Here is a 288358-nt window from a genome sequence, read left to right on the forward strand (position 1 = left end):
CCTATGATGGAAGGTGATTGAGAGGAATTTGTACCTTCCTTGAATGGAAGGCCATGTACAAAACAGCCTGATACACCTACCTGTGGACTGCTCATCAAATACTTGATTATCATTGCTGTCTTTCCTTTGTCTATCCATCTGTAATTGCTAGACAACCAACCTACATTTGCCAGGCGAGGTTCATGCTAAGCTGTTGACTTGAATCCGTTCATAGAAGCAATGTTGAATATACATCTTTCAGCACAACTTGTTACAGACTAGCTGGCACATCAGAAGCAAAAAGAAAATCAGCCTTGTAGTCTCAGTACCGCAATAACTATTTTTAGATGTCTGGCATCCTGAGTTACCCATAGCTTTGCACTGGATATAGGGGTGCCCCTATATACAACAGAGATGCCTAGCCTTCTGATTTTTTATGAATTCATTGCCTACTAAAACAGAAAGTCTTCAGTGAAGGTGTAAGCTTCCAAAGAGAAGGCTGACACCTATTGATATCAATACAGGGCTGTTTGTTTTTCGTTGCCTGTCCCCTGGAGAATCACCTTATGGGTCCTTCGGTGCTCACAAATGACTCAGCCGAGCGCTGTGGTCCTGCGAAGTGCAGGAACAGCAAGGGACCCGCTGACATTTCTGTACCACTTTGGGGCTGGATACTCTGCAGGGCCTGAGCTAATCACCAGTGCACGGCTCAGAACCTGAAGTAGCTCTCCAATTCCTGAGCAAATGAATCATCTCTCTTAAAAATTTATCCATGGCAAATCTAGCAGCTTCATCCCAGTGGCTCGAATTTCCCTGGACAGCTATTTAGACATGCAGGAAATGCATTACTAATAGAAGTAAAAGTTCCTCCAATTTCAGGAACTCTCAGAGCTCATTTTAAATACAATGAAATGCATGAATTAGCTACAATTTGATTAAACATCTCCAGTGATGGTTAACAGACTCCTTTGGTGCTTGATGCCTTTTGTGGATTCCTGGATATCTCTTGCACTACTGTATACAGAGCCTTGCCTCAAGCAGGTATAGTTTGTTTTCATTTACAGATAGGCTTTATGACAGTTTATTACCTATGGAATAAACCCTTGTCTCAAACTAGGAGGTCTCTGTGCTAGGCACTGTACAGGGAACAGCAAGACAGCTCCTGCTCTGGCCTCGCTTCCTCCCTTCTGTGTTACTTTAAATGTGACTATTTATCATATGAAATCAATCCTAGAAATACCATCTATTTCCTTCCGCCATCTTACTGCATACCTAAAATACATCTAGGAACCTCTCAAAACCTGTGCCTCCTCTTGAGTGTTAGCAGCACATTCTCAAATACTTTGTCTAGACTTGAAATATGTTTAAGCAGCAAAGCCCAAGTGGGGAACAGACAACATATTTAGTTCATGATAAATTAACTGAAGGCTAATCTTCAAGGCCAACACATTCTGCCTCTCTTCAACAGCCTGAAGGCAGGAACAGGGTTGAGTGACACTTTTGCACAGGACATGGGATTTCCCAAAAAAGCCAATCTGATCATCTGTGGGCTCAGACATCTTTTCCCAGTATGTTTCCTGATGGTATGAAACAAGTCCAACCAACTGTGCTCTCGAGAGCCCCATATCAATGTCTACAGACAGCTGGGTTATACAAACACAAGTCTAATTCAGACGTTTAAGCACATACAAAACAACGACCTCTCTCCAATGCCTGAAAGGAAGAAAAAATAAAAGCATTTTCCTATGCTCTTACCACAAAACAACACCTGACAAGACATTTGTTACCATGAAAATATTCCGGATGCAGGGCTTCCCTCTAGTGGAAAATTCACGAACTTTTTATTAGGAGCTGTAGTTAAGCCATAGAAAAACAAATGCCAAAAGCACATCTAATGTTGCTGTTGAAACACAAAGCGGCAAGTGCATTCCCACATGACAACACGATTATGCTTGAACTTCTGTGTCACACTTAACGCTTGACCTCTTCCTAGATGCTACAACTGAAGAGATGTGAGGAACTGCCCCTTTCACCTTAATTGAAAATTCAGGACTAAACGTTTGCTATTCATACATGTTATCAGGTCAGGATTTTCCATTAGGGCCTGGGTTTTGGAACAAGCTTATTTCCTATGATGAGAAGTTTGTCAGATTTGGGGTACGCCTGCGGCAACAAGAGAAGGAAAGAGGGCATACTTGTGTGAGATGGCAGGACCCTATGTGAGATTAGATGCTGGGTCAACAAGTTCTCTTGACATTTATGCTGTTAACACAAATACTTGGTTTGTGCAGGGATCAGGAATAGAGATTTTAGAAAAGCCACAACCAGCCAGCTCAAAATAAAAGGTTTTTAAAGATCCAGAAAACAAGACAGGTAAGTAAATAAATGTACTGTAATTAATAGCAATCAAAATCAATGCATCTATAGCTTCACATCCAGACTATGAAGGAAATTTGAAGGTGCTGCTAAGACTGGTAAAGAGCAAATGAAGCCTAATTAACCTATATAGTGAGAGACCACAGAATACTTCACACAATCATAGGGTTGCTATATGAAGGCAAAGGCTGCAGAACATCTGCTGGGGGTGGGCAGCAAACCCAAGATGAAGTCAGAGTTGTGACCAAGCCCTGTTGTTACACACATCCCAGTGGTGTTAGTCCTACATTCATCATTATGTATTTAGGAAGCACTGCTGCTACTACCCTCATGGTTTCACAGACCCTGAGGAAGGGCATAGCCACAGCAGACCCAGACTGAAATGCCAAGCCCAAGAGGCAGCTTCTTGCACCAGAGGTGCAGCACTTTTGACACCCCGCTAGTCAGCGTGGATAAATCCTAAGCCATGATAGCTGACAGTGCTGGCACAGCATCCCAAACTGCAGCAACGCCTGCACTGCAGCAGAAGAGGAGCTGCCCTGCTTCAGACCACTGCTGCCACCCTTCCCCTGCCTGTCTAATGAACTCATTAACCACCAGAAACCAAAGCAGTCAAAACAAGTATCTCTATCATCCCTTCTCTCTGAACGATCTAATGCTACCAGGCTTGCTGGGATAAATGAGGTCCTGCATTCTGCCTGCAGCCTTGTGCTGCATTTGCGTATTTTCCTTCTGCCTGGACACCTAAAGGCAGCAGCAGGCTGTTAGGGTACACTGCACGCCCTGCCCATCTGCTACAAAGATGAATTTTGGAGATCAGATTGCCAAGCATTTGTTACCCCAAGAAGTTCACATCTGCAATGACAGCCCTTAAAGACCATCTGGTTCCAACACCCCTGCCATGGGCAGGGACACTTACACTCTAGACCAGGGTGCTCAGAGCTCCATCCAACCTGGCCTTGAACACTGCCAGCTGGGGCACCCACAGCTTCTCTGGGCAACCTGTACAAGTACCTCACCACCCTCATAGTAAAGAATTGCTTCCTGTTACCTGATCTAGATCTACTTGACTGCAGTCTGAAGCCATTACTTTTTATAGATACACATCTCAATCTGCTAAATAGTCATTATTTTTTTCTTAACTACTTACAGAGTTAACGTTGGAACAGTGATGTTCCAACTCAATAGAAAAAGAACCCTAATGAGAATGATGGACTGAAGTCTGATACCCATAAATATGCAAAAATTCCAAACCAAAGGCAAGTGTGTACAAAATAATTTATTACAGCATAACATATGTTGCCAATATTTTACAGTGAATTTTCCATTCAACAATTTTTTAATCTAAACAGATGACACACAAAGGAGAATTTTAATTAGAACAGTTTATTTGTCTTAATAAAATCCCCTCATCATGAACTGGTATTTGCCTTTGAGGGGCTAGTTAATATTACTGAAATTATTTACATTGCAGTGAAATAAAAACAAACCAAGATTGAATAATTCCATTACAGTTTCCAGAAAACAGATTTTCTGTACAAGCCACAGTATAATTATGTTTTGATAGCAGTTCTTATAGAATGTAAAGCTGTCATGTGGTATGTAGCCATTTTGTCTAGCAACGCTATGCTTTAAATAGGTATATTAGATTTAAACTTCCATTTTGATGTGTTGTATATCGAATAGTTAATGCACCAGAATACAAAGTAAGAAAAAGGTTATGATTCATAGTCAGCCTCTTTGTGCTCCCTTAAACAGCTTTAAAATGTAAAACATACTTCTCACACACTGTTTTGCCTTGCAGCACCTACAGCAATAGTATTTAGGCAGGAGAAGTTCTGGAGTATTGGCCGTAAGTAGACAACTAAGACTTTTAATGGAGTGAGGTTTTTATGATGTAGAGAAAAACTGTATTCCCCATTACTGTACCTTCTGCATTTGCCCAAAACTGGAGCAGCTTTTTTCAACCTAAGTGTCAACAGGTGAACAGATGGGGAGAAACCAGAAGAGGTAGGGGGAGACGGAACAAAGAACAAACAACCGTATTCAAATTCATTGTGTCTTCTTAGGGAATTGCTTCAGGATACTAAAACTTCAGAATGTTAAACTGACCATAAAAAAAGGAAATAATAGCTATGGAACACAAGGTAGATGATACAGTTTTCAAAAAGCCTTAGATATTTGTTGTTTTGTTTTTTTTTCACAAACCTAATCTTCATATCTGTCAACACTGGTTCCATATAAGACACACACCTGACAAAAACATGCAACTCCCCCAATGCTTTCATTGTTGCTGTGCTTCGAAAGAAACCAAACTGACCAAAGATTAAAAAAGAAATCCAACCAAAACAACCCAGAAAAAAACCCTAAAGAACAGTAAAGACAGAGAGGGCAATTCAAGCAGCACTTCAGTCTTAATCTGCTAAAAACTCTCAAATGATAATTTATTAACGAGATATGTTCACATATATCTGCATATGTAACAACACTTAAGTGAAAGCAGTCTTTAATATCTGTATTCTTGTGAGGGAGGGCTGATGAATTATTAAAAGACTTAAACCTGTACAAGTATAAACATGAAAAATGCTGATTAAAGATGTTTACATAAATACTGGCAGTTTTCATTGGGAGGAAAAAAACCCTAATAGCATACTCCATTTAACTATCCAAATATTTTGTTTTAGATACCTGTTAAAGATATTAAAATACAACCTGGAAAAGTAACCCTGATCTGTATCCAACCAGCATGTAATGAGAGTCAGAGTTTCATACACGTGTGCATGTAGGTATACACACATACAGGGGCTTGCACACACTACTTCAGATTTCATTGGACAGCAAATCATGGTTAATGGCTGTGTGATTCACAGATGCAATGCTGCTGTTGTCGTCGTTTGTGGCAGGCATGAAGGCAGATGTAAAAGGGAACAGTTTATGACATGCTGCTTGATATTCTTCACACTGAGCGTGGCAGCTTCCAAAACTGCCATCAAGCAATGCCTCAAAAACCTTTGTTAATGTCTAAAGAAACAAAAGTAACAGTTAATAAAAGTAATTTACAATTGTTTTATTACTAAAGGTACATACTGTTAAACAATACTAGTCTGAACAAACAGGTTTCTCTGTTGGTATTCATGTGTCTTTTACTTACAGGAAAAATTTGGAACTTTGTTCTTTCAAATATTAATTTATCATGATAATTAAGCATGCACATTATCCTGCATTAAATTACATACTATTTAAGATCCCACACATTTGGGGGCTTTATATACTGCATCTTTTACCTTCACATTTTTGTCTCTCATGTTTTTATCCAATCTAGTTGCAACAGCAATTGCTTTTTCTTGTCTTGATTTGTCCAGGAAATACATCATCTTTGCACCTTATCACAAGACAAAACCCACAATGTTTAGTTTTCCTAAATGCCATACTGCATATACGGACACACAGAACCTGAAAACTTACACATAAATGTGAACTAGACTTCTTACAAGTTTTAATAAACCATATCTTCCTCCTTTATTTGTAACTGAAAAACTAATAAAACTAAAGCCATTTTGAAATTTATTAGAAGCATAAGGATTGCATAATACAGGAGACCTGTTCCTCCAAAAGTGACATGCCTTAGTTGACTGACAGGTCTTCAGTCAAGAAAAATATCAGAGTACATTGATGAGAAACCCTTCAAATCAGCACACTAAATGAAATCCATCCAACAAATGTAGAAGTGAGTAATTCTCAGAGACACACTGAATTCTCTTCAGAAGTACTGGAGGTAAGTGAACACCAGTTAACTGTGGAACACAGCCCAGTAAAGTTCAGGCCAGTCCATATGGCAGAATGCACGGCCATGGCTGCTCACCCAGAGCTAAGGACACAGCTTGGCTACAAGGAAAGTGCAGCACAAGTTTGGTGCTTCGCCTGGACCAGCCTACACTGGTGGAAAGGAAAACACTGCATTATGTAACTATACAGCTTCTCAGACCACAAACCATTTACCAAAACCCGTCTGGGCATCTCCGCAACATTCTGCTCCTTCTACCATAGCTGCCTTAATTTAAAATCTCATCTTAATGAATGTGTTGGCATTTCACTTTCCTCTGCTACTTCCTTTTGCCCAAATACAAAGTCCAGACCCACCCCACTATGTAACCTACTGCAAAAACCAAAAAGCTTAGTCATTTTGCTGGAAAAGTTAAAACCCCACATTCTGGATGTTTTGTCTTTTGTTTTTGCTCAACTAATTTCCCCAATTATTAGTTTTCCCAATGAAATGAAGTTTTCTAGTTCTTACTGCTTTTTGTAGGCTTCAGAAAATAAATTGCTAGATTCAATGTAGAGCCATTATTGCCCAAAACACTTCTATTAGCCTAGTCACTTTTGCTTAAAGTTAGGGAGGCTACGGTAGAGAAATTGGAAAGAGGTTAGAAGTCTGCTTATAGTTTTTTTATTAGTAATTTTAAGCTGAGAAAACACTCATTTGTACTCTCAGACTTAGGTTTTAGGTTTTCAGACCTTGGATTTGCAAACTTAAATAAAAGTCAACTGTTCAAGAAACTTAAAAGTTGTACAGTAGGAAGTCAATTGCCTCAAACCTGTTCCAGCATGAACAGAAGACTGACACACAGCTGAAGTCCTAAAGCTACCAAGAACCTACCCAGGGACTGTACTGTATTCCATAACACTGTAGGACCAGAAAATAAGACTGTAAAGCAGCCAGTGAGATGCTCAACAATTTGAAGAGTGGAAGAACACATCTCTAGGAATTGGGAGCAACTGGCTGCTGAGATACCTGTACTTGGCTTCTCAAATCTTGAGCCTGCTTGCAGAAAAGGGGTGCAAGTAATTCTCTCAAAATGCTGTCTTGAAACACAGACCTCATAGGATGCAACAGAAGTTTGTGATATTCTACCTAACCTTCTTTTAGGAGAGATGAACAATCCTCTGAAGTTAACTTTTTCCAGTTATTCTGGACAGGCCCTGGGTAACTTTCAAAGACCAGGTGAGGTTAGCACTAAGTACTTAAAGTGCCTGATAAAACTACACTTACTTTTGTTTCTTAACTGCTGGAAATGGATTTTGTTTTTTCAACCAGCTTATCAAGTCACACCAATTTTTATTCCAAAACTTTCTGTACTTATTTAATTCCAACTTCCTTTGACTTAGCTCCAGCAGCTACTTGTGGCTCCTCTATATAAATAGTGTCTGAGTGTCATATTTCAATATTTTCACTGCTGACCATGAAGCAGAAAAACAAAGGCTACATAACAAGTTCATCATGGGACTTCTATTGATGCTGTTGCTACATGACAAAGTTGTGAGTAGGAACAGAGACATTCTGGCTGAAAAAAAACCAGGGAAAAGCACTTGCTAATAGATATGGGATTTTGTTTTATATTTTCTAACATTTTAAAAAGTAGAAGCCGTAGTAGGAAGGATGACAGTGCCTCAGTACTTGAATATCTACGGTGATTTGACTGCACTTTTTGACAGTAAAGAGCAAGTTCCTTATGCATCTAATAAAAAAGAGAAGTACATTTAAAAAAAATGGTAAAATCAGACAAACGCCCCTCACACCCCAGCATAAACATGCAATTTTCTGGCTCATTGGAATTTATGTATGAATTCACAGAATGGTTTGGATTGGAAGGAACCCTAAAGATCATCTAGTTCCACATGCCCTGCCATTGGCAGGGACACCTTACACTGGACCAGGTTGCCCAAAGTCCCATCCAACCTGGCCTTGCAGACTGCAGATAAAGATTCTGGATTTACATCACTTATATCATCTCCTTTTCAAGAGCATAAAAAAGTTAAACAAACCTGACAGCTGGTGCTGGATGGAGGTAGCATTGTGTTTGAGAAATTCCTCATTAAAACTCTCCAAGTTTTTATTAATAAAGATTTTCTGCATTTCTTGAGTTAGGACCTTGCTCACAATTTCTGGGAGGTTACTATGGTCAGATACTAGAAGAGGGAAGGGGGGGGAGAAGCAAAAAAAAAAAAAAACCACATTTAAACAACTCTAGAAAACACTGAAAACCACAGACATCACTGCTAAAAGTGCCAGTTTTAAAATGAGTGCACAGAAACACATCTCAGATCAAAATGTGTCAACACAAACATTGCTGATGCATTTACAGATAAAACATTCATAAAGGGTGCTCTGTCATGTAAACTTGCTATTACTTGCTAAACCACACACATTGTTTCAGTCAGAATCTCTCTTCTGTATTTGCCACTTATTTTTTTAAAGCTTAAGGTTGTCCAGGATCCTTAGAACATTCACTTTTCTGTGAAATCTAGCCAAAATGAGTTGTTGGGTCCACCTGGTGGATTAATGGAGGAAGGAATTTAATACATACACAGTACACCGGGGAGCACAGCCTGTGTTTTCTTTGGTATTGCCATGGAAAAAACCAAACCATTTGTTTTCATTTTTTGTATCAGCTTGTGTTTCAAGAGTATAAATCTCAAAAATATGTAACTATGTCCTCATAGAATGTAACTTCTTGTATCTTTATAATTACACACTTCCTACACACATACCAGCTTTAGAGAATTTAATCAAGCACTCGTGTAGCCATGGGTTATTACTGTTAATAGCAAAAGCTCTTTTGACAGACTGTAACATCAACAGAAACTTTCCTGTGGGAAGGAGAAAAAACAAACGTTAGGAAACCAAGACTGAGAATACAGAACTTTTTCTCTTCATTATCAATTACTGTTTTCTTTAGTAAATCTAGTACAAATATTAGAAACATCAGTTTTCAGAAATAGAAAGTTTATTTTCCCATTCAAATTGCATAATAAAACAGAAGTTCTTGCTGCTCTTACTCTGGCAACACTGCACAGATGTTACCATCTATTTGACTTTGGTTTCCTCTAGATAATTAAAGATCACACCACAAATACCTTTCCACAGTATTTAGAGTATATACTACAACATAGTCTGCTCTTACGTTTTTTTTTGTTTAAGGGTGACTAAACAAAAACACTATTTACCCTATTATTACTGGATATGATGCAAACCTCAGCTTCAGTCAGGTAAGTATTTATACCAGATAATTTTCCACTACACTTGGATAACACAGGCTGCACTGAAGGATTAAAATTTTGTAGAGCAAAAATAAAATTAAGCAGTACTTTACCTTTTCTAAAGTATATTTCAAATGCTAATAAATGTGTTTCTATATCATCTCCAATAAGATTCTTAAGTGGTATAAGGAACTTAATGGCTTCTTCTAATGGATTTTCTACCTGTTTTAATAAAAGAACAGTGAAATTTACTGCTTAAAAAAAAGGTCAAATACAATGATAGTTTCTGTTATTCACAGCATTTAAATAATCAGAGGTCAAAGGTGAACTGAAGCTAGCTTTCTGAATTAAACTGCACTACAACATTTTTATTTAAACAGCAAGATTTTTAAAAGTGTTTACTCATCATTTCATGTTGACAATGACAGCATCATTGCTAACTCTGGCACTGCTTGTGTACTCAGTACTGCAATTTGGCATTTAGGAAACAATTAAATACAACCACCTTAGACAACAAGCTTGAAGTTACTATGATAAAGGAGGTAGTTCTTTGTGCATAGAGAAATACTGGCTCATGTCTTCAAACTTTGTAAACTGCAGTAACTTCTGTTATTTTTTCCTCTATTTACTCTATAAAACCAGATTTCTTCAGGCAAAACACATTTTTTTGTTCAGTATCTATTTTAATGACATATAGCCTATGGTTTGGAAAAAATCCTGAAATTTAAGGAAAGTAACAATATTAATGTAAAACTTGGATTTATTGAGGAAAAATACTTCTCTTTAGTGTAAAAAGAGGTACACTACAAAAAGGTACCTCTGCATGCAAAAATGATTTTATTAAAGCACCTAGATTCTTTTAGGAGAATCTGATAGCAAACCCATATTATAGGCTTTTTATGATAATCACATGAGTTTAACATGAAAGACCATGCTAACCCTTTCCAGTTTTTCAGGAACCAGCTCTTCCCTGGGTCCACTAGTTTCCTCCTCCTCTTCATCTCTCTTTTTCTTTTGATTTTTTTGCTGTCGTTCTCTTTCTGCATGCTTTCTTTCTTCTTCAAGTTTTGCTTTCTTCTGTGCTCTTCTTTGCTTACTAAGCATTTTTTTCAATTCTTTGGCTGAGAGATTTTCTACAGATTAAAGTAACAGACAACATATTAAAAAAGTCTTTAATTAAAAATCTTGTTTCTCTCTAACAACTCAGACACGTCATTATGCTTGTCCCCATCTCAAAATGGCCAACTTTTACAGCGATTTCCATAACTACCAACACTACACAGGCCAGCATTGCTGCTGGATTACTATTTACAGCTTAACACAACATTTGATCTTGCATATTTTCTCTTACATGGCTATTACAGAAACCTCAATGATTTCAAAGGTTAGCTACATGAAGTTGTTACATCTGTCACAGGTTTTACCTTAGAAAATGAACAATGGTAATAATAAGACTAAGCTCTCATATTGACTGTAGCTCAGCTTGCTTCTAATGCCATCTAGAAACATCCAGATGGATTTACACTCCATCTGAAAACATGCTGAACTTGCTATTTTTCATTAAAATGTCTGACTAATATACAGCCATGACAATTGCATTGGTTTCATACAAATGCCATGGGATAGCTAAACAGAAATGATCATTTAGCCAGAATAATCCTGCTGCTTCCAGTCTGTTTACTGTGGTGTTTCACTAAGAATAGGACTTTTGCTAAATGCAGCAAGGCACAGAAAAATAGGCTCCCAAGGGACTAACACATCTTTTTTGTGGCTATGGCACCATGACCTCTGATGGTCATGATCCCCCATTGTGACACAGGGAAGCAAGTGTTCTTTTTACCCCAGCCACACAGTGCTGCCTTCTCCCACAGATAAGCCTACTGAATCCCAATGAACAGCAGGCAAATGAACTAACATGACTTCTTAGATGCCACCCACCTTTGTATCTATGATACATTGCTATCCTCTGTGACAGATCCTCTGTCACACACTGATCTTACATTATATACAGAAACAAATTAAGGTTGGAGAGAAAAAAGATACAAGTTCAGCTGTTCAAATATGCCTCTTTTTATATGTACTTCAGTATGCATAGGCAGGTATAGAAAAACTTATTATCCACCTCTGAATAAAGGCAAGATTGTATTTGCAATATTAAGTGGCATTTTTGATTTAGCTTCCCTTTTCCCCCATGTCAAGTATTTTTCCCTTTGCAAAAAGCCAGACAATAATTTCACTGCTTTAGTCAACAGCCACGGCAATGCTGATAGTAGCTGTAAATCCACTAAAGGAGAAGCAACTATTTATCTTAAAATAAAAAAATATCTTAAATAATCTGCTATTGAATCCTCAGATTTCCAAACCACACCCCACTGGCATCCAAAGAAAGTCTGTTTTCCATTTAATGCTAGTTTTAAATAATTTTCTAAATGTATTAATATTGCTAATACATTTATCCATGTATTCTTTGGTCCTCAAGTCATGTGAAAAGTGATAAAACTTAAGGCAGTAGTAACTAGTATTACCATGTAATAAAGTAAATACACTAGACCAAAATTAAATTCTTACAATTCAGACTGCTTTTTCACAAAACTTATCCATTGCTTCATAATTCATTAGTTAGTAATATTTATCTAATGGCTGACCTGAATCTAGTTTTAATGTTCTGAAATGCCACTCCTCCTCAAGTACTCCAACTACACCTAGATTCATTCACGTTCTTGTTCTACAAAGTAAAGGGGTGTGAACAGAGAGAACTGTAGTGTGTTATCTATGATCTCTCTTCAGTTCTTGTGACAGAAAAGAGGAAAAACTTGTGTTCTATTTACTCTATAACATATAACTTACTTAGCTTAAGCTTTTACATGTGTCATAGACATATGAGCCTTCATTAAAGTGTAGATACCTGAATTCACTTCTTGCTCTTTGCTTTCATTGGTAAGAGGATTATCATGGAGCTTCAAGTAGATTTTGATTGCTGATCGGGCAGCCTTGAAGTAGAAGGCATGTTTCCTGAGCACATCTTCTAATCTCAGAAGGTCTACATAGGCACGAAGAGTCATCTTTCTCATGCAGTATGTGTGGAAGTCAAACTGATCATCTGTTATCTCAAAAAAATGCTTAAAAAAAAAGAACACAATATACTCATCCTTTATTTAGTCTATTCTTTTATTAGACAGAGGTGAATAAAGTTACAACTGATACTATTTACAGGCAATATTTAACAGGTATAGAAATATATTTTAAATACTGACTCTTAAGAGAAACTATCCGTAGGGAAAAATCTCAGTTAAAGCCTATAATGTGATTACTCAATTAGTGACTTAGGCACTCTAAAAGCCAACTGATTGTGACTGTTCTGATTAGAAACACAATTGTCAAAAGTCAGCATAAAGTTAATGTATGAATAGCTCATAGTTAGGAGACATTGTATTTTATACTAAAACCTTTTCACTTCAGTAATAATCTTTCACATAATAGCTGGAGAAGACATCTCCTGTTACAATAAATGATCAAATATTAGCCTGTTTTTTAAAAGCCATTATACCAGAAGTTTTACATGCCTAGCAAACAAAACTGCGCTGATTACATCAACAAATACTTTCATTTGTGTATGAGAAATAGTGGGGAAGCAATGGGTGGTGTTTGCACCTACTTACCCTTTCTACTTCATGACATTTTTTCAAGGCATCACCATACTTCCCTAGCCGTTGATAAGCTGCGGCGCATTCCGTCTGGAACCACATACACTGCATCTCATTAAGGTTCTCCATAGCAGAAGTTCCTTCCTGAAATAAGTGTCATGATTGCTATTGTAATTTACCAGCTGCATCTTTCAACTATGCCTGGTTCCAGGCCATTGGGAGCAAACAATCAATCCTTCAACTTACTTGGAATACAACAGGAAATGACAAACACCCAGTGACTGAGAAAAATACTTGTGGTATTCTATGTGCCCCCAGATAGAAAGAAATAGATTGAAATTATTAAAAAAAATCCAATTATCTGAAGATTAATGTCTCAACAGGCTTTCAAGATTAACTCATGCTTGCACACACAGTCTCACTTCTACAATCTGGGGGCAGAAAACAACACTATTTTTAAAAATTCTTTAAGTTCAGCAAACAATTTCAGCTGGTTTTCCCCATCATGTAAGTGGCATCCACCAGTCTAAAACTCCACCAATATAGTCACTGCTTTATCATGCACTATGAATAATTACACGTTCCTTGGAACTTTTTTGTTTAAATAAGTGAAGTTAGATTTATACTTGATATTTTCAAAAGAAAAAAAATCCTAGGATTGAGACTTAGTAGTTTTAATGCTCTAGACTGAGAATAAGTGAACTGGAAAAACATTCCACATAACATTAATATTAGTCATCAGGTTTTCAGAACAGTCTTTATAGCAGAAAAATGACCCAGTTACACTCACAACATTTAATTACTGAGGATGAGATTTATCCTGTCTTTCCAGATATCTATGATAAAGTTCTTTCTTGCATTAACACTTCTGATAAGCGAACATGATGAGTTTTAGTAATCCAGTTTTCAGTCATTACTAGAAATATCTAGAAAGCTTGAATCCAATTTCAAGCGTTATCACACCTAAAATTAAAAAGAATAAAGGAGCCTAATTTGTTTATATGCTCCAGGATATCCCACGAAGTCATCTTCATGTTCAGTTACATAAATTGTATGAAAATCTGGTATTTAAGAATCCAAATTTTGTTCCATGTCAAAAATATATAATTTAAAGTGCTTATCCCATCTTTTAAGGATAGACTTTGCTTTAACAAAATTTTTGTGTGTAATACTAGCTTAAAGAAATTAAATGTTCAAGTCTAAATTAATTTATGTTAATGCTAAATCATAATGAATATAGTATACATTCCTGTGCAGTTAGATCAGATAGTACTAAAGGGAAACAACAAGGTAGTCATCAGATTAATTTCAAAAGTGGTATTTTTGAAGTATGGCAATAAAAAATACTCCTGGACAACTACCTTTGAACTACCATTTTTTCCAGTATTTACTGGGTCTGCACAGCTGGAATACTGCACCTGTCTCTGGGGCCCCCAGCACAAGAAGGATATGGGCTTGTTACAGCAGATTCAGAGAAAGGCCATGAAAACTCAAAAGGCTAGAACACCTGTCCTGTGACAAAAGGCTGAGAGAGTTGGGGTTCATCCTGGAGAAGAGCAGGCAGGCTCCAGGGAGACCTTACAGCAGCATGCCAGTATATAAAGGAAGTTCGTAAGACAGGCAAGAAGAGACTTTTCACCAGTCAGTAGCAACAGCAGAAGGAGCAAAAGTTTTAAGCTAAAAGAGGGTAGCTTTACACTGGATATAAGGAAAAAAATCTTTACTGCGAGGATGTGGCAATATGCTGGATTGTACATACCCAGGAAAGTTGTGGATGCCCTGTCCCTGTAAGTGTTCAAGACTGGGTTGGATGCAGCTTTGAGCAACCTGAGTTAGACAAAGATGTCCATACCCATGGCAGTGGCATTGGACTACTCCATCTTTAAAACGCCCTTGCCACTACAAACCATTCTATGTAGTTCCTTACCACCAGGCGTAAGAGCATTATAATAAAAATGGATATTAATAAAAGACATTTGACCAAAAATTATGAGTGAAAAACCACCAGAGGCAAGCAGAACACCTCTTAACTAAAGTAATATACTTGCCCTTGTGAATTTAGAGCACATCTCCTCTGCATCCTTCACCATATTTGCTCGCAGCATGTATTTAGCACATTTAGAATTGATAAATCTGTCTGCAGTATCCAAAGACTGTGCTTCATCCATCCATTTGGCAGCTTCCTTGATGTTACCTACATGCTGTTAGGAAGAAATTAAATAGTTAACTTCCAGTAGAAGCCCACTATTGACCATCTCCTGAAATCTGTATTTGTTGCTGGTATATCTCCATCAGAACTAAAAGCTAGTGTTATTCTAACTCCTCCCACTCCCAGATTTTTTTCACCATTACAATTCACTGTAAGTTGTAACTGGCTTTGCAAAACCCAAAGAAAAGGGTTTTCATTTTCTTCCTGACAAAACAGTGCCCAAAAAGAAACCCACATGAAAACTGATGCCCATAACCACTGCAAACTGAAATATTACCCACACATTCACACCAGTTTGATGGGTTAATTTTTTTTATACACGAGGTACTCCACATGTCCAAATTCCCCTTTTACCTTGTAAATTTTTGCTTTTAAATAGAATAGTTCTATTAATGTTGGAGTGCTTGCAATTGCAGCATTAATGTAATCCAAGGCCAAAGAACACTGGCCAAGTTTGTCAAAGTGCTGTGCCAGGAAATACCGAACCCAAAGCAGTGTTGTTGGGGGCTCTTTCTCTCCATTTTCTGCAACAAAATGGGAAAGGTTACAATAACCAGTAAAGCTGAAGACTGCATTTGAAAAATGAACACAAAAACAAAGCTTGACAAACTCAGCAAATATTTCCTGTAATGAATCCATTTACTAGAAAATATAGTAACTACTTTTTTTGCAAAAAGTATCAGCACTTTAACAGTTCTTGATAACTTCCACGAACAGTATTAGCAGTTACAGGGTAATTAACGTAAGACCACAGAAACTTACCACATGTACTAAAAAGGTCACAAGTTTTCAAAGAGGCTTCATAACCAGTAACAAGTTCCTGGATTGTAGAAACCTACATGTAAAAAACAGTATGTGCTTAAGTTTTGCTTTACTATCATTTTAACAGAAACTAATACACTGAAAAGAATACTCAAGCAAACTAGAGAAACTATACAAAAATAACTACTTGATTTGGAAAAAAATTGGACGTATCTTCACATAATTTACTTCCCCTTTCACAGATATTTTTGATCACCCATTTTAACTAGTGATGTGGCAGAGAAACGGGTTAATCTCAGGCAGCTTACAGCAGAAGGTGTTCAAGTACACATGATTAATATCTTCAGTAAAAATTCCAAAATATAACTTAATTTATGCTATTTATTTTTAAGCATTGAAACTGAGCCAATTACAAAAAGGTGCTTTGAAAAAGAGAATGCAAGAACGTCCCATAACAATGGAGAAACAGCAGAAACTTCTGTGGTTTTTTGGCAGGTTGCTCTGTACTATTAATGATTTCTGTTTTGTTTGAAAGGCATTGTTGCCTAGAATGAAGGTTCCATCTTTTGACAAAAATCTGTACATTGACTTCCTGAAGGCTAGTACTTTCTGAAACCAGACACTGTCAACAATATTGGTTTTCATTCCTAGGTTTAAGACTCAAAATTCAGTCATACAGTTTTTAACTCACACTATACAAGTCTGACATTTACAGTAAGGACAAACGTTAGGATCTGTGCATTTCATGACAACTATTCCAGGTCCATGGCTCACAAATGCCACCTAGTATTTCTAAACCTTTTATGCAATGCTCAACCTTCATTTGAAACATGCCTGCCATATCCAGCAAGTAACCAACTAGCCACTTTACGTAACAAGAACAACATTACAGTAAGAAATATGATCTATGTATATACACCCAAAACACAGAAGGGACTTAAACATGAGACCTGACTGTAAGCATAGCAGGGAAATGGCTACATTCATCATTAGGTGAAATCTCTAGATGGCAAAAACTGAAAACTTCAATGGTTAAAAGTAAGATGATCCTAATTTAAAAAGCTGGTTGCAAGAGTAAAATAGAATTGTAGGGAGACAGCAAAATTTTTAAAAAGCACAAATTGACAGTGCATGCATCCATTTCAAGATATACTTTGGGAGAGAAGGGAGAAGGGAATAAACCTTGGTCTAGAAGATCAAAGTATACAATTTGAAGGACACCACTTGATTTAACCTAATTCAGCACAACCAGCAAAAATGGCAAACACTATTTCAAAGAGAGCAGAGAAAGCGACGCGCCCAAGTCACACACAGCCACTGTAAATATCTCAAAAGTGTAATAAAATTTATAAACATACACATTCTGGAAAGCCCTGAGCAAATCTCATAAGAAATGAGTTTTGGTAGCAAAATCTCATAAAATACAATAAAATGTTACTGGACTTCAAATAACTACAAAGTGATAAAGGAATGTGAAGAAGTCACAAGTAAATGGATGAAGGCAAACAAGTTGTTCTCTGGCCTGCCTCAGACATCTGTTCACTGAAAGCAATCAACACCCTCAGAAAATATTTGAAGATTCTCCTCTCTAAAAAAAGTTTAAAAGCAGAAGCATCTGCTTCAGGTAGCATGGTTGCAGTGTGTATATGCAACTGTGTAGGTGTTATTTCCTTGCTGATTTTCACTGCAATTTCCAAGTATCCCGAAGTTATCCTCATCTGGCTGCTAGTAACCTCATTATCAGTGAATTGTGTGTAAAGGGAGAAAGTCTGCTTCATTTCTTGAACAAGCACAGCCCACCACCAAACTCTACATATAAATGTTTCTACTACTGCACACTCAGGAGCATGGCTTCATATCTGGACAAAGACCATGCTACAACCAAAAAGAATGGCATCACCACCCCTGAGCCACACATGCCTGGTCCCTGCTTTGGCTAAGTGCTAGTGACAGTATCCAGGGTTATGAGTGATTTCCTCCCAGTTCCCCCGCGGTGCACCAATGCCCAATTACTCATTTCATCAGCAGTGGGCACTGGCAGTGGACAGACCTGGGACATCCTCATACGAGGGTCTTCCATCAGCTGACATGAACAGTGAAATCAAATACTCTGAATCTTGAGGAGATGGAGAATACCAAGATATAAAAGATGCCAAGTTCTTCCACATTCAGAAGTCTGCAGTGGTTTTGGCTTTTGCAGTTCAAGAAAATAATTGTCATTCTGGAAGCTACTATGAACATTACACTTGGAAACAAGTATTCAGTGAAAGCAACAGCTGAGAAAATGCAAACGAGACATTATTACAGACATACTTAATGAAAAATCACAGTATCTTTTCCCCTTACTTTTCATGCTTATGCTTCAGTCTCTTGCTAGTAATTCAGGAAAATAATCCCAGGTTTGTCTGCTGCTTTAGGGAGCAAATTATCTGGAAATATAAACCATAATTTCTGTGTCCACATTAACTGCAAATTTAGTTGCAAAATCTGTCTCTTGGATTTGCTATTATCTGTATTCTAGAGTCATCACTGCCATCTTAAAGGCAGTAATATTTTACTATTTCTAAAAGCTACAGCATTCTTCATAATTTTATAATTTCCAAAAATTGCACTGAGGTATCTGGAAATACCATGATATTGACCACAAGCTAATTTCAAACAGAATTATTCTAGGAAAACAGTGTGTTTGTTCTCTTGCCATTGAGTTGAAAAAACTTGAAGGTATCACAAAAGAGTCACTGAAGTCATCAACAAATCTCTAATTTCATTACAAAAAGACTGAATTAATTCCTGGGGTCACCAGTTTCAGAAGCCTCTTAATCAGAATTCAAACCTCAAACCTTTTCACAGGTCACTACCTACACCTTTTATTTCATTACAGAAGAACAATGAGCTGAGCAGCAAGAATCCAAGAAGGAGGAAATGGGCTTTAGCCTTCCTCATTTACACAAGCAAGTGAAGTGCTCATTTCTCCTCCTATACCCTAAAGATTAAAATTGTACATGCTCATAAACCACTATATATTCTTGTCAAGTGCAGTAATTCTGAAAGTTAAAAAGCATCTTTCACACTTGGTACTACTTGAAGCAAAGACTCCACAAAGGCTGCACTGCTCTTCCATTCCTGTGCAGTTTATTTCCATTGGAAACGACATTTTTAAAGTAAACTTTGAATAAATGCCTTAAAATGAATAGTTGAGAAATACAGACTGGAATAAATATAATGCACACACACCTTAATTTCTTTTTAAATTGTAAGTAGCAAGAATGCAATTCACTCCAATTCTGAATTACTTTTTTCTCTGTGAGCACGAGTTTGTAATTATCTGATTACACTGAGATATATTTTGTGTCCTCTTTTGTAATGGACAGGCTACGGGAAAGTGCCTATTTTCCAGGTAAACAATGATGACTAGAATTCTTCTATCATCTTCTGCAGCTGTCATAGTGGCACCTACGGGCTCATCATGAAATGGAAATCTGTGCTACATGCTATGCCATACACTACTGACCCCTGCTACAGAAATTTTTCTTAAGACAAAGAGAAAAAGAGGCCTATCAAAGGTAAGAACAGTAGGCAAGAACTACAGTACCCGAAATTTTAGTTTTTTTCTATATTCCATGTAGTAGTAAGTTGAATGAAATGACAAAAGAATAAAAGTCAGAACAGCGATACAAAAAGATTAAGAAATATCCATAACAAAGGCACGGTGAAATACATAATGGAAGGTGAACTCAACAGCCTACTACCACAAAGCAAGGATGCAAATTTTTCAAGTAAAAGGCTTAAATTCTCTGGTGCATTTATGGAAGCTAAATTACTACATTGATTCCATATCCTATTACTACATCAGTTGGGTAAAATATTTCATAATAGGCTTCTGTTTCAATGACAACCTTCCAAACACCAATACAGTATTTCCTTCAATGAAACAACTGCAAGGAACTGAATTACTGTAATGTACTATAAAGTGGTTAGACTGTGTCAATATTCTTTTTTAAAAAAAGACTTCAGCCTGTTAATTTATCCGTTACGAATGCTACATTTAAGTATTTTTGTTTCAGTTGCTCCTAACAGAATTCAGTAAGAAGTTACCAGCACTTCCAGTGCAAACACAAGTCAAAAGCCACCGTATACAGGCAGTTTGGGAAGCAATCTGTGTTGACATTTGGCACAGGTTTGAATCCCTGCCTTTTGATTTCCTGAGGACATGTTTAATATTATCTGCTCCGTTCTCAATGCCAAATGACCAAATGGGAAACTTTACATACTGGTACTGAGATGTTGAGTTCGTGACACCACTTTCCCAGCACAGCAGAAGCAGCATCCACTAGACTTGTCACCCTTATGTCTATTCGAGAAATTGACAAATAGCTGTACTTTTCAGAATATCCAAACTCTCTATATCTAGATATATCATCTAGATAACTCCATATTGACAGATTGAGATATCCAGAAACCATCTGCAAATGGCTTTGCTACACAGTACCCAAAGGAAACTGCTACTGTGCAACTTCAAAATAGGCAGGCCTCATCATCACGAAAAGACTGGATACCTAAAGACCAAATGACAAACTGCCTTTTAACAGCAGTTGAGTCTTGTCCTTGTGCCAGAAAACCACACTGACATTAATAACAGAAAGTCCTTGTGACCAAATTAGGAATATCTTTCACAACACAAAGAAACATCTAGTACATGCCCTGAACCAATACTCTAAATGCCTCATGGGAAATGGAGAAGCAACAATAAAAACAGTCCACAAGAGTACTATGTCAATACTTGAAGTCTTTGCTACAACAATATTTTATCTAAGAGAGTGATAAGAAGGTGCATAAAGCAGTATCAAATATCACATCATGCAGAAGTGGTATAAATATGCCCTGAAAAATATTTATGAGCTTAGTACCAAATAAATTAAGACTGCAAAAATATAATGCAGTTGCTGGCTCAGAGTTCTGGAGAAGGCCTTTGATGACAACATTTTGAACAGGGTTTGCAGCTGGTCTGTGGCACGCACTTAACACCAAACCAAGCCTTTCTTGAGCTGTCTCCAGTATCAGTCCATTTCTGAGACAGCGGTAAATCATCCACACACACAAAGCCAGCCAACACAACCTACAAAACAATGAAGATTTCCACTATAATAAGATGGTTCCTTGTTTCACTTTTGATTCTATGCTCTCCACACCATTCTAAACAGAACCTTCCCCAGAAACAGCGCAGCACTAAAAAACACTCTGACACAATGATAGCACAAACAAGAATGTCTCCTGTTGCTCACGGAGACACTTTCATAGCCTTCCTGAAAAGGGTTACTTGATTGCTTGTGATGGATGAGCCAGACATACAGCCTGGCAAGGAACTTGTACTCCCTTCTTGAGAAGGGTCTCTAAAGACACCATGATGGAGGACCCCAGGTTCAGACCCAGTTCAGCTCTGCCCATGTGGTAAACTTGCAATCTGAAGTTCCCATCCCTACAAATGCTGATGCTTAGATCTGAACTTTCAGGCCTGCAAAAATACTTAAGAATGGTAGCAGAGGCACACTTCTGATAATCTCTTGTATCTAGCATGGCCCCATCACATGATTAATGGCATTTCAGTCCAGGGCATTTTGACCATACCTTTCTGGATGGAAAAGGGAAGGAAGTTTCAAATAAAGAAGCTGCCAATAGACTCAAAAACAGCTCATAAATTCAATTAACTACACGAAGAGAAAAGGGCAGGAGGAAAGGGCAGCTACACTTTAGAAAAAGTCTTCTACTACAGCCTAATAAAGACAAGAAGCATCTTTGTCTATAGCCAAGAGGTGATTGGCATGAATTGAGACCTGCTTTTTATCCAGACAAAGAAAAAAACATGCCAAGCACACAAGCCAGCTGGCACACCTGCCCTGCACAAAAGGTTTTGAGTTCAGGCTCTTCCAATGTAATCCACACAGGAAGGTGTTTATGGGCAGCCACCTAGAAAATTGCATTTCCTGTTACTTACTATAATTTTATGTAAATTAATATCGAAGATCACAGCATCTATAAGCTCAGACAGTTCAGAGAAGAACCAAAAAATTCTGCAGCAAGGCTCAGACTGGTAGATTTTTTTTTTACAGCAGCATTTCTCCATTATTTAAAAAATGTCCCATCTACCTGCTTTGAAACATAAGATATTAACATTCAGATTTATCAGTGTAAAATAGAAAAGGCATAGGGTATGCAAATGACTGAATATTTCCATTTTTAATCATGGCAGCTGTACACTAACTTAGTTGCAACTGCTTCCTTTGTTCTCACTTGAAAAGTTTCTGCTCCACAACTTTTTATACAGCAGACACAGATTTCCCTCACCCAATGAGGTATGAACAAGCCCACAGAGAATATTCAAATAAATTACTCCAATTGTGAAAACCCAGTCAGCCTCATACAGACAACTTCCATCGTTTACATGTTAGTAGACGGTTAACATCTGAATGCAGCAAAAAAATCACAAATAAAAAATATTGTACAACCCTCACACCATGAAAATAAAACCAGGAAAACAGGAAAGACAGCCTTTTACTTGACACAAGTCACCTTAAATTTCTTATCTTTGACATATATAGATGTCAAGGACAGAGCTTTACTGTTTTGTGTAACATCCACTGAAAGTGTTGCTTTAAAACTAGCAGCAATTCACATGTAGGTACAGCTGTTTTTAAATTTATTCAACTGAGCCAACAATAATCACTTCTGCTTCCCCGAGAAAACCATTTTTAAATGTGTGCATATGCTCACGTTACACAGGGGAAGACAAAAATCTGTAACCTGCAGTAGAAGACACATCCCATGGTATCATGCTTAGTCACCAACTTCAGCATTTCTCAGTGTGTGGTGGCTAAGCACACTTTTACTCCCAGGAATTGTGCCACAGAGCTACCAGCTTATAATGACTGGCTAACCATAAAGCAGTAATTTTGCACTACTGTATGTAAAGCTGCTGCTGTCCATCGCTGGTAGCACTGCTAACAGCTAATCTAGAAATAAAACAAGTGATACTTTTTCTAGGGTCAATAGTACAAATGATCACTCAGGCTGTCTGAAACACTGAATTCCAGATGAAAAAACTTCCTCCATTTATCTGAGTGAGTCTAGTTTGCATTTGTCATTCAAAAAGCAGATTGTAACAGGTATTCTGTATGCTTGCTCTGCTGAAGCAACATGCCCTTAAAAATAATGCTGTGTACAAGCATAATTGTAGGTTAAGGGCGGGTTCGGTCGGGACGGAGACGGAGAGATCTCTATAGGCAGGTCTTGGGACACAGTCGGTTTATTGTAAAGGCGTGGGTATTGGGGCACTGCTCAGAGCTGCCAGACTCAGCTCTGAGCAGGCCCAAGAGAGTAAGCAGGAGAGAGTAAGTGGGTGAGAGAGAGAGTGTGTAAGAGCAAGAGTAGAAGTGAGGAAGGAAAGGAATGAAGTGGAAGAGTAGAGAGAATGGAAGTGAGAATGTCTGAAGTCCTGGTTACAATACAATAAATCATCTTCTGTACTGAATATTCTAATTGTCACTAACCAATCTAATACAAGATACAAATCCTATAGCATTTACATACAGCCTATAAGAGTTCTTATATTACCATAGAGTGTTACATCTTAACTTCTAAAAACTACTCTTTGGACCCCTTCTGCTGAGCTAGTAGGGTCTGCTCTGACCCTTGGACCTGCCTGCAAGCAGAGGGTATTGTTCCATCAAGAGGGGATTACTTCAGTGGCCATACCATTGTTTTCTAGTTGTTCAGTAACTAAGACCTGGCATTTCAAAAGTGGCTTTCATTTCGATGTTGCCTGTAGTTTTCATATTCCCAAAATCTTTTGTCAGGCAATCATATTTCCAAGGCTTTCCTGTTTCATCTTCCCCAACACATAATCAATTGGAAAGTTTATAGCAGCTGTAGTACAATACAAATACAAATTCAAAGCAAACCAATACTCTAAGATAACACTGTGGTCACCACACAACTAATTTAGTGAGAAACTGGTTTTCTGAAAGCTTTTGGACAAGTCTGGGGACTGCACTAAAGAAAGCAAATCATTTCACATGAGGAAAACATCAGTAGGAGCAACTGTGAGCAGAGATACCTAGAGCATTTCTTGTGGGTCTCCGAATGGGTTATTTGGAGCAGTTAATCCCAATACAGATCACTCCAACTAAAAAAGCTCTCTTGAAAAAGTAGTTCGTAAATCAGCTGCTACACCTGTCAGCTCTTGGCTCACATGTTACCTCACAGACTTAAACTGTCGGCCCTCAGCATGTTTTACACTCCCCATTCTCACTGCAGAGCAGAAGCACCACATCCTTGCTGTAACTCTTGCTGTACCTACAACGATGCTTCTCATCCTTCTCCCTCCTCTACTTATTTTACAGTTTCCTTACTCCTCCTTATGATCCAGTTGTACAGTACAAATGCTATCTTTCACTATGAACATACCAGTTGTTAGCCAGATCCTGGCTAAGTCCACTTACCAGATCATCCCTCCTGGAATTTTAACTCAAAGATGCTACTTCCTAACACTTGAAGTGATGGAGTTGGTATGAACAAAAGGCTGTCCTTGGTTAATCTTACAGAGATGCTACTTCTTAAAATACAGTTTCCTAACAGAACTAATGTTTTTACTGCCTTATGTAATCCACCAATAATCTGCAGAGGACATCTAACTAAAAAAAAACCAACCCAAAAAAAAAAAACAAACCACAAACCAAACCAAAAACCAACCAAACAAAAAAACCCAAACAACCAACAGTGGCAACTTGCTTTATATTCCTTTAGCTTTCCACATTAAGGAAGAAATATGCCTTCTTTCCAGAAAGGTTAAAGAAAGATCTTCACTGAAGACAGCCTACCTTCCTGTGTAGACAGTCTTACACCTTTTTTTGAGACTGTTGTTTCTGATGTTTCTTCCAGCCAGACATTTTCTCTCATCCAGTATTTCCTCACAGTCTCCATGATTTTAGATACTCAGAAAAAGGGCACATGTGCACTAATGTCGAGCTTCAATGGAATCAACCAATGCACCTGCAACACAATCGACGTAAACCTTGATGTTGACTAATTGAAGATCTTCACTCTTTGGATTTTTTATCTCATGGATATAGAGATCAGCATGTATGGGGAACCAAAGAGGATTTCTGAGCATTGATCAAGTACAAAGAGAATTTTCTGTGGAGGAGGTGAGGGTAGCACTCCGAGATCCATTTCTTGTGAGGAAGAGTAACAAATAACGCTGTTCACAGATATTTCAAATACATCTGGGATTGTATCTTACAGAATGTGAAAATTACTACATCTCATGTAATTGCTTATACTTCAGGTTATTAACTTCCAGCAGAAACATTCTGCCAAGAGCCACAGTTACATTCACTCTGAACAGTAACTTTGCATTAACAACAAAACTCAAAATAATGAAGTGGCACTCCTAAATGCTAGTTTTTGCTCCCAAACATACAAAGCCTCCAGCTTCTTCCTGACATAGTAAGAATTATACCAACTGTGCAAATTTTATTCAAGCGGAAAGATATCAGTAGGATAACTGTCATTTAAATATGTACTCTCTTGTAGCAAGTACTCTTGCTAATCAGAAACTAAAAAAGACTGATAAAAAGATTTAATAATCCTCCGTGTTATACAGTAGGCTTTTTAAATGAAAGGTTTCGCATAACTCAAGGAAACTCAAGGAAAATGGCTATACTTTGCTGATACCAATATTTTAATAATAACAAACTTCAGATACTAAAGCACTAAGCAAAGTATAGAAGCTACAAAACCACTTGTAGCATAAAAGTAAAGCCTAGCAGCTAGATAGTAAATCTCTCCCTGCACAGGAGACTAAGACACCCATATCACAGTACTTAAATTTACACAAAAACTGTATTGTGTTGAGACATTTTCCTTGTAAATGCTCCATGTTTCTTAGCATAAAGAAACCCCATATATACAGTCACATTTCAAAACCTTTCATTCACATCGTAGTAGTTTAAGTGATTATTCCAAAAAGTCTCCACAAATCATGAAAATTAAATTGTTCACGCCATTACAGAAATATCAACCATACGTAAAACACCTATTATATTTGTATTTTTTAAAGCTGTGTTTTAAGTAACATTTCAAAGTTGTAGAGGAAAGTGGGTTATCTTGTTAATAAAACCCCCAAAACACAACCACAGAAGTTTCTTGATGTTGGATGAAGTTCTTTAATTACAGCCTCTCTGCTGTCCTCCCACGTCTCTCTTCCTTAGAATTAATTCACTGCAGTTAGTCACCTACAAGTCTTACTACTTAGTCCTTGGTTAAAAGTCACAAATACCAGAAATTCACTTTAAAACACATTACCTCCAAGTATGTTTATGAATTGATGATGCCAAAACCTTGGTATTTTATGGCAAGATCAAGAATATCAAGTGAATAAATCTCCAAAGGCAATATGAGAACTACGTGTTTTAAATGTTCTTAAGAAACTACTTTTTTCAGAAATAACTACAGTTCTTCAAAACACACTATCATCACTGGCCCCACTACACACAAGCACCTCTCATAGTATGTGATCTTTTTATAAATCATGTCTGTGGACTTTCCAAATGAGGACAGCCAGTATTATTTTTTATTTACCCACATTTAATCCATCCATCTTTTCAAGTGTGGCACTGCAGAAATGGTTTGTTGAGCAGCTCCCACTCTTAGCTTAAAAGCACACCATGCTAAGAAAAAAACTGAGTACAAATTTAAAGCTGTACAGACTCAGACACTGGTACTCAAACACTTGCACTATTCTTTCAGCAAAAATGGCAGGGTGAAATGGACAATTGGGAATGTGAAGTACACAGTCCACAAGTCAGGGCTCATATATAATCCATTCTGAATTGCATGAGAGATTCATAAATCAGTTCCCTAAGAATATCATCTGCTGGAGTCCTACAAATTCTGTGTCTCTTATTCTCCCCTTCAATATACACAGTACAGAAAGAGCAAGAACTTTTCTGGCACAGAATTTCTATGTATTAAAACACCAAGATGAGGATGACAGCTCATAGGACTTGTGTTATCACCTCCCATAAAGCAAGCTATTTTTGGGTTAAAGGCCACCTTCTCTTTAAACATATGCCATTGTAGTTATCACTGTAGATCACAGTAATGCACCAGGTACTGGGAATAGCAGATATAAGTAGCAGTTGTTAAAAATTGAAGTCCTGGTCTCCAAAGCACAGCACCTCATTTATAACCTCTCATATGGCATCGTCAAGCCTTAGACAATCACGCCACTGAGCAGCTCCCAACAGCTGGGCATTTACACAGCACATCAAGGGTAGGGGCAACAGCACACTGACCCCACCAGTGTCACACCAATAGTCCCTGCTGCTTAATGTTACCAACAGCAGCAGGTTTGCTAGAACAAACTGACTCCACCAGCAGAAACCTACTCAAAGGGAACACAAACTATTCGGCCTGAGAAACCAATCTGGATGGAATTACAACTTCACCAGAATTTTATCAGTATTTTGTCCTCCACTTTTCCTTCGCCATCTAGATAGGACAAACTCATCTTCAGTGAGCATCTACATCAACAGCCCGGCCAAACCATTGCTGATTTCTAAGCTGGAAGTATTCTTTACACAGCTCTTTTTCTCTAATTGAGACTACAAGCAGATGATCACTGACAAAACACCAAATGCACAACACTCTCTATTAGAATTTGCACTGTGAAATTTTGCAGAAATAAAGACAGATGCCATATGTGCCACTTTGAGAGCTCCAAAATCAAGACTGATGAAGATGGAAACAATCATATGTGCTCTGTAGATCACATCCTCAGCCAAACCCCACTGCACTCTTGAATAAACAACCTGTTCTTTGGCAAGTACCTACCCTGAAGCAGCAGTTTCACATGCTTCCCATGACCTGTGGTGAACCATGCATTTACTCACGTTTAACCTAATCCTAAGGGAGTCTGCAGTTACTCAGCTATGATTTGAAGTTAATCCATTTCTAAAAGGCAGATTCTGTGACAAGTTTTTCCCTTTGTGAACAGCCTGAAGCAAGAAATTCTAGGAAGTGATAGGACAGCTCTGCTGGCAAATGGATATAAAAATCACAACTGAAGATTCCAAATTACAGTATGTGGATTTGGGATCTCAGTGCTTCTGCATACAGGCATCCACATATATCAGCACCTTTACAGCACTGTTTGCTGTAGAGTCTTAGTGCTCCCAGACTTACATGAAATGCAACTTGCCCTGGCACTGCAGTACCAGTTCAGATGAGCTTGCCTGCTTGCAAGTAAATGGCTACAAGCTGGCCCTGGACTTGAAGGTGAAGTGAAAAGATGAAGAAACATGAAGGTTTGAAGAGACCTCTACAGACTGCCTAGTCCAAGCCCTTGTTACACAACAGGGTCAGCTAAACCAGATTATTCCTGGCCATGGCCAGTCACATTTTGACCATCTCCAAGGCAGCAACTCTACTACATCTCAACAACATCTATGACAAAAGTGTCTTTTCTTTAGCTCAAATATTCTCTTGTATTTTAATTTGTGCATATAATACCTTGTCTCTGGGCACCAATGAGAAGCATCTGCCTTTTTTCACTCTTGCCTTCAGTTAGTTACATATACAAGATCCCATCTGAGCCTTCTTTTCTCCAGTGTGAACAACCCAAATTCTTACCCTCTCTTCGTATGCCAGACACTCCAGTCCCTTCATCAGCTTCAAAGCCTTTCTCTGGGCTCTTCCTGGTGTGTACAGCTCTTGTACCAGGGCACCCAGAACTAGACTCAGCACTCCTGGTGCATCTCACCAGGGCTGAGAGAAAAGACGATCATCTCCTTCAACCTCACAGTAGTGCTTTCATTAATACAGCCCAGGATGCCATTGACGTTCTTTGCCACCGGGAACACTGATGGCTCATGTTCAGTCTGCTGACTACCACAACCCCCAGGGTCTTTTCTGCAAAGCTGCTTTCCAGCTGGTCAGGCCCCAGCCTATACTAGAGCATGGGCTTAGCCTTCCTAAGGTTCAGGACCCAGCTATTTCCCTTTGTTAAACTTCCTCTCAGCTCATTCCCTAGCCCATCAAGGCCTCTCAATAGCAGCACAATCCTCTCATGGATCAGCCACTCCTCCAGTTTTGTATCATCCACAAGGTTCTTGAAGGATACACTGTCCCATCAACTAAGTCATTACAAAGATGTTCCCCACTACTGGCCCCAGTGTTACCTACCTAGGGACACCAGCTGGAGTTCATGCAGCTGATGACAACACTGAGCCTGGCAGCTCAGTCAGTTTTCAGTACAAATTACTGTCTACTAAGGTGTACTTCAACATGTTGTCTATGTTATCACAGATGGTGTCAAAAGCCTTGCTTATACACAGGATCAACTGCTGTCCCCATGTATGCTGAGATAGTAATTTTGTTATAGAAGGCTATTAACTTAATCAGGCATGAATTCCCCTTCATAAAACCATACTACCTACTGTCCCGTGTGTTTGGTAATGGTTTCTGGGATTATTCACCTTATCAGCTTCACAAAGATTGAGACCAAGCTGACTGGCCCATAAGCTCCTCAGATCCTCCTTTTTGTACTTCTTGAAAACAGGAGAGACATACACTCTCCTCCATATACCTCAAGAAATTCCATCCATCATGATGATCTTTCAAAGACTGAATGGCAATGCAGTGACACTGTCTAGCTCCACTAAGAGTTGGAGTTGCATCCCAATCAGGTTCAAGGTGCACATCCAATATGTTCAGACATTCTATAACCTAATCCTCCACTACTAAGATCCATGTATTTAAGAAAGCAATTAAAGTGACACCCAGATAACCTCAAAAATCACAGAAGTGGTGTACATTCTCTGCTGTCTTGATACACCAAACTTGATACTTGATCAGCAACTCTTAGAAGACTACCAGAAGATTTAACACAAGTGTTGAGCTTGAAATGAGAATCTTGTTAGGACAGATGACCAAAAACAGTATCATGGAAAGTGCTTTGAATTTTACTGGATTCCGTCTCATGAAGACGTGTGGAGTTGTATTTTCATTTGTTTGCTTTTTTTTTTTTAGCATAACAGCAAAAGCTGTCAGTGAAGCAGTGACAATTGGTACCTTCTGCTTCTCCTTGATACATAACAGGAATCCACTCTTGGACACGTAGATAAACACAAATATCATCAAGACAGCACTACAAGCACCAACTAGGCATCAGTTGAGCAATCCACTGCTGTTGTGTTCCATGCAATCCATTACAGAATATATGCAGGTGCCTTAATTGAGCCTCCTTCTGATTTAAGAAGTGTCCTATCAGAGGAATAGAAGATTCCTAGAAGATCAAAAGACACATCACCATATACAATGTTTGCCTTGGTGCTAGCAGATATGAGAAGATGCAGGTTGAGAAGGTAAAAAACTTAAGTACCTGCTTGGGACAGGTCTTCCTCCCAGGAAGACGAGGCATGTGCTGTTTCTGCCAATTAAAGCCACAGATGCAATACATGAAGAGTAAACTTGAAACTGCAGATTTAGTGTCAACACCACCATGATGTTGTTTATCACAGAGTGCCTTTTCTTTACGAGTAACTCGTAACTCCAGAATTCTTCCATTTCATCATAGAAATTACCCAAATAAAGTTAATATGAGGGGGAAAAGGTCTGAGAAAGAAAAAAACATGGAATGAACTTAAGAGAGTTTTGTCGAGCAGTAAGACATTCACAGGATTCCCTCAGAATGTCTTAAATGATAGCCAGAACCAAGAAGGTGCTTCAAGAAGAATTGTACGAACAGGCAAAGGCTGGTATTTGAGAAGGCGACTGAACTCAAGATTAGTTGAGAAAAATTAATATCAAGCTCAGAATGCAAGTTCCTCAACACTAGTAACCTGTAGAGGAAGCACTCAGCTCTTGTTCAGATCAGCCATTTCCTTTCTCCAAAGCTCACAGGCGAGAAGAATCTGGTGCAATGCTTTTTACATTTGTGAACTTTGCCTTTACGCAACCACACGCATTTACCCTACTTCATTATGACCAAAGGTTTTCACATTTAAAAAGCCTCAGGCTGCCATATAATGAATAGAAGGAAAGCATAGCCAATTTATTCACAAGATACAGTGGTTACTTCAAAGAACCATCTGAAGCAAACAGGTCGTGATGAACATTATACTTCAAGTATTTTTTTTAAATACAAACGAAGCCATCAAGACAGTGTTCCATCAAATGATTTCTCTAGTATTTTGTAGATAAACAGTGATTTATGACCATAAGAAATGATGTACCACTGAACACAGTCTATATGATATTATAAACTTCCTTTGAACAAGACACTATGAAAACAGTGTAAGACTGAGTCTGGCAGTCTCTATCACCCTCCAATTGAGCTTGTCTTCAGTAGTAAAGACACAGAATCTGGCTGTGTACTAACACAGCAAGTTTGGAAGTGATTAGTGCATGCCTTTGGTATCTGCAAACAGGGAGCACAGTAACAATTATCACTTGAGAAATAATTTGAACTCTTTGCATCCTAACTCCTTTTGATCCTTATTCATGCACATAACCTGTAGAAAACCAATTGCCAATATTATAAAAAAAGTAAACAGACATCTACTCAAATAGCCTTTGTCCAAGAGTTCATCCTGCAATTCAACACCCCTCTCCTTATTCCAGTAGAGTAATTTCACGCTACAGCATGGTATAGAAGTGCACTCAGGATACTGAATAGCTAGCATGATTTTTTAGGGTCTTCAGTATTTTTATAATCAAAAGTTTTATCCACAGCACAATACATTAATCAAGTTAAAATGACAGTATAGTTTCTAGGCAGAAGACAGTTAGCCTCTTTTCTTACGGCTTCTCACCCTTCAGCCTGAACTACTTACATCTCCTCCAGTCTAGGTGGCTTGACAAAGAAGAAATAGCAAAAAAACAGTAAAAAAGCAAACCAGTTCCCATGCTACTTTATCGCAGTAGCATAACAGCACAAAACCTGAAGAAATCACAACCTCATTTGAAGAGCTTTGAAGAATTAAACCATGTCTTATATAACTCCCTGCTAAAACTATGGAGAAAAATGTAAGTCAGATCACTGACTTGCAAGGACTAATGGACCACACAGTATGAAACTGGATCTTGCTGCAGAAGCATGCTCAGTAATTTACAGTAAAGCCAGCTTAACACTTCCTCCTCATCAGGTTCCATAGTTCTTTTAAAGTCTGCTTTAACATAAATCATCAGTGGGTTAACAATTCCCTCCTAGAAGGCAACAGTACTGCTGGGAATGATGAAATACAGCACCACTTGCCCCAGGTTTCACCACACTATCTGTGTCACTTTCTCAAGCATCCAAGTTTCACAGTTACCAAGCCTTTAACAGTTTCCTTTTCAACTCAATTGTGCAGTCAAATATAAACCTCTGCACATCACAAACTGAACACAAGGCCAACACATATATAATTTTTTTCTGCGCCAGAATTATAGGAAAGACAGATTGCATAATGCAATATTAAGTATATTTTAACTCATTAGAGACTTATTTATTAAGAAATGTTCTACCTCAAAACAGGTCTTTGAGTATACACAGAGCTTTTCTGCATTTTGGCAATCTTTCTTTATTGAACAGATTTCAGATTCTCATGTCTTTGGTTGCTCAAAGAGTTTCTTAGCAATAACATTAAGATTACTTTTTTTTTAATGAAACAAATAGCTTTACATTTCCCACTTACAGCATCCTTCTGAGACTTCATCCAAAGTTTCTTAAACAATTCTACTTACACTGTGAAGGAAGATTAAAAACATCTTTCCTACTTAACCACAGTAAGGCTTACTCTTCTATGAAGTGATGAAGAACAAGTTGTACTCCACACCCTTCACCACACCAACTTCACACAAGTACGTAAACAAATTCCAATTCAGTAGCTGAAAGAAGTAACATGCCATGCACCCACTTGGCACTGCAGTGATTTCAGTTTTATTTTTGGTGGGGCATTCATTAATTCTTTCTGGAAGCAGCCGGGGAACTTTCCTCAATGTTAGTTTCACAGATACAAAGTACTCATGTAACACATACTTTGGGACGAAACCTACCTAATACAGCCAAAGGCTGAGGTACCAACTTACTGAAATGAGAGAATAAACAACATTCTCCTGGACACATCTGACAAATGTCTGCCTTCTATACAATCACCCTTTTTTCCTTGCTGTTCATGAAAGATCATAGACCCACCTTAAGCTCTAGAAAGAAGGAACTTTCTAGGCTTAAATACCAACTCTTTCATCAAGTCCTCATGTCTATGCCACTCCAAAATCCAACTGCAGTTGACTACACCAAACTGCACATGTTTCCAAAGAAACACAAGGGGAACTTTCTTCCCAACTGGTAGAGAAATCAGAAATTTGCTAGGTATTTTCTAGTAGGCATAACACAATACTGACTACAATCCTCTTTTAGTCAAAATATACAAGTAATTTATGTGAGAAGCTACTACCAAGCTCCAACTGAAATGTAAAAAGACAGGCATCTTTGGTAAGGAAACAATTTGAAATATGGCAAAAAAGCTTTTGCAGAAGTTAGCAGCACAAACAAATCCCAAGCATGTTTGGAAAAGGTGAAGCTCTTGATTTCAAGTACTTTTTAGGATTAAGCTGGCAGTTTTGAGAAACTCTGATTTGATATAATGATGGTAACTAGCAGAAAGGCACCTTTCTGTGCAAGTCTGCCCCAAAATATGGTAGCCCTCTTTTTTTAGCCAAAAATTAAGTGCTAAAAATCTTTTCAGATGAGAAATGAGTTTATACTTATCTTTCAACCTGCAGATTTTTCACACTTCAAACAGCAGAGCTAGAACTTCCCTAACATTGACTGTACTTCTATCTAGATACCCAGAGTATCACAATGTAAAAAGTTTCAATTCCATTTCATTTACATTGAAAAGTGTCCATTAGCAATAGTCATTTTAGAAAAGCCTGTACTCTACAAGTGTGCTTGTTTTCAGCTGGGATAATTTGCTTCTTTAGTAGCCAGTACAGTGCTGTGTTTGGGATTGAACATGAGAATAATGCTGATAACACACTGGTATTTCAGTCATTGCTAAAGTGTGCTTACACTGTGGCGAAGACTGCTCAGGTTCCTGACCTCTGTGAGGCAGCAGGGGCACAAGAAGCCAAGAAGGAGCATGGCCAGGATAGATGACCTGAACTAGCCAAAAGGATATTCCATACCATACAATGTCATGGCCAGTATATAAACTGGGGGAGTTGGCTGGGAGCTGCCAGTCACTGCTCAGGGATGGGCAGAGCACTGGTCAGTGAACAGAGAGCAATTATTCTATGTATCACTTGTTTCTCTTGAATTTTTTTCTTCCCTCTCCCCTTTTCATTACAATTATTAGTATTATTATAGTTTATTTTCATTCAACATTAAAGTGTCCTTATCTTAACCCACAAGGTTTATGTGTTTCTGATTCTACTCCCCACCAAGCAGGGGTGGAGTGAGCAAAGCAGTTGCATGGTACTTAAGCTGCCAGTTGAAGTTAAACCACAACAACATGATACCAGAATTCACTAAAATTATGTCACCCATGGCAAAAGTAGAGCTTACAGAAGTGTACTGAAGATTTTGTGGTAGGACACTAGCAAAGAAACTCTTAGAAAGAAGAATAATTTTAGTCCAAATAAAGGAGTATTCACTGCTGGTTGAAAAGCTGCATCATTTATTTAAGGTTTTTCCAGATACAAACCCCTCTTCTTACCAAGTCATGAATGGATTAGAACACCCATAGTGTTCGTAGCAAAGATAGTACCTGAAGAGACTGATCTTAATTATTCTATTTTCTACATATTTTAGTAACATGCTTTAGGTTCAAACATTTATTTTCACTATACCTTACTGTCAAGTTTGGAAAGAAGAGCTACATTTGAAACCATTGTTCTAATGTGAAACAATCACACCAAAACTGTGACTTTAGAAGTACAAAAATTATACACTGAAGTTTCAGCTAAAGACTGAAATATGAAATAAGCCTTTGTGGTAGATACTAATGTATTCATGCAATTCAGAAATCTACATAGAACAATAGCCACCTGTTATTTTAAAAGCATTACTTCTGGTGACATCATAAACCATAAGTTGAAAGAATCCTGTAACACTTGCACTCAAAGTACACAAACTTAATGATCATTGATTTTTCAAAAACCTCGGTGCATTCTGCACCAATCTGACTTCAAGCATTTTGACATCAAGTGATCATTCACACATGACAAAATAGCACATTAGGGAAAAAATGTTCAACAACGTAATTGGTAGGTTATAGGAAAAACTACATTAAAACCTCTTAGTCTATTAGAAATTCAATACAGAAGACTTCATTAAAACCAAATAAATACTAAATTTTACCTTTTCTGGATTGTAATATAAAGATTTCAAAGTGGTAAACAAGGGTGGGCAGCCTTTACTGAAGTTAACCCTCAGGAACTTATCCGTTAGTTCTCTAAACTTTTCACCTAGGAACAAAAGTGTGTTTGGTTATATGTCAGTGATTGCAAGTGTTATATAAATATACTCACTAACTGCTGTGCAACTCTGGAAACAGAGGAACTGAGAAACTGCAATTAAGAGTTTTAATCTTTCCTGTTATTTAATAAGCCACAAATATGCTCGAGATTTAAAAAGAAAAATAAAAAAAATCAGAGTAAAATTCTTAAGTTGCTAGTGTTTAGGAGTCTGCTGGCAGACAAGGTAACAGTCCTTAAACCTGCAAAGTCTATTTAAAAAAGAAAATATTAAGTGTTGACTACAGAGGATGCAGCAAAAGCTATTTAAACACACACTGAAAACATCCTATTAAGAATAACAAAGAAATCCTGCAAAAGCTCCATCATTGGAGGTTTTCATGAGCAAGTTAGACAAATATGTGTTAGAAGTAGTGCAGATATAAAGTTTCCTGATTTGAGGAAGAAGGATGAATGAAATGAACCCTTTGTCTCTCTTCTAGTCCTATTTTTATGAGTAGGACATGACTTGTGATATGATTGTTTCTGGCATTAGAAACAAGACTTATTGTTTCAGAAACATAAGCTCCATATCAGAATCATCTTGACCAAAATATACTGCAGAAAGCTAAAAATCTAATTATATTTTCAATTAAAAATTACAATACCTGCAGTAAGTGCTACCTTTCTGAGAAATGCTGTTTAAAAAAAAAGAAAAAGCAGGACTTCAAAGAGAAGATATCCAGCCAGGAAAATATCTGGTTTTCATGCTTTTATTTCTATGATGAAAGTGATTGTTTTCAGCTGGGGGGGGGGGTGTGCTTGGTTGTTGTCATTTGATTGGGCTTTGTCTATTATTGACTTTGTTTGCTTTGCATAGGAATGAACTTGTTCCACACTTCAGTGCCTCCTCTGCTGTGGACTTCTCTAACTTTCTCAACAAGGAAGTAGCACTGAACTTCATGTAATGCTAAGATTCACCCATAAAACTGACACAAAACTGTTGAAATAAACTTAACTTCAACAAGAACACATTAAAAATTTGATGAACAGATTGTTTTCAGAAAATGCAGACACTACTGCTTTGTATACAACATTTTCATTTACTTCTATCAACTCTCAATTGTCCTACACTTACTGTTATCAGCACTCTTGCTAATAAACACTGAGACTAATGAAAGTAACTCATGTTCTCACCTTGCTGTACTTAACCAAACTGCTGTGTATAGAAACTCCTACTACCTGTGAATGGGGATCCATAACTGGACTGCAAGCACATGCTTTATTACAGATGGATTAATTAAAATGTGCTGTCTCACACTACAGAAATTCCCCTACATAAAGAAAAAATCCATCTCAGTTTCTCCTGTTGAATTCCTGTAATTTATTTTCTCGCTGGAAGAATCATAATTTAGAATTTAGGAAAACAAGATCCAAGTTTCCATTAAATACCTATTTGCTTATAGAAAGCAAAACAGTTTTAAAACAAAGTCTGGGGAAAAAAAAAAAGGCACACAGCTGGGCACCCACCTGTGACAAGAAGCCAAGTTACAATTTAGTCTCTGAGGCACACACCTGACCACAGGAGCATATACATATCTAAAACTGCATGGCCACACACACACTTGATCAGTAAAATTGATGGTAACAGCCTTCCTCCATAAAAGTGGTTCCCAGCTCAATCAAGGAGCTGATTTGTATCAAATACAAGGTTAGGATGCAATGCAGGGCAAGGTCTGGACAAGACCTGTCCTTTTAATACTAGCCTGCATTTTAGAGTATTTTAATTTTTAAGAGTAGTTTAATTCTGAATCAAACAGTGACAGCTGTAACTGATCATTGACCACACCGGAACAGTAACTGCACTTAAGCAGAAATTCTATCTTCTTAAAATTTGCAACTATTTTTCTGCAAAGATGTTCCTTCTAACACCTTCACATTCTCAGTATAAAATTTCACCTACAGAAATTCTCATCTCCTGTACTTGTAAACATAGAAAATCATTTAGTAAATAGATTAATCTCTATGGGATCAAAAACAGTCTTACACATTTATGCCTGATAAGCTTAATACATTAACAGAAACAAGATTTAATTTTGAAAAATTCTTATTTGTTATAAAATGCTAGCAAAAGCAGCCGTGAGATTTTTCTTGACCAATCTAATAATGAATTTTGTTTTCATTTATCGTATTGTTACAGCGTGAGCAACTAGTTCTTGTTACTATACATATTTCTACTTAAATGAACATGAGCTGTGAAACTACACTGATATAAGATACAAGGCAACCTAGAGCAAAACACACAGTGAAATGAACTCAACATCAAAACATGCTATTAATAAAGATATAGGAAAGCATTTTGCAGGTTATTTCCTCGTTTGCTGTGTTACCATAACAATCTTATTATAGAAAAAAACCCCAATTACTCATCACCCAGCTTTTCAAATCTAGCTGAAACGCCTTAAAATTTGCCCCTGTATCTTCAAAGAAACTGAAGTATATAGGATGATAAAAGGCACAAGTGGCAACTTCTCATGAAGCAGTTAAAATCTTTTGATTTTACACAGCAAATGTGTATACACATTTGGACACACAAGCAACAACAGGGAATTGGACTAGCTATGCTCTGGATCATTTAAAGCTACCAACGAATGTGGTGCTCAGCAAATGAGCTAAATTGAAACTAACCTTACAAATTTAAAACCATGAGGAGGTATGTTGGGAATTTGCAGCTGACCTCAAATTTCTTGACACTTGATATCTAGCTTATGTATTTTCCAAAAGTCTTCTGCTGGAGTTTCAGCAGTTAAGACAGCCATGCACTAATTTTTATGTTATTTACCATTTCATTTAGTCTCCTTCCTTCTGTTTTGGAAGGGCACAGATTTCTATTTTAACAAGGATATACACATTTTACTTCCAAAACTGAGGGTGCACTGTATTTGAAAGGGCAAATCCACAAAGAACTTAGCTATAAAATGAAAGAATTTGTCCTACATAGTACTGCAGACCTTTTTGTTCCTTATCAAATTAGCAGCACAAAGGTAGTTTTTGTTGTCAAATTAAGTTCTAGTAGCTCTACAAGAACGTAGGCATACATTTTTACAGCAAATGTATGTATAGTAAAGATACAGGAGGGGGTATGCATATATATACACTCACACCTTGAATTAAAGTGTGCTATACCCTACATTTTAACTCATGATTCTTAACTTGCATGAAGCAGAAAAATTATGTACAGGAATTCCTACAATCTACGTATCATTCTGTACTGTAGTTTTATCAACACAAATATTACATAGCTCATATTATCATATTTGAGTGTATGAAGTTTTTCTATCAAGTTGTAAAACATAAAAGAATTTTGTCTGTTCCAAGACAAATGCATACATCTGATTTGTCTACATGTTCAAGTAGGTATTAAATGCACAAGTAGGTATTAAACACACATTAAACAGCCTGATGAAAACTTCAGAAAAAAGTAAGAAAAAAACTATTACAGAACAGATATGCAACTTGTTACCTGAAACAAAGTTTAAAGGTAATCTTCTAGGTGAAACTGCTCTGGGATGTCTTTTACTAACTTCTTCATAAATCTGAAGCCTCTCTTCTAAAGTGCCTATTATCAGCAAATATAACAGATATAAGTAACAGACAAAAACCTATTCTTTTAAATGTCTTTAAATGTTGAGAATTAATTAAGCTAGACTCCTTATATGGATTTGGAACAATTTAAACATTTCATGTTATTTTTTCCAGTTAATCATAAACATTACTTTATAAAACTGTACTGAGGACACACTGTATATAAAATACACAACTACCAGCATTAATCACTCTAAGGATAAACAGGACCATTACCTTGCACATTCAATCACACAGAGCTGGAGCTTGGTTTCTTTCAGTTACACGTTGTGCAGACCCATTCACACAGTGTATGACATTCATAGCATCAATTAACGCTTTCTCACTATGCATCCATTTCAGACACAAAGCATTCAGAGAAATATGCTGCATTTCTAAACCATAGGTATAAATTAGCATACTGTACAAGCATGCCTCTATTATAGGTCCTCTGGTGACAGCAAAAACCAGGGCACGGTACTTCCAGTGTAAGTACTGAGCACCAGAACTCTTTATACCTTAATGTTTAACAAAAATAAAGCTACTTGAAGATTTTTTGCCCACTCCTCCCCTTTCCCCCATAATATGCTTTGGAGCTCCAATGTGGTTAGAACTTAAATAACACTAATCTTTTGCTTTAAAATGCCATTTTTATATAATTAAAATCGATTTTGCTTAAATATTAAATTCATCAAACAATTTTAAACTGAATACACAGATCAAGACTACATATATATTAAATATATCTCTTTTCCTTTCATAAGAAAAACAGTTTATCTTGTCACTGAGCTCAGATGTTGGGGAAGGGGGGGGAAATCTATCACCCAGTGTCTCCAAGAGATGTAGAATTATAAAAGTTACACTAAAATATTGTTTGGACTGGAACTAAAGCATATGAAAGCCCTAATTGAAGTCACAAGTTGGAGCTCCAGAACTTACCATGGGGGAGGAAATAGTCCTAAGACCACCTAAAAAATAAAGTAGCATTATTAGTTTTATAGAATCAGTAAAGTCTTAGTCTACATAGGATTTTAATATGTCAAAAACTACTGGACTGGTTCTTTGTTAAAAATGACATGCTTCCATCAACTTATTTGTTGTATCAGAGAGAATAACTGAGTTCCTGGGTAATTTAATTTCTGAGACAATAACCATATGAGTCAACTCTATGGGTACACCAGGAAAACCACTCAAAGGGCAACACTACACTCTGAATATATGTAACAAATGAAGTAATTTTCATTACCCAGTCACTAGCCATATTCGCAGACCTCATGAGACCTAATTGTAAAACTTTCTAGAAGAAAGCTGGTTGAGAAAAGTACTGCAGCCATAGCAACTACAAATAATATAATTATGGGCTTATGATTTATGATGTCATCAGAATAACTCCAATAAACTTTCACTAATTAGTGAAAAACTAAATACAAAGAAACCATTCCTGCATAAATGTAAACATTCTGGAAAGTTACCACTGCAAAACACTTAATACAGCATAAATAGTTGCAATATTGTAGTTTTTTAAAAAGAAGCTTTTTTCCTGGAAAAACACAATAGACATGTGAGCTGGCATTGGAGTAACAAAGGTTTTAGTTTTAACACATTTATCACCTTTAAGTGCCTACTAAAAAAAAAGGGAAAAAAGGTGTATTTTTCAGATGGTCTACCTTAAAGGGCCATCTGAAATAGGTATTTGAGTATTTCTCCACATGCCTCTAGAAAGAGGTACCACCTGAACAAGCTTCAAAATTAAAATTTTATGTTGTAACATATGATAGCAGTCTGACAATCAACAACTAGAGAGGAATTAATTGCCATTTGGTTTCCAAGTTCACATGTAGCAAGGGAATGTTCTTCGTGTAAGCACCTTTGCAAAAGCCACCCTTAATTCCAAGAAAATAAATCCTTGCTGTTATTTTCATGAATACAAGATTTTCAGTGAACATTTTAAAAATGAATGAACACACTATGTAATATTCAAGATCAGAAGGTACATCATTTTCTGCCAAGCAGAACTTTCTAATCTAAAGCAGTACCATATCCAACAGGAGCTCTAAATGTATCCTGCAACATACGTATTTTCACTGTATCCGTGTAGCTTAACTTACTGGGTTGTAGGGCCCTTTCCAAGCCTTCATAATAATACCAGTTTTCTGCATTACGCTCAATTAACTCTTTGTATACTTCACCAGCTTCTTTCAGTCTTCCTAACTTGAGTAACATCTCTCCTAGAAACAACACAGTACAGATCTATGAATTACATGAGGAAACACTTGCAAGTAAAGTTTACAAGAGTAGATATATAAAATTGGGCTTAAGCATACACAGATTCTTTAAAACAGGCTTTATTTTCCCAAAGGCATTTGCTGTGTGTTACAAATGCTACCTGAAGCTATCACACATTGAGCTCAGACTGGAACATTCATCACCTGTGAAAACAAAGACTACCTAAATGTCTGTATCTGAGTATTTAAAATAGATATTGGGATTATCAAATAAACGAGCAACTCCTCATTTCAGGACTCCAACACACAACTAGATCAGTTTTTAATCAGGCTGTTTACTTAAGAACATTTTTTACATCCACTAACCAGTTTTTTAACCAGTTAAATCACACTGTTTTGCTACTAAGTAAATGGTTCTACCAGGTCTAGCTTGCATGGAATTAGTTTTCTTCACAGCAGCTCATGCTGGGCTGTGTTTTGGGATTTGTGACTGAATGTTGATAAATACACCAATGTTTCCACCACTGTTAAGCAGTATTTGCAGACCATCAAGGCTCTTTTTGCCCCAACTCCGCCACCACCCAGAGTAGACCACAGTGGACAATAACGCAGGAGTGGACACAACCTGGACAGTTGATCCAAACTGGACGAAGAGATACTTTATGCTATCTAGTTTCATGCTAAGCAATAAAAACTGAGGAGAAGGAGTGTTGGGGCAAGTAGCCATTGCGTGGAAACCACCTGAGCATCAGTTGGTTTGTGGGAAGTGTACAGTGACTGCATCAGTTGAGGATCTGGGTTTGATTTTCCTTTCTTCCTCTTTCCATCACTCAAGCTGTCTTCATCTCTATGCACAAGCTCTCTTGCTTTTGTTCTTCCTATTCTGTCCTAATTTGACAAGCGAGGCTGACGAAGTGAGTGGGCAGCTGTTTGGGGCTTACCCACTGGCCAGGGTCAGCCCACCACAACTGCACAAGCAAGGAGTAGCTGAAGAATACGTGCCATTACTCACACGTATTCAGAAATCAGTATTAGCACTTCAAATCCACAAAACAACTGTGAGTTATTTTTAGCCAAAAAAGTCAACTTCAGCATTCACTTCAATAAGTAAGTGCATTAGAAAGCTTGAAAAGGAAACAAGAATTGGACATTTCAGTCAAAAAGGAAGAAAAATATATAAGTGTTTGTACTTCAAACAGTATTCTTTATGAAATTCTTTTTCAAAAGATTAAAACTGGGTTATAACACTTCTGATTTATGGAAATCTAGTCTAGTAAGTACAAATATAATCTGAGATTTCCTCTATTCCTGTGTCAACCCAAGTTAAACTACCTGCATCCACTACCCACTTTGGTAGGAAAACTTACTTTATTGTGCACAAAATTGTAAATCTGCGGGCACCTGTTTTCCTACAATAATTGTTACAAATAAACTAAAGACTTTACATGCTGATTTTTTTTTTCCTTTTACTGTTTAATTGTATATGAAAGCCATTAGCAAAAATTTCTAACAAAATTGGCTAAGGGAAGAAAAGTAATGACTTACCTTTGATTTCTTCCACTATTAATTTATCACATATTTGCTTTTCATACGTCTCTATATGTTCTAAAGACTCCTGAAAAAGATCTGCCTCTCTCATCACTTGATTTTGATATAAAATCAGTTCACTATATTCATAATCTATTTTATTAGGAGGAACCTGGGGGGGGAGGGAAAAGCAATACATTAGTTAACATTTACCAGTACCTCAAAAGCATGCAATATTACAGAATACAAGATTTAAGCTACGGAACATAATCAGGTCTATTTATATACCCATCTAAACATTCAAAATGTAAAACTCCCATTATTCACAATCAAATCAGATTCATTTAATAATATCCTTTTTAAGATAACATTTTAGAAGAAGTCCTTTATTTGTCTTTTTTCTATCATTGTGGCAAGCTAATTAAAAAACTGAATTATATGAGAGAAAGCAAAGATCTTAATTTATTTCCATTCTGAAGGACTTATGCACAATACAACAACTTTGACTTAAGTTCTACAGCAGATGGTTGGGGTCTAACAGTATCATTTTCAGCACACCAGAATTCTGTATCAAACTATTTCCAAGAGCAATGACCCATCCATAGCTTAACAATTTTTCAGATTGTAAACTTACACTATTTCTCTCTAACCAAGTGTTCTCTGTACTAAACTTCAATACCCCAGAAAATATAGTGCACAAGCATACAGAATGTTTTCAAGCAATGGATAATTATTTTTAGGTCTGCTTCCAGTTGTACACCTAGGACTTTCTAAAGGCTACAGTATAACTAGTGGCTCATCCACCTTGCAGTGCTACAACAGCCAAGGAAGCAGGGTGACATTCAAAGTTATTCCTTTCAGAGATAACTCCCTAAAGTGGATTAGGGCAATGAAAAGTCTTGCCAGAGTTATGGTAATTCTTTTCATACTAAATGCTCTTCACTAATATACAAAAAAGCTACTCCAATCACAAGAATGTTAGAGAGCAAATGCAATCTCCAGACAATGCCCAGCAGACCAATAAAACAGTTTGCTATCTGAAAGGTACTGTACTTAGAGAAATTGTAGGAGAGACTTATAATCTAATATGATTTTTTTACATAATGAAAGATGAGAAGCAGTTCAGTTTGACAAATGTTTATGATACTCTTTCCTGTGACACTACATACTTTGTTTCTTCCCGAGCAACCAACACTTTAAAGTCACATTGGTCACTAAACAGTTTACTATTATTTTCTGTTCTCTGAAAAAGCTTATCTTTGGTTTTTAAAGAGACAAATAATTTAATAAAAAACAATACAAAAAGTCAAAACATTAAATTGGCTGAAAGGAACATTTTTATTAAGAATACTGTTCTAAACCACTACTTTCAGCCCTTCCCTAAGCACAAACTGATTTTATAGGATTTAACTTTTCAAATTTTGAGAGGCAACTTTTACAGTACTGCTGGGCATTTTTAGAAAGATTTGCTTTTACAGATTAGTGTTCTGAAAGATAGCATAACTAAATAAAATACTGGAAAGATGCGTGTATCTGACAATGAACATTACTATGAAAATAATATCAAGTACTTTTTTTAGTAGCTAATACAGAATAGCAAATGATGGCTAATGGAACAAGACTATCTTGCACATATTAGTCAGCAAGTTGCATGAAATTCTACCCACTTCTCAAAGTATATCTCTTACCTACAGCTCCACTTCCATTTCCACCTTTGCTCAATTTTTAGTTAGTCTATATTACCCGCTAGAAATCACTAATAAAAACACTGTTACCAGGAAAGCATTTTTAACTGCTTCACAGAATGGACTCATGGAACAGGGGTTAAGCAACATTAAGCATGTCTTCCTGTTTATCCTTACTGCAACACCATGGAACGAAACTGCAGGGCACCAATTTAGTTCTTTCTCCTTCACCTCCTCCTAAAAATATCCTTTCCTCCAACACAATACACATATCTAAATTCCACAACTAGCACAGCTTTTTGGCACATCATGAATTGGTTTTAGGCCTTCAAAACACAGATTACCCAAAAACCCATTAAAAATATATACACAAACAGATATCAGTTGACCTCCTCATAGCTGTTTTGGCTCAGCAGGATAAAAAAAATAAAAATTATTCTTGCACACAGAGCAAATCCGCCAGAAAGATACTGCACTTACTATCACTCCATTTAAAAAGCTATTTTTAAAAGTAATTTTAAGGAAAGTCCATTTTCAAAGGAATTTTGAAATCTCATCAATTTAATGATTACTTAAATAGGTAATTCATCAGAAGGCAGAGAGTTAATAAAGCAGTACTAAATCTGAATAATCAGATTGTTTTATAAAGAATAAGATATTTTATAAAGAGAATGTCCACACCACTGTTATTGCTCCTCAATACATCTTTACTCCTCCCACCCCCCAGAAGAGTTATGATTCTTGCACAGGAGATGTCCAACTTTCTCCTGAACTCAATTCTCCTCTTTCAGAATAAATGTCTTCCTGTCCTCCTGGACCAAAGAAGGATCAACTTTAGAACTGCAGATGCCCTAACAACTGTCACTGGAAGAATGTGACAAGATGCAGCCAAAACATACCTAAGAGCAGACCCCCAAAACTCCAGAGGTTTTCTGTCCATATCTGTATTTGTGGGCCTGATGCAAAAATTAGGAATAAAATAAAAATTAAGAATAAAAAATTGCTCTGGAAAAGAAGGAAGGAAAAATGGGACATACAACAGTAAAACAAATTGCATAGTTGTTTTACACCTTGGTTCCCAAAATTTAAATTCTGAACTGACTCTTAAATAGTTTGACTTAACTTGGGACAGCACAAGCTGTTACATTTCCTGCAGTGATGTCTACCTTTAACCTCATAACCTGTTTTTGACTGAAATATTGTGCATCTGGACAATTTACAGCTTTCAGATGACAGGCAACATTGATCTTAATACACCAAGAGACAGAAAATTCACCATTTCCAATGATAACTTAGCCACAAGAATAAAATTGTCAATGATAAAGAGCAATTTATCACTTCAATTTGTTGATCAACTTCCGGACACTACCCCTTCCTTTGTTGTCCCTGCTAAGCGAGCTTCCTAGCTATTACTCTTCCCAAACTCAGCATCCAATTTGTAGTAAAATCACCTAGGTTTTTTCCTGTTTACAGTAAACAAAGAGACTCTCTGCCCTTCACAGACAGCTTTTTCTCTAGTCATCTTATCTTGCCATATTGTTCTAGTCATTTTCTAACTTTTGACAACGGGCTCATCAGTAAGTCTTGATCTCTCAGTAATCAGTGTTTTATGGATAAAATCCCTGCTTGTCAGAACTAAGAGCATATTTTACTTTTCACTCATAAGCTTTGCCCTGAGGGACAGTTTTACAATAAACTAAGCCAGTGTAACTGCAGTCTGGATCAACAAAGGCAGCTCACTTCCCTCTATTATTCCCCTTCCTCTTTCCCCTTTCACCTCACAGTTGTTCAGTCCAGCCAATCAATCCTTCCAAAGAGCGATTATTTTTCTGGCACTTTGGCTTCCTGAACCAACCCTCCACAACTCAGTCAGTGCTACACAAGGAAGTGGTGCAAGCACACAGGAAAAACCCAGACTGCTGGTTTTGGCAACAGCTTGTAGCTAGACTAGCTCCATTATTTTGTAATACTGCATCTTCAGATGTTCACCTACAATCACTAAGATGACAGTTCCTTGAGTTTTTTCTTGGTTTTACTGCTTGGTTTTGGCTGTTTGCATTCACATCTGAATGGACAGAGCTGCCTGAGTAATTCAAGTAAATAAATATCATCCTACATTACCACAATTTATTATTATGACAGCAGCATTTTATATAACATGTTACAATTCTTTGTCTATTCATTAACATGAATGGTAAACAGTATCAGGCCTAATACAGATTGCCATAAAACTCCTCAAAAACACCCATTTGTTGAGACCTGCTCACAAGTCATTTGGGTACCCTTCAGTCTCTCCACCCTCCTTTTAAACTACCACCCCACTGTAGTCACTGCAATATTCTGTGAAGTCAGTCACAGAAGTTCATCTGTCAAGTTGAGCGCATACAAAGTACAGGCTAAGAGAGGGGAGATTTGGGAAGGAAAGTAAGCAAGATGTGCGCCTCCTCAAAGATCCATGGAATGCCCTGGATTTAATTATTTTAACTGCAGGACTGAAAAACCCAGACACTGCAAAACCAGTACATTTGGAGACCATTGTGGAAGAGCCAATGAATGGCAAAACTGAGCTGTGAGTTTGCCTGGGCTCTCCTGATTGTTCTGGACCCAACACATGGATTCTCCCTTCCAGTGTATGGGGTTCTACCAGGGCCTGCACACATGAGGGAGCTGGCACAAAAAAGCACAAGACTATTTTTAAGAAAAATTGAACTAATTTGTTCATATGTATTTTTAGTGTTTTGGAGGAGAAAAGACAATATACCATTTAAGTGTCTCTAACAATCTCAAAAAAAGAGGACAGGCTTGACAGGACTAATTTCCTATAAAACTACATTGCCCAACATTTGCTGCATACTTCTGTCCTTCAATGCTTAAGGAGCTTTTCCACCACTTGCCTCTGACTGACACGATGCTAATCAATAGTTAAACCAGCTCATTGTGCAAGTACAAGCAATCTTCTTTTTTATGGGAATTTCCCATGTATCTCCAGTTTTATCAGAAAATGGCATCAGTGCTTGCGCTCATCTTAGGATCATCTCTGTTTTAGAGTGAGATTTGAGATGGTGGCAACTTGCACAGCAGACTCAACTGATATCATGCATTCATCTACATTATTTAAATCTGGCTTAGTCACTAGACTGAACAGTCTATCATGATGGACCTCAACCAACCATATTTACACACAGCCTTTTAGAAAACACAACACACCAACAGCATCACTTCCATTCTCTCCAAGGGGCCAATACCACTATTAAGCTCTCTTAGTCCTTGAAGAGCCTCAGTTTCTTATGCTACATTTGCTGGTTTTCCATCTACTATATAGTCTTTCTAACTTGAACAGTCATTTTGACACCAAACTCAGATTGGGCTCTGCTGACTCATTTGAGAATGACGACTTTTTGGTTGTCAAACACTAACAGAAGATGACCCAATTTTGATTAAAACTCATTCTTTTCAGTTTTTACTCAAATTAGAAGTTACAGCTCTTTTGAAATATCAAGCTGTATATACCCAGCTTGCAACATCATTTATTTGACCATGATATGTGATCAAGACAAACACTGGTCTCTCCTAGCCATTTATTTCCTTTCTTACAGTTAATCCCGTAGAGAACAACTCAGAAAGGATATGAGATTTTTTTTAAAAATACACAGTCTAGAGGTCAGGTAATATCTTAGTATTTTTACACAGTACTTCCAAGATGCCTCCCTAGCTGAATGGATCTATAAACATGTTTCTTTTTCTTTCCACATTACAGAATAATCGACACATCCACTCTGTTCTGCTATTTTAGACTTTATAGCTCTGCATTACCACTAATAGAACAAGGGAATAGTCTCCCTCAAAAAAGGTTATACTCAGTGATTTTAGCATTGTACCATTTGATTTACTCAGGTCTCAGCAACACTGAGTCTGATCAAAGAACTTTCAGCTACACTTTCATGTTACTCTGAAACCAAGCATTGATTTTAAGTGTATTATATACAGGGGGTATACAAACCATTGACAGTATCTCATTCTTTGTAGAGATGTAGTGGCATCCAGACTATTGCAGGAGAAGGGCAAACTAGCACACCCAAATTTTTAAACTATTTTCTGTAGTTTCACTTACTGAAAAGGGGCAGGATCATCACAGGTTCTCTAGCAACAAGTCTCACAAACATTAAGTTTCTCCGCTTGAGACTTCTATCTTCAATCCTAATTGTTTATTGAGAGAGGAGAAAAGTACTCCCGTAGAATTTGTGTCTGTTCCTAAGCTCCTGGAAATCTTTCTGCTCAAAGGAGAAAGCTCCACAAATAAATTTATTCATAATTGATTTATATTTCCAAAGAACTAATTCCTCAGATTCTATCCCTTATACAAAAACTGTTCTGCTTCCAGACCAGGAAATCTTACCTGCTGGGTTTTCCTAAACTCTTCAAGTAATTTTAAGGCCATATCATAATCTTTCAGTAAGTGGTATGCAATGGCATATCCAATCCAGGAAGCGCGTTGTGTGGGGCGCAGTTGAAGCAGCTGGTATCTTGTCTCCTTCAGTAAAAGGAAAGCAATTTATTTGAAGAAGAATTTTTAACTGGAGTTAATACCATTTATCATGATTTAACACCAAGACAGCCAATATTTTAAAAGAACTTTTAAAAGCCGATGGCAATCTTTGAAACTCTAACAGCATGGGGACAAGCAGCACATTTCTGTTTGATAAATCTGGGGGCTACATTCTAAATATGTAAGTCATGGAACAAAGCATAACATCTATTTGTGAAGTCACAGAAGGTGTCATTTTCAAGAGCACCTCTTACAGGCCTAAATTATTTCCAAAGATAGAGCTTTGAAACCTCAGAAAGCACTTTCCTCTAGAAAGCAGGAGCTCACTGCCACTGAAAGAGTGGCATTCATTCTCCTCATGCCTAGGCACAAGGTCCTCACACACTACTGCAACACTTCTCAGAACTTCTTCCCAAGTCAAATCATATACTCAAATCAGCTATTTTATCTTCCCTTTGCATTAGCAAATTCACAGGAATTAACATCCTTACTAAAGAGGCCAATTAATGCCAAGCCCACAGTTTACACCTCTACTTCACACGAAACAGACGAATCAGTTCAGCCATTTTGAAACTACTCACAGATTTTAGACAAATTTTAAGGTTTTATTTATAATAATAATCATCACTGGGATTCCCGAATCAGTCATCATGGGGCAAGTTACCCACATACTCACAAGAAACATGATAATGTATTTCTTAACAAAAAGATCTTCAGCTTTTGCATCCAAAACACCATTTGTATTGTTTTGGCATGGTAAGTACTTCTACTTGCTAGTGTAAGTATTGCCCCTTTTTCTTAGTATTTTAGTGAAAAATGAATTAAGAACTATTTTTACAAGGTGACTGATGAATCCAACTGCACAGAACAAATATTTCTAGTTCTGTTCTTGACCTTATATAGAGTTTTACCACAGTATCTTTTCTTGCTTTCCTAAACTATAGCTTAAAACATTTTTGAAACAGAAAAAAAAGTAGTAACAGAAATACTACCAATAAAAGGCTTCACAATGAAAAGAACAAGAGAATAATAAGGTAACAGCCATAAGTGGGAATTCAAAGAGAATACTTACTCTATATCCTTCTAAATCTCTCATCTGAATCTGTAACAGAGAGAGATCTCTCAAGATCTGTAGATTATCTTTGTCTAGTTTGAGTGCATTCCGGTAACACTTGATGGCTTCATCATATTTCTTATCTGAACGCTGCAGAAGACCATAGACATGCCAACCTAATGTAGGTTAAGGAAAATACATTTACAATTTTCACAAAATAACTGCAGTGCACTTGTGTTACAGACCAAACAACTTGGCATCTTCCTTGAAGACCAGCACCCTTACAAATGAAGATGGATTACTGCAGCCAGACTTTACTAACACACTGTAAAATATTAAATGCTTTCAAATATTTTTTATGAGACTTTACTGCTTAACTCAAATTCAGAACCCCCTGAGCATTTTTATACAAATTAAATTATCCAAACTCCACTGCAAGAACTATTCCCCAAGATTTATTGTTTAAAACAGGCTACCATAATTACAGTAGGAATTCTTACTCATAGAAGTGTTTCATTACAACAATGTACTTTGTGTACAAGTTCTACTCGTCCTCTCTTGCCTATCTGTAACCTCAATTAGACTTCACATTTTACAGTAAGGAATAAACACAGAGCCCCACTTGATTCATTGACAAAAGGGAAACTTAGCATTTTGTGCATCAGAAGTGTCACAATCTCAACATCTTCGATTTCCATCAATAGTGTGTCATAGCAAAACAAACAGCTTTTGTACTACAAAGGATACAGACATGACTCTTCACATCGTTACGAAGTCCTTTACGAACAAATTCATATGCTTCTTCCTTCTTCCCTAGGCAGTTCAAGGTCAGTCCTTTCATCGCAAGAGTCTCTGTAAGAAGTATCAGATACTTATGTTTCTGACTTCCCATATGCCAGCTCCACAGTGCAGATATCCTTTGAAGTTGTTACACAGTGAAGTCCCCCATTGAATTTAGGACAGCAGCCTAGCACAGCTGTAGACTGTTACATGGAAGCATTTCCTTTCTTGAAACTGGTCTTTTTAACACTTGTAGAGCATCATACAGATGTGATGAACAAAGACAACACAAACTTTTATTAATTAAAAAATACACTTCCGCTGCCTCTAAGGGCATTAACAATAAAATAAAGCAAATTTAGAGAGCTCCTCAATGTGTATTAAAGTTCCAGATATGAAGACCAAGGGAAAAATGGCTGTGTCATACCACAAGAAAAAAATCTGTCAAAATCAGTTCCTCTGTTACAGACTTCTTAAAAATCATTAGTTAAGGGAAGCATATTTCCTGGTACCATATTTGGACTCTAAGAGACCTTCTCAATGCAATAACATTTTAATCAACATTCTGAGAGGCACAAGATTTCATTCAGTACACTGGTATGACTTTGGTATTGTTCTCCCGCTTCTCCCATTCTTCAAGGCACACAGTAGCCAACTACAACCTCTTCCCCAGTATTAAGGGCAACAGCTCATGATCTCCAGGTCAGGTGTAACAGCAGTTTGAAGTTTTATTGATAGACCCATTTAACACTTTTTCTGTACAGTACACCTATAAGTAAATGATGACCCAAAATGAGTCAAGTTTTTTTGTTGTTATTTTTAAGTTGTCCTACATCCACACTGTAAGAACAGAGAAAGCCAGAATGATACCTTTCAAATAATATTAAGAAGTTTGAAAAAGAATATCCCCACTGTGGGAATGGGAGCAAGCTAATCCTGCCTTCTCACACCACTGAGATAACTGCCCAGCCACACCAATCCATCTGTTTGCCACCTTCTTACTAAACTTCTGAAACTCCTTTTCTCTGAAGCTAAGTGTGACAACAGTGCAGCTTTCCATCAGATCATTTCACTGGCTTAGTTCTGCTTCAGCTGCTCATTCCAGGCTTTATTCCCAAGCTTCAAAGCCATTAGTGGCTCAAAGCCCATGTAGTATGTGGATTGCCAAGGCAGCTAGCTGTCCTGGAAAAGTTTAAGAGGAAGCAAGAGCAGAAAAGACAGATCTGTATACTGAGATGTTATAAAAACAGAAGTGCTAGTAGAGACAAATGCATTAGGTCAGAGCTTGAACAAACCACTCTAGCTTTGAAGCAACAAAAAAACTACTTTTATCTCTAGAGAAGTTACGAAGACAACAAAGAAACAGCAGACACGGATGGAAGCATGAAAAGGATTAGTCAAACATTTTGACAAGATTTGACAACACCAAACAGGAAACTAATTTTACTGACACATTACATGCACACTCAGTGTTAGGTTGCTTCAACAGCAAAAAAAACCCCAGAAAAATTACCGTATCAGAAGGAAAGACTGTCTGAATAATATAAGAGAAACCTGTAATACAATAAGACTAGAGTATCTTGTTGAGGATGTAAATAGAATTTAACAGATGTAAATAGAAGCAATATTTTTCTGCCCTGTTTCCTACAACATTTATCAGAACAGGATCACCAGATTCTGTCTTCAGCTTCAAGTATTAACAGCAAGAGTACTACACTTAACTCTGCTCCCTTTAAGCAGCAACTTGGTATGCAGTACAGAAAATTTAAGAGTATGAACTTGACAAAAAAACCCTCCAGATTTTTAATCTGTTGGCAGAACATGTTCATGTAATATTCAAAAAAAGGCTGGGCTTGCTTTAAATAGGAATGTAAGAAAAACCCACACTAGTATTCCGACCCAGAAACCTAGAAAGGCAAGTTGGAAGCTTCACTGAAGTGCTGCTTCTACCATGTATTTTCATCTTCAACATCTAACTGCACAGGAGCATTTCACTGAGGTAGAGTGGAAACCTGGTCTGAACGTACAAAGACTGAAAATCCAGAGTAATTATTCAGTCATAACAGAGTCACACTCCACAACAGGCTCCTTTCTTTCCTAATAGTATGATATAGACTAATAATACATTTAAGCTTGTGACAGGAGACAAAAAAAAAAAATCTTGAGTCTGCAGTTACCTCCATGTTCAGCAAATTTTGGGTTAGAGAGGATCATCTTGCAGAACTTGAGTCCATTTTTGTACTGTTTTTGTTCGTAACATTTCTGCAAAAGAGGTGAAATACAATCACTGAAATGCATTTAAAACCACAGTACCTTAACATACTATTACAAATGCAGTCATTCATCCAGCAAGGTATGGTGATCAGACCACTAACAAGCTCTAGGCAAATACAGCTATTCATACTAAATTGCCTTTTCTCAGCATTCAGAACATCCAGCCAATACTATACCTCATGGTCTACTTTTTTATAAAAAACTAGTTCTTTTTCAACAGAAATAGGAAAGGGAAATAGCAGTATCTACTTCAACTCAAATTCTTAAAATAGAAAGCAGAGTTAGAAATCTTGACTCAACAGAACTTTTGAGGAGAATTAATCTCGGAATCTAGATACTCCTTTCAAAATCCCACTTCCCTGGCCTAGTGACTTCCCAGAGCAAGACATCTCTAGACAGAAGACTTTCCTAGTTGCCAATATACACTTTTGGAAAGAAGAAAGAAACCCTTACTATAACCTCAGAAATCGATACAGAGATATCAGGGTGGGAGAATTTACCTGGGTATTAAAAAAATAAAGCATCTAATTTCTACCTGAAATAGTACAGCTAAGAGCTACTTATAGATTTACATAGAGTACAATTTACCTAATTACTAGGTAAACTGGCAAACAATGTGGTTCAACTGGGGGAACATACGGAACAAACAAAATGTGAACCTGGGTCCCTTTTCTTCTTTAGGAATATGTTACCTAAATCAGTACAGTTTTAGTAATTTAAATCAACTACTGATCACTGCAGTGGATCACTAAAACAAATCTGTTTAAACCAGTTAAAGGCACGCTTGTGTCAGTAAGCACGAAAGTGATTTAAGGTCACTTAAGCTTTTTAACTATAGGAAAACCACCAAACCAGACTTAACTTGGCACCATTTTCAGTTAATATGGAGTATTGTCCTGCTGTAATTTAGACAGCTATTCTCAGGAGAAGCTATGTCATTTCAGTTATGTGCTTGAGTGCTTTAACAGTCTCCCATAGATCATTCCCACTCCATCAGTCTTCCAGGACAAAGGCAAAATCTGTGTTAAATTAATATGGAGTATAGTAACTCCTTTGCAATCAGAAAAGATCATCCCATTACTTCACAGGGTAAAAGCAATACAAAAACATACTTATGCTCACTTCGGGGTACTGGCTAAGGTAGCAAAACGAGAGTCCTCATCCAGTCTGTGGGGAAGGGTTTAACTGCAGACAGTTTTTAGGTTCTTGTTGCCTGAAACTCAAGACACTTGCAGTTAACCATAACTAAGTGCAGATTAAATCGGAGGTCACCAAAATAAACTCTCAAAACAAAAGAGAGCTAACCTTGATATTAGATCAGGTTGATCTGCCTGACTGGCTTCTGGCAGCATGGCCAGAGAGCTCCCATCAGAAGCAGTTATAACATGGGAATTCAATTCACATTTAAACAACAGCAACAGAAAAGCTCTGAGATTTTTTTTTTAAACTGAGAACTAGTTTCAGCATCTTTTACTGGAAAAAACCTAGGTTGTGGCAAAACTTGAGGGGAAGATGAAATTGTCCTATCCATCATCTAAGATGCTTAGTATCATTTTTTAAAGAGTCCTAGGAAAATACCAACAATGTGCCAAGTATGCTTTCTAAACTTATTCAAGCATGACTAAAAAAGTAGCAATTGTGAACATTCATCCACAGTTCTACAACTCTTGCAATGTTGAGTGAAACCCCAAATATACAGCAGTGCTTAACCAGAAGCTATTTGAGTCAAGTGTGCACTTAAAATAGATTAACTGCTGGAGAAAATTAGATCCATTATCCTCGTGCTGACATTTTTATCCTATAGAGTTCAGTCTCAGGCCTAGAATAAGAACTGAATTGAAGATAATTAGAGACAAATGTGATTTTTGGAGAATAGACAAGATCACATTTTCTAAAGCACAACAGATGAATGGGAGAGAGAAATTAATGCACTCCACACTGAGAGGAAGCGCTAAGTTCAATTTTCACAGTTTTTTGGCTTGCTGATAAGACAACCAGCATCTTTAGTTTAGGTTGAGAGAAGACCTCTTAGAGCCCCAAGTCCAAACTTTAATCCAGTACTGCCAAGTCCACCACTAAACCATGTCCCTAAGTACAACATCTACGCATCTTTTAAACATCTCCAGGGCTGGTGATCCAACCCCTTCCCTGAGCAGCCTCTTCCAATGCTGGACATCCCTTTCAAGTGAAGAAATTTTTCCTCATATCAAATCAAATTTAAACTTCCTCTGGTGCAACTTGAGGCCACTTCCTCTTGTCCTGAAGATTCTGGGAGAAAAGACCGACCAACCCCCATGTTGCTAGAGCCTCCTTTCAGGCAGTTGTAGTCTCCTTTTTTCCAGGCTAAATAATCACAGTTCCCTCAGCCACTTCCTCATAAGACTATACTTGTACTCATAATACTTGACAGTAAACACTTTAGCTGAAAACCAGAAAGCATTTGACCACCTGCTTGTTACTAGACGAAAGAGGGTCTAACTACAGAAACATAAATAATCAGTACAAAATGCAACTTTATGCAATTCTCCACTTATGGGTCAAGTCTTGCTGGTTAATCAGAGTGGCTTCCCAGCCCCATTTCCTCCAAACACATATGTGAACATGCATTTGCAAACGAGTTTTGTATTTATACCAATATCCAATTGGTTTAAATGTATACCAATAGAAGAAAAAAGGGTTTTGCTCAGAAATACAAATTATTTCCCATCATATATATATATACACACACACACACATAAAAAGGTCTAAAGATTCAGTACACAGACAAGCCTGAAGCTTTTAAAGCATCCAAACCTTATGAAAAGGCTACTTTCAAACTTTTCTGTCCAAAAACTGCAGATGAGCACACCATGCTCCACCTGTATTTTGTTTATAGAGGACCAGAGTTTGACGGCATATGATACCATCTCATTCTGTAGCACAGATGGGCATTTCATAGTTGGGAAGCCTGATGTGTTCTCAAGTTTTTTACTTATCAGGACAAATGTAGCTGAAATGCATTCACTAGTATCTGTCCCACTGCATTAAGACTTTGGTACACTAAAAGCTCAAGTTAATATGCTGAGTTGGGGTTTTTTTTAACTGCCTTATCTGTTGTGCTTAATGTGATGCTCCCCCATCACCTCTTTATGGCAACCATTTCCTGCTAAAACTAAAGCCAAATCATGAATGTTTACAGACTTGAAACCTCAAAGGGAAATTGTGCAAAGGCCAAAATGTTATCCAGAACTTTTGCTACCAGATGTTCCTGGAAGGATGCTACCTCATCTGGCAAAAATCTCATTTATTCCCCTTTTCAACACTAACTCAAAGATATAATCTGCTTGTAGACTGCCATACAATTAAGCTAGATACCATTTAATGTACTTTCAGGTTAAGTATCAAGTGCCTCTACACAGACGTCAAATTGGCACTGCATCTAAGAATTGCAATTGTACAGGTAAAAAATACTACTAAAAAGCATACAACAATGAAAAACAAGAAAAGACTTGATTCCTGTATTGCTGATGTGCTTTGTTGCACCTACTTAGCAAAACACCATTCATAAATTCTATTTTTTTGTATGATGCCCTTTTTTTTAAAAACCTAAAATGCCTTCCACTATTAAGTATAAACAGAATCAAGGATCTGAATCACTAGCATTACTTGTAAAATAAAAGGACTTCACATATCACTACTCAATCACACGTGTCATTTACGTCTTACCTAGGTTTAACTACTTACAACATCAAGTTAGTAGAAGGATGATTTTACAAACTACGTCTCCCTAGACATAGCATCTGCTACTTTGAAAAAGACCCTGCATTGAAAGAACAGTTACATTTTTCACATACATAGTTTAATACACAGGCAATTTTATGGCTGAAGAACATCCCATTATCTCAGACATTAACACTCACTTCCAAGAAGTCATCTTAACAAAAAATCTCAACTGGCAACTCAAAGAGACTGCAGCAACCAATTTCCTTCCTCACTCCATCGCCCCAGTGCCTCTGAAGGTATTTAAGTGATGAATTATTTCACAAAGCATTCTTATGTGAAGGCTAGATAAAGAGTAGTATCACACTCAAAGAATGAGGACACCTATTGCATCAAACCAAATAGTGCTAAACACAGCAATCAGGCTTCCCTGGTCACCTTAAATGTTTTAATAATTTAAAGTTGTTTAAGATGGTCTGTGACTGTAACAAAGCTGCAGTGAAGTTCAGTCCAAATTGTACACTGACCCATCCGATGGTGAGCTTGTGTAAAGAGAGCTTGTAAGAAAGATGGGGACAACGCATTAGCAGGGCATCTTGTGATAGGACAAGAGGTGATGTTTTTACACTAAAAGATCAATTCAGACTAGACATAAGATGACATTTTTATGATTATAGTGGTGAAACACCGGAATAGGTTGCCCAGAGAGGTGACAGATGACTCCTTCCTGGAAACATTCAAGGGGTTCTGAGCCACAAAATCTAGTTGAAGATGTCCTTCCTAATGGCAGGAGGGTTGGACTACATGGCCTTTAAAGGTCCCTTCCAACCCAAGCTACTCTATAATTCTATGCGCAATTTCTTTAACAACAATACTGCAATTTAAAAATTGGTTTTGCTGTCTCTCAACAAGAACTTATCAAACCCAAAATCCAAACCATTACCAACATATTTTAACATTATTCTCCAATCCTACCTGTACAGCCCACATTCTGTTAAGACAGGTCTGCACATCAACAGTCTGCCTTGCCAGAAACATGATAGAGCATCAGAACCACCAATAAGAAAAATAAGCATTTCAAACCAATTAAACAATTTTAACATAACTGAATAAATACAGCTTCAAGTTTTATTAGAAGAACAAATGATAGAAACATTAGGTTGGAAAAGACCTCTATAACTGTCAAGTCCAGCTGCCATGTTCTCACTAAACCGTGTCCCCAAGTGCCATATTAACATCCCTTTGTAAATACTCCTAGGGTTGGTGACTCAGGCACTTCCCTGGGCAGCACGTTTCCAGCGCTTAACCATCCCTTTCAGTGTGGAAATTTTCCCTCATATCCTATCTAAACCTCCCCTGATGTAACTTGAGGCCATTTCTTCATGTCCTGTGACTTGTTACCTGGGAGAAGACACTGACTCCCACCTCAATACCACCTCCTTTGAGGCAGTTGTAGTGAGTGATAAGGTCTCCCTTGAGCCTCCTTTTCTTCAGGTTAAACAACTACAGCTCCCTCAGCTACTCCTCAATTAGACTTCTTTAAGACATCACTTGTTTTAGTCTTCCCTGTTACTGTACTTCCATATAAACCTGCCTGCAGAACTCTCAGCACTTTCAACATTCTTCTTGCCAGGTAGTGCCTTTGCTCCTGTTGCCAAGATTCTGGTGTAGTACTCGGGGGGGGGCGGGAGGGAGGGGGGAGTGGCAACATCTAGGATTCATTAAAAAAAATTACTTGCGTTCTCAATGCTGTACAACACTGATGGAAGTGCTGCTTAAGGAAGGAAGCCAAGAACTAAATGTGGAACATCAGAGCCTAAAGAAAAAGGACAAGGCTTACACATCAAGCCTTATGAAAAGAATGCTGGAAGTCAGTTATGCTAGAAATCTCCCCCAGTCACAATGGTGATCAAGTTCAGTAGTAAAAACCCCTCACTTATCAATGACACTGATTCTGATCAGCTCCTTTTCCTGGGAGCTATCTGACAAGTACTTTGGGGCTGATCAAATTACTGATACAGATTTCTGACCAAAGCCAAGCACAATCAATACAGGAACATCAGCACACTGTCAGTATACTTAATTGGCATTTAACACTTGGACCTTTTAAAAAGCCTTGTTTTATTGCTCATCTATAAAACAATGTCATCAACATATAACAGATGATCTATTTTTTACAGCAGCTGATAAAATCAGTTGTCTAAGTACATTAGATTTTAGGCAACACTCAGTAGCTACTACTTCTAAGCTAATAAATAATTATTAAATTATTCACCAGTTTGACAGCAAAGTCTGTCTTGTTCAAAGGAGTTCAGCATCTGTGTTGGAAATGCTCCTTGTATTACAAAATATACAGATATTTGCAAGTACCATGATACCATTGAAGTTCAGAGACAGACTGAAACCTCTCCATGAGGTTTTCCAAACAGCATCCCTCTCCCCACACTGATTTCAGTTTGTCGATGTTTAAGAGAATGAAAAAAAAGTAACAGCTGGAAGGGGCTTTGGGTGATGGAGGCCAAGAAAGCTCTGTCTCAAGCATCTTAAATTTCTAGTCCCAGGGCAACCATTCCAGAATATTAACATGTTCATCTAGCCATTGTCCATACCTTACCAGGATTTTGAATATGCATGGCTACCCCACGCCTGCTCTTACTCTGCCGGTAAGAGCAGTTAACCTCATCATCTGAAATAAAAAGAAGACAACCTAGATACATCCTTGCTTGCTTCGATTGTCAAAATGGACAAGCCACATCATTCTTCCCCAGACCTGGGGACTTAGGAACACAGAACAGGGCTGAGTCAGAACACAGACAGTGGCGTACAACAGAACAAGCAACCAGCACTACATGGTGGTAACATTTTGACCAATGTATTAATGTCACAGTAATATCTGTTTTCGCTATTGTGATACTCTGTATACAGCAGCATTTTTGTCCCTTAACCAGATTTACACAATTACTCAAATTCAAATAATCAGAAGACACAAAACTTGTTACATAATGCAGCTGATAGTAACAGCTGTAATCACTGCTGTTTGTATTCTTTATTATTGGCAGAATAAAATTGATATTGTATTTATTATGGGAAACAGCATGTATGGTAAGAAAATGTTTTTTTCACCATTTATTGTCATAGACATCTTTAACAGCCCTATAAACTACAACTCCTTTAAAAGGGGAAGCTATTATCAAAAAGCTTGCCTTAAATTAAGACCTAGTGTAATTTCATGCTGTGCACACACACTCAAATACAATTTGAATTCCAAGAATATCTTTTACTTCAAAAGGGCAGAAACAAGAAAACAGAGTAGAAAGAGCTCTTGCTGGCAAGTACTTAGTGTTTGTAACTTTCACACTGCTTGACTTAGAGTTCTCTCTCCTGTTTATGAACACGTGTGCCCCTGCAAAGCAAAAACCATAATAGCAACACTAGAAATGAGAAGTCATAGGCCCGTCAGACATTTTCCACTAGTTTTCAATCCGCACTTTGTGCAGAAGTACTGAAGAGACTAATCTGCCACGTCTCCTGGGATGAATTGCAATTTGCTTAGCAAGAACTCAGACTAAGCAGGTGGCTCCACAACCTAGTGAAACTGCATCTGAGAGTTAAGTAAATGAAACTATGAACATCAGCACTGTTTTGTGGGATCTGATACAATACACACTAAAATAAACATCAGGCTTCAAAAGTTATGATTTTTTTAGGCATCTTCAAGCAAGTTCAAGATAATTACCAATGCAAGCCTTCAACACTAATTTAATCTTGACATTCCATACTTAACAACACAGTGATTCAGCCAAAAATCGCATGAATCACAACAGATCAGAGCAGGGATCAGACACACCTGGTACAGGCCGCTAGAGGTAAGATACAAGTGCTGGATGCAGAGAGAGGGGCTTATGAGTAAGACAAGCACTACTGCAGCTCTCACCAGAATGTTCTCAGCCTCCAGTTATTGGTGCCTCACCAACACTCCAGGCAAAAGGGTATATCTTCACACACCCAAAAAGAGTAAAGACGGCCCCCACCATGCACCTCTCAAAGTGTCCAAATTTTTTATATGGCTAATACATCATGGAGCAAAGGGTTCCACAGTATAACTGCCTCTATGTTAACAACTTTTTGTTGGGAGCCTGCTACTTTGTAGCCACCATTTCTACCAAAATCAAAATAAATCACAATAGCTTGGAAATAGATATGTCCCTACTTAACTTCTCCAAGTTGCTCGACTGGTGAATCTTCTGTTAAGTTCCTTCTCCCTCTAGAAGGTAATTTCATACTCCTTCTGAGGAGGCCTGGGGGCAGGACAACAGGAAAGAGCGAAGCACACTGCCCTGCAAATGTAGACTTGTAGTGCACTTGGGCAGTGGCATATCAGCATCTTCCTTTCACCAGGATTCACCAGTTTTCAGTGTACAGGGAAACTGTCTTAAGAGAACTTCAAACACCTCTAAAAATCTCAAATCTTAAGAGCAATCCATCTCACAGCCCATACTAGGTCTATATTAAATTAGGATTTCCAAGTCTAACATTGATCTACAAACAATTTTACTTGTTATGACTCAACTTCCTTCAGAAACATCGAAGTTTTCAGGTGGGCCTCATCTTTTGTGCCACAAATAGTTTAGAACTGAACTCTTCTTGCCATTCAGTGCTTGTTCTGTTCCACATGAACAGCCAAATAAGAAAAAATTGCAGCATAAAACACAACTCTGAAAAATTACTATTTTTTAAAAGAGAAGTATGAATTAAAGTCCAGAGTGAAGAAACAGCATTCCACAGAAGCCTGCTTTCTGAGCCTTGCATGATGACCTTCACAAACTCCTTTTAAAAAATTGAACCAAGAATATCTATTTGGGATAAAGTTGTCTCCAAATGAGACTCTCTCAAATCACTGACAAATGTGAAGTGTGACTTTGCCTTACAGCAGTCTTACTGACTGTTACCATTAGCCTGGCATCTATCTTCCACAATTCTGTCATTTCAGTAGTTTGCAGCTGGCCAGGCATCCTCACCACCTCGTTTGAAAGACCGTATCAAGGAAACCGCCTACACTCGTCCAAGGCTGCTTGTCCTTAGCAGCACAAGTAACAACCACACCAAGAATCAGTCTTAAGTTACACCAGAAGATTTTAAGTGACTGCTCCAAACTCCTATCTTTAAAAGGAAGAGATCTTTAATGTTAGAGACTTCAAACTTCCACTGCTCCAGTAGTGGATTATAATGGCTACCCTCAGCTATGGTATTTATCTCATTTGGGAGGCCCTAATTAGCATAACAACATAACTTCCCAATTATCAAGTTTAATAGCTCAGTAACTCCCCCATGTCATTCCTAGGAGACTGACTAGTTGCATGCTTATAAACCATTATTATTTCATTAAATAAATTTTTAAAAAGCTTTTAGAATTCTGTGCATAAGAATTAATTTAATTAAATCCTACAAACACCTGTATATTTATATTTTATCAAAGAATAAATCTCTTAAAATTATTGAAAAAGTTGTAGAACAAAAAGGACATTACAAAGAAAGTGAAGAAGTCCTCAGACAAGGCACTTTAAATAATTTCTAATATTTCCTTACCCTCAAAAATGGAAAATACATGCCTGAATGAACTGAGCAGCCACAAGTCACTGCCGCAAAGCTATATACTTGCAGACTTGTTGTGTCTTATTAGTTGAAGTCAGCTGCAGTTAAAGCAGCAAACCTTATTTTATGCAATACTAATATGTGGAATTTGCTAAGAAATCAAAGGATTAGTCATTTACAGGCATGATACTATCCACAGTTCTACGAGGCATGAAACAAACATCAGACCATACCTTATACTGCATGATCCTGGGCTGACACCACTACCTATTGGAAGACAGTAAGCATTTCTTAAAAACAAAAACAACTTGGCAAGTGAGCCATGAAAGCATGACAAGAACCCCAAGGCTTTCCTCTAAAGCACTTACAAAGATTACTGCCATGCCCTGTCCACACAGAGCTGATTTGATTCCATAAAACCAATGTTTAAGAGTAACTCTGAAACAGTTTATAGTACAGATTCTTGGGTGAAGGAAAAAAAAAAAACCATCAAAGCTGCTTCAACTGAAATATACTCTGAAGGCAAGTTTACAACTCAATTTCAAATACACAAAACAGAAGATCTGGCTAAGCTTACTAGAAGTAAACACCAAATACACGATACCAAACTTCAACCCTAACAAGAAACATTTCTAAGTTACCATGAATATGTTTAGTTCAGAGTGCATCTGCCCCATTCACTTAAGTCACCTGAGCTGAAGACTGACTTTAATTGGCAAGAAACACACCAGCATTCCTGTATTAATTCTGATTTATGATGCTTTTCTCCTGCCATGAGAGGGGAACATATTCAAATACTTCATCCATGCCTTCTGTGAAGTGGAAGACAGGAGCTTGAAGTTGCTCAGCCCCTTCCTCCCAAACAACATCACACCTGTAAGCACCAACAGATCTTCCAGGGAAGAGCAACTAGACTGAGAAAGTCTCTGCAGAGGAGTGGAAGTACGGCCTAAGAAACAAAACAGAACTGGAAGACAAGATGGAGCAAGAAAGGAGTTTTAGCACTACCTTACAGTAGTCCTGATCAACTAGAACTACTACCTAGGCTACAATTGCTATTACTTCCCTAATCACCTAACTGCTAGTTTTAAGTCAGCTTGGTCAAGCACTGCCAAGTGTGCAAGCACACAAACTGACTGATGTGGCCCTAAAGACTATTTACTCAGCTTCTTGAGCAGACTTCCCATCTTACGTTGAACTCCAAGAGGCCACACTAGTCAGGGCAGCTCTGACAGCTTTGCTGTTACACAGGCATCTTGTTCAGATCACTGATAACCTGTGTCACATGTTACATACACACCAAGTCACTGCGCAGGATTTCTCATGGTCTTCAAATGAGTATCTCATTTCACAACTGCTAATTCTCTGCAAAGTGTTCATAAAAATACTTAAGTCTTAATATATGAGTACAGTTTCCTTGCATCTGTTCCAAGTGATTAAATCACTACATGCTTGTAGGGTCTTATTATGCAGCCTCCCACATAATCCCTGCCCTCAATATTTAAAATTACTAGGGATGCTATGGGCATTTTAAGTATTCTGGCAGTGCCAAAGTAAGCAAAAGCTGGTTCAACTAAAGAGCCTTTAGCACCACAGGCTATACTACTACACAAAAATACTCTGAGACATGTCAAGCAACCAAAGGGTTCCACTTGTACAACGCTGACATTAGTATTCCAGAAAGAAGTGCACCATGAAAGAGTCAGAGCTAGCTAGAAAAAAGTAATAAGAAATTAAGTTTCAAGAAGTGACCATATATGAAGAGATAAGGCAGGAATTTTGTGATCAATACTTTAGGAACTGCAACTGGCCACTACACAGCACCAGTTAAAGGCTTCTGAAAGTTTTACAAAGCAAGTAAATATCTGTATGAACATCACTGAAGCTTAATGTATCTATTCTCCTTGCCTAAGCACTAATTTCAAAGTTTTATCCACTGTTTCATATATATATATATAAAACTGTCTAAAATATGGTCTTCAGAGAAGCCATGCTATAATTCAATCAAAAAAAACTTTAGAAGTGGCTGCTACTGTGAACTTGTCTGCTGCTAGTAAGAATAATCACTTAACTGTTCTAATATTAGTCACTTATTTTTAGCAGAGAGAAAGAGGAGTGCTAGAATGACTTACTAAGATGCATACCATAAGCATGCAGTAAGCAACAAATCACCATTAAGAACCATTAAGTTTTTTAAAACCTACATACTACACAAAGCAGGCAAAAGAAAACAGCTCTGAAGCACCTGCTGAAATACACCCGCTCCATACAGAGTACACGGGCTTACACACACTGAGCTCAGCTTCCTGAAGCCAAAATGCCCACTTTTGGACCACAAAGTATAGAAACTAGATAACCAATTCAGAGAGAATTAAAGAAATCTGTGCCTGCCAGCAGGATTACTTAGTGTGCTGCATAGACGTCCTCTGCCTGCAGACTGGTAAACTGACACAGAACACCTCAATTTTGTTGAGGCGGGAACTCCATTACTATTACGCTGACAAGTTCATGAAAAGGGGAGGGTGGTGTTTTCTTGTCTGGGGAGGGAGGAGTGGGGGTTTTTTCTTCCTATAAAGTGGTAGCATGATAAAGTATACAGTGACTGAGTTACAAACTCACAGCTGAGGTGAGCTCCTCCTTCTTCAAAGTTATCTCAGAAACACTAAATGTATTTTGCAACATTAAATCTCAAAGAGCTGAAGTAGCCCAGCACAAAGGAGTTGAGACAAGTCCTCCAAAGGACGCACAGAAGCAGGATACTTCAATCCACCAGACATCTTCAACTACACTCAAAACTGCTGAGCGAGCGAACTACTTTTAACCCGGTCCCTACAGCAAACCCGACGCTCTCGCTGGAAGTGAAGCACCGATGGGAATCAACCAAGCAACAGCAACCCCTGCTACGCTCGCACCGTGCTTCGAGGTCTTCTCCTTCCGCGCTGCGCGGGGAGGGGAGCGGCGGCGCAGCCCGGGCTGGCTCCGCAGTCCCCGCGGCGAGCGGGAGGAAGGCGCTCGGCGGCCCGGAGAGGCTGCCTAGCTCCCTCCCTCCTTCCCACCCTCGCCCGGCCAGGGGCCACACCAGCCCTTCCCGGCCGCCGACACGAGCAGCGGCCGGCTCGCCCGGCCTGCTCGGCGGGCCCCAGACAAAGGAAGGAAGGAAGCGGGGACGAACCGGGGCGAGGAGGCGACGGCAGCCCGGCTCCTCCCGGGCGAGCGCGGCCGCCGCATCCGCGTGCGCTCAGCCGGGGCCAACTCCGGCGGCGGGCGAAGTGACCCGGAGGGTACCGAGCGAGGCCGGCGTGCGAGAGGGAAGAGGAGGGAGAAGCGGCGGCGGGAGGAGGAGAGAGGAGCGGGGCCGGTGGCTCACCAGGATCCGCTTGAAGAGGTTGCTCTCCTTGGGCGGCAGCGGCACGGACGGCATGGCGCGGGCGGCCCCGGGACAGGCACGGCTGGCGGGGGGTGGGGGCGGCCCGGGAGGGGCGGGTGTTGGTACGAGGGACGGGAGGAGGGGGAACGCCGGGGAGGAAAAGCCCGAACTCGGCGGGGCGGCGGCGGCGTCTCTTTAACTCATTGCCCTGCGCCGCCCGCCCTCCCCGCCGGCTCCCCCAGGCCCCTCTGCGCAGCTGCCGGGGCGGCCTCGCCGCCCGCCTGACGCTGCAAAATGGCCGCCGGGGTCCCCTCGGCGCAGGCGCAGCGCCGCTCCCCACCACAGACCCTCCGCCCGGCCGGCCCCAGGGCGGGGAGTGAGGATTCCCTGAGTGGTTCTCTGTGCGGTTCCCGGAGTGTCGGCTGAAGCGTTCCGCTCTCGGCGCTCGAACAGCCTCTTCGGAGAGCCAGGCTGCCCGCAAGCCTGGCAGGGAGGCGGCGTTGGGAAGGAGCGCAGCCTCTGCCGGCGGCGGGGCTCGGGGAGGCTCTGCGGGCTTGCAGTGCCCTGGCTGGTATTTAAGGAAACAACAGCAAACTTGGCAGCCAGGCTGTGAGCAAGCGGGGACGGCCCCCGTCGCATTAAGGCATTTTCAGCAGTTGGTTATGTAAAACTTCCCGACACCATCGTGCGCCTATAGAACAGCGGCGTTTATTCATCGCTTGGCTCCTTCATCGAAGGTCTAAGGTCCTTTTTTTTTTTTTCTTGTTACTCCCAAAAATCGTTCTTAAAAAACAAAACATAACCAAAACCACCAACAACCAGGAACACTAAAACTACATGGCCTGGGGCATTACACAGAAGGAAAACTGGTTAAACTGTCAAGGTTACAACCAATTTCATCTTACAGGGAAAATAAACTAGGTGACTTAAGTTAAAATCTCTGTTTACGTAATTAACCTTTAAAAATATTAATTATATTGTGGCATTTATTTCTAAGTATCTTAGCTCTGTAATAATATGGTTACCCACCTACAGTCGCAGATGATGAACGATAGATATCCCTAAGTAAAGCAAGTGCGTGTGAAACAGTAACTCACAAGAGCCAATTAGAAAATCTGTGCATTGAATATATTTTATTTGGTACTCGGTAAGTAGATGTCTATGAGACTGAAAATCCCAAGCACCACGTCCTTGACTTGACACAAGCCTTGCTAAAGCTGATGACATGATAGCTGCTTTCCTTTCTAGCTAACAGAAGCAACAAGAGAATAGACAATTTCTTGGAAGAGAGTAACCTGGATGTCAGCCTAACTTGAGGACTACTAATTAGAAAAAAAAAAAAAGTGGTATGTTTAGAAAGCCTCCTGAGATGAAAATAGCAAATATGAGGAGAACGTAAAATATGCTTTCCTATAGTTCTTTATAGCTGAGCCATCAGCTTATGGACACTTTTTGTGAATGGTTGTTGGTTTCTGTAGTGGTTTTTTAATCTCTCTAGATGTATGGTCTGTAATAAGGAATATCTCTACAGTGTTTATTTGTCACTTTTTTGTTCTGGCATGCTTCTAATTATGTCGGTCACCTGGGTCACTGATCACAGTATGTGTATTTTTCACAGGCAGTACCCAATTTGCTGTTCTTTCTGCTATATGCTTTAGTAGTGCTGTATTGCATATCTGATTTTTACAAAGCAGGAGTATTACTGACAGGGATGGCAGCCTTGGCTTTGCCTGCAGGATCATTTTCAGAGCCTATTTGTACCATGGCATGTCTTCAGCACTTTTTACAACCAGCTGAAGCCTTGACTCTATGAACCCTATTTTCTGTCTTAGCAAAAGACATGTTATGCCTCTGGTTGGGTTGAATGATAAACAGATGCATCATGGAGAACTGTCAGGCAAATATTGTGCTAGGTGGACCTTTGGTCTGAAGAAGTAAGGCTGCTCTTGACAGCTAAAGGTCTCTGTTTCCTGATAGTCCAAACACTGGAAAGAATGCTGTCTGAAAATAGGCAAATTGCAAATAAGAGATAGGGGTTCAATTTGCATCTAGATGTGTCCATATTAAAAGTCTGTGTTAAAAGCACCAAGAAAAGGAAAGCAGGGAGGCAATAAAAGAAACATTTGTAGGCTAGCTGAGAGAGAATTAACAAAGAAATGAGCTTTGTGGGAAGGCCGAGCTCCAACTGAAAGTGAGGTTTGGGAGCGCAGTCAAGAAAACTTCATGTCATTTAATCCCACTGTGCTGGGCAAAACAAAGCTCTCTCTACAGGCTTTGTTAATAAACAGGACTGCATTCAAGATGTGTATGATTCTGTCACCATTTTTTCCTTCAGAGAATTCAGAAGTCTGAACTGTTTGGGCTGGAAGGGAGGAGCGATATGAAAGTGTTACATACATTGTAACAAGTTTGCTATTTTTGCCGTGTGTGTCACTTTACTCCTGTGAAGTTGTGGTGAGATCCTTGCACACCACTAAACCCAGTTAGGGACCCCTGGGCGAAACAGGGCCCCCGCGTGGGCATGGACCTGCCTTTGAGCCAAGCACGTTGTAAGGCCTGGAGCATGTTCTGTCTGATGAGCCATCCCTTTGCCTCCAGTTTCTAAATTGGCAGGTTAAGAGTGCCAGGTTTTAAAGCACAGGACCACCACGTCTATTCCAAAGCCTGGGAGCCCAGCTGTCTTTCTGCTGTCACTCTTCCCTTCTGCACCCAATGTCACTGCAGGCTGCTGTGGGAGCTGAGGAAGGTGGTGGCACCCTGCCCCAAATAGCCCGTGCCCCATAACCCCTGGTCCTCACCAGCTCCAGCAGCAGCTGCTGCTTCAGCCATGCAGGTTTTAAGGTATCGAAACAAACTGTAAGAGGGGTGGAAGCGCAGACAGCAATGGGATTTCACATCCTTCATACTCAGTTCTCATATCGCAATCTAAAAGAACACGGTAAACTTAGGGAAAGAGTGTATCTTACAGGTTTTGAATATGAGATGCATGGATAGGTCCTGTGGTGGATGGTCCCTGGCAACCCTGCTGACTGCACAGAGTCCAGCCCTTGTCTTGGCTGGGTGGCCCCTGCGTGCTTTGCTGCCTGGTAGGGAGGGAGCAGGACTTTCTTACAATCTCTATTTTCACACTTAAGTGAAAATATTCAGCCACAAGGCATAATAAAAACTGAACATGATCATGTTTAATCAGAGGAGTTAATGCAAGAACCATTACTGGCTGGAGAAGAAGCTGATTGATTTTCCTTGGCCTACCGTCTTCTTTTAAAACCAATTTTGGAGCACGTGGTCTACTTGCAGTTTCGTGTTCTTATTAGGTTCTTGGTTGTCCTCCCAGAGAGTACCTTCCCAAGACTTTTAAGTATCAAATTGGATGTTTAGAGTACCAATGCAAGTATAATTTTATTATTTCATTTCACTGAGCCCCAGAAGTCATAGTGGGAGAAGAGTGAAATACAGTGGGAATGGTGTCTGGCTGATGGCATCTCTCATGGCACATCATTGCCGGCGCAGGCCTGGGGAAGCGCCTTGGAGATTTCAGGGTGCTGTTTGCTGTGACCCTTTGAAGACTAGACCAGCTCCAGGGTCGGTCCTGTTCTCTGGAAGTGGTTTTCCATCTGTCTGCCTTGCCTCCTGTCCCCATGGGTGCAGCAGATCCAGAAGCTGTCCTCAGGTCCTAACAAGCAGTTAGTCATCATTCAGGCACTGAGGTTTGATCTGAATCCTACCCATTGATCAGTCCAGTTTTCAGTCTTTTGGAATATTTACCACACCAAATCCCAGTGATGTTTTACGTGCCAAATACCGAAGTTTTACCTTTTTTTTTTTTTAAATTTTGTAGAATGACAGTAGCTGGGAAGAAGGGTTTTTTTTGTTATTATCAGTATAAAAACCCCATTATTAAGTATTTTTAAAATTCTAATTTGGGAGGTAGCGGTATGATGTTTAATAATATCTTTTAAAATGTCCAAATACATAGTATGTTTTGAAACATAGTTTATGAGGAAGCTGCAGCTAACTAGCATAGTCATAATCCGAACGGTAATGTTTATTAATATTTTGTTTGCCTTCAGCAGCATAGTAATAGCTCCTTTTAAATATAATTGAATAGTGAGCTTTGACACAAAGTGGAACTTAATGTTATTTTACTCAGACTTCTCTGCAATTAATCTTTTACTAACCAGGTTTGAAAGGCAGAGGCCGCCTTCGCCGCCGGCGCGGCTCAGGCGCTGCCGCGCGGTGCGGGGAGACGGGAAGCGCGTTTTCCCGCGGGCATGCTGGGACCGGGAGTACGCCCGCTCCGCTTCCCGTCTGCCATGGCCCCGCGTGCCGGGGCGGGATCCGTGCGGCGCCCGGGGGTGCGGACGGTGAGTGCCGGAGCCCTCCGCGGGTACCGGGGAGCGCAGCCCCCGCCCCGCCGCTGCTCCTGCCTCTCCTGCCCGCTCCTGTCTCCTCTCCCTGCCCGCTCCTGCCTTTTCTGCCCGACCGTGCCTCTTCTCCCAGCTCGTTCCTGCCTCTCCCTGCCCGCTCCCGCCTTCCCCGTCCGCCCGTGAGCCCGCAGCGGGGCCGGGCTGTGGGGGCTTCGCTCGGGCTGCGGGGGGAGGCAGAGGTGTGTGGGAGGCGCTCCGGGGCGCGGCCCCGAGCTGTTCCTGGCCCCGTCCGTGTGCACGGAGGTACCTCCTGCTGCCGTGCGCCTGCAGGTTCCAATGTGCCCGAGTGCTGCCGCATGGCGCCGGTAGCATCTCCGGTTGTTGGAAATGCTTGTTTTAACCTCTGAAGGTGTTCGCGAGATTGAGAACTCTCTCTGTCTTAAAATTATTTTTTAAAATTATTATTTTAATGGGACAATTACAGTTGTCACTTTCGCTTACTGGTTTAGATTTGTCATGTGTACGAAGTAATTTTAATCACATTAAAAGGTTATTAAAATCTGGTTTGGAGATCACTTAATAGGTCATCTAATGCTCATAGCTCTGTAAAAGTTTTATGTATGCTTATTTTTGTGCAAATGTGATGCAGCAACCTTTCTCTGAGAAGGAGATACCTTTTTTGTTTTACATAGCAAAATTATTTTGAAACTTCTGACTTCCTTGAAGATCTGTGTCATTTCATTACTTTTTTTTTTTTTTGGCATTTAAACCCCAGAATTTTATTTCTGAGAGCTTGGGCAAAGCAATGCAACAAATTTATTATTATTTGAGTACATTGCTTCTTAACTACACCAGTAAAAATTAGCTAGATGGTTATAATGAATATGTTTAATGAATTAATTAAAACAAAATATAACATTAATATTTTAAAATTGAGTTGATGATGGTTAGCCCTTAGCCAAACAACAATGGGCCATGTTGATCTGGAGCAAGTCCATATTCATCAGCAGAATTAGGTCTTTTGGAACTGAGTCCACTCATGCCCCTGAGCAACTAAATCCAGGATCATAGATGATGAGCCCAAGTGCCTTTTGCTGTGTTCCTGGTGAAGGGAACAGGATCCCTCTCCTGCAGCTGGTTTTAGGCACTAGAGCAGTCCATGAGGGGTATCATTTGCTTTCTGTATATTAAAGCAGTCTTGAAATTTCTGCTGTGGATTCAATAGCACCTGCTGGCTGGTGAATCTGGGAGGGTGCAGAGGTAAAGGTCCTTGCCTCCTTCTGTAGGTAGTAAAACAGGCGTTCAGACAAGCAAGGTGCAGTACTTTTGGTTTTACTGCACATTGCTCTTTCTTCATTGTGGACAAATGGATGAAAGTAAATAGGTGAGAATAGTGGGCGACTTGAGTAGCGTGTCACAGTAATTTGTTAATAAAACGCATGAAGATGCGCAGGTCTTGTCACTGATGAGTAAAAAATAATCGTGCTAGCAAACTGAAATGTGTGTTTCCAGGAGATCTTGTTACAAATAGGTTCATGCTCTTATTTTCTCAGAATCCACTTTTTTGTAAAAATCAGTGAGCAGATGGGACCATGGCACTGACAGGGTTACTAGGGAGTGCTTCTTTGTTAAACCTTTTCTGTGGGAGTAGTCCTAGAATAAGTGTGATTTCAATTTAGTCTTCCTAGTAGAGCCTTGCTCTCCAATACAAAATTTTAGAGCATAGTAGTAATTCATAACATAGTTTGCAATGTTGATGATATAAAATTAAGAGGAAATGATCGTTCACAGAGCAGGAGTAATGCTAAGGGGAGCCTGGGTCCTATAAAACTGTAGGCCAAGTGTCTCAGAAAAATATGGGAGTTGTATTTCAGAGTACCTGCTTCTTACTCACTTCTCGGATGGAAAATACTATGTTGCTTAAGTGTAAATATAACATGGTAAGGAGTATACAGGGGACATAAAGCACATAAAGCAGTTCCCCTGTTTTCTGCATATATGAGTGAGTGATTTTTTGCAAGTGCATTGCAGTCCTATTGACTGATCTGTTGTGTGGTGTCCTCCTTTTATGGTAGTGGATATAATTTGGCACATAATTCTGGACATTTCATACATTCTCTATATAGAATTCTTTACCTCTAGTATTGATTTGTCTTCTCAGCAACATTTTCCTTTCACCCGTAAGGCATGGAATGGTTGGATTTTTCCAATGACACATATGGCAAAATGAAGCTGTTGTCTGCAAAGCCCTGTCCACAGGAGCTTTTCCATAGTATAAATAAACTGTTTGAAGAGGTGAGAGAAAAGACTTTTTCCAGCCCTCAGTCAGTACAATGGTGGTGATAAAAGCTTCTGGTTTAAACCAGGACTAAAACAGGTATAATTTTGTCCATGACAGTTGCATTTGTGTTGGTGTAATCAAAATCATGATATGGGCTTGATGCAGTCCTTGTGTTTGTTGTTGTGGGGTTTTTTTAATAGAATGCTTTCTTTTTCTAGTTAATAACTCTGGCCCATGCGCTGTGTACTTTTAATTTCAGGTGGTGGAAAAATAAGAAACAAAATGAAACCTTTCCAAAAGGTCTGTCTTTTCAAGAGCCTGCTTGCCAATTGCTACTGTTGCAGCCAACTTGACAGCTGTCTTCTCCTTCCTGCTGCGAAGAAGATAGGCTGTGTGGTGGGACTGCACAACCATGGATCTTGGAGGCCAAAGCCTTTATTGGACACAACCAGATTCACTCTGTCTTTTAACAGTTGGCACAGGAACAACCATCAGGATTCTCAAGCTTTGTGGAAGCATGAGGCTGTGCAGAAGTATCTGGAGAGTCTCAGCAAGGAGTACCAGCAGATTAGTCATCTGTTAAGTGCAGACTCATTAAATGGCTTTGAACAAAGAACCCTGAGGAGAAGATCTGCCGATCTGTCCCCTATTGCAGCTGCGTTTCAAGAAATCAAAGAGGCTGAAAGAGAAGCTCAGGAGTTAGAAGCAATGTGCACAGGTAAAGGAAAACACATCTACTCTTGCTTGCTTCAGAACAGCAGCTGTGCTTGTGATAAAGTTCATTGCCCAGCCTTTGAGGGAAGCTTGTGGGTAAATTCGACCAGCCCTGAAACACTCCCTGGTCCTCCCTGCTCCTGGGAGCTTGCATGCTGCAAGGGCTTTCTGCATCCAGCCACATCCTTCTGTTTTTCATCTCACCTCACTTTAGTTTGAGTTCTTAATATGGTAATTTTGGGAGAGTAGGGATTGTCTGGAACCTGAAGGATATCCATCTAGCAGAAATAGTTGGGAAGCGTTTGTTTTGAGGTTATTTTTTAGGAGAACTGAGAGCAGTTTGAACTGAAGAAAAAAAAAATTAGCAAGCCTAAAACCTTTGATAGACTTTAGCCGTGTTATTTAAAATGGGATTCCATCTGACCAGTTCAGTGATATTTATTGAGCAAATGACATGAACTTTCATTAGTCTCTGAGTTGTCAGCTCTAAATTTAAATGGCAAAAGCTAATATTTCTTTGAAAATGTTTGGGGAGTCCTTTAAGGAATAAAAACCGATGGTTTTTTAGAAGTTGCTGCTTTTCAATAGTCTGCTACGGTAGAAGTTGGGGTAAAAAGAAGTTTAAAATTGTTGCTGGTTTTTGTATGATTTGGGAATAAGAAAGTACAAGGGGAATAAAAAAAATTACAAACTAAGTAATGGTGCAACATTTGGGAAAAAAACCCCAACATTGTTACAAGTGTGGGGAGGAGCACACAGTAGGAAGGAAAAAGTGGCATCCATTCTGCTACAGTAGTAAGTATTAAGGCAAGAGAGGGAAGCACTGACCTGGAGAGAATGGGGTTTACATTAAAGCAGTGAAGGAGGGGAAAATCAAAGGACAGGAGAAATCGGTACCCAACAGTGTAAATGGAGGAGGACAAAAGTTCATAAGAGCTTTTCAGAGAGAGAGCCAAGGAATCTGGACAAAACAGTAAGAGCCATACTGAAATAAAGATGTAAATGTGACTTATTTGGACAGGTAGAAAACATTTTTATTCTTTAGTTTTAAAAATAAATTGATGTTTATGCTTTTGGAGAAAAAATGGTTATTTAAAATATTTTAATCCTCAACCCTCTCTAATACTCTTCAGGGGAGAAAAGAGGAGAAAGACTGAAGGAGACACAGTACAAAAATTTAATGCTGAAAAAGCAGTGTTCTTCAAAGACTTAAAAAGTATTAAGAAAGCTCTGGAAAGTTCATATTTCAACTTAGGCTATTTTTGGATCAAGTGAATATAATAAAGAATTTTTCTAATTCCATAAATTATGATGTGGAGGGATGGAGTGAGTTCTAGTTGAAGGAAGGGAAAAGAATGGTAAAACATACAGCCAATAAATTAATTAAATGAAGCCAAATTATTCTGTCTGTACCATGTATCCTGTGGCCGAGTTAAAACCCACATGTCCCCTTCATTTGGCTGCCCATTGTTTTCCACTTAGCTCCCTAACTGACCCTCTTCTCTCTAGTACCTGAATTCCTGACAATTGATGTAGGATTTTATATTTGCAACACCCAGTGAGGCAGAAAAATATTTCCCAGTTTCCCTCTGGTGATGGGAGTCACGAGGTAGGTTAAATGAATTCTGTTGTGCAGGGAGGTAGGAATGGGATGCCAATCCTTTGAACCATAAGCTCATTCACCACCCCCAGACCACCTCACACTGCTGTTGACAGTAGTTAATTTGATACTGTTTATTTAACTGATCAGCAAACATACTTCTTGGACCAGCTAGAAGTGTTTGAGAGTCCAGTTTTATGCTGCATCTGAGACAAACCTATGGTTTCCATTCTGGCCACAAGGCAAAAGGTTTTCACGTCCTCGTCGTTGCTTTGTTCCCTCACTCTTACTCCTAGCTGCTCAAAGCTGGCTTCAACCATTCCCCTCATTTGTGTTGGTAATTGTCCAGTTGTAATTTAAATCTAGTTCAACTTGGCATGGTAAAAACATGTGTTTATTCAACCAGACTTGATTTTTAAATTTCAGTGAGTAGAATTGTTTCACTTTCTAATGAGTAGAAAAGTGGTAGAAAAGCAGGAAGAAATATGAAGAGGAGAGGGGGCTCCCTGTTTTAGCAGTGACTGGTTTTCCACTTGACTCCAGCTGTCTTCCAAGTTTCTACTTAGTGTATAATCTATTTGCAAATGATCAGCACTTTTAGTTACTGTAAACTGGAGCCTCCACAGCAGAGAAGGCTTGGAGCTTCTGTGAGCTTTACCTGAGAATGTGTCCTAGTTTGTTAGTAAGCTCTAAAATGTGGGAAGGGGCAGTCTAATCACAGGTAAAATATCTGCTGCTCCTTCCAGCACACCTGGAAGGTATGATCATTGAGCTAGCAATGTGCATCCTGGCTTGGGCTGCTCTGTTTGAGTATTTCACGCTGGCAAAACGCTGCAAGCTTTTCTGTGCTGCAGTGCATGTCTTTGGACAGCTGTGTTATAATTTGCTCTAGGTGAGATTGGCTAACATCTATTCTTGTTGTTGGAATTTAGATCTAGACAGCAGAGATGAGAAACAACTTCTAGAGCTTGCCTTAGAAGAGAAGGAAAGCCTGGATAAAAAAATGAACGTGTTGTGCAGAAAGGTGAGCCTGAGGTAAAATTTTACAGCTTTGTAAATAAAGATGTCAGAAAAACTTTCCTTTATGATCTTACCAATAGATTCTGACATTTGAGTTTAATGAAACAGAAGTCCAGCTTCTGTATTCTCCCTGAAAAGAAGTGGCAACATCACTTATTAGTAAGCTTCTTAGTGACAATTTTGTCTTAGAAACTGATTAATTGAGTCATTTCTCTTGCTTGCTTGTCTGTCTGCAAATGCTGAAGGGGATTAAAAAAGTGGTGAGTCTGTGCTACTGAGACTTGACATGACATCCTAGTAACTGTTTGTGGCAGTGGAACATGCATTCTTGAAAGATTTCTGTTTGGAACTTGCAGTCTTTCATTTTCTCTTCAGCTGACAGCACCCCATGAGTGGGGAAAATATAAGCAAAGGAGTTGAAACGATTCAGTGGAGACCTCTGTGTTTGGGCTCATTTCTATGTTCAGAGTGAAATAATATGAAATGGGACTTTCTCAAATATAAGATTAATGTAAAGATTAGCTGGGTTAGCTAATAACTTTATCTTCATAGGTAGCTGGGGCTACCTGTGACCTGGCACCTGACTTTGCAGGACTGGATTTTCAGCTAGCTTTCATATGGATGCACTAGCATGTTGCATTTCCACACTGACTGCACTGAGTTGCAATGGTCATTGGACAGTTTTTAGTCCTACTTAACTAGCTTGCCAAAGGAAATCAGTGGCTGAGTGTGCTCAGACTGTGGCAATTTTGAAGGCTGGCTGTAAATTTGATTAAGAGAAGATCTGGGGTCATGAAGAAGATAATGGCTTTTTTTTTTTTTTTTCCAGCTTTTCCAGCTTCTAGTGCCAAAGGAAAAATATGATAGAAGTCCTGTCATATTAGAAGTGACAGCTGGCAGAACAACTGGAGGTCAGCAAAGCCCCTACAGTGAAGATTACTTCAAACCTCCATGCAACTCTATTAAACCTCTTATGGGTTATTCTTAAAGCTTTTTTTATACTTTATTGGCATAAAGTAATACTTTCTGAAGACGAGCATTAATCTGCCTAATGACTGGGGTTAGAGTTGCAGCTAAATCTAAAACCTGCTGTTTATGTGGTAGTGCCTTTTTATTTTTAGGGGACATCTGCCAGCAGTTCACTAAAGAAATGTTTGAGATGTACCAGAACTATGCCGACTACAAACGTTGGACCTTTGACATCGTGAACTATACGCCGGCTGAGATAGGTACAGCAGTTCTTCAGAGATTCTACCAAGACAATGAAGTTGAATACAGTGTTTCTCTGCTGTATTTGTCACACACTATTTTCTCTCCAGGAGGGTTGCATCATGCTGCTGCTCATATTTCAGGAGAGAATGTCTACAGGCATCTGAAGTATGAAGGAGGGACTCACCGAGTGCAGCGAATCCCTGAGACGGGCATGTCATCAAGAATGCAGCGTATTCACACTGGGACAATGTCAGTCATTGTCCTCCCTCAGCCAGAGGAGGTAAACTGTTCATTGGGGTGGTAAGGTGGTGCTGTACCCCGCCTCACCCAGTTTGGCATTGGAGTAGGTGTTATTTAAGACCATGTTACTGTTTTGGGGATTTCACTGATAGCCAAGTGCTTTGTGCAAGTCCCAGCAAATGAACCACGAGTGCTCTGACTCTGGAAGGTGACAGTCCTTGGCTCTGTACTTTATATGTATAAATGGATCATCAGAAGCAACTTTGCAGAGATTTTCTGTTGCCTGAAAGAGCATGTAAATGAGTGATCATTTCATTAAGTTCCAGCCCCAACACTGACAAGGCTCACTGCTATGAGTAAGCCAATTTTAAATTACATCATGTATTGAGACACAGAATATATCCAAGAAGATACTCAGTGTTGCATAGTAACGTGATTCTGCACGTCCTTTTGATTTTTTTTTGTTTCATTTAAATTATTGGTGTCCATCTCTGTTAAGTCAAGGACAGTCTCCTTTGAATATGAATGAGTGTGTTGGCTAGTCCGTCTGAGATCTCGCTGATACTGATAGTTCTAACTTAGACCAGCAATTTACACACAAAGTAAACAAAACCAGATCCTGTAGGCTTTTCCCACACCTTCTCATGTTCTTTATAATACTATCCTTGCAACACTGATCAGATCTGAGTGTTCCTTTCCCATCCACTGAGCTCAAACTCCAGGTCCAGGTCATCACGGACTCCTATTTTCAATGTGGCAATCCTTACATGGATGGATCTGGATATGCCTATTTTCTCCTCAGATGATTCTAAGTACTGTTGCAAGAATCATTCAGGCTTGACTCATGAGCAAAATCCTTACACTGTTGCTTAGAAGTGTTTTTTAAATATTTGCTTATTTCTTAGACTCTCCACCAAAGCTAGTGGTTTTACAAAACAGTGATTTTGTTTTGTTTCACACACCCACATACCTTGTTTTGTGAAGGACCTGGAGTAAGAGTTTGAAAAACTAAGTGAAATTTTTAAGGCATCATTTGTTTTTCAGAGATATTTGACACTGCATTTTTTAAATTACAATGATTATGACTGTTATTTAGGAGCAGTTGTAAAGGAGCAATTTTTTGAGAAGTGATTTCTTATTACTGGTGAGTGTCACTGACATCCAAATATTTTTAGAATGATCAGAGAGTAGTAATTTTCTTTGATTCTAGGTTGATGTTAAAGTGGATCCCAAAGATTTGCGTATTGATACATTCAGAGCCAGAGGAGCAGGAGGGCAACACGTTAACAAAACTGATAGTGCTGTGAGAATTGTGCACCTTCCCACAGGTAAGTTTGGCTGTACTTTGTGCTTCTAATCACACTGAATCTGTGTCTTGAAAAGGAAGCCTGTGATCCTGTAAGTTGTCTCATGCAAGACTGGGCCTTATACCAAAAAGAGAGGAAGTAGCCCCTTCTGGTTCTGTCCCTCTTGTAGCGAGGCAGTGTGAGAAAGGGGCTGTGTACCAGGGGCACAGTGATTATGCCAGTTTTGTTTTAGAGGGAGTGTTTAATAAATACACTGTCTTTGAAGGATGAAAGAACAAATGGAGGGTGACAGGGAAGGGATAGAAGATGTAAATAATTCTCACTGTGTGCTCTGTACCTTCAACAGTAATGGCCAGTGGCAAGCAAAGGCGTGCTTTGCCTAGCTGGAATCTGTGTAGTTACATGACTGATTAAAAAGAAGGCTTGAAGATTTTCATTCAGTACTAGATAATGCTATCATATGTTGGATAGAAAGGGAAATGTATATTGGTGGGAAGATAGTGTGTAGACTGGACCACTCTGTCTTTTTTGGGATTTGTTTTTATTGAAACTCAGTGAGCTTCTCTCTGTACAGATGCAGAATCACTTTAGGCGCACAAAATTACAGCAGTGACCTGAAAATAGCTGTTCCCTATGTGCCTTTTTCTTTCAGAAATCAAATGAGAAGTACTACATTTCTTTTAAAGACCTTTATTTTGTTTTATCTCATTTTTCATAATTAAGTTCAAGACTCACCAGTCTTGATTAGACCCCCCTCTTCTACTAGAATAATGAATTTTCCAGTCACCAAGAGCTTATCTGGACTAAGGTTTTTAAAACTTGTGTTACACTGTTTTAACATGCTTCTGTAGACTGTTCAAGTTGCATTTTTAACATAATGACAGCTAATTGGAGTGAACCCAATTTCTAGAGGCAATGTTAGAACCTTGTTTGCTTCATGAAATTTTAAAATATCCCTGACTTTTCTGTAGCACAGAACAAAGCCCCCCGGTGCAGCTGTGACAAGTTTAAAAATGCACTAATGGTTCTGGCCAGTGTGTTAAAATGTCGTTTTATCCTACAGCTGAAAGGCCCTACAAACCAGCACTCCAGTAGGTTTCATTTGCCTAATGTGTTAGAATTAATTTAGCTCATTTGTTCTTTGTTACAACGGGCTCTTGGATGCCTCTGTGAAGGACTGGCCGTTGAGTGCCAGCAGGAGCGGTCCCAGCAGATGAACAGGGAAATAGCTCTGCGGACACTGAGAGCTAAGCTGTACCAGCAGATCATGGAAAAGCAGATCAGTCAAGAGCAGAGCGCCAGGAAACTGCAGGTGAGGACAAGTGGTGGCTGAGATTTGGAGAGGGTGTTGTGCTGTAGATTTGTTTCTGATCTCTTTGGGTAACAGGGACAGAGCAAGTGAGAGTGTGTGTCTAACCAGGGATGCTTACAAGGGAGAAGAATCTTGTAGTCTAAAGTGGTAAGTCTGCCCTTACTTATCCCAGCTCAATGCTGTTGTGGAGTTCTCAGGCAATGAGAAGAGACATCAACGGTGGCTGGAAAGAAGGCTGGCTGAAATTATTCAAAAGGCAAAACTCGACATCGTGTACTGAATGCCCCCATTAAGGCCAGAGTTACACAAATTTAGCATCAGTAAAAAGTTATGTTCAATGAAAACTGGGATCGGAAGTTCTCAGAAGTTTCTAAAGGGGAGTATTTTAAGGCCATACAGGGCTTTTGAAAGAAACAAGTAAATAAACAATCCTGCCACTATGCAGTTAAGTAGCAGCTTATTTGATACAGTTTAGGTAACTTTTTGAGGAAGAAATAGCTCCTGGAAGAGTTACCTCAAGTTATGCTGCAAAGTGTGCTTTTCTCTCGGAATGTCCTATCATTCTTTTCCCATTCTTAGAGTATTTTCCCATTTGTGGTGTAAACTTCAACAGTGATCTATTGAAATAAAAATGCTTCAGAATTAGAGAATTATTCAGTACTCCAAATTTTCCAGCTCAGCTATTTAATCACTTACTTCAGGTTGCATTTAAGTGTATTGTCCCTGCAGATTATTAACCCCATCATTGGAGGCAGTGACCCATTTATCTTTTGTTATTAATTTCAGTTTGAGAGCCTTCAAAGCTGCATAAAGGATTTGTATTTATATTTATATATTAAATTTATATGAATAGTGTGGAAAATCAGGCAGAAGTAAATTACCTTTCCTAATGTTTCAGAATTTATTCAAGAAATTCCACGTTCTGAAGTATACATGTGGAGTGCGGATGAAATTTTCACCAAAGCCCACTGAAGCAGACACCCATTTGTTTCTCTGAGCGCTTTTTAGCATCTAATTCTCCATTTTATGAAGACCCACAGTGTTTAGTGGAGTGTTTAACCACAACTGTGCTACATTTGGGTTTCTGCTTCGAAAGTTAGAATTGCTGTCTGCACTCTCGCACTTCACCACTAGAGGGTAACTTAACTTCTTACTCTTAATCTCAGTCTTTTTCGGTGCTAATTTCCGACAGCCACGCAAGGACTGTGCTGCTTCCGTTATTAGTGGAGACTACTTTCATTATTTTTTGTGGGAGCTACAGCCCCCCCCCAAAAAAATCCCACTCATATATTTTTTTGAAATAAAGACTCTCTTACCTTACATGACCTTTGAGAGTTATGTGGTTCTTCCAGCTACAGGGCTGGAACAGAAATATGCTGGAGGATATAAAAACTTGGTCTGTGATACAGAGTAACAAACAATACTGTTCAGTAATGCCACAATATTTAAAAAAAACCTATATGCCAAGCCAGTGACCACTAGGTCCGTAGTTGGAAAAGGCTGATCCATTACAGTTTATTTTAAGTATCCTGTTTTAGAGAAGTGTTTGGTTTTTTTAAAACACAACATAACAGATTTTGGTTTTTCCTGCTTTGCTGAAGTTGGGAACAAGAGCCCAGTCAGAGAGAATTCGTACTTACAACTTCACCCAGGACAGAGTCACTGACCACAGGATCTCATATGATGCACGCAATATCAAGGTATGGGTTGCCTATGTGAGTGTTCAGATATTTATGTTTACCATAAGCAGAAAAAATTAGCTTCATGAGCACAACTTAAGATATACATATATGAAGAAAGTAGCCAGTTGTGCTCTGACAGAACACTGTAGATTTAGAAAGCTTAAACTTTCTTTCCTGCCTTCTTGTAGTCCTAGAGATTACTGGCAAAGGCTGTAGCTCACTGGCTTACTTCTCTGTCTGTTTTTTTCCTATATGTGAGTGAAAAATGACCAAGCATGTAGTCCTCAATGAGATCCATGAGTCCCTTGGCTAAACTTGGCAAGTGACATTTGAGATTCTTGAAGCATAGTACATCCAAAAGAAAAACCTTGCAGAAAGGACTTTTTATTTTTGTTAGGCCATTCTTTCTTCCTCCTAATGCTGGAGTGAAGAATGAGAAAAACTTTTATGTTTGCATCACAGGCCACAGTTAAAAGAAACTGAAACTGAATGTTTGCATTTTAAGATTCTCTGAGATCTTGTTTCTGAGTAAATATCTACATATGGCTTGAATTTTACAGATTTTTCAACCTGGAAAAGAGAAGGCTTTGGGGTGACCTAATTGCAGCCTTCCAGTACCCAAAGGGAGCCTACAAGAAAGAGGGAGATTTTTACAAGACCATGTAGTGAAGGAAAAGGGGGAATGACTTGAAACTAAAATAGGGTATATTTAGATTGGATATTAGGAAAAAATTCGTTACTGTGAGCATGGAGAGACACTGGAGCAGGTTGCCCAGTGAAGCTGTGGATGCCTCATCTCTGGAAGTGTTCAAGGCCGGGTTGGATGGGGCCTTGAGCAATCTGGTCTAGTGAAAAGTGTCCCTGCCCATGGCAGAGGGGTTGGAACTCAATGATCTTTATGGTCCCTTCCAACCCAGGCCATTCTATGATTCTATTTATTGGGTTTTTTTACAGTGGAAAAAAACCAAAGCAATGGATTTTTTTGTATTAAATTTATGAAAAACAAAGTTTAGGGTGATCCCTCAGTATTTTGGCTTAGGTATTCAGTTTGCTGTTAAGTGCTGTTGCATAAGGAGCGACACTTTTCAAACTGTACCCACAGGTGTTCTGGGTAGCTCCAGAGAATGCAGGGCATACTGAATATGGAGTGGTTCATATTTAATGGAGTGTAGAATACCATGGCCAGGGAAATAGTTCCATAATTACATAGAAGTGGCTTTTGTTAGACAGGTACTTAGTGTTTGGATCTTTCTTGAGTGAAACTGGAACCATAAACTCCCTAACAAAAGTTAGTTGAGCTTTCCTTGCAAAACAGCCTTGCTCTTGCCATGTTTGAATGAGGTTCTTCAATCCTTGATTGTTCTTGCAGGGGATTTTCATATAAGTGCATGGGTTACATGAAAGCAGGGGCAATAGCTGCTGTTGTTGCAGCCAGAAGCCACGTGCCTTGCACAGGCAGGCAGCTGATGTCCTGCTGCTGTCCACCATTGCTGCTTTCACATGGCAGTCACCTGCAAGGATGAGCAAGTGGAGGGACTGCAGGCAAAGTGCATTTCAGGGGTTTGAGTGTTTCAGAGTAATGCTGAAGGACAGTCAGTAATGCTTTTGTCTGCTTTTTTTTCATAGGAAATTCTAAGTGGGAAAGAAGCACTGGATAAGCTAATCAACAGACTGCTGGAGTTTGCAGAGATAGAGGCTGTCACACGGTATCTAGAAAATTTGCAGGCTTTAGAAGGAGGAGGCTGAAGACCTCGAATAGTGTTAGAATTGTTGTGTTTGGTAACAGAATAAAACAGATGTGTTTGTTAGATGATACACTGATTAAAACCTATTCCTCTGGTTTTCAGTGTGTGACACTATTCTTTTTGTACCTTGGTGCAAGTGAGTTGAATTTATTGCAGCAGCCCTGGCAGTAAAGAACCAGCTTGGAGTTCTGTGTGCACACCTCTCCTGTCTTGGCAGCTGGGCTTTGTTAAGCTGGGCCTTCTCTTGACCGTATCACAGCTGGAAAGGTGGAGAATTGTGGTGGTGGAGCAGAATAAATACCACATAGTACACTTTTTGTCTGGTAGTGGGAGATGTTCCTCTCCAGGTAAGAAACTGATCTACCCTAACATAGTCTAGAACATGGCCTCACGAATACAGTTTATTTTTACCCATTTATTGCATGAGCTCCCTAAATGAAATTCCTTGTAAGTAACTTTGTATTATGATGCTTTATTTTCTTAAAGTATACAAAAGCAAAGGGAGTGAAGGGGCCAGAATGTCAAAAGAGAAGCCTGTTAGCTTTCTTCCAGGCATTCTTGGGTCAGCTTGTGGTGGGAGGGGCCCACATGCTGCAGTGGCATGTAGAAGTACCTGCTCTAGTTTTCAATTAAGTTTATGAGGTAACAGGCAGCTTCCTGCTTCCTTGCAAAGAAGACAAGTTCATACTGCAGAAGCGTTTCAGCAAACCAGGTAGCTTGGGAATTCAGCTCCTGTCGTTGGGAATGTCTGCCTTTGCCTGTCCTTGAGGGGATCCAGATGTCTACAGGGCACTCTCGGCTCTGACAGGACTTGTGCTGATGTTTTCCCCTGCATGTGTGCCGTGCTGGCAGGCACTGAGCACAGGCAGGCACTCGTTGTATGCCTGACTCTGGAGTGCTGACACAAAGATTGCTGCTCTGCTCCGCTGGGTTCACTTGCGAGATCACGGTGTCTTCTTTGCATCCTGCTCGTTCCAGGTTCTGCTGTAAAGCTGCTCTGCACATCCTCTGCATGAGAAGAACCAGTTCATTGTTACAATTTAAATTATGCCTTGTGGTTGATTTATATTTGCATATTTATTTTGTAATCATGAATGATGCAGTGTGAGGAAATGTCAGGTAATTTAAGAAAAATAATTATTTCAATACTGAGTTCTTCTAAAGGGTGTAGGTTTTATTACTGTATATATAGCAACAATTGTAACATTATTCAGCTATATTAAGAAAGATAGAATTTGTAATGGGAAGAAAGCAGGAAAACTATACTCAGTTCCTCCATTCTTGAATTTTTTTTCAATTCTTTTGTGTGTTCTTATGAGCAAGCTTTGACAATTTCTGACTTGCTTCCAACACTTTAATTACAAAAGCTTTGGGGCTTCAGTTGGGTTGGTTGTTTTTTTTTTTTTAATTGATAGCTCTGCAAGTCAGTCAGGAAACGTATCACCATGCAATTCAGGATTCACTTGGACTTTGACTTCTTTCAGTAACCAGTCCAGAAAAAGAACCCTCCAGAAAGATTGGCAACTGAGCTTATACTTCTTGCAGTGCCGACAGACCGGCAATAACTAATATGATCAGCTGTAGTAGAATATCCAGCTAACATGGTTATCCAATTACCATGCTCACTTTCATTATGCAATTAAATTAACCAATTTATTTTATTAATTGTATCTCTCAAACAATCTTAGAAACTTCTTAAAAATTTTTAAATAATAAGATTCCACTTCCAGGATTAGTTAGTGCCTATGAAGTTCTTCACTATGAAAAATCACTGAAACACTTAAAAATATGAGCCTCGTTTATTTTACTGGAAGAAAGATAGTGATATTTCTGTAGGACCTTATGGATATTTGTGATTGATCAATTTTCTGTAGCCTGTTTTTGTTGGTGGTTTTGTGCAGACTGACAAAAAAAGGGAAACCAGACAGCAGCTCCCCTCTTTACTAAGTTTTGGATGCCCCAATTGTAGGTATTGAAATTTAGAAGCTAAGCTCCTTCTGCCAGCCTGGCCCAGGAGATCCTGAGGGGTCTTTGTCCTAAGCTTTTCCTGCAATTGTGTATACATGTGTGTGTGAGAAAAATATGGCTACGACAGCTTGGGATAGAGCAGAAACATTTCTACAGGAGGCCACTGCCTGCAATGCTCTGCTTTACTAAAACCAGGTATATTTGCTTCTCCTCATTGAGAACATGTTATTTGAAACTGTTTTCTCCTAACTTAAAAAATACTTGAAGCCATATTTTATTCTAAGCTCTTCCACCCCAGTCTTTCTGTGGGATGTAAGAGCTGAAAGCTGAGAGATTGTTTGACCATGACCTGGCACCTCTCCTCAAGGAATGGATGTGTGGCACAACACTGCTATTTCTGAGGTGTTTTCAGGATGGAATATCTCAGCTTGGGCTTTTTGGCTCCTACAAGCAATCAGGACTTTCAGCAGTGAAATCAGTAGCAGGAAAAATTACAGTAACAAAGCACAGGGAGGAAAGGGAAAACAGTTTCTTGGGGAGAAACAAACAGCCCCGGGGGACAGCACAACAGAGCAAGAGGAGGTTCCTCTGCTAAAAACAGCCTTCTGCAGCTTTCCTTGTCAAATAGTGTTACAACAAACATAAACTACCACCCCTCCGCCTGGCTTCCCCTCAGCACCATCTGGGGAACCGAGACCTTACCCACAGACGTCACGTTACAGCTCGTGCAAGGCACCGGCTTCACCGCTCTGCAGATCCTGCTGATTGGTATGAAAGGTAGTCCTGGATCTCTTTCATTTCTCTGCTGAGGTCTCACACAGCAGCATCTCACCCAGCCAGGAGGGAAGCCAGACAAAAGCTTTGTGTGCCTGGAAGTAGCGCTTCCATGGCAGTGGAGAGATGGATGTTTACCCTCTGCAAGAGGAGGGCAGCCCGGGTACCTCACCTCAATTGCTTTCATTGAGTCATCGAGTGTGTATCTGATTCTCAGGGCACTGCTCATTGCTCCTAAGGCCAGCAAATATGTAATACTGAATCACAGTCAGTTATATTAAAAAAAGCTCATATATTCAGCTTTATTCTGAATGTTGCTAATAGTAACTGCAACAAACCTTAACCTGAACTCAGTTAAAAATTTTTAAATTAAAAATTTAAACCCAGGGTTTTTGTTACTCATAATTGATGCACAGAATAAACCAATTTCCAGTTACTGCTTAAGGCGCTACAGGAACACACACAGACACTCTGTTGGTAGCCACAAAATACAAGTATTTCTCTTAAGAAGCATTTCCATACTTACAGACCTATTTTAGTTTATATTTACCTCAGGCCCCATTTTGAACAGAATATGCACCCCTAAATCTCCTAGGCTGCCCTAAACCCCCTGAACAGATGCACAATGGTAACACAGATTGTTCAAATGAAAGCTTTATTCAGTATTTTTATATAAACTCCACTTCAAGAGCTTGCAATATTTTGTAATTGCAACTGAGAAGCAGTTCAAGAGAAACCAGCTGTTCAACTCTGCAGATATTACTTATAAACTAAAACAAATACTTTTCAATCACCCCAAGCAAGCCATTAAAATCCACTGTCTCCAGCCTGTGGTCTGTACAACACTGTCTGCTGGTTTTTAACATAGGCTATTTCTGGTTTTACAGGTAAAATCAAATATGCTTTTGGGAATCCTGGGAATTCCCCAAATTCTCTAGGAATCTCTGAAACCTGGCTCTCCGGGAATCCTCTTGGGCAAATTTAGCCTTTTTGAGATTATAATTTGCAACACTTTTTGCTTTGTACAGAAACTTTTATTCAAGTTCTATCCTGAAACATTTCACAAAGCTAAACCTGTTAATCACACAAATGGTTAACACAATCTCTAAGTTAAATAATTTACCAGGTAGAAGGCTGGGGGACTTAAGAGGTAGATAGAGACTGAAGAGGTCTGGCTGACAAAACAGAACCCAAGTGTTGCCACAGCTGATAGCAGGAGGTATACAGACAGCTTTTGTACAAACAAGCAGAAGGATCTAAGGGCTGCAAGCCGTGTACGAGGAATGGAATGAGTCTTGGGAAAAGGAATTATCACGGAAATCAAAAGAGCACATGTAGTCAAGTCTTGAAATAGCCTGTGTGTTGTTGGAAAACAGACAGGGTTCTTCAGGGCACAGTGCAAACAGGCAACAGAAGCGCTCGTGGGAGCCAGGACCTGGACACACGGTGGGTGGCTACAGAAGAACACGAAGCTTTCTGGAAATCTCAGCAGAGCAGGGGAGAAGGTGGAGGACACCAGAAACACGGCACAGCGGTGATACAGAGATTTGCATATCTGGGAATACTGGAGGAAGACAATTCGAGGAAGACAGCAATAATAAGTACTAAAAAAGGGGAGACACAACTCAAAAAACAAATCAAAGAAACCAAGCAGCATGAAATAGTTTTTTACTCCCTTTCTGAGATGCCACAATTTGCACTGAAATAAAATCTCCTTCAGGGAAGAAAAAAAAAGTATTTTATACATGCACAGGTTAGTGAATTTAACTCAGATCCATGTCATGACCAGCCCTGCCACTTCTAAAACTGAATATTGGGACTGGATGATGCTGCAGGCAGATTTTATCTATGAGGGTCAAACAAAACTTTACTCTTTTAGGAAAGTGTGGATTTCAATTTGCAAATCCCCAGGTGAAGGATTAAAATGTTTTAGCCTAAATAGGAACAAGGATTATTCTATAACATGGGTAAAATTGAGTGGTCTCTGCACAGCTCCTGGCATAGCAAATGCCCAACAAAATAATTTTTCTTTTTTCCGTATATGCAATTATGTTTGCTTCTAAGAGCATCACCAACTTCAGGCAGGCCCTGCTGTAAAAACACACACAAATCTCACACTGTGAAGCTGCCTTTCTAAACAGACAAGGTGGATGAAAACATGAGGCAAGGAAGGAAAAATACAGAGCAGTGAATTGACTGGCTCGAAACCACACAGAAGAAATCATCATCAGAAATTGCAATGACTCCCCCCTGCTCTCTGGCTCTCCTCGTATTGCTAATAATGTCTATGACATCATATAAAACCAAGGGTGCAGTCCTCACTCAAGGAGCTTGCAATAAAAGCAGGCGAGCAGATAAAAACACACTGCATGATAGAAAATACATCAGCCAGAAAAGAAAACACTCTGCCGAACCAGCAAAAGGAACATTCCTTTGTCAAAAGGCAGTGCAGCCCAAAGAAGGGTTAGCAGATGAGGAGCATACCTGTGGCAATACCTCGAGGGTTCCTACAGCAAAATCCAAAAGCAGAAGACTTGCAGGGAGATAGGAGAGAGATCAGTGCAAAACAGATGTCTTGGAAAAGCGGCGTCTGCCTTAAATCTCACACAAGACAGTATTTTTTTTTTTTTGTGGAGCAAGAAATATTTGATTTAGATACACAGCAAGGAAATTGAATCACAGCATGGTGCAAAATTAAACAATGGCTTCAGATATACCAAAATTCATTCAACTGGCCCTTTTTGTAACTTAAGAACAAAGAATTAACTGGTCTCTGACTTTCAGAGGTAGTGGAGAGCAAAGTGCTGTTAATTCTTTGTGAAATGCAGGCTTTAAAAGTCACATCAGCTAAAGCCACACGTATGGTATTTAAACTAACTTTACTAGCTGTGAGCAAAGAAAACTATCTTTTTTCCTAATGTTCTGGTTTGTCTATTTAACGCAATACAAAGACCTTTGGTTCATATTACAACTAACAGCAGCTCCACAAGGAAACAAGTTTTGAACACTCATTTTCAGACGTCTTTAAGCATCTGCTCGAGAGATTTAGTTACAGGTATCTTAAATCACTGCCTGTGACCACTTCAAAGTGACAAAACTTTTTAAAGGAAAGACGCTAATATTTTGGGTACCTCACTAAAAGAGGAAAGCTATCCTCCTCAGAGGATATTAAAAGTGAAGCCTACAAAAAAACCCTGCACTACTTGATAAAACTGTACTAACAAACAAAAAATAACTTTTCAGAAATCATAATGAAACGTATACACTTTAGGCTTGGAGTAACAGAAGGAGGAGTACAGCAGTACAAAAATACGTCTAGGAAGAAAAAGAATTGTGCTTGAAAGGAAAGCATGACCAGCTGGTAACTCAGCAGCTGGTGAAAGCAAAGGAGCAGAGAGAATCAGATGTAGTGGTGGGTCACTGGTAAGGGCGCCCATAGCAGACAGCGTGATGGGGTCATGTGAAAGGCAAAGGACATATCAAAAGTGACTTCCAATATGCTAAGGAAGTATTGGTGACATTATGCACGGCCTTAATTCAGGTAAACTAGCCCAGGGAAACCCATCTAGGCAAGCGTAGTCCAGGCAGACTCAGGCTGGAAAGGGTGAAGAGAAGCGCTGGTGGAACACTGAAGGTCCTGTCACACAAGGACTTCGTTTGTGATTTCAAAGAGAGAAGATGTGATGGATTCAAGATGAAGAAAAGCTACTTAGCTCAAGGGCAGGACTTGTGTTAATTTGAAGAGTAAACTGGCCACAAACACAATGAGACTTCAAGTTAGAGCAGGCTCCTGGATGCCGGAGTAATGGTCAAGTAAGAACACATCCTAAAAAATCTGATTAAGAAACCCTCTCCTTGGAGTACACGTTGTACATTCCTGTATCTACGACTTTGAAGCATCCTGCATGTGTCCTGCATCTCTAAATGGTAATCCAGGGTCAGATATTACAGTACACATTGAAATTTATCAGAACAAACATCAGACAAAATACAGCAACCCTGAGGAAGCCAAGGAAATGCATGGGTTTAAATACAATACTTAATTTTCTTCTAAACATAGAGTAAAAGTCACAAAATAGAAAATGGGACTTCAGCGTCCACTGTAATACACAATAAGCCAGATTCCCTGTCTTGCACTCCCTTCTCAATTGATCCAACAGATTAATAGTTGTTTTCTCAAAGAAATTCAAGCTCAGCAGTTACCAACTCTATTTTGCTGGACTCTTGACAACTATCTTAACTGCACTCCTTTTTTTTTGACTGAGACTCTCCTGAACAAAACACTGTAAGCTTTAAGAATAGAGAAGTATTTTTTAACAGATTCATTATTTGGACCTTTATAGTTCACTGTTTGATGGCTAGAGGAGCAATGAGTGCTGCTATATTCTTACACAGACAACGAATCCTGGTGATGCTAAATGCAGACCAATCCCACCAAGTGAAGAAATCAAATCTACAATCCTTAAGAAAATGTCAAAGTCATCTTGGACTCTACTGCCATCAGCTCTGCTGATCTTTTGCTTTCCTCCCCTATGGTACTGAGAATGATGAAGCTTCAATACACTTAGGCCCTCTCAATTTATCAAACATTGCAACCCTAAAACACACACTTCTTATCAACAGAAAAAACACAACTACCTCAAAAATGGTGCTGTATGCTGTAGGAGGGCCAAGTCTCGAAAGTATTTTTTCATTAAAGTATCAGGCAAGTGGTTTTTTGCTGGGAAAGAGACAAAAAGAAAGCAAGACTAAAAAAGAAAACTTGGTAAGTAAAAGGAAGGAAAAAATCAAGTAGACAACAAGAAAGAAGGAGACAGGAAAACATGACAGAAATGTCTACTCCAACAGGGGTGGCTCTGGTGCTGTTACTACAAGTTAGGATTCATCAGGGTTAAATCTTCTGCAGAGGTGTAATACATTTATCATGCACATACACAAATAATTTTTCAGAACATTATTTGGAATGGGTGGCACTGATGTGAATAACTCTTCTAAAAAAAGCTCCCAAATGATCAGTTTGAAATGTTGGCAGTCTCACCACCCACTCTTTTGCAAGCGATCAGACAAAGGTTAGTAAGCACAATATTTTACTCATTAGTGGAGAAACTACACCACATAAACAATCTTGAAGGATGATTTTACTATGATATGCTATTGAACCAGTTCCTCTCTAAAAATAAAAGGTCTGCTTCATTTTTGTCAGATTAAGGATTACTACATTCTCACATACTTAGAAAAGGAGTAAAAAACCTTATGAAATGTATTTAAAACAGCACACACAGAGCAAATACAACTTGGATGGCATGGTTAAAATAAAGAATACATGTATTTACAATATTGCATAAGTAATTTAACACAAACTTCCATTCCAAAACCAATCACATCAAAATAAAATAAAAAAATATTAAACTCACATATGTTTTAATACCTATAAATTCTTAACTTCTATCCAATATTTTCTTTATAAAAGCCTGTTCAAAATATTAAACTTTTGATTCACTCTAGCTTAAACAGAATCTAAAATGATTTGTTAAGTATTACTGATCACTTAGTCTTTGTCTTAAGTTTCTAGATTTTCCATTTTCAAATTTCCTCTTCTTAAATGTTGGCACCCCTTCTGTCAGGTCTCCAAGGGAGGTGACTGTCTTCTCCCTAAATATCACTGTTTCCTCTTCTGGATCCTCTAGCACTGGGGGTGCCACATTGTCACTCTCTGTACTTGGAAGCTCCAGGTCCACTTTTTCACTGGGACAAGACAGGGAAATTTAAAAGCGTTAATGTACATGGAGAAAACAACATGGTGTATTGCAGACAGCAACAGCTATTTTTATTTGACAAAACAGCTTTGAGCTAGATGCAGTCTTCTAGTCATCATCATGACAGGCATCAAGAAAAAAACCCACATTCTTTGTTTCTTCTGTGTGGGCAGCTGTAAAAAGTAACAAACTAACATCTCATTCTGTACAGAGCTTATAGCATGGCCCAAGCATGCATCGTCCCGCAAGAGATAACAGGGCTGTATGTCTGTAAATTTAAGAATATTGAAAGACAGTAGACAGTGAGTAATAGCAGTGGTTCACTGCCAAAACACCATTGAGCTGTTTTCCTCAAGCATCCATCCTGAAGGGACTGCATGACGGAAGACAGACCCAGCTTACCAAATCAGACAGTGACCCTAAGCTGGGAGAGGTGCCTTTGGAGGGCAGGATCACAGCCAATACTGTCCAAACAAATCAAAGACATCAACTGAAAATCACCTATCTGTTTTAAGGGGTCAGCAGCAAAACACCGTGTTCCACAAGGATAACCTGTGGCACAAACATACGCAGAAGAAGAACCGAAGAGTTGGCAGGAAGGTACCTAAATCACAGCTATCACACCAGCACAACACTGCTGCAGAGATATTGGCCAATCCATACAAGAATACTTCTGCTACTACCAAGTGTTAGTCTGATGTCAGCTCGTGTACTATGCCCAGTTTGGGGTCCCATGCTTCTAGGAAGACATAGATCCGCTCAAGCACCCAAACTGGCGCCACAAGAATGATGGCAAGTCAAGAAAATGCAATTGTTGCAGTATCCCAAAAATGTAAACCTCCTGGAAGTGGCTGGCACCGTGCCTAGACTGAATTTAAAGAAAATAATGAACAACTGCATTTGTCTCATTGACACATGTGCTCATCTCAAGCCTGTTAAAGTACAGACTGGTCTATGAGGTTCAATAGATGAAAGCACTTTTTACTACACAGTGCTTTCCAAAAACCCAGAAGAATTTTTCAGCTCAGGAGTCAAGGAGCAGTTTAGCTGGCCCAATACAGGAGGTGTTATGTGAACATTATCGTCTCCAAGAAGTGCACCAGTGCTTAATTTTGTATGAACACTGTTGGAGGTCTACCTGCTAAATAATTTAGAACTAAAATGTTGGAGAATGGAGTAAGCATAAGGAAGAATACTCTTTTCATTCTCCAAAGCCTATTGTTGCCAGACTCCTTGCAGGATCCACAACAAGAAGCTGACAATTAAAGAGCATACTTCACAAGGGAAAAAAAAAAAAAAAAAAAAGATCCACCTCAGGCATTATGCAGAAAACAAAACAACCCTTCTGATCAGATGCACTTCATGAAAACATCTGCAGTTCATTGGTCTGACACGGAAGGGAGAGAGAGAGAGAGAGAGAGAGAGAATGAGAGATCATAGGAGCTCCTGGGGCAGCTGAACCAGATTGTTGGAGGAGATGACGTTAAGGAACATAAGCTTAGAGTAACAACATTTAAATATTTGATACTCAGCCTCTGAAAAAACAGCGCATGACTGATTCTTAAATCACTTCAATTTACTTTGTACTCATGGTGAACTTCTGCACAAAAACCAAAACACCACCTCTACCTGTAATGGAGAGCTATTACTTAAAATAATCACTGTGAAAAGAATTGTATTTGGGCAACATTTCCAATCACAGCTGTGCTAATTCTGCCAGAATTCAGAAGAAAAAGCTTCAGTTCTTGAAAACAACATTATGAAAATAATGATGGTAAAAAGATACTCACCCTGCTTCTTCTTCTTCTTGTTCTTCCCCTACTTCCTTAAGTGCTTTCCATTTTCCGTAAGGGTTGGTCTTGTTAGATCCATCACTAGAGGTTTCTTGGGAAGCTGATGTACTCTCCTCTTTATCCACGGTTTCTTCTGACTTAACTTCTCGCCATTTCCCATAAGGGCTTAACTTTTTAGCTTTAGGAGATTTTTTCCCTTCCTCTGATTCTTCACCATTATCTCCTTTCCTCTAAAGAGGAAAAAACCCATCTTAAGCAAAAATGCCTAAATAAAAACACAATGTAGCTTTATTTTACATCTTTTAATTTGCTACTATTATTATCTACTTATTATCTACTATTCACATTTTTCAACCAAGGGTAACTTGAAAAAATAAATTCATATTGTGATATCTAGAAATCTAGAAATTTTTCTTCTTGAGCTTTACAGATTTAAAAATCTTGAATGTTACAAGAAGTTAAAGTTGGAAAATCCTATCTACCAAGGCTGAAGTTATTAAACTCACAAACTGACCTGAAAACAAAGCTTAGCATACCTTAAAATAAAGGGGAAAAAATTCACATGCAACTTTCTCTACGTGCAGATGCACACACTTTATTGCTAATACCTGGTAGCAGTTTATGATTCAGTGATACAAAAATATGTGTTTTACAATTATCACCTGCCTAGGAATACATTTTGTATTTAAACTGTCTCTGTCCATTCTGAATTAACAGCTCCAGGCAAACCATCTAACCCAACCAGAGACATTATCACACTCTTTATCTTAAATTTATGTTTTAAATATGTAATTGATAGAGATTTTGTACTATGAGCTGTCTATGTTTTTTCTCAATTTAATAAGGAAACTACAACCATGCCATTTTCAGTCCAAAGCATTCCCTGAAGGTCTAATGGCGGTCACATTTACCAATGAAAGGCTGAAGTCATCCTCACACTGAAATCCAAACCATTTTGTGGATTATTTCAGAGAGATGGCAGTGACCTTTCTCAGAGAACACCACATTTTTTGTAGAATTCAAGATACTTCTGGCAAGTTGGAGGAAAGATCATGCTTTCTATTCTGTAACAGGGCCACTAATGAGCCAAATAATTGAATAAAGATTCATTTTATTAAGAAGTGCAAAATTTTACTTTCAGTCACATGTTTTAATCTCCTTTCAGTGAGTACAGCCTACCAAAAAAACCATAAAAGATATAGTTATAATTTTCTAGTAAAAGATCATGTATGCAAAAGAAATCTGAAAAAAACCTACCTTGAAGTTTGTTTCTGGACTCTCTGCTTCATTCTCACTATCTTCTGAGTCTGATTCAGACTCTGTTTCAGCAGGCTTGTCATGCTGACCCTTCTCATTTGAAGAGGAAACAAAACCATCCGGTTTCTCCCATGTGGATACTGTCCAAGACATTTGAACAACCACATTATTTATGCTTCTCATTTTGATCTGTTATTGCTTTGACAACATAACCTTTCAGAAGCAGTGCTGCCTTATGCAAAAATACAGCAAATAATTTAGCAAAAGGCTTTTGCCTTTGTTTGGTACATTTGTTTTAATAACCATAATCAGAAAGATAACATTTCTTCCCAGCAGAAACACAGTCATGACAGCTGAGTTCACTGCTGATAAAGCTTGTTTTAATTAGCTCTTACAAAAAGTATCACACATGGTGAACCGTGACCCACAAGACTGTGGTCCCTCTCATCCTTACAGAGGACAGACAAATAAATTTATTGCCCTCTAGATGTGCCTATTTGATTTGAGCTATTCAGTGATTATAAAGACAGGATAAAGTAAAGAATGGTAACTGTAAGCCTCAGGTGTCCAGACAGCTAGACCCCTTTCAAGTGCTACTTTGCATGGTAACGTTAGGTGTCAAGTGAAAAGAGCTCTCAAGCAAACAAGGAAATACAAACATCAACCTGAAAAGACATGGAAGTATGTACAGAACATGAACATACACATATATCCCCATTTTCAATTTAAAAGTAGCATTCCAGTAAATATACTGAGAAGAAATATTTAAATGAAAGTTGACTCAGTGGTCTTAAAACTGGTTTTAGTAAGAATAAGGCAAAAGTACACCAACTTTCAGTCTAGAATTTTATATAAGCTTTCAGATGTAAAAAAACCTACACTTTTTCCTAACTGCAGACAACACAACATGTAAGTGCCTAGATGTGTCTTGAAGAAGTAAAAATGTAGGAAACTGGCAATGAATGGCTGCTGCATGAACAGCGCAGTCTCTTAAGGGTATTGCTGCCACCTGCTTCAGATTAGTAACTGAGCAAGTTCACTTTCCCAGGTACAGAGTGGAGTAGGTGCAGCCTCCCAAAGCACGACTCGTAGCACCAAGCCTGGAGCCATCAGTCCCCTAAGCTACGTGTCTGACATGAGACACTTTTAACTATTTATAATAGTTAAAAATTTGTCTTGTCTTCAGAGGATGGGATTACTGTTAACAGAACAGAGAAGTAATTTTAAAGCAATCCCAAGACTCTTACTTACAGCTTTAAAAAAAAGGGATCAACTTGCAATCTCAAAAGCCAAAATTCTGCCAAATGTGACGATTAGAAACATATTCTTCCCAAGTGTCATATGTCCATGAAGTACTTAAAAGAACAGCAAACATAGTCATAAAATGTATTTGAACTTGGAAGGCAATGTTTAAAAATAACCAACATCTCTCTTCCTTTTCAAAAGAAATTGCAAATCATTTGGGCAGGGGAGTGGCCCATTGAAGAATTGAAAGGTTTTGGATTGGTTTTTTTTGTTTTGTTTTGTTTTCCCCTATTCTTGGCATCATTAGCAATGCCACTTCATACCCAACTGCAGAAGGAAAATTCATAGCCAGCATAAAAATCACTTGCTCTCCAGAGAGGCATCATTGACCTTAAAATGATTCAAACAGATTTAGAAAGCAGATGCTATTCTGAGGGAGTTACCATGAAGTTCCCCATGTAGGGGAAAAATGGGAAAAAGAAGATTCTGGACTTCCATATCAATGCTACATCAGCAAGAGGAAAAGTTTAGGAGATTCTTATTCAGTCCTATATGCCTGTCAACACAAAATCCTTCCCTTTTCTAGTTTCCAAATTGTAATTTCAATATATATGTAGTAAAGAAGAATGCCTAGTTTAGAATTACAAGTTGAATGTCCAGGCGCTATGACTGACAATGCAGCTATAAAGGCAGTGCTGACTTAAGCAACTATTTTATTTCAACTAAGACAGCAGCTTAAAAAATACAAAACTTAGTAAAAAATGCAGTTATTTGCAAAACAAAAAGCTTTTCTGAAAACCCTCTCTCCTGAAATAGAGCTTAACTGGAAAGGAAGCTCTCCTTACCTCCAGTCTGTGTGTTATAGTAATAGGTATGACCATCTTCAGTGACACCTTCTACCCACTCTGCTCCCTAGGAAAAGACACAGGAGAGCTCATGAAAAAGACTTCAGGATCAGCCAAAGCATCACTTACAAATCTATTCAATTCCTAAGTACCTTTTGTCTGTGATCATCTTACTGCTTTAAAGCTTGAACCCCTAACATTGTTAGAAAGTATTCCCTTCGACTCCAATGAGATGGAATTCCGTAACTTAAAATACGGCTAATGCAATACACAATTATTTTTCAAACAGTGGATGATTAGTATGAGGCTGTATAATAGATGTTGCCACACAGTTTAAATTATTATATAGGCCATTATTTCACATGTTCACCCCTGAGGCTGTAATTTCCTATTTGTGTCATTGTCTTTAGTGGAGGCTGCTGAAAAAATTCTCTGGGAGACTCAAGTCTTTGTGAGGGCTACGGAAAACCAATACCAATAAATTCTATCACAAATTAAATATACACAAACAAATAAAAATTTATTCCAAAACAGAACATTACGACAAATAATTATAGAATCAAACTTTGCATGCCAATAATTTTACTTCTTTACTAAAGCACCAATTTCAACAATGCACTGTTTTCCCCTACTGATTAATAAATAAACATGAAATGTGGCACAACTTGCTGGTATATCTTTGTGGATATGTAATTTTTTTTTTTCCAGAATCAGCTACAGCTATATAATCAGTCATTACCCATGCCCTAACATTTTCCTTAAGAAACTGGTTTTCATCACCTCTTACACACACAACTACTTCCCTGCTCCTTAAACACCAATACGGCCAGCTCCGTGTTGGGCAACTTCACCATACATTATTTTGGCACTAATAAATGTCTGTGTGTATACAGAGATATACAGACAGGCTTTTGCACACCTATACATTTGCTTAACACTCTTATTAAAACTTTGCTGGGTTTTTTAAATAAAAACACAACAAAAATCAGAAGTTGAAGTTCTTGCATCCACTCTGTAAACACAATAAAATTGTACTGGCAAGTTCAGAGCAGGAAAAGGCAAGAAAACCTTCAGAATCAAGTTTCCTCAAGGTTTTGTCCTCAGAAGTTTCAGTGTGCTGGTTTTGACAAAAGAAGCAAAAGGAAAGTTTATTTTAAGTATAAAGAGGATTAAAAAACCCCAGTCTTAAGTATAATAGAGGTTTTCAGTCAATATCTGACACTAGGCACACTGAGTGTCCCATGACATAAATCCTAACAAGGACACTGTCAGTCTAACTGGTTATAGGTAGTCTTCAACATGCCCCTTCATTACTCTGTTCTCCCCACCTCTTACCAAGTCTGAACAACAACCTAATGTGCTGTAAAACCAGAAGGGCTCCTGAATCTCAACTGCACGATATATTGCAAGCATGCCTTTCAGTTTCTGGGCAATGAGTCCTTGTTAGAGATCTGGAATGTTCCCAATATCCTTAGCTCAGACTAAATAAAGGAGCAATCAAATGCTTGTTTTTAGCCACAGCGAAAATAACTCAAGACAGGACGAAGTCACTGAGCAGGGTGAGGGAAGAAAGGCAAAATACAGCTGTGTGGTGTTAAGATACTGGGGGCTGAAGGTGTGTGCTTCTGATACGGCTAGGATGAGCTAACTTCAAATTGTTGCCAAGAAGGGAGTGCCTTCTCCCCCCCAATCTGCTCTCCCCACGTTGGCATTTTTTCTGATTATTCAGAATGCTGATAGCAAGGAAATAAGTCTCCAAAGCACTAACCTAACTGATGCCTTCACTGCCTGAACTAGTGCACTGTCAGGGTAAATGTGTCCCAAGGACCAAACAAGATTAGTTTCAGGACCACCTCTTTCAGTGGAAGGCTACAATAAGACTGGCTTTAAATATTGCAACGCTATGCCTTGACTGAAAAGATAAAGTTGAAGTGCTGATTAACAACTTGTGCAAACCCACAGGACAAGGAAATCAGAAAGCCAGAGTAGCACGTCATGTGATGATACAGAGCTACAGAATGTCAAGCACTCTGAAAACACCAGGTTTTTTTGAACTCTAGTGTAAAATCCAACACTGGCAAACCAAACAAAACTGACATCAAATCATAGTGTACATATGACACCTATCTTGAAAACAGGGAAACGTAACATCACAGGAATGTTGGAAAAATCCCGTTTTTAATGCTGCAAAGCACAAAAATCCTGGAGTGGTAAGTACCACAGGAAAACCCATTAATAATAATAAGAAATCTTTCTGCCTTTGGACTACTCCGCAAGTTTTTCTGTGCCTGAAATAAGAAAAATTAAGTAACATACTAAATGACTAATTATGATGAATAATTGCTTGCATATAGGTTCCATGATCATAAGAAACCCAGGAAAAACACAATTTATTATGTAACTGTATGGTAAAGCAAACAAAAAATGGGTATTCTTTTTTTTTCAACTACCTGACAATGCAATCTCAGTGTTGCCTCAGATAAAGGCTTAACTATTTCAACTGTGTAATATTTAGTTTTTATAATTACATTTCATTCAAAAAAGGTTTAACAGAATTTATTCAGAATTTCCTCAAAGCTTTCAATTTTATGGGCTGAAGTATAAAAGAAGTATATTCTGCAGGAACCCAACCACCAGTAATTACTTCTCTTCCCTGGACAGAGAAATTAGCCAAATAGGATTTCTATAGTAAAACTGCAGTTTATAATAAATTATTCTACATATTCAAATTATGTTTTCCTAAGTTTACAAAGGGCAAAAAATTTATTTTCCGCAACTAGAAGACTTGCAAATTGGTTAGATTATTTAAGTGTTTACAAGGACAAATACAAATATGAATAATTTGATTACCGTTTGTGAGTTTTGAGAGTTGCCTTGGAATCCTTTAGGTTTCTCCCACTGTGATTCTTAAAAAACAAAATCATATGTCATTCAATTTGGTTTATATTTAATAATCTTTACTAAAAACAGATCTAAAGGATATGACACTGATGTGTGTACACATAGAAACAAATAATAAAAAAAAATATTTATACACCTCACTGGAATATAAATAATCCTTGACCAAACCATGGTATGAACAATAAACCAAAGTATCATAATTGCAGCAGGCTTTACTGGCACTAACAACCCTCCAGACTCTATTACTAGGCCTGATACAGAGATACAGGATTTTTGGTTTTAAAGAAAAAAATAAAATGAAATTATGAAAGGCTACAGTAAATACTAATGTCAATCCTTAAATTTATAAGAAACAGTTTGTAACATTCTCATTAATGATAAAAGAGGGCTGCTTTTATGTTCTAAAGTAGATCACAACACACAGCTCCTCAAGAGAAGTCAGATAAAACCTGTAAATGTGGAAAGACACAATCAGTTTATTTCACATTCCTGATCACAAAGCTTCTTCAGGAAGAACACAGCTATCTTTGTATACTTAACCCCTGGCAGGCTAAACACTTCCAGAAACTGTGGAATTACTGCATTCTTCCATTATTAATCAACAGCAAAACCAGTCTGAAATTCTGGATGTCCAAGTCTCAGATGTTAAATACCAGAACTCCATCTAAGTGTTCACATTTCAATAATCAGCTTACTACTGAAAGAGCAGAGTAAAGAAATGCAGATAGTCTTTTCTCACTTGTATCCAATAATTATATCTGCACTTGCTCCTCAGTAGCTTTTACCTCCAGTTTTTGTGTTGTAGTAGTATGTATAGCCTTCAGGAGATAATCCTTGCACCCACTCCTTTGTATCAATTTTTGCTGGCATTGAGGCATCCTGAGATGTCTTTTTTTTCTTTTCTTTCTTTTCTTTCTTCTCTTTCTTTTCTTTCTTTCCTTTAGTTTCCACTGTGTTGCTCTGCATTTTACTCTGTGTTGAACTGGAACCTACATCATCTTAAAGAAAATAATGCCCTTTAAAAAAAGAGTACTATTCTGAACTTACATATTAGTCGCTCTTGCACAACAGAAAATAGGAAATTTCATTCTTACGAGTATTTTCATTAATGAGTGAAAATCATTAGTATTATACTCATAGCAAGTACACTTCAAAAACTATATTAAGAGAATCTTGCATTGTTGCACCGCTATAACATCATAACAAAGCCCAAATTTAAAATGATGAGTAACAAAGAGAAAAACCGTAAGGACCAATGAGGTCTAACTCGACAACAAAAGAGAAACTAAAAGAGTTACGAAAAAGACAGCTTCTACAGGAGCCTGAAACTACAAACTTCTTTTTAAAGGATAATATATCTTCAGTGTACAGAACAAAGGTACTTGCTGAGCTGCAAGCTGACTAGGAGATTCTCATCTCCACTGTTTGACACCAGTGGGAATCCAACCTCTCCTACTCATAGGAACTTTAGCCTCCAACTGGCAAAAGTGAAACATTAAATTAATCAAAGGAAGCTGCACTGCTGATTCAAAGTACCAACTACAGCCTAATTTTCTGTTAACACATTGTTTAATTTTTCTGCTCCAAATTTGTTTGCTCCATGGATCACAGGATACCATAGCTATAAATATTCTGTACTGCAACTTCTACTACTGGCATTTTGAAGACTTTTTTTTTTTTTTTTAAATGAGCAACAGTCCTGGAGACCTCCTCTCTCGTTCTTAAACTTAAGACAAAACTTTCCTATTCAATATTCTTTCAATTCTGTCTTTAATCTTCTGGCAGCTACATGAACTACCTGGCTTAATTCCAAGCCTTTTCATATCCTCTTGATATGCTTTCATTGCAGCCTCCTCCATTGCTGCAAATTCTTTTGACATGTTTTCTTCTTCTTTTGCCTTTTCCAAGCTTTTCTTTTTAATCTAAAACAAAACAAAACAAAAAAAAACCCAAGAGAATAAATGAAAACCAATCTGATAATGAAAGAGAGTAAAAATAAGCATTTGTGCAATTAAGATATTTGAGTTACCTCACTAATTCTTTTTGCCACATTTTCTTTATGATTCTTTCCTCTTTCATGAAACTCAATGCTCTTCAAAGCAAGAAAAAAACCAAGAAAAATAATATGTAGTATACAATTTTTAAACAGTTCATTTTAGTTACTTAAAATTTAGTTGGACTAAATTTTGTTGAACAAACCTAAATGTAACCTGCTCTGAGAACACTTACAGTGAACACTACAGCTATAAAATGGCTATAGGAATACAGAAACACTGAGAAACATTCAACAGAGAAATTATGAAAAATCAGTAACACTCCAAAATGGTGTAATAAAATCTCATAGTATATTTATAAGATTTTTTTCAAATAATACTGCTCAGCATACATGTTAGAGACAAATAACAGGGAATCTGGGTTCCCTCTTCATGCTATCCTTTCACGTATCATCATGATTTTTTTTTCCTGTTCTCATGCAAACTTTTAAAAACCATATGGGTTATTTAGTGTTCCAAATATTAGCTACTGCCCTTAATTAGACTATACTACACTTCACAAACATCTCATGTATTTTAACTAGTCTGCAGGTTCAAAAATCTGAAAAAGAGAGAGAGAAGGAGGAAAAGACAAAGTGGGAGAGTTGGATAACTAAGGATAACAGAAGTCTGCAAGCCAAAAAGCTGCCAGAAAGACTGAATGCAGTAGGAGCGGGAAGGAATTCAGAAGCTCCCAACAGGTACAACAGTGGAAGTCCTCATGTGGTTCTCACATAAAAACATCTGTGCTCATTTAGATGTTCAGATGCTAGATGCCTAAGCCTGACCCGGTAACCCTAGAATTTCTGTACACAAACTGATGCGCAGAGGATGCGCATTCCAGGATGACTCATCTCATTTAGAATCAGACTTTATAAAGTTACTCAAATCCCTCCCTTGACACATATTTCTCTTCACTTACTCCGAGAAGATACCTGCAGCTCATGTGAGCTAATTAGGTATCTTACTGTAAGCCAGAGGAAGCTCAGCTCAAGGAGCACCCCTGGCATCCAGTCAGGAATGCAAAACTTTCTGCTAAGGAAGACACCAATGTGTCTAGTAGTCTGCAAAAGGCATCTGCAAGTCAGAAACACGCTTCTGTAACCCAGTAATGTTTCCGTGGGCTGTGTGAAATGAAAGAAATCTGCTTTAAGAGCTCAGAGGCCTGGCTGTACTGTGCCTACCACATACAAACAGTACAGATACCAGGTTTTGCTTTCTACTTGCACATGAAAGCGAAGGACAGGCACAGGCAAAGTTTCAAGACAGACCAAATGTTAAGTCACAGAACTCAAAGCATAAGCAGGGTCAGATATTTAGTCCTTATCTGTACTGCCAAGTAGAACAGCACACACCATCTTATATGTGGGGATCTGGCTCTGACGTAATATATTTTAAGCATCACAGGTATTACAAAGGCATTTTTATAAAAACAAATCCCATGCATCAAAAGACTAGTATTAAAAACTGATGTGAAAAGCCTGTAATTAAAATTCCTAATATCTCAAATAATGGACATAGTATGGTAGACCATCATACAGGTCTGTTGTCTGCTATCCAGCACTTGCAGTAATCGCAGAATTTTTTAGGCTGAGATTTCCAGTAATCGGCCCTGGGGAAAGAAAAAAAAAGATATATAATCTGAAACAATAACCAAAGCCACAGGTTTTCGTATATATTTACATATATCTTCAGAAACTAAATTTAATCTTCTTTGGGTGATTAAATATTAAGAGTTTGGTTTTCTTTATTTTTTTTTTAAACCAAGTCTGGGGAGCCAGTAAGAGTAGATATATTAACAACTGTGTCTCATAAAGCACAGTTCAATATTGGGATTTTGACCATCTGACCTCCAAAAACTGCAGAATTTTTACAAGTGAGGCGGTGCTGTAAGAACCAGAGATACAAGACAAAGCAAGCCAGAGATAAACAAGCAGCTCTAGATACCCCATTTAAACACAGAACGGTCAGAAAAGTGCAACTTGCACTGTTTTTCATAAAAATGCTGGATACTGTACACCGTGAACTCAGCAACACAAAGGTGCAGTTCTGGACAATGCTGAGCTACTGTGGAGAGTGAATCCCAGACCAGATTCTGACCTGTGGGGTCACAGACATGGTAGTAAATTGTTCAGATGTTTCAGTGTAAAAATGTACGAATTTCTGAACCATGTAATTAGATAAGTGAGGAAACTTGGGGAAAACTCTTCAGAGCTCAGAAGTTAGTATATCAAAGTATTTAACAATAAAACCAACAACCTCCAATGGCTGTTTCTTCAACAAAAACCACTTTCTAATGCCAGATGAGACTTGTGTAGAAACAATTCTATTTCTCATCGGCTTGCAAAAACAGACACAACACTTTGGTTCAGCAGAACACATTTGAGCAACAGATTTCTTTGCTTTTAAGTTAAAATGAGAAAGAATGAGGGACAAAATAAAAAAAAAATATTCAAGGTTACACTGAGAACATCAGAAAAATTGAAACTTGGCTTTTTGTCTGAAGATGACTGTACAAAGTTCAAGGAAAATACTTCCTGACATTCTTATTCAATAAAACCATAACTTCTTCCATGCACAACAATAGCACCCTCAATCCTTATGATACATGTGAGCAGATCTTTAATTACAGAAACAGACCTGATCAACTTAACTCCTACAATTTAAGCAGGTATCAAAATACACTCTCCCACCAGTGCTTCACACAAAAATATAGTTACCAAGAGGCTATGTTTATTTAAAAGTCTAAGTACAAACGATGTACTCTGCAAAAATGTATCAACCTATAAGCAATAGAGTGTTAGCAATGCACAGCTTTTCGAGCAATTTCCTGGAAATCCAGAAGGAAGCAGCTGGGCTTTCCCTGATTTAAACAGAAATCCACTCATCCCTAAATGGTGTACTTTAAAACTGTGTGATTGCTTAGTCACAAATTTAATTAAAAGTGGTTTTTTGAGACTTATACCTGAACATACTGGGGCAAAGCCTGAGTAATCTAATGCTCTGGCTGGAAAACCAGCTGAGTGGGAGGGAGAAATTCAAAGCTCAGAAATATCTCAAGAACCTTTTTCCTACTTGAGCTATGAATTGTCTCTAAATCCTTTGACATCATCCACAATAAATTTCCAGCTAAATGCAGGGTTAAACTTCCTATGGCAAGGGACCAATTTTGACAGAAAACATAAACTAGAAAAAAGCTTCACTGCATGTTTTGGATGTGCAAGAACCTCTGCCTTCTTCCAAGTTTAACCTAACATAGGAGGCTCTTTCTCTTCAAAAGAATCAAATGTAAGTGCTAAAATTAAGACTGTACAGCTGCACCCACCACAAGTCAAGACCTGAGAATTTGACGAACCATATTTTCACAGCTCTATTTTACACCAATTTCTTTCCTAAATCCTGCTGGCCACATCTGTTGCAAACCACTGTAGCTATACATCATCACTCTGAAGAACCTGAGAGAACACCTGTGGCTTCAGTACAAATCCACATCCTGATAAAGTTTTTTAGCTTCATCTCCTATTGGTTTTCATAAAAACTGGAGCTGGCTCTCTATTGTTACTTATGAAATAAATGTAAGTGGTCCTGTGTGCAGATATCCTAAGAACATTAAATCCTGCATTTCACGATTAATGAAATTAATTGTGTAACTTATGATCTCAATTCTGTGACTTACGAGCATGACGAATCTTATATACCAAATAATTCTCTTAAATATTTTCTACTTGAGTTCACACCACTGGAAAAAAAAAGAACAAGCTCAGCTGAAATATCCATTGAATAACATCTGCCACTACAACAACAGCAGAGCCTGCAAAGCTCCAATGGTGCTGCCATGAGATCAAACCAAGGAGGAATATTTGGAAAGGAGCAGCAACTGAAGTGAAACCCCACTTTATTGAGATGCTACAAATGCTTTATGGGCTCCATGGACAATTTTTTAAGTCTGTGATTGTTTTATCAATCTGACAAATACAGGCTTAAGAGTAAATGCCCTTAAAGCAGTACAGATGTTTTTTATTCTTGAATAACTGAATACAATTATTATATCCCACAAGTCATGGGAAACACAGTTATTTCATAAAGTCATTGCAGTCAGAATGGTACAGCTTTTAAGACTCCTTGTCTTCTGCCAGAAGTAAAGTTAAGGTTGGTTCTTGTTTTCAGCTCTACATCTGGGCCAGTCTCCTATGGACCAGAAAGCTGGCCAGCTAGCCAGCACCAGTACAACTCCCTTTCTTCCTTTCAGTAAAATGAGGAGACAGTCTAGAGTATGTCCGCCTTGCCCAGGTTTGCAGGGTTGAGATTCAGCACTGCACACATGCCCCCAGGCATGGCTCCCAAAAGGCAGCTTGGTGACACAGACCCAGAGAGGTGTGCCAGTTTTACTGTGAAGCTCTAACTCCTGGGAAGGGTTCTGACCAAGTCTGTTTGGAGCCCAGCTTTCCAGAGCTGGCTGAGCAAGTCAGCTTGGCACCCTGCTACCAGGGAACAGGGCAGCACTGATACAGATGGGTATTAGGCAACTTCTGGACAAGCTGCTGTAGACTCATCCAGACTTGGAAATCCCGTACTAACTCGCAACTGGTTTACATCCCCTCCAGAACAGTGATTTTCTTTCAACTTTTACTGGTCACACCACTCAGAAGAAGAATCCACATTTAGGGGGCTAAAGGAAAAGGAAGTAAGGAAAAAGAGGAAACAAACATCAAGCTGGTTTTTTGAAACCAATGAGATGCCAAAGTCTTTGCTGCAAACAGCAGAGTGCAAATTGCATCAATGTTAAAACAACTTTAATATTTCTGAAATTCATTTAAAACATCAGAGTGAACAAGAATCCAAGAAAGAACAAGTAGCAACTCTGCACTAAGAGCATCTGCCCCATTTGCCATTCCAAAAGATATGAAAATTATGAAACTCAGAGAGAAAGCACTGAAACTCAGGTATTCATACTCTGTACAATTCATTTCTTGAGCCACGAGAATCATGCAGCCTATGCTGCAGTGACCGGGTTACACATCCCAGCGCAGGAACCACGTGTTTGGGAGTATGCAAAAAGGACAGGTTCTGTCAACCACGTTCAGGAAGCAACCTGCAGAGTAACTCAAGTACTGGAGTCCAGGACCCTGAACCCTCAACCTGCAGGGTGCTTCTCCTCACAAGTTACTGTACCATTAATGTTTCAATGGGTGGTGCAAACAGCTCTCCTTATACAGGGAAGCTTAAAAACCCTCATAAAGTAGCCATCTTGATTTGAGATAGCTTTGCTGAACTTTACCTGGAAATTCGGCTGAAGGATTTTGTTCCTACCATGTACTGAAATTAAGGGGGGAGGAGAAACAACTGGTTTAGGTGGTTCTGAACACAATGAAAAAGAATTTGACTGTACAAACAAAATCTGGAACCATTTGCTTTGAATAGCTCTGCTCTAAAATATCTGACTTGAAATCTGGCAGAGATGCAAGGGGTTTGTATCAGGGATGTCCAAATTAGAAGCCCTTGGGGGTAAAAAACAGCATAGCACTCTTCCTTGGTTTGAGTATCTACAACCTCAAAAAACTTTACAAGAATTTAACATCTTATAGCTTTCTGCAAGTTTGAGCACTGAGGAGAATTTAACATCTTATAGCTTTCTGCAAGTTTGAGCACTGAGGAGCTGCTACATGCATCATCGCCTTCAATACACGTTTGTGAGGCAAGATTCAAGTTTTTGACTACACAAGCAAATTAATTCAGCATAAACATTGTGGCTGTTCTAAAACAGCCACTCAAAAGGACAGAATCCATTACGATTTCTGAACACTATTTGGAAATACTGTGTACTTCTGAACAATGGTAATGCTTCTGTAATGGAAAGAAGTAGAAGAAAACAAAAGAAAAAAAAAATCCCATGTATTTCACAACAGACACTCCTCCACATGGGAAGCTATTCCAGAACAGCTAATTCCAATTCAAATATCCCAGTACTGGTGAGACCTAAAATTGCAATGCTAAGATTGGCAGAGAAGGTCAAAAATGTTTTCTTGTACTGTGAAGTAGGTCCCAGTGCCATGGTCCCTAATGACTCACACTCCCCAGTAATTCACAGCAACTCTGTTCATTAATAGTGTAATAACTGTACCCTAAAAACTCTTCTTAGATAAATACCTTTAATTTTTTTTTTAAGGTATTTAAAAATAAGGTGTAAAGAAAAGAGCACCCCTGACAGTGAGTACATGGGACTGTCCTTCTGCCCAACCCCAGCTTGTTGGCTTTCTAATAGATCACACAATATGTGTCTGTATGTGAGCTCCTGCAAGGTAGAACTGGATGGGAGTTTCATTCACATGAAACATGGCACTTCTCTGAAGGGCTTTGCTCTTCTGGCCTTCAAGTCAGTTATATTTTTTTCAATCCCTCTGTAAATACTAATTCACAACTCAAATGTCTGCTTCTTTTTATCATTATATTAGCCCCTTGTGAACTACATATAAATTACGATATCCCATGGAGAACAGAGTCTGCAGAAGCTGCTCAGCCTGACCTGTATTGGCATGAATCTGCTTTGCCAGATCTCTTTTCAAAATTGTAAATTACAGAATCACAGAATCATTTAGGCTGGAAAAGACCTTTAAGATCATTGAGTCCAACCCTTAGCCCAGCACTGCCAAATCCACCACTAAACCATGTCCCCAAGCGACGTGTCTACACATCTTTTAAATATCTCCAGGGACGGTGACTCAACCACCTCCAATGCCAGAAATACTTTTAATATACAAGAATGCACAAAGATATCAGGGAAGACAGCCTTCTGCATGTATGGAGCTCCAATTCTCTAGGTCATCTCCTCTAACTTCAGTTGTCTAAATAGTGAGATAGAGCTGTCTCAGTTCTCCCTGTCAATAGATGGAAACTGTCATCTCCAAAACACCACTCTTTGCATCCTAAAAAGACACTTCAGAAGCATATTGAACTCCTTAGGTGCGTGTTTCATCCTTACAGAGGGAACCTAAAGCGAACTGCATGAGTCAGCCTTCAAAAGTTAAATATCTGAAGTTAGGAATATCTCCTGAGAGCAGAGGTCTGCTGCTGTAGATGCAGAAGAAGGATATGGCCTATATCAGGAAGAATGTGATAAGAATTAGAAGGGAGGAAAAAACCAGCAATGTAAATTGGGTCAGGAATCTGTTCAGGTATAATTTTAGCCATAACTAAAATTAAGAACACTGCTGTACATAGTACCAGTCTGCAAGACAGGCTCACACAGATCACCATCAAGTACTGCCCCACAGACAGACCTCTGAAGAAATTTTTGACCAGCTTAAGATTTTTTTTTTCCAGCAGATAAGTTAGGATATCTTGAAAAGTAACAGAAACAAACAAATAGACACACCATTCTATACGCCATTCTCACCTAATAAAAACCACACGGGGATTTTTACACATCCCCCTCCTCCACACGTGCTCAGGTATTAACATAAATTCCCTAATTAAAGACTTCAAGGAGGTAGTGATGGCCAGGTAAAACCAAGGCACAGACACTTCTCCTCCTCACGTTTCGCCCAGAACCAAAGGCGGCAAAGGAGGCCGCAAGGTGGGAGGACCTGGGAGAGAGAGGGAAGGAGGGAGGCCAGGGGGGACGGGGAGAGGGGCAGGAGAGAGTGCGGGGGAGTGCAAGGGAGAGAGGAAGGGAGGGAAGGGGGGAAGGGGTACGGGGGGGGGCAGGTTGAGGGGCCGCGGGCCCCATCCCCGGAGCCCTCCCCGAGCTGAGGGACGCCGAGTGCGCCGCCGGCGGGACGCGAAGCTGCCCGGCGTGTGTTGGGGCGATAAGAGCAAGACAGCGCAGCAGAAACAAACAACCTCAAGAGAGCGGCAGGGCGGAGGGGAGCAGAGGGGCCGGAGCGACAGTGAAACACCTCGCTCAGCGGGGAGGGGGTCGCCGGCCGCAGCCGGGGCACGGCCGCAGCCCCACTGCCCCCAAACGCCCCACGGCCTGCAGGGGCCCGGCCCGGCCCTCGCACCGCACGCCGCCGGCCCTGCCCGACCCCGGCTCGCAGGGCAGGGGCTGTGCCCGCTCCCTCCCGGCCCCCGGCACTCACATCGCCGCTCCCCCGGCAGCGCCGCCGCTCCGCTACCCTGCACTCCCCTCCACTCGCCGCGCCGCTGGGGTGGGATGGGGCGGTGCCGGGAGAGGGAGGGAGGGCGGCGACGGGAGCCGAGAGGGCTCAAGCCGCGCTCTGCTCCCCGCCCTTCTCCACCTCCTGCTCTCACCCGCTCCTCCTCCCTCGCTCCCGAGGAGGCGAGCGCTCAGCGGGAGGCGCCCGGAGAGGGAGAAGGAGCTGCGGCCGCTCGGTGAGTGCCGCCCGCCGCCCGAGTCCCGCGCTCGGCGCCACCGGGAGGCTCGCACCCCTCCCTTGCGGTGGGGAGAACCACCGCGTGCCACGGGTTCGAGCCCCGCCGCCGGGAGCGCCCTGTGCCCAGCAGTCCCTGCCCCGCCGCACCCGTGGGATATGGGAGGTGTGGGGAGAAGGGCGGTGATGGGGTGCGAAGGGGCTGGGGAGGCGGCAGGCCCCGGCCGGGTGGCGGTGCGCGCCCTGGGGCGGCGGCCAGCGGAGCCCCGTCCCGCCGGACGCCGCTGCCAACTTTCTGGGAGTTCGGCAGCGCGTGTGTCGGGAGGGCTCCTGCTGCGTACCGGCTTCACCTCTTCCCTCTCCCCGCTGCCCCCGGCGCCGCTGCCCTGCTCTCTCTCCCTCCTGGCCGCCCGCCTCTCCCGCCGTCTTGGGGCAGCCGCGGCGGGGGCCGAGGGAGAGGGGGGGCAAGGGCCGGCGCCGTCCTGGGGCGCGGGGGACGGGGACGACACGGTCACACTTGGGTGTCCCCGGCACACTGGCCCCGGATCGCCTCCTCCGCTGCTTCCCCCGCAAATAAAAGTCACCCCGGGCTGGTGTTCCAGAGCGCACCCTCGCCCCCCCCCCCCCGCCCAGCCCTGTGTAGACTGATCTCCCCACGGTTCTGCGAAAAAAGTCGCGTTAATTCACCGGCTGCAGCTGGCAGGCTGTTTGCTACAGTCACGCACAGGGGTGGAGGAGAAGCCTTCGGAGTGAGTCATGGCTGTAAGAGGCCCTCCGGTTGTTTATGGCAAAAACAGGGGGATGGCTCATTCAAGATGTGGGAAATACGGGGAGTAAGAGTTGCCTCGATCCATCTTACAAGGACAAGGCAGTGGTATCTGTAGCTAGCACCCCCCGCCCCAGCTTGCTGTCGAGCTGCCTGAGAAAGGAGGTGGGGAGGTTGCCTTTTCCTCTCACAAGGAGGGCTTGTGGTCAGACTGTCATAGCTAGCTGCAGGAGTTTTGCATTTGTCAGCATTTCCATTAGAAGTGTACTTTTTATGTAGTTTGCAACATGGCTATAAATATATGCCCCGGGTTGAAATTTGGTTGATGGCCTCTTCTCCATCTAAGCAACTTTTGAAATGATTCTGCTTAGATGCTAAGTGGAAATCCGCGAAAAATACTGGCATTTTATGTTTCTTTTAACTTTAAAGCTTAGCTGCTTACACACATGGACGCATTTACAGCTGTTAGTCCAAAAAAATTCCTTCTCCCCCGAGTTTGTTAAATTGGGGAACAGTTGAAAAGCTTGGCCTCTACAGGCATTGGTCATTAATTAGTGCAGCAGAGACTTTGAAGACTCCTACAAGGTCCCTGCTACCTCGAGTGAGGGCAGCCACCTACAGAACGGACGTGGGACACTATGTGTCTGCACAGCTCTAACCTCCAAGTGCCAGGGCAGTTCCAATGCCTCAGCATCCCGGACAAGAAGCTGGTGTTAAAATCAAGGCAGAATATGTTAACTTCGGTCCCTGGGATTGATTTTTTTTTTTTTTAACCGCGTCCGTTCAATTGCTGCCTCTGAGACAGGGAGCAAGCCCATTATTTAGGAGCTTTCGTTTTGTATACCTCTGTATACGGACGTATCTGGATCCCGTGAAACATGCCTGCCCCCCAGTGGATGTCGCTGATCTCTATGCATTCTATACATTTACCGCCTCCCCCCGTGCTCACCCCTGCCCCGTCGGTAAGTTTGCAAAGGCAAGTGCTCAGGATGCCAGGCTCATCTGTCCACCGAGGGCCTGTGTCCGAGGATGGTGTCAGTCGTGACAGGATGTGCCACCATCCTTCCCGGCCAGCTCGGGACCAGAGGTGCATCCCCCAAGGTGTACCAGTCTCTGGCTGGACAGCAGTGAGAAGAGGTAACATGAATGAGGCAAACAGCTGTATGTAGAGGGAGAGGCAGCTTCATGGCTGAGACAGCTGCAGAATCAGATTTTGCAGCCCCGGCCTTTGCTGTTGTTTTCCACATAAACATAAAGGTTTTTGCCTGTGGTCTGTTGGGTTTTCTGGGAGCCTGGCCTGAGTCCCCGGGATCTGCTTCACAGTTATGCTGAATTTAACCATCTGGAATGTGGGTGTCTGTTTGCTCTCTATACACTGAAGATGTTTTGCAGGTCTAAGCATGTTAGACCTGCATTGAGTGTCAGAATTGCTCACTCAGTGACTGTAGTTTTTTGCTTTAATCTATCTTAGTTTCCCATATTAAAAAGATGTGAATAACAGTATCCTTTATCTTACAGATTACTGTAGTGATGAGAACCATAAAAGAACCTGAGAGAAAAGAAATTATTTCCTCTGTGATTTGAAAGTGTGTGGTGATGCTCTAGAGAACGAGGGCAGAAAGAGGAGTTTGTGTGTTAATTATAGCAAAGCTTCAGTGGGGAAAAAAATGTGACCAGGTCAGTTGCAAATACAGATTGATCTAATTAGAGATTGATGCATATTAGCACTAGAAGACATTTTTAGTTACCGTAGACCACTTAGTTCTAATAATTTCTAAATTCTGCTTTGCTTATTGTGTTTTTAATACTGCATTTTGTGAGTAATTTCCTAGGTTTTCTTTCCCTTAAGAAAAGTGCCAAAAAGCAGGTAGGCAGCCTAGGGTAGCGTATGTGTGTCACCATCCTTCATCAGCTAGATTCATAATGTAACACCCGGGACTCTGCTGTCAGAGTCCCCTGCTGAGGGTAACCAGTGGTGGTAGGTCGTGGCTGTGGTCTGTGTTGCTGTACTTGCTCATATCCCTTGTGTTGTCTGGTCACCAGGAGAGGCTGAGAAGAATGTGGACATGGCCTAGCAAACACCTACTGAAAATGCACACAGTGCATTGGACATTTGACCAAATGCAGGTTGACTTTTCATGGGGGCAGCAAAAGGCACCCCTCATGTCAGATTTCAAATCTGTCACTGGGAGATGGAAGGCCATTACAGCCTTTCAAGTTTGCCAGATACCTATTGCCATTGGGAGACAGCATTTTCCCTGGTTTTGTTCTGAAAACAGCTCAAGTATTTTGGCCAAGTTCTTCTAATCCCAGTCTGCCTCTTTCTGCACCCCTCACTCAGAGGTAACTTCTACAGCACATGGAACAAAATTTAGCCTGAGGCAGACATTCAACTTGGAAAATTTCAACCGAAACAGTCAAAGTCTGGCCAAGTTACAAGCAGCTGGAAGCAGCATCTTGCATTGGAAATGTTCAGCAGCTGCCTAATAGGCGATGCTACAAGCTTCATCAGTCCTGTGTATATGTTTATGTACATGGAAATATGCTGCTGAATTACAATATTACTTGATTGATTACCTGGTCTACTAACTGATTTTTTGTTGGGTTGTTGTTGTTGTTGTTGTTGTTTTTCACTAGAGAATGGAACTTGAACATCTTTGGCTAATGCTATGAATTATTTTCCTTACTCACGTTGTTGTTTTCCTGGCTGAAAATCTGAAAACTTTAAAATGGAGCCTCTGAAATAAATGACAAGCCAGGGCTTATTCGTTCTGAATCTTTCAAAATGACTTAACAATTGTTAAAGACCAGTTTACAGTAGAACTAAAGCAAATTGCTTCCCAGTGTTTTGAATTGTAAAAAACCCACATCTCCCAAATTCCTAAGCTATTAATCAACTGCTCTATTGTAGCAGACTCACCCTATATTGTGTCCCTGATATATCTATTAAGTCTGCAGTAAAGTGTGAGTTTAAAACAATTGTGCCATGGAGTCACTGTGGAATAAATACCACAAACATTGGCAAAGTTGCTTCATAAATCTTTCTTAGTTTAGAGAGAAACTTAGGCATGCCTTTCTTCTATGGGAGTGCATCTGTTTCTTATGAGGTTCCCTGGGGGCTGGATCTTGATGTAAGGCTGGTTAATATCAATGTATTCACAGCTTTTGTGATGATACTGCATCATTACCAGCATGTCATGTGCAGGTTTGTGCACGTGTGGAACAAGTTACTAGTACACCATACTCCAAATAATTTTTAAATTATCAGCATTCATCAGAAGGCATTTTTCATGCAGCCACATACAAAAGAATCGAGATTGGGGTTACACCAGCAGGATAGGAGACTGTCCTCAAACTGGTAATTTATTGAAAGAAGGCTTAAGAATTTGTGCAGAGAATCATCTCAACGGGAGTTTTCATTGCAGTGCTGCGACTGAAGTGTGGTCTTTGGCTGTGTAGCAATATAAATACTGCACAGAAATAGGAAAGTACGTGGCATTAGTAAGATCACAGGAATTCCATGTCTGGTTTTGCTGCTCACATGTGAGGAAGGATGTGAAATATTAATTAGAGCACAGTGACAAAAGTGATCCAGGGTATGGAGACCAGGTGTCACAATCGCAGATTGTACATCTGAGAGAGGAAATGATGCCCATATGTATCATACATGTGTGTAAGGAAAATACATGATATTTACTTGACCATCCAGTGTCAGAGGTGAAGTTAGGCATATTGTACTTTGAAATAATAAGTAGCAACTAGGGCATTAAAGATTGTAGTGGATTTGCAGTTGCTGGGAGTGTTTAAAGTGAGATGGGGTTTCCTTTTGAAAGATGTGCTTTCACTTGCTTTGGTGGAGGATGTTTCCAGTGTGTGTAGAAGGGGGAAGGACTGTACTCCATTCACCTGCATTTTTCCCTAGATTGAAAAAACAAGATTACTTGCCATGCTTTCCATGTGTTGTAGCACATGTTGCTACCTTGACAAGATTACAGTAGAATGCCATACTTCAGAACTTGGCTGGTTTTCTCTTGGGTCAGGAGGACCATTTTTTCTTGGCACCTAATTTGACTTCTGGGAGTGTGAATAATTATTGTGTACTTTCCTCTATAGCATCAACATCTGGTGGCAGCTGGTGACAGGATATCAGGTCCTCACTTTACAGAGTCCCCTCCTATTCCCAGGTTGGTGTATCATCTTTCTTTGTTCAGGATACTGTCAGTTATATTCAGGGATGAAAAAAATTTTCCTGCCTTTAGATAGGCAAGGACATCGCTCACTGTTCAGAAGTCAGCTGCTCAGTGCTCTCCCCTTAACCATCTCTCTGTCCTTTGGGTATTCCTTTCCTGCAGCCACATCTGCTGCAGGGAATGGGCACACGGCCTGGCAGCACAGCACCCCTGGCAGTGACTAAAACAACAGAGGTTATGTCGGTGAAATCATTTTGTAACCTGAAACACGACTGACTGCCTGAATCAAGTTGAAGCATTACCTGCAATGCTCCTTTCCAGGCAGCTTCACAATAAACCTGAAGGTTTAATTTGGCCTGGGAATTGAACTTGAGCCTAGATAGCTGTGAGATGATGCTTTATAATTCCATAGTCCATTCTTTTTGATATAATAACCGGACACTTTTTTTCCTCTGGCAGCTGAACTAGGACAAATATACTCTAAAGTGTTGAACTATTTCTCTCTGTGAAAATCTTAATTTTACTGCATGTACTCTAGCATATATGGTATCAAAAGTCTGATGTTCAATCTTTCACTCAGTGGTTTGGTTTGGCTTTTTCATTCACACTTTAAGGTATCCTGTGAATGTTTTAAGGTGATAAAACACTTTCCATATAGGATGAGTTTACTGGAAATTTTCTTGTTGAGAACAACTGAAACTTGAGGAGACCAAGTTCTTGTAAGTCACTGTCTTTAGACTTGAAAGCATGTATGTATGAGTGTTTCCACTGACTTGGAAATACTCAAGCACTCCTCTCAAATATGATTTTTAAATACATTTTCCTCATCTGCCCTATTGAGATGTCATGTTTGAGAAAATAATGACAGTACAGCCTTCTAGGGTTTGGCCTATATGCCTGTTGCTGCGTTCATTGGAGTTAATAATAATGCACTATTGATTTCTAGGACTTGCAGGGGCCAACTTAATAACAAAAGTATAAATCAGATGTTTTCAGTTTTCAAGAGCTCCAGTTAGGCTATTTAATTTTGTCTCAGAAAATGGCAGAATCAGACAATAAATCTGGAATTCTATTTTGCTGTTTCAGTACTTGGATAAAACTTGTGTTCATATAAAATGATAATGAATATTGCTGCATTGTGTCTGTTTTAAAAATGCAGTCATGGGTTGTAGTTTGCCACTTTGTGACATCTTTTACTGTGTTTGTAATATTTAGTGAGTCTCATTCCCTTCCTGGTTGTGAGGTGAAACAATGTTTGAGGCTGAGATTAAATTTGTCAAAATTGGTAAGTGTCCATCTCAGAGGTGTATCAAATTTGAACATAATACTGTTAAATAGTTGAGCTATATAGCTGACTGTTCGTGTGCTTAACAGCACAAATTTATGTGCGTAGGATAATTATGCACCCAAACAACTGAATTAACAAATGCTGGAAATAGTAGTAGGACTGTGTTATCTGTCAGGTTTGATTTTTCCACCTCACCACAGCCAAGTGTCACTATAATCAGAATAGTCAAGAGTTAGGTGTTTTTATGGAATGCATTACTCTGTACCTGCTGTGCAAACTTCCCATTTGGTCCCTAATCCAGCACACCTGTGGCCAGTGAAGATGTAGTTTTGCCCACTCTCCAGAATTTAACTTCCTTCTTTTATTTGTATGAGTGTACAGAAATCTTTTTTTCTTGTTAAAACCTAGTACTAAAACGCACTTGTGTACTTTAGGTAGTGGATATCCTGGTCTTTTTCCTCCATGAATACAATAGTGACATTAAGCAGTTACATTGTCTGGAGTTCCTGGCGATGCAGGCATCAACAAAATTTAATGAGGTGTTTCAGCTTGCTTGACCTTGTTCTGTGACTCATTTGCGTGCCATATATTCAGGTAGGAAGCCAAGCACTCTCCAAGTCCTGGCAGAAGGTTGCTCACACGGTATCTGCTGCTGCAGCTTCTGTTTCAGCATCTGCTGCTGCCCAGAGAAGCACTGCCACTGTGCCATTTCCAGCAGCTTGCACATTAGTCTGCATTGGACAGTTCTGGGGTGTGTTTGGGCTCTTCGGGGAAGGGGCATGAGCTGGTGGTGGAGCAGTAGAACTGTTGGTGGAAAAGCTGTAGGATTCTGCAACTTGCTGCAGACCTTCAAAGACCTTTTTCAGGCAAGGGGGTGTTGAACAGCATTCTGGTTTCTGTTCTCTGCTCTTTCATTCCGTTAGGAGGGGAAGTTCAAGGTCTGTTGTTTTTAAGGTGCACTGTTGATCAAGAGAATTACAGCAGATATGTTTGTTTTAAGGGAAACTGAGGGTGGACTTTGTCACCAGTCAGAGGTGACGAGGTTATGCCATCCAGTGTCATGGGATTTGGTATTTTTTAAGATAAATGACAAGGGAAGTGGTGTTGGTATTGTGGGCAAGAGGACAGCAAGACTAGTCAGAAAAGGATGGTGACAGTACTTAGTGTTCATGCACTGCCATAGGAACACTGACTGATCCAACTTTGTCATTGCTGAATCCAACATCCAGTTACGTTGTGATAATAATGTGCTGTGTAATGAACAATGACTCTCTAGAGCATAGTCCATAGCTCTGATGTCTGCTTGTCTTCTGCATCAGTCACCGCCCCTCCCAGCAGCTTGTCACTCATCTTCTGCTTGCATTTGCTACCCCTGACCTGCCAGCTGAACACAGGAATCCTTCTGTTTCTGCCAGAATTGTTTTGCTTAATTTATCTGGTTAAAACAGTAGATTTATTTCACTCAAAATGGACTGGGGAGCTTAGGTGGCAAAGCTGAGGCAGGTTCTGGTAACTGTGCTGAGAAACTGCTGGGGGAAGGGTTAAGGAAATCAGTGGTGTGTTAGTTGAGATATTGGAAATGAGATGCGTCTGCAGAATCTGGAACTGTAAACCTTTCTCCAACCTTGTGCTGGCAGACCTGTGCTAGCATTTTACTTTTATGTTTCCCTCTGGTAGAGGGGAATTATACCCATGTAATTTTGTGCAGAGAATAGATCCCTTAGCACCTGATTACCTCCACTGAAGTAGAGCTGAGTTCTTTTCCTTTGTGTTTGAATTTCCATGTGCTCTGTGCAGCTGTCTTTCACTGGATGCCTTTTTAAATGAAACCTTCATCATAAGCCATCTAAAACAAACCTTGGGGGTTTGTTTTCAGATTTTCTTAGTTGACCCAATTTTGTGGGTTAACAGATTTGGTTAAAAAGATTACTAAGAGTTTTTCAAATTCAGTTTTCAAATGTTAATATTATCATGTAGTAAAACTTGGCAACCATTACAGGTGCAATATTTTAATGAATGAACGAGCTGGTTTCTGACCATAAGTATACTACAGCCATGATGGTGAGAGACAGAAATACACTTTTATATTCTTTGCAAATGACCGTTTATGAAAATTTTCCAGGACGCATCTATTGATGTTAAATTGTCTTCATGTCCTTAAGTTTGCTGGTATGCTTTTATCATTATTGTACTCTTTTGGGAGGGGAGGAGGTGATCAATCATTGTGTACCTCATTTGAGGTGAATTATTGCAAGCACATTACCAAATGTCTGATGTAGCTGCTTGCTTTGCCTCTGGATGTACATTTTAGGGCAGTCTAAAGCTGAGGCCAGACAGAACAGATTTTCAGGACAGCATGTTTTCAGGATGTTGTTGGCATAAAAGGTCTTTGTGTGTTTTCTGTGAGAAAATCGTTGTGTTAACCTTTGTAGATACTGTGTTTTGTCCCTCTGAAATAAAAGCTGCATCAGAAATGGCGGTTCGTAGTCTCTGTTTTATCGTTGCTGTGTGGCTAGCAGCTGAAAGATCAAATCATACATGAGGCTGTTACTGTACAAGCCCTCTCACTGTGTTTACCAGCTAGGTGGAGTTTTTTCTTCTTTTCCCAAATCTGTACACACTAGTCAAAGAAAACTACTAATTTCATGTTTTCCTGAAGGAAAAAAAAAAGTATTTATAGAGAGAATGCCTTTACTGTGGAGAATTACTGCAAAATACTGTGTACTTCTTCACATACTTTAAGATTCAGACTAGGTTTCAGGTCTCATGTCTTTGCATCAACACCTGTCAAGAATATTACTTATATTTTTAATTCTTTAATCCTCTAGGTCACATGTATTCACACTTTCCTTGTTTCAGATTGACATCAAGACATGTAGCAACATTAAATGTAGTTAGACACTAGTTTGTTGGAGTTTCTGGTTTATGATGTGGTGGATAACCATATCAAATCTCTTCTTCTTTTTTTTGAAGATGGAACATGTATGTTCAGAAACAAGTTTCCATTCTGTATGTGTTATTATCAGACTGAGCAGTAGTCATGCTATAGGTGTTTCAATAGGCAGAAGTATTTGTGCAGGTGTGGTTTAAGGGAGAAAATGCGTAGTTGTGGTTCTTTTGCATAGCACTGTGTTCACATTTGCAGGATGACTGATTGAGCAGAGAAACCTATCCTAAATGGGAAGTATTAGGGAAGCCACTGAATTTGGATACTGTGTTAAAGAAGTTGGAGGACGGATATGAGAAGGTGGCATTATGAACACTGTCCCTGGTACTTTGTTGTTTGTGTGCTCCCTCTTTCTTACCTAGTTTCATTTTTAAACCACGGCTTTCAGTTTGTTACTGAACTGGAGACACGTAAAAATAAAAATTCTGAAGGCTTTTGTTTTTCCTTTTCACCGTTCTGGGGAAGAATCCCTTTTTTGGGATTACTGGTTTCATCTGCCAGAAAAATATTACTTACCATCTCCAGATAAGCAGGGAGGAAATGACAATTGTATGTGGATTCTGACTGGAACATGATCAGAGCTTGGGTGGCTTAAACCAGATGTCCCCATGCTTTTGCTCTGGAGAGCCACCACAATTTTATCATCTTTGTTATAAAATGTATCTTGAATGTTCATTTATATGCCTGAAGAATAGGGAATAGGGCTGGGAATGAAAAAAAATAAGGTAAAACAAATGAGAAAGGGAAGGAAGTAGAAAAAGGCAATCCAAACTAGCTTTCTCCTTCTAACTGTAAGGATATGAGCCAGGGAAATGAGATGCAGAAGAAATTGAATAGTCCCATTGGTAAAGTGGTAAAGTGATAATTTAAACTCCTATTGAATAAGTGGGAGCTAGATCAGTGCTTGCAGAAGAATGTTGAGTTTAATTCATTACCCATAGTGAGACATTTACATCCCTCTCATCCAGTTTAGTGTGTGGATATTTGTTTACTGAAGGATTTTTTGGTGTCCTTTTTAAGAACCGAGTGTTACCTTTTGCTAAATATGAGAAAAATGGACTCAAATCTGAATGCTGCTACCAAATAACATTGAAGACCAGTCACCTGTAATTACAGTTTAAATTTCTTTCCCCTTTTCTCACACATTGTGTTAGTGTGATGTAGTTTTTGATGAGGAGGCTAAGCGCATGAAGTGTGGACAAGCAGTTCTTTCACCTAATTTATTATCAGATTTTCTAAGTGAATGGTAGCCATCAGTGAAGCACCAGAACTTTCCCAGTTGGATATGACCAAGAGTTCAAACTCAAGATCTTCCAATTCCTTGTAGACTTACTTTGCAGTGCTTTACAAATGAGAAGAAAGGTACAGAAAGCCCCGAGCAACTCTCTGGGGAGTCAGGTGTGGTTGTTACCTTGGGATTAGTGCCAGTGATCAGATCCAAGGGGAAAGTAATGGGGAAAGTGAGTCAATAAAGCCGTATCAAGGATGTGGAGAAAGAGTGTATGAATTAGCAGCCTGCCCCCAGCTTTGTTTTATCTCAGTAGTGATATTTGCTCTTATTTTTTCCCAGAGGATTTCAACTGTTTGTACTTTTGGTGTTTAATAAAAGTGAAAATAAATGGATGACAAGGAGATATCTTTTTGGGGCTTTGCTTGCACAGCTAGCAAAAGTGTATTTCTGCTCTGCTCAGAGTCAGAGAGATGGTCTGGATGAACAGGTGTTCGAAGTCAGGTTGGGTGGGGCTTTGAGCAACCTGATCTAGTGTAAGAAGTCCCTATCCATGGTGAATAGGGTGGACTAGATGATCTTTGAAGGTCCCTTCCAACTCAAACTATTCTGTGCTGTTGATGGCGTGTCAAGAGAGGAGCTTTGTAACAAAACAAAACGACAGTAGTCCAGTGGAGAAGGACTTGGGGGTTCTTGTGGATGAGAAGCTGGACATGAGCCTACAAGTGTGCATTTGCAGCCCGGAAGGCTGATGGAATCCTGGGCTGCAGCAAAACCAGTGTGGCCAGCAGGGTGAGGGAGGCGTTTCTTCCCCTCTGGAGACCCCAGCTGCAGTTCTGCATCCAGCTCTGGCGTCCTCAGCAAAAAAAAAGGCATGGACCTGTTGGAGCAGCTCCAGAGGAGGGCCATGAAGGTGATCAGGTGGCTAGAGCACCTCTTCTGCAAAGTCAGGCTGAGAGAGCCTGGAAAAGAGAAGGCTCCAAGGAGACCTTGTTGTGACTTACAGAAAGGAGGGAAAGGGACTTTTTATACTGTCAGATAGTGACAAGAGGCAATGGTTTTAAACTGAAAATGGGCCAACACAACTACTAAATGATTATATGCTGTTTCCCCCATTCCTCTGTTTTGCTTTGTCTATGTAGATTAACAGCTTTTTGCTGCATTAACTCTGACCTGCAGATCCTCAGATCAGATATTCAGCTTGCTCCTTTCTGCCTATAAGCATGAATTGTTCCCTGGGTATTGTACCTGTCGATTTGTACCCAAAGTAAAGTGCTCTCTCCTCTGTTTTCTCCCTATATGGTATCCAGCTGCCATTTCACCACAAAAATGCAAATCTGCATTTTCTGATGATGCAGGTAGCATTTTTCCTGTTTGCTCTGTGGTGGATTTTCCAATGTGTTGTATAATTTTGTTCTGTAAATCCTGTAAATCTGTACCTCCAAATCTGACTTTTGTTGGAATGGTGCATGAATAATATACTTGGGTAACTTTGAAAACATTCACTGGATAATGTTATATATTGACTAGAAAGAGGAAATTTAGTATATTTTAGTCTATTAAGGAAAATCAGTATATTTTCAGAAAGTTAAGTAGAAATAATGCACCTAACACTGTTACAATCACCTGGAACCAGAACCCTGAGATAGATTATTTAGGATCTTCTGGGAAAGTAGCAGCCTGCTGCATGCAAGTAAGGATTAGCAATAAAAGAATTAAAGGGTGCTTGTTTAGGGTAGGGGAGTTCATTTTCTCATAAAACTGAGTAGCAGGAAGTAAGCTGCTCCTAGCTTATGCAAAGCAGCAAAGGTTCATATCATAAAACCAAGAGGCCTGAGGATGAGAGCAATTAATGAAAAAAAACCCCCAAAAGTAATTTTCTTTTCTCTTTCCCCTTCCTCAGTGAGATCATTGACTAGTGTCTTAAAAAAGGTTGTTTTAATTATTGTTATTCTGAGTATTAAAATTAAATTAGTTTGATGTTGCTCTTCAGTTACTCACACAGGAAGATTTCTGTGATCTTAGTCACAAGTGGTATATTTTTGTCTGTTATGCAAAGCTGGAAAACATTTCTAATGAGTCTTGCTAAAAATGGGGAGCATTAAAAGGAAAAGCTCAAGAAATAAAATTAGTTACAGAGAAGCAGTGGATGAAACACTCTGAATTTAGGCTACCATCCTAGAATGCGAGCACTCCTTCAAATTAGGTATCTGTTCCTCGGTGGTGGAGAGAGTTGAAATCACTCAATTTAGTGAGGTGTTTTTCAGAGCACATGTCTTTAAAGCTGATGGCCCCTCAATAAATGCAGGACAAAATGGATTATAAGATTAAACATCTATATCAAAATGCTAAAGAGATAATATTAGACTGAAATAATAAACATAAATGATACCTAGTACTTTGAATGTAGCATTGAGAATACTGAGTCTTTATGACAGGTTATTTGGGGAGAATATTGAGCTGCTTCCATTAATAACAAAATGACCTCTGTTAGGAAAGCAGGAGGAAAATCACATGTGTGAAACTGTGCCTGCCATAATGTCTTCTTGTTCTCTTAGCCTCTGGTTCCCAGTTTTGGTTTCAGGGCTCCCTAGACCACAGAACCAAGAAATACGATTCCTGGGAGGATTTTGGAAAACACATCACAGTAGCAGCAAGTCTCTTCGGAACTGAACCTCTGTGCCTGTTTAGGATATGTCCAACTGCTGTACCTTGCTTTTATGGGCAAGTGACAATAGTAGAGGCAATGGTTTCGTTTCTTGGAGTGATCCACAGGTAGGATTTGCTGGTAGGACTGCTTGCCTGGCTGAAGATGAATGTAGAGATGGAAGCTGTTGTTTTTGCAACTTGAAATGTAGCTGAGAGATAAAAATGTTGGCCTTCCAGCAGGCAGTTCCCCTTCCCAGCAGCGGTGAGCTCCTCAACACCCCTCCTTTTTGTGTCCTTCAGTCTTTATCTTTTTTCCTCTCTTCTCCATGATTTATGTATTCACCAATTGGTTAATGTAGCATGTATTTGGATAGGTAAGCCTGCTACTAAAAATATTATTTCCTGAACAAGCAAGTAACTGGGTTGCGTTTCTAGCTAACTGTTCTTTAATAGCCAGGTCTCTGCCTGAGTGAGTTGCAATGGAAAATTGATTAATTCACATGAGCTTACTTTTTTTCACAATTTATTTTCTGTCTCCTGTCTCTCCAAGTTACCACGTTTATCCTTCTCCATTAATTAGAGCAGCTGGAAGAGCAGTAATAAACACACTTTCCTTTCCTTTGTGTTCACATCCTGAGCAGTGCCGAAATACCCGCTTGTATTCCTGTAAGCATCTGAAATATTTGTGGAACTCTAGCTCAACATTTTTCTAAAAATTATGTTTATCTGGATTTCCTTTAATTCCATGAATTTGGTCTGCATCCTTACAGGGAGTCAGCATAAGTGTTTGAGGTAGCCAGTGTGGCCTGCATAAGGCAGCAGGATTGAAAGGATAAAAGAAATTGGAATAGAAATAAACACTTTTTCATCTGACTGGAGCAGTAGAAAAACTTGCAGCAACCACCCTGACACGTGCATCTGTTGGATGCTCTTTTTGTTATTGTCTAAAACACAAACGTGGATAAATAATTCCCTGGTACTTCTTTAAGACATCAACAGTAATTTCCTGTAGCGCGGATGGCTTTCTGGGACTGCACAGCCTCTGCAACCTAACTCTCTGGTTTTTAAAAGAAAATTTTTTTTTTTTTTTTTTTTTTTTTTTTTTTTTTAATTAAAGAGGCAGCTGCAGAAGTGCAGCTTTGGGTCCAGAACTGTCTAGCTAAGGGCGGTGCCTAGCTGTTCTCCCTCAGGAGAGGGTTTGATGGGGAACATGATGATCCCTCCCCCTCTGTTCCCGCCCTGTAAAAAGGCCAAACCATAACAGCAATACTGACACCGCCGTGCTGTAACTTTGGCGCGTATCTGTGCGCTTGTCTTTGGGTGTACCAAATACTTCGTCTGTGATTAATAGCATTCCTTGCATAGAAACTTCTAAAAATCTCAGCTTCATTCTTGATTTTTATACTGATAAACATGGACATCAAAAAATCCACTGTGAACACTGTTTTGGTTTTTTTTCTTCTTCCCAGTATGTGTTTATTATTCATGAATGTGTTGCAACATCCAAAAATGTAATGAGTGACTCACAGAATGAGCAGAGGAAAAAAATACAGTTACAGCTTTTTAATGAGGATTCCTCAGCCAACTACAAAGTGTCCCAGTTAAGAAAACAGCTGTTGGACTGTATAAAATTCAGCCAGTCCTCGGTTTTATGTTCCTTCTGGATATATTTGCAACATAGTTTCACTTGTATATATTTCTGTTCATTCATGTCCCTGATTTGTTTTCTTTCTTGTATCAGGGATTGCAACATTCCGACATCAAGAAGAAAAACTACAGAACAACATGTTTACAAATAGTTCTGGATTTTGTGTTTTTGTGTGTGTAAGAAAGGAAAAGAGCAAAGACTAAGTTTACCACTACTGGTGTAGTAACATCTCTAATGGTTTCAGATTAAGCCAGTATTCTTCAAAAACTATCCTTGCAAGGATTCCAGAGCAAATACAACCATCCTGTTATTGCAGCATAGCTCTGAATGAGTACAATATTGAAGGATCTGAAGCTTGTGGGATGATGTTGGGTGTGCTGTTCTACTTCAAGAATCCAGACTGACTTTCTTTCTGGAAATATTGGTTCTTATTGTTGGAAAGTCTAAACTTTTCTTTCATTCATATGTTTTTGAATTTTATCAGTATTTATAAATTTTACGTCATGTCTTGTACCCCTTCACCTTTGTATCTTTCTTGCACAATAGTGGGAAATCTGTATTTGCTTAAAAGCTTTGAGTGCAAATCTGTAGAGATAGATAGGCAACCTAATACTTGTCTTTCAAACCAGCTGTATACACAAGTGGTCATTTCCAGCTAAGCATTTAGCATAATCTTACTGCAGTCAGGATTGTACAGACTTGTATTTTATTAAAGAATATTTTAAAAGAATTTTCAGGGTTGATACACATACTGTGTGAGAATTTGGAATAAAGACGTGATATTGCTATGCCCTTGCTGGTTCTCTTGGGATATTCAATAATTATTACCATACAAAAATGAGTTAATTTTGGCTTTGTTTGTTACAAGCATGTTGTAGTGAGGTGTTCTGTATATAAAATAGTGTTGCCTTTATAATGCAAAGCTGTACTTGGGCCTTAATTACAATTATACTATTTTCTGCCTTGTTTCAGAAACAGGTTGTGCCTTTTCAAACAGTGAGCTCTTCTAGATTGGAAAAAAAAAGTAAATCCAGATAGAGTTACTTCTTTTTTGGTATAAAATGCATTCTTCCGTACATTTCCTTCTGATTAGTTGCCTTCTAGTTTCTTATAGGGTGTGTGCTGGAACAGTGTCTGCATGGCATTCAAAGGTGTAAGGAAAGTTGGCCTTTTTGGATCAGTTTTGTGACTCTGAATGAAGAACTAGAAATTAGAAAATTATAAGTGAGTTGGATTTTAGGATGCTAGAGCTTTAACTGTCTGTCTGAGTGTACTTACCAATAACACTAGGTGAGGCATGATGATTTCTCATTTTTCACCTGGGAAAACTTGGTAACATTGCATGTATTTTGCAAACATTGGCAGATCATAGTTTAACTCTTTTTGTTTCATGATTTTTGTGGGGTCTAAAGCTCACTGAGAGAAGTAGTATGGGGTATAAATTTGTCCTGTCTGTATTTTCATTTCTTTGTGTGACTTGCCTTCGAGCTGTGGGTTTACAAGTGTGACTTCTGTCACACCTACTGACAGGGGTATTTATAGGTTGTTAAATAAATTTCGGTGCACTTTCTGAAACAAACAGGCAAGGAACGTGCAGTGCGAGGACAGAGCAAGAGCTAGCTCAGGTCAGAAAGTCATGGGTTAAGCATTACCTCTGTCCCTCCTCTCTGCCTGTAACATTTCCCAAGTAATGTATCTTTTTCTTTTTCTTTTTTTTTTTTTTGGTGACTGTTATGCAATCATGTGAATCTTAGGGTGAAAAATTTACCTGAGTGCTGGCCCAAGTGTAGTAGTCTGATGTCAGAGGGAGGTTTGATGTCCTTTGCTGGCAGTGCTCATCACAGTCGGAGCCGATTCAAGAGCAGCCAGCGTTCCCCATCCACCCAGTCAGCTTTCTGCCACAGTAAGGCATTGAATAGGATCAGTGGAAGGTTTGATGGGTACCACATGGACCAGAACCAGTGCAAGGAGACAATGGGTGGGGAAAAGTGTGGTTGGGGTTGGTAAAGAAGTGCCAGGGAGAAGCTGGAACCTGTAGTTTCTGGCTGAGAGTGAATCAGAGATTATCCTGTGTCAGAGCTGTATCTACTACCTGGATTTTTGTGATTCTTTTCTTCCACAGTTTGCTTGTCAGTAGAAAGGAGAATATACTGAGATTTTAAACCATTCTCAGAAATATTGAGAAGCATTACTTCTCAGCAGAGGCAAACCTATAACAAAAGGAGGAAGGAAGAAACTTGAAAGAGTGAGGAAAAGTAGATTTTCCTAAAGGCTTGCCATTGCTGGGATGTGACCTAGGAATACCTTAGAGGTGATCCAAGAAGAGTTTGTGCAAGGCTATACAAGGTCAGGGGTTTGTAGCTGTGTGGAATGGTGCTGTGCTGCTGGCTAAGGCAGCATCTTTGCCACATCTGCCTTCAATAGGAAACACTGGAGGCAAAGTTGGAAGCATAAAATGGATGAGGTTAAAGCTGCCTGGTGCTTGGTTGTGAATGCATTTAATTTCAGACACCTCTCCTGCCCTTCTGCTATCAAGGCATCATTTCTGGAGACCTATGTGACCATAGACTTGAGAAATGCTTCCTTATGTATTTTGAAAGATGACATTTACCGTCTGAAAGATTCCATTTAAACACAGGATGGCCAGGATACCTTCCCTCTCAACTTTTGAAAAGTATAGTGGCCTTTTTATATGCACTTTGTTTACTACCAGCTTTTCCTTTCCTGCAATTCAACTAAAGTTCGGAAGACCAGCACAGTGTAAATAAAAGTAGACTGTTTTTTCTCAAATTCATTGTGCTCTGCTTTCACAGTGTGCACTAAAATATCACTGAAGCGTACCTTTAGATTGCAAATTAAGAACTGATAGCTGCATAGGCTGCTCTCCAGGTGTCATCCACATTTCTTCTCTGAGATGCTTTTCTATTGAAATCTCTGAAAATGCAAGTTTGTAGATGGCAAACAGTTGTCTTAAAAATATCAGAAGTGTATTGTCTGAATTTGTGATAAAGTTTTTAAATAACACAATGGTAAGAATTTTTCTGAAACTGAAGTCCCAGCAGAGACTTCCTTTGGGCGTAGGAGTAAGTTACCTTATAATCTCCTGATGCAATTTTTCCATGTGTAAATATTTAGGTCATTGTGCATCTGGCAGCACTAAAAACCCACAGCAGTGTCAGTCTGTGTATCTACTCCCACGGGAGGTGCCAGCCCCCAAACCCAAAGTACCAGGACAGTAACGCCAACACCATGGAGATGTATATCATATTTATTGGATTAAAATGTGATAGCACTGCTACTAGTGTTCCTTGGTGTTGTACACAAGGAGAAGGGGAAGGAGTTTGGGTGTTAAGACTTGGGTAAAAGCTAGTTCGTGTGTTGTCCTTCCATACACAGACAGTGTGATCTTGGGCATATCCATTGCTCAGGTGTTCTTTTGGGCGGTGCTTGTGAATGGGATTGTTACAATTTTTCCTCCCCTTCCAGGGATGCCTGAGATGAAATATTTTGCAAAGCTTGAGATACTGGGATCCTACAAAAACAAATGCAAACCAGAAGCTTCTTAAATCAGACTTTTATCCAGTCTAGAGACAGAGTTTGATGAAGCTCCGAGGCTGTATGAGGGGATTGTATGAGCCTGAGCTGAGAGCAGGGTGGTGGGATCTCCTCTTGCAATAGTGGAGTTACAGCATCTTGAGCTGCTTTAGGAATGCAGGGTATCACATAAATGGGGGCTTGCTAGGGTTTCTCATGTGGTGAACTTGTGTATAATATAGCAGAAAAATAAAAAACTAAGAACTTCTAGATCTAAATTTTTTGCTCCCATTTCTTCACAAAAACAGTATTTTCTCCTCCCCAAGCCCCATCCAAAAATGAAAGCTGAACACAGTCACAAACTTTCCTTTTGGCTTGTTTTTATGAGGCTAAGTAGTATGTCTGTCAGGTGGGGCAGGATACCTCCAGAACACATCATTCTGGTCTGTCCTCACATGGCTTCTGAGTTTCATGGTGCCCCCTGTGCAGGAGAGCTGCTTTGGTCTGCTCCTGTGCCTCCTGGTAGCCCGTCCCATCCTGCCCTTGCAGACCTGTAGCTTTCAAAGCCAGTTGCAAAGGAGGCAGGCAATTACCAGAGTGAAAAGAGAAGCAGCTTGCTTGGGGTCGCTCTTGAGGCCAGCAGAAGTGAGAGCCACATCCAGGTCTCTGCCACCCCAAGCCCGCTTGGCTGCACTGCTCCCCTTGGAGCACGATTTGGCATGTGTTTCTCTGGGAGCTGGGGCCAACAGCAATGTGAAAATTGTGTTATGCATTGTTTATTTATTTATTTGTGCAGCCTTAAGTTTTCTGCTTGTGGACTCCACCCTCTGCCTCGCTGTGCGGCTGCACAAATATTTGCTCTGGGAAACAGTGGGGGGAGTAGCTCAGTGCAAGGAATATGAGGCTGGGATAGAGTGGAGGGCTAAAGCTGTTTAAATTGGCTTAAGCTGTGCTGTTGGTCAGTGTCTAGCTATGTCTTTTGGGCAAATGGTGATCTAAGTTTTGTGGAAATACTCATCCCAGCAATGGGCAAGGTCACCTCTTCTTCAAGCCAAAATTATAATTAGCAAGAAACCTGATACAGTTCCAGGGATGAACATCCACCTGCATTCTCTCTCGCTAAATATGTTTACATTTTACATATGCTTTTCAAAAAAGTACTGCTTCCAGATTTAGCTTAGAAACAGCAAAATGTTTGCATAGCTTGTGCTAATACATCACTGCAAAATGATTTTTCTATTTAGTTGATTGCCTGGATAAGAATGCGTTGTTTCTTCCCCCTCTAAACCATAACTATTAGACTTTTTAATTATTGAAATGGTGCTCTCCCTGTGCCAATGTTACAGTTCCTTGTAACCGCTGTGCACCTGGGTCAGATTTCTTCCCTCCGTGCCCCATGATTTGCAAAGGGTTTTGCAGCACAAGAAACAAATGCTTTTAGATGTAAGATTGGATTAGACTTAAGTTGTTGGAGAGAAGGAATATACATCTGTTGTGAGAGGTGGAAAATATATAGTGACTAAAATAACGGCACAGTGTTTTTTCCTCCTTTTTTCAACTGAGAAATACAAATGAAGTCATATTTTGATAAAGAGCTGTAGTGAAGATATTTAAGTACTGACTTAATTGATACTTTTAATCAGTAAGTCTCAAAAAATGTACTGCTGCTTCTTTTTTCAGGTCTTCCATTAAAGCAGGCTGCAAAAATAGGATGATAAACTACATCTAATAAAATCATACGTGGATAACTGCCCTTTGAATAATAAACTGGGACCCAGTTTTGCTTTTAAGTGCCATGCAGGTGTCATAAGGACTCAATTACTTGGAAATAACCCCAAAATTTTCTTCTTGGTAATTAAGCATAACCAGTAGTTGGAGATATTAATGTCCATAAAACTATGGGTTTTGCTCAGTGCAAAACTTATGAGACTACTGTTTAATTATTACTGGGAGCATTAATGACAGTTGTGCTGAAATATATTTGAATTTGTCTCAATGTGTTTGCTAGAAGTAGCTTCAGGATTTTTTTACTCTCATCTTCCCTGCCCGTTGCAAGGTTGCTCCTGCTGCCTCCTGCTCACCTCCCAACTCCTTGCCCTGCCATTATGCCCTCTCAGTTGGCCGCATGGCTTGGGTTCTTGTGCCATGCCTTCCCTTATGGCCAGTGCACTGCTTTGGACTCTGCCTTTCTGGGAATTTGTGGAAAACCAGTGCACATGCCAGCCTGCAAACAGAGCATGTGCTTACCCTTCCTACTGAAACAAGGTAGAATTAACTCTGTTCTCACCCTCTGCACCACGTTTTTAAGATTGCACTTCTGTCAGGCCTTTCAGGACGCCCTATGCAATTGTAGAGCCCATCCCAAGTGCCTACACTGCTGTGGGCTAGTTGGCTTTCATGGTGTTGTTTTTTAGGCACAAGGGTTTGTTTAAAGAACATGAAGAGCATATCAGAAATTTACTGGGAATCCAGGGAACGGGATTCGCTCTGGCACTGGCTTGCTGTCTGTGCTCCATTGGATGCTGCACTTTAACTAAATTTCCCCAAGCATTTTGGGCTCTCCAAAGTTTTGCTCTTTTTCAGGGGTTAAACAGTTTGGTGTGAGCAAGATGATATCGGTTGAAAAGATGAGATGTTCCACAGAAATGTGTTCGTTCATTTAATTTAGGACGAGAGAATATAGTCTTAAACTGTGCCGGGGCAGGTTTTGGTTGGACGTTAGGAAGAATTTCATCATAGAAGGGGTGGTTAGACATTGGAATGGGCTGCCTAGGGAGGTGGCGGAGTCACCCGTCCCTGGAGGTGGCACTTGGTGCCATGGCCTAGCTGACAGGGCGTGTTTGGTCGTGGGTTAGACACGATGATCTCACAGGTGTTTTCCAACCTAATTGACTCTGTGAATTATTAGTCATGGAGGGGAGCGGGGTGGGATGTTTCGTAAGGATCGGAGGCAGCGGCGGGGAGCCGGTCGGGCGCGCTCCGCACACGGGGGAGCCGGGCCGAGCCGAGCCCGGGCGGGTCGCGCGGCCGCCGCCAGCCCGTCCCCCCCGCACCCCGCCGCCACCTGCGGGCCGGGCCCGGCGGAGCGCCGGCCGCCGCCCCGGGGCGTGTCGTGCCGTTCCGAGCCGAGCCGCCCGGCCCCGCGGTGAGTCACCGTCCGGGGCCCGGGCACCACTTCCCCCTCTCGACAGGAGCCATTTTAGCTGCACGACGCTGCGGGGAGGCCGGGGCGGCGCCGCGGGCCCGGCGGCCGGGCGGTACGTGCTGCCCGGGGAGCGAGAGCCGGGCGGGCGGGGGGGGACGCGGCGCCCCGGGCTGCGGGCGGCGGCTGCCGCTGCCTCGACGTGCGGCCGCACCCGGGGCAGCGCTCCGCAGCCGTCGGGAGAAACTGCGGGGAAGAGGGAACTTCAGGAAAAGCGCAGCACCAGGGAAAAGCGAAATATAAATTGGGCCGTCAGTAAAGGGACGTTTCGGGGCAGCAGCGCCGTGAGCTGCCTGAAGCTGAGCCTGTTGCTGCGGGCAAAGGGCACCGCGGCTGTGCTTCTCTGAGCGGCGCGCTGCACAAGTGTGATAGCTGGTTTGCAATTCTGCTGCGTTTTACACTTTTGTTGCCTTTTTAAGCGTGAGGGGGTGCCAGGCAGGCTGCCGGTCTGAGCCCTCCAGCTGCCGCTCAGCGGACTATAAAATACACGAAATTTTATTAATCTGAAGATGCGTGTACCTGGACTCGGCTAGCATGGAGAAGAGCACGGTCCAGGGCGATTCGGGCAAAGTGTTGGCTATCAGCGCTGCCGCTTTGAGCACTTTCGCTCCATTGCTCTTTGCCCTATGTGGTCCGTGGCGACTTTAAAATGGCAGATTTAAAATATAATTTCAAAGATAGATCATTCTCTGCGCCCGCGACCTTAAATTGAAGTTCTCTTTCTGCCGAAACAAAGCTATTCAAAGGCAGCCCCTACGGTGTCGTTTCACAATAGAAGGAGTTAAGTTGTTACGCGCGCAGGTACTCACCTTTTCCTCAAAATGATTAAGAAATTGAAGTTATGGCGATGGTGTACATGGCAGAGCAATTACAAAGTGGGCTTAGTGGTAGCTGTAATGGGAGAGGAAAATCTTGGAGGTAATTGTGGTGCTTTAAATTGCTTCTTAAACTTTCAGTGGATGAAAATTGCCTTGATTCTCCTAATTATGTACTTCTGAACTCCAGCACAGTATATTGAAAAAGAATCACTGTTTCCAAACCTTTGCTGAACGAAAGTGTTCTTCTTTAGAAGTTTTGTCTGAGTATATAACTTTGGACCCTATATTTCAATCTTTCACTTGAGAAATCAAATTCTGTATCTTCTTACTGAAAATTAAATGACAGGGCACTTGAGCTGTTGTTCACCGGGGAATACTTTACAGGTTCATTTACCGTATGGAGCCTGTATCTGAGAAGTATAATGGAGTCTTGCTTTTAGTGCTGTGATCAGTTGCAGGGGAGGGAGAGAGGGAGGCAACCATTAAGTAAATGGTCATGTTTTAGGCGAGGCTGTCTCTTGTCTTCAGCCTTGCTGGTGTTCACACATATTTTACTTCTACATCTTACAGTACAATGTGTTGTCACTATCTTTTCAATTTACGTTTTGCTTTTTTTTCTTCCTAAAAGCAACAAGTTTTGCAAGGATTTGGGAGATTTATTTGATGCATTGTTACATGTTGAAAAATGACAGATAAAATTACAGAGGAACTACTTGGAAAAAATGATTTGAGTTAGTAATAGAATTTTTTTTCTGAAAAAATCTTAAATGTATTTGCATCTTTCTTTTTATCATCATGACTTTTATTTTCAGATCCTAGGGCTCTGCTTGCAACTCATAGAACATGACCCTCCCTTTCCTTATCTCTTTTCTGCCCTTCTTTCTTTTGCACCAGACCCTGTTGAGACATCCAGCCTTAAAAACTTAAAACCTCAAGTTTTTCTTTTTAAGTCATCTCCCAAGCTGCAGCTGCTTATCATGGGCAGAAGGCTTTTTGTGTGCTAAAGGGTAAGTGGCTGCTGCTACTTTCTCTTGATCAGGGCTTCAGGGAAGAGCAGTTCCTCTTTGAAGGCAAGAGCTGCCATGTTCGGTCTCTCTTGCTGCTGTACAAGAACTTTGCGAGGGCTACAGATGCATCTGCGGTACAGTGGTGGAGCTAGAAAAAAGTTATTTGAAAGACTTACAGATGACAGCTTGGACAGATCTAGAAGGCAGAGAAGTGGATTAGAAGGTACAGAGAAGTGGTGTTAGTTTTTGTATAGCTGAAACCCATGTTTGTCTCAAAAAAAAAAAAAAAAATTTCCCCCCTCACCCCCAAGACAGGGATCTTTCAATTTGGATTGAGTTTGTGATTGTTGAGAGATGAGCCATGGGAGTGGCATCGTTAGATGCCAGTTAGCTTGAACATTATTTACAGATCCATGCTTTTACAGAAGTGTTGGTTTTCTAATGTGCTCTTTTCTTATCTGTTGGAGATTAGAAATATCAAGTCCATGGTCTTGGTCCTCAAATGAGAAGAAGAAAAGAGGTAGATGTCCAGATTTGAAGAATGTTGTTGGTCTGGTATAGCCTGATGTTTCAGGATTGCTGCAAACTTATACTTCAGTTGTGTGTGTTACTTTTTGGTCACTTTATGTATGAAAAAAGCCAAATAAATGAGGTGTTTTTCAGCACAGCCATATTCAATGAAGGGAACTATGGCAGGACTGTGCTCAGTGAGCTGATAGAAGAGAAAGAAAAATGGAGGATTTCCCTCTGAGTCAGAGGAGAAGCTTTGATCTCCAAAACAGCTTTCTCTTCTTGCAGGTGTTAGCAAAAATATCTCAGCTTTTGCTTGAAGATTTTGTTGTTTTCACTGACAGTTTTGGTAATGCGATGGAGTTTTGTTAGGTGTGCGAAAAGGAGCAAGGACTTTCCCCCACCATGGTGATTCAGCACAGGAGTGGCAGGAGGTGGAGTTCACCTTTCCAGCCTTGGTTACAATCTGCACCATAAGCTCTGAAACTTCACTACCCTATGCCAGTGATTTATGGTGCTTACAATTTTAGTGCCACTGACGTGTTTTAGAGATTATTTGCTTTCTTAAATCTTACTTAAACGCTGCTTTCTTAAATCTTACCTAAGTGTTTCTTCACAGATAAAGTAGTTGACAGAGACTGTACATACTGGAATTTTAAGTCTTTTGCTTATCAAAATTGCAGCAGCCATGTGAAAGGCTCTAGACATTTTCACTTTCCTGACCCGACCTGGCTAACCCATGTAGAGGTAAAAATTATTTATTCTTCAATATGAGCCTGTCCTGTGGCAAAGCTTCCCACTGTGTCAGCGTTTGTGCTGAGAGGATCCCGTTGGATAGGGACCAAAGTTTATGCTCTCTTACCTTGATGTGCTTTAGGCCTTACCTGCTAGCCATCTCCAGTGTTGAATCAGAGGGCTGGAGCTCAGGTCATTTATTTGTCCTTAAAAGAGATCACTCCTCTTGTGTCATGTGTGAGTCTGTACTAGGTTCAAGCAGGCCTCAATGTGAAAATGATAGTAGTTTTGTTAGCCTGGAAAGAACCTCCAATTCCTAAATTTGCATGTAAAAAGTATTTCTCTTTGTATTGGGGGAAAAGATATTATGGTTAGGATAATCTGCTAGGAATAGGAATGCTAATACATAGTTTGGAAACTGTGGGAAAGAGTTGCTTTGGGATGGATTGAATGTCACTTCTTCTATAATTAGACATTTTAGCCTATTTCTAGAACACCCTATATTTAACTCATCATAAGCATTTCTGTGTGGATATACCAAATACATTTTTTGTTTTGAGGGGAATGTTCTGCACTTCTCGAATGTTGCCGTTAGTGCTCTAACGCTCCCATTGCTCCACTTGTGAGCTCCTTCCGCATTTCTTTCACCTTCTTGCATGGTAGTGGTTTGACTTCTGAAGTGGGCTCGGTAAAAATGTCGTCCCACACAACACTTGAGTTTCCATGCTGGAAGAAAGGGGTGAGCTTGGGTGATTCAAATTGTTGTCTGCTCTTGAGAGGAATATTTTTACATATTGTGGCTGCGTATACAGTTTTGTCATGCTGTATGTTCCTCTAGAGTTACTTGTGTTTTTCTTGAGATCCTTTGACAGAGTGAGTAGAGCTCACAGGTTAGAAGAAAACTACCTTGCTCTTCTGAACTTTGTTGCTTCTGCTGTTCTCCAGTTTTCAGCTGTCTTGGTGTTTATTCAGTTTTAAGTTGCCATTAGGGAAAGAAGCAGCAAAATATGATTGTGAAACTACAGTTACAATTTGTGATACCCAGTGCTGACCACTGTCAGAAAATTAATATTTAACTTGCCCTTCCAACCAGACTCAATTTCAAGTTAAAAGCAAGTTTTCAAGGATACTGTCAGTTTTCCCCTCTATGTGCCTGCTACATGTGCTGCCTTACATAATTTTGGAGCTAACAAGAATAGTTTCCAAAGGCTGTGATGGCATGGTTTGTTTTTAGTGGAGGCTGTCTTTCCAACCAGAAGGTGACCCTCTTAGGAAGAGCTTTCATGAAAACTGTGTCTTGAAGGCACCAGGGCTAGCACATTGTCTGCTGATGACAGAATTTGCCTGGCATTGTCCTCGGCGGTGGTGGTTACAGTATCCACTCGCATCCTCTTGATGCATTTTCTGTTTTGTGCTGTCATTCCACGTCTCCAGAGCTTCTGTAAACTATTTACTCTCTGTAACTATTCAAGCTTTGTCCTGATGCCTGTAAATTAAGCATGCAAACGAGAGTATTAGCTATCAAGAAAATAATTGTGAAGCTTATGGGCCGTGGAGGGCAAAGGGTGGCAAACTGCACACATTGCAAGAATTCACTTCCCTGTCTTGCGGTGCCTCCGAACCAGCTTGTTAAGAGCTATGAGAGCCCAGCAAAGAGCTCCAGGTACTCTTGGTGGTGAGCTATTGAGAGGCCATCCTGTTGGTTTGGGTTTTTTTTAAAAAGACCAACTTATGTTTATTTCAAAAAGGGAAAAGAAGGAACTGTAGAGAGGAAGTGGCTATTTGGGGACCTTTTTTCTTTACAGAAAAGAGGTGGTTTAGACACATGAATGAAAATGAAACTTTGTGTTGAAAAACAGTCTAAAGTTTGCTGCGGATGGCTTGCAGCATTTTTGAAAGTGCTGGTCCTTTTCGGTGAAAAAAGTGTATTTCTTTTAGTATCAGTTAAAAGCAACAATGAAATAAGTGCTTTTTGAAACAACTAAGTGAAACACACTTTTAATTTGTCTGAAGGGGCTGTAATCTGAGCGACCTGATCTAGCCGAGGATGTCCCTGCTCACTGTAGGGGGGTGGACTAGATGACCTTTAAATGTCCCTTCTCACAAAAACTATTCCATGATTCTTACACAGAAACCGTTTATTTAGACCATTTAAAAATTGACTGTGAAGGGATTTCCAGAGAAAAAAAAAGCAGCAAGAAAGTTACTTTTGGCAGAATATTTTCCTATTTGTGCCCTTCTGAAATACATATATCTGATTATGAATGCTTCATGTAATGCAACATTCTACCATTGTTTTTATAAAAAGCTAATTGTCTTTTAGTATGGTCCTTAAAATGGCATGTATTAAATGTTGTTTCAGTGGTACTGGACTAGAAATAATTCTCAACAGTAAGAAATGTTGGAAAACTTTTGCCAGGCTACAAGAGCTTGGACTTGCAAATGTTTTTTAATTATAACAGCAGTATATGCAGAAAAGGCTTAATGCTTTTGAAGTGATATAGCTAGAAAGGTATATTTTGTGTCTAGATTCTGGTGTTTGTAATGTTTAAAGCTTCTCTTACAGGTGCCCTCTGTTCAGGTGGGCTTCAGAAGCATTTTGTTAATTTTTACTTCAAGACTTCATAAACAGAAAAACTGTGATGACATTTATTGATATACGATGATGTAAAATCTGTGCATTTGAGGGGAGAGACGGTAGCAGTTATTACTTGCAAATAGCTGGGTAAAAAACCCATTGCCCTGAGAGAGGAAACACAGAACCACTGATGCATGCATGCTGCATAGATGCAACATGGCAGTAAAAAAAAGGAAATATAAAAAAATCAGTGGGAAGTTTTGTGGGTTCATTTTTGCTGCCTTAAATGAGGATCTCTAGGTGGGGTGAAACTTCTATTGTGTGGAGAAAGCAGTTTCTTTCTGACAGAGGCTGCCTTGGGAGAACCTGTTACACTGTCTGTCATGAACAAGCCCGATATTTATTAACTAGATGGGAGAATAATGCTAGCGCCTTGATGTTGTCTGTGGTATTTTCACACACCATGTGCTTACAGAGCTTAGGTGCACACTGAAGGTGCTTCAGCCTCACACCAGCTGCTTTTTCACTCATAAGTGAAGGCAGCATGCGTAACCTCCCTGCTGGCTTGGTGGTACATCCCATTAAACCCACACAGCAGTGGTTTCCGTGGATGTGCCCTGGAGCATGGGAGGGAGGTTTGGGCTAAGCAAGTTTTACTCTGGATAGTGAACTGTTCTGGAGGTGATGGGTTGTAAATCTTTAAACAGCTTATTTAGCATCTGCCCAGGCCCTTAGCTTGCCCTTAGGTAAGATTCAACAGTAAAGCTGTATTAGTTGAGGTAAAGTTGCAGTTTAAACTCCAGACATACATTTTTGTGAGCATGTAAACTTGCACCAGTCTAATTTAAAATGTGCCTTTAGTGAAACAGTCAGAGGTGGGTATGGTCATTCCTGAATGTTTCCTTGGCAGGAACACTCATCCAGCTGCTTGAGGACTGCCATCCTCTTTTTTTCTAGCTGACAGCATAGGTTGTTTCCTAGTGCTTTATTGCCTTCCCCTCCTATCCGCAGTCCAAGCTGTTAGTGAGAGCAACCCTTTCCTTATCTGGTTCAGCCAAGATGAGCCAAGTTCACAAGTCAGATGTCGATGCCACAGAAGTTGCTGGGCTGGTTGACTGAACCAGGTTAGGGATTGATTTCAGAGTGGTGGAGGTGTGGAGTTTGTAAGAGCTGGGATTGAGCAATAAGGGGAAGGATGAAGTAGCACAGTTGTCCTTGGAAAAGGACAATTTTTCATGGCCAGTGCTTTAGCAAAGCAATACTTAGGATGGTTGACTAACTCTCTTCTACATGTCACATCAAAACTTGGTCTCCAGTGAATTATCTGAACACCACAGCTAGATTAGATGCTTCTGATTGAGAAGAAGAATGTGTTAACTAATAAATTTAGTATTGCCCAAAGTTATGTAGGGGCATAAGTCTCAATAATATAAAATGGGAGGAAAAGGTGTTTGCTTGTTATTTTGGGATCACATGCAAATAAAAGCTTTTGGTGAAGGCAGAAACTTGGGGCTTTTTTTGTTCTTTTTACTTCTGTGAGAAGAAGGGGAAGGAAATGCAGGGATGAGAAATGCACTGCTGCAGTTTTGAAAGAATGTTAACTTCTTGCTTTGTTTAAAAATATTCTAGTTATTCCTGTCTGCTAAATCAGGTTATTGAAATGAAATGATGACCTTTGCTCTGAGCCTGAAACAATCCAGAAGGAAAGCAGGTGTTTGCGAAGATTAAACCTCTTACCTCAGCTAGGAAGTGTTCTGGTAGGGTTGAGATTCTAAGGGTGCCATATTCTTGCTGAGACTAAAAATGTAAGAATGAGGAAGAATTTTAGAAGTTGGTTATGGTCAGTTGCCAAGAGCAATGCCGTGATAAATTATTAACTCCTTGCACTGTACTCCCTCATAGTACAAACAGAATAGCTGGTTATTGTGCTCTGCTTGGTAAGTCAACACTGTAAAGAATTCCTCAGTTATCTGGAAAATGTCTTCTTTGGGGTGTTTATTAAAGGGATACGGTAGAATTAAAAATCATATTCCCCTCTGTTGAAGGTGGTTAAAACCAGTAGAAATACATGGAGGCAATTTCTTTCTTTCTGTCTGGGGACCTGGTCAGCGGTTGTCGGTCAGCTTGGTTTCACTTTTGCTCCTCTCTTTTCACAGTACTTTGGTGAGGTGTGGTCCCTCCTACCTCCCCAAAAAGCACACCAGAGTGAGGCAGTTGGGCTCTTAGGTGCAGAGACATGAGGCAAGTTGACTCATAGCCGTTCTGCTGGAAAAGCAGTTCTGTGGAGACCACTCCTCCCGTGTTAGCTGTAACTGAGTCAGACGAACAATGCAGGGGCAAGCTGTTTGGAGCATGTGGGTACCTTGCTGATGCCGTGCAGTCTTGATGAATAGATTTTCAATTTTTTAAGAATTAAGTAATCCTGATTTTTGTTTTGCTTTTATAAATATAAGTACTACAGTATTTACCTTTGCATTTTTGCTTAAACTATGCAGAGTGTGGAAACTTAGATGATTTTAAGGTGCCTCAAAAATAATTTATAAAAGAACATTCCTCTCCCCCACTTGTATTAGCCCTATGCTTCTTACATTAAATTTCTAAGTTAATAATCTATAATTCATGTAATATATATGAATTTGCATGTAAATATTACTTTTTGAGCTAGTACTGTAGTAATACACCATGAAAATAAATATGTATGAGAATTTTGAAATGTTAAAATCCTAAAAAGTTACCCCTGTTGCCCCAACGACATGAACAGTTTAATGACTCAGTTTCCCTTCTAAAGTATTTAACACAGACTATGCCGCGCCGGTGTCTACCAGAAATTCTATATCAAGTTTCCCCAGCCTGGCTATAACTGAAGGCTCTGCTGGGGTAGAAGCCTCTGGTCCCCATCATTCTGAGTTTGAGTTTTGTTCCAATGGGAGCTGGGGAACTGGAGGTGTCTTCTTCAGCATCGGACAGTCAGCCTTCCAATGCCCTTTCTTCTTGCAATAAGCACGTGTCTTTGTCCCTAGGGGGAGAGGCTTTCTTAGATGACTTTTCCTGACTACCCTTCTTCCTGGGACAGGGTTTCCCTTTGTCACTGGAGTCTCTATCTCAAAACACTGTCCAGGCTACTTCTAACAACTTACTCATGTCTTGAACCCCTTCTAACTTTTGCAACTTTCTTCTTATATCATTTGAAGCCTGACCTACAAACAAATAAACGAGATGCTTTCCCCCTTCCGTTGTATCAGGATTTATGTCTGTGTGTTTGGTAGCAGCTTCTCTTAACCTATTCAAAAAATCAGTAGGAGTTCCATTAGGACCTAAAATCTGTTGTTCTTTAGCAGGACACAGATGAACTTTCAGGGTTAAAAAGAATATCCGGCTTGAGAGCAGATGATTTCTGGACCAGTGTCAGCATCTGCCACCCCAGTTCTCTTAGGAAAACGTTGAATCCTGCCAGTACATGTTGCAAGATATGACCAATGTGACTTACGAACTAAGAAGTAAATCTGCAAAATGCTGTTGGCTACATAGTATTGTTGGAATCTGAGATGGAAAATACTTTTTTTTTTTTTTTCAGTTCTCCTTTTGCCAATCCAGCAAAATTTAGTAAGGTTCAGTTCATGCTGCAAGGCTTTTTTGTTCAGAAATGCTTTTGAGCAACCATTACTTTTTGTATCTTTTTTTTTTTTTTTAAATTTGTTGGCTGCTTGGGGTTACTTGAATATTTGTCAAGGGTGGGACCTGTGTCTTAAGTGGATGTCAGAAGTGATGCCGAAGCAAACTTTCTCTTAGTGTCTGATGGGTCCTAGTTTAGAGCTTTCATTCTGATTTCCAAGGCATGAAGCGGTCAAGTTTTGGTGACATGGAGGAATGTAGTCTTGTCTTTTGAGGCAAGGGACAGCTGTAGTTCTGTGGAATAACTCAGGTGGTCGTAGAGCTCACATGGGAGTGCATGAAAGCCAGGGACAAAACATGCTCTATCAGAGGAACCTAACTGAGGAATATGTTTCTAGGTTAGAAATGAGGAGAATTTGGACCCTGTTCTTTTTCAGGGAATTGCAGACTTCTGATTTGGAGATGGTTGTTCTACTAACAGTGCCAGTCACCAAATGAAGGCATTTTTATTCTGAACTGTTTCGGGATGAGGATGGGAAGACCATGTTAGGATGGAGCACCTTGGTTCTCTGAAGGGTAAAATGTGTCAGAAGCTCCTTGAAATCCAAAGAAGATTTGTACTGCTTTTAAGTTTATGCAGAAAAATCTCTTAGACTATAGCAGTACATGTTAGTGTTAAATCAACTAAATATGTACTGGTTGATATATTTCTCAACATAATTACTTGGCTGACATGTCTTCTGTTGCTTTAATTGGCAACCCTGCAGATAACAGCTCAAAAGTGGTTTTCCTCAGTTTTATACTACCAGTTGCCCATTGGTGGAGGAAGGATATGAGGCCATCTTAATAATTTCTCATCCTACCTGAAAATACAGTTTAAGGCTGACTAAGGAGATGATGTTTTCTGACAGATGATATTAGGGGGAAGTCTAAGACTGAGCAGAAGACAACTTACATAGGGGCTGAGTATAGCATATTGCTTCACATAGAGCTACCATAGAAATTACAGCTGTGCTGGATTTTCTGCTTTTCACTGAAGTTCTGCTTTGTCTAGCAGTTGGTTTTTGTGCTAGCTTGAGGGTACCAAATGCTTCTTCAGGGTTTCAATTTTGCGGTAGACTAATAGGTGTGTTACTCCAGGTATTAGTGTTGGAAAAGCCCTGTAGATTGCTAACCTGTTCCCATTTCTAGGACGGGGTGGTTGTAGAAAAGGCTGGTACTGTATCTGGTGTTTTTTGCCGCTCATTGTGGTTCTTGTCTGAAGATTTCAGAAAGAAATCTTAAAAATATTTCATCTGTTAAGTAAAGTAACTGGGTTTCTTGGTGGTGTACATGCCTGTTTGAGGAAGACCAGACTCTAAAACCTCCAGAGCTGGCCTGCCTGTTGTCCTGGGCCCTGTTAGATGAGAATGTGCCACCAGTGTTTTGTACCCTGCTTTGGTGGCCTTCTGGGGCCACATTTTAATACGCTCGACCTGTTTACTTCTTTATCCATCCATCTGGCTGTCTTTCTGCGTGTGGGCCTAATTTCTTTCATTTCTTTTTCTTCAGAAGGTGTCACAGAGCCTCTGCGCTCCTCAGGGGCGGCCACGGCCCGTGCAGGGGGACGTGGTGCGTGGGGGCAGGCCTGGCTATGCAGCAGGAAACACTCGCGGCTGGGCCTGGGGATCTTGGGCTGCGCTTCCTGTCGGTTAAACCACGAGCGGGGGAGCAGATGCGCCAGAGATGGCACCGCTGCCGCCCGCCCCAGGCAGCCACTGTGTAACCAGCTGGCTTCTCGGCGGCGTGCTCTGGGCCCGTGTGCTCGGGGCCTTGTTGTCCCTTCGAGTCCCTTCTTGAGACGCCTGAGGGGAAAGATCGGGGTTTAACTAGTTCAACAGAAAGCAGGACTTGAGCTCCTGAAGCGTGAATTGTAAGAGAGTAACCATGGAAGTTATCTTAACACAGTGAGAGATGAGGTCCGGTGTTTCGTTTTCCACAGCTACCACTGTGGGAGTTTTTAAATGCATGTGAGAAATGGGCAGGTTGGGCCACAAGTCGTGCAATTTCACTAATATCTTTCTGGGCACGTAATTGCCACATTACCTGACCAGTTTTTATTGTAAAATCTGTGATCTTTGGAATGATTTTTTTCTTTTTAATTATTAATTTTTTTCATCTCAATACGCTTGTGGTTTGGAGACAACTCTGGCTTTCAGTTAAACAGCTTTTTAGAAGCGCACAGAAAAATCACATAAAACCTTCGATTATAAACGATGTAATTTTTTAATGTGGGTTGCATGATTTCTGAAGATATGCACATTATTGCAACATAATTAATTTATTGAAACTAGAACTCTAGTGGTATCTTCCCCAGCATCAGATTTTAGAGAACTGAGTACTCTCCACATCACAGTTGTTTTAGAACTGAAACTCTGCATACATTTCAGCCTTTTTATCTCATTTAGTGATCTTTTCTTCCTCATGTGACAGCATAGCTCCCAGAATATTGTTTCTATCTCTTAAACTGTATATTTGTTGACTCGCCAGCATGGAGCAGGGATGTCTTTGCTGCGGGATAAAATGTTTATGTACTATATGCTCTTTAAAATAGAGGGTCTCAGCGTGAGGGGCACATTCCTCAGGGTAGGGAAGAGTAAGGTTATAGGGAAGTGAGATTGAATGGGTAAGGGGTTTGGGGTTTTTTTGTTGCTATTGGTTTGGTTTTTTTTTCTCCTGCCTTGTGTTGGGCTATGAGGCACTGTGCATTGCAGCCTTCATGAGAGGTTTTGCATGTGCAGAAGAGCTGCTCTCAGAGGCAGGCACCACTCTGAGCTCCTGGTCCCCTGGGTTTCTGCAGGGCCAGGAGCCGGCACCACAAGGGCAAAACTCAGCATTTTGGCTCCATGAAAGGCACCAGCTCTCACATTTCTAACATAGCTGCACAGGAAGCCTTTCACAGGGACAGGATGATTCTGCTGGCCTTTTTCCCTTTCAGTTTTTGAGCACTGTTGTTCTCAGTACTGTCTTGTTTGAGAAAGGAAAGATACAAACAGGGTACAACCCTGAGGGGAACACATAGTAAAACCTCCGCAAAACCTCTTGAAGTTTATGGCATCTTAAAAAAAAAAGGCATAGATTTGGGGGTTTTTACCCACCCACCCACAATTCTGATATTAATTTATTGTATCTGTGGTCATAGTAAACCACTGAGACTTCACAGAAGCAGACGAAATGTTAGACAACAGAAATGAAAAAAAGGAGGGTGGAGGATAAATTAAAAGATTGATTAGAAACTATGTAAAGCAGCCTGTCTCTGCATTACCTTGTTTATTGTGCTAGTTAATCTTCCACCTACCACTCAGCTTTCCCTTGAGTTTTCTTCTTTTGCTTTTTTTTTTGGTGTTTTTGTTTGTTTGTTTGTTTTTTAAAATTTCTTTATTGTGGGGTTTTTTTCAAAATTTTGTTGGTTGGTTGGGGTTTTTTTTTTTGTTTTTGCTTTTTTGTTTGGGTTTTGTTTGTTTTGTGGTGTGCAGTGGGTTATTTTTTTTTTTTCTTTTTTTTTTCCCTCCTGACTTTGTATAGGTTGAATGTTGTGCTGGGAGAGGAAAGGGTAGGTTAGAAGTGATAGATAAAAAACATTCTGCCTCTGGTTCCTATGATAATTTGTGGGTTTTCATAACAGAGATGATGTCTGCGGAGGAGCTTCTTGCGTGATGAGGCTGTGGTGCTGCAAGAAAAGCTGGAATGTTTGTTTCCCAGAGACCTCTGTGAAAATCGTCAGAGGGCTGGAACAGCTATCCTGTGAGGAAAGTCTAAGAGAGTTATTCAGCCCAGAAAAGAGAAGGCTCCAGGGAGACCTTGTTCCAGCCTTTCAGTATATAGATGGGACTTACAGGAAGGATAGAGACGTTACCAAGTCCTGTAGTGCCAGGAAAAGGGACAATGGTTTTTGACTGAAAGAACATAGATTTAGATTGGACATCAGGAAGACATTTTTGACAATGAGGGTCAAGAGGCACTGGCACAGGTTGCTCTGAGAAGTTGTGGATGCCCTATCCCTGGAAGTGTTCAAGCTCAGGTTGGATGGCGCCATGAGCAATGTGATCAAGTGACACATGTCCCCGTTGACGGCAGCAGGGTTGGACTTGGATGATCTTTAAAGGTCTTTTCCCCTCTGAACCATTTTCTGATTCTCTGCACTGGGGCCTGCATCAAATCCTGATGATTTAGTGAAGTCAAATGTGACCTAAGGAAGGACCTTTCTTCTTCAGGAGATGCAGCCTACTTTTGCTCCCGTTCATTATATGGAAAACTTACAGCAATCTCAGTCCTTTCTTATGGAAGTGTTAGAGGTTCTTAGAATGAAGGAAAGGTAGAAACAATCTTATTCTTGTGGGTCAAAGTGGGGAAAAGCTGCTGTAGGAGAAAATTTTTTCCTGGTGATAGAAGCTGTGTGGGTGCATGTCTCCTCAATGGCCCTTCTGTGTATGACAGCGTCAGGGTTTCTCTTTTGGGAAGCATGAGTGGACGTGTGCAACAGTCCCGTTCAGACAGTGCCTGAGAGGGGGCAAGTGCATGCCGAAATATCTGTATTACTCACTCTGCAAAGCCGAGGGGCGGTAGAAAGAGGTTTCCGGGTTTGTGAGCCACTGGCTGCAGTGAGGTTGTGCTGGTTCCTTTTGCAGAATGAAACCAAGTTGGGCACACAACTCAGCACAAGGTAGTGGGGAGATTTTGTGTTTTCCCCAGGTGATTCAGTTTCCCCTCCAGCCCTGCCTGCTGCCTTCCTTGCCCCCACAGCTGGGGAGTCAGGCTGGCTCACAGAGCCCTGTGGTAGGGGCTGTAGCTCAATGGCACAGGCATATGTGTAGCAGCCACCTCTGATGCCTTATTTAGTTCTGCAAAAGACATGGGAGCTTGCATGACGAAATGAGGAAGAGGTGAGGCTTGAATTTCTCTACATCTGGTTTGCGGGAGCTCTGAAAGTTCCCAGAATACCCTGATTCTGTAGGTGTTTTCATGCAACACTCATAAATTCTGTGTCAAGTTCATTTCATTAGCAGTGAATTTCTGAGTCTCCCAGGAGCAGGTGTGTGCTCATATGAGAGTGACTTAGGCTTCAGTGTACACTTCCCCAGACATTACGAAATGAGAAATACTGGCCTGTCCAGACACTGCCTTCCCTGGAGGGACCTTTGCAGACCCTGCTCCTTTTCCATAACACTCTTAAGAAAAATTTTTTTGCTTTTTTATTTTAATCTTGTTGGTCTCTTAAGTTGTGCTTTGTCACTATTTGAAACCCCATGCTGGGAATTGTTAGTCTAGCAACAAATCAGGAGATAATTTATGTTCTCTTAATAGCCAAGTTCAATAGTTTGAAATTCCCCAGACTAATAGTCTCTCTTCTTAATCCCACCCCATGCAAATCCTTTAGAACATGAATTTAAACTACGCTGATCTGTAAAAAGAAAAATGTACAAATGGCATGGGAATATTAGTTTCTGTCTTATTCTGCATAGCTGCAAGTTAATGTATTTATTACTGTAATTATGCTAAACATAATGAAGCATATGCATTTTCAGAATAAGCTGAATGAATACATTGCATTTCAGAGTGCATTAAAATTGGGAGCTTAAAAGCCCAAAAAGCTAACTTTTAATTATGTCTTGAGTGAATGTTCTTCTCCACTGTAACTGTGTAAGCAGCCTCTCACCTTGAGGAGGTTTTAAAGGCATGATTTTGCATATTCTCTGTTTGGTTCTTTAACAAAGATATTTTTCTGCAGACATTTAAATGACTTGGGTCTGTAACGTTTTGTCCTGGATAGATGTTCAGTACAGTAGAAATGTCTGTACTCTTCATGCTGTTAATGCTGCTTCTCCAATTCAGGCAGCCTTCAGCACCTCATTGATTTAACCCAGCAGCAGCTTTTCGGGAAGGGCAATACTGACCAAATTAGGTGAAGGGCATTATTTTAAAAAAGACATTTGGTTCAGGACTCTTACTGTGCAGGATTAAGAAGCAAAGGCACCATAATACTCCAAGTCTATGGACTGGCGGATGAAAAGCTGGACGTGACCCAGCAATGTCCATTTGCAGCCCTGAAAACCAACTGCATGCTGGGCTGCATCAAAACCACTGTGGCCAGCAGGGTGAGGAGTGTGATTCTGCCCCTCTGCTCTGCTTTCCTGGGAGCTCACAGTTCTGTGATTGTGTGAAAACAGCACAGATCAGTGAATTTCTGACTTGGAACCTCAAAGGTAATGATTACCTTTTGAAAAGCTGGCTGAAATGAGACAAACATATGCAAGAGGGAAATAAGAACCGTGTAGAAGCATTTCCCTCTCAAAATGTTATTCTTAAAGCATTTCAAGTGAGCAGTGCTGATGGTAGTAGGGAGAAGGAAGGAAAGATGATGACGAAGACTGGAGATAAGAAGCTCAAACCTGCAGTTTCTGTGAAGGGATGAAAGAGTTATCTCTGGAAGGTTTAGAGATAAGTTAATTGCGTTCCCTTTTTCCGTGTACAATGGGGAGATAGTGTGTCTTCACTGGATGAGATTATTGGTATAACCTGCACGTAGAATTCTTTGTGCTATGTGCTCCACACCCTTAAGTAGTTGGCTGTCTAGTAACAAGTTGATTTGTGTACCAAACAAGTTACAGCGAGAGCCTAAGGTCTGGGTTTTGTTGGTTTGGTTTTTTTTTTTTTTTTTCTTTGTTTTGTTTTTTGAAGTCCCTCTGGCTATGTAATAACTCACATTTTCTAAGCAAGACCGTGTCCCTCCTTCCATGTCTCAGTGCTGTGTGTGTGTTGGTACTTTCTTAAAGTTGTATCCAATCTCAAGTTCAGTTTTAAGCGAATGTTATGAAAGTATTCCTTGAGTTCAGAGCAAACGGGTCAGCAGGTGACTTTGCTCCCTTTTCTGCATGGTGCAGGACATCTTCCTTATTGTTTTTACTTGAGAATATCTGGAGTATTTTGTTCCTTCTTGTCTTTCTCTTTGGTGAGCTGTGACGCTGGTACAAATTGCCCATGCAGAAAGCACATGCCAGCCAGAGCTGTGACTCGTGCTGAGGGAAAATATACGGTTACAGCCTTCCAACCCAAATTAGCCTTCGCCCTTCTGCCTGCAAGTTTAAAAGCTTATGTCCCTCAGTCTATAATTTTCAATAAATTTCAATTTTTTTTTTTTTGTTAGGCTTTAGATGATATGTGAGTTGCAGCTAGACTGATCTGTAAATTACAGTACACTGGAAATCAGACAGAAGATTTCACCTCAGAAAGGACTAACAAACGTCTTGGGAGACTGTCTTAAAGATGTTGAGTTTGTTTCGGTGTCTTGTTTAAGAGACCAGATCCTGGCCTATATAAATTCTGTCTGAGCTACCCTAAAAAACCCGTTTAAGCTAAAAATTAGGTTGAATGCTCTCGTGCTAAAAAACTCCAGACAGTTATATTAGAAAAGACAAGCACAGAAAAAAAACTACCCCAGACTCGTCAGACTTGGAGGTTAGTGGGAGGGAGTCCAGAAGTCTGACTGACAGCTCTGACTTTCCTGTGTGCAGCTGTTCCTTATCAGTCTGCCTGATTGTAGGTATGGTTTGGTACTTTGCACCTTTTCTTAAATTACCTTTCATTCCTGTTTCTATAGACTTTTGAATTAAGTAATTCTGCTTGTGAGATGTTAGGAGGTGTTGGCACTCTTTCTTGGGTTGGGTATTTTTGTTGCTTTTTGGGGTTTTTTGAATCTCTATGAAAGCTTAGTGCAAGTTTCAGCTTTGTGATTTTGACAGTAGAAGATGTGCCTTAATTTTTCCAAGAGATTTGCTGATGGAGATTTGTCTCTCGTGTCCCAACCTCATGAATAAATCCCTGCCTGTGTTAGGAATAGCGTTGGACTCTCTAAGCCCTTAAAACCAAAAAATTCACTGTAGTACTTGCCTTAGTTCACTCATCAAACTGTTTCAGAAAAACTTCTGAAAAGAAGTAATCTCAATTTTTGTGACTGAATGGACCTTTGGGGATGTTTAGGGAAGGTGTATGTTGGGGCATTGTATGGGTACTCTGCCTGGTTACAGAGTGGAGAAAACAGACTTCTTGCCTGGTGCAAAAGTTCTCACTGATTAACTCCTGCGGTATAACCATTGGAAATGTGTGACTGAGTACTTAATTTCTTATATTTATGGGTAGAGTTAAATGAGGATCTTTGTGACAAATAGATTAAAAAGCTTCAGGCATGGTTTGCAGAAACATGTTTTAACTGATAAGTTTTATACATAAGACTGAAAATCTGATATATGTAGCTATATATTTTACCCACATGTCATTGTTAACCACAGTGCTAACTTTAATATAAATAAAAGTGTTCTTATAAATGAGTATAATCTCTCAAAGACCAAAATGGTTGTTCAGTGCTGAGTTAGAGTAGCTTATAGGTAAGTGTTAGTTGCAGTGCTTTGTGGTATGGACCTACTGTTTCTCATTACAAGCCCTCTTAGCCATTCATTTTTTGCTTTGCCTTGATTGGGTCTGTGATTCTTATCTAAAGGAGTAAAAGTTACTTAAGTAAAGATTTAGGTTAAAGCAGCATGTAATTAATGTTCTTCTTGTGTGTTTCATCTCTGCTCTCTTGAGTTAGCTTGCTTGTAAGAGTGTAATGGTGTATTGCCTTATATTCTCAGCTGTAGCAAAATGGACCACTGGTCCAAAATGGACCACTTGGAACCAAAATGGTCCCAAGAAGGAGGATGCCTGAACAACCCTGGGTGAGTCGTAAGAAAAACAGAGCTTTAACAAATAAATATGTATAAAGTCCAAGATGCATGATGAGCATGTAGGAAAGCTAAGGTACCTGTCATAACACATGAAGTACCTTGTGTAGTCCTCTGAAGCAGTACGTTTTTTGCTGATGGCCATGGGATGGCCATGCATCTTGTGTCAAGAGGGAGATTGCTACTCCTTTTCTTTCAGCATTGCAGGTTTGACTTGCCACTGTCTAAATTGTAGGCCCTAGTCTGTGGAAATAGGGTTTGCAGGACACCTTCCAGGAAGGGAAGTTGGGCTAAAAGCCATCAGGGAGGTGGTGGAAGAGCCAAGCCCAGGGCAGCAGCACATCCTGGCTGGGCAGAAGGAAGCCAGTGGTGCTGTGGAGCCGTGGGCTGGAAACACCATCTCCTTGCACCACGCCGGTCACGTGCTGAGAACACGCCTGCCTGCCTCCTTCTCTCACAGCAAGGTCTGAGGGAGACAAGGATTAGTGTAATTACATGATCTTGAATCCAGAATGGGGATTGGGGTTTCTCAGACCCGCTGAAATAAGTGGCGAGTGCTTCCAGACCAGGGTTCTCGCTGGAGGTAGGGTCTGCAGGTTTGTTCTTGTGGGCATCTCGGAGCCTCTGTTCTTGGCGTGGCCTGCCTATGTTCTGCAGTTCCTAAAATGAAATCTCATGCCATCCTGTAGCTGTGAAGTAAGAAGGAAAAACGACTCCTCTGCTGCAAATGTTTTGTAGGTGATACATTCTAGAATAAATGTTTGTCCTGTTGGTAGAAAGGGTTAAGCATTGAGGGCAACAGGTATAGGCAGACTTAGGTATGTGATACGTTCGACTGTTTTGCAAGGTGCTATAAATGTTGGCTCCCTGTAATCTGATACCGGGGTAGGACAGGCTAACCTAATGGAGGAAAATAGACAGCAATGTAAAAGAACTGGAAATTCAAGTCTAGCTGACTAATACCAGCCTGCTCCAGAGGCTTTTGACTGTTCATTTTGCTGACAGCTGACAGCAAATGAGCGGCAAACAACAGAAACATAGACTAATCTGCTCTGTATTCATACAGATTTTTTAAAGACACTGCAAAGGTAAGACACTTTCATGTTTCTCAACCTAGCACTTGCCGAATGCAACCTTGAACATACACATCGCCGGCAAGGGCAAAGTACCAAACTGAGGCTTGAAGTTCAGATCTGTGAGTTTGGGAAAGGGGAGGCTTCAGCAGGTTCTGTGTGGGTTAGTTTGTGCCCTGTTCTAGTTGGTGCACATCAGTTAAATTTAGATTTCTGAAACTACTCAAGTACTCAAACATAGAAATGCAAATCACACAGCATTTCTATGGCTATGTCAGAGAGTAATTTGGAACTTATTAGAATTTCTTTTTGCACAAGTTTGTTGTGCTTGATGGTCCAGTTATAAAAGTTTTTTTAAGAATTAAGTGCAAAAGGAAATCCACAGAATGCTAAAAATCTGTGTTGCAGAACTTGTAATGGGGTTTTTACTGAGTTGGGTCCTGTAGCAACCTCTGCAGAATGCTGAAAAAGTCCTGTGGGAGCTTAACTCCCTGATCTAGAATTACTGACGCTTGGCTGGAAGAGGTTGCCTGGAATAAGAAACTTTTGACTTGAACTTGATCTCTGCTGGCCTCTTTTTTTTTGTTTTCCTCTTTAACGTATATAAATGGTGTGTTCATTTATAGTGCAGCTAAAAAAAAAAGTTTTGTTTTTGGCCATCCATTTTTCTTTGGTAAACTTAACTTTTACCTGCAGGTGCTTTAAAAATAATGACTGTGTTACTAATTTATTGGCAAAATAGTTTTTAAAGAACAATTTACAGTTTTAAGTCAATATTGGGTACAGACTAGCAACTGGTAATTTGTGAAGTTTGGCACCCTACCAAAGCAATTATATTTAGTTTCTCTGATCTTTCTTCCTCCCACTGCCACTACTTCATTCTCCTGTGTGTATGTGTTAATCAAAAGAGCAAAATCTTTCAGGGTCAGACAGTTCTTCCCCCCTCCACCCCTCTTTTACAAGTTTCCTCATATCCTGTTTTAGCTGTCTTGGAGCTCAGCCCTTCAACTCTTTCTGTATTGAGATCTTTCTCTTGGAAATCAGTGAAATTTGACTTATCTGCAGCTGTGTTGTTATAGATGCTTATAGGCTTGTGGTCTTAATGCTCCACAAAAGGTGCTATTAAATGCCAGAAACCACTTAAAGGTGCCTTTTAAAACATTTATTTTGTGTCACTGGAATAGTTAATTTGGTTTGCAGAAATTTCTGAACCGGATTTGGGATTTCATCAATTTACTGTTTTCTCCGTACTTTTTTTTAAAAACAGCTTTTTGAGATTTTGTGCAGTGTGAAAAATAGTAAGATATATTTGATACTAATGTTACTTATTAATGCTGGTAATGTGGTTATCCTATTACAAGACATAAAACCCATCCTGTCTCTGCAAATTTACTATTGGATAAAATAGCATATACTAATTGTTGTAGGAGAGGAGGTAATGAGAGATCTTTTGTTTTCCTTTCTTGCCGTACTTAGTATCACTTACCTCTTGATGAACTAGACTAAGTGGGCACTTGCAGTGTCATATCCGACTTGTAGTCCGTCTATTCTGGTTTTGCAGTGTTTAGTATATTACTGTTTTTGTGGTGGAGAATATGTGAACCCAGAAGTGAACAGGTAACAGGAATAAAATGACAGCAAAATCCTGCATTTAGAGATGTGTGATTGCAATCTGCATTACTGAAGGTTTGTCATGTGTTAAGACAGCTCTTTTCCATTGTTTAAAAAGAAATCCTTATGTAATGGGGCTGGTTTGGTCTTATTACATTGAGCTGTTTTTAAAACATTCTACAATTTTCCTAAGCTTTTGACTTCTGTCATGTCTGTAGCAAGGAGTTTGAGCAAGTACATCTAGGCCAATGCATTTTTAATTCCTTTTTTTTCTTTTATTCTTCCTTTTATATCTTCCTTTTTCCTTTAATTTCCTTTCATCCTTCCAAAACTAGTTGCTTCTTGACTTAATTGAATGTCTCCTTGTTCTCATTTTATCTCATTTTGTCAGCTGGGAAATATGATCACCTGATTTTTCCTTTCTTTACCAATAGTGATGAATTAACTACAAAAGGCAGAATCAAGAGGCAGACCAAGTTAGTGACTGCCACGAGTCTGGGACCAGCAAACCACACTTCCCAGCCACTGCATTTATTGGGCATTGGCATTCACGTGTGCCATTATGCAGTAGCAAGAGGAGAAGCAGGCCTTTGCTATGAATGTTGTTTTCAGCTGGTCCTTGTATCCATATTACATTGCTAAACAAGGCCATGCTTCCATAAACATTCCGCATAATTAGGTTATTAGGATAAGGGACCTTCAGATAACCCTACAGAGAAGTTCTTAGAAAGACAGGCAGTCATGCTGTCAGTTGCCAGGGAGCTTGGTGTAATGCTGTGCTTGTGGCCAGCATTTTTCAGGTGGTGAAGGCCTGACTTTAACCCCTCTCTCCTTTTTGACAGTACCTATGCACAGATGTTAGCTTTCCGAGACCAAGATGTTCATGCTGCCCTGAGATGTTGGTGCTGCTCCATTCCCCTGGCCAGTAGAATGACTGTGGAATTCTTGCAGGCTTGGCAAACTGTATGATCTCCCCATGTACTGCCTAGGGGACACTGTCCTTTGGGGGGGGGGGGGAGGGATGACACCAGTTAATCTTGTTTGTTTGGATTTTAGTGGGTATGGGGAAGATCAGGCTAGATATTTTCCCAGCAGCACTGGGATGTTGATAAGCAGCAGTGGGTGGAGCTGACTGAACTGGAAGCAGAGAAGGAGGACTCTTGTGTATCCTCTCGTTATATAGAGATGTGGGAGGCTGTGGGGGTTTTTTATCTTCGGTAGACAAAACAGCTGCACCAAAAGTTAAAAGTCAAGTCAGTAGAAGGACACACATTTCATACATGTGCTTTGGTGTATATGTGATGCATGTGCACATGGCTGTAAAGCGGGGTCGTGCAACTGCAGCCGATGTGTGTGAGCGTGTGTCCATGCAGGCAGGTAGAGTGGGGGCTGTGCAGTGCAGCAATGTTACGTGGCTTTTATCTAACTGTAGTTGAAGTAAGTGGTTTATCTGTGACCTGACGCTTCAGTAACCCAAATTCAATCTGAAAAGTCTCAAAACCATACAGGTAGCCAGGTGGTGACATAACCACTTCTAAAAATTTCCCCCTATCTTCTCTTTTAGGTATCTAATGTGCCAAAAGTTGGGCAGCTGCAGAATGATGTTTGAATCCACTGAACAGTTTTGACTGGGGGCTAGTGATGGAAGGAGAGCTGGGGGCTGGCCGGCAAGGAGGAAGAGAGGTCCAATCTCTCACTTGATTTGGGGAGGAGAGGTGGGATGGAGTTGTCATGTCCCATCTCCTTAACCTCTTCTTACGCTATGCAGCCAATCTGTGGAAATGCAAAATCCAGTTATTTTCATGCCTGGGGAGTGGGGAAGCAGGAGAGGGGATTTGGACTCTCTATTCCCCCTGGAGTGTCCTTGCTCTCTTGCTTTAGGTCAGCTAACTTTTCCTGTTGAGTTGGCTCTACTTTGCTAGAGCAAACACTTAGTGAAGAGGTGACTAAAACCCAGCCTGCCCTTTCTCTTGCCCTGTCAAATTAGGGAGGCTTGCTCTTACCAGATGTTCAAATACTTACTTTGGAGCTCAGGAGCTGGGTAAAGCTGGGGAGAGCCTATCTCGCCTCTGTATCTTTAAGGTCACTCTTTAGGCCTGGCCTGTTGGTGGTAGGCTGATCTTTTGTTGCTGCAGCATAAATCAATTACTTACAGTGCTCTGTATCTATACACCTACACTGATTTGGGGCTACCTTGACACACTGAGTATGCTGGCAGGAGAGGATGCAGAGATAAAAAAGCCTCAATCATGCTGTAATTTTTTTCAGCTTTCCCAGCAGTGCTCTGCCAGGTTGCTGGGTTTGGGTATAACAGTTGTGTTACATAAATGTGCTGAATAAAAGGAACTTTAAAAAATATGAGGGAACATGGGAGATTGGAAGAAAAGCGTTTTCAGGGGTGGGGGAGTCTGTAAACAGTGCTGGAGCCATTACTGTTAATAGTCTGGAAAGGAATCTTGCCTCAAATTAAATATTCAGGCTAAAAGAGGTAGTTGCAAAAAAAAGGATGAAAATGAGATTTTTGTTTGGGTTGTTTTTTTTTTTTTGTGACGGCAAAGAGCTTGTTGCTTGCGTTTGTGCTTTTTGCTCTCTTTGGAGTAAACATCTTTTAATGTTGAGTGGATTCATTTCACTACTTTAATATTGACTGAATTGTGTGTCAGTTTTGGGGTTTTATGCTTGTTTATATTTAAGAGATGAACCCTCTTACTCTCTGTCCTCCTTGCTGCATATGCACTGAGAGCCTGTGGTGACACAGGCTGATTTCCAGACGGGCTACAAAACAGGGATTTATTGATACTGATGATTTCTTTGTCCTTAATAAAAGCTCAGCAAAGGTCACTTTATTATGTCAGCTGCCCTTTGCACAGTTTGCCCTAGGCAACGTGGATGCTCTCAGAAGATTTGAGTCTGTTCCTTATGGTGTTTCTTTCCTTCCTCAGTGCTACCCTCTTACCATGTTGCTTTTCTCTCTCCTTTAATTTGTGTGAGCAGTTGAAATACTGAGCCTTCAAAAACTTTTTGTGCCAAATGACATATGTTAATTTGTTCTTGTCATTTCATCAACTGCAGATGCCCTGGGTCTAAGGGCATGGTTCAAAGCCCTTGATCTGTGCAAATTTGTAATATTACTGAATAGGAAAAATTAATCCATGAAGAATGACACAGAATACTAAGGTCTTAACATTTATCCTTAGTGTGGACTATATGTAAAGATCATTGTTGGTCTGGGATTTCTGGATTAAGAGAACGGTGATATCATTCAGCTTTGCCCTCCTTTTTAAGAAAACCTGACTCTATGATGATACTTGTTCATTATCTTAAAGGGAGGTGACTCTTCAGAAAGTGAACTGACTCTGGGTTGAACTGTCCTTGACCTCCACTGGTAGAATGGAGTTAGAAATTTGAGTGAAATGCTGTGGTTACCATCCATGTGTTTGACCTCACCTGAGATAGTTTTCAGTCCTTCCGTTCAAGATTTCCAGGTGATGTCTTTAATCTTCCCTTTCCTCTCATTCACTCCTCTCTTTTTCCTGTATCCAAGATGGTGTAGAGGAGGGGTTCAACTTTGTTTCTGTTAAGTCACAACTTTGACATTTCTAGGCTAGAGCTAATGCTGCAGACTGTCTTAGGAAATCAGTGGGAAATCCCAATCTCAAGTGATTTGTCTTTGTGTTGAATGAGTGGAATTGTTTAATCAGTAAGCCAGAATTCAGATCTGCACTTGAGTTTTAAAGCAGCTAAGCTGGTTCTTATTTTAAATGTACGAATAATCTTACTAATTTCATGAGAAAGGCATTGCAGGATGATTACAGTCATCTTTAGTAAACCTAAATGGGACTTGATTCAGTAGCTTCCTGGAAGCATCTTCCTGCTCATCTGGGATGCTCTCATTACCAAGACTTGAGTCTCCCAAGCTCATAGCTGACCTTTAGCAAATTTTTGGATTTCTGTCTGGTACTTTGATGCCTGCTACACCTGCTCCAGTGTGGTGCCATTATCTTATTTTGGTGTTCTGCATTACAGTGCTTGAATGCTGAGGTAGGATGGCCTGTACTGGCTCATTTTATCAGGATTTGAAGGAGAATTTGTGGATTCCAACATGGAGCCTAGTTGCAGTATTGCAGCTTCACTGTTGGGACCAAAAATGTTGGCTCTGGAGGTATTTCTTACAAGCTTTATTGAAATGGCTCAGCAGAGCTAGGACTAACTGGAGGGTATAAATGGTGAAGAGTGGTAGGGAAAATGTTGCTGTCTAGCTAATGTCTAGGACAGAATCCTATAGTGCATCTTCTGGGATGCCAGAGTAGCATGTACTATGACTGAATGCGTTTTTTGACAGGCTGATTGAAGAGCTTGTTTCTAGGTGTTGAAATCAGTGGGTGAGGGGAGTTTCCAGGGGGATTGAAATAATTTTTTTTGAGTTCCGTTTCAAGGATTAAGCAAAATTAAGATGCTTGTTTATATTGCTGTGCTGTTTTTTATAATATATTTGTACAACAATTAGTAAAAATGAAAGCAAAACCTTACTTCCTCCATAGTTCTGAAAACTTGATGTAAATTTTATGATAATGTATATTGGGTTCCCTTTCTCTTAGGACTATTTGTATGTAGTCAAGGTTACTGTGTATATGAATACAATTTCTGCATTTTATGCTGTTTGCAAATAACTTATTTTCTACTCGCAGATGTACGTAAAATCAGGCAAGGGATAAGTGGCATTATATAGCAAAAACAATACTCGTGTTTGTGTTAGCCTATAGACAGCAGGACCCTGTGATAGTTGGAATAATGAAAGCACAGTTTATAAAAATAGATTTGGAGGAAAATACAGCTGGTTTAGAATTCTGCTGGCTTCTGTGAAAAGCTGCTCTTGTTTTCTATATGGCAGAGAAAGTAATATGGGTTAAAGGAAAGTACTTTTGCATTATTTTGCTGTGCTGTTGTTGCCCAGTAGATAATTTGCTATTTCTATATACTGCTACAGAAGTAATGAAAAATATCCTGCAAACAATAATAGTCTGAGTCCCTAACCACTGCAAGGTTAGATATAAAAGCTCACTAAAGCCTGTTCACCCACTTGTCTCTGGCTTTGGTACTAATGTTGTCATTAGATGTTTCTTTTGTAAGAAGAATGTATCATTTGACTTTATTTATAGAGCCCTTGGTGGTTTTGGGGCCAGGGTATAGGGGAGAAGGAACAGTCTCACATCACTGCATCACCGCAGTGCAGAATTCATAAAACAGCTTTTGACTGACTGTTCCTGCAGTTCTATCAGATGATTAGGAGTTTCATGTTAGCATAAAGTGTGACTGGTTTAAGTAGTGTTTGTGTGGATCAAATGCATTATGCTGCTGCAGTCTCTTAAATCATATTGAATCATGATAATTAGTTTTGCATTGAGAGTTCTGTTGTTTCTTTTTTAAAATAAAAAATAAGGAAATATTTATTTATGGCTTTTAATAAGTTTACTGCCACAGCTTTTGGGTCTTACGCATTTTGTGTATATTTTGGTATTGTAGTATCTACTGAAAAACATTAATATTTTACAGAATAATGAATAACCTGGCACTAATGGAAGAAAGTGTCAGTTCCCAATGCACATGGAGAACTTCTAAAATTTTTTAGGGTAGCTTCGCCTCCAGTTTTCCTTATATGTGAGCTTACTGGGTAGCCTGGGTCTCTAAGACATCCTTTATCCCTATTTTTACATTGAGTCTGTTAGTTGTTTTTGACCTTAGAAAGTTACTGGGTCTTAAGGACTTGTAGTCCTTGTTCATACATGTGACTTCAGTCAGTGTAATGGCCATGATTATAAGCCTTTGCAGTATTCTGGCTCTGGACAATTAGCTTAACCCCCATTTAAACAGAAGCCTCCATTTGGACAACTGAGGAGGTTCTTGTATTCCCCTGTTTGCCTTGTGATCCTTTACAGTGAAGTTGCTCTTCACTGAGTAGAGGGTGTGGCTTAAAATATTATTTAATCTTGTTGGACAGTTAAAATTTATTCCTAAACAGGAACCAGAATAGAAGTTGTACTTCAATAAATTTCCAAACCTGTCTTCTCTTCTGAAAAAGTTGGTATATCCCTGTTGGCATAGATTGACCCACTTGAATCGCTGTCTGTAGGAAATATTAAACTATATATTATATAGTTATGTACTTTATTTTCAGGCTGGTATACAGGGTGGTAGGAGTCTAGGATGGGCCAAGTTGGGCCACTATACTGGCACTATACTGGCAATGTGTGTCTACTTCCTAATGGCATCCACATCTTCTAAAAGGCAAGGCCAATTAACTAGATTTAAGGAAGTATCCCAGGATTATATGATTGCATGTAATGCTTTCAGTGCCGTAACCCTGCTGAAGTATAGAGAAAGCCTTGTTGACTATTCAAATCAACCACTAAAATGGCAAGTGCTGAGGTTGAACAGTCATGGTTCCTACAGTACTTCCTTCTCTGTTCGTGCATACAACTCTCATTAAAGCAAATATTATATAGTTAAAGTTGTGGCTACTCTTACAAAGCTTTTAACAGCTAATTAGAGCGTGCTTTGGAAGTTGGGGAGGTTCTCCTGTTTGCATAATCTTGGGTTTGGGTTTCCTGATTTCTTAGAAGAGCAGGATCTAGTGACTTAAATGCCTAAATGCTCTGCCATCACTACTTAGGAATTTGGGAATACCACAATCTATATAGGAAAAACAGCTGTTACATTTCCTAGAGTGAAGGGGAGTACAAGTCTCTGACATGATCCTCCCTAATTAAATTGCTTGGCACTGGGGAGAGGAAGATGCTCTTCATTTTTTTGAGTTTCAGCCTACTGTAAAAACAAGGCAAAGTTAAACCTCCTGTACAAAGGCAGCTGCTAATCCTCACCAGTGGCACTGAAGTTGGTTTTCCTGGGGGTCTCACTCTGGATGGGTACGTGTTAGACCTCTGCCCCTTATTCTTTTGTCACAGCATCTCCTAATCAAAGGCAGTTTAAAGAATTTTGCTCAAAAAGCTAGGAACCACACATTTTGCTTCCTTTAAAATATATGGATTTAAATTCCTAGGCACCAACATACTCCTTAGGTTTCTAATTTTAGACACCTGTTTCTGTTATTCTTTAGAAATGGTAGATTTTTTAATTAATGTATGGGTCACTTGAGTTGTACACGAAGAGTTCTTTTGCGCTCTCCTCTTTCCCCAGAGGTGGTGCAGCAACCTCTTGGTCAGCTCACCTTAACCGCGTTTACCTTTGGCCCGATGAGTAAGTAACAGCATGGGAGCTGTGGGCGCTCAGCCCTTCACTGAAGCTGTTTACATTCTGTAGTTGGGGATTTTTTTTTTTTTCTTTGTACTGTGCAGTTTTTTTGCCGGTTCTAATTTGCCATGACGTGGTCAGTGCTGTTTCCTTCCGGCTGCTTGCGAGACTCTGGTAGAGATAAGGGTACATTTACAGCGCATTTTTAACATGAAGCTGAAGATCTGCTTCATGCAGGAACGTGGGGACTCTGTGGATTGTACAAAGAATTTATTTATTGGTTTTGTCATTTTGACATGGGGATTCAAGATCCAGAGCATTTGACTTGCAAAACAACAACTTTGCTGAATTTGAACTGTGTGTGAAGAAGAAATGTGATATACTTGGGATATCCTACAGCTGAGTAGGTCAGTCTAAGTTTTGTATTTTTACTTTGAAGAAACTGTGAGGATGAGAGGTACTAATGAATGTGAAAACTGCATATCCAAATCAAATGAAAATACGGATTTTCTTCTTGTTAACTTTTTTAACTTTTCCTTAGTCTCATGCTTTTAATATGAAACACTTTGATGTCTTATTTCCTGAAACAGTTCTGTTTCTGGGAATGAAAGTTCACATACATTAATCAGTAAAAGAGACTTTTGGAGACAAAAAGGTGTCTGACTTCCTTGGACGTAGATAGAACAGTTATAATATGCGGAAAGCTTTATTACCACTGCTACTATTTCACATTGCTAAAGTAATCATTTTTTAATGATAATTTTTTAATTTTTCCCTTCACAGTGTTAAAGGCTATTGAGGTGGCAAGAACAATTCAGGAAAGGATTTGCCTTGGTTTGTTTTGCTTTGAGAAGAGAAGAACCCAGGAACACTGATGATCTAAGAAATACGAACACTGATACTCGATTCATTTTGTGATCCTGCCTTTCTGCCCAGCTGGACCTCAGTGAAGCTCTCTGTTCTTTCACATTCAAGAACATTTTTCTTTGTATGTGGAGCTGAGACCTGGGAATGCGTTATTATGGCAGCAGTTGTACAGCAGAATGAGCTTGTGTTTGAATTTGCCAGCAACGTCATGGAGGATGAGCAGCAGGTATGGGACGGTGTAAGCACCAACTTGTACAAATATGGTTTCTAAGAGTATTATGAAACACGAGGAAAAAATGTGGTGTAAAACACAAAAAGGAAACATTGAGGTCATTATTGTTGCAGCAGATCTTTGTGCTGTTTCAAAAGCTTCCTGTTGCTTCCTGTAACTTGCATGCACAGAACAGAAATTGGTTGAAATGTTATAACCTCTGCAGTATTGCAGAGATATCCTCCTCCCAAAATGTTTTTCCTGTTTTTCTGATTTGTGCCAGTAGAATCCATGCATATGTGATGTAGAATTCCCAAAATTACGGTATTTTATAGTAGTTTCAACTTCTCTAGTGCGCTAGGATAAAATTCTGAGTAGAAGTAATGGTCACACTGCAGATGACTGGAAGGTGCAGTATGTACCTGTTCACTGTTATTTACAGATTGGTTTCTAAATTGTGTTACTGTATGCTGGTTATTCAGAAATAAGCTTGAAGGTAATTTCAATTGGTTTCTTTTACACTGCAGGGAAAATACGTCTGTTTCTACATGAGCAGACTTTCATTTAGGTGAGTTCTGAAGCTTCAGTGTAGGATTCCTATTGTAAAAATCATGCAGCTAATATTACAGCTTGGTTAATATTAGAGCTTGCATTTATTAACAAGAAATTAGGTGTCTGAGTGCTGTGGAGAAACAGTTCTTAAAAGGCTAAGTGCCATGACAAACTGTTCTTCTTTTGTTAGAGTGAAAAGCATTTACTCTCCTCTCTTTAAAAAAAAGCCCCACTTTCAGCTTTATTATCTTGTCTCTGGTTTTCTGTATGGCCTAATATCTGGCTGGGTCACTGCCCTGTTTCTGCTGTCAGAGTCATGCGATCATTTCAATGAACTGAGTGTTGTCTGTCTAAAGTGCTAACTCAGTTTTGAGTGGAATTAGTAATGTAACTTCCTTCCCTGTATTTTTCCAGAGCTTGTGGTAGCCTGGGGATTTAGATATGGGAATTGCACAAGTGTAGTTGAGAACAAGCCTTACTTATTATCTCTGCTGGTTGTTAATTGCTGGCCTTACTTTACAAGCCAATAGGAGAGGGGAGAATTGAGGTAGGGAGGGCTACTTCAGTGTGGTTCCTGGGAGGGGTAGTGAGAGCACACGTGGTTTTGTTCTGTTTAGCCGTGCATTCTGCTTCTTGCAATTTCTTCAGATGCTTACCTGAAAAACCTTAAAAATACTAAAGAGAGCTCAACAGGACAGTAAAACCTTTCTAAACAGAGCTTTCTCCAGCTTCAGAACAAACTCAACCTCGATGTTTATCTCATAACCCCACTAAATTCTGCTCTAGATGAAGTCCAAGAAAAGAAGATGCCCTGCAGCATACCGAAAAGGTGATGAAATCAAAGATGCAAAAGGCCAGAGATAGAGGGTGCATAGCAGGAAGGCCATTGCTGCAGTCAGATGCAAGCTCCTTTTAAATCACTGAGTTCACTTAGTTCAGATATCAAAGATGCAGGTAGCCACCTAGTTGGCTACCCGAAGTAAAATCTTAAATACTCAGTTGTAGAAGAGAAGCCCTACACAGGGAAGCTTCCCTCCTGGGAAGCTGGTGCAAGGTTTAGTTTGGCCTAGGGTTCATAGTACATTAGCCCAAAAAGACTGCTTCTTGCTTATACTTGATTGACTTGCTTCTTACCACATAGGAGCTATTGCTACTCCTAAAGTTTTTAAATTCTTAGATTAGTTGTATTTAGGGATGGATAATGCAATTTGTGTACTTCGCAAAAATTTTAGCTCTCTAAGTGGTCTATGTTGGGCAAAAGCATTTTTTTTGGATCTTCATCCTATACAAAAGGTGTCATTTAACTCATCTTTGGATAATTATTTTTGCAATGCCCCCACAAGCTGGCATTGTAAGAACTTTGGTGCTTTTCTTGTCAAAGCTTTGCCTGTAGCTCTCTTGTGCCAAGAGCTGTTGGGACATGAACAGCTGTGGGGAGAGGTTCGGGGTCTAAGAGGCAGCTATGCTCACTATTTCAGGGAAGTCATAATTCATGGCTATTTTGTTTAATTTTTTTTTTTTAAGTCTTGGTTAAACAACCATAAATTATGAACAGTCCATTTGCAAATGTAAGCATTCAGCAGCAGATGCCAATGGGAGGGGCTCAGTCACATGGACCCGTGTGAACGGGAAAGGCTTGCTCTTATCAGCTTTATCTTTTGCAGTTTAGAAAAGATTTTTAAATTTTTTGTTTTTCTTGGAGGGTTCGCTTACCACACAGTAGATCTGTGGTGAGGAAGAAATGAAATGAAAATACCCTTGTAATTTTCAGAAGGGAACAAGTGTCTTGGGCTAAGGCTACTGATAACCTGTCTGGCTCCTGCTACATGTCAGGAATCTGGTTAAAATAGAGAGTTTGCTTTTTCTTCCTTTCTGTGTTTTTGTTTTGTTTGTTTGGGTTTTTTTTGTTGTTGTTGGGAGACAAGGAGAGACTGCACACATAAAACTGGCAGAAGTTCCTACAGGCTTTGGCTGAGTCAATGCCGCTGTCTAAACCTGCTTCTCTTCCTATCTGCAGCTTCTTCTTTCAATGCCTTTTCATTTAATCCTTTGTGGACTTACAGCTAATGTGATATTTGATAAGGACATTCTTAATTTAAAAAGCTGAATAAAAGCAGCCACAGTGTCTAGATCCCTAGTAGGAAGTTTTAAATGGTGCCAGGGACAAGTTGAATCATTACAACAATTAAATTGCTAACATGGTTCCCAGCATGACTGCTCTGTGTCGGGCTGTGCTCTCTCAGGTGGCTCTGATGCGTGTAGTAACCTGTGCCTGAAGACCCCTTCTATATCTCTGAGGGATGTTTCTCTCTTCCCTTCTGATAAAGAGGGGTCCAAGACCTTAGGTTGAGTCATGACTTCTGCACCATTATCTTATGCCTAGGTTTGCTCTTCCACATTCCCTGATATTGCCATGGGCTTTCAGAAAGATTAAGCCAGCTGGTCAAGATGGAAGTCTACATTTTTTTGGTATTTCCAGCTCCTGCAGAAGGTTCCTCCCCCCTTATCCACTTTCAGTTTTATGAAGACTTTAAGGAAAATATGAAATCTGTAATGAGGCTGTCTTCCCAGAAAAGCAAGCATCGTATGTCTGCCTTCAGCATCCCTTTGTGCAATTTGGTCACTTCTCAGATGCTGGCAATGGGAACACCTTTAAAGTCAAGAGGCTGCCTCTGCACAGACACCTTCAGCAGGGGAAAACCAAAGGCTGTTTTCTAGTCACTAAGGTCACTTTGTCTCATTCTGTTTAGTTTTCTGGGGTGTTTTATTTGTTTTTTGTTTTTTTTTTTTCCTTATGTTTGTTTTTTTTACTATAGATGGCCATCTGTATTGTGAGTCTGGATTCTGTTGTTTGGTTAAAAAGACAGTTGGTCTTTCCCAGAGGTTGCTTTCTCCTTTTTTTTCTCATATAGCTTTTCCTTCTACTATCAATTGCATACATTTCTTCCCACCCATCATTCACTTGCACAAAATTTATTCCACACCAGTTAGAAGCTAGTCACCATAGTCCTGGGACAAGTTGTCATCCTTAAAGACTTGTAGTATGAGAAGACAGTACCTCCAAAGCAGAAGAAATCCGCTTCCTTATATTCCATTTCCATGGCCAGGATGGAATGGAAATGTGTTTTGAAACACATGAAAATGGAATGTGTTTTGATCTTCTGTCAGTTGGTGACAGTTCATGAGACAATTTTCAGAGAAAAAAAGAAACACCTTGTCAGCATGTCAAACACAGTAGAAGAATTAGAGAGCAGGAAGGAAGATTGCTGCCTTCAGCCCCTGGAGCAGGACAGGGTTCAGTTTTCAGGGAATTATGGAGTATAACCAATGCTTTCATGCTGCTGATGGGGCTTTCCATGGACTTCAGCATCTGTATGAAGTTTGCACTCCTCTGAATTGGTAAAGGTCAGTCTACAGGGATTTGGTGTCTAAGGTTTGGGAAGGTTTCAGCAGTAGCTCAATGGCTTTATGTGTCCCACCGACATGGGAGATGGGTTGAAGCCAAGTCAAAGCTTTGCTGGAGCTAGGGTATCATATTGTACCTATATTTTGTATGAGAAAGATGAAGCAGCAGAAGTAGGAGAAATTTAAAGATATGCAAATTGTTCTTCTGTGGATCTCTGTATCAATTTCTTGAAAATTATTCCTGACACTTGGGGAATTTTTTTTAAACTTTGGTGGGATAGTTTGCACTCCTCCTTTTTGCCAGGGCCTATAGAAGCATGTTTGTATTAGAAATAAATTATTTTGTGATCTTGCTAATAGAGAGGTAATTTAATTTGTGTTAATTGAATCACTACCTTGTAGTTCTTAATTTAATGTTTTCCCTGTGTGTAATTCTCATTACACACTAGCTTCAAAGGGAGCCATAGTAAAAAAGGGCTCTTTTGCAGTTCCAAATGTGCACAAAGGTATTTTTGGGTCTTACAAAACAACAGAACTAGAGGAAGGTTTAGCTTGGCTCTCAACTGGGATTCAGGTGCTCTCAGTGAAATCAAGAACTTTATAGTAAAGTACCGAGGTGAGATTACCTCACAACAGCCATATGTACATCTGTGTACATTAGTATTAGCTTTTAAAACTGAGTGAAAGGCTTGTTAATGCAGTCATAACCAATTGCAAATATTGTGCAAAAAAGCAATGACCACTTCCACAAAAATGCGTTTCAACTTAAATTTGTTTGCCGTTGTGTGAATGCTTTTCTCAATAGGAGCGTATTAGAATTTGTTCCCTCCTTTCCTTTTCACAACCATGGCAGGAAGGAAAGTCCATACATTGTACCACTGTAGGGTATGAGTTGGAAGCAGGTGTAACAACAGTTTTAAAATAAAAGGCCACAAGAAGTGATGTTTACTGGGATTCTTCCAGTTCAAAACTGTGATTAAGTTAAAGAAAAGCACGTTTAAAATGTCTTACCGTGAGTGAATGCTTTTCTGTTCGTCTCCAGTCTTTTGGAAGCGTAGTGTGTCAGCAGCTTCCTTGGATGGTCTGGCACCGAGTTCAGGTGAAGAGATATTGCCCTACCATGGGGGTTTCTCTGCCTGCAGACATACTCAGTGACCATATCAGAGTTACGTGTATGATGATTGTTTCTAGACATGGTCAAAATACAGTTTAATCTTGCAGAGCAGTTCAGATCTGATCATACGAATCAAACCAAGTACTGCTGAGCTGTCTGAAGCAGCACAGATCAGTACCATAGGAAACATTTTGGTCAGTAGTGAAGTGTATTTTAGAAACACATGGATGTTTCGGCTTTTGTAACTAGGTTTCATAGCAAAGTGAATAGGGTGTAATATAAATAGGGCTTTGAGAAACTGATCTGAAAGCATGTGACAATCAGTTGATTTTATCTGTGTTTTGTTTATTATTCTGCAACATTTTTCTACAACTTGTCCTCTCAGAGGCCAAGCCAGTGGCGTGAGCATTGGTCATTAGAGAAGGACAGTGCTGAGCCAGAGTAATTTTCTTCTCCAGAAGAAGCTAATGTATAGCTTATCTTGAGCACAGGCAACTCGATCTGTTGCTGCAGACACTGCAGCTACTGAGCTGGTGCAGGGGTGGAAGCGGGCGAGAGGAGCGCGCCTCACTGCGCAGATGTGGCGGGGAGGAAGCTGGCCACTTGCTGACGAGTGTGCAGGGGACAGACGCCTACACCAGAAATAAGCACCCCAACGCCTCCACCATTTCATAGTCAGTGTAGAGAAATAGGTGTTTTTAGGCCATGACTCATTCTAGCATAGCACAGGAGCCTAAAACTGGGCAGGGAAATTGTGCCCTAGAAATACCATTTCTGTCTGTTGGCTGGGAAGGAACCTTGGGGTTCCTAGCTCATGTCCAAGTGCCTGGACCACAGCTGTCTGTAACTTAAATCCCAAAAGTTATGTATTGTGGCATATTACTGAAACTGAGGTATTTGAACTATTTTTAGAACATAATTGTATCTCAGGAATGAGGCTATAATGGACCATCTACCTTGTAGCTTATGGAATGTATTGTTGAAAATAGAACTTCTTTTTAATGCATGTAGTTTTTAATCTTTCCTCTCTCTTTACAGTGCTTTAACTTTTTTTATTGAATTAGCTTTTATTTAATCAAATCTATTTGTTTATTCTTGCCTGGAAGCAAATAGGATCAAGGATGTTAGGGTCAGTAAACAAATAGGATGCAAAATGTGAGCATCACTTTTTCTGAGGAACAGTAGGGACCTCTTGGCCATCAATGATTTACGGTTTCTCAGCTCCAGCATGATGCAGCATTGGTTAGAGGTGCCCACAAAGGTGTAGCGTGGCAGCTGTCCCACTGCTTGACTTGATATACACCTGTCATCTGGCGATATGATTGCACAAGAGGGCTTTAACTGGTTTGCACTTTGTTCATTTTTATTGATCTTCTACCATATTGCTCTCTTTTGAAATGTTTGATAAAATAGGTCATCATTTGTTGGGTCTTTTTTTTAATTTTAGTTTTGTTGGTAATTTTTTTTTTTTAGGAGACTGTCCATGATAGAAGCCCTTTAAAATACTTATATTTCAGTTCTTCTTTTTTTCCTGGTTGCCCTTTACCACAGTTTTTTCTGAGACATGTTTTACAAAACACAGAGCAATTTAAAGTGGTAATTACTGCCTTTTAAAACTTCTAATTGCACTTTCTACTTTCAGTACTTATGGTCCAGACTCTTCCCTAGGGGAGGCTTACTCCCATAGCTGTTGTCTGTGTTGAGCAGATAGCTCTGATACCATTTGCCGTCTGTGACGGTGTGTGTAGTGGCAAGAGTGAGAGATGAGTAATTCCTAAACGAGGGCACAATGATACAGTTGTTTTTTTCCCTTGGTTTTTTAACTTGTGTGGTTAAAAAAACTACTTGACCTTCCTTCCAATACATGAAGGGAACCTACAAGAAAGATTGAGGCTATTTACGAGAGCATGTGGTGACAGTACAGGTGGGAATGACTTCATACTTAAAAGATGGTAGGTTTAGATTAGATATTAGGAAAAGGTTCTTTACTGTGAGAGTGGAAGAGTACTGGAGCAGGTTGCCCAGGAAAACTGTGGATTCCCCCTCCCTGGAAGTGTTTAAGGCCAGGCTGGCTGGAACTCTGAGCAACCTGATGTAGTGGAAGGTGTCCCTGTCCATGGCAGGGGGATTGGAACTCAATGATCTTTAAGGTTGCTTCCAACCCAGGCCATTCCATGATTCTATGATTGTACATATCTGTGCTCTTCTGTGGAGGGTGGGACCAAATGTAGATATGTTACAGTGGGGATTACTGTAACATGCATATGTCAAACCAGGAGGCCCGTGAAAAAGAAATATATATATGGACAGATTCATGATAGATGTTTCAGAGATGTTTATTTCTCCAGCCGCATGGCCGGGGCTCTGCCCAGGAACTGCTCAATCACGGGACCCGAGGGTCCTTCTGCCCGCGCAGGGAACACAAAACAACCAATGGGGAATGAGGCTGAGCAGGGGCAGGGAAACCTCGTGTCTCCCCTCAGGGCCCCTCTCCCAGGGCTACATGGCAGGGGGAGGAGACCCCAACATCGATATACTGGTTTTCTCAGAAATATGTTTTAGCAACTTTTTTTTTTTTTTTCTTGTTTTTAAGCTTGAGACACTCATAATGCGTTTTATTTTTGTAGTGGGGGAACCTTAGAGTTACACTAGACTTTCTTTGAACCTGTTCTGCTGTCAGTCTGCTATGACTTTCTTCCTGCAAATGACATTTTAAAAGACTGACTTTGGAAAATACAGTGGCTGTAGTAGATGTTATTTGCTGCAAACCTCTTCCTGTTGAGTGGTTGCCTTTTCAGAGAGTGTGCATCTTATTATTATTGCTGGTCAGTTTGATTTCTGTTTTCCAGCTGCCTCTTTTCTTCTGTATCTGATGCAAAATAACTGTCAAGACTGAAGGGTGATGTCTAAAAGCAGACTTAGGAAGGAAAGTGCTGAGGGGGGTGTGGTGTGAGTAAGGTCAAATGACTAAAGCCATTAGAATTAGAGAGGGAATGTATTACAGCACTTACTTCAACCCATTACACCCCTTCCTTCTGTAGCAAGCGGCCCCTGAAATAGTGATATTAAATAGTGTTATTAAATGTTAAATAGGAAGTTTGGTGCCTGTGAGAGCTTTGTCCAGTCCTCACAGCCACAGGACTCTTTCACCCTCAGCTTGATGGGAAGAGCAAAAGGTGAAGGTGTTAGCAGCAAGTTCCTCACTCAGTATTATTGCCAGCAAAGTCTAGCACTTACTGTGCTGTGCCACTCCTCTGTATTGTCAGCTTTAATGCTTCAAAACCATGTTGTGCAGGTCTGGTGTTATGTACTGAAGCACAGTCAGTACAGCAGATACTACAGCAATATTCAGCCTCTGGCTGCTGGTGGGACACTGCTGCTATTTGCTTTTGTGCGCTAAAAATCATCTTGTCCTTTAGTACTCCCTCCTGACAGTTTAATATCCAGGTGGTGTAGTATAGGTCTATTGAAGTATTACTCATTAAGTGGTTAGATTGGATACAATCTAATAAATATTTTGTTGTTTCTTTTTTTCTACACCCCCCCAGCTTGGTGATCCATCTATTTTCCCTGCTGTCATCGTGGAGCATGTTCCTAGTGCAGAACTCCTACATAACTACTCTGGCTTAACCTGCGTGGATGAACCTAGTGACATGATCACTGAGAACTCTCTGGATGTCGCAGAAGAGCAAATCATAGAAGATGATGATATCACCCTCACAGGTTGGCAATGAAACCATTTCTGTGCCATGTCTTTGCGCCAAGATGGCTGTGACTAATGGTGGAAGAAAGGTTAAGGACAAAAAAACAACAGGGAGCAAAATGAAGAGTGGTACTGAATGCTGTTAATTCTGTACAAGACAGAGAAAATGACATGAATACTGTGAGCAGGTGGCTTGCAATTCCAGTTGCACAGCTGATAATGGTGAAGAGTTTCATCCATCAACAGTGATTAAGGCAGAGTCCTGCTCAGAGTACCAACAAGGTTTTCTTTGTTCTTCATAGGTTTTGTTTGCTTTTACTTAATAGGTGGTACATTCCTAAGTAAACATATATACCAAAAAGCAGGAATATGCATCTTGAATAGATGTACTGCTGTAACTTCCTGAGGGTATAGAATTGTAAATTAAAATGTGCATGCTAGCATGGCTTACTGGTGTAAGTATGCTCAGCACAGTATTAATTTTGGCTCTCTAATAAGGATTAACACCTAAAATACAGATGTTTTTTGTAAATTCTGTTAGAAAAGGTAGCCCCAAAGAAAAAACAATTCTCAAGAGGAAAGCACAAAGATATGTCACATTTTTTTAAACACAACCTCTCACTGAATACATGTATTTGAAGCACTTTTGCAGAAAAAGTCTCAAAAGAAGGGTAGATACTTTACAGAGAGAAATTTTCTTTCAGTCACTAGGCTCCACACCTGGACTGTCTCCAGGGATGGAGACATCTTGCTGGTTTCACTCATGCTTTTGACATTATTTCCAAAGACATGCTCTGATACAATCTTTTACTACCAAAAGCAAAACAAGAACTCAACATAACTTGATATGAGGAGCAGTTTACAGAGTAAGTTGATATGAGCTGTTCTCAGTAAATGGTTTTATCTGATGAAAATGGCTCATTTTTTTTCATAGTAGTGAATTATGTGTGAACAGACTGTGACCATACAAATAAGTTAGGTTATTATTCAAGAAGGTTTTACATACTCAAACTGTATTTCAAATTGAGACCTCTTGCCAACTTGCTGTTCATATTAATTATTCACACTACAACTGGCATTTCCCCAGTGTGCTACTTAAGCACCACTTAATGCATCCGTGTAAATTTCATAGCAGATCATTTTTGTGAATCCATATTCACTGTAATATAGTGTGTGTGAATTTTTACATGTTTGAGTAATTGTGAAACTCCAGTTTTGCGAATGCCCTTGTTAATCTTCTTTTTTTTTTTTTGTTGCTGGTCACATGAGAAGGGTTTGCAAATTGCTGCCAGAAACTGAAAATATTTAATCCTTGTAACTGATGGTGTCCAAGGGTTTCTGGGATACTTTGGAGGCAGACAAATATGGTATTGTTCCCATCATCCATTGTAGTTCAAGAAATCTGCTTTTCTTTAAAGGTGAAGTCCTTAGAAATCAAGAACTGCCACTTTGCAGAGATGATTGTTGTGGAGGAGATGCTAACTAATTATCTGTTTCAGTCTCCATCCTGTGCATGCTGTGGATTTCCTTAGCAGGGAGAGGGGATGAATGCAGGCCGAGCAGGGACCAGCACTGTGGTTGGAAAGCTCCTGCTCAGGACAAGGCAGGCAACACTGGTAGCTCAGCCCCTGGTCTCTGGCAGGAAGCTATCCAGCCTGACTCTAGTGGGGCAGAATTTGGGGCCCAGAGGTGTGAAGCCACCCCCCAGGAGGAGAGGACATGGGGGAGGGAGGCCCCTGTTATCTCCCTGCCCACTGCGGACAAGCATCGGCTGTGGCCACAGCTGCCCACTTGAGCTGCAAGACTGCTGTGAGCAAGAGACCCAGTTCAAGTATAGCTTGCTATAGGCTGCCTCTGAAATGGGGCTAATCATAGCTGAATTTTCCCACCTACTCTATTTTTCAGCTGCTTTTTTTCTTTTCTCCCTTCTTTGAAGTTTCCTTCTTGATTTTATTCATGGGTGTGTTTGCTCTCAACAGTGAAATGTGTTGTTTTGCTCTTTGAAGTTAGTACCAGTCTTTTCAGTCACTTCCACTTTATGCCTTTGAGAGAGGATCAGACATCATAAAGACTGTACTAATTCCACATTAAAATATTTATAAGGCTGACGTTCACAGCAAAACAAAACTGGAACCACCATAATTTATGACTAAACATTACTGAGTGATGACTGCTTAATGTGAAGGATTTAAGTTTTTTAAAGTTACTCGTTTTTCAGTACTATTTTACAGCTGTCATCCACTGGGCTTCTCTTTTCTCCTAGATTAACAGAAATTAGCAGTAAACCTCATGAAACTGAAGCAATTAGTTTTTAGGGATCTATCTGCAGAATAGTGGATGCTGATAGGTTTTTTCAACTGTAGGATGTAGCTTCAGCCCTTCAAAAGCACAGCTATCACACACTGGTGATTACTTACCTGTCATATAAATCATAACCTGCAGAAAACTAAATTATAAGAACAGCATGTGTTGCACATGAAACCCTGCTGAGACATGGTCAGCAATTGGCTTTTTAGCTATGTTAATGCTCACGCTGTAATTTTTTTGTAATGAATAGGCAGACGTGCCTTATCACCCTCCTCTTTAGAAGCACTTTCCCCTGGAAGAACTGCCATGGCAATTTTATGGTCAGTTTGTTGCCAGTCTTATGGGATTTTAAATTATTAACTATCATGTAGTGAAGGGTGATTAACAAAAGTAATTAGAGCATTTGGCTTTGAATGAAGTTTTATCTCTAAAGGGAATACTGAAATTTTTTTTCTCTGAAAAATACAAGGGATAATGTTTTGTGCAGAGGAATTCTAGGCCAACTTGTCAGATGGTACAGTTTGCTACACTTTGTATATCTTATTAATGTGGCTAGTTATGGATATAAGGTGCACAAGACGGAGGAACTAATTGGATTATTCCTGAAAACATTTATTCTTGTTATAATTTTTTTTTTAACTTTGTCATGTCTGCTGAGTTTAAGTTATTAAAAACCACAGTTAATCAAAGTCTGCCATTTTGTGGTTCACGTGTTCTGGCACTGTTTTCATGGGATCAGGGAAGTGGCTGCACTGAGACAGCTTGTGGGGGAGGATGAGAGAGCAGGGATAGAAAATTTGCATTTAGATGTCCTGTGCCCTAGTCTGAATAGGGAGCATGGAAGTGTGCGTTTTCATAGATCGATAATGGTACTTAATAACCAGTTCAGAAGTTATTTTGCAACATTTTGAAGTTTGGTAGTGTTTGCTTAGTACATTTTGTGAAGCTCTAGCAGTCCTGCACAAACCCAGTGTCTTTGGTGGTCATTTCTGATGTTACAAAGAAATCCGAAGGAGTAGTTAGGTGGAAACTGAACTTCATAGTGTTAATCTGTGAGGACTGTGAGTTGCTGAGATGCCAGTTGTAAAAAAATGGGTTTTGGTTTCAGTTACTTTGTAAAGAAATTATTCACGGCTGCCTGTAGCTGTGGTTAAAACCAGAGAGGGTTTTTTTTATATACCACCTCAATTTTCTTTACAAATTGTAAAGCCTTATTTAAAAAAGAAAATTGTGATTTGCAGGTCTCCTGAAATACCTGTGTTTTTAAACTCAGTTTTCCAGTGTAAGATAACAATCAGCTCAGAGTGGATACTAAAAAGTATGTGCTTAAATTTAACAGATAGCTATTCTGCAAAAGGGGGGGGGTCTGTCCATGTCTAATGGATCTCTTTATTCTTTTAGCAACTTTAGGGTTCTTCTGACATTATTTTGAGGCTCTGCAGTCCCTGCTTTTGTCTCTAGTAAAACCAGCAGTGAACTTAAACACAGCTGTGACTAGCACAGCCTTTATCTCAGGCTGGACAAGGACTCGCGTTGTCCACTCTGCAGAGCTGCCAGCCACCAGAGAAGCAATGGGGGTGGGACAGGATTGCCCAGAGTGGTGTAAAAATTTCAAAAAAGGCACTAGACAGGAAGAGGGAAAACAGGACTTTGAACTGAGGTGGATAACTTCCAACATGAGGCATAATTTCAGAGCAGAAGGCTGTGTTTGGGCAAGCCTTGTGCTAATGCTGATTCATGGGGAACCTGGATTTGCAGTAACTGGGCAGAAATTGGCATGCAGATACAGAGGCTTATGTTTGTGGCTTGCTCAGATAAACAAAGACTTGTACCCTGGGAAAAACTGGGAAGATATTTTTAGGTGTGGTTTTCCCCCTCCCCTCTTTTTTTCCCCTTTCTCTTCTCCCTTTTTTCCTTTTTTCTTACCCATTTTTTTCTTCCTTGCCTCTTTTTCCCTTTTTCATTTTCTTCCTCCCATTTTTTCTCCCCCTTCCCCCTTTTTTCCTTTTTTAAAAAAAAGTTTCTGCCTTTTTCAGGTAACATTTGAAACCTGATACTTCTCAGAAATGACACCCTGCCCCATTTTTTCAGGTCTGACTTTGACAAAGTGTAAAAAAGAAGCCGTTTCATCCCAGTTCTTCTTAAATCTGGGACTGTATCATAAACGCCAGTGATTGGAATACCATTCTGCAACATTACAGAAAAGCTAAAATAAGAGACACCCGCTTGCCTTTGGTAGCTGAGTTGGATATCTCTGAGCACTGTCTCATGTTGAGGGATGTGAATGAGCATCTTGCTGTTAAAAGGACAAAGACGTGGTCCTCCACTTATTCTGTGAGGTACCCCACACCTTGTTTGTTAGCTCTTGAGTTCTTGCAATTCAGCTTGCTTACCCAGCAATACAACCAAAACCTTTTCAGACATTTTATAAATCTCAGTTGTCTCACTGTGTGATCAATAAAGCATGAAGCCTGGTATGTGTTAAGTGACAGAAGTTTGGATTGTGAACCAGGGGCAGAGATGGGAGGAAAAACTACAACCCTTGTTTTTTTCAGCAATGGGGAAATATTAACTTGTCTTAAACCACTTTGTGAAGTCATCTTCTCTGAAGATGCTTGAAGGGTGTTGGCAAGAGCATTGGAGTGGTTAAGAAACTTAATTTTGCCATTCTGTGTTTGTGGATAGAAAGATACTGCTGCTGCTTGTAGAGGAGTACATCTGGTCCGGGTAGCTCTGCCGGCAAGCTGCAGAGCGAGATGCAAATTAAGCTCTTGGGGGGAGACAGAGACAAGAGGCTGTGAACTGCCAACCTTTGGGATAAAAAAGGGCACCAAGGTGGCACCTGGGCCAGGCAGGCAAGGAACAGTGAGAAAGACAGTAGGAGCCAGGAATTGCTGATCCTTTGGATAAGAAAGGAGAAGGCAGGTGACAGCAGCGGCAGTGAGGTTGATGGACACAGAAAGGAAGAGAGAGACTTGCCTCACTTTATAGTGAAGCTGTAAAAACCCAGGGGTTCCTTGGTTGGGATCATCCTTGGGGGCACCAGCTTGGGCTGTTCCTGTGTTACTGTGCTGTGAATAAATGGCTTTATGGAATGAGACATCTGAGACTCTGCCATGGGAAATCCGAGGTCGAAGTGGTGAGGAAACCTGGTCTGGCCGTGTGAGTGGGGTGTATGGGGAGCCAAGGGGAACGTGTCACTGGAGCCGCCCATTGTGAAGGGCCTTAGGTCCCAGCAGTGGCAGTCTCTGGTCTTGGGATGTGACTGCCAGTGAGTCTTGTGAATGGTCAGTCTGGGAAGTTTCCTTAGCATGCTTATATTTTTTGTGAGCATCAAATTATATTAATTTCTATGTTTACATTATTTATATGGCTATTATAAGTTCCTTTCATTAGTTTTGGATAGGGATGGTAAACTTCTAGCCATATGGTGTAACAGTGATGTAAAGCTGGTAGTCTCTTCCTTACCTGCTGTTATTCAGAGTGAAGAATTGACTCTGCTCCATCACCTTGGTACCTGAAAGCCAGCAAGCGGGTTTGGTCCTCCTGCAGCTTTCTTTGAGGAAAGAGCAGACAGCAGCAGCTCTCTCCTCCCTGCCTGCAGCACTGAGAACCTGGGGGGGGGGGTACCACTCCTGGCTTTTAAATTGTATGTGGCAATATAAACCAGCCACCCTCCATGACTTTGGCTGAGCTGGATCATGGAAAGCTGACCTTCCTGTCCGTTCAAACAATATCAGAACTGAGAACAGCTGCTTTGGCAGTGCTGTGTGCATTTATTTATACTTGTATGATGTGATATCCTTCTTGAGGTCTTGGTAATTCTGGTAGATGATGTGGGAAGTTCTCATCCACATAAAACTTAGAACCAGAAGCATCAAGACACCAGCACCAGTCCAAGCGTGAACATGGCCACAGACTGAATGGGCTGTGCATATTCCATCTCCTCTTCAGATGGCGAGACATTCCCTAGGGATGCTATGTGGCTCTTGAGGCTGAGATGTCCTGGGTCTGAGCTCCTGAGCCTGTCAGCTGCCTGAAAAAATTGTCAGTGATTTGCTGCCCTCTCTTGCTCTAGGGCTTCCAAGGTCAGGACCTTAGTCCATACTTACTTTCTCTTCATGCTATCCTCCTCCTCAGCTCTTTGTTTCTCATTTCTTAAGACTGTTTGGAGATGTCAGCCAGAAGGTGCAGATCCTTAACTGTCTGAGTGTCTTTGCAAGATACAGGGTGGCAGTGGTCCTGTAGACAACAGGGTAAGTTGCTGTGTGGATCAGGGATTCTCAACACCTGTCTGCTTTATTCTGTCTTAGCCTGAGCCTCCTATGCTTGGGGCACTGTGGGACTAAGGCTGAGAAAAAATCCAGAACATAAGGAGGCTTCTGTAAATCACAGCTGGTGGAGGAGGTAGGGCTGATGCATGGATGACAGCATTCATCTTTGCCCTCTCATAATGATACAGTTGCTGAAGCTATAAACGTTTGGGATGAAACCAGGAGTTTTTGTTTGGTTGTTTTTTTAATTATGTAATTGCTTAGTGCTAATTGAAGTGGGTGCTTCGTTGTTGCTGTGATATTTTTAAGGTTAGGAATATAGAAATTCTGGCATAAACTTTCTGGTTTTGTGCGCAGAAATATTCCAAGGTCATTACATTGTGTTTTAACATGCATATTTGCTTGCTCTGTCAGTCAGCGTAGTGGGCTTTTTTGTTTGGTTGGTGTTTTGGGGGTTTTTTTTGGTTGTTGTTTTTTTTTTTTTTAATGTGACTGCCCTGCCCAAAATTCCTCAAAGCTTAACAGGGATGGGGGAGGTGTAAAGCTGGTGAAAGTAACTGAGGTTTCTTGGTGTCCTAGGGAGGGGAATACTAATGCAGCCCTTTTTATGACTTTGATAGATGCAAGTGAATTCCCCAAAGTTGCATCAAATTCATATCAAAGGGTAAGGAAGCATTTCCATTCAACGAACAGTAATTTCTAAAAGGATGTGTTGAACAGTTTTAAATGTTTATGGTACCAGGAACTGCCATCTATGTTATTTTTCATGCTACAGTTATTTTGAAAAAATCATCTGGTAAAGTACTCTTCCAGTTAAACCAGTATTATCTTCTTGGAACAGCTGTTATTTTGCAAAATTATATGTTATTGGATTTTTTTGTTGTGTACCCTCAGATTACTTTAACATGTACATTAAGCATTATAATTAATGCTCAGGAGCTTTGGGTTTATCTAATGGCTGCCCTCATGAGATGGATGAGGAATTGTCTAGAAGTCAACAATTTTGAAAAGCTTGCCAACCTTCCATATTGCTTTTCATGTTTCATGTTTGCTTTTCACTGTGTTCTTGGAGCCTGCACTGTTAGCCCTACCTGTAATTCCAATGAATTTGAATGGTTTAGGATTCAGTTACACCTTTACATCACATGGTCTCTAACAGAACTTGTGGAATATTTTCTTGTCTCTCCTCCAGGCTAAATAACTGGATAGTTTCAATGGGCATGTCTTATTTATGGAATTCACTTCTGTTCCTAGAACCACAGAATTGTTAGGGTTGGAAAAGACTTCTCAGATCATCAAGTCCTATTGTCAACTCAGAACCACCACCATGTTCACCATTAAATCATGTCCTCAAGTGTCATGTACATGTTTTTCTGTGGATAAGACACTGGACCACCGTAAGAAGTTAGCAATATTGTGTTTTTAAATAATGATCTCTGGAATATTGGCTTGTGTTAGTGATATTTCTTAGTTTCATGAGTGTTGTGTTTTACTGCATGTGCTTGATCAGCAAAGAGAGGGGTTAGAAGGATGAGGCAGAAACAAAGGATTTGTATTGGGTTTGTTTGGGGTTTTTTATAAGTGCAATGTGAAAAATATACTGTAGTAAATAAATGATTGCAGTGTACATTGTCTCCCAAGCTAATCTGATGCTACACATCTAGTAGAAGACCATGTTTATCACTTTTTCTTTCTTTTTCTGGAAATGAAATAGGAATAAATACCACGTTAAGCTTTAAGTCTAGTTCATAGCTTCTTAAGAACTATTTTTTCTCCCTTGGTTTTAGTTGAAGCATCTTGTCATAATGGAGATGAAACAATGGAAACAATTGAGGCTGCTGAAGCACTTCTCAATATGGACTCCCCTGATCCTATATTGGATGAAAAAAGAATGAGTAAGTTTTTTTTTAATGAAAATCCAATCTGTATTTGCCAGGTTTATTTGTGAAAGGAGGAGGGATTCACTGCAGCATGGTTGCATGGAATTGGTAGGATTTTTTCTTAACTTCCAAATAGCCTTTATGTACATAGTTTGGATATCAGATATCCAGTGCTGTAAGCAATGAAGGATTTCATTGCCATGGCAGAGTTGAACAGGAAAAGAAAGAGTCAAGAATTACAGAAGGAAGATGTGAATGAAGTTGAATGGTTTAGATTGCAGTGTTTTGTTTGGTTGATGTTTTATGTTGTCATGATAAAAGAACATACACTTACATTTGCAGATTGCCTTAAATACGAATGTGAAAAACCAGATAATTGTGCTTCTTGTGGAGTGGGTTCTGTCATTAAATTGTTCTAGTAGTGCTTCTGCTTGTGTAAAATGTCATCAGCACATATATTGAATTATAAACTAGTCTTCTCTCACTTGAGGGACTTAAATGTCATATTTTTATTTTATTCTATGTTAGAATTTTTCTTCTAAAGCCAGCTTTTAAAGTCCTCATGGCTGTGTGAAAATATTCCTTTTGTTCCTTTCCCTTAAGCAACTATGTTTGGTGCAACCGAAGAGGAAGAAATGGTGCCTCCTATGACACACGTGTCAGTCACACTCGATGGGATCCCTGAGGTGGTGGAAGTTCACCAAGCCCCAGACCCTTACTCTGAATCACCAGAGACGCCAGAATTTGAACAACCAAAGAAGAAAAAAGGTAAGATGCTACCAGAGAACAGCAGTGTGGAGCAGGAGAGTAGTGGGTGGCGTGGTCACTTCCCTGTGGGTATCTGGAACCATCCTGGGTGTCAGGCCAAAATAACTGAGTGGGCTCAGCCAGAAGTGCAGGGAAAGCATTTTCTTCCTGGGTAGTGGGAGCACATATAAGGGTGCTTAGACTAATGATGTTGTAGAGGTAGCAATGATGGCTTATCCTACAGGAATCTCTGCTTGTTCCTATTTATCGTTTCTTCTTCACAGCAGAATTGCAATACAAGCTGTAGAGCTTTTGCTGCTGTGAATCCTGAAGTACTTTTATTAGCTCTTAGCTTCAACTGAAGGTACTTGATCAGTTCAGAATATGGGATGAATTGGGAGGGATTTTTAGCTTTTCTTAAATGTTACTGATTTTTTTTTTTTTTTTATTAATAGCTGCATGCCAAAGTGTTAGGCCCATTTGTACTGGATTACATAGTGTAGTGGTGTTCCACTGCAGTCAGTGCTGTGCCAAAGAGTAATGAAGTGCTGTTAGCCAGACCTTCTGCTCCTGTTTTCCCACCCTGCTTCAGCATGGAACCTGTTAGAGGCTCTGAAGCTGGCGTATGCAGGAAAAGAGTCATGCTGTAGATAGATGTTAAATGCTCTTGCACCAAATTAATATAAAAAGAAAAATAAGCTAAGGAGGTTATTTTTCTGGAGCTAATCCTAGAGCTCATCCTAGAGCATGAGGACTTTTACAGGTTCTCCTGTATAACAGCCTTCCAGAATAAGGCTTCTGCTACCCAGACATACTCCTGTGGAATAGGAGTGCATTTTTGCTGCTACTTTTGCTGCTAATTCCAAATGTTGGGGATTGTTACGTGTGAGAGAGATCATATTGGCCTGTGAAGATCCTGGGAAAGCCTCCTGAGCCCCGTGTATGTCACAAGGTTTCATAGGGATGGGTGTGGGTCAGGAAGTCTCTGATTCCCCTAAGAAAGCTGAACTGAAACTGCTGTGGAGGAGAGCTTTACCAGCAGCTGCCCTGAAAGTGCTGTTGGGGAAACTACTGTGGCTGTGCACACTACTGTGTGATAACCAACTGTAAGAGGATTTTAAACTGGGGGGTTTTTGTTTGTTCTTTTCTTCCCTTCTTTTTTAATGTTGACTGCTGTGTGGGTCAGAATGAGGAGCTGCTGTCTTCCAGACATTTAACCTCTGTGGTTTGATGCTTTCGTACTCTTTCGTGTTGTGCTTCTGCTTACTCCCACTCCTTCCTTTTCCCTAGCTTTAGGTTAGAAAACCAGTTGCTTCACAGAGAATGTGTGTATTTGTTTTAGAAAAAAAAATACAAGAAAAGATGCATCAGCTTGGTGTTTCATTAAGTGCTAGTTTTCAGTGAGTTTGAGACTTCGTGAGGTAGATAGTATGGTCTGAGTGATGTAGAAGTGTTACTTCAGAATCTCGGGTTTTGTAAGACATTGCTGTACAAGAATTGCTGCAAAATGTTATTACATTTGTAGTGCACTTTAGGATAATGTGCAGTGTGTGGGTGGGATTCTTTTGGGGATTTGTTTGTTTGTAGGGTTGTTTTTTTTTTTTTTAAGTGTGCTTTGTTTCCCTTTTTTGGTCAGTTTTGAGGTGTGGCAAAGGAAGGTGATCATTTTGCCCTATCCATATCACTCGTGATTTTATAGGGTTTTTATAGATTTTATAGACCTCCTTTATAGACTTCTAGCATATATAAGCCATTAGCTAAACTTAGAGGGATTCACAGTGCAGAGCATTGCCAGCTAACTGGGCCAGAATGGCCCTGCCAAGTAGAGCTCCTCCAAGAGAATGCTCACCAGAAGCAATGTGGTGGTTTCACTTCCTTTCCTTTTGGCCCTATTGCTGCAGCAGGAGAGCTGTATCCACCCATCTGCTCAACTCCAAAACCATGTTCAGCATGATGTTTGTACTCATGAATGTCTCAGCACTGAGCTGCCCAGCTACAAATCAGAAAGACAGGAAAAACAAAGGGATGCCAGACAAAGAAACTTTGAAATTGGCTGTATTAATAGCTTCAGTTCTGTGTTTGCTGTGGAAGATGTTTGGCAGCAGGTGGTCACATAAATTCTATGCATAATATTTTATATATATACCATTTAGTTTGTTTGTACATGCATTATTTTTTTAACAAAACTCACTGAAAATAGTGCAAGAAAATGGATTTTACATTTTCTGGTCTGGTATAAAACATTTAATCAGGATGAACATTTCACTGCCTAATACCACCTTAATTTGTAGCATGAATTTCTAACCTGAAGTCTTTTACAGCCACGGAAATAGGAAAGTGAAAATACCAATTATAAATCCAAAGAGGTATCCAAATTATGGTAGCCCCACCTAAGGCTTAGCTCTTGCACACTTTTTATCCTTCCTCTATTTAAAATTTTCTCCTAAAAAGGAATTTGGTGATGTACTCTGAAAAATAACAAATTCATGCTCTATTGAAGCGAAGGAGGAAGCGTGCTAGTGCTAAATGTGCTTTAAAAAAAAAAAAAATCTTCTTTTAAACAAAGGAAACATATCTGATGTCTCTGTTAACTGTTTTTTTGATGGTATCAGTCAGCACCTGGAGATTATAGCTCACAGTGTAGTCTGAAACTACCCAAATAAAGTATCTCTAGCCCAGATACACAGCAGTAACAGCAATGCATTTCTGTAAATAAGTTTCACATTCTTCACAGGTTTCTAATTTTGAATGGGCTTCTGGTAGAGTCCTGAAGTAGTCTAGGCTGAAGAAAGAGAGCCTAGAATTGCTCTTGCAGTCGTATTCATATTTAGTAGCCTAGGTTATCTCTAATCAGAAATGCATAAATTATGTGGGATCAGTATTTAAGTTTCCTGAAGCTGACCCGGAGTAGTTCAGTGGTAACCTAATTGAGCTCTCATCCACTTCATTTACTTTAAGAACGGAACTTATTTAGACATAATGTCTAAATTAGTGACATCAAAATAACAGTCCCTACTCCTTAATGGCTACATTTGCACCTGTTCAAGAGGAAACAAGTCAACAGAGTCTTCCCACAGCTCAAGGTAGGGAAAGCACTTAGCCAAAGTTACCCTGAGGGTGTTCTTGTGCATTAGAAGCACATCCGTGCAAGAATGACTTCATCTAGGATATTTTACGTGGAACAGACACTTCTGCAGCCTACAATGATGAGTGGAGAAAAGCTGCTAAAAATGTACACCAGTAGTTCTTTATCCTTTCATATCATGATATATGAAGAAAACAATGTTGTAGGATTTCCTCCCTCCTACCTTCTTTCAAATCAAGGAAGACATTACTGGCCAAAACAGTGGGTGTTGTTTGTGTCCCGTCCTCAGTCATTAATCCTGTCTGGATGGAAGGATGAAAATTAGAGGACTGCACGTGTTATTAGTTTACTCACTATAGCTGTCTCAACTAGCTATCCCTTCTCACCCATGCCCTGTCAAAAAAAGAGAAAGAAAAAGGTACAAAGATGGACTTAGCAAGACTGCTAATGTCAAAAAGTGAGTGCTTAAGCCAAAGTTTCTTATGACTTCTCTGTAGATACCTGGAAGTTCAGGACAAAGGAAATAGTGCCAGCTGGCACTGAGTTGTTTTGGTTTTTTTCAGAGCTAGTGAAAAACCCTCTCTCACTCTGCAGCAGAGCTGTTCCCTTACTAAAATAGCCCCTCAAAACAAAACCAAAACTGGAAAGTTAGAGTGTATGGGATTGCACAGAACTTTTGGTCTGGCCTCTTTGGAACATCAACTCTTTTGAAATGCAATAAATTGAGAAAAAATTTTTCCTTTATATTTTTAACTATGACAGTATTCTATCTGAACTAGAAATATGTTTCTCTGAGTCTTGTGTCTTCTTAGTCTATTCTGCCTCTCAAAAGATTATAGGTAATAATATAGGTAATGTCAGTGTTGTAAGGGGTCACTGCAAAACCTGGTAAGATAAATTGTTATTTCATAAGAAAGTTTGGAAGGTTTCTGATTGATTACACCACTTGTAAAAGCTGCCATTGCAGGGAATGAGAACTAAAAAAAGAATAGGTTCAAGGTTTTATACTGAAAAATACTTCAGCATGACTTAGCTTTTTTATTCCCTTATATGTTGGTAGGTGATTTCTCAACATTTTCAAATGAGTGCACTTCATTTTTGTAATCAGTTTTAAGTAACTTCTTCCTTTCAGTCTTCCTCACCAGAGAGCCACCATGCTTATGACTTAAAAAACTGGTTTTTTTTCAGAGCCTGTTACTGGTTCTTCTGATCTTCATAAACAAGTGACTTCCCTTTATCTGCAGCCACTGTGAAAAAGATGTAAAAGACAATAGGCCTGAAAAAAATGTTTGTTTCAGATGATGGTGTAGTTTGCTGCTGTCAGTGTAGACTTGCAATTGATTAAACAAGCAGACAAGCTTGTTTTGACCCTAACTTCCATTTTGGCAATGAGTGAACATGATAGTGCTCTGTATTTTATCTAACTTTTCCTGTTTAAGCCCTTACACATGGTTAGTAGCTTATTTTTCTCATCTCGTCTGTTTCGAGTGCTCTTAAGAGTACCTAAATAGCCATGGAAATTTCCAATGTACATGGACTTCAGGAAAATGTGTAGTGTAGTCTTTTTTTAGAAGTACAATAAGAGTATAGGAGGTCCATCCTGCCATAGAAAAAGAACTTCAGCACAGAACTAAGTTCCCAACTTACTAAAAATTGAATATTTTTTGAATTGGAGAAGCAAATCTCTTCCCTTTTCAGGTCCTTTTTTTTTTCTTTCTTTGTTTCTTTTTTTTTTTTTCCCCTTAAGCTGCAGTTGACTTACTGGTCGTTTATTTCAGGGAAGAAACCAAAACCATCTCGTTCTGAGTCCCCTACTACAACTCCAAATATATCTGTGAAAAAGAAAAACAAAGATGGAAAGGGTAAGTCTAAAGAGTTGTCACCAAAATTTGTAGGAGAACATTGTTTCTGAGTGATCTGTAAAAAGAAAAAAATCACCCGTTCACTTGTGATGTAAACATAGGTCTTATGTTCAGGAGTGGTTAACATCTCAAGGGAAGGAAAAGATGAGCGCATGAGTTTTCTTGGTGTATTTGTCACTTTAGTTGCAAGGGTTCTTGGAAACTTTTCAATATCCCTGCAGAGTCTGCTGTGTTTTGAGTGAAATCTTGGGGAATGCTTTGCATTGTATTAATGTTTCTTAGGCTGTGGTTATTTTGACAGATGATCTTTGAAAATGTGTTCCATCTGTATGTGTCTAATTCTGCATGAGGCTAACCAAGGCTGCCAGTTCGCAGCAGGAAGTACCAAGTCCTGAATTTTGAAAAAAGTTACAGCACATCTTGAAGACTTGGGCAGAAAACTTAGGGTTTGATACTTTCATTCCTCCCGTGTTTAAAAGATAGAAATAAAAATAAATGCCACATAACTGATACAATAAATAATTCTCTCAGCCTGAACTGTTCAGTAGTGTGTATGAGTTTTGTCAACAGCTGCCTTGCTTTGCTGTGGGGTCCAACACCGCACCCGTGCCCAGGCTGGTGTTTGAAGGGAAGGCTGATTCCCGGCCCCAGTGAGTGGTGCTGCGCTCAGTGGGAGCTGGGAATGAGCCTCCCCTGTGTCACAAGTGCCTGCTGGTGCACCTGGGGACAGATGTGTTTGCATGCATGCAGTACTTGCCAGGACAGCAGCCCAGCCAGTCCTGGGCACTGGTGGCAAAAGAATGTCAAACTCTCAAGGTCAGAAAAATCTCGCTCTAGCAAATGAGTTGTCATTTTCTTTTGAAGGGGCATTTTCTGCAATAACAGGAAGAAAAACCTGCTGGCAATCAGTAAATATTTAACATGTTAATGCCATCAGTTTCAAATATGCTTCGTTGCCTTTTTTTTTTTTTTAATTAAAACCTGATTTGTAAGGAAAAATGAAAGGCGTATCAGAGGGACATCCAAGTGGCGCTCAAATGAAATTATAGAAAATATGGAAGGAGCCAGCCACAAAACTAACAGGTGGAAGAGTCTAATGGTTCTGTCGGTGATAGCAAGGATACTCCATAATTCACATTTGTCCATTGTTACAAAATTGCCAATTCTGAAGGGAATAAAATGGAGCATGTTGCCTGAAACCACTGCTTGTTATGAAAACCATTTGTTTTGCATTTTTAGGAACATAGAATTGAAGTAAAACACATAGTAATATGACCAGCCATGGCAGGGAAGCAGCTAGAAAATCATGAGAGCTGCGTGTATGTTCCCTAAGGGGAATTTGTATGCTAAAATTACAAGCTCTCCATACAATTACACAATATGATGCATAGAGAAAACGGAGTTTTCCACATATTTCTTCTTCTGCTGTGGCTCAGAGGAGGTTAAATATCCTGCCTGTATGTAAAGCAAACCTGTTTTTTGCAGCCAGTCCTCTCCACAGTGATTTTTAGTGGCTAAGCAGTGACAAATTTTCAGGTTGCCTTGATGCAGCTGAGCGTTTTTAGTCTAGATTACAACAAAAGCACCCTGGATTAGGTGGTAAATGGCTGGGAATGCTCTCACTCCTGTCTGACACAGTGTCTTGCCTAAGCAGCCTTAGCCTTTACCTTTGGCATATATGAAGGCCAGGAGGCTGTTTTATGTAAACTGGGAGACATTTGTTGCAAAGGCAGTGTTTTTTCTCTAGGAATGCTCATTTTTCAAGCTTCCACCTGCTGAAGGAGCTGCTAACATTTTTGTATTGCCAGTGCTGATGACTTTGATGAATATTTGCTAAATATAGTTTAGAATATAGTATTATGGGAATTTCAATTTTTAAGAGATCTCTTATTGAAAAAAAAGTTCAGACTGGTGGTCGTTAAAGTTGAAAAAATCTGCTGAATTAAATTGAAGCTATAAAAAGGGATCCTGTCACCTTCTGATCTGCTGGGCATCATTTTTTGTGAAGCTTGAGCACTGCTATCCTTGCTGGTTTTGCACAGCTACTTGTGGGAGGTGATACAAGAAGTTTTTTTCTTGCTTTCTCAGACTAACAACTGAGAAGCTTATGTGCAGATTCAGATTCCCAAAAGAACATCAAACACCAAAAACCTTCAAAAAAAAGCAGGAAAAAGAGTCTCATTAGTCGTATGAGTTTAGACTCCTTGAATAAGGTTTTGGGGAAAAAAAATGCAGATTTTGTACTAATTTTAAGTATTCACAATCTGTGATTTTAATACCCTTTCTTTATATGTGGTAAACACTGAACAGATGTGATGCATTTCCATATGGAAGTGTTTGTCCCTGCTTGTTTGTAAAATGAAATTTGAATGTTGTCTACCAGCAAGCGCAAGCACTCACTGGATCAAAAAAAATTACCTTTTTCTGTACTTTGTTGTTAAAGGTTTGCCTACCTCAGCAGATATCACTGACTGCCCCACATAAATCTCATTGTTAAGGCAAGGATTTTGCTTAGCCTTTTAAAGGATTATAACACTCACCTCGATTCAGCAAAGCATTTAAGCAACAGCTTGATTTCCAGCATTTTTAGGGGATAGAAATTAACATGTTCCTATTCAAGGTAAAGCAATGGTGACTGCTACTGTGACTGGCTTACACAGGAGGGAAATGGGGACATGGGTGACAAATGCTGTCTAATGGTGGTGGTCCAAATGGGGTGGCTGTAGGTTGACTGGTGCCTGGCTGTAGGTTACAGAGTGGCTGGGGTATTTGTACACCTAGATTATAATAACTCACAAGGATCTCTTCCCATGCCCTTCCATTACTATTTGCTAGTCTTGATGATATATTATGACATATTTTATAAAGATACCAGCTTCTTAAGATTATTTGCATCATTAATAAAATATGGCCAACTAATATTTTTTCTTCCTTTTTTTGGTGTCTGAAATTCTTTTATTCTAGGAAATACAATTTATCTCTGGGAGTTCTTACTAGCACTGCTCCAGGACAAAGCCACATGTCCTAAATATATCAAATGGACTCAAAGAGAGAAGGGCATTTTCAAACTGGTAGATTCCAAGGCTGTGTCCAGGTTGTGGGGAAAACACAAAAACAAACCTGACATGAATTATGAAACAATGGGTAGAGCTCTCAGGTATGTGCATTTTTAGTAATAAACTGTTTCTGTTGCCTTAGTGTTTGTGTGCATTAAATGCCTCATCTAATTTGAATAATGGAAAAATTTAGTATTCTCTTAGTTTGGGAAATGAAAAAGTTATTTCAGCAAAATAAATTAGCTAACTAAAAGTAACCCTCTCTAACCTTAACTCCAAGTCAGTCACCTTCAGTTTCAGCGTAGACATATTTCAGTGCTGCTGCAAAACTGCATCTTCACAGTCAGACACAGACTAAATAAGAGACTGAAGATTTCAAGTGGGGCAAGCCTTTTACATAAAATTTGAATCTCTTTTCAGAAAAAAACCACCAACATTCATGTATGTTCATTAAATTATTTCTACTTGTTGCATGTGATTCCATCTCCAATGGAAAATACAGTTTTAGAATTCAGTTCTGGTTCCACTTCTCTGAGCTTGTGTGTGCAGACCATTTTAGAACATAGGCAGTGGCACATGATTCTATCAGGCTGGGAGTTTTCTCATACATAAAAACCTGTGCAAAATAAGTAGACATCCATCAAGCTTCAGTCTTATCAGTGGATTGATAATCCAGCTGAGCAGTATGCGTTTCTTTTCATTTCCCCTCACCTTGGTGTGCGCAATTTCACGTTGTCATACTAATTTGTAAATGTAACAGAAGTAGTGCTCCCCTGTCCTGTTCCCTTTGCTTTGTTGTAGCTAAAATGTATCCATATGCTCACTGGTGAATAAATGTGAATTCAGATAGCTGAAAGAACTGTAGGAGTCAAAAGGAGAACTGAAAGTTTTCATGCAACTCTTACAAAGTGTGAGTTGATAGCAGAGTTGCCAAGTCATGGAGTTCTTCTCTTTCTCCACAGATTTATCTAAGGTTGGAGTTAAAAGGTGGCATGAAATACCAGTAAAAAAAAGTCGTTTGAGGAAAAAGTACACTATTAAATTGGCCACTTTTTATAATGAAGAAACTAGACACATGAAAGTTTGTTTACTTGTTGTTTCTGTGTTTACTTTCTGTGAGTTCTGTTGCTTTGTTTTGTTTTTGGCAAAAAACCTGTATAACTTGATGTGTGTGCATTTTAAACAGATACTATTACCAAAGAGGAATCCTTGCTAAAGTAGAAGGTCAGCGCCTGGTGTATCAATTTAAAGACATGCCAAAAGATCTCATCTATATTGATGATGAAGATGCGAGCCCTAGCACTGAATCACCTGATTCAACTCTGCTCTCGCCTGCTGTGGCCAATAGAAACCAATCAAGCAGAACTAGAGCGTCTGCAAACGCAGGAGCAAAGGGAGGATCAACCTCAGTGGTAAAACCAGCAAACTCAAAGCCTGCTAAGCTGAAGGAGCATGCAGAAGTTGTACAGCAGCAGACACCTGGCTTGACTTCAGAAGTTTTGAGGACAATGCAATCTCCACAGCCAGTACAACCTACTCAGCTTTTTCGGACAGTTCACGTAATGCAGCCATTGCAGCCCCTCACAGAAGGACATGCAGCTGTAACCAGTAATGTTCCGGATGAATCGTTAAATTCCTCAGTTCAGAATATAAGGTAAGAAAATGTAGAGAAAATAAATATTTGAATAATAATAAATTCACTGGATGATGGCTAGATAGAGTTGATTCTTTGTTTTGTTTCCAAGAAATGCTAGTCTTCCAGTTTGGTTGAAGTGAAACAATGTCTTTGTGGCTCATCCTAGGAATTGAGAGTTACTACAGCATAATATGACAGGTACACACATAACTGTACTGCCTGTGGTGGAGGGAAGCTCATCTTTTCCATGGTGTTAGGCCTGATGAATATCATTTGGAAAGGAAAAATATACAACTTAAAATTGTCAGTTCTGTCCCACAGCAGAAGCTGTGTTTTCATGTCTGCTTTTTACAATGCTTGGTGTCTTTGCTTTTGAAGTATACATGGTGGATCTTCATGATACTTTCAAAATGATTTTCCTTCTTGCTTCTTAATTTTTTTTTGTAAGAATTTTTTGTCATCTTTTTCATCTTTTGTATTGTCCCCAGTTGCAAGGAAAAGCTCTATATTACCTGCTCTGGCATTTTGCTGCTGTTACAAGAAAAAGTGCTTCTGATTTTAGGAAACAATTAACAGAATAATTCTTTGGGAGCTGTGCATCTGCAGACACTTGGGAGACAGTCATGCTTCCATGCTTAATTTGTGAGTCAGCTGGCTAACATGACACAGTGCTTAAGCATCATGACTCTTTTGCACCTACCCCTTAGTAGCAGGATTTACTTGTAAAAATGGGCAAGGGCAATATAGTGAAAGGAAAGCAGTACAGATGTAACTGAGGCTATATTGAACCATATAAGTTGGTAGAACAATAATACTAAACATGAATAGGGGGAAAGTTCAGCAATTTGCGAGTTAAATAGGTCTAGGCTAGACCTACACTAGATTATGTATCACAAACAGTATCAGTAGTATAGATGGTATAAAGAATGATAACAACAAACAGAAGTATCTGTAAGACTTAAGTCAGGCAAGAAGTCCAGCCTAACATCTGGAAAACTGTTCAGTGACATTATGACATCCAGTTATTGCATTACAGTATTTCCCAGTCAGACCTTGGGTAATAAGCTAAGGGAGAAAATAGTAGAGATGATACATGTGTGAAGTTCAAATGAAACAGAAGCCTTAAATCCTTAGAGTTCTGTATTACATTGGTTCACATCAATTGTTTTTAACCATAGCATTATTCCATGAAGTCTCTAACTGTGCTTAGCCAAGATGACAATGTGAAGGGGTTAAAAAAAGAAGCATCAAACCTTTTCAGAAGGGTATAGAAGTACTGCTGATTAAGAAAGGTTATACGAAGGCGTCTGAGCAGTTAGAGTGAAAATAAAAATTACAATCCAGACCTTCTGGTATGCTTTTAACCACAATGGGACAAGCTGCAAAATAGGTGCTGATGAATCCTGTGCAATAGACACTGCCCATTCCAGGCTCTCAAAATACAATTTATGACATACATATTTCTGCTCAGCTTCAAAGGGCAAGGTTCAAATAGTTGGTTGAGGTAGAATGACATGTTGAACATTTTTTGGAGCGTATGTTTTAGGCATTGTTTTATAATAAGGCTGAAACAAAAGGTTGTTCAGACAGCTGTAACTCTTTAGCAGATGAATGTGTTTGCATACACATTCTGAATTGCTGCAGTAGGGCTTCTGTTAGGGTTGAAATGAATGGTCTGCATGATTTGAAAATGTATAGCAGGTATGACTGCCATTGTAGACTAAGAGCTGACAAACGTTCTGATGTATGCACACAGTCTGTGGGGTTGTGGTTGGAGTCACTTTATAGTGTGGGAATCATGAGGACAAATAGCAGCTTTGGTTGCCAGTTGCTGTTCAGTGGTTGGGGCATGTAAATAGTCAAGATCATTTGGGGAAAACAGCAACCAGGGTCTGGTAATGATCCTCAAAAGGTTTTCTGATGCGTGCTGGTTAATGGTTGGACTCTGCCCTGAAGCATGAACATCTTGAACCCATATAATTTGTCTTACGCAATTTAGCTTCTAAAGTTTTATTCATGTAAATGTTCACCCCTCTTCTTCTTCATGGAAATAAATGTTTTTCCCTCTGCAGCAATTTGCTTCTGTTCTGTTGTGAGAAGGAAAAAATTATTAATAGAGAAAATATTGAGCATCTTTGAGGTCAAAACGATTGGTTTCTTAACACTTAACCAAAGCCTTCAGAGAATGTCTGAATGTGCATCTTCCCTGCTAAGGGACTTGGTAAAAGAATCATATTTGAAGACTGTTGCACAGTGCTTGTGTCACTATCCCTGACTGGCACTAGGCAGCACTGCCTGGTACAGACCACTCCCAAAGCATCACTGGGAGAGTGTTGCAGCCAAAGGCCCAAGTCCCCCAAGGCCTCTTGGCATTTCTCAAAGGAATGGGCATGCCGGTGTAAATCTGTGGTTGGCTCTTCACGAGACAGGCAGTGACTTCATTTATAGCTGCACAAAGCTTGTATCTTACTCTGAAGTGGAAAGGTCTTGGCTTTTGGATGGCTTTTGATGTGCTTTTAGGACAAGTTTTGGTGCTGCTGTATGAAACAGAGGCAAGGAGAAGTGTTACTTACAAAGGATAAAAGTGTCTTCAGCCACAGTGCTTAAACAGAAAGGCTGTGATGTGCTAACTGAAGCTTGGGAAACAGGGCAGGAGCAGGGTCAGGTCAAGCAAACTGGGTTTTGCTGACTGAGGAGAACATCTAGTATCCCCAGTGGGAATATGTGGAATTGTAAACGCACTGCTGTTCTGCAGGTCTAACTGTTCTGGCTCGGTGTATGCAGGCACAGTTACTGCATTCTCCAGTCGTGTAACTGGAAGCTGAATTTGGCGCCACATGTTGCCAGTGATAAGACAAAACCAAAAATGCCTCTCTGGATGAGCATTTTATTGCTTACTTTTTCTGATGAGCCAGCTTTTATGAGGAAGAAAAAGTTCCTTTGAATTTAGCGCTTGTAAAATTAATTCTGTTTAAACCAGAATAACTGACGCAGGTTAACCAGAATACTGGATTATTGGAGTAATTGTGTTTTGCCTTGGAATTAGGAGGCACTGGCCTGGGATTCAGCTCTGTGTACATTGGATCATTCTGAGTATTAAAGGGCATCCTTTCTGTTGCTGCAGAAAGTGCACCTCTCCTGTAGGGCTAGCAATTTACCTTGTCTAGGGCATCCTACAGGGCTGGAAGGTGCCTGTGTTTGGACAAGTAAATTTCTCGCTTAAATGATTAGGACTGCAGATAGAGAGATGCATTTTCATTTACCTTTAATCTAGGGTAGTAGTTTAAGTGATTTAAGATGGACTGAAAAGAGATTCTTATGCTATTTACAGTTCAGAGAATATCATATGGGGAGTAATTTTAAGTTCTATGACTTTCTCTGTTATTGACTGTGTGGGACATGGCTGAACCTTCTAGCTGGCAGCTGTCTATACCAAGAAACTTGCAATTAGTTGACTGCTGACAGGCCCTGTGCAATGTTTAGCACTCTCCAGGTTTTAATCTGTTTCTGTCAAAATTCAGCTTACTGTTTCTTTTCTGTACTTGCAAGTTGTCATTGTGATAGCTTGGACAGAGCACGTTAGAAGACCAGCATCCCAACTCAGTTCTGTAGCTGGGGGAAAGCTAATACAGACCACAGAGGACCAATGGGATATGCTCTCTGTGTGCACTTCTGAATGGGAGAAACTCGACGCGATGAATCAGCCACAGTTTTCATCTTGGTCTTTTTGCAACCTTCGAGGTAGAAAATCACTTCTGAAGGTGACACAAGCATGGATTGCAGTGGCAGGGTCCTGATTCAAGAGGAGGAGGAAGTAGCTGAACGTGCCATGTTTTTTCAGGGCGTGAGCATTCTGCGTAAGAACAGTGATGAAGCCAAGAATTCGCCAACACTGTGTATGCATCCCAATAAGCAGAGGCAATTGCCTTTGAAAGTCATGTGTACCCCAAGCAAACACATGCTTTCTGCTGTTGTTCCGTAATCTATTTCCAGGCTGTGATGCTTTGGTGGTCTGACTCCAGCAATGCTGATGCTGAAAAAAAGATAGATTTGTCTAGCAGGAGTTTATCAGATCTGAAAATGTGATTACAGCTGCTATTTCAAATGAAGTGTCTTCATCTCATGCCTTATACAGACACTGGCTTGTGTAAGTTGCACAGTGAATGTCACCATTATCTTCTGTAATCATCCTTCACACCCTATCTGTATTGGCTTTGCTCGAGCTCACATAGCCCCACAGACACAGGGAACCAGTTTGGCTCTGTCCTACTGAGACTTTGCACTGACCATCTGCTTTCGGTCCCTTTTTCTTGAATAAGAGCTAGAGTCACATCTGCATGATGTCAGCTAATGTTGTAGCCCATCGCTCCTGTGCCATTTCAATAGGTATCCTGAATAAAAATCATCACAGTAAGTCTTGTGTAAGTCTTGGTAAAGGGCTCTCTAGATCTCTCTGGGACTTGATGGGGAACACAGGCAAAAGGGGATCATGCCAGCTGAGGACTTGCAGATGATCAGAAACCACCTCTGAATAGCCTCCTTTGATTAGCCACCATCAGTGCACTTGCTTTGCTTCTGTTTGTAGTTAGACAGCAGTCTTCTGTCAGTGCTCCCAAGGCAAGCCTGCATTTTTAAAAGCTCTCCAGCACACTGACTAGTAGGTATTGTTGGATCTGACTCACTGCTACCATAGGCTTCCCCAAAGGAAGGGAAACGGGACTGTTACAAAGAGCTCATCTCTGTAATCTCTTAAGGCTTGACTGCAATCCAGGTTTCAGGTTGGTGAGAAAAATGTCCTTCCTGAGGGAGGTGCTGGTCATAAATAGGCTGATGTGGTCTCAGTGGGCTTCTACAAGAAACTGTCATTTAGCTTACAACAGGGTGTGTTTCTCAGAACACATTTACAATATGGACAACTTCTATCACAGCAAAGACTTTGGTTGTAACCAAACATTTTGATTTTCCTGCAGCTGAAGAAGACTTTTTCTTAAGCCCACTTCCGATGTAATTTCTGTGGTACGCAAGAAGGCAGCTGCTTATTGACAGAAAGGACTACAGAGTCATCTAGTCAGATTAATTTTGTTTCTGCACAATAAGAAGATATTCATAGGAGCTCTCTTTCCATGTCTTTGGCACTGCTGAAAGAGGTGGAGGTTCTGCAGGTCTGTTAGTAGCAAAGTTCCTGAGTTTTAGTTCAGGTGACCGTGCAGTTTTGAAAAATTCTGGAAAGAAGACTGTTAGACTTTGTGGTTCAGTAAAAAGGACATCTTGAGAGTTCAGTCCTTTACCTCTGTCTTCTCTTAACTCTCTCTGTGTATTTCTTAATATTGCTTTGTTTCATTTTATTACTGTGCTATGAAATATTTTGTTTACCTTGGCTTGTAGCTTCAATATTTTTGGTACCTTCCCCATATCATAAATTTCACATAAATTACCATAAATAAACTTGCTTTTCTTGCCTCTCACTAGTTACCTGTTGATGAGCTAATAAGATATTGCACAATTCTAGGCCATTAACAGTAAAAAATGGCCCAAGAAGTAGATGATCATTTTCTGCCAAGCTAAAATGACTTCAGAATTTTTGTCATTCTTTTCTCAGTTTTAATCAGATTGTTTTATGGCAGCATTTCCTTTCCATCACTGTTGCTCAATGTTCTTATTCTTGTTGAAACCTCAGCAGCAACTTCTAAAATAAGCACCCAAAAGATTTGTACTTTAGAGAAGAAAGGGTGTTAGCAAAATGCCAGTGAAAAACAGAAACACAGCAAAATATAGACTTAAAAGCACCTAAAATAGTGTAGCCCAGTGTTAATAAATCACCTTAATATTGTGTACTTTTTTTTTGTAAAACAGACAAAATTATTAACCAAGCTATATTCTTTTCCATTATATTCAAGGCAAATACTTTAAACAGATAGATTTTTAGTTAGTAAACAGGTTTAACAATTAAGGCAAATGTCTTGCTTGGCCACCATTAGCATAAATAAGTATTTATGGTGTGCTTGTACAGGCAACTGCTGCATGCTTCCCTTGTGGCAAGTTCACAGTGTGTGAATGCATATATGTGTATGTACAGGTTTCTATATATGTGTACCATATATCTGTATCTTGGCTGATGGAGAAGACAAAGCATCTGGAGTAAACCTCAGGTACAGGACTGGCTTTCAAGGGAAATAAAATGGCTTAAGATTAATATGCAGATACTAATTACAGTATGCTGAGACAAATGGTCTGGTTTTGTCTCTCAGAGCTGTTGCTCCTGGTGCTTTGCAGATACCTTCTGCATTGATGAGATGCAGTTCATACATTTATCCTTCAAAGCCACTTCGTAGCTAGCAGCTTTTATTTTTACAAAACAACTACAGAACAAGAAAATAGCTTCAAGTTAATAGTTGGAGGGCATACTAGCACAGGATAGCAGCTTCAGCTGCTGCTTTCAAAATTGGAGCTATTGAGTTGTTCTTAATCCTTCAAACTCAGGCAAGTTTCTTCATGGATTAAAGAACTGGCTTGGTATCTATTCTGATATTTTTGATGCTTTTCTAATGGCAAGTTACCTTTCCTTCATATCTGTTCCACTTGCACTGCTGGTCTCTGTAGGCTTCCCTGGGTTGAGCTGTAGCTATCTGGCATTTTGATTTTACTACAAGTTTGTTTAACTGTAGGTAGTTTACTTTTTTTATTTTTTGAAGAACCTAGTGGAGGCCCTCATCCTGTTGCTACTTCTGGCACAGACGTTAGTGACTTTTCTATCAAGGTCCCAGGGGAATTGCCGAAGGAAAAAAAGTAGTTAGCACTGATAACCCTTAGGAGACTTGGTATGAGCCTTAGTACTGTCATTCTGAGCCTTGCACTTTAGGCTTGGTTGTTGGTATTTGCTGTGTCAGCATCAAGTTCTCCAGAAGTTTGAAATAAAGAAGCAATCACTCTAGGTGGTGCTTCACCTTCAACCAGTCCCATTTCCATGAGCTTCTTCTTTGGGATTTCTTCTGTTGTGTGAAAAAGAAGCTCAAGATTGACTCTGGTGTCAGTCATATCAAATTTTGTGTCATGGTTATGATGGCCCCTGTGAGGAGACCTGTGTGGGAGCCTCGTTGGCAAGGATTTGGATTTGCTTTGCTATAGCAGCATTGCTAGGTACTGCAGCCTTCTTTCTTGGAAGGAAGAGAAAGCTACAGATGGAAATTTTGTTCCTTGTATTACCAAGCCATATGGGAGCTGGGGAAAAGATTGCCTGCAGCAGGGACTGGCAGCTGGAGGATGCTCAGGGAAATACCCACGTGCTTTGAGCCTGATACCAGCAGGGTGTTACTGGGGCTGCTCTTGCTGGAGCAGTCTTTGGAGCTCAGCTAGAGGCCTTTCCCAGAGGACTGAGCTGAGTGGAACATGAGAAATCCTCTACATACATTCCTTCACTTTACTGCTGCCCTAAGAAAGGGGGAATGCAGCTCCCTGTGTGGTTGGACTATGGCCAGCAGCAGCATCTGCATCCACATTGTCCCACAGCTTCAGCACCACGCAAGTCCTGCTGTGGTAAGCTTTTTGTTGCAACTGTGGTAGCCAGAGTATGGTTTTAAATTGAAGTTTTGAATATGCTGAATTGGATTGGACTGGTCAGTGGCTTAGTGCTGACAAGTAGAATTTCACAGAGCTGTGAAAAATAGATCCTGTATGGGTAGAAGGACTGTAGAATGGAGGAAATTCCATGGTAGATGTATAGCAGGCAACCCTTACAGCATATCTGAAGTTCAGTCTTCAGAAAGAACAGCAGGCAGTATTGTGCATGAACATGAAAGTACAAATGTTGACAGTAAGTTGCTTTCCATCTTAAGTGATTTCAGTAGGGGTAGAAATAAGCTAGGAGGTGGAGATAGTTAATTTTTTTTTATTTTTGAGAAAACACAATGGAGAGCTTAAGACAGAAAAAGGGGAGGAGGGTAGGCAGGACTAAACACTGAAGAGAAGCAAGAAGATGGGAGAGAACTCTGCATGACAAACAGAAGGAAGGAAAGATTGCCAGAGACAGCATGGCATGGTGGCCTGGAACAGCTGTGGCAGGGTGTCAAAGCAGTTACCCTTTCCTTCCTCTCTCCCTCCCATGTTGGGGTCACTAAGCCAGCAGCTGAGATAGCTGATGAGCTGGAGAACCCCGAAGTAGCAAAGGCCTGCTGGTGGAAAAACGCAGGTATCTGAGAATACCTTTCTTATCTCTGTAAAGGAAAAGTCTCTCCCACAATTCCTTGCTGAATTGTAACGTTAGCCCCAGACCCTGGGTAAAAGAGAACTACCTCTCCCAGCAGCCTGTGCGGCTGCTTCCTTGACCTGGTGCCCCGCTCCGCCCCTTCCCTCTGCTCATTGGTTCCGTTCCCTGGTCCCGCCTTTGTACCGCCCGTGTGCCCTCAGATCGCTGGTTCTGTAAAGCTGATCCTGAGGGGCTGTTTCTCTTTCGCGTCTGGGGCCCTCTGCGGAGGATGAAGCAAACCTCGACTGTGGAACTCGCCATGCGGAGGGCCCTCCTTTGCTATTGTCTCTGGTAATATTGAGCTGTCTGGCCTGAGTGTGCGTGTGTGTGTCATCAGCACTTGAACATCTGCGCGGGGATGAAAGGAGAAACTAGCTAGCGTGCTATACTGCCGCACCCAAAGCGGTCTCCTGCCCGAGCCGCTTTTGGGAAAAAGCAGCAATCTCCCTGTCGCCCTAACACCCTCACTCATGTACTCCCCCGGTGACCATTTATGTTTTCTGGGGGTTTTGTCTTGTTTTGTTTTAATTCGCGTGACTGGAGCGTGTTTCAACGTTTAAGTCACCACTGTGCACTGCAGTAGCTCTGTACTCCAGCAGTAGAGCTCTTAATCCTCTAATGTTCTCCCCACAAGCTCTACATCTATTGACAGTAATGTGGTGCCCAAGTCTGTGAGCCTGCAACTGATGGTATCACTCCTAACTTAAAATGATGTTTTGGCAGCAGGTTCTGATCAGTTGCTTTACCAGAAGATGTGTGTGAGCCTGGCAGACAGAGAATTCTGTGTCCTGGGAGTGTGGGAAGGTCGTGCCCAGATGCTGCTACGATGTGGAGTTAAATGTATATATGGATGTCAGGACAGTTGAGGCGTGACTTATGAATAATTTAGGCTCGTGATTTATTAATTACTTGGGGTAATTTTTGAAACTGACGGCAGATGTCTAGTGGGTCGTGCTTGTGATGTTGGTATATGCTTGAGATGGAGGTCTTGGATGTGATTCCTAGGTTTCCTGATGAACTGAATGTCTCAAAGGCAGGCTGTTCAGCTTGGTGGTGGCAGTATTGCTCAGGTGGGGTGCCTTTACTTTGGGACCCAGCTTGCTGAATTCAGGGGTCAGATCCAGTTCTTGTTTTATTAGGAGAGATTCTGCTACCTCTTTTGGAAATGTTGAGAAATTAATTGTTTATGATGCCAAATGTTTTTTCTATAGTAAATCTATAATGATTTTTTCAAAATTCAGCATAAAAGTGTTCTGACCCTATAATCTTCTCTAATCTTAGCAGGACTTTACAGACTCCAACCCAGGTTCCAGTGGTTGTTTCTCCTGGAAGTCAGCAGCTGCATACTGTAACACTCCAGACAGTGCCTCTTACTACAGTGATAGCCAGCACAGATCCAGCCTCAGCAGCACAGAAATTCATTTTACAAGCCATTCCTACTTCCCAACCCATGACAGTTCTTAAAGAAAACGTCATGCTACAGTCTCAGAAGCCAGTCTCGCCTCCTTCCTCAATTGTGCTGAGCCCAGCACAAGTTCAGCAAGTGCTCACCAGCAGCGTGCAGACAATTTGCAATGGAACAGTCAACATGGCTTCGTCTCCATCCTTCAGTGCCACTACCCCCGTGGTGACGTTCTCGCCCAGCAGCTCACAGGTGGTGTCTCACCCGTCGGGCACGGTGATCACTTCAGTCATTAAAGCACCAGACACGAAGCAGGTTGGCCCACAAGAAGAGGAAAAGGAAGAGAGTGACAAAGCAGAAGATACTGAGCAGTCAGAGCAGAGATTCCAGCAGCAACCATTTGTGATGGTAGTGTCCAGTTCGAGTAATTTCCCATCTAACGTGGAAGTGAAGCAAGAAAATGAGCCATTGGAACCCAATTTGTATTGATAATGAAATAATTTTAAAAAAAGACCCTGTGGATGATTATTTTCATAAATGTGATGGGACCTTTTCAGTTATGTATATATGATTTGATTCTGAAGCATGATGTTGCAAAGCTACTTAATTTCTACAGTTAATTCTTAGAATTCATGCTTTAGGATGGATTTTGATTTTCTATTAATTGCAAAATGTTATCATATAAATAAAATTATATATTACTCGTTTTTCAAAGTACAGGCATGAAGGAATATGCTTTTTATGCTATGAAGACTTTCTCCTGAGGTTGCTGGCCAAAGTTTCAAACTTCTTTCTTACTTTGTTGTCAGTCTGTTGCCGATTTACATTACAGTAATATTATTGTAACCTTTTCTGTTTAATCTGTATGTGTATCACCTTCGAAGCAGCAGTTAGTTTTAGTAAGAGAGTTTCATTCCATGTGTTTGAATTTTTATGATCGAGTATCTGTTTCATATCAGTGAATGACATCAGTTTTAGACTTTGATAACCAGGTATCCTCTTGCATTTTTTGCAGCACAAACTCTTGTGTGTGCAAAATTGAATATACACTCCTATTGAGAGTACTCAAAACATATATTCCAGTAATGGACAATGCCATGTCTCTATTTTATATGAAAACATCAGATATATTTAATTACAGAAGCTAACAGCATCACTACAGGTGCAAATGTTTCATGCCATTTTGCAGCTATGAAGCTTAACAATCTTGCTTTCTACTTCAGATTATTTTGTAAGGGGGAGGGAAATTAAATATATACAATTTATGCAGGTTTTTGGAGATTAATTCTGCTAAGATGTTCTTGGTTTTGATTGTAAATACTGTATATTCAATGTTGCAGGGAAGTTTTTTCAGCTAATTTTTTTCCATACAAATTTTTGATAGATACAAATAAGATCAATAAGATTGTTCTGTTTAGAGGTCTAATGTTATATGTATTCATATTACAGAGTGACTTTGTATTTAAAGACAAATTTTTAAATGATGGAGCCCATTGAACCTTGGGTCCTTCTTTTGTATTTTTAATTGGTTTATTATGAAAATAAATCAAATGGAAAAACATTTTTCTGTATTTACTCTGAAATGTTTTTATATTATAATGTTTTGACAGTCATCATAAATAGCAAACATAGTGAGAAACAGGACTGTGATTAGTGAGTGTGGGTCTGTGGTGGGACACGAGCAATTCACAAATCGCTTCTGAACAGACTTGAACGCAGTCAGCGTGCTGTGGGTATCCTCTGAAACAGCAGTACTGTATGTTTTTGTAGCTGAACCAAAGGTTGAGCTAAATCCAGGAACTGGACTTAAACTACTCCTTTTCCATCATTTCCCAGCATGTTACAGACAAACAGCACAAAATTTTGAGTGTATTTCACAAACGTTGTTGTAGATTGTATGATACAACTGACAGCCCAAACTATTAGGGCTTCAAAAACTTGCATGTTGCAATGTTTCAACAGGGGGTGAATTAATAATAAATATGATGCCTGGTAGTATGATTCTATTGGTATAAAATTAAAGGGACTATGACTTTCTATGGTTGCATTAATGTTGGAGTTTTATTGATGGGCTGATAAGGTTAAATGTAACTTTAAGCACATGAGTACTAGAAAAACTAATAGGAGCAGAACTGTGGCAGAGATAGTCTGGTCTTGCTGCTTGACAAAAGAAACTCTACAAACTATTGAACAAGCAGTTCTCTGTCACAGGTGCCATGTTAGTTCATTGTTTCTTCCCTCTGATTCCCATGCAGTCAGGCTTCCACCTGCAAACCCAGCATGCCTCACGCCATCTCCAGGAAGGCTGGTCATACCCACACTGGTGTTTGTTTATCTGGCAGCATTCCCTGCAGCTGGGGAGTGCTGGCAATATTGCTAGGAATGTGGATAAGCATTGTGGAAGCATATCTGATAAAAGTCCTCATCTGGAGGGCTATGTTAGATTGACAGAAGCACAGAAGAGGGAGGTTAGTTTTCTTAATCAAACTATAAAATAGGGGTGTTTTCCTATTCTACAAATATTTCATAATTGTAGGAAACCTGAAGTGATAATGCTTGACTGACATCAGTGTTTTTAGGTATGGGGAAGTTGCTTTGGTGTTTACTGGCAATGTGGAAAAAAAAATTAAAAAACGTGTCATAAGGTTACAGCTTCACCAACAAAACTTCATGCCATAGATACAGCTATTGCACATGGAAAATGATTTGGCAGTTTAGTTTATGTCAGTTGGAGAAGTGGAGAAAATCTCCAGCAGCAGTAACGTGTCTCCAGCAGCAGACTGTTGTGTAACAGACAGTAAATAGAAATCACTCCCTCCTTGTATCCCTTGGGCTCCAGTGTGCCAGCCGGGTGGATCTGTACTTCAAACTCTCTTTGGTATGGCAAAGGAAGGGAGAAGCTGGAGTAAATCATAAAATGAAGGCTCACATTTGGAGTTTGAGCAACCCCTCCCCTGTCACAGCTGCCTTTGTGCCTGTGGCAGCAGCCAAACAAAACACGCCAGCTCAAATCCCAGCCACTTCTGAGTCAGAAAACAAAAATTGAGGCTGCAGTTTTTTTCCACACACGTGTGAAGCCCCGGAGGAAAAAAAGGCACTTTTTTATTTCTGAGGCATTTCACTGGATGAAGGCCTCAGGCTGCCTGTTGGAAGCCCTGTCCACCACCCTGTTGTCCTGAACATTGCCTGGGTACCTGGTGCACAGCACCAGCTCCCACACTGAGGAGAGGTATTTCTATTTTTTATTCTGATTTGAACAAAGTAGGGAGCTAGGTGGTAACCCACAAAAGGCAGGTTCTCTGATTACCAAAACTTCACACTGGTTATAAATTTTAACAAAGGCATCAGCCTTCATTGGTTACCATTATGTAACTTCTTCATTAATTAGTATTCTAACCCCTATTGCTAGTGGTATCATAAGCTGCACCAGGGGAGGTTTAGGTTGGACATTAGGAAGAATTTCTTCACAGAGAGGGTGATTAGATATTGGAATGGGCTGCCCAGGGAGGTGGTGGAGTCACCATCCCTTGAGGTGTTTAAGGAAATACTGGACTCTGCGCCATGGTCTGGATCACATGGTGGTGTTCAGTCAGGGGTTGGACTCGATGATCTCTCTCAGAGGTCTTTTCCAACCACACTGATTCTGTGATTCTGCGATCTCTTGCTTCTCATGCTTGCGGGTGCAGTTCTTCCCTCCATCCGAGCCTGGGGTCTGCTTCGAGGAGCTGGGCAATGGGTCAGAGGTCCCGATGTCCCATTGCCGCAATGACCTTGCCCCAGCTACTGCCCAGCCCCGCTGACTTCACTCCTGGCGGCTCCCGTCCAGACAGCCAATTCCTCTGGTGATTGTCTTCCCTTTTCCTTTAAAACGAAAGATCAGCCAAGCGTACGATGCTCACAACGCAACTGCGCAACTGCTTAATCATAACTGGTCCAGCTACAGCTACCGGTTAACAACTGAAAAAGAAAAACCGGCAGCATTTGATACAAACCTCTAGGGGCTCCAAGGCCGAGAGGCCGCGCTGCCGGCGGCGGCAGGAAGCGGCGGGGGCAGGAAGGGGCGGGCGGGAGGGGCGGCGGGGCCGCTCCGCCAGGGCCGCTGCGGAGGGGGCGGGCGGGGCCTGCGCACCGCCCCCCCGCGCCTCCCGGCAGCCCTCGCGCGGCGCGGCCTTGCGGGGTGCGTGCGGCGCGGGCGCCTCGGCGGCTCCAGAAGATTCCCGGGGGCGACGGGCGGCATGGAGGAGGAGGCGGGAGCGGCATCGGGAGCGGCCCCGCCGCGGTGAGCGCCGTCCCCGGCCCTGCCTCCCCCGCGGCCCCGCCGCCCGCCCGCCCGCTGACGGCGTTGTGTTTCCTCGGCAGGTTCTCGGACGCGGACGTCGACCGGGACCCGGGGGCGGCGGCGCAGGTGAGGGCCGGGCCAGCCCGGGGGTGGGCGGGGGTCCCCCGTGAGCCTCGCTCAGGTGAGGTCGGGCTGCGGGGGAGCCCGGCGCAGTCCTGGCACAGTACTCGTGCTGCCTGTGTGGCAAAGAAGGGGGGGGGAAGCGAAACAAACCAACTTTCTCTTCCGTGTAGGGAGATGGTAGTTCACATAACTGAATCAGTTAAGAGTTGTGGGTGTAAAAGCCCTAGGTTTACTGAAGAAAGGTATTCCATTTTAGTTTTTATTTTGCCCTGCTCTGTTTTCTTCCTCCCCCTATAATTTGTGGGCACAGCGATTGATCTTCCTTTCCTTTCCACATAAAATAATTTTTATATAGTGAGAACGATCACTCACTGGAACATCCTCCCCACGGACGTGGTAGAGTCCCCATCACTGGAGTTTTTCAAGGCACAAGTGGACAGGTTCCTAGATACTCTAGTCTAGGGTGCCTTTCCCATGAAAGGTTAGATGAGATAATCCTTCGAGGTCCCTTCCAACCTGGCCTCTTCTATGACTTCATCAGTTAATATATTTTAGTGTGCTTTCTAAGGTTATTTTTACTTAGAACAGCTGGTTGATGAGAAGACAGAACTGGAGGGTGGATAAGTATTTCTATTTAACTGCTTGGGAGGGGAGAGGATATAAATGGTTAGTTCTGCTTGAAGAGAGTGGGTGGTAGAACCATAAAATGATACTAAATTATTTTTCCACAAAGAAAATGGTGAAGCTAAATTTTTCAGTTCTTTGGGGTTTAGGCTGTAACTTGTAGAAGTTTTTCAAAAGATAAATTACATTTAAAAACCAGTTTGGAATATCCATCTGGCATAATAAAACTAATTCAAGGACTAAAAAAAAAGTAAGTTTCACATTTTGTGCTTAAAAAACCACCAGCAAACAAACCAAAAATCCCTGACACCAAAAGTTCATCAGAAGTATTAAGGAATGCTGTCAGAATGTGTTTTTGTATTTTTTCCTGGATTAACATAGTTGTTTTGCTTTTCTAGCTTGTATTTCAGTTCTTTGTGCATTCAGTGCTTCAGAACATTATGTAACACATTCTATAGGCATTATTTAATACCTGACACAGTAATTCTGGTGTCAGTTGTTAGGCCTTGTTTTCAAATTCCTGGATTGAGCAGGCAGATTGTGCTTGGTGGTCTCTGAACTAGTAAGTCCCACAGTTCAGAGCAGCCTTTTGCTGACTTAGGAGCTCAGGTCTCCAGGTACTACACCATGTTTGCATGGTCTTATGTGTGGTCTCTGTGCTCACGTGCTTAATATTTCTAATCTAGGAGGTGATTCTGTAGAAATGATGCTGTGTAATGCTTCCATACCTGGCTAGGCTTCTGTCCAGTTGGCCTGGCATTTCTGCACTGTGTCCTTGGGATTTTTGATTTCTTTAATTCCTGGAGATTGTGCTTTGGCTCTCTGCACTTGGGTCTGATGCAATTGAAATACTGTCTGAATGATAAAGCTGTGAACTCAGGAATGACTTCTTGTTTTAAGTTGAAAAAGTAGGCTACTTTGTGGTGACAGAAAGCACCTCTAATTAATGTAAACTTTTTATCAAATTTTCCAGTGCATTTAGAAACAGATTTGCAATTTAGTTGCATGGTAAGGGCCTTTAGAGTCAAAATATGCAGAAAGCACATACTTGAGTGTGAGGACAAAGTCTAAACTTGTTCTAAGTAACTGTTGCTGATGTCCATAATCTGAGTTCCCAGTGCTAGTCCAGTTTTAGTCGGCTTCTCAAACAGTTTACAGGAGTTACTTTCTCCATGTGTGTGTGCCTGAATGAGGTGTGGTGACTTACTAATAAAAACCACACAAAGAGAGAAATTTCACACTGTTGAAAATGCTTGGCTTTGGTTTGGTTTGCTTTCCTGGGGTGAGGGTTAGTTTTGTAGGAGAATCCATTCATGTGTTGCTGGCCCTAATCAGTGCATCTGTCATCAGCATAAATCACAGGAAATAATATCTGGGGGAGAGGTAATCTGTCAAAGCAGTTATTCTGCACGTGGATGTGCTTTTAATGTTCAGTGTCAGACCCTGCTTGGTTTTGAATGTCAAAAGTACTTCATCTCTCAGCACAATACAAACCAATTTTGATATGTGGATTGCCTCACATCCCTGCCATGTGGAATACCTGTAGCCATGGGTATTTTCATAATGACAACTGCTTTTGAATGTCTTTAAATCTCAGGAAGGCATGGCTACAATTAGATCAAGTTACAGCTGTCTGCTACCTGCCCCTTTCTTCAGAGACCCCCAAGGATTTAGATTTATGTGCTGTACCTCCATACAGGTGTATGTGTCTTACATAGTAAGAGCTCGTGCCACTGCTAGAAGCAGCTCTTCTGGCCACGTAACTGCTAGGTGGCATAAGCACTTCATGTGACATCTGTTAGACAGAAAAAGACACTGATCTGAATTAGAACTAAGGCAAGTCCTCCCTCCCTTCTTTTTTCGCCGGCTTGGTGGGACAGAGTTTTGGCAACTGTGCTGTACAAATATTTCTGCAGGTGTAAAGCTTGTATCTTAGCTACATTCACACTTGCTAGATTCCAGGTGGAAGTCTGAGTAGAAGTCATCTTAGCAAACAGAGTTACTGTACTGTAGCAATGCACTGTAGTGCCTTTTGAAAGAATGACTGTCTTCTAGCAAAGGGAAGAACTCTTACCAATGAGAGAATTGGAGATGCTTTTTCCAGGTGTGTGCTTCAAGTCACTGTGATTTTATTCTCTGTGCAAAGTCATGAACTTTTCTTAGAGCAATGTATAATTATTTCAATCCATATATCCAGTGATTCCCTTAACAAAGGACTACTTTATGCTTATTTCCATTGTGCAGTAATATCTTCTCTGAGCCCTGTGTTCCATAAATCTTTAATTCTCCTGCTTTTGTGTTCAGCATAAACTGAAACAATCTCTTATGCACTGTAATATGTGTTATATGGTTTTCATAGCGTCTTATCTCCACACAACTGTTTGACATACTGTGCGTTGACTTCCAAATTCCTGATACTGCACTTCTCTCTCAAATCCAGCAGATCTGTGTACAAGTATCTGAGAATTGTAGGAAGGTCTTTAGAATAGAGAGGATCATCTGTGTTAGACTTCATGTTTAGAGCATTTGAAATCCCACTTCCTTTGCAGTAAGAAACAGTCTGCTTGAATTTTGTATAATTGGCAGGTTCCTTCAGGCTCTGATGTTTAGCTTTGCACTTGAGAACTAAACAACAGGTAAACAGAAATGCCAGTTAGGATTTTATCTTCTGAAATGTCTCTTAGTTAACAGAGTTTGATACTGTGTTTTTATGAGGATTTCTGAAGTACCATTTCATATTTTTTTATGTGTGTTTACAGGAACTGACAACAGCTTTGGAAAAGAATCCAGATGATGCCGAATATTATTGTCAACGAGCTTATGCTCATATTCTTCTAAACAAATATGCAGGTAACATCTTCAGTCTAAGAATCCTTTTACAAGTGTATCATAACAGCTGTTTTACAGGAGGTGTCTTCAATCTGAAGCCAAATACAGTAACAAGAGAAGGCATTATCTGTAACTTAACAGGCTGCTTTTGGTATTAGTGCATAATCTTGTAGTTTTCTTAGATTGTTTTGTTTCAGCAAAGCTTTCAGTGAAATGGGTTTTCTAGAGTCCCAGCTTTCTATTTGATTCCAGCCTAGTATTATCTTGGCAGCTTTTTGGAAGTAGATTTTTTTTGGCAGATTTTGAGATTTTTGTGTTGTTAAGTGTCTTCCATTGTTGTGTTCTTGGTAGAGACTGAATCCTGTCGTGGTAGGAATGTGAAAAGTGAATAATGCCTGGGAAAAAAATTAACTGAATAAGATCTGGTTTATTTTTTCTTGCCAGTAAAAACCAACCAAACAGAATCACACTTCAGATCTAAGCAGAGGATTTCACTAAATGAAAGTCATGCTACATCTTACATAAGAGCTCTGCAGCTCCATGAGGGATTCATGTATGGCAGTCGTGACTAGATTTAATTCAGTGTGATTTGTGTGCAAGATAAGAAAGATAACGTAGTACATCCTGGAAAAAATTCACTACTTAGAGACTTGACAATTCACTGCTTTTTATAACGTTACTATTATGTTTCTCAACTTTAAACTGACTTTCAACAGATGCAGTTGCGGATGCAAAGAAGTCTCTAGAACTCAACCCAAATAATGCTGTAGCACTTCTTAGAAAAGGGTATGTATCATTTATGGTACTTTGGGAATATTGTGATAATCTGTAGGTCAATACTAGAGTTTGGGTTATGGTTCTGTGCAAGCTTTTTACAACACTGAGAACGAGTAAGTTCAATGCCATGCTGCTTGCAACCCACTTGTAATAAAGCCATTTAGTTTGGGGTGGTTATCTTAATGCCCTGGCCTTTTCAAAAACACACCTTTTGGGTAATTTAAATTCTTACACGTCATTTTAACCAATGCAGCGTGATATCTGTAGAATGTGGATTACACTGAAAAGTAATCACTTTTTTCTTGTGTTTTTCTTTATTTGTGTCAGGTTAGGTGAATATCATATCAAAAATTATGCATCTGCTTTAGAGTCTTTCAGAGAGGGACAGAGGTTGGACAGTAAGTATTAAAGTTTCTTGTGTGGACAGTACTCCTTATGTTAAAAAAATGGATAATGTGTTAGATTAAAATGAAGACCAAAGATTTTTTTTTAAAGGCTAATGTATTGGGTCCCTAACATCAGTTGTCTGACTTTTGGGAACCTTTATGCAGTCACTGCATGAAAGTGTTAAACTGTTTAAAAAGGTGTATTAAAGTTCTTAGCAATTAGTAGCTGATTAATAGCTGGAGGTCTTGAAGATAAATAATGTCAATGTTGTAGTGTTAAGTGTGATAAAAAAGCTTTTGAATAAAGCAGGTTCCTTATGTATAGCTGGAACTTCTTCTTAAACAGTTTGACAGACCAGTCTTAAAGAATGTCCAACTTGGCAGGTATTCAAACTGACAAAATGGATTTTTACCTTACATTACATACCACTTAATTACAGAAGCATATTTATTATCTCTCTTTTTTCTTCTTACAGTGTTGGCTTTCCAGCTGGACTTGGGCACTTTTTAGTTTGGGAGCACTTAGAACTTTTTTAAAACCTGACTATTTGATAAGCAGGAAAAGAATAGCTTAAAACAGAAAGCTTTGGTAGAAGACAAAAATCTTTGGGGAAGCACAAAACAAAGCAATTGCAGGATGATTGTGACTCCTTTCTCTCCTCTCCTATCCCTCATTGTAAATAAAACCTTCTCGTCTCTTCCAAACAGCAGGAGAAAATGATAAAAAAACCACCTTGAAAGGTTACACAGAGCAAAGTGCACTAATCTGATAAGAACTGTCATGGTCTCAGATGTTTTCAGTGTGTTGTCTTACCTGTAATAGTAGTGGCTGGGACATGTAGGCTTAGCAAAAAATTAATTACTTTGCCTCTCCCAAATAAATGATCTAATCCTCTCATTTTAAAGTGGAGTTTCATGGACGTGTAAGCTAATTTGTGCTTGATACCAAGTGATCATGCTCCTTATTACTTTTGTGCTTGTTTAGCCTCTTCTTTCAGTGCATTAAGTCTGCAGAAACCTAGTATTTTTAAAGTCTTTCCCCCTGGATGAATGTGTTGAAATGGCCCAACGAAGGGTCTGAGTGCTGAAGCCACCAAAAGTGAAGTGGCAGAGCAGTGCTGGGCCAGCGGAATGGTGGTAGAAGGAGGATGTGGTGAAATTGCAGCAACTCAGCTGTCAGTTTAGGCTGCCTTGGAATAGGAGTTGAAAATAAGAAATTTCATTAAGTTCTTTGTTAGTTTGGATAACTAGGTAGTCTCCACTAGTTTCACAGTAGAGAGACAGGTTTGTCTTTGCAGTCTAGTCAAGTTCTCTATTTAGTAACTTTCCGTGAAAGGAAGAGTTTCCTTCCACTGACTTAGGTAGTTTTCCTTACTTGGGAGGTAACTTTTTGTACATCTCCAAGCTCATCACTGCTGAATTTAATTGAATGACTAATCTTTATTTTTCATCCTCTTGCCCCACCTCAGGCAACCAGTATCACTTTGAGGTTTTTCATGTGCATGGGTAACCTTACATTCTATTTATGCTGTAGAGTACAACACAGAGCTGCAGATATCTTTTTAGATAAGTCAGTGAATACCAGGATCCTCTTGCTGTTTCAGAATCCCTGAAATCCCACATCCTTTCCTGTGTTGAATTGCTTCATTTCTACCTGTTTGAATTTAATTTGCTGTTGTTTTGTTGCTTACTCAGTTGAAGTGTTTCTGAAGCTTTGCACTTCCTGATTACTCCCATATCTGAAGATACTTTCTGCTGTGCTTCCTCTATCTCATTACAAAATTCTGTGGCCTGCTGTGAGATGAGGAGTCTCCTGAAGGCCTTTTCTAAATTGCAGACTTAGTTGATTCTCTTTCATATATTACCTAATTTGCTGGCAAGTTTGTGTCTGTAACAGAATTTGCCTTTGTGGAATGTTTCATGGATCCCAGGTGGAAACAATTGTGAGCATAGGCATTTTGGCAAAACAACTGACTTCCAGCTAAATGCAGCTAATGCAAAATGATCAAAGCACAGAGGGAAAATTTACCACATACACTAAGCAGGTGATGAAGAGACTGCAGCTGTTGCTGCCTTGGGAAGAATTGCTGTGGTGGGGACTTCTTTGCTGGCAAAGCTGGTTTCTTTGCCACACAAGTGGGCAGAAGTACATGGATACATGTTTCTATTCTTTGCTAATGTAAGGGCTGTTTTAAATCTCAATCTAGAATGCTGGCAACGATGAGCTTCCTACTTGTGCTCATCACTGGTAGGACTGACAGGCCCAGGGTACCACAGCAACCTTCCCATTACCCACCTACAAGGATATGGAAATAGGACTTGATGTGATGAGCTGTGGAATGTACAGTGTTTCTTTATTTTACAAAAGAACCTTAGAAAGCAATACTCCTTTCGCTCAGCCGTGCGATGCATGCAGACTTTTGCAGTTCCTGTTGCCTTAGTTGAAGAATGAGTGTAATCTGGTACTCTTCAGTATGCTTTGTGGATTTAGGTCAATTATACTCAATTTTTCTTGGATTTTTTGCTCTGACCACTGAACTAATTTAGTGAAGGTGCAATGTGGCAACTTTTTAAAGAAACTTCTTCCTTTTCTTGTATTCTAAGAGTTAGTAGAGATTTAGTAAGCGAAGACCCAGTTATGTTTTCTGAACTGCAGATATTTGTAGAAATTGTTTATTAGTTCTTTGGGAGGATAATACAATTTTAGAGAAAAAAAATTAATTTGCCTCAAATTATAAAATGTGCTGGGATGCAGGGAAAGAGTGTGATCTTCTAGGAAAATAGGGGCATTAATGCCGGACTTACTTTTGAAGTTTGTATTGCATAGCAATCTAGTCATAGGCCATGGTTAAAAAGAGAATTCCTTGTCTGCTGATGAGGGAGGCCAGATTAGTGGAGACCTTACTTAGACTGCAAAACTTGAAAGTCTTTTTAGGTTACCATGCTGTAGTGGTTTTGGTTCAAAATATTCGTTACTTACTTATTTTCCTTCTGTGAGATAAGAATTAGGAGAAAAGCAAAGCAGGCACAAACCTTAAACAGTTGCAGTACAATGAAAGAGTTTTATTACTAATAGAATTAAAAGTAAAGAGAAAATAACAAAATTAAAGCAAATCCCCCCCCCCCCCCAGCACTTCTCTCCTTTTACCCAGCTCACACAGGGGATAACAGAACATGGGATGTTAGTCAGTGTTCCAGTTCTTGGAAAAGTCTCTCTCTTATGCTTAAAGAAAAAAGGGTTTTCCTTCAGTTGCACGTGGTTCCCAAACTGCCACTAACAGCAGATCCGCCCGGAAACAAACAATCTGCTGTGTGTAGAACATCTCTCCCATGAAAAATCTCACAGTTCCTTCACACTACAAAACATGGGCCATCACATGGGGTTATTCATCTTTTTAAGGATAAGTTATTTTGGCCTGCACACAGAGGCTTTTCTTCGCCACAAGTCTCTAACAGCCTCTTACTACTTCTATATAGCCTGGCATAGGCATTCTTCACAGGCCACACGAGGATTCTCCATCCCCCCATGTTCTTCAGATGGATTAAAGAGACAAACAGTTTGTGGTATTACAGTTTCTTACCACGGCATGCAAGAAGGTTTCTTTTAAGCTGCGCGCCAGAATCGCGGCACCGCCCTCTTTTCTCCCGTCGCCATGCTCAGCTCCGTCCCACGGGACTCACTTCTCTTTCTCTCTGACTCTGAAGCTGCCATGTTGAAGGGTGTTCTTGTTCAGGCTTTACGGTGGGGAAAGCCTCGCTCCCTCTGTGCTGCTGGCTGCATGGTGTCCTCTTCAGTTCAGCACGGAGTGTGCTGGATGCAGACAGGAGGCTCTGCCGGCTCCCGCTGGCTCCGCCGGCTCCGCATGGAGAGGAGAGGGACCCGCCTGTCCCCAGAAGCCGCGCTGGATGGGTTTAGCTGTGAGCAGTCCATGGCTGGTTTGAGCTGCCTGTGGCTCTGGGACAGTCCCCCCAGTGACCCAGGGTCTGTGCCGCAGTGTTGAGAAAGGGGGAAAGGGGCAGTGGCCCCAGCCTGGCCCAGCGGGGCCGGGAGGCTCGGAGCCCCCCCACCTCCCAGCAAGCGAGCTCCAACAAAAAAGGGGAAGTCCCGCCTTTCTGTGCGGTTTAAATATGTAAATTGTGAGAAGCGTAATTGGTCTTGAAGACTGTCCATCAACTCAGGGCCAACCCAATACACATGCTAAGTTTTGAAAATATTGATTAATTTAGGTTTCAGGGCTGCTCTGGAGCTCATATAATTCTGTGCTCTGGCCAAAAGCAATATTGATTTCAAACTTGCATGTGTTTGCTTGGGTGTTTTTACTATTGTGTTCCAAGTATCTCTAAGACTGAAGATTCCACAGCCTCCTTAGGCAGCCTGCTTCAGGGTTTGCCCATTCTTCTAGTAAAAAATTTAGATAACTCTTAAGATGTCTGGTCGGATGGCAGAGGAAAAGTGGAGATGAAATGGCTTGAGGAGTGGGATAGTGATTTTGTGACCTAAGCTGCACCTCAAAATTTATGTACATTTTATATTTGGAGGGTTGGAGTACCTTGTATAGCTGCAGTGGAGTCAGATTTGGTGTTATGTGTGTGCTTACTGGGAACTCTTTTGTCGAGCTTCTTCATGTTCTTTGCCTGATAGTTGATAATGTGAATTCACTTGTAAAACGAGAAAAAGTTCAGTTATTCTTAGTAGTTGGTCAGTAATGTTGCCACTTTTTTACTTTCTTCACTGTGAAATATTTTTTGGGAATATTGTTGAAATAAGATGATTGCTCTGTTGTTATGGAGCTGTCTTTTTAGCTATTTTCCAGTGAATTCATTTCTATCTGGGAAACTTGCTTCCAGGAGAGAATACTTGGTGTTTGTGAAATGTTGCACAGCTTTGGGTTGTCAACACAACAGGCCATCTCTCCTGACATTTCTCTGGAGAGGAAGTGTGTGACCGTTTGAAAAAATAATTTGAAGAAAAATAGAAAAATGTGTAGAACTGTACTTCTTGCTTTCTGAACAGTTACATAGGGATTGAACAGACTGGAAAGCAATAGCATATTTGTGTCAGTCAAAATCTAGTCTCCTACAAATTAATTAGAATTTAATTGAATATAGCATATAGTGGAGTTGTACAAAAATACTTAAAGCCTAAGTGGAATGACAGAGCTTACAAGAAGATAATAGGAAATAACACGTTTTTTAGTAAATTGATACAAGTTTGGGATGGATTTGTTCCAATTGGCAACTGAGAGGAATTTTTCTTCATGCAATGCATGTAGTGCTTGAAGAGTTTTAATATTACTGTGTCTGATCTCTTCTAGATATAGATGATGCCTTTACTATTTGGATTAAAAGATGTGAAGAAACACTGAATGGTAAGAAAAAACACGTATACTTTTTAAGGGATTTGATATGCCCTGTGCTTGGAAGCTGTGTTATGTTTTTCAGAGATTCACTGCTTTCCTCTTATGTAGAACAAAATAATTTGTTTTTTCTTCTTTAGAAGTCATGTTTTTCTAACTCTTGTTTCTCTTGGAGTAGACACCCGTAGCAGATTTAGAGGAACATTAGTATTGGGTTTTTCGTGTAATAATTAGCTGTGCCAGGAGAGTACTTATTTAAAGATCGGACAATCATAATTAATTTTAACTTATTTTCATACACAACTGCAAACTAATTTTAGCTGTAGAAGTGTGTGTCAGCTTGCTATCTAAAGCCTACATTAAAGTAAGTTTTCAAGTCTTGCAGAAGATGAAGTTGGAAAGAGGTAGAAATTTGGAGATTTTACTCCTTGATTCCATATGGAAAGTACCATGGGTGCTAATGGCTGTTCTGGTGACTTAACCCGTGGCAGTCACTGAGTGTGAGCAGTGTTTCATTTCATACCTTCCTATGGACAGACAGCCCTGACAATCAACTCATCCACAGAGCTTAAATTGCCTGGGGATTTCCATGAGAGAGAGCAGAATAACTCATATAGTTTTTTCCTCCATCTGTTGTGACTTTCCCTTCTCTCTGGGCTGCTCACTGGAGAACGGGACAGTAGAACAAGTTTGTGTCAGTGTGTTGATTAAAACCCAAATAAAGGAGAACCCTTTTGTGTTGTATAGGGATGAGCAGATTTCTGCTTCCTGAGACATTTTTTGTCATGAAGCTAGGCTTAATTTTATTTGGAGGAATTAGATGAGTGATTAGCATGCACAGTCTTTTTTGCAGTTACTTTGGGTGACAATTTCCTCTGAAAGAGGTTATACTACACTTTTTTTCTTAAATGTCATAATTGTATTTTGCAGTGTTTTATCTGGTGCAACTGGGTTCTCCTGTTTTATCCTGAATATTCACTGTCTTGTCTTTCTTGAGCCATTTTTTAAATTCTGGGATACACCAGCAAAACAAAGCAAACAAACCCACCAACAAAGCAGTAACTCTGATTTCTTCATTGCAGCTTAATTTTTTTTTAAATCTCTTTTTGTCAGTGTGTGTTATAAAGAAGCAAAGGGAAAGTTTGTTTGTTTTCAAACATACTTAATCTGAAATATTAAGTATTTTGGAAAAAAATACTTAGAAGAGGGGATACTGAGCTATAGTTTAGATACAAGTATTACAGTATATTTAGGGTCATGTGAGTGAATTTCTCTGCCAAATTTTCAAATTTTTCATTCCCCAGTGGGGTTTCCCTGGCATGAGATAAAAATGAGGTGAGAGCTTTGTGCCATTTCTGTGGATGGATGGATGATAAACCTAGTGCAGACTCCCAGAAAGGGATTTTTTTAAACTTTCGTTTCCTGTGATGTTGTTTTCATTAAAAAAGGCCTGTATCAGTTTCAGGTAAGCAAGGGAATGTAATGGAAAGTTTGTTGATTCAGTTAATCAGAACATGCTTTATATTAGAGTTGTTGGTTTGTACAAGTTGCTGATTGAAGTCTGATAAAGAAGTAAAGTGTCATGAAAGCAAAGTACTAGAGGTAGAACTGATGTGTTTTTACTTCCTCTGCTCTTGAGACTGGAGTAAATGCAGGATGTCTGGAGTAACTGAAGCAAGCTAGAATAAGATCGTGCCTTGTAAGTTTAGTATATCTTTTTCTGAAAATGCAACTCTTTTCTTTTTGCAGCATCACAGACAGATTTGGTAAGATGTTTTCCTCTAATATGTTTACTATTATGACTTTTTTGTTAAGCTATATTTTCTGCTTCAGTGGTTTCACTTCCAAGCTTTAAAAAGAATTTTTCCTATTGCATGCAATTCTGAAGGATTTAACTTTTCTTCTAAACATCATAAGTGTTTTGTTTGAGACCAAGGTTGCAAAATTTGAAACTTGAAAGCTCTTAGGAATGGTTAACAAATCTGGCAGTTACTGTGCATTCATTGAGGTAAATTTTAAATTTCTGGCTTGCAGTCTGCAGCCTAATTTACAAATTAACCAGTTGTGGTTAATTGTTTTGTCAGTACTAACTTGATTGGGACTGTTAAAAAATAACTTTTTTTTTCCCAGAAGCTTGCAAATAGTTTATGCAGTTTTTTTTCTGTTGTAACCTGCTCAGCTTTCAGTTTCCTTTTTTTTTTATTGTAAGTCTTCACAAGAAATGTTGAAATTGACCTCTCCTTTTGTGTGGTTTTTTTTTTTCCTTGGGACAAAAAGAAAAGGTGGACTTTGTATTGGATATTCTGCTCCCTCTTTAATAGTTACCTAATTTTTTTACATTTTAAGAATAGGGCAGAGGAGAAAAATGTACAGGAAGCATGGTGGTAGTATGTGAAGAAAAATCTTAAAATTAAAATGATTTTATGTTTAAAAGTTAAACCTGGAGTTCTCAGACTTACTTCAAGTTTCCTTCATGATTTATAGATTAGTAGCATAGTCACTGGATGTTTTCCAGGTATACATCTTATCCAGGAAGAAATGAGTTTAAGCTGAACTTAATTGCTATTTATAAAAAATATTCTAGTTACAGACTGACATATTTCATGTAAATTGAAACTTTTAAATTTGTAATCTGCTGTAAGTGACCTAACAGTGAAGAGCTTCACCTGCAAGTTAATGTTCACACATAAATCAAGGAAGGGGGGAGCAGTCAGAATCAAGAAAAGGGGAGCAATCGGTGAAAATTATTTGTGCCTTGAAGAGTACTTCATGGTATATTTTCACTTACACTGATGTAACTTTCTTTCCAATTGAATGTGCTTCAACTAGAATATACAGCAGCAGCCTCTGCCACCAAAGATCAAGTAAGTTGACTTCAGCTTTACTGTGAAGTTTAAAGTAATTGACATATAGCTACTCTTTGGCTTGGGGATTGGAGTAGCAGGATAATGACTGTAGAAGGGTTTTTTGGGGTAATTTTAGAAACGTGGCAGTCCAAGTGAAGTGTTTCTCAGTGCCATCACTTTTGTTCAGACTAAATGGTGCTTTCAGGAGGTTAAACCTAACCAGGAAAGAGGGGAATAGCATCAGCATTCTGGCTTCTGTTTTCTCATTCTCATGCTGAGCTTAACTCAAAGCCTGTTCCATTGTGGCTGGTACAAGTAATGTTTTTGAGATATGTTAAAGATTCTGAGCTAAAAAGTGAATGGGTTAAGAAAGTGATCTAATTTTATATACTGTGTGATCTAAAAAAAAAAATTATTCCTTTTTTTTTTTAAAGATATGACTGGTACCAAACAGAATCTCAAGTAATTGTGACCATAATGATCAAGAATGCACAGAAGGATGATGTCAGTGTGCAGTTTTTGGAGAAAAAGGTGATTTGTATTGGTTATTGATACTCATCCCTAAATTCCCTGAGATGTAGTACTCAAGCCAGTGGATATTATATGCTGCAGTAGCATGGTAAGAGTGGGGCGGGTGGTGTTCTGCCTGAGCTTCTCTTATGTACAGTTGTGCTGCACATGAGTGTGTGCCCAGTCAAGTGATTTGGGATCAGTGACCACAGCAGTGTCCATAGGACTTAAACACAAGCAGTATGAGGTGGGCATCCTGCAAGGGAACATCGGGTTTTCAGCTGCCTGTGTGTGTGGAGGGGAGGGGGAAGAGGTGATCTGGACTTAAAAGGTTAGACTATGCATGTGTCTGGAGCTGGCTTGGGCAGAGACAAGGTATTCTCAAAACAGGTATGAACGAGTAATATTTTGCTCTAGGATAGTTACAGAAATAGACTGAATATTTCTGGGTGGGTTTTTCTTCCTTTTGGCATTGCTAAAATTGTAGCAGCAAAATATATTTTTTAAGGAAGTACAGTAATCTCTGTAATGAAGTACCATATGTTGTACCAATGAATTCCATGTTTAATTTAGCTGACAATATTGAAGAGTTAGTCTCATTCTCAACTAACTTGATACTTCATGAAATACTGGAAATACTTGGTTATTGTTATCTGCTTTAGGTTGTTAAAATTGTCTGAGCGCTTGTTCTGTTGCTTGCGTGTATTAGAAGTTGCAGATTGTTTTCATGTTCCATTATTAACATGTTGATACTCCATTTATTATAATTCCTTCCTTTAAGGCTTCAGATCAAGCTGACAAAGATAGTAGGCTTTCTGAGTCCATGTAGCAAGAGTTGAAATCTTCTATTGATTTTCTAGTGTATTTTAGAAAGACCTTGTCCAATGATGCAGTAGTGTAATGGCATGGTCTAAAGGGATATTAATTTAATCACTTAATCTCCGTGCGAAATCCTTTACTTGAAAATGGAGCTGCTGTCAAAGATGACCAGAGATATGTTTTCAACTTATAACAGATGAATGCATCAGTGAGACTTCCATCAGGTGAAGACTTCAACTTAAAGCTTGATCTTCTTCATTCTATAGTGCCAGAGCAAAGTACGTTTAAAGTGCTTTCAACAAAGGTAAGCTCCTTAAAGTGTAAATTCCAATCCTGAAAATGTTTCTGTTCTATTGTCTTGTCTCTCTGCAACAGTCATAATATCTTGCTTTTCATACAGAAATGCTTTTTCTTTCTTCAGAGTGTCTCTTGGCTGGTGGGAGGCTTTCTAAACTTGTACAAATATCAAAAATAGTAATATGATGGTGCCTATTGAAGTGCAAATGACAGAGTTATGTTGAGGATTCTTTCACTTGTTGCTAGAGAAAGAAGACTCTGATTTCACTGTTAGAATGGAGGTATTAGGAAAGCATGAATGCCCTTATACAAAACTTCTAGGAGGCAGTCTTGCCTGGTGAAGCATTGTTATCTTCGTGTGCCCAAGAAATAAAAGTCAGACTTGGAAGATTTTGGTGAAATAGTTCTCTACCCTTTCATTGCTTCTTGCTGGTGAAGGTTAACCGTGCGGTTAACTGTCCATGGCTTTTCGAGAGAGCATATTCCATGCTATTCCATGCTGTTCCTGGAAATAGTACGTGCCTGGAGACACTTGAAAATGGGATGGTGTGAGAGAATGCTTCTGTCTCAGCAGTTTGCTTCTTTTATATTACAAGTATAGAAAAATAAGAAACAGGGGTCTGGCATAGCATTTCTTGTTGGCATAATGAATAGACAGACATATGCTTTGTCCACAGAGCCAAGCTGGAATCCCCAATGCTGGAATCTAATGCTGATTGTTCTCTTGTATTTCAGCAGTGGTTCTGCAGAGCTTATGAAATTCTCTTGTGTACTCGTGTTCCAGTTTACCTGTTTCATTCTCAGAAAGGCACCTATAATAGTTCTTGCATCATTTCATGAAAGAGGGGCTTCAGGATGGCAGGAGAGGATTACCACAGAAAGTTGGTCTTGTTTTTCCACTCCTTGTAAAAGAAACCTGGGCAGGTTGTGTGATTGAGCACTTTACTTATCCCCCCACAGTGTAAGAGCTTACATGGCACAAAGTATGTAGAAGATCTGGTAGTCCAATAGTATTTGTATAAATTTGAGTAGAATGGGGATGGACCTTGTCTGGAAGAGTAGCTGTGAGGTCCTGTTTTCTTTATCTTACCTAGCTTGTGTTACACTTTTAATTTTGTCTTGAAATTAATTTTTTACTTTTTTCTTTTACTTTCTTAGGAAGCATTTACATGTTACTGAGCACTGTGAAATTCACTTGACTTTGTCTTTCCACACTGGCATCTCTAGCCTGGGCTTATCTCTGAAATAATCTCTAGTAGTCTAGAGCCTAGTTTGAGGTTGAACTAGTTGAACTTTGAGGTTCCAAAAGTGGGGTGAAAGCCTGAGTTATGTTCAGGCAGTGTCTGAACTGTAAATATTTTGCATTTATTTTGAAATGTTACTGTTCCTAAATACTTGTGAGAGACTATTTTTTGAGACAAAACGGGTAGGAGGGAACACAGAAGGTGTTCTAACTGCAGAAGTCAATGCTTCAGCATGTTCTTACTTTTGCAGAAAGGAGTTAGTGTACAGCTGTCTGTGAAGGCATAGTGAAGGAATACAATTTAAACCATGCCCCAGCTGGCTCTTGTTCTGACCACCAGAGGGAGTCAGGAAAAAAAAAAAAAATAAATGCAGCTCTATGTTAAGTAGGCAAAGACTTCTTTACAGGTTTGTAATGGTTTCCTTAGAAAAATATTAAACGCTTGAAGGGAATGCGGCAGCCTTAGTGTTTGACCACCAGAAATTCAGATTTCTTTTCTTAGCTTTGTGTATGTACTTGGCTCTTATGAGCAGCATGGAAGATAAGCAGATACTACTTTGAGTAAATTAATCTTATTGATTAGAACTTCTCAAACCATTCACATATTATTTTGTAGTATTTACATGAAGTCCTTTTGTAAGGACTTGGAGGGAAAGAAATAATCTTATTATGTTCCCAATTATATGAACTTCTTACTACGCACTCCTAAAGAAGTTGAGTTTTCATGGGATAGAAACAGATCTATTCCTGCAGATTAGTAATTTCAGGTGAGAATAATTTTATTTGTTCCTACTGCTTTATTTTGTGTTGCTGCTTTGAATGTGTGAGCCACGTTGCCACTAGTATCGTCTAGTCATCACAGGGCAACAAAGACTGGCCTTTCTTTTTTCCTCATATGAGCAAATATATGAGGAAACAGTGGAACGTGTGAGTGGGTTGTGTGGTGCATAGTTTGGGTCCATGAACTTCATACAACTGATAAATTTAATGGTTAGAGAATGAAACAAGAATTGGCTGAGAGTAGAACAATCTTGCATATTTTGGAACTAAGAGAAGCTGTAGAGTGTTTTCTCAATACTGCTTGAAACTCAGCATCACTTGACAAATGCAAAGGCATAAAGGTAAAGATGCAAATTAAGGAGGAGAAAATAGCCTTAACTGTATTTGCAGAACTACAAATTCTAAAGTAACTGCAAAGAGCAGACAGAACTCACAGACTCTTGAATTGGTTCTTTCAGCAAACGTTGACAGAGGTGAAAAATACAATTGCTAGCATAACGGTTGTTTCTTTCCCAGCAAGGAAATTAAAATTATACCTTTCTATCAATCCATGCTGTGTCAAGCTCTGAGATACAGTCTGTTTGGAAAAAAACAGTGTAACACTAGCAAGTGCTACAGAGGTAGCATAGATAGATGTCTTGAGCTGTTTCAATGGTGTCTGTTTGAGCAGAAGTAAATTAGTGTTTATCATCTGCAGACATTGACTTCAAGCTGTGAACTAGAACAGGTAAAATATTTGATGCCGACTCAAGAGCAGCATAATATGTGGATGAAGTCCAGTTTTGAGATAAAGTCTTAAATTTCTGTCTTCATACATCCTCTAGTATTTTATATTCTCAAATTGTCAACAGTTTTACAGATAATACAGGTTGTCTTTAATATTGACTGTATCTATTATTGCCATACCTTGAAGCTTTTTTTTTTTTAACCTAATTAAAAATTTTACTTGCTGTTCAATAGGTAACACTGCTGACAAGTTCAGCTTTGAGTTGATTTTGGTTCCTGCTCACATTCAGGGGCACGTAACTTAAGAGTTGCCTCTTGTTGTTCAGCATATAATTCTGATGGCCTAAGGCCTCAGGTTAATGTTTGTGTGAGAAAACGCTGGATACCACTGAATGGAGCCCTTCTCTTAAGGGTACTGCTATATCTGCATAGCATTTTGTACATTAACAGCACAGCTGATAGATCATAACTAGATCAATTGATGTTATTGATTGTAGTCGTCATCTGTCAGAGGTGTCTGACTGTAGCAATCTGATCAAGCAAAAGGTTAACAGCTGCACCAAAAGGCACTGTAGAAATTTGAGATTGGTGTCTTACAAATGGAAGCTGAAAACCGTGTTGAATTCAGCATTTCACAGGAGGAAGGTACCCCTAGTGGTGCTACTTGTTTTTTTACTTCTTTCCAGGAGGGGGAGCCAAAATGTAAAGGCTGGACCAAGTTTGCTCTTTGCAAGTTGCCTGGGTGCAATTATCCTGCAGCTCAGCGTGCGTATTGTCATCATGCTCCCTTCATAGAAGGAAAAAGGCATAAAAATTTAAATGAGTGGCTAAATATGTTTAAGACAAAACTAGTCAATCTGTATCTGTCCAGAAAATATGCCAGGAAAGTAGAAATGCACAAATAGTATAAGGATTTCTAATGTCATTAAATGTGCACAATCAGCTTCACATTCTTTTCCCTCTTCTGCTCAGTCTGTCAGTCTGTGTATTTGGGATTCCAGGGGAATATTCTGCAGTGTTCTTGGAAACTTGTGTAACATGAGCCATTTCTCTAGGTCTTCTGATGTGTTCTAGGTGATGCTTGGGGTTTTCTTCTCCTTGGACTGAGAAGAGGAGAGTGAAGATGACTATGTGCTTTTAGCACGTGTGCTTACGACCTTGAAGAAAATTTGAGATGGTGCTTTCTGTTTTTCCCCTATCTACAGACAGACTGAGGACAATTACTGTGAGTTTTCAGTCTCTAGTGCCTTGGGCTTTTTGCAAGCAATGACTTGCAGCAGTGTAGAGTCATTTGAAAAAGTGGTAAAAAGTGGTTTCTTTACCCCAGAACTGTCCTTTAATTAGAGATCAAAGTTGTGCTGCAAACCAGGGAGGTGTTAGAAAGCCTCAGCCTCCTTTACAGTTGGTATTTGTTGCTTAATAGAGATGTCTGAGGAAGAAGCACACTTTCAGCAGCTTCGTGCCGAGAACATGGTTGTGTGCATCAGTGGAATGTTGGTTTTTTCCTTGAACCAATATTTTGCTTTGCAAACTCTGAAATACCTTGTGAAGCTAACTGGAACTGATGCATGTTGTTGAATGTGAGGGAAAAGGCAAAGAGTGGAACTGTTTCACACACTCTTGCACTATCATCAGAGTCTCTATTCACAGACAAATGTTTACAAATAGATAAACAAGAGGAACAGATTTATTTTAACTGAAGTTGGGTCTTACCATTGCAGTCGGATCCTTAAAAGATACTTTTTTGTTTAGGATATTTTCATTAAATTGCTTGTAGGTGCTTGAATGCAGACTTGGCTGCTGTTGTATACTTGTTTTCCCTGTGAGGCTTTCATGCAGATTGATATCTCCTATGTATATTCTTGAGCATTTTCTGTAAATTCTGAACTAATATTTAAGATGAATGGATAATTTTCTGAAGTTTCTTGCATCTTTTAGGCAGGACTAGTTGGAGCAATTTCTTGGATAGACCATATAGAAATCTTCACTATGATTAGCATGATATTTACTTATTTAACAATAAGTTTGATTTTTATTCTTCTGTATGAATGAAGATGGATGTGAGGAAGACATAAACTTGCTAATACTCTGAGAACTATTATTTTTTACAAGCATGTAAGTCAGTGCCCATGCTTATTTAAATGCATATAAGAAAGCTATGCATAAGGGGTTTTATCTGTCTTGAGAACTATTGGAATAATGATGGTTTACGTGGAGAATGAAGTGACAAATAGCTTCAGAATACTAAAATGTTCTGTGTTGCTAGCTTCTCCTCTAAAATTCAAAAATTTTGTGTTGGCTATGTAATATCAGTCAGAGGAAACTTGAACCTTTTTCCCCCAGATCTCTATAATACATAGCTGGCAAAGAAACGAAGTAAATCCCATCTGTTGCAGTATACTCCCTATAGAATAAATTTCATAATTATTTGTGTGTGATAACACTGTAGAATTATTTTATCTTAATATATTTTGTTTAAAGTTATGGACCAAAAAGCTCAGAACTTAGCCTACAAGCAATATATAAAAGATCTTTGAATAATTAGGACACCAAAACTGTAGGCACATGTGCTTTTAGAGGTACATTTGAATAGCTCTTACATTTTTAGAAGATTGTTCTATTTTATCCTACAGAATTCATGAGATGATCACAAAATGACAACTCTAAACCCTTAAAATTTATGACTCAGAGAAGGCCGTCAGTAGTTCAGTAAATAACAAAGTAGTTGATTAGAAACACTGAATTCTTGTTTTCATGTGTTTGATACAGCAGAACACCAGAATTGAAAGGGGTATTTTTGATGTGTCTTAAAATTAATGGCTGAGCAGTTGCTTAAGCTTTGCCAGTTCTGATTTCCTTCATCCATCTGATCAGAGCTTGACAGAAATTGGCCAGTGGTAAATGAACTTTCCCTTAGCATGGACTGGAAAATACAAAACAGAGTAGAAATTAGAAAAAAAACCCAAAACTGTTGCAGTTTGTCAGTGTACACCAAAATCTCCATTTAGGGTGGAAGATAAAAATTCTTTCCCTTTTAGTGTATCTCAGTTCGATTGACAATGCCTGTCTCAGAATGTAAGTTCAAGTGAAATCAAGTTCACTGAAGGTTCGGACTTTTTAACAGGAAGTATCTACCTAGGAAATAAATGTTGGCTAACTAGTGTTGTTTTGATGTTTACCAAAGGGGAGAAATTATTTCTTAAAATTGAATTAAGTGCTCTTTTATGCCAGTTGTCTTAAAATAAGGTGTTTTTTCTTATTTTTATACTATCAATGAAATGGTTCAGATTAGCTTTTGAGAGTAACTGTGGCATCTTTTCTGATAGCAGTTGGATTAAGCTGCAAACAAGCATGTCCAAATCCCTGATAGGCTTTAAAAAATTGATTACTTTTATGACTAGAAAGCTCTGAGTAGAAACTTACCTGTGTCCTTTCACTGTGGGTGATGTTTCTTCTAGACAATAAATCCCTCATTTGGACCTCTTCTCAGAGGGGAAGGTTTCTCTCAAGATGGTATTTCAAACAAGTAGTGCCTGAATTACTCTCAAGATTTCACGTGTCTTTTCCTTTTTGCTTTGCTCTCTTTGAACTCAAAATACAAGGGACTTCAAAGAGAAAGTGTGTTATATCTTCATTGCATTGGGATTTTTTTATAGATCTGTAGTACCATGTCCCATTTCAGGCTTGCCAGTATAAGAAGGGCACTGATGTGGTGGAGCAAGTCCTGGCAGAGGGCTGCCAAGATGGTCAGGTGGCTGCATGGCTTGAGCTACAAGGAGAAGCTGAGGAATTAGTCTTGTCCTTAAGTGGCATGCAGAGCATTTAATTTGCAGTTCAATTTTCCTGTCTTATATTCTAATGTTGGCACGAGGTACACAGGGCATACGTTTTATGAAATATAAATGTTGAATCAAAGTAGTTGGCAGAGTGTTGATGTATTTCTCTTGCCCAAGTGAATTTTTTTTTCAAAGGAGAGGAAAAAGCTAGCAGTACTTTTTTGCTAGATATGACACAAATGTCCATACTGATGTGTTACTTTTCTGTGTGATAGCTATCAGTATCTGTGCTAAAGCGTTCATTAAAATGCATTTATTGCCATTTGTGCATGTAATGGGGACTCGCAAAGTTGTTCCTTCTTAGATCAAATAGAGCTCTCAAGCTGAAGAAATACGTGCCTTCACAAGCAGAACTTTACAGCTTTATATTTTTGGAAAATGTGGTTGTATAATGGTATGAAGTTAATGATTTCTCTAGCTTTGCTCCTGCCTGCCACTTCGCCTAATGAGTAACTTCAATTGAAGTGGATGTAGTAGACAGAGTAGAAGTTTAATCATGTCAGAAATACATTCTGTCTCAGTTCTTCATTTGTGTGTACTTCTAGCTTGGCAGGGTTGAAATGGTTTAGAGTTAAGAAATCTGCATCTTACACTGGGAATTAGTTTGTGTCATTTGCTTTTCCGTAGGGATGTTTATCATGTAGTGCTGGCTTAGGGACAGTTTCAGAGAGGAAAATGTAAGATCTAGCAGATTAGAAAAGGAGAAGGGGGATTACTGGAGCAGCAAAACTGAAGTTCTTCCTTATTTTCTTCTTTTTATGCATGGGCAGAGTACTCTGATGACTAGCCAAAGGTCTTTATAAGGATTCGTTGAGGAGGATTGTATTCTCAGTAGAAGAAAGTCCATGTTCAGTAGCTCACATCAAGCATTATATTGCATTAGAGGTCATTTTTGGTGTGGATGAAATAATCTCTATTTGAGATAGTGAAAGATATTGGTGGAAAGCCTGAAGTGTAAGGGCAAGAAGAGTTAGTGTAAGAAAAACTAAACAGAGAAATAGAAAAGGTATGGGGTTGAGCAGTTTCAGTATCAAGCATTTGCTTTTTTTTTCCCCCCCCTCCCCTAAAACATGTTGGGGGATGCACTAATAATCAGTGTAAAATCTTAACATTAGAGCCTCCTCAACTTAAGTGCACAACTCAGTTGAGTCTCCTCAGGTTGTGAAGAGTTTATATAAGAAACAGAGGAGAGTTATTTTAATGCAGTACTCATATCCCACTTGTAACTAATTAGTTCCTTTGTAAGTAGCTAATTAACTTAAATGTTTGGCTCAGGAGATCCAAATCCACTGGGGAAAAAAACCTGCTAGTTCTGCCACTTGTGAAACTACTTGATTGTCTTATATGTAGATACTCAAATATTTTTTGCTTCCTTAAGCTAATCACAGAGCATTAGACTTATGAGTGTAGGTGCTAAAAAATTAAGTTAAAGGTTGCAGTTTTCAAAGTTTTTAAAAGAGTCCAGTGGAGGTAGCTTTGCTGATTTCTTTTGTCTTACTGAAGAATAATTATTGGCACAGTTTGAATAATTCTTCTGCATAGTTTAACAGAAATCTCCGCATCCTTACAGATTGTGGTATTAAACTCTGAAATACAGGCATTTTTTAGGGATGGTAGGTTGGGCATCCAGACTAATAGCATTTTAATTTTATTTGGTTGTTTTTGGTTCTGAGACTTTATTTTAAAAATAGATGCTCTGATGCTTAATTTGTGACTGGTAAAGTGGCTGAAAACATTGCAAATCCAACAGATGCAGGGAGTGGGAAATAAAATACGTGTGGGTGTTGGACTTAGAAGCTTACTGAAGCTCTCCCCTGCCTTGAAAGACATTTCATGCCTCTTATCTTAAACTTTTTGTTTTTCTCAGTACATGTTAGTGGTGGACAATAAGTATTTAAACTTATCTAGAGAATTTGTAGCTTCCTGAGGGATAAAAAATAAAAAGAAACGTTCATAACTGAATATTCTGATTCTTAAAATCCATCCTGATTGCAAACATGGAAGCATTGAAACTTCAGTGAGCTAATTTTTTTTTTTTTGTTTTGATAAGATACCTCAGTATGTTGCTTACCAGTGATTGATTTGAACAATGAATTAAATAAAGTTCAAATTTCAGATCAACATAATGCTTGGAGCTTGCTGTTGGAATCTAAGATTAGCTTTTACAGTGGTGCCTTTGTTCTTGGGTCTGCAGGGATCCCCAGGTTGTAGTGGCTTTAGGTAGAACTAAGAACTTGCTTCTGCCGAGCTGTTAACAAATAAGGAAGCACTGAAGTTTAGCAAGCACCGATTTCAGTTAATTAATAGCAGCATATGAACTTGGTGATGTCTCCTTAAGTGAATTGGAGTGACATTAGACAGTCCTTGTTTTGCAGACATTGTTTTCCAACTTTGTAACCCTGTAACCAAAGGCGAAGGTTAATGATGAAAAAACATTTCGGTGTGGTTGTCTAAAGGGATATGTAAAGTTGTGAATAGGGCATGACATCCTTCACTTAATTTTGTTTCTCCTATGGTAATTGTAACCATATCCATTTTTAATTGCCAGTTTTGTCAATGAATACTCAACAGTTTTCTCCATAGCAGTGTTTGTTCATTGAACCAAATTAATACAGTTTCTGAAGTTCTCCAGTGGGAAGATCTGCATAGTCCCAGGGTGTTTCTCTGGTTTGTGTACTACACATCAAACATGGAATTTTTTGGTAAACGAAATGTAAACTTAGATAAAGTTGGATTTTGTAGTCTTTCAAAACTGCTGTTTATGAGAGCTGACTGCCAAGAAAGGGATGCTTGAAAGGCAGTACCTTGGAGCCTGGCAGTGTGGAGACATTGGGACTGACCTTTACTTCTGGGATGTCATAATTTACAAAAAGAATCAACTGAATAGTAAGCACAAGAAAGTTAAGTGGTCCTGAACAAAAGAGTAGAAGTCTGATAAAAAAGCTGCACAGGGACATGGGAGCTCATTTGATGAATGACTTGAACTCAACTAACTTCATCTTGTAAGGTAGGTAAATTTGGGTGTGATACAGGCTTCATATTAGTGGCTGTGTTTCTAAAACCAAATGTATGTATTTTCTTACAGCTACAGGATCCAACTTTGGAGCTGCTTGGCAGAATTGTTTGCCATGAGGATTAATTTGTTCTTTATCTTGTGTTTTGTAGGTTGAGATAAAAATGAAGAAGCCAGAGGCTGTAAGATGGGAGAAGCTGGAGGGCCAGGGAGATTCTCCTATGTTAAAACAATTTACACCAGGTTTGTTCTCTGAACTATTAAGTATTAAATGGTTTATTTGTATTGAGTGAGTTACAGTTATTAATAATAGTTTTGTGTTAAATATTGTTTATAAAATCACAGCTTCATATTTGCAATGAACAGCCTAATAGTCTTGTTTTCGCTGCCAAGAATTGACAGAAAGTCTGCAAGCCATTAGTGAAACATAGGTATTAAATTTATTCATAACTTCTGTTAGTCTGATGAATTGTTAAGGAAATGTGCTTGTCGTTAATTCTGCTTATTTGTTTGGGTCCCTGTTTTGCAGTTCTGTATGCTGTGACATGCATGTGCTGTGGTTTAGGAATGGTACCCCCCAATTCAGTGCTGGGACTCTCCCAAAGGACACTGTCAGGGTCTTACTCTCCTTTCCCCTCCCCCTTTTCTTGCAGTGGGATTGAGAATTGGAGGCACAATAGGTGAAGGGTTGAGATAAGAACAATTTACTGGAAACAGCAATGAGATTAGAAAACAAACAGCAACAGCAACAACATTAATAACAAAAGGCTACAAAAGAGAGAGTGGTTTACATGCAAAACCCCGGGTGACAATGAACTGATGATGGATGGCTTCCCTTCCCCAACACCTTTTTCTTGACTGGAAGCCCTGCCTTTCTTCTGGGATGCCAGAGTGTCCCTTATTCCTGGCCCCAGCAATGATCTGAGGTGGTGTAGAGTATCTTCTGGCCATGTCCACAGAGCTTCAGGCTCTGCCCCTCACCACTACTGCAAAAAATTAACTCTGTCCTGGCCATACCCAGGACAGCAGTTATGTGACCTGTTGGTTAAATAGTTAGGTATAGTTTCCTTAAGTATTGCATTTCTCTTGAAAACTAATACTTTGGGGTTTCCAATACAGATAAACATTCTATCTTTGACAGAATTTGAATTTCCTGATTTATTGATTTCAGATTTTTTTTTTAAATTTAGCTCAACTTCTCCTGTGGGCCTAGGCTGCTGTTTTGTTTTTTTTCTGTCAGCCAATATCTCTTGCCTCATTTTGATTTTAATTATCTGTGTTGCTGTCGGCCAGCTTTTTTTATGTATGTTGGATAACAAAATTATGTAACTCTGTTTACCTAAAAATAAACTTCTGCATTTCTTAGTTTCCTTTATTTTTGTTACTGCAATGCAATGCTATCGGTTTGGAGGAATCCATTTGCATTTTCATGTCCCATTATCATCTCTGATTCATCAGGTACATGTGTCTGTGTTCTCTGCCGCTCTCAAAGTCGTGAGAAAATGCTTAGTTAACTAACACTTCTGTTTTCAGATACCCAGCACTTATACCCATCATCCTCTCACTATACAAGGAACTGGGACAAACTGGTAGTTGAAATCAAAGAAGAGGAGAAAAATGAGAAGTTAGAAGGAGATGCTGCTTTAAATAAACTCTTCCAGCAAATCTATTCAGATGGTACCGATGAAGTAAAACGTGCCATGAACAAATCATTCGTAAGTCTTCATTCTTTTCTCTGAAGAAATGTGTGACTTTTGCACACTGACACAATTCACTAAACTTTGCATAAGTTAGGAAGAGCCTCCGTTACCAGAATTTTGGGCCTATAAACGAATGGCTGTGGTTCTCTTGGAGATACTGGTACAGCTACTCTCACTGAAAGCTACAGGGCTGTACACTAATGAATGCGACTCTTTAAGTACAAGGTTGTGCTTTGTCACTGGTCTCTTCATTTCAATTAGTGTTATCAAAGAAAGTAGAGGTTTGGCTCATGCAGAGCTTGAAGACTTGCCAGGGGTCGAAAGGATCAAATTCCTCTTGATTGCTTGTATCTAGTTTAATTTGTAGTCTTCACAGGAAGGAACGTGACTGACCCTTTAAAAGTTTCTTGTTAATGAAGCAGCATCTCACTGTGTCCAGTAGTGATAAAAGTACTGTTGGGCTGGAGATGATGGAATGATAGCTCTGTCAAAATTTCATACGTACACAATTTCTGTGTAATCATTGCACTTTGAAGTTTGCTGTAAGAAATTGGCTTTTGTATTACTAGAATTCTCAGCAAACTAAACAAGCTCTCTCTCATATTGCAGATGGAGTCTGGTGGCACAGTTCTGAGCACCAACTGGTCTGATGTTGGTAAAAGGAAGGTAGAAGTAAATCCTCCTGATGACGTGGAATGGAAAAAATTCTAACCCTATTTCTGATCTTTACCATCTATGTGTTGCCATAGTCATGTACTGACCACTCTGTATGGACATAGCATTCTTGGATTCAAAGCACTGAATATTCCCTTGAAAACAGGAATTGTCTTTACATTTTGCGTGCTTTAGAAATTCCTTCATCCGCAGATGTTAAAGATATACTCAAGAGTGGAATCCTATTTTATCATCTCCGACTAATTTCTGGGAATTGAGTCCATCAGTCCAAATTTTCTACCACCTTTATCAGCTCTGCTCTTTGGGATAGGGTGATCTCTAATGGCTGGTCAGGATTATTGCCTTACAGCTGGTATTTCTGTTCAATAACTTAATACATCTTGGCAATTTTGGGTAAAAACACTTTTCACAAGAGTGTTAAAATTGTTTGCTCCTTAACTCTGCTAAATAAAACTGTAAATACAACTTTTTCTATACGAAAGCTGCTTTATTTCATTTTTAGTATTGTTTTTGATAGGGGAATCACTTAAAGCATATAGGTAAGGATGTGAATCTACTGCTTCAAAAGAAAAGATGACATGTATAGGAGCAAAATGCATTCAGTGAAGAGGATGAGATTACTATTCTTGATGTAGACACAAAATACCCACTTTGGAGTCCTTCCCACCTGTGTGATAAATTGAACTGTAGTCACATGTGATGGAAGTCAGCAAATTCGTTGTGACTGGAAATTTTTACAGAAAAGTAGGTCCTCTGTCTACCTTCTGTATTCAAAATAAAGAATCTTTTGCGATTGCCTGGAATCAAAGCCAGCAAGCAGTTGCTTTAAGTTACATAATTTCTGAATTCTAGAAACTGTTTAAAGAAGAACTTGTATGTTCTTAATTGTTTCCATCAGTGCAGCTTTATTGCCATGACTTAATTGTAAATAACAATAGAGAAGAAGAACTGAGAATCTAAGTACTGTCTGTGCTTGTACTTCCTGAATACAAGTCTGCAGGGACCGATAGATGCTCAAAAGCCATCTGGATATGCTCCTGGGCACCTGGCTTGAGGTACCCCTTCTTAAGTGAGGGGGTTGGACAAGGGCACTTCCAGGGGTGCCTTTCAACCTCAGCCTCTCTGTGATTCCATGAGAGAGAGGAACTCAATGTTGTGCTGAATGTGCCTTGTCCGTGTGCCACTGTCTCCTGAGAATTCGGAGATAGCCAAATGTTCTGTGATCGTAGAAACACCATGAATTGCAAATATTGAGCACCATGAAAGCCACTTCATTCCTTGCTAACCATTGGATGCTGTTTTAAGTTTGCTACTTTTCCTTGCTTTCCTAATTATGTGGGTTTTTCCCGAATGTTTGTTACTCTACCGGTTGGACGTGTTACTTTCCTACAGTGTCAATTGCATGAGCTTGGTAAAATAGAAAGGCTGTTAGAACAGGTGTTTTTAATAGGAAGAGTGAAGTCTGCAGCTGTTAGGTGTTAAATGATGATTGAAAATTAAAGAGGAGGAAGGAAGGATATATTCTGTTCCTCCTGAGGAGTAGGAGTCTTAATTTTGCAGTGATGCTGGGAAGGTGCAGTGGCTTATTTCCCACTATTGTTACTATGGCTATGCAGTAGAGAGATACCAAGACTTTAAAATCTCACAAATGTTAAAAGGAGAGGGTTTTTTTGGATGTAGACTATGACTACAGTCTTGACATAATTGCAGTTTCTGGGTGCACTGGGATCATGGTTATCCTGTAGTGCAGGCTGGGCGCTGGTTTCTTTTGCATCTCTTCTGGCTTCAGAATTGATTCATATTTTCCAAAGCTCAAATTTTGTAACCTTCAGAACTGAATGTTACCCTGCCCTTTGAATGCAATGAACCGAGGTGGATTGGATTTAGGAAGGGTTTTGTGTGCCTTACCTCTTGACATTTACGGAACAGTGTCTGCTTCTTGGAAGAGTTTCTCAAAGCATATACTTGGGATATGTTTTGGTGAAGATTTTTTAGCTTTGGTGTGAGGCTTTTCTTGACCTTCAGAGAATTCTGAGTAGCTGGTTGCTCGATATGTAGAGCATTTGCCCATCCATATGGGATGCTAACATTGGAGTTGATTTGATTTGGAATAGGTATTTGAACTCCATTCTCCTGGATAAGTGCTTTGCAGCTTTTTATTTATGCGCAAAAGCATTTCTTCCTTTTTAGTGTAGAAGGAAGACAAATGTCTGAGTGCTTTGCTTTGTCACAAAATTGGGTTCTTGTCTCTTGGCCAGCCTTGCTTTATAAATGTCATTCGGAGTACAACAGAGCTTAGCAAATGCTTGCTGTGGGGAAAAGCCTAGGTAAAAATCTCTTAAATAGAAATTAAAAAGTAATTTGAAGATGTTTTCTGCCAATCAAGTTGCTCTTACTTACTGAAGAGAACATAGCAGAGGTTTCTCTGTCTTTCACTTGCTGAAAGACCATGGGAGTATTATGTCAGATAAACACAATATATTCTTGTATTAAGTGGGTCCTGTTTCACTGCTTTGAGATTCAATTCACTTAGCTTAAGGCAAAAAGTAAAATAAAATGCATTGCTACTTTTGTACTCTTGAGGCATATGTAATGCAAATATAATGCTTTAGCTTCAGGCTAAAACTTGTAGCAATCAAGTGGTAGAGCTCCCTGTCCATCTCAATCCTGTAAGCCAAGTTTGCAGGTCTAGACATAATTCCAGCATGTTTCTGAGCACAGGCAGATAATCTGTATGTGTTCCTTCTTCGAGTTTGGGTTAATCAATAATGGCAGGTCTTGTTGCCTTATAGGAGGGGAATGTGTGTGTGGGGGGGAGAGGTGTTGGGTTTTTTGTTTGGAGGGGATTGGATTAAAACAGTAGGCAAAATTTCCTTGGAAAGCTGGGGGAAAGGTGCTTCATGAACTTTGTGAACAGTGTATTTTGTTCTTGACAAAACACACACGCACAAAATGGTACCAGAAGCTGTAGCTCAAGAGAAAGCCTAGTGGTAGCTTGGGGGTCAAATAGAGGCTCTGAAAAAAACCTGTGACAAAGGGAATTTCCTTTGGAACTGTACAGGGTGAGTGGAATATGTAGCAGCACTAATAATGAGTTGGCTGGAGGAAGAGAACTGCCTGCAAGGACCGAGTGAATGATGTTTTAATTGTATTCAAACTGCATGAGGGTTTTTATCTGAAGCCTTTTGGTCATCTGTAGATAGTACTGTCTGGAAGAGCGAGGCAGTTTCACCTCAGTGCTCTGATTTGTACTGATGCAAATACCGGAACAGGACAGCAAGAGGGAACAGCAGCTTTCCCATTTAATACCATAGGTGGAATTGCTCTTTGCTCCTGCTCTTGGGGAAGATGCCTGTTGCAGGTTAAGGCTGCCTCTCTCATCTTTGCTTGTGAAAGACCAGTTTGTAGATGTGTGTTTGTAAAAGGCCAGCTGAGCCTCTTGGAAGCAGAAGATGCTGCTCCTGGTTCAGTGTCTCTTTTGCCCTTTCTGAGCAGATATTCTGTCCACCCAGACATGTGAATCAGCAATCAGTTCATTGCCAACTGTAGTTTTATGCTTCACTACCTTTTTTTTTTTTTTTCCCCCTGCACTGCATGGAATAAGTGATTAGTCTGTTCTTCACTGAAACTTTCTTGGAATTTTTTTGTGCTGCAGTAGGGGTGAAGTGTTACATGGGAGGTAGAAGCCAGATCACCCCCCCCTTCCATGACTCCCAGCTTCTTTTGCTTTCTCAGTGTAGATACAAGTGGAGGGTGATTCCTGTATGAAAAAGGACAAAGGGTTCATGTGTTATAAGTGGGGTCAAAGGGAACTGTATATTGAGGAAAAAAGACGACTCCTGCTTTCCCATCACTAGCTTTCAATCTTTTTAATCATATGGGATTGCTTCCTGTTTTCCATCTCTTTTTCACCAGCCTGAATTTATCCCTTTTTTCTTCTCTAATCTGCTCTGCTGTTCTAATCCTCCTAGAAAAATCACATGGGTAATTAAGTTTTAAGGATAGTGGAACTGCAGTGCTGTGACAAACATCTACCCACCTGTGGTGGGGAATTGATGACAAGCTCATTCCTCTTTCTCTCCTCCTTCCCTAAACTTTGGCCAAAGGAAGGCTTTCAGCTGGTTTCTGCTAGCACAGGGTCAGATTCAAGGAGCACCCCGCTACAGACTTCCCCAAATGCTGACGTGTTGTAACCTCTTTAGTGAGCCAAGGTATTGCATTTGTGGTGGCAGTGAGAAACTTCAACACTGGGAGTAAACGCTGTACAGTAGTGAAAGGATGACTGTGGATGATTAGAGCTGGAGTCTGAGCCACAGCTGCAGGGATTATCACAACATCTTTTCACACTGTTGGCTTTTTGGTTTTATTGTCGTTCCTGTGTTGCCTCAGAACTTTTCCTTCGAGATCAGATGTTACACTGAAGTAAGATTTTTTTTCCAACCTTGCTGCAGCACAAGATCTTTACTTTTCTCTATTTGAATCGGATATGTAGGTAAATAGGAATTTGCTTGCTTAAAGCTTGAGCTGGAGAAGGCATTTTGTTGCCTACCTTTTGGAAATAAATAAACATTATGGTCACTGGGGCTTTCGTGACATGGCATGTACAGATGTGTTCTTGAGATGCACATGCCATATGTGGCAGCTATAGATCCATGAGCAGGATGCTTTTTTTACTTACATGCTTTGTGATTGCCTGCAGAAAGCAAGTGATTACAAGCTTTTGTTAAGGAAGAATTAAGTTTGTTAAGTATTTGTAGACATGGAAATCACTTACAAGAAAGTTGTTTCTGTGTTTTCAGAAGGAGGCTGTTTGTTTGTTTGATTGAGGACAAAGGGAGAAGCAGATGACAGGTTGCCTGAAGATGCAAAAGAGAGCAACAGTCTAGTTCAGACATGTACAGTCACATTTCTCTCTTTTAGCCTCCAGTGTTTCACTTGCTATTGCCCTTCTTTTCCTTTTCAGACAGTTCTTGAACGAGTATGTAAAAGAATTGTTACACCTTCTACATTGAAAAAAGCACAGAAAGCAACTGGGGTTTTTTAATGTGTTTAATCTGCAGTAAAAAAAAAAAGGAAAACTGACTTTTCTAAGCATACGATAGACGTATTTCTAAAACAACATAATGATCAAGGTCATTTTCGGTTTAAAAAGCAGAAACTCAAATTTAACAGGCCTTGAAATCCCACTTTAAGAAGTTTATAATTTAAATATTTCAAAGCAAGTCTGTCCTTCAGATTAAGGGAAGGTGAAGCTTATATTAAAAAGCTACAATAGAACAAAATACTGAATTCTATTCTCATCTTATTCTCATTTAACACTTTGCTTTTTAGATATGCAGTTTAGCATTCCACATGAGGTTGTCTTTATTTTCTTTAAGCCACGATTATGTCAAATTAATTCCTCTTTTCTGTGTGTCACGTAGTGTTAATAACATTACTGGGCTTGCAACATCTCAAGAGCTGTTTAGTCACAAAAATGAATGCTCCAGAAAGCAAACTTTTAAGAAAAATTGAACCATTTTTTTAATAAAGACCATGTAGGTGGCTCCATAAACTTGGCGGTAGGGTTCAAGATGCATGGTATGGATAAAGGCAGTGTAATACCTCTATCTTTGTTTTTCAAAGCTAGAAATACTAAGTCATTCCACCTCTGAGTGTTTCTGCTTAGTACCTTCCTTAGAGATTTAATATGTAATGGCATCAATCCCAATAATTGCAGAGTTTGCCTAAGCAAAAAGGATGAGGTGAGAAGGGAGAGAGGGGGGGAAAAAAAAAAGCTTTTTTTTTCCTTCCCCTCTGGTAAGCAGTTTCTCTTGTGGGGAAGGGATGTTAGGTTCAGCAGAGCTAAAGGAACTGGTGTGAATGGCTGCTATCCATGTGAAATAAAGAGGGGTTGTAATCTTGTGTCAAAAGTGTCTAGTTCAAGGATTTATAAATAACAGCGGCTGTTGTAGATTCTGAAGGGGCTTGAGACTCCTTGGTCTGCAACTGCATGTAAATACTTTTGCTGTAGTAGCTGGATAGCAGATACTTGTTAGACACTACAGTGGTATCATGGATACAGGATTCTTGATGCTGGGGCTTCTTTGATGTTGGAATGTGCAAAGGGTTTTGATTCTGTGGCCACGCACATTCCCTTCCACAGCCCCTTTTCCTGCTGTTTGTTTCCGATTTAGCACAATGTGCGCTTTCCTGTGTCCCCTGGAGTAGCTTTGTGGGAAAGGTATGCTGTAATTGGTTTATAACCATTCATAATGACCTGGCAACTCTGAATAGCAACGGGGAGCAACTTAACTTGTGATTTATTTAAGTAACCTACATGGATTAAAGGCACTCCCAAGTGTACAAGTTGAGCTAGTTGCTTAACTGGACGTAAATTTTCACATATAGCTTGGAAAGAGAGGGGTTTGTTGTGAAAGACTGAATTTGGATATATGTGCAAGCTCCTGGACTGCTAAACCAATTTGTGAGCAAAGTTTAATATTGTCTTTTTCTGGGATGTCTCAGTTTTTTAATTTAGTAAGTGCTAGTATACCCTTCCTCTTGTAACTCTAATGGAACATTAACTTGAGGTTTTCATTTGTGGTTGGAATATCTAACCTTGCTTTTGGTGCAGTAAAACCCGCTCTGCTTTTGTAAGGCAGGATCGGTACTGCTGCTTTGGTGTTAGTCTTTTACCAGCTCATTGTCATTGCATTCCTGCTTGTTTTGTCGAGGCTCCAATTTTTTTTTTGTTTTTTTCTCAAGGGATTTTCTCACACAACACCCATGATACGAGCAACCCACCAGCTGCAGGGCATGATGATCCGGCAGGCGGTGCGGCAGCCCTGGTAGTTGTAAGGCCACGGCTGGTAGCCCATGAGGGGCTCGCAAATCCGCTGGCACTGGGTGTAACTTCGCCGGCACTCGATGCAGCACACGCCCAGGTGATCCAGCATGGGGTCAAAAGCCATCCCTTCACCTTCCAGCTGCTGGAACGTAAAATATTAAATGTCATCCTGGTGCTCTTATTCTCTCGGAATAACAGAATACATCCATGCTCCTGTTAACCCCACAAAGGGTAAAACTTGTAGTCTTGGGCCTGCGGAAGTTGACAAAACTCCCACTAAGTGACCCGTGCATCTCGCTTTATTATTTTTTTTCTTTTGTCTTGCTCTCTTTGGCAGAAGTGTGGAATTGGTGCAATCACCCTTGTAAAATGGAAAGAAAAACAGGCAGCTCTAACTTCATTGTTTTTATTCTACAGTCCTTGCAACAGCTTCAGCAACAGTAAGCTCCTCCCAAGCTTTAAATATTAGTGATAGAAAAGATTATCCGAGTCTTTCATGTAGGTGACAATGCCTGAAGTATATGGTGTGGTTTTTATGGTTAGTTTTAGGTTTTGTATTTTAATGCTTTTAAAGCATTTTTAGGAAACTATTCCCCTGGTCCCCTGCAGTTTTCTGAGGATTTTGCTCTTGTCTCTCAGTCTGGTTCCTTCCCTCCCAACCTGCCACACTCAGGTGCATTGTGGACAATAAGAATTCTGCCTGTTCTGCAGCTGACTGTAAGGAGCTAAATGGAGCAAAATACGCATAAAATACCTAGAACCCTTTACCCTCCAAAATTCCTTTCCTCCTTTCTGGGGGGAAAAAAGGTAACCTGGATATTCTGCTTTTGGAAACTTGGTTGTTCTTTGCACATTGGTGTTATTTCAAGAAAAGCAGCAGTAATGTGCAAGTGCTGAAGTACCAGTCAGCTCTTCAGCTGAGCATTTTTCATTCAGAAAAGTAGCAGTACAACAAAAAAAGTGATGCAGAAAGGTGCCATCTCTTGTCTGGGCTTGTATGGGACACTATCGACAGCTGGGTGTTGTTAGGGTCCCCAGCAACTCCTTCCCAGTCCTGAGAGCCGGGAAGAGATGTTTTCTTGGTCAGGATTCATCATCCTTGAATTCACATACCTGCTCCACGAACATCACCTGAGCTCATCATCCAGGCTCCACTTAGAGTGAGTAAAGAGAAACAGCTCTAGGGGGGATTCATTTCATCCTTCAGGAGAGACCTCCAGCATAATTAATGGTCCTTCTCAGTCCAGTGACTCGGTCTCTAGGAAAGCCTGGGACAGGCATCGGGGCAGTAGCTGTTGGTGAAGGCGCATCCTGCCCTGCGGGCTGAGGGAAGTCTGATGGCTGCATCTGTCTGGCTGCTCTCCATTTGGCCCGGCTGCCCTCTGGCTGGAAGGGCGGACCTGTGGCCATTGTTCTGCCACTGCCCTCCAGAGGCAGGGCAGCTCAGACCTCATGGACACGGTCATGTTAGTGGCTGTGAGGAGAAGCTACATTCCAGTGCCACTGCTGTTTTACTGACCTCGTGAGAGAGTCGATTTAGATCCCCTTTATTTGGAGTGATTAATTTAAGTTTAATTAAGGGATGTCAACTCGGCAGAATGCTGTCACAGTATAATGATCTCCTGCTGTTGCATAAATGTCAAGTCAAAGCTGGGACTTACTTCCAAAGCAGGAGGCATTTATCTTGTGACAGTGTTGTATTAAAATGACTTACTCCTGCTGCACCAAATGGTGGGTGTAAATTGTCTGGCGCTGGTGCAGCAGACTGGAAGGTGCCTTCTGCACAGCCAGCTTTCCTGCAGTGTGGCAGAGGTGTTGGGACACAGCAGGGTGGCTCCTCTGCTCTTTCTGGGGGCTGCTGCTTCTTGAAGGGTGAGAACAAGTTTTACGACAGTCATCCTCCACCCACTGCTGCTGTCTCAAAACAGATTCTTCCCTGTCAGTTGTTTGCTACTCTAGGTTTGCTTACCCTCGTAGAGAAGAGGCTGAGAAAGAAATTTATTTGGCTGGACCTTAATCTCTTTGCACCCAGACACTTCTGCTGTGTTCGCCTGTAGCAGTCACGTCTGGTACTAATTTCTGTTTGAGAGCAAAGCATGTTTCTAGCTACTGGACTCTCTTCACATGGTAAATGATGGGGCTCAGCTGTCTGAGCAAGACCAGCTTTAGTTTGTTTTTAGAAGGTGCTACCCTTGTCAGATCTCCAGTGCTGTTTCCATATGGACCTAGAAACCTCAAAAAGCAACTTGGCATCAACTTGTGTTAACCTTGTGACCTCAAGCACTTGTGCTTGTTTCAGACTGAAATCTAATGAAAACTGGGAGGACAGGGGGAAGACGTTTTTGAGCTTCTTAGGTGTTTTACCAGTCTGTTATTTCCTAGAAAAGCTGAACAAGCAAAGATTGTGCAGATTTAAAAAAAACAAGAAAAGATGCAATGCACCCCACATTACCAGCGTTACCTGTCCAACACAGTCCCGGGCTCTGAAAGATGACAGTGCAAATACTTACATTGTATGGGTTGTCTGGATTAAGTGTTTGATCGGTCTCTTGTCCCATTGGCCTGGTTTCATTAGACTGGTGACCAAGCTCTTGAGTCAGCTGCACAGTGTGTGACCTGGGGTTTACTTCAGAAGCAGCTTCCAAGTCTTCCTCATCAAAGTTTGATTCTGATTGGCGCTTGTTTCTCTTAATTTCTCTCCTCTGGTTATCTGAAGAAATAATCACCAGAGGACAAACCTACCTTGAGTGTGTCCTTGTAGTTCCCTAATATTTCAGTGATCTCTTTAAATATTAAAAAAAGGAGAGGGTGGAGGGCAGAGAGAAAGCTGAAATTGTGCCTTGGCAAACTTGATGAGCATCCCCATTGGAGCTGCTTGCCTTCCTATGTTGTGTCTGCAGCCAATACCAGTCCAAAGCAATGTGATTTGCCTTTCCCTCCCTCCTTCCTCTCCTTGAGGCAAAATGTGTGTGAGGAGATTTGGGGGGTTTTTGACCCAGCCTGTAGTCACTGATACTAACTCAGCAGCAGTTGCCAGCACTAGCAAGACCAGCTGTGCACATCTCACTTCCTTAAAATTATTTTATGGCAGGATGGTACCCTCCTCTCAAGGACATCTGGTTCTGGACAGCTTTGATACTGCTCTTTTGTTGCCCAGTGGGATATGTAAGATCATGAGGAAAGTGGAAAATACTGGTAGCTTGAATCCACAGGTGCTCTAAAATGTGGTAAATTTTTTTTCACATGTGTTGTCCCACCCAAGTGTTCTGCTATTAACTGGACCAAAGAGGAATAAATATTTTCTGAGCCTTCTCCTAGGCCTGGAAGACACCTGGAAGAGTTGCCATCTCCCTGGTGACTCCTGAACACCTTTGCTAAGCTTGCCCATGGGCCTCAACTTCAGAGCTGGGATTGCCCCCAGGATCTCATAAACCATCCACTAGCTGCCTGGCTTAAAGTATCTTCCTTCCACTTCACTGAATTCCTCTGGGGAAGCAGGGTAGAAAACAGGACAGGCTATGGTCCCCAGTTCCTGGCCAGTGTTCCTGCGACCTGGTGTCAGCTGCCTACACATTTGGGGGCAAGTTTAAGCTGTTGTCCTTCTGTAGAAGGAGGCCGACCTCTCTGGAAATGTTTCATCTCCTAGCAAGTCACCCACTTGGGCTACACAAATTGTCTGAGTAAATACAGGTATGGAAAATGTCATGGGGATAAACTCTTAAACCCACAATCCTGGCAGAAGCCCAGGAAGCCATGGGCAAGGGAGGAAAGGAGTCTGGTTTCCCAGATGTGCTAGTTTTGATAGCAAACCTGATGTAGGGGAAGGCATTTCGATGAAGGGAAGTATAACATACTTTTCAAATAAAAGAAATGTTACCTTTGGGATATGTTGGTCTCAGCCAGAAGATTGGAAGATCCCTGCAAAGCTCTAAAATTTTGGGGCTTAGGAAGCTGTTATGCTTGATAGGTTCATCTGCAGCCACCCAGATAAGGGAGTTTTTGTCAAATCTCACAGGCATGACTTCATCTTCCTGCAAATAGAAGAGCATAAATCCTTTGCTGCTCAGTGAGCAGTCATGTGCCTGCTCGCTGCTAATTCTTGAGCACCAAACTGTAATTATCTGCTGCAACTAATACCGAGCATCCTTCTATGTCATGAATATGAACAGATTGTGCTGAGCCAAAGCCTGGGGAAAGGCTGTCATCACTGAAACAAAGGGCAAAGCCACTGTCAGCTTTGCTGGGGCTATGATTTCACCCATCTCACCCTGGAAGGCTTCTACGCCATGCAAGAGGGCTGGGTGTCAAAGATCTTTCAGCCCAAAGCATCAGAATTTCAGGTGGTAGAAACCGAAGATCTACCACCTTCAGCAAAGCAGCAATGAAATACCAGCAAAACTCAAGCCCCTCATCTTTCCTTACGCCCTGTTCTCATTTGATGTACTCCCACTATCTAACTGTATTTACAATGTGTGTAAGGGGGGTGAGGGGTGGAATCTTGTTCAAAAGTTTTAGAGAGGATTATAGCTTGAGAACTGCTCCAGCTCCCAGTTCTAAGTCAATGTGATCGGCCTGATTAAAGGTCTTGTTTGGTAAAAGCAATTCAATTGACCAAAAGCTTGAAGTGGAAGTTAAAGGAGCCTGCCTTTTTGAAGTGTACCCTGCAGGTTTTTGGTTCATATCTTCAAAGTAATGTAGGAAAATGCCAGTGATTGATTCTTTAAAGTTGTTAGTTCAAAGTATTATTTTACATAAAATGTGTAAGTATTTTATAGCAACGGTGAAATATTAAAAGAAAACTAACTTTTGAATCATGAAAACAAGCATGATTTCAAAGTTAAAATTCTAAATTGCTTTCATAAAAGTCATCAAAACTTGTTATATAACTGACTAGATCAATTTATTCCCTTGAGTTGTTGTTTCTTTAGCGTGTTTATTGATTTCTTTTGTAGGTCTCAAGTCATTTAAGTTTGCTATCCAATCTGTCTACTGCTCTTTATTTATATTCTCCCACTTAAGCTTTTATCAACATCAGAAATATCTGAATCTAATTTTCAGAAATAAAAATATCCTTTGTTTCTGTTTGAAATGATCCTGACTTGTGAGCAACCAGAACCTGGGTATCTATAAAAGCTCATTTTACTCAACAATTTTTGTAGGTAGTGTTGTTATGATGCCCATTGTAGGAAAACAGCATATGCATACTTTCCCTTAAATACTTCCATATCAGAGAGAGGACTTGGCCTAGAAAAATAAATACCACTTTGCCATTCCTGTAGTACATCTGGCCTGGAAAGTTGAGTGACAGGAAAAAGTTAATGTCTTAGTGGTAGCATGAAGTCGGCTGCTTTGCACATGCAATTCATTGCATCAGTCACGTAGGTGATTGATCTTCGGAGAAGATGCACAAAAAACAGGACAAGGAAATAGTTTTACTTTCACCAGGTAGAAGATTAGAAATAACTTTTTGATTACTTTAGTGATGCCATGATGATTTTTTGCCTTTTCTTTTATACTCCTTTTATAGCTTTTGCATTCTTAGTGGTTTTTTGCCTACATTCTTGGACTTGTTTGTCAAGCTAGGAGACTAAACATTTTAGAAGCTTCATAGGTAGGGATCAGAAGGCCCCAGACCCCAAGGTCCTCTCCAGAACACATTCTGTAAATTAAGATAGAACCATCCAGGGGAGGGTTCCTTGGGGAGGGAGGCTCATTTGAGCCTCTCATTGGGGAATCTTTGATAGATATGCTAATTAGTAAGACCTATAATGTTATACCTGATCTTTTGAGGGTGTGCATTTCGGCACATTCCACCTGGATGTGGTGCATCTAAGGATCCTTAAAATAAATATAGAGGTAAAATCCCTTTTTCCCTTCTAACCCTGTTTGATTCTTGATTTTAAGACCAGGAAAAGGCTATCATTAGGAAAATGTCCTCAGGTCTGTGACTTTGTTCTTAAAAAACATGAAAAATTTGAACTTCAAGCAATAGTGCTCATGAGGTCAAGGCCAGCTGCCTTTAAAATAAGGCACGGCAGGAAAGATGGAGCTCTCTCTCTGGAATTCGTGCAAGTTCTCTTTCCCATCATGGGGGAAATCCTGCCATCTTCAGGAGGCTTTGTAACATTTGTCAGCCTTGCTGACTCTATTTGGAGAGACCTTTTCCCCCTTCATTTTAAAGCAGATGTTCAGCAGTCACAACACCACTGCAGGGAGGTCCAGCCTTAACAGCGCCTCTCTCCCAGCTAATTGTATCTGGCTTTTATTCTCCCAGGAGTGGAGCAAACCCAAGGAAAGGGGCTGTGGATCTCCTGTGCTCTCCTGCCAGTGGCTGAGCCCCCAGCAGTGTCCAGGCTCAGCAGGACTCAAGTCACTGGAGCCACTCCTGTGTGAGCAATGGATTTGGGAGTCTGAGCTCTGGGAAACTCAGCCTTTGAGCACATAAAGCAATCGGATTTTTGTGCAAATGTGAGGAGGGTTGGCGGTATCTGGGTGAGAACTGCAGCTTCTGTGCTGGTTGTGATGCAAATTCTATGAAATTTAGTTAACATGTTGTAAAATTAAGTTTTATGCTAAGAAGGCAAAGTCATATTTTTTTTAAAAAAGTTATTATTTCTTCTGAGTTATCTGAATTTTTGCCATGTTTTCCACAATTCCCTTTTACTGACTAGAGTGATGGAGTCCATGCTTTTGCTCAAGAGAATTGATAGAAATCTCCTGGGATCTACCACGGTCCTTCTTTGCATTGACTAAAGCAGCTGCTTCTTCCACGCTTTCCCTTCCAGCCTTGTGCACAGCCTGGTCTCAGGCAGGTGCTCTTGTCACAGAGGTCTCCTGTGGATCTGGTAGAAATTGGTCTGTGGCTTCCCCACTCACTAATCTGCTGCCTCTCATGAGGTCCCTGGACACAGTGACATGTCTGACACCAACCTTGCTTTGCTTATCTTTCAGGGACTCCTTGCACCCAGTCAATGAATGCTCAGCTATCCTACCCTACATTCAAACAACCCTACCATGAGCCAGAGTGTCTTTCAAATGCCCTTTTTATTTGTACTTAAATACCTCTTTAAGGCTCTCTCTATACAAAGATTAGTTAAAAAAAAATAAACTCCCCCTTACCAGCTCAGATGAGAGGCTCGCTTTAGCCATAGCATCAACTTCAGGGATGTGAGCTTTTGGCTGAGCTTTGATGTAACACTTTTCTCCTTCAGCAAAACGGATCCCAGTTATGCCCTGCAAAAGCAGAAGGCAGGGGGTTGTGCACAGCCCTCCAGCTCCTCACCACCCCCTAGAAAGTGCCTCAGCTCTGCTAAAATTGCCACTGAATTTTCAGTCTGAAGGTTAATCTTATTTAAAACCAGAAGCAATAAAATGCTCTCCCCTCATCATTTTAGCTTCACAATTTTGGTCAAATGGGTCTAGAAGTTTTTGCTTGATTTCTTAAAGTGGGGGGGTGTTTTATGTAAGTGCTTCCATGCAGGCTGTAGGCTACTTGGAGTAGCTCTGTTAAGGAATTAGTTGACATGATTTGAACTGTAACTTAGCACCTAACGTAGGCAGTCCTGAGATTGTGTTAGCTGGTGGCACGGCACCCTTGTGACACAGTTTTACAAAAATGCGGGGGCAGCTTCGTTCAGTTTGTGCAAAGAGTGACTGTGACAGCAATGGGAAGTTTGTGATGGGCAATTTGGTGCAGAAATCTGTGTGTGGGACTTTGTCTGGCCTACCAGGGTGAAAAGCAATTGCATAAACCATGGATGCTTAGTTTTAATCAAGAGAAGGAGCATGTCTCCTGCAAGTCCTGGGATGCCCCTTCCAGCGCTGTGCCAGAACCTCGGGCATCCACATTTTGCCACAGGAACCTTGTCTGTAGTTCCTATGTTTCTACTGTAGGTTTTTGGGTACCCATAAAAGAGCTCTCTTCTACATTATAAATTTAGATACCTCATTGTAAATGGCAAAACTTCTGTGTTTTTCATGTGGTTGCACAAGCTCCAGTGAACCACCTAAACGCAATTACCTAGGGCCCTTTGAGGTGTGCTGGTTTTCTGCCTGGCCTCTAGCTGCCAGGAGAAGGCACACATGACCCCTCTTATCTGCCCTGAAGGGGCATCATGGATGCCTTCATGTGCAGTTTTGGGTGCCACAATGTAAGAAAGACATTAACTGTTAGAGAGTGTCCTGAGGAGGGCAACAAGGACGGTGAAGAGTCTGGAGGGGAAGCGGTATGAGGAGCAGCTGAGGTCACTGGGTCTGATCAGCCTGGAGGAGATTGAGGGGAGACCTCATTGCAGTTACAACTTCCTCATGAGAGGAAAGAGGAGGGGCAGTCACTGATCTCCTCTCTGTGGTGACCAGTGACAGGACCTGAGGGAATGGCCTGAAGTTGTGTCAGGGGAGGTTTAGGTTGGATATCAGGAAAAGCTTCTTCACCCAGAGGGTGGTTGGGCACTGGAACAGGCTCTCCAGGGAAGTGGTCACAGCACCAGCCTGACAGAGACCAAGAGGCATTTCCACAATGGCTCTCAGGCACCTCTTGGGGATGGTGTTGTGCAGGGCCAGGAGTTGGACTCGATACTTGTGGGTCTCTTTGAACTCGCACCACTGAGATGGATGGTACTGGGGCACTTGAGCCATGTCCTGTGTGTCTGCAGGTCCTGTGTAGCCAGACACACCCCCATCAAAGCAAAATGACTACCTGTAAAGCAGTGAGAGAGGGGATGGCTATGCAAGGATGGGTGCACTAGGACATAAGGCTTTGTGGTGTGCCAAGTGTGCTAGGAATACCCTTATATTGCCAAATCCAAGCCTTCTCTGACCATGCAGTCATTCCAGCAGTGCCAGTCAATCCAAAACGACTAATATGAATACCAGTCTGTTGGAAGCACATCTGTTCAATTGCTTTCTCCTTTGTGTGCATTCTTGGCTGAAAACCCAAGTGGCCTTATCCCTTTGCTCTCACTGGGCTTATCCCTGGCCCTCTGTAATTTCAAGCAGGCACCGTCCCTGGGAGGTCCCTTTAGCTGGTTGGTGTTAGGAGCTGATTTCTGACCTGGTTGTGACAGGCAGTACCTCACCAGCAACACATGTGGAGGCAAAATGAGTTCAGCACCTCTCTGGTGGACTGGTGCTTTTGTGCAAATGTGAAATGGCAAAGGCAAATGAGAAGAGCTCGCTGTAGATGGTCTTACTCAGCTGCTAATAATGTTGCTATGGTGATGCTAATGAGTGTTTCATAAAGGCAGAACCACAGCTGTTGGGAAAGTTGGGGTCCAGAGTCTCCTGGCATGGATTTATTTGTTCTTGCTGAGAAGCCAAGGAGCTGAATTTCCTTGCCTTTCTAGATCCAGCAAGGGGAAGGTGGCTGCTCCAGAAGCAGAGATGCTTCCTAGCAGCAGCATCTTTATTTTAGGTGCTGCTTTGACTTACAGAGGGCTTAACTCTGAAGTCGAATGTTTTGCACCTGAGAACATTTAACTGCAGGGTCTGGGCCCTGTAAATGGGTTTCTGCAACATCACATAGACGTGCCTTTAGTAGCACAGGGGTGGTACAGCTCAGAGAACCACTCTATCTGAGCTGCTGAGCTCTGCTGAGGGTTGGCAGCTGTAAGTCCAGGCTCCGTGCCGAGCAGCCACGAGTTGCTGGGGTGCCCAAGTGTGTTTGCTGTCAGCCCAAGTGGCCCAGCACCTTGTGTTTGGTGCACGGATGCATAAACTGTGCTAAATGCCTCCTTCCTCTGCCATGCGGATGAACCCAGGCCAAGCCATGGAGAGCAGCTCCCATCCTTGACCTCAGGGCACAGGAAGCTCCCCAGGTCAAGCACTGTATGGGGATCTCTCCTTGGTGTCTCCCTGGCTTATTGTGTTGACCCTATGCTCCTCAAACAGGGATGTTCAGAGGAGGTGTTTTTTCCAGTTCAAACCACATGAAATCATGTGAGGGTTTTGTTGCAGCCTGACAGAATGTTTTTCTAGTAAGACCCCAAGGTCACATGTCATAGTTCTGCTCAGTGGTTTGAAAATGCAAAGTGCTTACATGGAGCTAAAACCGATGCAGCCTAATTCACACCACTTCCCAGAGTGGTACCTGCCATGATCTCTCTCCTAAAAGCACTTAGATTTTTGTTTTGGAGGAAACTGCCTGTCTCCCTGTGAAAGCAAGCCAGGAGAACAAAAATGTTTGAGTGGATGGTTGGAGGCTGGAACCTGAGACTGACTGGAACAGAGTAGTCAAGGCAGAGCAAAGTGTCCTTAAGAGTCCAGCGCTGGAGCGTGTTACATGAACGACAAGGGTGGCACTACTTACGATCTGAAAATCATGGACTTCAACAACCTCTTCACTCCCACTTCCTGTTTTGAATGTCTCTAAGTTGTTTCCAGCATCTATTTCCATTGATCCATCTTGTACTTTTCCATTAATGCTCATAGTATAGTGAATGTTGTACACCTGGAATCAATAAAAGAGTGGTAGTACATGCCAGTAATTACTTACTGCCTTCCTCCTACATCAGGCAATGGGTCAATCTGACTCTCATATCCCTATTTAGCTCCTGAATTTTGCTTCTGCAGGTGTTTGATAACCCTCCAACAACCAACACTGCACTACTTCACTGTTGGGGCAGGCTGGCCACGGGGCAGCCAGCCCTGAGAGGTTGTTCAGTCTCCATCCTTGGAAGTTTTCAAGGCCTCACTGGATAAAGCCCTGAGCAACCATCTCTGACCTCGCAGCTGTCCCTGCTCTGAGCATCAGGTAGGACTAGAGACCTCCTGAGGACCCCCTTCCAGGGAGTGCTTATAGTTTTACTTCATAAACAGTGTGGGGTGAGTCCACACCCATGTTCACTCTGACCTAAAAAACGTCTTCTAGGACATTTTAGGAATTGCTTGTTATGCTGGGATGATTCCCAAAGGACAGCAGGCGTGAATGTCCTACTCTGAAGAAGGCCAACCCCTATTTATCTCTTGGGATGTTCTGCTGATGCACAGGAAAACAGGTTCCTCTTGAATACGAACATACTTCCCAGCTTGTAATGGATGTGAACTTTGTTTAAATTGGATGTGAAGTTGTATACTCTCGTATTTTCCTTGTCAGCATATTTGCCCTTATCCTATTTTCAATGAGGAAAGCTACAGCATGGTTTGTATTTGCTGGAGGACCACAATCTGTGGAGGGGTTTTGTGATTCTCTTGTGCAGCTCTGATAAAAGTGCTGTGCAAGCAGTTTATTTTAGGTCTTAAAAAAGCCTTTACAGCATTTTAATAAAAAATTTACACTGACAGCTAGAGACAAATTTCTTCTTCTCTCACCTTCGCTCAGGAAAGTCTAAGGTGCTGAAGATTTATGGTTACTCAGCTAAACAGAGCCGCTCCTGTATTCTCTGCTTTCGAGGACTCCTGTTGAACATGGTCCAACATGGTCCATAAAACCAGACCAGTGTATGTGGTCTCCCCTGGTAGGGGCTGAGCTAGAGCTGAGACTTGGATACCCTTGTCAGTTAGGGAAGAATTTAAAGCTATAAAATAAAACCAAGAATTTAAAAATCGCCTTAGTGTTTAAATGAATGACTCTGAATATAATTTTTGCAGCTGCTTTCTAGGCATTTGCAAGTCAAGTGCAGCTTTCTGAGTTTGAAGGCAGCTTAGAAAAACAACGCTCAGCTTTCCCAGTGTCTTCACCTAGCGATCAACTTCGAAGCTTAATGAAAACTGTGAATGTGACGTATCTTGTATGGCTAAATTTAGATGATAGGAGCATTAAAAAAGGGAAACATTGTCCTGTACTCCACAAATGCACCTACCTGCTCAGAGCTGAAAGCACTGTCCCCTGCCTATGGCACCATTTGCATTCCTCTCCCTTTTCAAAAGCCTAGAGAAGCACATGGTTCTTGCAGCACGTCTTGGAGGTCAGCAATGTGTCCTCTCTTTTTGCTGTAAAACCTTGTACTTTTCTTTCTGATTATCTGAATTATCCCTACATATAAGCTGAGATACATGAAGTCACATGGGTGTATCTTACAGGGGCACCTTTGCTCTGGCTGCTGGAATTCACACAAGGCTCTCCTTGATGAAGGCTGGCATGTGGCTGGAGGCAGTACAGAACTTCTTCCAAAGTAAATTCAAGGGTACTAATTTAATTTATGGAGAAAGTTACATTCATGTGTGTACCATCATGTTTCAAAGATGTTTTAAACATAAATTCTATATAAACAGAAAGAAAAGTTAATCTGTAAACATGTTCTAATGCTCTGAAGTTTGGTTCTTTAACTGCTCACCAACTTCTCAGTTTCATTCTTTGCATAAAGTGTTTTTCACATACCCCAGAAACTATAAATAATAAAACTTAACTTTTAAAATTGATCCACAGCTGCAAACCTAAGTGTATGCACAGTCATACAAAGCACCAGCGTGAACTAAAGGTGTCTGTTTATGAGTTAATTATAGCATTTTACATACTTGAGGGTCCAGGTAGAATCTGGACCAAGAATGCAGATATTGTGAAAAAAGAATTTGCACATTTCAATGCTTTTTTTGTCCTGAGAGCTGGAGTTTGCCCAGGATGTGAATCCCTGGGGACTTGTTGGGGTTTGAGTTCACTGAGGATTCGTGAGCAGAAATCAATGTAGAGTCTGTGCTCTCAAAGATGTGTTTCGTGTTTGCTAATAAATGTGCTTCCAGGAAGCTCCATCCACACAGCCACCAAAGACAGTGATTGTAGGTTTGGGTTTTTAGGTGCTTGGGATTTTTGAAAGCATGGAAAAAACCCTACAGGTCTGCTTAAAGACCTCTTCATAGGCGTCGCAAGAAGTGCTTCCAGCCCGTGCCTTTCCATACGTGCGAGAGCTCCCCGCCCGCGCGACCCCGGGTGCGGACGTGCTGCGGGGCCCGGCCCGCCGCGCTCACCTGCCGCTCCGTGGCTTTCCAGAAGTAGAAGGCGCCGATGGCCCCGGCCAGCAGCAGGAGGGCCCCGGCGATCAGCACCGCGGCCCCAGCCTTCAGCAGCCGCCCCGGCCCGGGGGGCGCGGCCGCCGCGTACGCCTGCGGAGAGCGCGGGTGGGAGCGGGCACGGACCCCGGCGGGGGCCCGGCCCGGCCGTGAAGGAGCGCAGCGTCCCGTCCTGAGCCCGGCACCCGATCCGACCTGGCCCGTTTTGTCCCCATCCCTCCCGTTACGTCGCGACCTGTCCCGAGCCCACCCGTTACCTACCGACCCGACCCGACCCGACCCGTCCCGTCCCGACCCGCTCGGTCCCGTTCCATCCCAGCTCATGCCCACACGTTTTGTCCCGATCCCACCCTGTCCCGCCCGGTGCCTGCCGGCAGCACTCACGGGGGGCAGGCACAGCTCCATATCGTCGGGCCCCGCTCGGGCGATGGGCACCTTCTCGGAGCCCTCTGCCATGGCTGCCGCGGGAGGGAGACCTGCTCGGGCTCGGTCCCGGCCCCGGCGGGGCTGCACCGCCCCGGCCCGCCCCGCTCCCAGCCCCGGCCTCGGCCCGCGGGGAGGGCAGCACCGCCCAGTCCCGGGCACAATGAGCCCCTTAAGCGGCCCAGCAGCCGGCGGAGCTCCCCGGGGCTCTGACCTCCTGCCCCGGCCCCGTCCCTTCCAACCAACCCCTGGGTCTCGTCTCCAGCTTCCGAGCAGGGGGCGGGGGTGTAGGGGACAAGCAACCCCCGCACGCGGTGGCGAAGAGGAGGGGTGCCCGGTCAGACAGACGGCCGTCATAAAAAAAACCCAGCTTTTAAAATAGAACAACGTGTTAACTGCTTTTTTATACTTGCCACAGGAATTCACAGGCGCCGGAGCTGACAAGCTGCTGGTCGGTGACTGCTCCGCAGAACACCTTTCTGACTGGCACAAGCCAGCAGCCTCCGGCTGAGCCCCGTGTCCGGGCTGGGCACAGCCTGGGAAAGGGAGCAGCGAGCCCAGGCCTGCTGCAGCCTAAGTGGGGGTAAAGTGAGGGGCTAATTTAATCTTTTCATTTAATAAGGATACCTTGTGCCTTTATACCTGAAATAGATGTATCCCCAGGATTTCTTGTTTCCCATCACTCACCATGCTCAGATGGGCTTTTTTTTTTTTTGAGTACCTGAGGTCTGGTAGGATCATAAACGTTGGGTGGAAGGAATGTTCATCTACATCTGTTTGCTCATTCTAATATTGTGCATAGCAAGCTTTTAAGGGCTACAACTGCCTATGTGTGTCTATCCATGTCTGTCCATGTCTATGTTTCCTTCAGGCCCCTTATGGATATCCTGCCTCTACATATATGCACAAGCATGTGTCTGTGTGTGCACCCTTTGATGCTGGAAAAGAAACTGTACTGGACTCCTTTGGGGCTGATGGTGTCAAACACAAATGACAGCATCCTTCGTAAGGCTGGAAACCGAGACACGAACACCAGCTGCAAAAGGAGTGTGATGGGGGGGTGTCTGAGTTGTGGCCTGCCCTGCCCTGCCCTTCTTGCTCAGTGGCCCAGCTCCAGTTATCCAGACAGGCAGCAGTGAGGGGGGATTTAATCTGGGAAGACCGTGCCATGTGGGGCCCTGTCTCACTCCAGAGCAGTGCCTACAATTACCAGCTCTGCCGTAGCAATTTTTTTCGAAGTATATGTCTCCATTTATATTTCGCTTCCCCTTTCTTCTCCATTTTGTTTGGCTGACTGGTTGTTCTGTTGTTACACACTACTGACATGTCCCCCCCATCTTAGAATTTCTGGGATCTTGATAATGGAAGCCAGCTGATGACCTTGTCCCACCATGGCTCATCCCACAAAAGGAAAGTTTGGCCCCGCTGTTGATTTCCTACACCTGCCTCTCCTCTGTGCCCCACTCCATAACAGTGAAAATTTTTGTTTTTTCATGTCTGAATCCCCTTAACTGATTTAACCAGTAGTTGAAAACCCATCATCAAGCACTGCAAAAGCAGAGAACGCTCTCCTGACCACCTTGTGTCTGCTTGCTTGAGGACTGAATCCCAGAGACATATGATTCCCATTTTCCTCCCCTTCAACCTAAATTCATCCTTTCCATCGATTACTGTCTTTAACGATCAGACCTTCAACCAAAATTTAACGGGCATAGTTGCTGCTGAAAATAAACACAATCACAGCTCATTAAATCAAAAGCAAAGCCCACTGTGCAACTTCCTAAACTAGGACATATTCCAACCCGCTCTTGAATGACATACTGTGGTAGGTTGGGGCTAATAATAAGATTATGATCCTCTTCATTAGCAAGTATTTTGTTACACCAAAAATCTCGTGAATGGATATGTCTATCTTGGCAAAATGTGAGAATCCCAGCCTTTGATCTCAAACCTTCATTTAGCATCACTGCTTTAAAAAGACAGATTTATTTTAAGGCCCCTGTGCTTGTCTCCCATGGGAAAATGTGCCAGGGAAGGAGTGCTTGCCCAGGAAGAGCTGCTGCTCACTGGGGTTCATCTTGTTTGAGCTGCTTCCCTGAGACTAAGGAGAGGAAGCTTCTGTCCCTCCCATCCTGGCATGAATCTGTGTCCGCAGCGGCTCCTTTCTTGCAAGGTGACTGGAAGGACAGAGGGAGGCCGAGCTGTTTTGTCTTGCAAAAGTGTGGCTCAGGCTGCCCTGACAAGGAAGAGCATTAGCAAAGAAACTATCAGCACAAGAATGAATAGGTGGAATTCTGCGCTGGATATTCATGGAGGGACCTTCACTCCAGTGCTGTGTGGTGAAATGCAGTATCCTCTCCGGAGCAAAAAGGATGGGGTCAGAAGGCCCCATCTGATGGGACCTGAAGGACCCTACTGATGGGGCAGCAGTGGCCCACGCAGGTTTTGGCATGGGCAGATTCGAGCAATTCCAAGCAGTGGTGCCAGCTGCAAGCTGATCCACAGGGATTGGTCCCTGAAAGGCTGGGATGTGAGTGGGGTCCTGCTCGCCTGGGGAGATGTGGGTGGGAGAACCAGTCCTTTGGGAAGAAGCTGTTCTGCCTAAACCCTAGGAGAGAAGCTGTGCAGCATTTTCTCCTCAAGTTAAGGTTCAAATTCCCCAAGTAATCCCCCAAACATATTTTTCTCATGCAGGGAACAATCTCAGATTATTTTTTTCCCAATTCAGAGCATCACTGCCTCTTCTTCTTTTGTTCCACAGACAGAGAAAGAACAACATGAAATTTCAAGGAGACAGTGAAAAAAATGCTCTTGTTACAGGGTTCACAGCTTACCACCTATGCTCATGCTTTGCCTTTTGTGTGGGCACAGAGGAGGGTGCAGGGAGTGTATCTTTTGCCATTTGATTGATTAGGTGACAAGAGGGAAAACAGGAGTTTTTAGACAGATGCAAATCTGTGCAAACAGCTCCACATTCAGCAGCTCCAGACTCTCGCTGTAGAGTGCAAAGACAAGTGCAACAGCCAGGGTTTGCAGAGTTTAGGACAAAAAAAACGTGACTTGCCTTTCACTGGCTGAACCCTTCATTTGCAATAAAGATGACGATGATAGCAGTGTCTGAGCTCAGTCTCCTCTCTAAATAACATGTGTGTGCTCAGCTGGATTAAGCCAACTTCTGAGACTGGAAATCATAATAACAGTCTTTTACAGGACAGCCTTTCTGGTCGTCTAATACTATTATCCTCTGGTCTGAAAAGCATTCCAGAGCACTTGGAGTGCTACGATGAATGTGAGGTTGTTTAGCTGATAGTACTGGCTTGTCACAAGGAAGCACATTTTCTCATTATTTTCAAGTTTGAAGAAAAAGTTTAGAAGGAGAAATAGAAATATTAAAAATGAGAAGGATTTGGTCATGCTGTGTGCCTTTATGTAAGTCTCTTGTGGTTCCTTATGCATTTCATCTTCATTTTCTAAGTGTTCCAAATAGTTGTTTGAATTACATTATGGCCTGAATGAAAATTTGTGAGGATTACTGAGACTGGGCACCTGAGTCACTGCTCTGCTTTTCCATGGCTTTACACCACCATAACACGTTGCCAATTCAGGTTCCATATACTTGATGTCTCTTCAATAATAACCAAAGTCCTTGGGGAGAAAAAGTCCTACAGAAAATGAAAATGTTGGCTTTGGTATTGTGGTGAGCTGACCTGGCTGGATGCCAGGTGCCTGCCAAAGCTCCATCACTCCTCTCCTTGGCCGGACAGGGGAGAGAAAATATAACAAAAGGCTTATGGGTCAAGATAAGGACAGGGTGAGATTAGTTTCATTTACTACAAATCAAATCAAAGTAGGATAATGAGAAGTCAAACCAAATGCTAAAAACATTTCCCCCCCCACCCCATCCTTCTTCCCAGGCTCAGCCATACTCCTGATTTTCTCTCCCTTCTCCCCTGCAGTGGCACAGGGGGACAGGGAATAGGGGCTGTGGTCAGTTCATCACATGTTGTCTTCGTTGCTGCTTCCGCCTCAGGGAAAGGACTCCTCAGACTCTGCCCCTGCTCCAGTGTGGGGTCCCTCCCACAGGAGACAGTACTCCATTAACTTCTCCAGCATGAGAACTTCCCATGGCTGCAGTTTTGCTCAAACTGCTCCAGCCTGGGTCCCTTCTATGGGGTGCAGTTCTTCAGGAACAGGCTGGGTCCCCCACGGGATCACAAGTCCTGCCAGCAAACCTGCTCCAGCTGGGCTTCTTTCTCCATGGGGGCCACAGGTGCTGCCAGGAACCTGCTCCAGTGTGGGCTTCCCACATGGTCACAGCCTCCTTTTGGCATCCATCTGCTCCTGGAGCACCTCCTCCCACTCCTTCATTGACCTTGGTGTCTGCAGGGTTGTTTCTTTCACATATTCTCACTCTTGTCTCCATTTGCTGTTTTTTCAGTTTTTCCTCCCCTTTCCTAACTCTGTTACCCCAGAGGTGCTACTGCTGTCCCTGATGGGCTCGGACAAGGCCAGCGGCACTTCTGTCTTGGAGCCAGCTGGCATCAGCTCTGTTGGACAAGCTTCTGGCAGCTTTTCACAGAAGCCACCCCCACAGCTCCTCTGCTCCTCAAACCAGTTATTTAACTTGTGATGGCCTAAGAATTCTGATAAACTCTAAAGATTCTTGCTGGCAGTGAGGCCAAAGGATGAACACCCACATACATTTGTCATCACCATGGCTCTCATCTCAGTGGTGTCCCTGGACACTCTGGTGCTCCTGGGATGCTTGCTTTTCCTCCTCTCTTCCCCCGCTGACACAGTCCTCCCTTCTCTGACCAGCAACTCATGAAATTTCAAACACCAAAACCATTGCTTTTCCTGGTAGGCTGTAAAATTCTCCCTGGAAAGCCCTGCAAGGTCCATGCTCTAATGCTATTCTCTGGAGAAGACTGGCACCCCTGTTTGCCCTGCTTGGGATGCATCCCCAGCAGGACATCCCAATGCAGCTGAGCTGGCCCCAGGATGGCCTTGAGTGTGCTTGGTGCAGGATGCCGCTCATCCCGATCCTCCCTCTTCTCTCCGGTGGTGGGGTGAGGACATATGGCCCATCACAGTTTGCTCTTCCTCACCCCAGGACACTAAAGGCTGATTTGTTTTTCCTCAGGGCTGGCTCCCATCTATCCATATGTCTTCATCTTATTCTTCTTAATTTAGCTAGTGGCTGTGCCTTCTGTTTTCTTGAGTTAAAGAAATAAGATAACTAGCTGTCATTACATGCTTTCATCCCTACCTTTAACGATGTGGTCTCTTTTGTAGCTGTTCTGTGCAAATTGCTCATAGGCTACTTTCTTTCTTAACCTCCAACCACAGCTTTGTGCTTTGGAGGTAGTTATTATCTTAAACAACTTGGTAGCATCAATCTGTTTCTTTCCCAGAGGCTTCTTTACACTTTGATGAGAAATCTGCCAAGTCTCTTTTTGCTTTGTGGCAAAGGCTGAGCCTAGCTTTCTTTTCTTTTTTTCCCCCTCACCCAAAAGCACCCATGAATCAACTCTATTTCTCTTTTTCGATCTATGGGCTGCTCTCCTAATAATTTCATGACCTGACTTTAGAGAATATTTCCAATGAGATTGTCCCACAGGCGTCTGCAGCACTAGAATGTTTTTTACAAATCCAATCTCTTGAACTGTGTGTTTTACTCACCCTTCTGACAACACTTTAAACATTTTTTTTTTGCTTCCATCACCTGTGTAAGACTTTTGCAGTAGTACATTCCAGCAGATTTAATCCTTATTCACCTATTCTCTGTTCTATTATTTTGCCTCTTACATCAGGATTTTTTTTTTAGCCAATCTACAATACTTGTTCCCCCAGATTAGATCTTTTTTTTTAAAAAAAGGTTTTTTCCAAAATACCCTCCCTCACATCAGATTTCATAAACTAAGCCTAGGAGAGTGAAAGAATCAATAAACAACCATGAGAAATTTTAGTGCTGTGGGGCTTTTTGTCTTCACAACCCTTTTCTTGAGCCTGCTGGCCCTCAGAAATGACCATGGAGATTCCAATACGTCCATCAAGGTGTACCAGGGCCTCTGCTCCCCACTGAAGGCTATGAGAGCTGCATTGCCTCTGGGCTCAGGTTGGAACATGGACAAGAAAAGGGGTGAGTTCCTGCTGGAAAGTCCAGCAGACAGTGCTGTGACTCAGCTTTCGCTATGAAATCAAGCTCTAGCAACAACAATTTTGGCCTGGCTGGGGCCAAATCTCCTATCTCCAAGATGTTATTTGGTAAGCCTGGGGCAGCAAGGTCATCATGTGTGTCCAGTGTGGACTGCTGAGGGGAACAAATGCTTGGGAAATAGCATGAAAAAAGCTGTGGACCTTTCACCTTGGACAGCTTGGAAGAGCGAGGGATGGAGGGAGGAATGGCAGCCTGTGGCCCTGGAGGCCAGGTGAGTTTGGAGAAGGAATTGTGAGCTGCTGGGAAGGGCTGACTGCTCTGAGGCTCACAGCTGCAGCTGCCCCCAGGACACCCAGCACATTCTCAGGGCTTGCCCCACAGTGCCACGAGCAGCCATTTCCATGGTGCTCCCTAATCCCAGAAGGGAAACTGTCAAATAATTTAAACTCCACGTGATATAGCCCATCTGCTCTGGGCCATGCCCAGCATGGGGGAAAGTTGAGGGTGGCAAACACCACCACAGGAAAGCTAACTGCAGAAGGGGTGGCAGTGCCCTTTGTCCACCAGTTGTCCTCGACAGGGTCCTGTGAGTGCAAGGGCAATGCCCAGCACACCTGGCTGTGGTGACACTGGGGGGAGCTGAGGATGAGCATGGACTTTCCCTGCTCCTCGCCAGCCAGGCTTTCTTGTGGCTGACAGACCTTCTGGTTGCTGCCTCAAGCTGTACACCTGTCCTTTCACAGTGTGTCAGGGACAGCAAGGGCTTGTCATCAGGCAGTTTTGGGGCTGGTTTGGGGGATAAGAACAATTAGCTTGCAGAGAGCCAGATAAATATGTTCTGTAGCATCGCAATAGGTGGACAGAATGGCCTCACAGCTGCTCTGCCTTCCTGTCTTCTTTCTCCTGCAAATGTCCCTCCACCATCCATGGCCTTGGTGGCCCAGAGGAGATGCTCAAGGTAGCTGATTTCCTGGCCTCTGCCCATGGAAAGCCAAACTTGTGGTCCTTACCACACATGACTCCCCTTTCCTGCAAGGAGGTGGTTGCAGCTGCCCCAGAGCATCTCGTGGCCACAAGGGAAACCCGCCTTCCATCTGGGATCAGCAACTGGCTTTTTGGGAGATACGTCCTCCACACAAACTTGGCCTGATGAAAAGAGCTTTGTTGTTTCACTGCCTCTGCTTGTTGGTGCTGAAGAAACCTGGCCTCCAGCTGTGGCAACACAGTTTTAAAGGCAGAGGTGACTGGCACAGCATTTGCTCTGTGGTTGAGATGCAGCTGGGTGGTCCCTTGTGTGATGAATTAGTTAATGTGTGAAGAGCTCTGAGGAGGGTATAAAGCACTGAGCATTTCAAGTGCCTTCTGAGGATAATGCATTTTAAAGATCAACTTGGGTTTGCCTGCAATGTGATTTGTTTAATTATTTAAAGCCTGTTAGCATATTTTCCTCAAGGGATGGAAAATCCTCAGCAAAAGGATCCTTACACCAGAACAGAGATTGCCATTGTGCGCTGAAGGTCTGCGCTCACACCCAGCCACCTGCACTGATCCCATCATGCTGTGCAAATACTCACCTTCCCAACTCCATAGGATGCTTCATTCCAGCCTCTTCTCCACACCTACAAGTCACCAGTCACTAAAGGGCACGTTGTGGGGCAGCTAAGGGGTAAGTACTTGTTATGGAGGGATAGGCACTTGTTATGGAGAAGGCTTTGAAACAGTTCTCAACCTCAGCCTTTTCCAAGCCTATGCTTGGCTGGGTATGTCTGCATGGTGCAAGGTGGGATAATGCTAAGACAGACAGAGAAGTACACCTGGAATTCTTGCTGATCCCCAAGGAAGAGCTTTTTGGTTCAGGAGTCTCATCTCCACATAGCTGCACAGTGCAGGACTGTATGAGAAGGTGCAGAGCAGGTTTGGGAACAAATGGCCTTGCCACAGGCCTGGATTAACTGGTGCTCTTGCTCTGTCTGAAAACAGTTTCTTGCTCAGTTTTGCTATGCCTGCTGTGACAAACAGCACATGCAAAGCTGACTCCACACTGCTGAAATCCCAAGGAATGGTGCCTCTCTCTTCTTCATTGCTCCCCACCCTTAAGTGCCAGCTTGGAAGCTCTGGCTTCTCTATGTCACCTAGAAGCCTGACCTACAACCTCCCAGTTGAGAGGGAAAAAGCTCTCAATTGTTCTCAACTTTGAGAGAAATCACTGTGTTTCATGTGAGTAGATTGTGTGTACTGGACAGGGTGAGGTGGTGAGGCAGAACTTCTCTTCAGCATCACCATCGTACCTGGAAGGTGTTACACAGCAACAAGCTGTGCCAGCACCTCCTTTCACCTCCTTCTGTTGCACTGAGCGATGGGTACTGACAGAGGTGCCATCCTGCCTGAGGGACAGTTTGGAAACGTTTTGGACATGGTGTGAGAGAGCACTAAGGCTTTCCTGTGCTTGGCATGATTCATGCCAACTTCTCCACGAGGGGCCTTCGCAGATAGGGAAGAGATGTTGGCTGTCTGGCAGCTCAGAGATTTGAGAGTAAGGGGGACGTTGCTTCCCTCACCTGGGACTGCAAGTGGCACCCAGTTTTCCTAGCACTGCTTGGTGCTGCAGGAGCTGGTGTACCTGGATACTGGAGCTGGCACCACGTTGCCTTGTCTGTGCTGGAGGCTGCAGCACTGCTTTCTTTCACTGCAGCACAGACTGCAGGGATAGCTCTTAAATTGGGTCTGACATTGTAATGGGGAACCCCAGAGACCAAGCACTGTTTACACTGGCAAGACCTGACGTCCTCATGGCATTTGAGCTGGGTCACTGCAAATTTAAATTGTTGTTGATTTTTATTTTGTATTTACCCAGGGAATCTGGACTCAAGAACTCAACTGGGGCATGGTGGATGGCTTCCACGAGGTCCATCCTTCAGCCAGTTTTACAGCTGAGTTGGCTGAAGTGCAAAGAGGTCAAGAGCCCCGAGTGAAACATGCCGAACAGGCGGCTGGCTCATTAAGGGCTGAACTCCAGACCCATGTTCCCAGTCCTCTGCTCTAATCACCAGGCGAGACATGGGAGAGCCTTATGGGGCTGATGCTGATGAAAGAAGAGTCAACAGCTTTATTTTGCAGCTTTATTAGCAAAACGATGTAAAGCCAATGTGCCTGACTCTATTATTGAACCAGTAATCTCCGTGTGCTTACATCCAGAGCTTCCCAGCTGTTTAACCAGGAGTCTGAACAATAAAATATGCCTGAAATGGCTAAAGCAGAGGCAAAGCAGGAGGTAAGATGTCTAATTGGAGAAGTTGTAGTGGGATTCTCACCCCAGGGGTCTGTCCCTTGGGATTAACGGTTTGCTGACATCTGGGTTGTGTGGCACTGCTGCCTTGCCCTGGGTCCCACCAGGGCTGATGGCAGGGAGCCAGAAAACAAAAAAATAACTCCCCAAACTCTTACCACAGGGAAGATGAAGATTTTTATGCTGTAAATGCGGAGGCTGTTGAGAGAAATAAACTGGCAGCTTCTACCCGGAGATGGTTGTGACTTCTCTTGGCTTGCAAAGCCATCTAAGGAAAGAGCGGGAACAGGGAAATACAGTCTCTTCTCCTGATGCCAGGGTTTGTCCCAACAGAAATAATCCCACTGTCTTGTCCCATGCAGTTTTAAAGGCCTGAGAGTCTTATGTCTTAGGCTCTACACAGGGATCTGGACAGGCCGGATCGATGGGCCAAGGCCAGTAGTATGAGGTTCAATAAGGCCAAATGCTGAGTCCTGCACTTGGGTCACAACAACCCCAGGCAGTGCTACAGGCTGGGGGCAGAGTGGCTGGAAACCTGTCTGGCGGAAAAGGACCTGGGGGTGCTGGTCACCACCAGCTGAACATGAGCCAGCGTGTGCCCTGGTGGCCAAAAACATCTGGCCTGCATCAGCAACAGTGTGGCCAGCAGGACCAGGGCAGTGACTGTCCCCTGTACTCAGCACTGGTGAGGCCACACCTCAAATCCTGTGTCCAGTTCTGGGTCCCTCGCTACAAGGAAGACATTGAGGTGCTGGGGCGTGTCCAGAGAAGGGCAATGGAGCTGGAGCACAAGGCTTATGAGGAGTGGCTGAGGGAGCTGGGGGTGTTTAGCCTGGAGAAAAGGAGGCTCAGGGGAGACCTTATCACTTTCTACAACTCCCTGAAAGGAGGATGGAGCAAGGTGGGGGATGATTTCCTTTCCCGAGGAACAAGAAATAGGACAAGGGAAAATGGCTTCAAGCTGTGCCAGGAGAGGTTTAGACTGGATATTAGGAAAAATGTCTGCACTGAAAGGGTTGTCAGATATTGGAAAAAGCTGTCCAGGGAGGTGGGCAGCCTGGGGGTATTTAAAGACGTATATGTGCCACTTAGGGACATAGTTTAGTGGTGCACTTGGCAGTGCTGGGTTAAGGGTTGGACTTGATGATCTTAAAGGTCTTTTCCGCTCTAAATGATTCTGTGATTCTATGTCAGCTACTCAGGATGAACGCCTTCTTGGCAAATACATGGGTGCCTGTTGCACATGGCATCCTCTCCTGGTTTGGCAAAATGGTCCCAAGTCCATCTTCACCCAGGCATGCGCCTGTTCGCAGCATGCCAGGGTCTCAAGGCAGGACTCAGGCTTCTGTCTGCAGCCTTTCTCAGCTGCAGGCAGAACTGAGCCCTTGGCCACTACCAAGGACAGATTCCTTTTCCCTAGATAGGGTGCCTGAACTAGTTAAGAGAAGGAGGTAGCAGCTAGAAGTTGGAGGAATCGCCATTTAGAGCCACCCATTTCTTTCACTCCTCCCATGAATGAGGCACTGCTGGTTCCTAGCTCAGATGCAGACCTTTGGGGGCCACCAAACAGGTGAGATGTGTCCCACTACCAGCCCGTTGTCATGAGAGAGGCACTTGCCTCTCTCTCTGGGAGTCTTTCCAGATGAAACCAAGTCACCACCCCAGCTCCTGTTCTCCTGCTTCTCTTTCCCCTGTGATCCCACTGGAACCATCTACTGATGCTGATGAAAAACTGAACATGGAGAAAAAAAAAATTAAAAAGAGTATCCAAATGTGCTACAGCTGAGGAACTGAATCAGACACATAAGCTATGGACATCTTGGGAGGGCCATCACCCCAGGTGTCTTAGGTTACGATGTAAGATGTAACTAAAAGTATGTGTTCTATCATCATCTGTTGAAACCAGGTGGGTCAGTGTTCTTTATCTCTTCCGTGACACATCCCTGGTAACTCTTTCTGGGAGATATCTTCTGTTAATGGGCCATCTAACCTCACTGCCGGACTCACAAAGTTACATCATCCCACTGTGAGATGCTCCGCCCAGGGGGAGGAACCAAGCATTCCTACCTGGGTATAATCTGAGGTTTGGAATGCTACAGGCAGCCCTTACCTATTGGATTCCCAGAGGACAAGAGCTACATAACCACCAGAGGAAGACCAGATCCTTCTACAGGATCACCGCTTCAACAGAACCACGTCTATCACTTCAAAGAGGACTGCAGCCACTCCTTAATTGGGCTGCTACCACCACCCTCCCCAGCAGGGTGTCAGGTCGTATCCTGACTCTGTCAGGTTAAGCCAGTGTTTCTGTGTTATTGCCTTGTTATATACACTAGTAAAGAACTGTTATTCCCATTTCTCATATCTTTGCCTGAAAGCCCCTTAATTTCAAAATTGTAATAATTTGGAGGGAAGGGGGTTACATTTTCCATTCCAAGGGAGACTCCTACCTTCCTTAGCAGACACCTGTCTTTCAAACAAGACACCAGGTCAGCTACTCCACACCAACACAGAGTCTTACACAGACTCAGAGCTCACTGTAAATCCAACTAAAGTACTGTTTTGAAATCCACCCACATCCTTGCTTTTTACAACCTCAGGAAGAAAATGGCAAATTAATCCCTTTTTTAAAAGGATGAGTCGGTTCCTTGTCATTCTCTGCGTGGCTCAGGATATGATAGTTTCTGCTGCATAAATACAGATTGTTTCTTTTCACAACTTCCCTTTCATCAGACTGCTAGGAAGGCCTGGAGGTTGTTAAAAAATGTGAAAGAAACTTGCTTCCCAATTAAGGTCAATCTCTTTTATCAGAGTCTTTGCATATAAACCTCACTTTCATAAGGATTTCTGTAAACTCCATCCCCAGCTCTGACAAACTGGGAGATGCCCAAATCTCTGAAGGAGCCGGAGAAGTGGCTGCCTTCTTTCCAGGCTTGCAGCACAAAGCAGGGATCTGATCTGTCATGATGACTGAGAACATGTCACAACAATCTGTTTGCGTTCTTCAGGAAAGAAAAACATCTTTCTCTCCCCAAGCTGTAAGCTAATTTGGAGATTTTGCAAGCTGACATGCAACCTGATTAAAATGACCTCAGGCCAACAATTCTTCTTAGGCAGCTCCACAATTAAAGTCTAGACCTACTGTAGCTGAGGGATTTTTTTTCCTTCAAATCCCTTTTAGGGAGGAGAGAGTTCTGTGTTTTTATTTTTAAATCTACATATTTGGAACTTTTCTTTTACACTTTGCTTCTACTGTAGCAGAATGTGCTAAGGGGATCTATATTTTTTCACATTTTGAGCAGATGAAACTTGTATGCAGAAGCCCCAGTTTCTTGCCTGCTGGAAAAATATACTGAATCTCGGAGGAAATAATACATGAATAAACTTGAGGACTCTAAGAAATACCCAAGGCACTTTGTGGCCTACATAAATCTGCCCTCTGAGGTAAAAATGTTGTGCCTGCAATTTTCCAAAGTCAGTGGATATTTTTGTAATGACCATTGCACTACTACTCAAATCACTTTTTTGCTTTTTGCAATTAGTTAAGCAGTGGGATCAGTTTATTAATCTGCTGAATTTTTGTGAGCCCAGCGATTTGCCAGGCAGCAAGCAATGAAAAATAAATGGGTGCCTTCTGGCCGGACGTTTTTCAGACCTGAGCAACCCCTAAACTCAATTCAGTGGTATGAGGAGATTTGGTGATTTGCCCATGAATGTTTTAATGCCCATTTCTTTAAAAAATCACCAGTCATTCGTCAATGGTCATTCATCAGAGGTAAATCCAGGAGAGATTTTTCTTCCCCTTTGCTGATTTGGCTCAGCCCGGATCATCCTCTGGTTTCTAGCTTGTCAGCTGGCTAAAGTGATTGACAACTTGTGTTTTGCTAATGCTTTTCACAGAGTAATGAGATCCCCTAAAGGGCTTTATTTATGAATTCAAATTAAATACTGTTGAATTACGAAGTAAACTGGAGTGACTTGCCGACAAACTTTTCAGTATCATCAAAATACCCTGTACAGCCATGGTTATTTGACACTGGTTCCAGGCTCCCGAGGTGGGGTGGGAGCTTTCCCAGGTGCAAGGGTGGGATGGTGACAGGGGATGCCGGTGGCTTTACACTGGGGACCCACGGTGGGTCCTTGCGTGCCTATCCCCAGCCCAGGCAGCTCCCTGCCTTGTGTTTCTCCGGCTGCTGGGGGGGTTGAACACATGGGCTTTTCTCACCTGATTGCACGACCCTGCCTTGGCTTCACCTCTTGCAAGACTTTTCTTCTCGGATTACTTCAAGAGGAATTTGCCTCCTGGCTCATTTCTTTCTGCAGACACTGCTCCAGCTCAGAGGTGGAAATTTCCCCTGAGGAGGTGAAGGAGATGTCTTCTGGGAGCACAGACCCTAGGAAAGTCAGATGGAGACTGTCTCACTGCTCCCAGCCAGGCTGAGCAACCCCCCCTGTTCCTTCCCATGCCCCAGGAGAATCCCTGTTCTGCCCTGCCATGGTCTGCTTTCCCTACTACACACAGGGCCTCATGTCCCAGTCCCAGTCCCACATGGGAATAGATGGAGCCCAGTCAGCTGGCATCTGTTTGGGGGAAAATACTGCCTTTGGCGAATTTACACTGAGGGGAGAAGGACACATTCCCTGACCCAGCTTGCTCCCAGGATGCTGGCCATGAAGGAGCTGGGTCAGAAGCTTTTTAGAAATCATAGAATCATAAAATGGTTGTAGTCAGAAGGGACTTTAAAGATCATCTAGTTCCAGCTCCCCTGCCACGGGAAGGAATACCTTCCTCTAGACCAGGTTGCTCAGAGCTCCATCCAGCCTGGCCTTCTTCATGGAATGGGGCTGTTCCAGTGCCTAGCCACCCTCATTTCTTCCCGATATGTAATCTGTACCCATCCTCTTTCAGTTTAAAGCCGTTCCCACTTGTCCTGACGATACACGTCCTTGTCAGAAGTCCCTCCCCAGCTCTCCTGTTGTCCCTTCAGAAGGGCTATAAGGGGCTATAAGAAGGGGCTATAAGAAGGTGCTGTAAGGTCACAGCCTTTCACAGCCTTCTCTTCTCCAGGCTGAGGACGCCCGGCTATCTCAGCCTGCCCTCACAGCAGAGGTGCTCCAGCGCTCCCTCTGCAGCCGAACCCTGTGGCAGAGGGAGTAACGCAGCTGCCGAGCTCAGGGCTGAGCCTCCTACCCCGCGCCAGGCTGGGAATCCCAAGGAAATAAGGAGCTCCGTCACCAGAGAGCTCCTCAGTCTTACCACACACCGAGATTGTAGCACATCCCGCTGCCTCGGCTTTCTGTGTGGGGAGGGCGGCGTCTCCCGGCCCCGCCGTTCCCCCCACGGCCCCAGCGCCGGGGCCGGGCCTGCACCGCCCCCTGGCGGGACCCGCCGGCAGCGCCCGGCGGCGCCGCTGCCCCGGGGCTCCGTCCCGGCCTCCGGCACCGCGGGCCCCCCTGGCCCCGGCGCGGCACGGCGGAGCGGGGCTTAAAAAGAGAGGACTGGAAGGTCCTGCTCGGAGACGCTGCCCTCCCTGGGTGCGCCGGCGGGGCGGTGGATGGGGTGGATGGGGTAAGCGCCCTCGGGTGCCAAAGGCGCTCTGGGTCATGGATGCGCTTGGATGGGTCCGTGTGTGTGCGGCCGGGGGCAGCGCGGGTGCCCGGGCGAAGGGCTGGCACCCGCTGCGGGCTCCGGTGCTGCTGCGGCCGGGGCAGGTTCCTTCGCTATCGCATCGAGCATCATCGCTTCCAGCCCTCTTCAGTTCACGCCTTACACTTCTGATTGTCTTGGATTAAACATTACCAGAGGAAATAATACTAATAGCCTTTCGCAGTGAAGAAATCAACTTCTAAGGCATTTGTTATGGAAAGGATTATAATAAATTAAATGCTTAAACTAGCACTGTGCAAGCATTTTTGTCTTGGATCAAAATGTTTGCACTGGCTGTTTAAACATTTAATTTATTATAATGAGAAATATCATTGTAAAAATAAGCATGTTAATTAAACCTGAGTTTTGCAAATGTGAGTCATCCCATGTGGACACAGTATAATGAATATAGACAGGTAGAGTCTGCATGCCCTTTTTTTTCTCATTAAGAAAATTAACATTTACATCTTTAAACCCTGAAGCTATTAGTTATTTTTAATGAAATGTGTTGCCATTTCAAAGTTAAGCTCTTATATGATGCAATCAGATATTGCCAGGTTAGTGAAGAACTTTGCTAATTAAGTTGCGGAGAAGTTCTTTGCCACAGATAATTGATTAAAGTTGTTACATGGATAATCAATTTATGCAGTTAAATAAATAAAAATAAATAACTGCTAAGAAAACCCAGGTCATGCCAGGGTGGTAAAACAAAGCAGTACCTCGGCCATCCTGGGGCCCAAAGGAGTCATGAATTTGGAAGCGACAGACTGAACCTCTTTGTTATCCTCTGACAGGGGATCGTGGGGACCTTTACAAAGGCGATTTGGACAGTGATGGCTTGCTGCTGGTGTGGGTGAGAGAGGACGGAGGCAAGACTCTCTTTCCCTTTCAAGTGAAGTGACTGGAAGAAATTTTTTCTACCTTCTCATGCCACTGGTCTCTGGTGCATCCATCTGGTCCTGTGCTGGATTCATTGCATGTGTCAGGTTGTATGCTGATATGTAAACAAAACGCATTTGGATTTCCTCCCATCTCTCTCACAGATACGTTGCGTATCTGTGTTCCTTTACCTCCTAGGGGTTCATAAAACGTTCTCAGCTACGGCCTTGCAAAGGGTAGAGGTAGTGTTACTCTGTTTTAATTAACATCCCGTCAAGCTGTGTGTTCAGAAGTATCTTGGGTCTCGTTATTGTACATTATACCCCAACAGACAAAGGTCACAGCAGGCTGCCAGCCCTGGCTGGATCCTGTTTCTGAAGTGATCTAGCCCCCAAGGGAGGGAGGAGGAAAATCTTTGGCACAGAAGTGAAATGAAACTCTAGGGAGGGAGGAGACCTTGGTAAATTATTTTCTAGGAGCTGGGGATGGGATGATCTCACTTAGGGGTCACACACCAAATACACCGTGTACTGTTATCCCACACACAGAGATTCAGGTAGGAAATTTGTAGACAAAAGCAATGTTAAGATCTTGATTTGCAGAGGTGGCTCTTGCTATTCTCTAGCTAGTTGTCCACTGAACCTGCTCTTAGTGTCTGCTGTAGGACTTTTGGAAAGTCAAGGTCCTTGAATTTCTTCCAAATCCAGTGGACATGTTTTGCATAGAGAAAGAGGATGAATTAAGCTGAGGATCCTCTGTACATAATGAAATTGCTTATTTAACTGGGGAACATCCTCTCAAACCTTTGTGTGTTTGCAGCCTCTAGACAGCTTAGTCCCACATCATGTGGGTCCCTCTCTCCTGTCTTCCCGAACTCCCTGCTTCTTTTGTCTTCTCACTATGAGTGGGAAAAGAGTTTTTCAGGTGAAGGGAGGAAGTTGTTGCCCTTTATTCTTCTCTTTGTGTCTCTCTGTCCCTCTGACGGAGTTTTACAGAACTCTCTATCATCATGACCTCTGCTGACCTGCTGCACAGCTCCTCTCTTCTTGCAGGAGCAAATTTAAGTTATGCCGAAGCCATGTTGCCTTAACCACAAAGGAGTATTTCTACACAAAGCATGAACTGGTGGAAAAAAGGGAGAACTTGTCTGCAGGCACCTTAGGACTGGTTGTTCTTCAGTGAGTTGCCCCATCCCAGGGGGTTGGAGCACATGGCTAGGGTTACAGTGGCCATCCACAGAGCAGCCAACCCAGAAAGGGCTAGGACTCATCGCCCTGGCAGAAGGCTGCAGCCAGCAGTCAGGTAGGTAAAAGGTCCTGGGAGCTGAGCTGCAAAGATGGGGCTGCCCGGCAGACATCTGCAGGGACAAATGCAATTCTTGCCACCCAGCATTGGGCCATCCACTTAGGAGAATGGGTAGAAGGCAGCCTCTACCTCTGGCCTCCAGCACATTCATCCTACATCAGTTAAGGCAAAGGTGCACAACCTGGAACAGTTTTCAGATCAGAAAGATGAAGCTGCCAAAAATAGTCTGCATTCTTTAGCAGCATTTGACTATAGCACCACACAGGATTGCTTCCTTACCTCAGATGTGAGGCTGGTGGGTCCTCCTTACTCAAAAAGTACCCTGAAGGCATAGCAGCCGGCTCTCGACTGCAGCAGAAGCTGACTGGCAAGTGGGGTTTGCCTGCTGCAGGCTGAGTGCTCATGCCTGTGACCCTGAGGATTCTAATGCCCACTCAAAAATAATTAATAATTATCAACTAAATGAACCCACTGGCTTCTCACAGCCAGTCTAAGTCACTGCTTTTCTCAGCTTGGTGGCCATCTGCTTCCTTTCCATGGGCATCATGGGCACGAGTGTGAAATCAGCTTTGTGTGTCCAGCAGGAGGGACCTGTATCACTGCTGAACGGGAAACCCAACTCCAGGAAGCTTCTCCAAAGCATCCACTTAAATAAGGAATACTTGAAGACCTTGGTGTATATGGTGGGAAGTAACACTTCTCTTCAGTTACTAGTCCACGTCCTTCAATTTAAATTTTGGCTTAGGTGACAGTTAAAAAGTCAGTGGGCATTACCACTGGGATGCTAAGCCTTCAAGTTATCCAATGTTTTCTCCTTGACCCGCCTTGAAATGGATTAGAAACCTCCAGAGGTTTTACATCACATATAGGCTGATCTACTTTGTTGGCTGCTGCTCAAAAACACAGTCCTGCCTTCTTTCCAGGCCCTGGGGCCCTCTTCCCTCTCTGCCCCCTCCCTAAGATTTGCTTGACATCTGAGTCAGCTAAATGTGCAGCAATCTACCTGATTTTGGTACTTTGGTACATCTGTCCATGAGCAGATGACTTTCCTGGGTGTTGGTGTCAAAGGAGTCAGGGAAAAATGAAACTGGAGCTGGAGAGGATGGATGATCCCCTTCAGGGACAGTGCACCCCCCTGAATTTCTACACCCACAAGGTCTGTGCCTGTGTGTAGGGCAGGTGCTTAGTCTGCTGTCATACACAATGGTGAGGTAGTCAACACAGTTACGGGAAACTAGAGAGCAATTGTGCTAAGAGAATGCAGGTGCCTACTGTGAAATAAGTCAGACAGCCCCTCTAGACCCCCCTGACCAGCCCTCCTTGTCTGCCACAGGAGCACAGATGCCTGTCATTCATGTAGACCCTACACATTGGCTACAGAAATCACATCTGTCTGAATCTTCAGCTAAATCCCACCTGGTGTCTCTGAGTTCAGGATCTGGTCCAGGCAGCAGTTTCTCAGTACCACTTGCATGTGTTGAGGTCACAGGATTAAGTCCCCATCCCAGAGGTCACAGCCACATCCAGTTATGAGTGTGAGTGCTGCCACTCCATTTTAGGAGGAGTCCTGCACCTACAGCACGCACTGCAGGAACCAGAATCAGGCACCTCAGTGGTGTTTGACTCCATCACACATCTCTATACATAAAGCATCCTTGAAGGCATTCAAGAGGCACAGGACAGTAGAGCAGGTCAGTGGGAATTTGACTAATTTTTTGGCTGAAGCACCACAGGCATCCCTGGGATCTTGTCTCCTTGGTGTGTGTGGTGGGTAGACCTTGGTCAGCAGCCAGACCCCCTCCCCATTTCTCACTCCCTCCCTGTCCTCAGCAGAACAGGAATGGAAAATCAGATGAAAAAAGCTCATGGGCCAAGATAGATAGAGAGATATCACTTACCTATTACTGTCACAGGTGAAACAGACTTGACTTTGGGGAAATTAATTTAAATTATTGAGAGTTAAAACAGATTTGGAGGTCTGCCCAAGGTCTCCAGGGTGTAAGATGCAAGCCCACAGTTCCAGAATATCAATGGGGCTCTCAGGAGACATACTGCAGTTATGCCTTAATGGCTGTGAAGGTACACCTGGGAATTCCCATGCCTGTAGGAATTACCCACTTCTGTGTTTTGTGTCCTAAAAGTGCCTGTTTCTCCCCACTGACTGTGGAGGGTGTCGAGGGTGCTTGGCTCCATTGTAGGTGACTACCAGAGATTCCAGCAGGAGAAGGCTCAAGCTCAGTGTCAGAGCTTTTGTGATGTCCTGCTGCTGTAGCCAGTTTGGGCCATGGATTTAATGATGGCTCAGTGAAGGAGTGCTGTCTCCAGCCCTGTGTCTTGGCACCCCCTCCTCACCTCTGCCCCTAGAGCCAGGGAAAGGCAGACAGGAGAAGGTAGCTCTTTGTGGGCAAGAGGTTCTGTGGTCGTATGGTCTCACCATGCAACATAGGGCTGATGCTACACCATGCTTGGCAAATAAATGGAATTTATCTGATAGGCATACTGCATTAATTTCTGAAGTATGTTAGCAAAAATCTCAGTTATGGTAATCAAAAACTAAAAGAAAAAAACTAGGCCATACACAGTGAAATAGCATCAATGAAGCAAATGTTTGATCCAAGGGACTTAGCCCAGGAGCTAAGCCTCGGGCTTCCCTCTGCACTCAGCTGCTCTTTGGATGGTGTGTGCTCTTATCTGATGAAGCTTGGTGACTTTCCTCATCTAATTTTAGGCATCTAAAAGTTAAAGGAGTCTAGGCTGCTGCCCCTTGCCTTTACAAGAAAAGGGGAGATCAAGAGCTTCAATGATGCACCTGAACTGTCCCATTGCCTGGCCAGGCCTAGATGAGAAGCTCTCAGAAGTCTGTATCTTTCCACTAACTGGAGAGTCCCTGTGAAATGATGGGCTCAGATCTAAATACCAAGTGGATGAATCCCACATTATACAGCATGTGGGATGCCAGAACAGACAGATCCCAAACCCCAGGAACAGGTGACTTTATTTTCCTAGCATTTCAAGGTTGCCTTGCATTGGGGTGGCTGAAACTCCTGGTCAGGCAGTGAGGAGCACCCATCCACTCATAGAAGGGCACAAGCTCTGCTGCAGGAAACAGCGTGAATTTGACGCCAAAGGCTGGTGCGATGAACCGTCCTTCATCTGTGACTACCTCCTGTCGGTCCTGCCAGGGGAGCCTCGGGACCTGCTGTGAAGGTGTTGGGGTATGTAACCCAGGCTTTTGAACTAGATGAGGAAGAACCACTTTATCATACAGCCCTGCTTCTTTTGACAGAAAGCCTTTCTCTCCCTGAGTTCAGTTATGACTAATTACTTCCCACGCAGGTGTTGCTGCTCTGCATCACCGGTGATTAGCCAGAAAGGAGGCTACCAACTTTCCTTCTCAGCACCCATCCTTCAGCCCCAACTTCAGCTCTAAATTTAACCAAGATGACTCTCTAAGTTCATTAGATGCATCATGATTTTTACTACCAGACTTTAGATGAATCACCAGAAATGCTCACCTGTTTTCCTGACCGCAGGAGGTGTATCACAGACGTTGCTTCCCAACTGAGTCTTGCATTAACCTGATTTCAATTCCCTTGAAGTACAATCTCTGAAGCTCTCTGCCCACCACAAATCTCCACACCGTGGCTTTTATGATACCCCAGTTAAAACTCAGACTCTGTGTACATAAAAACTTGATTGGGTTCTGGCACTCTTGCTACGTGGGCTTGAGAAAGCTGGAAGTTGGGGGACAAAGGGGATTTTTGTTGGTTAAGGGACATGCAGGTGGGATAATGTTTTCTACTTACATTTTGAGACACAAAGCCAAATAGAGCCTCATTTATGCCTAAGAAGGTTTTATATTTTCTTGGTGAGTCATACTCTATATATATGTACCATATTAATTAGATATATAGTTAAAGAATTCATGATAAAACCCCAAAGCTTTGCCATATACAGATTTTTGGATTATTGATTTGTACAAAATGTGAAATAATATGATCCATGTAAGGAGCAGTTCTCCCTTTTGGAAAGCTTAAATCAAATATTAAAATTCCAGTAAAAGTGTTACCTCTGATGTAAGCATTTTTTTGAACACAGGAAGAAACACTCATGCTTCAGTTTGTTTCATTAAATGCTATTCTATACCTGATTTCAGCAGAAGGATTTGAGATCTGCTTTTAGCTTGAAACCCCTACAGGAACAAATTTCAAAGCTCTGTATGATTTTTTTTTTCCAGGACGGTCATTTCAGGGAGAAGCAAAATATGTATCATAGAAAACGTCAACATAATCAACATTTTAAATTCCCATTTTATGCACCTTTCCCTTGATGTATAAATATATATACACAAACACAAGCTACTGTCCTTTAGTAAGGCTGCTTTAACAAGGGGTAAACATTTGAGCACACACCCATGGAGCCCAACTCAATGTCTCAGCCAGAACAGAAAGCAAAGTGCTCTGGTGGCTGCTGATGCAAAGACATCGGCACAGCACAAACGTTCCCGCTGATGAACGGAGCTTCACTTGCTTCACTAAAATTACACCACTCCCCCCCCGTGAAGGATAAAGCTGGAAGAGCTCAGAGCAGACAAGAAAAGGCTGCCTCTGTCACCCAGCCCTCTCTCCCACCCAGCATCAAAATCTCTAGAGCTAAACCTCCAGAGGTATTGCCAGAGACCAAGGCTGGGCCGGACTAAAAGTAGCTCCTTCCCACTGCACTTCCTGGCACAAAATACTGTTGTTGATCTGTGAAGACCTCTATGCTCTGAAGCATGAAATCCATGAGCAGATCCCTCTGACACATCACAAAACCTTTATTAGTGTTTATCAGTGATACAGATTACAGGAACCAAAGGCAATTAAATAACACTTAAGTTGACCACAGACTCAAGAAATACAAGTCACATTTGGCAAGGCAAACTTCTCAGTACACTGGGTTGCTCAGGTTATTATTACACCGTGAAAGAGGAATTTCCCTTACAAGATTCTACATATGCAGGATATTATTATTATTATTAATTGTATTAATTGTTATTATTGTGTCTTTCAGACAGTTCCTTTGGCAAGAATTCCCATTTTTAAGTATTTATTATATAAAAATATAACAAATTTTCATTATGTACAAACATTACATTACACAATGTACAGGTTAAAAACACTACAAAAAATGGCAGGCCATGGGTAAACCAAAAGCAAAAAAAAAACCCCCAATGTAGAAAACATGAAAAGAAATTTAAATACTGCACATTTCATAAAAATTACATTAACTACAAACAATCTTTTTTGTTTGCAAATATCAAACAGTACTGATCTGATTGGAAATCTTTCCCAAATGACTTCATTTTTAAGGCACATCTTGCATATTTACACATACGACACCGGATCTGGTCAATAACTTAAAGGCTCTCGGGAGTGACTTAGTTGTGTGCGCAGGGATGGGTGCACTTGAGGGAGAGCACGCTGGGCTACGCCTTCTCAGTCGTCTCAGTCTGGGGGCCCAGGTATCTCGCCGAGGGGGCTGGGAAGAGGGGCACTCCGATCTCCTGAAGGTCGGGGAGCCGTGCAGGGTGCGGCGGGGAGAGGAGCGTGATCGTCCGGTCAAAGTCCCTGTGCAGCACCTTCTCATAGACACTCTGAAGCCCAACTGTTTTAGGCAGCTGGGCTTGATAAAAGTTGTCCCTGCGAAGTGGATCCCTGGGCAAGGACGTGCTCTTGCAGAAGGTGGAGAGGGGTGCTGAAGGATGTGGAGAGGGGTGAGGGTTGGCTCGGCCACAGGAGGGGCTCCAGCAGCGGTCTGAGTGCCCCAGGATCTTGCATTCAGCTGTGCATGCCCACAGACCTAGAGAGAGAGACAGGGGAGGAGAAACCTCTTGTTACTGCAGAAATAAATCCATTCACAATCCTCAGAGTTACCAGTTACAGGATGATTCACTGCACTGACAGCAGGAGTGGGGAGGCGATGCTCCACAGCACAACAAAAAGCCATGCTTGGTTAGGTAATGTTGTTTGATAGGGACACTCCTCACAATTCTAACTTTAAGGGAACCTTTTTTTGGGAAGAAAACCCAAATCCTACAGTACTTCCAGTATCTGCTAATTTGTGCTGGGCTCTCAGTGCAGAGAGGAACCAACATCTAACAGCCTGCTGCAAAGAGATGGGCAGTTTGAGCCACGCAGTGTGTGGCGCCCCTTCCAGCTGCCCTGCCTGATCCGTGTCCCATGGACGGGTCCCTTCACCCACCTCCCCACCCACCCATCCTTCTGTCTGAGGGCCAGTGGGGAGCAGGGGCAGAGCCCTTACCGTTCTGCATGTGTGTGATGAGGTCTTTCTTCAGGGCATCTCCGCTGATATCTGAGTCACTGTCGTTAAAATCACTGTCGCCTTTGCCACTGTCTTTGCCACTGAACTTCTCTGCCTCCCGGCCGGAGATAGTGTTGAAGGAGTGTCCCTTCCAAATGGCCACAGGGGGAGCAGGCTCCTTGTTGTAGCTCGGAGTGGCAGCAAAACCCTGCTGGTGGGGAGGGAAATCAAAGGAGACATGAGAAAGGGAAGCACTGAAGGGTAAACCAACATTAACTGCACCTCTGCAACTCACATCCCCCAAGACACCCCCCACCTTTTGCCCCACTTCCCCGTGGTGGGACCTTACCTCCCCACTCTGTCCCCTCAGCCTCTTCTGACCCTCGTAGAGGCAAGTGCTGTCGCTGCCACTCTCAGTGGCGGAGATCTCTTCAGCAGCTGGAGAGGGGTCGGGGCTGGTGAAAGAGGTTTTGCTGGGAAAGGTTCGTACCTCAAATATGTTCCCCCTCTGGCTGCTCTCCTCCTGACAGCCCTTCTCCAGGTGGGAGATGTCTATTTGGTCCTTCAAGGCAGTGCTGTTTTTGATGTCGTTCCCCTTCTTGCGCCTGTTACAGGTGGTGGCAATGGTGATTATAGCCACCAGGAGGAGAGTGCAGCTGCCTGCCAGGACAATGATCACGATCAGAGGAATGTCCCACTGCAAAGCCTTTCCTTCCCAGGAGCTGGGCTTGGCTATGTCCTGGATACTGGATGGAGCAGTGGCGGTCACCAGGAAGTTGACTGTGGCGGTTGTGGCCAGGGGAGGTCTGCCATTGTCTGTCACAGTGAGGATGACCTTGAATAGCTGTCCCAGCTCTTCAGAGAGGTCACCCCTCAGCACAATGTCCCCAGTACTTGGGTTGATGGTGAAAAGGTCCTGCTGGGACTCTTCCAGGAAGGCAAAGGTGAGCTCAGCATTGGCCCCATCATCTGCATCTCGAGCTTTGATTTGGGCAACCAGGGAGTCACGGGATGTCTTGCTGGACACACCAATTTCCACAGTCCCATTGGTGAGCACTGGGTGGATGATGACGGGAGGGTTGTCATTCTGGTCCACCATTCTTACTTTTACAAGGGTGCTGCTGGAGAGCTGCGGGGAGCCACCATCAGTGGCCTGGATCCTCAGGTCCAACTGCTTGAGGATCTCATAGTTGAATGTCCTGAGGGCATAGATGGCCCCGGTGGCGGGGTCCACCGAGACGTATGTGGAGATGGGGGCCCCCATGACCTGCATCTCCAGGAGCCGGTAGGTGACCTTACCATTGTGGCCAAGATCAGGGTCACGAGCCACCACCGTGGTGATGTAGGCACCTGGGGGGTTGTTCTCTGGTACAGCCACCTCGTAGAGGGGCTTGGCGAAGAGTGGCGCGTTGTCGTTCTCATCGCTCACCCGCACTGTATACTGGCGGATGGTCTTGAAGGGCGGCGAGCCCAGGTCCTCAGCCACCACGGTGAGGTTGTACTCAGGGATGCGCTCGCGGTCCAGTGCCGCTGTGGTGACAATCATGTAGCTGTCCTCGTAGGCTCGCTGCAGGGCGAAGTGGTCGTGGCCACGGAGGCTGCAGCGCACCTGCCCATTGGCACCCGAGTCGCGGTCTGTGGCACTGACAAGGGCCACAAAGCTCTCACTGGCTGCTGCCTCACTGACATAGGCCACGCCGGTGGTGCTGGCAGCACCACGGAGGGCGCTGATGCTGATGCGTGGAGCGTTGTCATTGACGTCGGTGAGGCGCACGACGACGGTGCAGGTGGCGGCACGAGGGCTGGCTCCGCGGTCCTGGGCACGCACATCCAGCTCGTAGGTGCGGGTGCGCTCGTAGTCCACGGCAGCCTCCAATGTGAGGCGGCCTGAGCGTGGGTCAAGGCGGAAGAGCCGCCGTGCCTCAGGGGGCACCTGGCTGCTAAAGGCATAGACCACCTCCCCATTGGGGCCCTCATCAGGGTCAGCAGCATCCAGATCGAGCAGCAGGGAGCCGGGCGGTGCATCCTCGGGCAATTCCACCGTGACTGAGCTCTGGGCAAAGGTTGGACTGTTGTCGTTGGCATCAAGGACACGAACATGCACGGTGGCTGTGCCTGAGCGTGCTGGACTGCCACCATCCTTGGCCACCAGCTCCAGGGTGTAGGAGGGCTGGCGCTCGCGGTCCAGCTCCTGGAGCAGCACCAGGTCAGCGCAGCGTGCCCCATCCGCCCGTGTCTGCGCCTCCACACCGAAGTGGCTGTTGAGGGAGACCTGGAAGCTCTGGATAGAGTTGGAGCCCACATCCTCATCCACAGCCACCTCCAGTGGGAGGCGAGTGCCGGGTGCAGCACTCTCCGACACCTCCAGCGCCATCTGGGCATGGGGGAAGCGTGGAGCATTGTCATTGATATCACGCACCTCCAGCTCCACGTGCACCAGGCGGTAGCGCTCCCGCCAGCAGCTCACCACATCGAAGGCTAGGACACACTGTGGGGCTTGGCCGCACAGCCGCTCCCGGTCCAGCCCCGCTTCACCGATGCTCAGCTGCCCGTCCTCCTCCCGCACCCGTACCAGCGAACTGTTGCTGAACTGCCGCATCAGGCGAAAGCTCATCTCCCCCGGCGCCTTCACCGGCATCTCGTCGGCCAGCGTACCGATCACCGTGCCCGGCGCGCCCTCCTCGTCGGTGCGATACCTCACCGTCTTGCAGCGGGACAGGGCCAGCAGGCTGGCGGCGGCCAGCAGCCGCAGGGGGCTCATGGCAGCGGCGCGGGCTCAGCCCGACGGCGCGGTGCGGGCGGGATGTGCGCGGTGCGGGCGGGACGGGCGAGGATCTGAAGTGGCACCACCGCCGTCTGCGCCCCCCGCGCCGCCGCGCCGCCTTTCATAGAGGGCGCTATGCAAATGAGCGGGCGGCCGAGCCAATGGGAGGCGGCGCGGCGCGGGCGGCGGGCGGCCCCCGGCGCTCCCCGGGCCGGGCCGGGCGCGGGCGCGGGCGCGGGCGCGGGCGCGGGCGCGGGCGCGGGCGCGGGAGCGGGGTCGCGGAGCGCTCGCCTTTGTTTTCTTTAACTCTGCGGGGTCTGGGGGTCTTCTTTTATTTTATTTTCTTTTCTCTTTTTTCCTTTTCTTTTTTTCTTCCCCCGCACTGTCGCTATTTCTTTTTCCCAATTTATTTCTTTCTTTTTTTCCCCTCCTTTCCTGCCCCTCCCGTCTCTCCCCTCTCTCCGGTGGCGCGGCAGCGGAGCTGGCGCGGGGAACACGGAGTGCAATGCGCGGTGGGGTTTGTTAATCCTGACACAGGTGCCGTGCTGTGGCGTGCCGTGCCGTGGCATGTCGTGCCGTGTCGTGGCATGTCGCGCTGTGTCGCGGCGTGCCGCGCGGGCGCGGACGGGGGCGCGGGGCGGGCGCGCATTAGCGGGGTGCGGGGGAGGGGGGGGGCGGCATTCAGCTGCGCCCGGAGTGGTGTGTCACTCGCGTGAGAGCCTGTGATCAGCGCCGTAAGTCGCCTTTCAGGAGGTGTCCCCGCATGCTTTAGTATGCATGTCACCGCCCGGGTTTCTTAAGCCTGGGGCACTAGCAGGCGAGGAGGAAAAAAAGAAAAAAAAAAGTTCCAAATAGGATTTAGCATAAGCTTGAGGAGATTTGGAAAGGTTTCAAAGATCAGGCTGTATCAAAGGCTTATGAAGCCCTCGTTAGCTGTAGAAATATAATAGCATGGCAGGCTATCCCATTCGAGGAACCAATGTCTGTATTATTTCACTATGACAGGCTAAAGGGAGAGAAAGTTGAACAGTTTCCACAGAGGAGTTGGACTAAGTTGAATATAATGAGCAAACGCCACATGTATCCATTATGTCGCTCTATTCATTCCCAATCACTGCCATAACTCTTTGACTAAACGATGATGAGCGCTGAATTACACACAATGCCCTGCTCATATTAAAATACATTTAAGACCTATCCCTCCTGGTGCCCTGTTACGCCTATTCACAGGATTTTCTTTTTGTCCTAATAGGGCCTCTCTGGGAAGCAACACCAGTCTCGTTCCAGAAGAACAAAATAACAGCATGAGGCTGAAACCTGGCACGAACCGGGGGGAACGAAACCATCTGCCCCGCAAGGCACCAAGGCCCTGCGTGGAGCCCGCTCCCAGCCCCGCAGTGTCTCAGCAGCCATGGGGAGGGCGGCTGCCGGCCTCGGCCCGCAGGGAGAAGACCTGACGGGGAGGGAAGATGGGGGTCCTAAGGGGCAACTGCTTCCCCGGGAAACCGCATGTCCCTTCCCTTCCCTTCCCTTCCCTTCCCTTCCCTTCCCTTCCCTTCCCTTCCCTTCCCTTCCCTTCCCTTCCCTTCCCTTCCCTTCCCTTCCCTTCCCTTCCCTTCCCTTCCCTTCCCTTCCCTTCCCTTCCCTTCCCTTCCCTTCCCTTCCCTTCCCTTCCCTTCCCTTCCCTTCCCTTCCCTTCCCTTCCCTTCCCTTCCCTTCCCTTCCCTTCCCTTCCCTTCCCTTCCCTTCCCTTCCCTTCCCTTCCCTTCCCTTCCCTTCCCTTCCCTTCCCTTCCCTTCCCTTCCCTTCCCTTCCCTTCCCTTCCCTTCCCTTCCCTTCCCTTCCCTTCCCTTCCCTTCCCTTCCCTTCCCTTCCCTTCCCTTCCCTTCCCTTCCCTTCCCTTCCCTTCCCTTCCCTTCCCTCTTCCCATGTCTCAGGGAACCCAAGAGATGCATTTTAAAGGAAGAGGGTGACAGAATGCGGTCCGATCCAACCCCGCTCCGGTTTCCTTGGAAAACCTGGGATAAAGGCGCTGGGCTCGGCACACGGAGCGCGGTAGCATCCCGGGGCTCCATCCCGGGGTGCGCGGGGCGCTGCGCGGAGCGGCACGCGAGCGGGGGGCGGCGGGCTGCCCGCAGCGCCGGCTTATGGAAATGGGATTTAAATCGCTGCTCGGCCCTGGCTGCGGGGGCGCGGGGAGGGGGGCACGCTCCGCCGCCAACAAAAGCTCCCGGTTTCCATACGAACAAACCTCCGCGGAGCTCTTTTCTCCTGCCCGCTGGAGCTCCGCAGGCGGCCGCCCGGCTGGGCGGAGAGCGTTCGGGCCGGGCCGCCCAGAGCCGGGCCGGTGTCCGGACCGGGCGGAGGTCCGAGGTGTAGAGACTGGGACCGGGCTGCCTGGGAACGGGGCCGCTGGCCGGGAGCGGGCAGTGGGCAGCGGGGCGGCCCCTCGTGTGTAACAGGATTATCTTTGCCATTTCAAGTTCCATACAGCATGTAATTTATTTTTAATTAGGATTAGATCGAGCAGGGAAGGAGACCAGACCTTTCCCCCACCTCCCCCTCCCTGCAAAGGCATGGCTATTTCACGAGGAGCTCTTATTCTTTACAAAAAAACCAATCAATCGATAAACCAGGACCTGTGTTCACCTCCCACACACTTTGCAGGAGAAAAGGGTGCAAAGGGCTGTATTTTCAATGTGTGCTCAAGTATCTGAATCAGAAAGAGGCTTGGAAATCCTTCCTCTTTCCCATCCACCCAGTCCCCCTCTCACATCCTTTCGATCCAAACTCGTTTTTAAGAGGTGGGGATCCTGCAACAGGTCACAGTTGGGTCTTGCTCCTCATGCCTTTTTCTATTTTTTTTTTTTTTTTTTTGGTGTGTGTTTTGTTTTAGAGGCCAAATGCACTTTCTGCCTGCTTGGGTTATTCCTTTTCTGCTATTGTGACTTTGATTTAAAAAAACCCTCCAATGTATCAGTCTCTGCTGGAGGAAAGCCTTCTCCCCAATAGTTTGGATAGAGTCCACCACAGAAATGTTCTGAAAGGCTAGTGAAGAATCTTGTTTCACAGCTCAAAATAAACATACGGATCAGCTGCATTAAAAGCACTTCTTTGAAATATTGTGGTTAAACAGCCCAGATTGGTCGATTGCTCCATGCGGGGACATATGTTCTTGCAAACTGTGCGTATTGTTACTAATGGGGATTCTCACACCACAGCCTTTCCTTTGAATCTGAGGCACTGGTGGTTTCTCTGGAGCTGTTGCAAGGTTGTTTTAATAATTTACCAGCTCTCTTGCACTTAGTGTTGTTGCGGAGACTCAGAACGTGCAAAGAAGGAGGTGTTTTGCGGTGTCCAGAGCTCTGAGCTCTGCTGCCAAGCTCCATTCTGTACCTATTAGACACAGAAATCAAAGCTGCTTCGAGAGATGGGTGCCAGGCAAAGGAAAAAGCAAGGCTTCCTCATGCATCTCTGTGAACCTGGGTTCTTGGGTAATGTGTTGTTCCTGAGGAGGGGGAGCACTCCTAGACCACCAGCCTGTTGCCAACATCAATCAAGTAAGTGATCACTAGCAAATCATTCCAGGTTCCCTTTTTCAACTTTAAACTTACTTCTTTCCCCCCCAGTTCAGCTCTTAGAAATAAAGTTTGTGGGTGGTTTTCCCTGTCTCCAGGGAGTTATTGCCTTACAAGGGGTGGCAAAATCCCGGGATCTCATCCTGTTCTTCTCTTGTCCAGCTGAGCACTGACAGCTGCTGTGGCCCTTTTTCTCATCACTTACAGCACAGTCGGTTCGCCTACATCTCAAGGTGTTAAGTGTCCCCAGTGCAACAGGGTAAGACTTCCCTCCTCTCAACAGGTACTGCCCAGGGATCTCTGTTCATGGAGACAAGCTAGAAGGTCTTATGTTTCAGAAGTGTGAGAGAAGGTAAAGCTCCCACAGAATTCCCATTTAGTATCTCAGGACCATATGTACCTTGAGGGAGAGTGTGCAGCTTCATGGAAGCATGGGGCAGTGGAAGCAAGCCAGGCTTTAAGGAGAGGTTGCTGTGTTATATGTGCTTCCCTGTTCCCAGGAAATCTTAAGGGCATCAAGCCTTGGCTATTGAAAGTGCCCCCCTCTGGCCCTCTCAACACAGGCTGAATGGTGAGTGCATGCCCTCAGGGTGGTGGAGTGGGCTCCCCTTGTAGCACAAGCCCTACGTATGACTTTGCTTCTCAGGAGAAGCCAGGCTAGCTGGGCATGGTCTCCAGCTGGTCCTGCTCACCCACACACCCAGAGGGTCTGTTTGACCCCCTCTCCAGATGTAAAGTCGAGGTCCATGCCCCCCACCCCTTGTCTCAGCCTGCAGAGTGGTGGCATGGACCTCCCTTCCTGGAAACTCATCTCCATGCTCAGGCCCTGCCTCTTTCTTCTTGGGCATCCCAACGGGCTTGGCTGTCTTGGAGTGATCTACAAAAACAAAGGAATTCCTTCTGCTTCAGGGCCTAAACAATCCCCCCTGTTTAATCATTTCTGCTGAAACCAAGGAAGTGCGGGTTAACCTGCCAAGCTCCACAAGCCTGGGCTGCCCAAAACCCCTGGAAAACAAAAGAGTGGAACGAAGCAGTGAAGGGTTTTGTTGCTCTCTGACTGTTTGTGTTGGAGGGTGGCACATGGCATTGTGCTTCTGTCTCACGCCATGTGGGCTACAGAAGACACGGCTGCAAACCTTCCCGTGAGCTGTGGGTTGGTACTGTGGTTATAAATCATTCTGATCATTTGTTTATTTGCTTCAAATGCTTCCCTGCCTGCATCTCCCCTCTGTGAAATGTGGGTTAGAAGAAGGAGTTTGTTTTGCAGAAGAAAGAAATTGTGTGCCCATACCCCCCACCCGGCAAGCAGTTTTGATTCCACAGGGAATTTATTTTTTAATTGGATTAATTTCTAGCTTCTCCCGGAGTAGCAGCTGGGGTCTTTGATTCAAGAGGTTAAAACAAAGGGGCATGAAACAAAAGACCAGTTTTCTGCATTCCCCACACAGCGTGGGCCTCGTGCGAGCTGCCCGGAGGTATCCCTGTGGCGGTGCATTCCTAAAGGTTTCCCCATGTCATCTTCAGCCAGGGTCTACTGCAGGTTTTTGGGGGTGTTTCCTAGTCTGTCTTGCCTGCAAGGTATCTGAATATGAGTTTTTGCCTCTTCACCCAGCTTATGTTCCCACATAACCTTATTCCTTGGTGTCCCTTTCCTTTTCCGCTCTTCCGCCCACTCCCCCACCTCCTGCCCCTTTTCCAACTGTCTTTACCCTCTACCTGTTCTGCCCCAGAAGAGATAAATGAGGCTTTTTAGCTGTTAAACCGGGAGGCAGGTTCTCACATTCAGTTCTCATCTCTCTCATCTGGAGCAGGGCTCAGTCCCACCAAGGTCTGGGATATTTAGGTATTCAATTGTCATTGAATGCTGTGGAAGTTGGACATATTTTAGCTTGACTGAGGACTTAAGGCTCTCTCAGATTCAACCCCTCATGTCTAAAGACTGTGGGTGCATTGGACAGGTGACAGCCCAGGTCCTGCTATTTGCCTGCTACAAGGACTGTTAGGAGATCAGAGGTGCCCTTAGAAGTAACTACCTTTATTATACAGGTCCTTTCTGGCTGTTTTGCCTTTGTGCCTTCGGTTTTAGGGAGTGCAGGTAACAGAGTTATTCATGTCAGTCTCCAATCTGGACCTTTAGAAGAAGTGCTTACCTTCTCCATAGCTTGAGGTCTGGTCAGATCACTGGGATATTAAAGAGGGGAGTTGCACAGCTCCTCTCCCTGGCTGTCGCGAATTGGTGCTCCTGCTCCATGGCTGCTGCTACATGCCTGGCTGGGATGTCTTTCACAGCACTTTGAAGGTGTCTGGACTGATGTATTTGGCTTTCCTCCAGCAGCTCCTTGTTTCCTCCTGGGTCTCATTCACACTCTCCTCCTTGAAGGACTGTTTGGAATTTTAGACTCTTACAAATGATGAATGGGTGGAAGAAATACACCTCTTAGATCCCAGAAAGATGTACAGTCCTCTGCGAATACTTATGTGTGGTGGTTGTGATGGGCTCCACTGATTTATCTGAGAAACAGCTCCCCGGCTATTTGGTGTGCAAAGTCCTTTTCTGCATGTCCTTCTGCTGCCCCTGGCCAGACAGTGTCAGCCACCCAGTGCCACACTGAACAAGTATGGCCCAGTCACTCTTTGGGCTTTGTCTCCTTCCTACAGTTTTGGAAGTCCTTCCCAGTAAGATCATATTCTTATATAAGCACAAGGATAGTTACACACATGCTAATATATTTTTACTATGCCCATAAAAATAGCCTTTCAATTTCTCTGCTGTCTATATGTTTTCAGTATTACCCTGTGCATGTGATTTCTTGACCCTCCACTGACACATCTGTGACATAGGAGGGGACATTGGGAAGCAATCCTTGTTGAGGTCCTGGAAACCGAAAAGTTGCATTAGCGTGATGCCATGCTGGAGCTAATTAGCCCAATATTGCAGCACAGTTAATGAGCTTGGGCACAGTGCCACAGCTTCTGATTCCCAGGCTGAGGGGGCTTGCAAGTTCTGGCCCTGGTCTGCTCCTGGTTGTTTCCCAGAGGATTACAGTGAGAGTGAGAGGCAGCATGGGGGAAAAATGCGACAGAGAATCAGGGACTCAGACATGTGCCATGAGTCCCTTCCTCCATCTCGCCTTTCCTTCTCCCCCCTGCTTCCCCCCTTGTCCTCCATCTTAATCGCGCCTCAGTTTGCAAAGTCAGAGCCCCCAGCTGTGAAGGACTAAGTCTCTTCTTCTCCCAAGCTCCTGAGCGGCAGCAGGCTGTGAGCAAGAGTGTGCCTCGTGTCACTTCTGTTGAAGAGGCTGTGAGAGCAGGGGAAGAACTCAGACGCAGGCGGCTGCCACACTTGGCCGCCTGCCAGGGCAGGAGCACGCTCTGTGAGCATCCTCCCTCAGCCGGCCGCTTCTAGGGCTGGGAGTCTGCCCAGCACCAGGTTTTATTTTGGCATAGTGAGGAGCACCCTGCAACTGAAGGATGTGGGGGAGTGGTGGCGAGTTCCATCAGGCTGCTCTCCTTCATCCTGGTTTTAGGATCATCTCCCTTTCCAATCTTCAGGAGAGCTCAGAGTTAAACGTCCCTCTCTGCCCCCACCTTTAATGTGTTGGGTGACAGATTTTATCTTCGATGTCTGCCAGGGTGTTGCTGCCTGACATGCTGCCAGCTCCAGGCAGAGCAGGGCAGGAAAAGAGCACACAGCTGTACAGAGGAGGATGGAGAACGAACACATCCCATTGCAAGACAGATGGAAAGGCTTTAGGTATTAGTACTGAGTTGGCAAGAAGTAAACTTTTCAGAAGCTTGGCAAATCTGGTTCTTAAATCATTTGGGTGCTCTTGAGTGTTTCACCCAGGATTTTTGCTTTAAGGTTTTCTGCTACTGCACTGTGCTGCATTTCATGAGTTTAGGGTGTTGCTCAGGATAGATCAGACTGCTTTTCGAGGCCACTGGTAGACTTTTTTTACCATATCTGCCATTCTTTGACCTCTGCAGCACCTCCAGACCTATGAAACATTCCTGTATTCACTGTTCATCTTTCATGCATGGCATTTACTCATTCTCCACATACACTTCACTGAAGGGGTCTGGCTGAGGAGGCAGAATGTTGGCCCTGGGTGATGTGACCTGGGATTGGAGTTGGTGGCAGAGTGAAGTAGAGTTGTTTCCCGTGGCTGAAGGATGCATCTGTACCACAGCCCTGAAGGGCATGTTTGCCCATCTTTAGTAATTAGCCAGTCAGACCCCTAATGTCACTCGTCCCTCCTGCACCTGTAAATGTGCATCACAGCAGGACAAGGCAGTGATTTGGAAAACACTGCAGTCTCTATGGCTACATCTACAATGCTGAATAAAATGCTCCATACTCTGGCTCTGCTTAGTTTACTTCTGCAGACATATTCTATGAAGATACAGCCCTTTTACAGTTTGTGGGGTATTACCTGTTTGCCTTTTCAAATTTAGCCATTTGGTGCCTTCACTTATTTAACTCACTTTAAAAAGAGGCACACATTGCTACCCCATGTCTGTGGTTTTTGCATCTGGAAATACAGACACCATCACATATTTCACACATGATTCCTGGGAAAAAATCATCTGCCCCCAAAGTCTGCAGAATTCTGTTCTGAAAAGCTAAATAAATTGTTATTGCTTTTTAAGTGCCATAATAAATGTATGGAATGATCTCACGTAAAAGCTGGAGGCTTAGAGAGTAGGTGCTAAAGAAATGCATCAAATTAGACCCAAAAAAAGGCATAAAATCTATGTTATCCCAAAAGATAAGGGCTGACGGCTCAAGCGACTTTTCTGTTTGCTTCTGTACTAAATATCAGATTCGTTTTTCTGCCTAAAAGAATTTGCATCTCTGCAGTGAGCAGATCTGAAGGCTTTGTTTTTCCAGACAGGTACGTGGTGGTGGGAGAAAAGTAGGAAATTATGCAATCAGGCACGGTTTGTAAGTGAAGGGTCACAGATGGGTGAAGCCTTGCAGAAGTTAAAACTAACAAACAAGCAGTTGGAGATGCTCTTGGAGCATCCTGAACATTTAGAACTGAAGAGATTCGAGTTTGCCTCAGCAACGTTATGTATGTATATGCATGTGTTATATATTATAATGAATATGATAATTACAGGAGATAATTTATAATATATGTGTATTATATATGAGTGCCTCCTCAGTAGGCTAAAACAATGCCATGAGAGTGTAAAGAAATGTGAAATCTAATTACTGTAGCTGTGTAAGTGAAGTAATGAGGAGCTTGAGAGTGTGACTGATATGCAATTAGATACTAGACTAATGAGCAAGCTGTCTACAGTCCATCAAAAGAGTGAGGGAGGCTTGTGCAAGACACCCCTGGCATTGCAAAGAGGACGATATACCACATCCAAATGCAGCTTACTAATGACTGGAGATTGTATGCTCAGCTTGGGGATAAAGCCATTAACCGGTAAAATCCTGTGGCAGACCCACAGGAGATAAGGACAGTAAAAAGTACAAAAGTATATAGAACTGTAAGTATGTGTAGGAGAGCAGTAGCTTGGATTGAAGGCTCTGGATTAGTGACTCCCCAGAACTGGGTTTGCTGTGCTATCTTACCCCAGATAAAACAGCCAGGGTGAGAAATTGGTGTCAGGTTGGGTCGTGTAGATGGCAATGTAAGACTTGCCTTGGGAGAGCCGGGCTGGGAAGGGGCAGCAGAGAGCCAGGCAAAGGTAGTGGAGGCAGAGACGACAGCAGGCACTGTTGGGGAAAGGCACTCAGGGCTCACTATGTCCTGTAACAACAGTACTTGCACTGGACAGATGTCTGTCTAGAGGAGCTTATTCTTCACCATGTATTAACTGTTTAAGCTGAAATTTTCCATCCCGGGGGTTGACTTCAGACTGTTGGTTCTTTCTAAGAGAAAGTTTCAGCTGAAGCAGGTTAGTTATCTCCAGAAAAGTAGCTAGGGTAAATTTATCCTAGGCTTTTTAATGGTTGTTTTGCCTGGGGGATAAATATCCAGGCTCTTCTTTTTCTCTTCTGGCTTTTTTGTGTATTTTTTTTTTTCCTAAATCATGGAGTTCTCATGGTTTCATTTGAGGACTTGACATTTTGCAAGAAGATGAAGGCAGGTGACTTGTGCCATTTTGGTAAGCATTCAGCCAAATTGGACTACACATTTTAAATGGTGCAGCCTGCAGGAGTTAAGTAGAATAGAGATTAAGCAGGTAACCATTCCCTCTTTTTTCCTGGTCTGCTGCAAATTTGGATCAGTATTCTGGCTGCTTGAGAGACAGAGACAACTACTCGTCTGGTGTCAGGAAAGAGCCATCAAAACCCTCTAGCAAAACATCCCTAACTCTCTTGATTTCTAGAATGGTTGGCCATGATAGCCTAATGCTGGTCTTGGTTCCGTGCTTCCTCAAACAGGACATGGTCTGTACAATGGACCTAAGGCTTGCAATCCAGGGGACAACTGCTGGAGACCTGCTGGTGAAGTTATGCTTTTCCAGGATCCGTACCTTAAAGTCCAAGGAGATGTGAATAAAGCATCATGGATTTTGCAATGTCAGGCCCTACAGAGTGAATGAAAGCTAGCCTTGAGTATTTCACCTTAGGTGTGCAAAATGAGCAGATATTAATCTACTAACTTGCAGCTCTGTGTCTCAGCTCAGCAGCTGTAATTTGGAGTTAATGGTACACCTTCCTTCCACAGGTTCATTATGGAAATAAGATAATTAACATCTGTGAATCACTCTAATTTAAGAGCAGGGAAGGCCAAAGAAAAGTCTATGAGTAAATTATTGCTTTCATCCTGAGCAGGGCTTGAGTGATATGAGGAAATTTTGACCAAGGAGCAAGGACCCAGAATATACCACTGAAGCTCTTGGGTCTGCGGAACAGAGTAGGAGGATGGTGGAGAAGTGTCACGTCTCTGTGCAAATAAGGATTGCATCACAGTGTGACTGGGGATGCCCAGACCACCTTAGGCTCCATATTTCCTAGTGTAAGTGCCTGACTTTGCAGTCTTACCAATGTACTTCCAGCGCAGTTCTCTTGGGTGCCATAGCCATGGAAATATACAGGTCTGTGGAGGGAAAACCCTGTCCTGTTTGCCCTGTAATAGCACAAGTTGGCTTGACGGGGGTTTAGATCAGTGATTGCTCATTAAGCTACAAACTTTGGCTGCCCAGGTGGTGACTTCTTTTGTCACTGTCCTCCAGGTACACAGTGACCTTCTTGGTCTCCTTTTCCCTGCAGCTGTAAACCTTCTTTGCTCTTCCCGCCTTGAGGAAGAAACCTCTGCATGGGACTTTCTTGTTTTGCTGCCTGGGGAATGTGGCTTTAGAGAATAAATAGCAGCAAAGCTTTATACGGAGGCTGCAGCTTTTTGAGGAAGAAAAAAGCCTTCTATGGTGGTCAAAGGCTGAAGACCCAGGTGAGCCTTAAAGCAGAGCTGTGCAGAACTCATTTTGGGTGGCCAAAAATGCACGGCACAGTTTGGTTAAGGTGTGCCTTGTGTGTTTGAAGGTTCAGGCCTTGGGCTCTGTGTGTGTTTTTGGGCAAGATATCTCCTTGTGTTGCCATTAAAATAGCACTCCACAGAGGGCAGTGGGTTCAGCCTGAAATGCTGAAATGAAACAAATCAAAGCTATTGATTTGATTTTTCTAAAACCCTTCCAGACACCTAAAATCTCAGAGAAGTCTTCACGGATGGGAATTTCCTCCAGACTGACTCTTTTGTAGAGGAAGTGGGCAGGGAAAGGGAGCTGTGGAGTTTCATCTGGTGAGGGAAGCTGGTGGTCTGCTTCCATTGGGATGTCAGGCCTGTCAGCAGCATGGCAGATATGAATGGCAGGGATGCAGGCAGGTAGGACTCTCTGTATAGAGTGGACATAGGAGGGAGATGGGGTGATGGGAAAATTTGGGCTGTGAGCAAAGGTGGGAGAGGGAGGACCAGGTGGGGGGATTGGGTGGTAAAGGGACTTGGTGGGACTATTTGAAAGGGGGAAGTATGGGTAGACCCTGGAGGGAGGAAAGGAAGCTGTGAGATGGCAAGTCTGTGGTGTAGGGTTGGGGAAAGCTATGGTGTTTGGGAAACCCTGGGGAGCTGAGGTCTTGGTGGGGAAAGTGATGGGAGAGATATGGTGAGAATGCTGGCTTTGGGGATGGCAGCTGGAGTGGGGGAGAGGCTAGGAGCTGTGGTCTGGAAGTCGCTGGAGAATTTGAGCTCTGAGTTCGTTTAAGAGGTCTGGGGCCACAAATGTTGGGTATAGGCACTTCGTGGGAAGCTAAGGAATCTGGACTGGGAAGGGCTGAGGAAAAGCCCTTGTCTTTGGGGGACAGCAAGGGCATGTGTATGGCTGAGTTTCTGGAAGATGGGGGACTTTAGGATGGCCACTAATAGGCATCATCATGTTCTGGGGTGCAGGCAAAGGCCTGATCTGATGTTTGTTCTCAGAAGGCTATCACATGCCTTCTTGCTATCATAAATACGGTAATCCTAAGCATGCCAGGAGCTTCATCCATGCATGCATCATGCAGCTGGACTCTCACGTTGGATGTATCACCTGCACAAATCAACTGCCTTTAAGTGGGGAACAGACTGGTCTGGTTATGTTCATCCCTCCAGCAAGTCACGGGGTGATCCCATTAATATAATAAATTCTTGCCTTCTCCCTCTGCTCCCCCTTCTGTGGCTTGTCCCACTTTCTTTCCACCTCCTATCGAGACAGTGCACTCCTGTCTTTCCAGTCACTCTGCAGCATGTCTGGCTTGCTCTCAGAGAGTAACCCTGGAAAAAACAGTAGGTATCCTTATAAACAGATGTGTATCGCAGCACCAAGCATTTCACAGAGAGTGCTCCCATGCTGCAGAATGTGTTGTTTAAGGGCATGGTGTCGGGGCATGGGGGATGGTTGTAGGGTGGCTCTCAAAATGCATTTAGAGCTGCACATGAGCAAGCTCAGACTGTGCATAGCACGTTGGCTGCCATCCTGTGTTGAAGCATCATGTCTGACTTAAGCATGTTGGCAATGTAAGCTGTCCTCGTAGCCTGTCTATTTCAATTAATAATATTTCACCTGAAATCCCTCTTTAATCATAAACAGATCAGAAATTACTTATCACAGACTTCCATAGGTGTATATGGTGCTTTATGAACATATGAGCAGACAGATTGCTGCCCTGAAGAGCTCACAATTGGATTTAGACAAATTCAATAAGAAAGGAAAAAACTATCGGGGTTGAAACTTTAAGCAGACAAACGCCTGTATACAATTGCATCAGTTGTAGTCCATGGAAATATCATCTTTTTTTTGATTCAACTGTTCAGCTGTGTCACATCTACTGCCGAAGATGACAGACTGCTAGTTCCTTAGGTAGAAAATGCTTATATTTTAATGTTTGTTATGTCATGATTTATTAAACCAATCTAAATGTAAAA

At 41.5% G+C, this 288358-nt stretch overlaps 7 protein-coding genes across 24 annotated transcripts; 3 read left to right on the top strand and 4 right to left on the bottom strand.

The window, feature by feature from the left end:
• Positions 1-3616: 3616 nt before the first annotated feature.
• NAA16 (N-alpha-acetyltransferase 16, NatA auxiliary subunit) lies at positions 3617-66423 on the bottom strand. Of its 6 annotated transcripts, none has more exons than XM_032099832.1 (20): positions 65879-66419; positions 53124-53208; positions 50914-51018; positions 50185-50342; positions 48963-49097; positions 42900-43053; positions 41238-41357; positions 39029-39124; positions 35411-35517; positions 16009-16081; positions 15601-15770; positions 15086-15238; positions 13053-13181; positions 12299-12512; positions 10333-10526; positions 9507-9615; positions 8905-9003; positions 8179-8322; positions 5640-5737; positions 3617-5376 (listed from the first exon to the last, which is right to left on the bottom strand). In XM_032099832.1, exons 1-20 carry the CDS (start codon positions 65930-65932, stop codon positions 5176-5178), a joined length of 2598 nt encoding a protein of 865 aa, XP_031955723.1. In that variant the 5' UTR covers positions 65933-66419; the 3' UTR covers positions 3617-5175. The 6 variants fall into 6 exon arrangements, 5 of the variants coding, with proteins under 5 accessions (XP_031955723.1, XP_031955724.1, XP_031955725.1 ...); XM_032099833.1 differs by lacking the exon at positions 65879-66419 and adding an exon at positions 65684-65705; XM_032099834.1 differs by lacking the exon at positions 65879-66419 and adding an exon at positions 63674-63693.
• On the top strand, positions 65677-83459 carry MTRF1 (mitochondrial translation release factor 1). 2 transcript variants are annotated; one of them, XM_032099850.1, is made up of 10 exons: positions 65677-65954; positions 72786-73244; positions 75773-75864; positions 76690-76771; positions 76982-77089; positions 77180-77352; positions 78523-78640; positions 79795-79931; positions 81533-81631; positions 83240-83459. In XM_032099850.1, the coding sequence occupies exons 2-10, from the start codon at positions 72809-72811 to the stop codon at positions 83357-83359; spliced, it is 1365 nt and encodes a 454-aa protein (XP_031955741.1). In that variant the 5' UTR covers positions 65677-65954; positions 72786-72808; the 3' UTR covers positions 83360-83459. The 2 variants fall into 2 exon arrangements, with proteins under 2 accessions (XP_031955741.1, XP_031955740.1); XM_032099849.1 differs by lacking the exon at positions 65677-65954 and having other exon boundaries at positions 71126-73244.
• Positions 83460-86738: 3279 nt separating this feature from the next.
• On the bottom strand, positions 86739-110103 carry WBP4 (WW domain binding protein 4). Its single transcript, XM_032099851.1, has 10 exons — positions 110009-110103; positions 103470-103542; positions 101927-101989; positions 101696-101819; positions 100683-100895; positions 99847-99902; positions 96997-97063; positions 94907-95046; positions 93647-93879; positions 86739-91845 (listed from the first exon to the last, which is right to left on the bottom strand). Coding segments are annotated over exons 1-10 (1179 nt in total). The 5' UTR covers positions 110011-110103; the 3' UTR covers positions 86739-91637.
• Positions 110104-110188: 85 nt separating this feature from the next.
• On the top strand, positions 110189-199574 carry ELF1 (E74 like ETS transcription factor 1). Of its 9 annotated transcripts, XM_032099839.1 has the most exons (10): positions 110202-110261; positions 115140-115210; positions 160444-160753; positions 169358-169532; positions 177881-177988; positions 178577-178741; positions 183584-183667; positions 186632-186824; positions 187910-188377; positions 197883-198492. In XM_032099839.1, exons 3-10 carry the CDS (start codon positions 160682-160684, stop codon positions 198490-198492), a joined length of 1875 nt encoding a protein of 624 aa, XP_031955730.1. In that variant the 5' UTR covers positions 110202-110261; positions 115140-115210; positions 160444-160681. The 9 variants fall into 9 exon arrangements, with proteins under 9 accessions (XP_031955735.1, XP_031955730.1, XP_031955738.1 ...); XM_032099844.1 differs by lacking the exon at positions 115140-115210 and having other exon boundaries at positions 110189-110261; XM_032099847.1 differs by lacking the exons at positions 110202-110261; positions 115140-115210 and adding an exon at positions 131644-131767 and having other exon boundaries at positions 197886-198807.
• Positions 199575-202151: 2577 nt separating this feature from the next.
• Positions 202152-229626, top strand: SUGT1 (SGT1 homolog, MIS12 kinetochore complex assembly cochaperone). Its single transcript, XM_032099853.1, has 13 exons — positions 202152-202282; positions 202363-202408; positions 205789-205879; positions 206575-206644; positions 206963-207033; positions 212337-212390; positions 214128-214144; positions 215208-215242; positions 215659-215755; positions 216750-216857; positions 226601-226691; positions 227982-228163; positions 228758-229626. Exons 1-13 carry the CDS (start codon positions 202239-202241, stop codon positions 228857-228859), a joined length of 1008 nt encoding a protein of 335 aa, XP_031955744.1. The 5' UTR covers positions 202152-202238; the 3' UTR covers positions 228860-229626.
• A 4228-nt stretch (positions 229627-233854) lies between these two features.
• CNMD (chondromodulin) lies at positions 233855-249231 on the bottom strand. Its single transcript, XM_032099852.1, has 7 exons — positions 248979-249231; positions 248553-248687; positions 245959-246099; positions 242772-242885; positions 239530-239683; positions 238163-238362; positions 233855-235794 (listed from the first exon to the last, which is right to left on the bottom strand). Exons 1-7 carry the CDS (start codon positions 249048-249050, stop codon positions 235579-235581), a joined length of 1032 nt encoding a protein of 343 aa, XP_031955743.1. The 5' UTR covers positions 249051-249231; the 3' UTR covers positions 233855-235578.
• A 21858-nt stretch (positions 249232-271089) lies between these two features.
• Positions 271090-275424, bottom strand: PCDH8 (protocadherin 8). Of its 4 annotated transcripts, none has more exons than XM_032099858.1 (3): positions 273088-275424; positions 272598-272805; positions 271090-272135 (listed from the first exon to the last, which is right to left on the bottom strand). In XM_032099858.1, exons 1-3 carry the CDS (start codon positions 275356-275358, stop codon positions 271762-271764), a joined length of 2853 nt encoding a protein of 950 aa, XP_031955749.1. In that variant the 5' UTR covers positions 275359-275424; the 3' UTR covers positions 271090-271761. The 4 variants fall into 4 exon arrangements, with proteins under 4 accessions (XP_031955749.1, XP_031955747.1, XP_031955746.1 ...); XM_032099856.1 differs by having other exon boundaries at positions 272598-272808; XM_032099855.1 differs by having other exon boundaries at positions 272947-275424.
• Between the last annotated feature and the right edge of the window lie 12934 nt (positions 275425-288358).

The sequence above is a fragment of the Corvus moneduloides genome, chromosome 2 (assembly GCF_009650955.1).
Source record: "Corvus moneduloides isolate bCorMon1 chromosome 2, bCorMon1.pri, whole genome shotgun sequence".
Classification (NCBI taxonomy): Eukaryota; Metazoa; Chordata; class Aves; order Passeriformes; family Corvidae; genus Corvus; species Corvus moneduloides.

What these genes read in the sequence shown, in the direction of transcription:
- PCDH8 (XM_032099854.1), bottom strand. Translation starts at nt 275,358, where the DNA reads ATGAGCCCCCTGCGGCTGCTGGCCGCCGCCAGCCTGCTGGCCCTGTCC. An exon ending in TGAGGGGACAGAGTGGGGAG is followed by an intron (nt 272,809 to 272,946) that starts GTAAGGTCCCAC and finishes CCTCCCCACCAG; the next exon opens with CAGGGTTTTGCTGCCACTCC. An exon ending in CATCACACACATGCAGAACG is followed by an intron (nt 272,136 to 272,597) that starts GTAAGGGCTCTG and finishes CTCTCTCTCTAG; the next exon opens with GTCTGTGGGCATGCACAGCT.
- ELF1 (XM_032099844.1), top strand. Translation starts at nt 160,682, where the DNA reads ATGGCAGCAGTTGTACAGCAGAATGAGCTTGTGTTTGAATTTGCCAGC. An exon ending in GAAAAACAAAGATGGAAAGG is followed by an intron (nt 183,668 to 186,631) that starts GTAAGTCTAAAG and finishes CTTTTATTCTAG; the next exon opens with GAAATACAATTTATCTCTGG. An exon ending in TCCTCAGTTCAGAATATAAG is followed by an intron (nt 188,378 to 197,882) that starts GTAAGAAAATGT and finishes CTCTAATCTTAG; the next exon opens with CAGGACTTTACAGACTCCAA.
- SUGT1 (XM_032099853.1), top strand. Translation starts at nt 202,239, where the DNA reads ATGGAGGAGGAGGCGGGAGCGGCATCGGGAGCGGCCCCGCCGCG. An exon ending in TTAAAGTGCTTTCAACAAAG is followed by an intron (nt 216,858 to 226,600) that starts GTAAGCTCCTTA and finishes TGTGTTTTGTAG; the next exon opens with GTTGAGATAAAAATGAAGAA. An exon ending in GTGCCATGAACAAATCATTC is followed by an intron (nt 228,164 to 228,757) that starts GTAAGTCTTCAT and finishes CTCATATTGCAG; the next exon opens with ATGGAGTCTGGTGGCACAGT.
- WBP4 (XM_032099851.1), bottom strand. An exon ending in GGATAGCAGACAACAGACCT is followed by an intron (nt 101,990 to 103,469) that starts GTATGATGGTCT and finishes CTTGCTTTGAAG; the next exon opens with AGCATTGAGTTTCATGAAAG. An exon ending in CAAGAAGAAGAAGAAGCAGG is followed by an intron (nt 91,846 to 93,646) that starts GTGAGTATCTTT and finishes GTCTTGTCCCAG; the next exon opens with TGAAAAAGTGGACCTGGAGC.
- CNMD (XM_032099852.1), bottom strand. Translation starts at nt 249,050, where the DNA reads ATGGCAGAGGGCTCCGAGAAGGTGCCCATCGCCCGAGCGGGGCCCGAC. An exon ending in GGAAAGCCACGGAGCGGCAG is followed by an intron (nt 246,100 to 248,552) that starts GTGAGCGCGGCG and finishes TATTGATTCCAG; the next exon opens with GTGTACAACATTCACTATAC. An exon ending in GAGACCAACATATCCCAAAG is followed by an intron (nt 238,363 to 239,529) that starts GTAACATTTCTT and finishes TTATTTCTTCAG; the next exon opens with ATAACCAGAGGAGAGAAATT.
- NAA16 (XM_032099832.1), bottom strand. Translation starts at nt 65,932, where the DNA reads ATGCCGTCCGTGCCGCTGCCGCCCAAGGAGAGCAACCTCTTCAAGCGG. An exon ending in AAAATTTGCTGAACATGGAG is followed by an intron (nt 51,019 to 53,123) that starts GTAACTGCAGAC and finishes TACTTCTTACAG; the next exon opens with AGACTCTTGCGATGAAAGGA. An exon ending in CGATGTGAAGAGTCATGTCT is followed by an intron (nt 50,343 to 50,913) that starts GTATCCTTTGTA and finishes AACCTACATTAG; the next exon opens with GTTGGCATGTCTATGGTCTT.
- MTRF1 (XM_032099849.1), top strand. Translation starts at nt 72,761, where the DNA reads ATGCGCTGTGTACTTTTAATTTCAGGTGGTGGAAAAATAAGAAACAAA. An exon ending in CTATACGCCGGCTGAGATAG is followed by an intron (nt 77,090 to 77,179) that starts GTACAGCAGTTC and finishes TTTTCTCTCCAG; the next exon opens with GAGGGTTGCATCATGCTGCT. An exon ending in ATGATGCACGCAATATCAAG is followed by an intron (nt 81,632 to 83,239) that starts GTATGGGTTGCC and finishes TTTTTTTCATAG; the next exon opens with GAAATTCTAAGTGGGAAAGA.